Here is a 251,991-nt window from a genome sequence, read left to right as displayed (position 1 = left end):
GTATTGGTATGCATTGATTCTTTGCTGAAAAGATGTTTCTAGCCTCTGATGTCCTGTGCTTCCCGCCATATTGTCTTCATTGTGATGAAACACACTGTGGAATTGAGATAGATTAAGTCGCTTTTCCCTCGTTAAAGGACATAGAATCCATTTTCCAGATCGCAAAAGGAGACTGGTATATATAAACATTTTTAACGACTACCCTTTTTTCATTGATCTCTACAAGTCAGAAAGAAGATACCAAAGATATCTATAGTTAAGTACACGAAGCAGACATACATATCACGCCACGTTTGGACAGTGAAAAGATCAGTCACTATTAATACGGACCTGAGGTATATATTGAGGGAGTGAGACAGAATTACCATAGTGATCGCGGAAACGACTCAGGATATAGGTACCCATTCGAAGAGCGCGCGAATGAGGCGGGTGCAGACAGACTACCTTCTATGTGATGCATACCCAGTTTCCCGAAGACATCTCAAACATGTATACTGCGTCGTTATTTACTAAGGAATGAACTGTAGAGGTTGCAAATCTAAACGTTGCCCACTCTTACACCACATAGTGGATCTAATTCGTATATTCCGTAACAGTCTCAAACTATTGTGTCGGTTCATCTTTCAGCGACTCTGAAAGAATCTGTAACAGAAAGGAAAAGTATAAATAAGAGAAGTAGTTACGTACAATTTGACTCCAAGGTAGGTGCAGAGTATGTGCGTAAACAATCTTGTCACATACCTAGTGTTCTAATATTGTAACGTAAGCAATGTTTCATGTCTAATCAACTAGGCAATCAGTAGTTTGGCTACACATTCTGCTTTGACGTTATTGCGACTATAAAAGTGCATTTTAAATGATTCATTAATCAAACAGAAAACGAATTCATATTGGCTATTCTCACCAAACTGTCTAATAATATTTTTTTTTGATCAAAATATTTCGACTGATAAAGTGGAAAAATGCGATATATGTATTGATGAACCAGTAACGACTACAAAACATTTTATCATAGAAACATAGTTGCAGCCTGTTAACGATTTGTAGATAAGCAGAGTGATATATTAAACAAATTGATGTTTAATTGGGTTGAATAAATTTGTTAAAGGATGTCAGGATGGCCGCGGATAGCAGTAGATGGATAAGATATTAATACATTTCATACCCAGAAGCCCTCCACCCGTGGATCTACGCAGTTCGAAGCCCTTTTGGGCATGTAGAATTGACCACCTACTGAGCGACTGGTCAGCCCAGGTTGTTTTCTCCGGGTACACCGGCTCCTCCACTATCAAGACCTGTGCGCTCCTAGGTTAATGCCAGGTTCGTTTATAGAACGTGCGAACAATTAAAAAAACCCAACCATTCAGTCGGAACTGAGCTTGCGATTTCAACTCCGCAATGAGATTGATCAACCAAGAGTGATTAGCAGCCATTTGTGTTAGCTTTCCTCAGTGACGAATTGGTACACATAATTATCCCCCAAGTTGTTGACATGATTATATATTAGTATATGTATTTCACGCGGAAGTCATATTCAATTTATTGGTAACTTAAAGGATGTATTCTTCTGTAGGACTTCGAGTTCCGTTTGAAGTCTCGTTTCAACATAGATCAAAGAAGAGTTTGAGATTTTCAAATAAAATCTATCAATATCTGCAGCAAGTTGCCAGATGCAAATGTTGTCAAAAATTACATTTCTATTTTAGGAGAATTTTTTATACGGGGATTTTAAGAAATGGCCCATTTGGTAGCCATTTTGAAATTGTGTTTTTTCCCGCTTCAAGTAGACCAACAGTTTTACCATTTTTTTACTGAAATTGTTTTTACTTAAATCATCACTGCGCCAGCATTTTTTGCTGTATTGAACTAATTTTTGCTGCAAATTGTTACTCGGTTCGTAGTAATTAAAATATTAAGCATTAATATGTGAAATGATACACTTTTGTGACCTTATTTTTTACATTTAATGGTAATTTGGGCACCTTTATTTTTTACTCTGAAATACTGGAAAAATAACAAAAATTCAAATGGGGCAAAAAAGGAAGCACACAGACACCCAATTTTTTCTTCCTGATTTAGAAAGAGCAACCGTTTCCCTATTGATATGCAAAATAATTACAAAAGTTTAATACCAGAACTTTTTCTATAAAGGGTTAAATTTGGCAAAAATGGCTGAAAATGGTGCATTTTGTAGCTCAAAATTAAGGGGTAGGGGTAGCATATGTTCTTATTCCGAAAAAAATATTAGTCTAATTGATCAAAACTGATATATTATTAAAGAAGACTACTAGAAAACAAATTCTACAAACATTCATACATATCAAACACCCCATTAGGAAATTATGGCTTTAATCTCTATCTTATATGGTCAAGACGACAAAATTCCCATAAAATCCAATATTTTGTCAACTAGGTATCTTTGAGTGACAAAAGCTCAAAAACGAGCACGCGGACATATGTTTTTTATTCCATTTTCTTTAATGGTATGAACTCCTTTTTCCATCCTTAATATTGTAGAATTTTGTATTAATAAAACCAATTATATGTCTTCAAAGTAATGCATTACCAGAAAACATTTTAGTATGCCCCAAAACAGAATTAAAACCAACTATGCCTTTTTTTCTGAGGGACAGATATTTTCTCCCACCATTCACTCTGTCAACCTCTTGGGTACGACATATTGTGCGCGCTAACCTTTTCATATATAAGTAAATGCAAAAATAATAACGTTACGCCATGACCTCACGCGGGACTTTTTGATGACGTCATTAATATTGACATGCTGTCGACCGATCAAAATACCATGTATATTTTGAAATTAATATGTCATCCTTTTCTTTAGTATATGGGAGACACATAATTCAAACTTGAGAGTGTGATAACGAAATAAGAACCATCAGGGGAATTTTTTGAATGTCCATTTCTCGACAGCCTCGGATTGGATGTTCATGAACCACCCCTCGGGTTGGGAAGGGGTATATTAGGCATCTGTTATTTTGTCGATATATGTAACAATAACTGTAATCTTGCATGGTGTGGTTAACCTAATGGTTTTCCGAATGAGTGATAAAAATTTCAGCTGGACGTGACAGTAAAATAAAGTAGCTATATATCAAATGAAATCGTATCTAACAAGGGTATTAGTATAGCGAACAGAAACTTTGAATAAAGAAAATACGTATAATTTTGATTTATATATATAGACGATCTACAGATTGACCTGCTGCCACTGAGATAAACACATTGACCAGCGACTAAGAATGTTCTCACAACAGCTCTAGTTTGAAGTCTACCTTTAAAAAAAGTAATTCAGCTTTCAACAAATCATAACTCAAACTTAACAATGACACTACATTATCTTATTAGATTGATATTGATTCTGATAGACAAAAAATATTATCTATAACCAAACAAAATCATAATCTATTATGTAAACGCAACCCACTGTAAAAATAAAGAGGAACACAATATCTTCATTTTAGATTTTAATTGTCACACGAGATTATGTAAAGATATAACGAAACCAATCGATTAAAACTTGTCTAAGTTACATTTTAAGATTCAATCGAACTATGTACATGTACGTATATCCATATAACTTTTCTTTAACGCAAAAATGTAAAATCGTTATGGTCGTCAACCAATTCAAACAATATATAAATATCATGAAATATGCGAATGTGTAGAAAAAAACCCATTACATTCTGATGATAATATATAGTGAAATAAATTACATCAAATGATGTCAATCTAAACAATTGTTCAGCAAGTCTCACCTTTAATTTTACATTACATGTATGCATATGATTTTCATTTAATATCATAGCAAAGCGTTATGTTGTGCTTTCATCAACTCTAATACCGAACATGTATATTTAACATAATACGGTAAAAGTTTAGCTGATACATAGATTGAAAACGCTTTAGTTCAAAATTAAACTTCATCCCACACGTAACATGTACCAATCAGATATAGTCAATACAGTAAGATGATTAGATGAACTATTGAATCAGCCTAAAAAGATCCTTCACATCATAGAGATATATCACACAAAAAATCTGAGTATACTCTAAAAATGATGAACAAATTACTCAAATCAATTCCTATAACTCAATCTACCTTAGATAATCTTTTAAAAATATTCCAGTTTGGGACTTTTTTCTATTAAATTATTACGCCGTTGCATTAGCCAATTAGAAGTGACATTACAAACGACAACGTCATATGCATGTTATTCTTTATGACCGGATGGCTTGTCTTAAGCCAATGAAAGTACTCATTACAAACAAACCTTGAAATAAAAGGTGATATATAAGAGTAATGTTGAACAGCTGTACGTATACGTAACATCGAAAACTTTATCATTTCGATTTCTGAATATTTCCTCAAAAATGAAATCCACAAAGCATGTACCGCACCGACTGTTTTCATGTTTGACGTTTAATGTTGAATGTCGACGTAAAACACGCAAAACCTTCGATTGTTTTTCAAAAACTGGTTTTTCGATTGGGTGTACCTCCCTTACCATGCTGCATATAGAGTAAAAAACACGAACATGTACTCTAATAAGAAACTCATTTCTCATTTTGTTCAATTCACCCAAACAGACTGGACATATCTTTACCAAACACACAGAAGAATGCCAGTTATCAATTAACCAATATAGTATTCTCGTTGTATCAAAATCGGCATAAAATGTATGATAATTTTAGGAAAGATAAACCTAGGTCCGTCTTTGTCTAGAAACACATGACTTGGAGAAACTCCAAAGTATTGAGATGTGGGTTTCAGGTGTTTCCTGAAAAGTCATCAATGTCTGTCTATGAGGTTTCACAGTTTCTCCGACGGTAAACTATTTGATTACAGGAGAGAGAAAAAATGTTTAACGAAAGGTACCATGTATAATTTAAATCACTGTTCTCGTTTGAATTCATGGACTTGTGTGTCATGTTTTGCTCTTTATTTGACTTAAGCTTTAATAAAAGTCTCAAGCTGAAAAGTATTATCTATTCTTTCATAGCACCGCACTCTCATGTTCATGTTTCCCTTAAACTTTTAATCGCGTCATCCTTTTTATATGACTTCCAAGAGGAAGGAATATCAGCTTTTTTGATTTTATAATGATCAGCGAGATCCCCATTAAACCTACACATCACCCAAGCCCAGTATTTGGAGGAGGAGATATCAGGACAAGGGTGGATATCCCAATCTTTTGTGTATTTCTTATAATCCCTAAAAGGGTGATAATCCTCAGATGTTTTGCTTATTGAACATTTGTTTGAATCCCGTTTACATAACGTACCGCCACTTCCACAACGAAACGTTTGACCTGATTGGATCTGAAATGAACAGCTTTCAATGACAATAATTTCACTGTTTAAATAATGCCAACCAGCTAATCCTGGAGGGCGATGTTGTATGCAAGAGTGTGCGCCCGTATGAATGGAGTTCCATTGGCATGGTTCTTTACAGAAAGGACAAACACACTCACATCCCCATAATTTATCCATTACCTTTTTTGTATGGAGTTATGCCTTCCCATGCTACTGAATCTACCGTGTCTCCTGCAAATTTCTCATATATTTCTTTCGACAGTTTTTCTAGATCTTGGACCAATTTAGTTTGAAAGTTTTCCATATCTGAAACATTTTGTTCTCGAACAAGATAAAGCGAGCCAGGGCTAATTGGTAAATGGTTTTTAATTTCATTATGAAATTCACTAAGCCATTCTGCTAGAGGTTTTTTTCTGTTTACAGAGGCGATTTGTAATACTTGTTTGACTATCTGGTCGGTTTTCATTTTTGCTAACTCATAGTACTGAGAATTTGGTTTTTCAAAACATTTTCGGTTTATGTGATCTTTTATCCAATTTAATGCATATCCAGATGCATCACGTATGTAGTCATTGTATAAATGAAATTGCTCCTTCTCAGCAAGATCTGTTAATATAGCAATGCATAGTTCATGTTTTGAAATCGAAAAAACCTTCTATAGTCCTTGTATATATCAAATCGGGAATTTGCTGTCTAACGTATTCCTCGACATATTTACGGATAATATCACACAATCTGTTCCTTGCAACGATGTCCGAAGCCTTTTGTTGAACGGTGTCAGTGAAATGACCCCAGACAATTTCTTTTTGTTTCATTAGCTTAGCTTTCATGCTATGTTTTTCAATGTAACGCTTATTCAAATTTTGGAACAGTGGTAAGCAATGATCGAATACTGCAATATGTAATTTAATTTTGCAGTTTTTTGAAACAGTGAAATCCTTTGCTTCGTCTTGATTATGTCTATCGATCCGTTCGACAATACATTTCGTCATATCCTTCACTTCCGTTACATTAAATTTCCAGTTAGACCTGGATATAGTCGCTAACTTGGTGTCTATTTCTGTGAATATATTGTTGATTAAAGAAACAACCTGAGAATATCGTTGTGACTTTATTTCCTTTTTGTTGAGATGTTTTATTGGATTGAAAGACCACTTGGCAATAATGTAAGGTTTTAAATCAACAAAAGCAAAGCTTTCCACTAAACAGTGTAATTCTTTATTCCTCTTCTCCTTACGGAATGTTTCCTTTTCTGAATCGATTTGCTCTTTAATACGTTCAAACCTTTCATATAAAATCCTTTCCAGTGCTACTGCAACGTCTTCATAATTTTCTTGAACATCCCATTTTTCTATCCATGCTGACCACATTTTATCAAAATCCTTAAGCATCTTATTTTCGTCTAAACATTTACCTTTCATTTGTTCTGCCAATTCCGAAGCTTTTTCGACGATTTCTCTTTTGTTACTATCGTATGCGTTCTTCATGTCTAAATCCATGCGGCAGTGTTCCTGTAAACTAGCTATTTCCTGATACAAGATAGATTCTAAACGCTGGAATTGGTTGTCCCAAGCTATAAGCTTTGTGTTTTTCCAATGTACGAAATCTGATTTATGTTCTTCAAAAACACCCTTTAAACGTTCCTTAATTTGAATACCTTTTTTTGAAAAAAGATCTTTAGTTTGTCTTTTTATTTCGTTTTCTTCCTTCTTCAGGTCATCGTATGATTCAAACTGATTGATGTGCTGATTAAATATTTTACATATTTCGATTTTATAAAGCTCAAGTTCCCAAACAAAACCATTGAAATATTCTTCCAATTTGTTGTAGTTTCTCATTTCTATACTATTTTCGAAAACTGAAAACGAAATCATTTGCTAGGATTCCATTCCATAGATCACGCAAGTGAATAAAAGAATCATGTATATCACTGTAACTTGTTTCATTCTGCACAAATCTTTTGACGATGTCATTTTTAACATTATCGATGTTCATGCTATATCCCAGGTTAACTGGTGCCATGGGAGGATCACCTTTCCATAGATCTGGAAAGTACCAAACGTTTTTATTGATATCAAATTCAATTACCTCTCTGAAACGTGTTATGTCCGAAATATTTTCTTCAGCTGCTGCTTCTAGGGTAATTCTGTCAAGTGTCTCCTCTAATTTGTTTAGAGAAAAACTCATCTTTTTCTTAGCATTGACATCTGGTACATTTTGATGGATGAAAATACAAGACTGTCTTAGTTTCAAATTCTTATAAGCTAATTGCAATCGCAAAAAAGCGTGAACACAGATTTGAAGTATATCTGTTATACCGCTAGTATTTTCCCCTTTTATATTTATAATTGATATGTCTGCCATCCCGAGAACGAGAGTAGCTAAAGCATTGTCATGCTGATATGTTTTCCTACCTACGTCAGAGGTTCGTAGTCCCTCCGTATCAAAAATCAACACGTAGTCAAACTTAAACATGTTTCTTTTCACAGGTAACATTCGCATATTGATTCCCCGGGTACATCGACCAACGCTCACGGAAAAGGAAAAAAACCGAACATAGCATTTAATAGAGTCGACTTGCCTGAACTTTCAAGTCCTAGAATTGAAAGTGACACAACCTTTGCACTACTCCCCATCATGTTCTTCAGTTCCTTAAAAAACCTCCTCTATCCATCCTAAAGGTATGTTAGCAACGTCCCCATCCATTATTTCGAAAGGATATCCTAACATTATTGATCTAGCAACGTTTTTGGCTATTCTGTTTCTATCAAAATTTTCAACACCAGTATGGGCTTCAAAAATTTGTCCAAATTCTCGAAATAAATGCTCTATTCCAAAGGATGCCTCGTGAAGATTTTGTTCTGCTTCTTTCACTTGTTTCTGTTTTGACTGTTTTCCCTCAGGCTGTTTATTTTGCAACTTATATGCCGCATCCAATGTTTCTTGGTATGCAGGTAATTCTTTTCGTTTCTTTTCGTCAAGATGAAATTTTAAGCTTTCTAAAAAATTGCAGAATTCTGCATCTCTTAATTTATCCATATACATGATAATTGTTTTCATCAAATGCGGTTTTGCTATATTCCTGTATTTCTTAACCTGGTTGTTCCTTAGTTTTGTCATTTTTTCAGAAAGCTCACTTGCTGCATGTATTGTTAATTCACAGCCCTTTCTTAGTTCCTTTTCTGTGTCCGAGTATGATTTCCACAAATCTGTTTGAAGTGGCGTGAACCTGGATTTTATTTTATGAAGACTCTCATCTTTTAACATAGCAAACAATTCATCCGCTTTGCTTTTCCCATCAAGGAGACCTTCTGTATCGATACTGATGTCCATTTCTCTTGCCATGTGGCAAATTTGTGAAAATGTCAACGCGTTTGTTTTCCCAGTAAGTAAACATTCAAGAATCGCTAATAGTGATTCCGTTATTTCAGACATACTTATTTGTTTTTTATCTTCCTTTAGATAAATACAATGTATATCTGTTTTGTTTTCTAATTTCTTAGCTTCCTGGTTATTCAAATTATCACCATCTATGAGAAATACCGCATTAACAGAACCTACGAAGTGTTGCATGAAATTTGTTCTGTCCAATGTCTCTTGATCTGTCACAATTATCATGACGTTAGAAACAGCTTTCAAAAACGCCGCATGTTTTTCATGCTGTAAGAGGTCGCCCCTTAAATTAAGAACCTGTGTTAGCTTACCGAAAATTATCGCTTTTCTTTGTCGATGGCAGGTACCATGCGGCTTCTATGAGTCCTCTGCTGCAACGTTTTTCAAGGGACCCCAACTTACAATCATAATGAAAGAACGTAGGAAAACTGGAATCGCATAGTATTTCATTGGCTATTTTGGATTTTGATAAAGGAGGACGACCTATCCTTACAATGGAGAGAATATATTGGTCACTATTTAATACATTCCTTTCTAAATCACCATCATTAGCGACTATTGTATGAAGTGGCCAAATGTTGAGGTTTAGTTTTCCCTCGTAAATGGGCGAAGGATAAAGCAGAGGTATTGCCATACGACACATAAACATTTTAGAACAAACGATGCTTTTTAACGATGGACTGAGACACATAAAAATTGTAAGAAGTATGTCTATTGGATTACGTTTAAAACTAACATTCACATGGTTTCTATGATAGAACTGATGTAAAATAACTTCTCTTCCTGTGTAATCTAACATAATTAGTTTACGCACAATGATGATTGGGATATCTGCTAGTGTCGCTGTTTCATCATTTTCATTCTTGGTAATTGCCATTACGTCATCGAACTTGAGCTTGCCAGGAAAGTATTCCTTCAGCCCTAGATCTTTAATCATTTCCCTCTGATCTGAATAAATAAAATGTTCGTTAAATACAATATAATAACTAAGATACTTTTTCATAAAATTATGTAACATATTTTTATATGTAATTCCAATTTAAAGCTGCCATGTGTTACCATTCTGATATATAAGTGTTACTTCCCTTTATGACTTTCCAGACGAATATCTATCGAAATTATGCGTTTCGTGACTTCGTTTCAGGTGACCTAGTATAAACGCTATATTTATCTATTATGGCCTGGTTGAGAGAGCACTATTGCCTCATAGTATTGTCGAGGGATGGAATAGTGTCCGAGCCGAAGGCGAGGCCACTATCCCATCACGATAGTGCCCTCTCATCCAGGCCATAATGGGTTCAGTACATCACCCTCACACGGGACTCGTTTTCATGTCATCGTAACAAAAAAAGTCAAGTCAGGCATGAAGCGACACCTCGCAACGCTATCGTCATTTCCACACCACGTTGTACCATTAAAAGTGCAAGATATGTATTGTCATAGAAATATGTGTTTCTATAAAACGGGATTCAGCTTCATGAAAAGTAGATCCATAGAACATTAGTGATATGTAGAAAAGCAACATTTGCACACAACAGCCTGTCCGCCATCTTGACGTCTTGGTCGAAGCGCAACGTTATAAAGACGTCATAATATATTCACGTTCAATTTCGTGCCACTTCAATAGTGCCCGCATGCCCGGGCACTATTTGCCCCGGGCACTATTGCAAATAGTGCCCATGTGTGTAGCCAATCAGAATCCGGTATTCAGTCACGTGATGTACTAAAGACATGTATGAACTGCACTGCATAACATCGCACATCGTGAAAATCGTATATATACCGTACGATGTAATGTTGTTACACAACTGTAAATTTCTTAAGATTTCACCACTGAAAACAAAAACCAAGCGTTATGCAACCCTTTATATATCCTAAAACTTAGAACTTCTCTCCAAATATATTTAACATTTAAATTCGGTAAAATGTTTGTTAACCGAACGGAGAAAGCCACATGAACACAGAGAAGCATGCGCGCTGGTACGTATACATACTTTTGTCGGAAATAGGTCAATACGTAAAAAATGAATCTTGTATAATGTGTTTTGCTCTTCAAAGCGAACTACACGATTCTCATCACATAACACATACTGTGGGATTCTTATGGGATAATTAACGCTCGGCTGGGAATGTCATTTATACCGCGGAAGCATTGAGCTATATATATAAAAATGGTCACATTACATATACCTGCTTAGTTAAATCTTCAATTTGAAAATATTTAAGGCAAGTTAATTTTAGTCCTGATAATTAAATAGACTGAAGGTCGATCGTGAAATACAAACCGATATTCTATTACACACAAGGATTTCGGATTAATAGTTACTTTTCAAAACTAGAAATCAATACAAATGGGGATCCTTTTTGTCCTTCACATGTAAATAATATTTTTGTTATAGTGCAGTGTGAAAAACATGGTTTATGCTATTGATAAATAATTCAATTTTGCTTGTTACGAGCATTTTCATTGGCTTAAAAATTTACTTTATCAGCCCATAAAGGAAAAAAATGGCGTCGCCGTTTGTGACGTTGCTTCTGATTGGCTGAGATGACGGCGTAATGATTTCATAGACAAAGGAGTCCCAAAATGAATTTTGAGTATTGAAGAGATTATCTTTAGTAATTTGAATTATAAGGATTAATTTGAATAGATTTTTTATGTTATGGAGATATAACACAAAAATCGGAGTGTACTCTCATCATAAACCGCTTCGCGGTTTATTTAGAGTACACTCAGATTTTTGTGTTATATCTCCATAACATAAAAAATCTATTCAAGTTAATCCTTAATTAAATTGATACATACTATCGCCAGCTTCACAAGTCTTGATCATGAATCTAGCTCGTCCGATAGACCCATGATCATGAACCAAGAGGGCGTGGTCGTAGGTGTTGCCGAGGGCTAGGAAAATGGCTGGGAACGTGGCAAAAGGAATAAAATCGTATTACCCCCGTTTGGGCCCAACTACGTTTTCCACTCGTACATGTATAAGTCTCACTAGCAAAATAGAGAATTTATACAATTCTTTAAGGTAGACCGTCCCTTCTGGTTTTATCTCAAGTATTTCGTTTATTTTTTATTATTTTGATTTTAGGTATACCCTGATCACAAAAACCACATAAAAATTATTTGTCACCGGGTTAATTTTTCTGCCGGGTTACTTATATATATATATTAAAGATATGTACTAATGACTTAAAATTTCGGATTTTAAGGATTTTTAAATGAATAATATTTCCTTTGTGTAACATCGCTTAACATATAAAGAATATGCCCGTAACATGTTCATACCTTCAGTAGGTGATATAGAATTTATAACTATATCAAATAAGCTTGGTTTTCCACAATAAAACGAAATATCGTTATTTTAAACAATTAAATGCGGACCCAATTTTAGTGAAAAATTGCATCAAAATAGTCATCTTTTCTTTTTTCTGAAAAAAAATGATCTCAAAAAAATCGATTTTTTTATGATTTCCATGAAGATTGACTTTTTTTGCAATAAGAACAACCAATAAAAAGTATACCTTACCACATTATTTTTCAAAATGTGACCGATTTGCTTTCTAAGACCCCTTAAATTTTGGCCTGAAAACGATAAGAATAAGCGAATCCGTAGCACTTTTCAACGTTTTATGTTTTTTATTTACCTTTGTTAATTTTCTATATTTATTATATTATTGGAGCATACAAGATAACAAAAATAAAATGAAAATATTTTGCAGCAATTTATTTCCGTATTTTTTTTTTGTCCATTTCCGTACGAAAAAATTAGTATACCGGCATCTTACGAAGAGTGCCTATTGAAGCTCGAAACTCGAATGTTTCCATTCAAAACACCACTAAGTTCCTTTGGCATCCATATACATGTACTGTGTTAAATTTATTTCTATTTTGCAAAAAGATAGGTAAACAATTATAATGATAACGGTCATTCATTTGTTACTAGGCTACTGTACTGATGACGTGAAGTTTTTTTTTTCATTTTGGGTCCCCGTAATTCATGTGTGTTCCATCTGACTGTTTTAGCGACTATTATAGGATTCTTGGATTTTACTTCATGCATGAATCTTCAAAATTATACTATATTTACCGATTGTCACCCCTTTAGATTGATACACTTCAAGTAAACACTCGGAAAGATTCTAGACGAAATACATTATTTGCTCGAATGCCGATGTTAGAAGCGAGTTATAATAGATGGGTACGGAGAAATAAATTACGTTTGCCGGAATCCGGATAGCGACGTTACAAACGTATGACGTCACGGAAGGGACGGTCTACGTTAAAAGAAGAAAAAAGTATAAGAATGATATGATATCATACCGTACAACTAGGATATCCCTAGATCTACCGTACTTGTTTACTGTCATGGCTACATTTAATACATGCATGTAGCACACGCGTAATTAGCTGTCAAGTTCATTTTTTTCGTTTAAAAATCCGCCATGTTGTTTTAGTTTTTGTTTTCAATGAACGCGCATATTATTGCTTACGGACGGTAATTTATGCATTTTGTGTGAGACGGCATGATTACTTTTGCAATTTTTATACGATATTTTAATTGCTTGTCGGCATTTTGAAATTCTGTAATTGAGAAAAATTGTAAATTTTAGGATATATGATAAGTTGCATAACGCTTACCTGATGATTTCAACGGTGAAATCTAATGGAGACAACTGTTCAAACGTGCCAGAATGTGCCAAACGGTAGATATGAAATTCCACATATCTGTTGTACATGCTACTTTGACATAAAGATGTTCGTTCACTTAATTCAATAGGCAGGTTTTAGATAAACACTCACCAGGTGATCTACAGGTCGGGAAGGCAGATATGGGAACCTGGGCTGCTGATTTATCTTCAAATGCTTCATTTATGAAAATATTAAAAAAAGAAAATCAGACATTTTGATGTTAAATTATTGAAATATAATGCTGGGAAATGACTAATCTTTAATTTCTAGGAAGTCATTCCGTGGCTATTTATGTTTAGCTTTTTAACACGAGAGTCAACTATGACCTATGCGTGAACAACTATATCATTTTCCTCCTAATGGAGCAATGTTTTCATCTCTTTGATTACAATATATGCTAGTATTAACTTCCCATTAATACAAATCATTATTCCAAAAAATGATTATAAAGAATTTTCATAAAGATGTAAAAAATATGTAATCACTTCATTACCTCAAGTGATCAAACGTGACGAATGAGGTGTTAAAATAATTAAAAGATATTGACAAAAGTAAGAAATATGATTCAAGATAGCGGACTAAATGGCAATTCTAGTCTATAAAATGTTGATACAAATATAGGTCAAAAACAAAATTATTCATCCTAAATAATTTTCCTTTGAATGAGAAATAAATAGATTAAACTTTTTCAAGACTATATGAACCGCCAGTCATATTGCCATATTCAATTACATTTCCACTCAGGGTTCACTGCAGTTCCCAAGCCCATCATTTGAACAATATCTGATGTCTTAATCGTGCATATATGTGTCTCATTAACACAAAAATAAATATATAAAAAAAAATCTGCTTGTGGTGCATGTGCATTCAGTCATTCCATATAGGGCATACTACCATGGAGTTTTTTCGGAACGCAATTAATTATTTTTAATATTTTTGTTATATTTAAGAAAATAAGAATAGACGAATATAAAAGTAGTCCGTAATTAAAAGCCAGTTTGAAATAATAGAGGCTGGGGATGAGATTTGATGTCAATGTGTATACACTGGGATGTGTCAACATAAATGAAAAGCAACTGTTCTAATTTATCAAATGGTTAACATGCATTGTTATGGTATGTTTTGGTGATAAATAAATGTTTAAATACTAACGTAGGTCACTGTGGTCTATTCATACTAGTAGTTTTAGGAATGTTTTAAAATCAAACATCACAAGCAAGTTTAAGAAACTTGAAAAATGGAAATCCTATTTCAACCCGTGACATTGGTCTCTGAAATTACCACGAACCGAGAAAAATGTTTTGAATAACACATAATATGAAGCTGACCCTAAAGTTGATGCCAAAAATTTTGCTTATTTGTAAGTGGATGTGAAAAGACCTAAATTGATACCCCTCCTTTAAGTAGACCGAATGAATGAGTTACAAAATGCGTTGATAAAAACTCTGCTTCCCAAGTGAGAATAGAGTACAGCATAGCTTCAATACTATCTATTGAAACATTTAAAACACATATACGACTGTTTTTTGCTATCATATTCATCATATCGGAAGATATATCATTTGCAGAAAAGCATAAGTAAGCGTGATTGAAATATTTTAATTTGGTGTTTTTTTAAAAACATAATCAGAAATGTACGGCGGAACAGAGGTGTCAGAAAAAAAATAATTTAGGACAAAAAATTATTTATGTAGGGTGAAACATACGTTTTACGTGAGCCGGTAAAAGAAAAAAAATCTATGGCACTACATAAAATAAATTATTTTTCGTCTTACATAAACAAAAAAAAATTTTCACTCTACATTAAAAACATATTTTATTTTGTCACCTCTGTGTCGCCGTACAAATGCCAGTTTTGTCCTGAATATATGATCATAATAATAATCTTATTTTACCTTTTTGTGTTAAAGCTGACGATGGATTTGTTTTTGATTGCCTGAGAGGTTGCTTTTGTCTCAAATATCAGAATTTTCTCCTTGACAGTCGAATCATCTGTAATAGCCCCTTGCGTTTTAATTGACTTTAATGAGTCATCATTATCTCCGCACAAATTATTTTCACCAGCTTTTGCTCTGCCGAATTCTTTGTCGGATAGAAGTTCATTACCTAGCTCCCGATTCAAAATGTCACGAACTTTGGCAATAGAACTATTTTCACCAACAAGCCAGTATGTTATTGTTTCACTTGACACTTCGTAACCGATAACAGTACCATCCTGATAACCGTCCAAGGGTGACAAAAAATGTTTAATTTGATCGATATTCCAAGGCGTTGTGGAAAAGTCGATAGCATCCTGGTGACCACAAATAGTTTCTTAGTGATTCTCTGATGTCTGCCTGCTTCACTTACATCTGTGAACCCTTGTTGTAGACAAACTTTAGGAGGATACCCTTTTTTACTATATCAAGGTGCAGTTTGTATTCCAAGGCTTTCTTTAATGCACGTAACCGTCTATCACACGAAAAGAGGTGACAAAATTTTACAAATTCTTCCTCTTCTATGCTCAGCTTAATTATTTTTACGGAAGCAAGGCCTTCGGAAACGATATTGATTTTGAAATGTCCAGAGTAATCGAATTGCAGAAAATCTCTCTGTGAACCAGGCATTTTACCTAAAAATGAGCAAAAACATGAAAAGAGTTTCATTCTATATGATACAAGTGATAATGTGTCTAATGATAATTGTCATCTCTAACTACTTTAAACAATTCAAACGAAAGCGCAAACGATTTTAAAGCAAATCTTTCTTAGCCAAATATTGGTAATCTACCGTCTGATTTATTATCCTTTCATCTTGGACACCATCACACACACCGAGGCCTTTTTCAAAACTCATCATTCTAGTTGAACATTTGCAATGTTTTAGCGATAAGTTGAAAATATATCACATAGATTATTAACTCATACTAGGCGGCAATCAAAATATGATGATGTAATTGTTATAATCGTCTTGAAACTTCAACTTAAGTATTACTAATGCTAAGACATCGAGAAAGTTCGATGAAGTAATTACCACCAGAAGTGTGATACCTTTATTGTTCACCGACTTTTGAAGCACACTGGATTTTGTTATTTGATTTTTGAAAATGATTAAATAAAAGATCACGTACCTGAATTAACTTTTACCCTCTAATATGATTGTTAATTATCGTTGCATCAAGTTAATGATAATTGTTATTTTGAGTCGGAAGCTCATTTTGTATCTATTCCGCGATTAATAATTAACATTTTCTCATTTCCTGGCGACGCATAGAGAAATAATGTATGTTCCTACATCCGTAACATATCTGGTCCATAAATGTGGAGAGTACTGCTAACAAATTGTTAGGAATATGCTATTTAGAAAATATTTCACTCTATTTCAATAAAAATTTACCTTTTATTCATAAAAATTGCTATAGGGTTTTGCACAGTAACACATTTGGAATAGTCAGCTGAATCTACATCTCCAATTAATTAAATGCTTTGAAATTAGGTAATATGCATTAAGTAATATACAAGAGTTGATATTGTCCACGTGCTCATTTGACAATTCTTAACATGTGTAGATAATATTAATATTGCCATTTTTCAATATTTATTTATATCCTTACCAGTTGATTGAGATGAATCAGTGCCTTCCATCATTCCTCCCTTGCACTTCACAGAAAGATGAACATTTATCACCATTCTCGATATGTAATGGCCAACTTTCATTAACAGTCTTCCCTTTGTATTCTAGCCGAAGAAGCGACACTGGGATTTTGCGTTTACTTGAGACCTCGTCGTTGATACTTTGAAAAATATTGTCATTGTCAACATAGATGTCGCACACATGTGTTCCGTGGTCGTACACATGAACTTGGGAGAATGAAGGCTGTGACACATCTTTGTCTGGTTTCATACCCAAATGATCACCTCTGTCTAAATTTGTATCTATAATCTGATGTGTGATGACATCGTTTATTTCCATGGCTCCAGATTTTCTTCGACAGTCTAAGTTTTCTTTTTCTGCCTTTTGGTTTCTTATATTTGTATGGCACTGCGCACGCTGCGATCTATACTGTTTATCAAAAGTAAATAGATAATAATCAGAGATTACTTTTAAACTTAAACTTATCTTGCAGTTGCATTTAGAAATATACAATCTTCTTAAATGACACTGTTTAATCAAATGAATAGAAGCAAAATACCTGATAATCGAAGGATTCCGGTGATACACTTTTAATAATAAAAGTAATGTATTGGTACATTCGTTTTTCATTTATTTGTACTGAAATGCGATTTACAATTTTATAACAGAAGTGCACACATAACCTCATCCCAAAACTCTTCTTGTCTTAATGTAAAACCATATAGCTTAAAACGCGTTTTAACGAGATCTTATCAAAGCTGAATTTGAGACGATCATAGCTATAACGTTATAAATTTAACAAAACTATATGTGTTAACTTCTCAAATATTAACATATATCATATTACTAACGTCCCAGTTTCAAGCGATCGGGCAAAACAATCATTGTTATTTCCCTCAAACCGATTTTCATTTGTCAAAAAATATTAAACTTAATCTAATAATAATAAAATTTCGGCAACATTAGTTTACCTGATTTTTCTTCCTATGCCGACTGTGCCGTTTACGTACTCTTCCTGACTTAGGAGTCTGTATAGAAGATATTCGGGCTGTATCTTTCCATGGTTTTCTTTTCTTTCGCTGACATCTTGTCGGTACTGGGGCAGCATATTGGTATAGCGTATCCGTCTGTGGAACATCTTCCTTGTATGCAGCATAAGTCTCGTATGCTATTTTTGTCGGTCTTGTGTAATCATGAGATTGAATCAGATCGTTCTGACGATTTTCTTTTGTTTTAGGTTTTGTCAGAGGGTTAACTTTACGGTTTCTACAAAGTGTGAGTAGACATCCGTTGACATTGACCTTCTGAAATTAGATCAATTATTGTAGATTTTAAATTGTTTTTGATAAAGCCCTTAGTAGTTATTTTAGATAGGATGTATTCTGTACAATGGTACAGCTTATAAGAAATTTTGGCATTTGTAAATATATAAATATATTTCTGAAGGTCATTTTATTTTATATATTATATCAAGTAGACGAGGACGAGGGTATTTTAAATAAAAATTGAGGTTTCATTTCTAAATGTCAAAACTTAACAAGCTTAAAATGATGTGAATGTTAATTTGTTTTACAGCTTTAAAAATTCCAAGGAACCTGGAGGGCTCACCTGCGTATTTAGTTAACAACAATGGTTAAAGGATGTGCAACTATTGATTTTTGTGTGTTTTTTTGTAATTCTAACCAGCCATTTTGGCTACAAAAGAGTTGTCTTATCATTCTAGTCAATATTTCATTACTAACTATAATTGTGCATCCCCTTCGGCCTTTAAGAGACAAGTTATACCATTTGTTGCATTTAGTATATCATGACCGGTAGCGATTTCAAGTACAATTTAAAACCAAATCAGGCTATGAGGTCTCAAAACTCCAGCTTTAATGCGGTAACGGGGGGAAGGAGTTTTCAGAGTCAACATAGATATTTTGAAATTAATTTAAATGTATACAGTGGATCATGACTAGGAGCAATTTGAATAACTCAATGGTCTTTCAAGGAATGTACACTCCAATGAAAGATAATAAGGAGGTCATATTAGGCGGGCCATCATAGTCACGCTTTATCAATTATATTTTTCTCGTCCAACGTAATATAAAGGTTAATGGGATTTAAATTACTTTAAGCACCACCCACAAATTTGTCATTGACGGTAAGTCACTGATCCTATACCCTCAAACCTCAATGAATGCACATGAAATTCTATAATCAATTAAACAATCATTAAACTTACTCCGTCAAGTGATAGTACCATATCCACAGATGTGGAGTCGAACAATGTTATATGTCCGCATCCCTGTAAAACAATAAAACACTGTAATTCAATTGTGATTGTAAAATATGATTAACATAAAGATTGTGCACCTTTTTATGCATGTATGTAGTTTTCTGGTCCATGATTAATTCTTTATATACAATGTAGCACCAATTAAATAGATTTCAATCTAATCCGCCACCATGTTCTTTAGAATGACCGACATTCAAATTTGTAAACATTCAATTTATCAACGTGGAATTATTATAATGCCAGAATAGCATGTCGAGAAATCAACATTGACCTTTAGCTTGTTTGATATGTTAATTCTTCATATCTGTCTTCTGTAGGTTGATATCATCAGTTTTATAGTTAATTGAAATATTTAAAGATTAACTTGAAAAGATTTTTTATGTTATGGAGATATAACACAAAAATCTGAGTGTACTCTAAATAAACCGCGAAGCGGTTTATGATGAGAGTACACTCAGATTTTTGTGTTATATCTCCATAACATAAAAAATCTATTCAAATTAATCCTTATAATTCAATTTACTAAAGATAATCTCTTCAATATTCAAAATTCATTATGGGACTCTTTTGTCTATGAAATCATTACGCCGTCATCTCAGCCAATCAGAAGCAACGTTATAAACGGCGACGCCATTTTTTCCTTTAAGGGCTGATAAAGTAAATTTTTAAGCCAATGAAAATGCTCGTAACAAGCAAAATTGAATTATTAGACAATGGAGTGGGTGTCGATATTATCAGCGAATTGTATCGGACTTGTAAAGACGTACGTGCGTATGTGAAGAATAACAATTGTTGAAATGCTGTCTACAAGAAGTTTATGGTGTTGTGACTGTAATTTTAGTTCATTAAAATCTAACTCAAGGGGAATTGTTGGTTTTTTTAGTTGTAATGTTGAAGTTTAAGCTGTAAGAGAATGACAAGATTTATGGAGAATTATTTTGAAGATTCAAAATGAATTTCATCACGTAATAAGGTCAAACATTGAAACACCTACTTTTTATGACTCTATACCAAATATTTTAGAATATTTTGTTAACGATAAGTACATTTTACTTGGAAATCTAGACAATAAACTCAAATTGTGATTTTAAAATTGTAAATTTACAAGCTATAACAGTTATAAATTACCAAAAGGCAAGGGAGAGGGGTTTTAGAAATTATTGAGAATCATTTTATAGGGATCTACATAAAATGAATTCAAACGAAACAAGGAGCTCTGGAATAATATAATCTTACATGGGTCTGTGAAGTGGACAGGGATATCTCAACCCGAGTGAAAGATTTTGGCCGGTCAACCCGAGGCTTGCCGAGGGTTGACGGCCAAAATCTTTCACGAGGGTTGAGATATCCCTGTCCACTTCACAGACCCATGTTTGATTCTTTTTCTCCCATACTTAGTAGAAAAAATGATGAGATTCCACTTGGTTTCCAGCTTTTTCATCGCGCCATTATCGCAGGAACGTCGTTATGCGTCAAAATTGATGACGTCATCTACAATGCGCGGCGCAGTTACGCCGCATGTATTGATGACGTCACGTTATTGTCTAGCGCGTGTGAGCTGTCTTACACCCCCCTGTGTAAGATAGAGTTATCTTTTCACTAGCAACCGCGGGATATCCCTGTGAAGTATGGGAGAACTCCAATTTCTCACTTTTATATCTATAGTCTATAATAGGACAACATCAGTTCCTGCTACAGATGTTCAATGTGTTATTAATGACCAACTTTTCTCAAAACTATAATGGTAATCAGGAGTAAAGGTATTTCCTACGTCTCCTTTAAAGAGAAACAGCTAAATAGCATCGGAGATAATCTTAAGAAAATATTCAAAATTGAGAAGAACAAGAACATGTGAATGCTTAAGTATCAGTGAATAAAAATGGAATGAGAAAAAAATAGAATTTAATGAAATTAAAAAGTGTCGTTTGATCAAGATGGCAAGAAGAGAGTGACAATCCAAAGAAATATCAAGAAAAATCAAACCCAACAAAAAGTCTAGAGAATAAAATTTGGCAACAAATATCAAGATTTTGTTCTTAAAGAGTGTCGTTTCTCCAAATCAAAGCGGCTTCTCTCAAGTAGACCATCCGCCACATACATTCTGTCAGAATCCCTGGTTTAAAACTTAATGTTGATAAAGCACGGTTCATTTGAGTAATGCGGCCTTTCTACCAGAGCTAAATTTATAATGGGGAAAACTAGATTTTACTTGCAGGGTATTGAATTTAGAGTGCACCTACATGAGATATCCAAATTATATTTTGATAAGGAATTGATTAATCTAAAGACATTTAAAGGCCCGCTACCTTTCCGAAACGGCTTTTTTTATTTTTAAAATGGGAATGTAAAACAAGATCGGTAATTTTGTAGAGTCGCAAAAATTATTAACTTACCGTCAATGCAACAGTTATCATCACCTTCTGAACGATTTGATTAAAATAAATAAAATGTTTATTTTCATAACGCGGGTCGTATTATGTTTCCCGCCGTCGTCCTAAATACCGCGCGGTAGTTGACTATCACTGCGCCAGACGGCAAAACAGCGAATTGACTCTCCACTGTTTTCATATATTACGCAGGAAATCTTGCATATGTTTGGTGTCGTAACCTTATTTTAGGTCATCGGTATGCATTTTCTGATGTTATTAATGGTTTTTTAAGAAACCTTTATATTTTGATCCGGAAAGGTAATGGGCCTTTAAGATGTGAAAAAAATATTTCTTTACTTATTAGAGGAATAACCTTAATACGGGGGTTTCGAGATCCCAAAACGAGGTGAGTAAAGTACAATTCAACGTCGATTAGTCCCACCATCCGGTGATTATGACGTCACCATTTGACGCGAGTTTCGTGACGTCATAATCACCGAAAGGTGGGACTAATCGAAGGTAAATTGTACTTTACCTACGTCGTTTTGTGATCTAGAAACCCAATTATTAAAATGATAAACAGAAAGTTGTTTGGCAATTCCTGGAAACTTGGTTGGCTAATGCGGTTATTGAAAAAAATGGTTTTTATTAGAAGCACGTCCTTAACAGTCATAGTCATTAAGGATGTGGCAGGTTTGTTGGTGGAAGAAGGTCGGAGTACCCGGAGAAAAACCACCCACCAGCGGTCAGTACCTGGCAATTGCTCCACATGGGATTCGGGGTAATATGTTGGAACCACTCGGTCACCACAGCCTTTATTCTGCTTTCGTCTGCTTTATATAGGTGTCGGTAAAGTTAAAAGTGGCTCAATTGAATGTTTTTTATCTTCCATTATCACTTTAAGTACTCTTAAGTACTGAATGCGAAATATTCCCATTTGAAACGATTGCATTGGGGCCATGTTGCCATTCAAAAAATGTAGTTTACACTATCATTACACACCGTATTGGATAATAATTCACGTACCTTTTCTTTGTTTATCCATACTTTCTTCACTTGAGCCACTGAAAAAAAAAAGGAAAATTGGAAAATTTAGAAAAATCATTATCATTATGATTGCTGACAATGAGAATCTGTATTCAAACATAACATGCTATATTTAGTGATTGGTTCATTTTCTAGCATTGTATTTATTTTCTCTCAGGCAAGAGACCGACTGTTGTTTTATTATTTGTATTTCGTAAGAACAAATACTTTTTAGTGGCTTAGAAATGATTATTAGTTATATCATTGCTAAAGACATAACTGACAACTTGAACAGACTCAGTTGTACGTCATTTTCTTAAGCATTGTTAATATAATTCGTTATTTCGTAAATATCATAATAACTGATTTTAATGCGAACTATGGCAAACCAACTTATCCCATTATACGATATATCTTTTTTTACAATACTTATGCATTGATTTCCATATTTTCCTTGCGTCTTAATCACTAACTGGCCTTATTTACCATGCCATAGATGATTTTATTAGTTTTTAGCTTTCAGTTTTTAGTTTTTAAACGACGCCATTTTTTTTTCGATCCCATACAGTTTGTTCCCTATTTCATGAATCTGATAAAAATGAAATCGGCTCTCTTGGACTATCTATAAAGAACTTCTCTATTCCAACTACCACATTTAAGGTTTGTATTTAAATGTCCCATTCAGTAGTTTCTAAAAAATTCTGTGAAAATTTATTTGACGAAAAAGATAGGATGAAATAAGAAGAAAAATGATAATGATAATAATATCAAGTACTAACTGTGATGTTGAGAACCATATCGGTATCCCTCTAAACACACTACATACCTACAATATTGATATACGATAAAACGAAATACATTGATTTTGTAATGTTCGTGTACATAGATGATGAAGTTGTTTTTTTTAGCTATTAAAATATTATTCATTTTGTGTCATTTTTGTAACATATATGTATGGAATTGAAAATAATAGCATCGAAAAAAGACAAATCAGGCAGTTATATGATAAATAATGAAATTTGTACCTACCAGATTCAATGTATTTTCTGATCAACAGACAAGTCGCTTTGCTGTTTAGCCCTTTCGGTATCCCAGACACATAAATGGTATCCATCTGTGCATGTATCTAGAATATGATTTATATGTTCAAGTAAGTGACGATATTTAAGGAATAGACTTTTATTTTGTTGAGGTTATCAGGGTATAATGATAATGGAGCACGTGTAAAATTTACACGGGCTCCATTATCATTATACTCTTATAACCTCAATAAAATAAAAACATATTCCTTATATTTACAGTTTTTCAAGTAAATGAATAATATCTATTCTCGTGACAGTTGCATAGTTTTTATTAAAATACCAATATTTTGTTCCCTCTCGTCATCGTCAACGAATTCGATTGAACAGCTGATTAGAATCGAGTCATTCATATTTTCCCACCAAAAGTGGGGTCATGACCCTGCATTGCTACGCCAGCAACTATTCTCGTAACAATAGAATCACCGCCCGTGTTGTAATAACATTATATACAGATAATGATAATACTAGAAAGCATGGTTATTGAGTCCATGTCAGTACAAACTGTAAATATATAGTTACATACCAATTAAGTACTGGATCCAATCAAATAAAACTATAAAATTGATATTATGTTTATTAGGCGATCTGTTCCTAAACCAGGACACAAAAACACAAAACAATATTGCATGTTAATGCCACATTATGTTTTTGTAATACTTTTTAATGTAACAAAATTTCCAAATTTTGCCTGGAGTTTATATCCTAATAACGACATCAGTTGATGAAAAATACTATTGTTAATACTGTTAATAATTGTAGAGGAATCTAGTGTGGCTTGGCAAATTACCTTTGTCCCCAGACTATTTGTCAAGCTGGCAACGCCAATGCAAAGTCTTAGTTTTTCAAGGTTTCGCAAAACTGGCGGTTATAAAGCCTCACATAATATCAAAAGCCTTTACGAGACATCAATGTATATTCGCCTCTGACCAAATATTGTGTAAATTCATCAAATATACATTATACTAGTAACATTTTTAAGACATCCCCCTCATCTGTTATTGGCCATACCCCTCTAGCCCCAGGGGGTCATACTGATCATAATCATAAATCTTATGTATTTCCCCCAAGAATGTTTAGGATCAAATTGGTGTAATTCATTTACTATTACTAAATGCATGGATTTATGAAAAAAAATCCATGTAACGATTCCAATCTTGCCTTGATTGTTTGCATTTAATTTAAAATACTTATCGAAAACTCGTTCATGCCTTCTAACAAAAAATAAATGACAACTGCATACCACATCAGAAAGAATTGCTCATCGTATACAAACCTGTTCAAAACTGGACTTTATATGAATCGAAATTCCAAATGACCGTAAAATCGTCCAGTTTGTCCTTAAACACTACACCCGGTATTACATGTCTAAATTGAAACTCTGACTACGATTGGTTATAAGAAACGAAACCTTGAATATGATTGGTTGACAGACGCAATGTGCAAATGCAAAGCCTTTGTTGTATGCCAACATTGGATGGCCGTCACTTAAAGCTATTTCTACTCCTGTCCGATACCATCATTTACATATATCATTTGACGAGATAAAATCAGCTATAATCTATATAATCTATTGAATACAGCTTTTTATTTAAAATAAACACATCTATATTACGACATCTCATGATATTAGAATAATGATAGATAGTGTGGCCGCGATGAAGATGTCTCGACATATTACCACAAGCCCTCCAGTTCGTCGCGAGTTCGAATCAAATGTGGGGCAGTTCCCAGGTACTGACTGCTGATCGGTGATTTTTCTCCGGGTACTCCGGTTTCCCTCCACCAACAAACCTAGCACGTCCTTACATGACCATGGCAGTTGATAGGACGTTAAACTAATAAACCCAAACCTGATAAATAGTAAAAGTTCACTGTTTTGTTTCCTTTTTCGTCATGATATTTTCCCCGTGTTTCTTCGAGCTACGGCGTTTTGAGGCCATGTTATAATATATTTGAGTATGTTTAATAACAAATATTAGAATGAAAAAAATATTTCGCACAATTACAAGACAATCACTTAAAATCCCGCGCTGCTTATTTGGCAGAATAAAGGCTTGCAGAGACAAAACAACTTTAATTAAATACCTCTAAGCCTTTGTATTCATGCAAATTAGCCGAGAAGTCAGATCAGTCATTGAACTTGTAATGAACCATTCATGTTATCCCAATCGTCAATCCATGCGGCGTTGAGCTAAAGATCATAATAAAAATATGGTTCATTGGTCGCCATTAGCCATGCACCTTATGCAGGTCGTGTATTACAGTTTAAGACATACTAACCCCTTTACTTAAATGCAATAAAGTTAATCTGTCGTGAACCGAGAGAGGATTCTCAGTGCAAAACTCGTTAAGATGATAATCCTTCAAAATTTTCCTAACTCTACATTTTACGCAATCAGATTTAATAATATATCATATTTTACTACGTCTTAAACAATTCACTGCCAGCCTTCTCGTTGTAAAGTATTTCTGATTTTAAGAAATGGCCATGTATGTACGGAATATTATGGTGTGTTGATAGGTACATTTACTCAAGCGTACATTTGTACGAGTTTTTGTTTGACCTGACACCGTTTATTGACTTAATACCAACTCGCCGGTTTCTTTTCCATACCATCGTTGTTTGTGTTATGCTACGATTGTATCTCCAGAGTTGATAACCGCTTTTTTTGTTTATCTTTATTTAAGATCTTGGATCTTTTATCGACTACAGTTTCGTCATTTTGGTATCAAGATGATTATCGTAGTACATCTATATTTATGATGTGAACTCAAATCATGCAAATTGGTACCTTGCTTAAGGTCTTAGCCCCCATTTCAATTAGCAATATTTTGTATGCCTACATATGTATATATCACTTCCTGTACATACCCATGTTGATAAAAAGTGGTATACATCGGGGCTAACATTGTAAATTGTTGTATTGCTTTTAAATTGTAGTAATGTATAGGAAAACATGCATTTTTCAGGATTGCAAGTCCACAGGGTTAGGTATATATTTCTGTCACCAAATAATCATGTTGTTATGTGTACTAGTATCTATAACAGGTACAAAGAGCGTTTGTGTTACCGGATTCGACGTCACAAAAGCATACACATCGAGTCCTTGTTGGCGTCATGCAAATGACGGTTGTAATTTATATCACGTAAATATGCCAAATATGGAGGCATTCCAATTGATACCAATTTACATATTCTTAAGCAATAAACAGTTACCAAATTGTAGTATATAGTCAATATGAATACAATTTGGGTGACAGATAAATTGAATGTCGCCCGCATGATTATTTATCTGTCACTCAAATTGTATTCATATTGACTATATACTATAATTTGGTAACTGTTTATTGCTTATATTTACATTCAACTATTTTTTGAAGAAACGTCGCTGATAATGCGTTTAAATTTGCCGCTCGTCACATCGCTGACGTCAGCACGTACATTTATATACAAATACCAGAACAGCGGATATTTTCCAGATATAATATAGTTGCTCGTGGTATCATAAATAAAATAATCAAAAGTACATTTCATACCACATCAAACTTTATTTTAGCAATAATACCGTATTATTTTGTAGATTTTTACGTATTATACGTAAAAATCTACAAAATAACATACACTTTCAAATTATTTAATCATTACATCTCTTGAAGTAACAGTTAATATCGCGCAATGTAGATACCCTACAATAGTAGTGATGCGGTTCCGAATCAGCGCTTGGGGAAGGACGCTGCTGAGGTGATTTAGCTGATGATGGAATTCTATTCCACGAGAGACAACGTGGACAATGTGATTTATCTAAACCACATATTTTGACGTAGGATAATGGGATTTTTCGCGCCACTAGAAAGGTAAGATACGATCTTATTTAAATCCGACTTTTCCGTGATAGTCTTGTAGGTTTGAGTATGCCTGGTTTCGCTTTTATGAACTCTTTATGTTTCTATCAGTCTATCAGATATCTGTCGATATTAATCAAAGAGCTCTTGTGATAAAGTTGGTTCTCATTAGCACTGTCGCCGTTTTTCGTCGGTCTAGCCTAGCTTCGACATAATACCATGCCATATTGTGTCATTTTGTAAAATTGTTTTAACATTTGACATTCATGACGTGACTAATTCCGTACAATTGAACATTAATTTTGTAAACAATCTAAAATAATATATAATAATAATGATTTTGCAATAGACATCTTACAAATACATTTTGGTATTAATGTTCTTTAGAAAGAAAAAAATATACATATCATGAAACAAGTTTTGAAAATGAAATACCAGCAATTATCATTTAGCAACCAGTGAATGTTGTTAGATCAAACAAAACGATTAGTATTTTTTATATATTCTTGGATTGTCAGGCGCATGCTTTCATTATCTTTCGGGCTGAGTGAATCAGAACCATTAAGTATCAACTTCAAAATAATTGGTCACATTGGAAAAAATAATGATATGCATTTTCTCTAGGAAATAAACAACGACAAGATGGTGATGAAACTAAATTAACTTTGAATAAGTAAGCATTTAACGCACTGCAACCATGACGAAGTCTTGTATGCATAATATCAAGTTTTCTGTTTCCAACTGACCGTCTTGCTACAGTCTTTTCCCGTTTGATTAAGGTTTTAAATTTTGAAACAGTTTCTGAAGATCTTACTGCCAAATCTAATGAATTCCAAAGTTTCACCGTACTGGGAAGAAACGATTTTTCAAATAGCACTAGGCATCACCTAGGTGATACATAATCATGATTAAATGGTACTTTCATTAACCCTATCAGGTAAAATGTCATGTAAATAAGACGGAGCTATATTGTGATGAATTTTATGAAATAATAATTTTTTTTCTGCTTACGTCTTTCAGATAATGTGTCCCAACCAGTTTCCATATATAATGAATTTCTACTTGCGAAAGAGGTTAAACCTGTAACTATTCTGCAAAATGTTAGTCTTAAACAGTGTTTGAAAGGCGTGTGCCATTTGTGTCAAGTCATAACATAAAGTGAATTTCCAATTAGTTGAGCCAATTGTAGGCTTCAGGAAACTGTTCTATCATAATTTTCTTTACAATTCTTGAATTTCCTCACTTTTAATCTCTCTCTCTCTCTGGGTCCAGCGCTGCCTCTGTAACACATCCAAACAGGAAGTACAACATTTCATGTGTGCAGAAAAAATAATCCGACCACCATGTGATACTACACCGGTTTTTTTCTATAATATATTCTGTGTAGTATACGACTGTTCTAACGAACTACAATTTCACATTCAGCCAAACAAGGTCCTGTACCATGCCCAGATGCTGTTTTTTTGCGTGACAATCGCGTGGTTTTTCTTCAATAGATTTTTAGCTAAATGAAGACAGCAATCATCTCTTGTATTTTTAGAAACTGCTATCATTTTATCATCCAAACGCAATATCTATAAGAGTATTGCATGAAGCATAGAAGGGACAGGAATGATTTCCAAATCTCGGTTGATCCTCGAAGCGGAGCTGTCGACGACATATTTGCTTCGCATACCAAATTACACCTTCACAAACCAAGACATGTTCGACCCCCCGAATAGGGTATCTTAAATCGGCTCCGGAATCGCCTTCTTTAAAGACCACTCCAAGTAATCTCTTTGTCAAAGAGATATAAAGATATACATACAAATGTTTATTTATCTTTTATATTATTGTATGATCGCTAACTTAGATATGTCGTATTGTTGATATTTTTGGAGGAAATATTTTTTTCCAATTTCGGGGAACAATGTAGTCGCGAAAATTCAATCCGTGAAATAATTTCAAGTGAAGAGTAATCTTATTTGCTGTTAGAATCATAAAATATCATTTCGTTAAAAATTCAATTTCTTGCTTTAAGTCATTTTTGCCCATTTTCGTTAGTTTTTGCATAAGATACAATACAACAAAATATTGAACAAACTTCATGCTTATTGATAATATGTCAGCACTTCAGAAATATAAGGATTGTTCACTGATGCACTCAATGGTTTTTAGATGAAACACATACCAAACAAATTGACCACATCTCCGCATTTGCATAATATATGCATGTTTAGGATGTTTACCATAGTAACTGCAGCTGCAGTGACACAGAAACACCATGCCTATTATATCAAGGATGTTCCCGATATTTGGATTTCATGGACTTAATCACAAAATAACAGGTTTGAAAAAATGAAGGATTTGGGGGCCAAAAAGGGTCCATACTTTAAATAGAAACTTTAGAAGAGAACTGTTTTTGGGGTCCGTTTTAACTCAAATAAAAGACAAATATGTATGTATGAATCAACTTTAATGAAAAATACTTTTTTTCTTCCGTTTGAAAATAAAATATAAAAACAATTATATTGGAAAAAAACATGAAATTAGAACTTGATTTAGTTTACATTTGATTGATTTCGTTGTAATGCTTCATGACATTCTCTACGCTATATGTTACCGCTGGAATACCATCCTCAGTCTTGATTTTCTGCATTCCAGGATACACAATATCGGAACTACCACGGTTAGTGTTGTGTGTTTCCCCGAGAGTGCCAGGCTCCCTAAGGCGAGTTGTATCCCTTAAGCAGTCAGACTCACTAAGGCGAGTTGTCCCCCTTACATCGCCAAACTCACTAAGGCGAGTTGTTTCCCTTCCTCTGTTGGTTTCTCTGTCATTTCTTGTATCATCGACCTCAGTCTTTATCACGTTTGTCCCAAATGTTACAGGGCAGTTATTTTCTCCCGAAATATCGTCGCCAGAATCGACACGTTCGGAGTGTTTTTCTACAGTTTCTGATTTGCTAAATCCTTTGCCACACATTACAGATTTGTTAAACGTCCCCTTGGTATTTTTTCTGACATGTTTCTTCAGGGAATCTAAATGAGCAAATCCTTTACCGCAAGTATCACATTTGTAAGGCTTCTCTCCTGTATGTACCCGGATATGCGTTTTTAGGTTCCCTGCTTGGTTATAGCCTTTACCACAAAAGGTGCATTTGTAAGGCTTCTCTCCTGTATGTGTTCTGACATGTATCTTAAGGGAATCTAAATGGCCAAATGCCTTACCACACGTATCACATTTGTAAGGCTTCTCTCCTGTATGCACACGGATATGCGTTTTAAGATTCCCTGCTTGGTTAAAGCCTTTACCACAAAAAGTACAATTGTAAGGCCTTTCCTGGGTATGGGTTCTCATATGTTTCTTTATGCAACCTGAAGAGCTAAACCTTTTACCACATATTTCGCACTTAAAAGGCTTCTCTCCGGTATGCGATCGGTGATGTAGCTGAAGTTCGCTTGAAGAAGCAAATCCTTTTCGGCAGATATCGCATTTGAATGTTTTCTCTCCAGCATGCACTCTGAGATGCTGGTTTAGGTTTCCTAACTGACTAAAGCGTTTGTCACAAATTTCGCACTTGTGGGGTTGCTCTTTAGTATGTGTTCTTAGATGCATCTTTCTGCTACTGGAGGAAACAAAGCCCTTACCACAAATCTCACATTTATACGGCTTCTCTCCCGTATGTTTCCTTTTATGCTGCTTGAGCACTGATGATGTCAAAAAGCTCTTGCTGCATATGTCGCATTTGAATTTTCTCTCATCTGCGTGCATTAGTAAATGTTTCTTCAACGTCCCAAGTAAACCGTAGCGTTTGCTACAGATATCACATTTGTAAGGCTTTTCTTCGTCGTGGTATTTGACATGGTTGTTAAGATAACTTGAAGAACTAAATGTTTTATCGCAAATGTCGCATTTGAAACGCTTCTTGATGTTGTGTGTCTTTTTGTGATGCTTGAGTTCTTTTAAGGAACGGAACTCCTCATCACATAAATCGCACTGGCTAGGAACATCGTCTTCGTGTCTTTTCGTATGTTGCTTAAGAGTCAGGGGTGTGAAAAAGCTTAAGTCACATATTCCACATTTGTAAGACCTTTCTCTCTCGGCATGTATTTTAAGATGATTCTTCAGGTAGATTGGCGATTTAAAACCTCTGCCACATATCTTACACGTGTGAGACGTGTCTGCTGAGTGTGTTTTGATATGTGCCTTGAGGCTACTTGAAGAAACACATCCTTGACTGCAAATCTTGCAGATGTATGGCTTCTCCCCGGAATGGACTCTTCCATGCAGCACAAGCTCGCCTGACGTACAGAACGTCTTGCCACATACATCACATTTGAAAGGTTTTTCACCGGTATGTATTCTTGTATGAGCAGTAAGGTGGGTGGACTTCCGAAACGCCTTACCACAAGTATCGCACTTGTATGGTCTCTCGTCGGTGTGTGTTCTAAGATGTGCCTTTAAATACGCGCGTACCACAAAGCTTTTGCTACATATTTCGCACGTGTATGGCTTCCCTTTGTCGTGAAATTTTGTATGCATTTTAAAACAACTCGAAGAATCAAATCCTTTGCCACACAATTCACACTTGAAACGTTTTTCAGTGTGTGTTCTTGAGTGTACCTTAAGCTCATCTGGAGTACTGAAATTCATATCACAAATATCACAGTGTGTACTCGTCTCAAGTTCGTGTACTTTGAGATGAGACGCAAGATTTGCTGAACTCATAAAGCCTTTACCGCATGTATTACACACGTATGGTTTCTCTCCGGTATGCGTTCTAATGTGTACAGTTAGGTAACCTGGTCGGCCACATTCTTTGCCACAGAAGCTGCACTTGTAAGGTTTCTCGTTTGCATGTATTTTAAGATGATTGTCTTGATCAGCCAAACTAAATATCTTGCCACAAATTTTACACTCGAACTGTTTATTTTCAGTGTCCTCCATATTGTACTGTTTTGGTTCACACACATACAAAAATCAAATCTGTTACGAGTATATTGTTCCTGGATGGTTTCTCTACGATAGACGTTGAAACAATGAATCCTCTTCCAAAAAATGACACTTAGATCAAGGCTCAGACGAAGATTTCCACGTATATAATCGTGTCTCAGAGTTCAGTAATAACATAGTATGCTGTGTATTTCGAAGGGAACGGTTCAAATGCAACTCATTACACCTCTGAAACAAAAATAAAAGTTATTACTAATTTTAAAACTACTATCATATTGGTACCATTATGAGAAAACTGTCATATCAACATCATACATGTAAGAAATTTGGTCCAATATCGATTAACTGAACCAATAGAAGATTCGAAAACGTTCAAATCGAACGCATGCAACAACAGCTGGGATATTTCTAGACTTATCATGCCGTGTTCCGATTGACATAGATCATGTCAGCAAGTTTGTTGTTCATTATAACCTCGCTTTCGGCCAGCTTTCGTTTTGTTTTCTAAAAATAGAATATGACGGTCTTTTTTTAATCATTTTTGGGGTAGTTATTCCCCACGTTTTCCTGTCGTGTTAGATAACCAACCATTGTAATAAATATTCAATAAACATCTGAAAACCATGTCTAAGCATACAAAACGCTTTATTTAAGGTTCACGTCCCTTTAAGTTCTTAAGTAAACTTTAAGTGTATTGGTTTAAACAGTTTTACACACATGAGTTTAACATAACCAGTGACATTTATTTTCGATTGTTTAGGAAGGTATGATAAGTGCAGTATTTCTGGTATAACTTTGGGTTTATACAAAATTGTCAATCTTATTTTACAGTTTTACGCTTAAAAACTAAAAGTCGTTTCTATTAGAACATGCACTCTTAAAGATGCTCCACCGCTGACAAATGGTATTTTTTCACTATCAAAAACAGGAGCAAACGATTTCGTATTTTTCTTCAGTTTCAAAAGTTACTTACTTTACACCATTACCACCTTTGAAAAGTTTGAGCTTCTTATTTTACTTCATGTTAAAAATATGAAAAATAATTAATTGCATCCCGATAAAATTCCGTGGCACGTTATCTTATATGGAATGAAGTAATGATTGCGCATGCACAAAAAGCGAAATAAATTATATAATGTTATTTTTTGTGTTATTTAGGCATATATATACACGATAAAACACCAATTATGTTTCAAATGATGGATATCATTTATGCTCTGTCGGCGATGAAGCATCTTTAAAGAGGAAGTATATTGACATTTTTGTCATCATTATTGAATTTTTTAAGTATGTTCGGCCAATTTTTGAATTATCTATATAGGGTTTTTAAAAGGTACTACCAGTTGACCGCCAACCATCGGTAATTTTACTTTGTGCTATTACAATCATTGAAAAGTTTGAGCTTCTTATTTTAATGGATTGAAAGTATTTAAAGATGCTCTACCATCGACATCCTCGATACTCCAGAGGTTTCGATCACTTACGATTTAGAGATCAGGGGCGTAGGAAGCGGGTGGCAATTGCCCCCCCCCCCCCCCCCCGTTCCCCAGGACGGGGGGGGGGCAAACATGTCGTTTTGCTGCCCCTCACCCCATTTTCGCCGAGTGAAATGTTCTAAAAATGCACATTTGAAAGAAAAAAGCGACCTTTTTCACATTTTTGTACTACAATTTAGAAAATTTTCCGCTGCGCGGCGCGTTTCCTAAAACGTTCAAGTACGTAATGTTCAAATCTTAATAATAAAAATTCAATACACACGAACTAGACTTAAAATGTCCATCAAGGGATTATACTTTTTCAAAGTATGCTTCTTAAAAGATTAATTTGTTTATATGTCTTAGCAAGACAATCAATTCATATTTATTTTGAGTTACACAATAATGTGCCGATGGTGTGAATCCGGTATGTTCATATCGAGCTGGGTTGCATAATGGTATGACAACACTCACAATTATCATTTCTAAATGCGGGTAACTTTAAATAGAAAAATTACCGTGTAAAGAACGCTTTAAAATCATCAAAATAAATTGTAAAACTCATCTCAGCAATTCTACATCGTACATTTTTTCCCGGGGTGACCCCCAGACCCCTTATAAACTAAATTATCGCGCCTTCGGCGCTCGTAATTCAACAAAATGCATCGTAAAACTCATCTCTACGATTCTAAATCGTACATTTTTTCCCGGAGGAGACCCCCGGACCCCCCAAACACCAAAATCTCGCGCATTCGGCGCCCCCAAAATCATCAAAATACATCATAAAACCCATCTCAGCCATTCTAAATCGCAATTTTTTTCCCGGGTCAACCCCCAGACTCTTCATTTACCTAAATCTTGCGCCTTCGGCGCTCTCAAATTCAACAAAATGCATCGTAAAGCTCATCTCAGTCATTCTTAATCGTAATATTTTTCCAGGGCATACCCCGGACCCCCCCCCCCCCCCCCAAACTCGCACCTTAATTTGGAATACTTCTATAGATGTGTACAAGGATTGTATGTAAAAATATATGAAAAAATATATCAATTATCTACCGTGGATACGGGGCTTGCGAGGGGGGGAGGGGGTCGAAATATTGAGGACCTTTGCCCCCATTACGTTTCATCTTCCTACGCCACTGGAGATCGTATGGTACAACCCATGGATGAATAACAAGTTTTATCTTTAAACGACAGGAATAGTTGAATTAGTTTTTTTGTTCAATAAAAAAAATACCGCCCCTATTTCAGATGCTCGGAAATCCGAAGAACGAAAGTCCGATTTTTCCCTTCCCGTTTCTGGTTTGTGCTTATAGACACGCTGAAATCCTTATCACTTGAGCGCTTAAACTGGTAAGAAAACGAAAGTTTAAGCGCAAAAGGGGACCAGATTAAGAAACAAGAGGCCCATGGGCCTTAACGGTCACCTGATCAGTTGACAGGATGTGTACTCACAGATATTGCTTTAATTTGAATACATTTGTAGATAGCGTAGGTTACTTTAATGAGACTCGTCTGACAACAGAAGTATATCAACATCAAATAAATACCAAAGGTCCTTAGACTATTTTTCATTACAGTATATTTCTGGACAAATGTGAACTTGATAAGCTCTGTGTAATGATTGCATGAGCTCCAATTCTATGTAAAGTAGTTCTGGCTATAGATTGCAAAGGGGGCCAACTCAATGAAAATAAATGTGGTCGTACATTTTTTGTGTTTGGTGGATGGACTGATGAATATACCTAACAGTCATGTGATTTTTTTTCAGAAAATACGAGATTTGAAATATTATTGAAAAAAAATGGTGACTTTTACTAATAAAACCTTTTATTAATAAATATCTGGATTTTAAAATAATTTTTCAAATGTCGTATTGTTTAGAAAAATCATGACAATGTGGTAGATTGTAGGATATCCTCAAGGTAATCCGGTTGTCTCAACTATTAAAATCTCACATGTCCTTAAATGACTGCTGATGATTAACAGGATGTTCAAACTCCGAAAACAAACTAAAGTAACATATATACAAGTAGTAGATACTTTTTATTATTTGATTGCCTTATATTAGTTCAAGAATGCATATTCAAACATGCTTACAGATGATATCTTTTGATGCAAGACTAATGTACTAATTGGAAAGAATGATAAACAATGTAGTTTTTTTAAACATTTATTTACATTGTATGTCTTTGTGAAACACAAACCATAAACATGTGTATCGACTTAAGCAAAATTAAATCACAAATATTCCAAGCAAAATGAGAATGTATTTTTCCATAAAAAGCCTTGAATACCTTGTTTATGCACCACATATACTATTTCCTTCATATCTGAGGTATATTGTAAGCACGAAACATGATGATCACATATGTCTGTCCAAATATTCGGTTTTGGCAAATTTTGATTGCTTTCAGCTTTAGTTCCACCCGCATCAGCTTGTTTTATGGAGGGAAGTTTACCGTCCTTTACGGACAGGCCAGTGACACCCTCCATGTATACTTACCATGGTGGTACTTAGTTTTATGGATCAGACTAGTAAATCTGTAGATAGTATAATCATCATGTAATATGTCAATTGGTAAATGAAAAAATATTTCAATAATGTGAGTGCAATCACACAGATATTCGATAACTTTTATATGTATAAATATACACTTTCAAATATATCAAGGCTATTTGTCAATTGCACTATTCAGAAATATATATTGATTTGTAAATTAATACATTTCAATTTCAATGATGATGTACTATTATACATCATTCCATTTTACAAGACTCATTATACTGAACATTATCATATAATAATGTCATAAAAATGTTAACGTCTGCAAATCATAAACATGATAAAAAATTCTAAAGCAACTACAACCATAATGAGTTAAACAACTTTCATTTAATAATTAGAGGTATTGTATGTATATTGTACATTATAGCATTTGGTGGTATGAAGTTTCAGATAAATTAATTAACTTATAATTGATTGGAAGTATGTATATCAGTAACCATTTCGCTTTGATGCATTTTAAAAATTACATCAAATAATACGAAAGTTTTTAGCAATTTTTAGCGACATGCATGTGTATACATATACAACCTTAATCAATGAATATAAACTATCCAATTACTGTAGCATGTAAATTGTACACACAAGAATAATGCAAACATTAATTTCTATTCATCAACAAAACAAATTAATATAGTGCAACAGCAGTGAAGAAGATAAAATTTCAACAGCACTTTTTCTCTAACTTTTTCTTCTTTTAGATGAAAAACATTTTACTTTACAAAATGTAGTTGAACATCAATAACTTCTGTATTCTAAATTCTTGATGCATGTTAAGCCATCCTTTGTTGTCACTGTCACTCAACACAACAGCATATTTTCTCAGGTTTCATCTTCGTTTTAGAATGAAAGTAATTACCATAAGTTTTCGAATACTTTTTCAACTCTAAAACCTTGAGACCCCCTCATTTGAGTTCTTACCAATCATATCAAAAATATGGTTGATATATTAAACAGTAATAAGTACAACAAAATGCTAGAAGAATTTGATAAATTATGAACATTTCACAATTACAGAAACCTATGTAATCCATTTTGAGAGTTAATGGATAGGCTACCTTATAAGGCTACCTTATACTTTTAAGATGATTACACAGGCTTCTAATAAATTGAGTGGAAACCCTCTCTTATTTAAACCACTCTGTTCTCTACCAAGTATGTTTTGCACCATTCACTCAATGTGAATGGAGCAAAGCATGCTTGATAGAGATTATAGTATTGGCGGGTTTTATTCTTTACTGTAAGTTAATGGCACTGTAAATCATATTATGATCAGACCAGTATGCCTCAAGGACACCATTTTGTATGAATAATGCATTTGTGTAGATATGATCTATTTGTGTGTGGGACTTTGTGGTGTGTTCATCAAGAACCTGTTTGCATCTGAATGTGTTTTCCATAAAGTCAAGAAAGGACTTTGTTGGCTTTTGCAGATCAACATTGAAATCTCCCATTATCATAATCGCCTTTTGGGGATCAATATGAGGCAGCAAGTTTGTCTCAACAAAACCTGAGAACATTGAGAATGAACATGAAGGCTTTTTGTAGACAGCTACATACTGTAGAATTGTGGAAGACAATTTCACTACCAGAAAAGATAGCTCTACATTTTCAGAAGAAAATGACAAGGATGTTAGCACTTCAAGGTTTCTTTTGACATACACAACAAGTCCATGGTGTGGCCTTGTACCTGAACAGTGAGAATCATTCCTGTAAATTTGGTAATCGCTTAAAGCAAAAGTGTCATCAGTATCTCTGTTGCAAAGTCTGGATTCTGCTATTCCAATTATGTCTGCAGCACAGACATTCGGATCAGACTTAATGTCGGCAAAATGTTTGTGAAGAGATCGTGCATTGTTGAACAGACATTTTATTTCTGCTTCAATGTCATACAGTGGTCTGAAGCAAAGTTTTAACACATGTTCTCTGAGTCTTTGCATTTCTGAATCAACTGCTTCATCTTTGGCCAAGCTTAGCTCATTGAAATCAAGGATATGTAGCTTATTCAAGGATTTTACTCTAGAAAGTGCAACATAATGGATATGTGGTATCTTTCGAACTCTTGTTTGATTCAAACTGACCACAACATCAGTCAGAGTGGCACCTTGAGCTTTGTGTACTGTTTTTGCTGCAGATGGTTGAAGAGGGAATTGAATTCTTTCATAAGTTTTTCTGTTGTATACAAAAGTTCTTTTTGTTTCAAAGATTGGTGTCCAATTCTCATGAATACCTGATGTATAAAGGTGCTTGTATTGATTTCGTCGGCTCACTCCGACTTTGTGGTCATTAAACAGAACCCAGACAATCGCAGGTCGTGTATTGGAATCTTTGTATTCAATATGTTTAACAACACATGTTGCTCCATTGGTCAAACCATCACTCACTTCAAGATTCACAGATATATCATATATCATGTCGACAGCTATTGTGAGGCTAGTTTTGAGCTGTCCTGTAGTTGATTGTTTGTCAGGCAGGGCTTGAACTAGGGTTTTCTTCACTTCTGTTGACATTTTAGTTTGTGAAAGAATGTCTGTATCAGCCTTGACTGTCACTTTACTTGTATGAAGTTTCTGTATCAGGTTTGAATTGAAGTCATCTACAAATCTGTTTTCAATGAAGAGATGAGGAATAGAGCTGGGATAGCTTTCATGACCCTGGTCTACCTTACGTTCTGAAAGCAGTAACTTGTCCTGTGGAGATAATTCACCATGTCGAAGTCTGTTGAGAAGTTCAGTGAATGGAACATCTCCTTTCTGTCTCATGATTTCATCAAGTTCAAACACTTTGAAATGTTTTTTCCATAAATTTGTTGCCAAACCTTGACCAGGGCTTGAAAGATCTTTGAATATCCAAGAGTCAGCAACAGGTTGAAGCTGATACAAGTCACCTACAGCTATAACACTGATTCCTCCAAAGTCTGTCTTTTTGCCTTTCACTTGTTGGAGCCTTTCATTGATAAATGTTAGCAGCTTATTGCCAACCATAGAAATCTCATCTATAATAACAACTGACAAATTTCTGAACTTTGTTCTGAGAGAGTTCAATTCGTCAGCATGCATATGTTGCTGTGTTTGATACATTTTTTTGTGGAAACGCTGAAGCAATGGTAGTGCCACCAATGTTGTATGCAGCCTTCCCTGTGTATGCACATAACATAATTCTGACATCTTCAGGGTCTTCCCCTTCTTCAGAGCACAATAATCTATGTAATGTCTGATACACTGCATCAATTACTACAGATTTCCCTGTTCCTGCTCCTCCAGTGAGAAAGGCAAACAATGGTTCATCTTCATCTCTTATGAACTTTGTGACATGATTGTGAAACTCTCTTTGTTTGGGGTTTAGAGACTGTAACAGTGTGTGGTACTCATTATCAGGCAAGCGAACTGCACTAGTTTCCACATCTGATGGTTTTGACCCTAGGCCAAGTTCAGGTCCAATGTCAACATGTTTATGCTGAACAGAATCGGGGTCAAAATGGATAAAATCCTCAGAAGGTGTACTACCAACATCTGCATCTTCAGCCTCAATGTGTTCGGTATTTGGGGCAACTTCATCAAAGTCACACGAGTCGTCTTCTGCCTGTTGTATAGCTTGTTCTAACTCTTCCATGAAGTGTTCATAAACCCTTTGCTTTACTTGAACTACATCAGCTTTGTTTCTGTAATGTTCCTCGTAAGTGTCATAGTTACCAAGAACATCTGTTTGCTCATTTCTCCATGGCAGATACAAAAGGAGTTTCTCTCTGTAATAGTTTTCAGCATTGGTTTTTTTTGCTAAATCCAACAAATCTGATAACGCGGTCATTTTTACGTTTTCTAATTTTAATTCCATTTTTCAATTTTACAAGTACATCTGTTGCTCTGAATTCCTCACCATCCATTTCACTATGTGATGTTTCTTGTTTGTCAATCTGATCATCACATGTTATTTCTTCTTCTTCTTCATCATCGTCATCATTTTTTTCTTCTTTTGGAACTGGCTTTTCCAGGTCTTTAGGAAATGTCACTTCTAGTTGTGAGACATAATCAGCCAAACACCATAATTCTAACTGTTTTGGACGTTTTGAATACCTCTCAATCATACTTGTTGCATGGATATCTGTTGAATGTTCTGGAAGTTCATTCAGTTCATTTTCTGTTTTGAGAAGGAAGACCCTTGCATCAGGTGTGGAGGTGTTGATAAACGCCACCTCTCGAGAAGCTTGTGTCAAAGGCATCTGTAGTATCAGGTAACTAGCCTCTTGTGCACTGACCTCAACAAAATTAAGAAATTTGTTACCAATATGCCTTACTTGGTGCTTCAAATCCATATTTCCTTCTGTTGCTTCTTTTGATGCCTTGTCTAGCATAGCACTTATGCCTCTCTGTGATTTACTGATATATGACACAATGTAAGTTGCACAGGCATATGGGTCGAGCACAAACTGAATGTCCAAATTTGCGGTCCAAGCTTTGAGAACAGCTGGATTATAATAGTTCACTCTCATTTCTGATGGGCGTCTTTTGAGGAAAACTTTTGGGACCCTTCAGTGACGCTCTTATACACTTGATGTATTCTTCAAGTGGCATGTCTGCAATATCACGGAGGAAAGTTTCAAATTCCAAGTCACAGCCATCTTTGTAATCATTCATCTTTTGTTGCAGATCTTTGTACTTCTTTCTATACTCGTCAACGTCAGTTTCTAGAGGCTCAAGAAGCATAGTTTGTAGTAATGGTGGTAGAGGAAAACCAAACCTGCACACTGATTTACCACCTTTTTTACAGGTTTTTGAATGTTTGTGTACTTGGAGATCAATAAGATTTTGAAGTTCAGGATCATCCGTTTGTAGTGAACAAGTGACATATTTGTCAACATATTCTACTATTGAACTCTCATCATCGTTAGGATACTTTGGTGCATCTTTTGTCCACAGAAGCATGTGTATGTGTGGTGAACCTCTATTTTGGAACTCAACTCTTCTAAAAACATCTGTTACAGTTCCGATAGGGTTGTGATCATTTTTCAAGAAAGATGTGATGAATTCGCGTACTCTGTTGTCAAAAAATCTGGCACTGGTCACGGGATCCTTTTTGACCAAGTTGGTTTTTCTGTTCCAGTCCATTGATTCAAGGTCTTCATCTGACAGAATAGTACCATCTAGTGTTGCCAGTGTTCTCAAAAGGTCTGGCCATCTTGTGTCAGCTGATGACAATGACATGAACCACGTAGGTAGACCAAGCTGTCGTATCATGGCAAATGCATCTTTTTTCTTAGATGACAGGTATGCAGGGGAGTTTCTCAATGTTCTAAAAATGTAGTAGCCTTCGTTTAGTCTGACAATTTCATTTGCAGATGAACTGATTTCTAACTTGTCCAGCAGTTATCTTTTTTCCTTCTGATTTACATCTTCTAACAGCAAGATTGACCTTGTCACTAACTTGCTTGATCTGGATTTTCTTCAATTTGAAAAAGATATTTGGAACAGACTGAGCAGCTCTTCTGTCAACACTTCTCAATTCCCCATTTTGCAATGTCACTGTAATGTACATTTTTGTGTCTCTTTTCATTGTCCAATCTTCGCTGTCCACAGAAAATTGAAGGAAAGCAAAGGTACTCTGCATCTTTGTCTTCATATAAGCTAATAGGTTTCTGGTTTTCTCCTGGAGCAAATACATATATTTTGTTTGTGTCAAAATCTGTGTCATCCACTAATGTATCTGTATTGCCCTGAGTTCCATCATCTGCAGAAATTTCACAAAAATCATCAGATGCCTCCTCAGAATCTCTGTCATCTTTTGAACGAGAACTTCCTGTTAATTCTGTGATAAGCTCATCATTGGCTTCTGTGATTCTTTTCTCCCATGTTTCATCAATTTTGATGTTTTCACTTTTGTATAATTCACTGTTTTCCATCAACCATTTTAGAGCTTTGAGCACAACCTTGGGGCGAATGTTTTCAGAAAAACATGATGACTTGTGAGATAACCGTTTCTTTAATTTCACTGCAATTGTTACATGTTCATCCACTTGCCTCGGAAGTGCGTTAATAGTAGGTTGTATGTCAACAGGTACATTAACAATATTTCCTTTCGCAGATAATTGACCTCCTCTGGGAAGTTCACGTATTTGCATAAAAGGTATCCGTTGTGATATCAACCTTTCTTCTAGTGGATGCAAATTCAGAACCTCGGGCTTTTTGGGCCACAACATCCCATTTTTTACTGACAATTTTGGTACCTTCTCTTCTTTTAATGATGCCAGACAAGTGGAACAAAGCCATTGTTTTCCATCAACAGATGTAAGATCAGTACATAGTTGTCTGCTCTCCAATGTAATGTGGGCCTTGTCAAGTTGGACAACACTTTTGCGAAACCATGTTTGATGACAACAGGAGCAAGCATATATTGGGCCATTTGCTACTCTAGCATGAAACTTTACAATCGATTCATCAATTGTACAACCTATGTGTCTTTTTTTGTTTAGTAATCTTTCATGGTCTACCAATGCAAACGTTTTTCTTTTTGTAGCTTTAGAAAGTTTGTCTCTACACCTCTCCATTTGTCGGTGAACTTTCCGATTTTCTTGCTTTTTTAATCTTTCTTTTTCCAACTGCAAAGGATTCTTCCTTAAAAGCCTTTTCATTTCTATTTCAAGATCACAATATTCCTTTCGTTGTCTAGCCTTTATCTTGGCTTTAAGTGTGCTTTTTCTTTCTTTTTGTTTTGTTTCTAATTCTTCTCTTGATCTCTGTTTTGCTTTAAGTTCAGACTCTCTAAATTCCTTGTTTTGTCTGGCCTTTGTCTTAGCTTTAAGTGTGCTTTTTCTTTCTTTTTGTTTTGTATCTATTTGTTCTCTGGATCTCTGTTTTGCTTTAAGTTCAGACTCTCTAAATTCCTTGTTTTGTCTGGCCTTTGTCATAGCTTTAAGTGTGCTTTTTTCTTTCTTTTTGTTTTGTATCTATTTGTTCTCTGGATCTCTGTTTTGCTTTAAGTTCAGACTCTCTAAATTCCTTGTTTTGTCTGGCCTTTGTCATAGCTTTAAGTGTGTTTTTTTCTTTCTTTTTGTTTTGTTTCTATTTCTTCTCTTGATTTCTGTTTTGCTTTAAGTTCAGACTCTCTAAATTCCTTGTTTTGTCTGGCCTTTGTCTTAGCTTTAAGTGTGATTTTTCTTTCTTTTTGTTTTGTTTCTATTTCTTCTCTTGATCTTTGTTTTGCTTTAAGTTCAGACTCTCTAAATTCCTTGTTTTGTCTGGCCTTTGTCATAGCTTTAAGTGTGTTTTTTCTTTCTTTTTGTTTTGTTTCTATTTCTTCTCTTGATCTCTGTTTTGCTTTAAGTTCAGACTCTCTAAATTCCTTGTTTTGTCTGGCCTTTGTCTTGGCTTTAAGTGTGCTTTTTTCTTTCTTTTTGTTTTGTTTCTATTTCTTCTCTTGATCTCTGTTTTGCTTTAAGTTCAGACTCTCTAAATTCCTTGTTTTGTCTGGCCTTTGTCATAGCTTTAAGTGTGCTTTTTCTTTCTTTTTGTTTTGTTTCTATTTCTTCTCTGGATCTCTGTTTTGCTTTAAGTTCAGATTCTCTAAACTCCTCACATTGTCTAGCCTTCTTAATTCTTTTGTGGTTGTTTTCTCGATCTTTCAATTTATATTCTGGATTTTCTCTAGCTTTTTGTTTGCTCTCTACACAACAGCGATTTTGTCTTTCCCTAAAACTTGAACATTCCCTTCTTTTCTGCATATAGTGTTTCATATACATTTTTCTCTTTGCTGATGATTGTTCCTCTTTCAATAATGCCTTTTCATTTTGAAAGTCAAAGTATTTGTCAAGCAATGATTTTCTCCCTGAAGTCTGTTTGGAAATAGTAACTGGTTGAATTTCAAACTGGCAGTGACTGTTCATGGAGATATTTGCACTTCGATAGTATGAAAACATGAAATCGACCAAATGTTGTGTATTTTGAAAATTCATTTCAACTGCTCTTCCATCAACACATGATAGGCCATCTGAACCATGGGAGTGTGAATCAAATATTGACGGGTTTTTGTTGCTATCTAGATACAAAGCTGAACAAATCCCTCCAACAATAATAAGACCTTCATTGTGATTAGAAAATAATCTGTCAACACCTTCCTGTAGGTTCAAGCTATCTTGTGAATCATTCCAATCAGAATGTGTAACACAGCCATATATCTGATCATGGTACTGAACTTTAAAGTTTTTACCCGACAGGGAAACAATCAAAGGTAGCTCTTTAAACTGAAGCATTTTTGAAACAAATGTGTTTGTTGATTTTAATTCTGCCATTCTTATTCTGAATAACTCATCACCAGCTAAGAGAATATCATCAACGTTTTGACGTTTTGATGTTTGGTAATGCTCATTTTTACAGAGATCAGTGAAACTAAACTGTTGCAAGTACACTGCATTCCTCTTGAAACTGTTGGAAATATTTCACTTGCTTGGTGAACTGAACCAAAGTTCATTTTCGTGGTTAGTGAAGACTCATTTGGCATGTTAATCGTGCCTGAAGGCTCATTTAGCAAGTTCATGGCGCCCGAAGGCAGTTCATACAACGCTTTGGCGCCCGAAGGCAGTTCATACAACTTTTTGGCGCCCGAAGGCAGTTCATACAAGTTTTTGGCGCCCGAAGGCAGTTCAGACAAGTTTTTTGGCGCCCGAAGGCAGTTCAGGCAAGTTTTTGGCGCCCGAAGGCAGTTCAGGCAAGTTTTTGGCGCCCGAAGGCAGTTTAGGCAAGTTTTTGGCGTCCGAAGGCTGTTAAGACAAGTTTTTGGCGCCCGAAGGCTGTTCATACAAGCTATAGGCGCCCGAAGGCAAACATGGTACCCTTTTTAAGGAGGCGGTATCCCCCCGTCTCATGGTCCTGTTTTTACTGTGGCCAGGATCCACAAGTCTAACAGGTCCGTCACTCGTCACACAGTCACTCGTAATGTCATAGGTACTATTTTTTACGTGGCCAGTATCCACGAGTCTATTTCTGTTGTTCTTCTTCGCCAGGGAAGTCTTCCATGTCTTTTTACGAGGCATCTTTCTGCAAAATATAAAAAGCGACCTTTTTATCAAATGCAATGTCCAAATTATCTTAATAACAAACTATATGTATTAGTCATAATCAGAAACCTCCCTTTTTAATAAGAGAAAACCTGGGAAATAAAATTCAGCCAGGAAAAGTGACAATTACATATTGACTCCTAGCGTTGGATACCGGTATTTGATACCGCTATCGCATCGCTACTCATTTTAAACTAGAAATATGTCTGTTAGATATCAAGTGCTCACGAACTACTTCCTAAAACCCTCATTTCCCGTACATGTACATATATATATATGGCCTTTGCTACAAGATATTTTGCACACAACAAATAAGATAGTTACATCTTACATGTAGGAACTTAACTGCTGGTAAAAATTCTATAAAAATGAAAAGGAAAGTATAAACACACATAATAACCTGCGGATATATCCACAACCCTGTATGAAATAAATCAAATATAAACCATTTAAATAATGCTGTAAATTTGTCCGCTGTCTTTGGCTAGTACTCAAAAGTCATCCGTTTCATTCCTTTCATTTAAATTTATTGGCTAAATAAAAAATTCAGGTTAACTTCAAGCTGCACATCATACAAATACTTGTATCGGTCTTGAAATTCTAAGCATTTTATGGACTTCGGATTGTAACAGAAGTTTATAAAGTCTACAAGATGCTTTGAATATCGTGACCAATACAGAAAATGTTAATACATAATGTAGTTATTCATTCACAGTTGGTGTATCACTAAATCATCACAAAATCTATTAAACAGGATTGACTGGATTAGACAGTGACTTCCTGTATGGTGTATGCAATTTGAATTAGTGCATATATAGAAGAATTACACAAGACTTCACAACAGACAGCGAAAACATAGTATTATGGTACATAATCATTTAAAAAAGTATTCAAAAATTTCTAAGGAAATCCACATGTAAAGTGACTAAATGAAGCCAGAAGACAATTACAGTGGTTATAGCAACTTGACCTTTAAATGTATTACAATTCTGTTTAATAATGAAAACACATTGTCCGCACAATAACTAAATAGTATTTTCTTATATACCGGGTAATTGCAATGATGAAGCATTTAATTGCAATGTTTAAGCAAATGCAATCAGGGTTTGCGTTTATGGTGTCCCCATATCCTAACCATGGAACAAGAGATCCCAAAGGGATCTTAGCGCCCACCAAAGAATGATTTATGTCTGACAATGGAAAGAGGGATCTTTTCCCCGCTTTTCAAACTTTTTCAAACATACTACACATAAATTTGAGACAAGATCGCTTCAGAACTTTCTAAGGAATAGTTGACCAATCAATTACAATTCAAAATGCAATATGCATAACTAGGGCCCTATAGCTAGGGGAACCTACAAATGAAATTTGAGACAGATCCATTCAGTACTTTTTGAGAAATAGCGATAACAAACTTTAACTAATCAAAATCTAAGATGGCTTCCTGGCGGCCCTGAGAAATAGTGATAACAAACTTTAACAATCAAAATCAAAGATGGCTGTTTGACGCCCATCTTGTTGACCAATCAGTCCCAAAACGCAATATGCACAACAAGGGGCCCTAGGGCAACCTACATATGAAATTCGAGAATGATCACTTCAGTACTTTCTGAGAAATAGTGATAACAAGAATTGCTAACGGACGGACAGACGAATGGCATTTCTAAAATTTAAACTACCTTTTAAAAATAAATACAATGTTTTTTATTTCATTTGTGTTTCTTTTCCACGTCAATCCTCTTTTCATATTTGCCGCCAAAAAACAAATAAGAAGCGGTAACAGGAACGATTTACGCATCTCACACTCCCAAGCTGATGGTTTGTGGGTAATGCACACGCAAGATTATTCAAGTTAACAACAAAATGGCTACTGCAGCATGCACTAAGCTTGGCCTATCTACAATCTCAACTCTGTTGTATACCTGATTGCAAGTTATGTAACATTAATTTAGTGAAATGGGAATCTAATAAAGCTTTGATTACAATGTGATTGCTGATAACAAAGTGCAGTATTAGCAAACTAGAGGTAGGTATAGGAACTCAGTAGAGGTTTGACTTCTTTACCTGTGCTCCAATTAGTAGATTACGGTCGGGTTATGTCACAGTTGAGTGAATCTTTTATTTGGCGTGGGGTGTGTTCTACCAATTAGTGTCACTGACCCTAGCTAATATACACTTTATTGAGGGCTGGCCATCAAATAATACACACACATACACAAGTCTGATGGGCAGTGGTAGTAAAAATGTGAAGCGTCAGATTGACGCACGGCATGCACAGCTCGTGCGTCAGAATAAATTTTGCTGTGCAATGACCCGAGGTCTCAGGTTAATGGATGCCCTGTATATGTAGAGTTGGAAAACATTCTCATAAACAGAAAACGGAAATCTCAACAAGATCCAGCATAAACCTTCCAATTTAATTCTTAAGTGAATCAAACATTTACATTTTGGCCTGAATCTTAACTTAAAAGCAGTTTTACGTGACCATTTGCTTCAGAACTTTCTGCCTGTTGACAGAGAATGACGTTGAGGTATACTTTGTAGCCGCCGTCACATATCTTTGCATAAAGTGAAAGTAGAAGTATTTTATGCTAAATATTGTTTTTCTTGTTATAAACTCAATACTAGTAATTCAGCAAGGCTATCATTCTAGTATAAAAATGGTTTCAAGCCGTACAGTAAGTCAATAATGTGCACAATAAGCATTTTAAAAACTTAAGTTAACACACGATATTGATAGCCTGTTGGGTCAGGGGAGATAACTCTTTCGCCGTTAAGATATCCTTTAATTATATACATGGCATCTAAACTGCATTCATAACAATCATGTATTTATATTTGGTAATAGTTAAAAAAACAATAAACAAACAATGGATTAACTTGCAGCAGCTCTCAGAATAGCTTTGCCTAAATTTACATTATTCTGAAGGTGACTGATAGGGAAAGGTTGTAGTGTAAAAATTATAGGCACTTATAGCATGTAACAAACATATTGCACCCAAGTCATGAGTTATACTGGTATCCTCACTTTTTCAAAAGTGCGAGTACAATATTAAATTGTCAATTTAATAGAAATTCGGGAGCTTAAAAACCTAATACAAAACATATTGTTGAAACAATATTTGACAGATCCATGCTGTATTGCCATTTATAGACTATTAATATATGATAGACAATAACTCATTTTTTATGGGGAATTATCCATGGTCTGTTGTGAAGTAGGCTTTGGCCCTGGAACAAAGAATCAACAATTCGGCGTTTTTTTTCAACCAACTAATGTCCAAAAAATATCCAAGAGAATTAATCATGGCAGGAATGACGTACAATGTCAAAGAGAAAACTGTTGAAATATATATAATCTCAATTCGAGAAAAAATACAATAAAAACATCTAGAATTAAAGTTTTTAGATGTTATTTGCACAGACTTATTCTTGAAACGGCATGCCATCCTTGCCATGTTACCTTGTTGCATATATCCCACAATTCTATCAACTTCCGGTTTGTTAAGGATATTCTTAGCTGAGTTTATCTCCCTTACCTTACAGAGATACATAGACAATATTTTGAGTTCAAATCCCAATTCTTGCCTAATTGATTTTTTTAAAACTATTTTTTAACTATTTTTTTTTTTTACACCTGGCTTTCTGTCTTAATAACTTTCAAATAAATATTTTTGTATTGAAAAGTTTTTAAAGAAAAAATTAAAAGAAGAACAGAATGACAATTCTACAAATAACTAAAAAATATTTATTCAAATGTAACTATGCATAGCCAAACTGACTCCGCCTCCCAAAGTCTCATGAGTCACAGAATTCACAATTTATGCAAAGCATCTTAAGACCTATCAGTTTCGTGTGACTAAATCTAATTGTAATCATATCTTCTAAATTGAAAAGAAGAATTTAAAGAATTTTCTGTCATTTTGACCTTTTTGACCCCCGTCCCCTGAAGCCCCTGGGCCATAACATGGCTCAATCTAGAAGTGATGTTCCAACTGTCATCTCACTATGATAATTCAAAAGTCAATCAGGTGTGACATATTGAATACACAAAAATGAACAAAATATTTGTTTTTCCTCTTTTCATCATAACTGAAGTAAATTTTCATCCCCTCCCCAGGGAAGAATTGGAGACCCTGGGGTGATGAAATTCACAGATATTTTGTCTACCAAACTAGAAGTCCGGTCAGGGTCCAGTGATATTTATGAAGATTTACACATTTTTTATCTTAAGGAGAATAATTTGGGTTCCGATCAAACCTTGGCATGTCAGGAAATGAAGATGTTTTGAAATTTAAGCCATTTTGACCCATTTTGGCAGCCCGCCCCTTCTGGTCCCCTGGGGGTCAACCAACGTACCAACAAGGAGTATGGTGTTAAAACGGCGCTATTTCAAGGTTAGTAATTCAAACACCCATGTTTGACTCATTTCCTATTAATCACTACTCGCCAAATAATGTTCACGTGTTTTTCCATCTATATAGATATATAGTAAATTGTAACCCTCACCCAGGGAAAAATCTGAGATCCACAGAGGGCATGAAATTCACATGTAATTTGTAGTAAAGGGCTCATAACATCTTCCAATCTATGAAGAGTATTTAGTTCCATCAAATCTGTGAATTCAGAAGAAGATTTTTGAAGTTTTAGCCTATTTGACCCCTTTTTGGCCCGGCCCCTCAGGCCCCTGGGAGTCGGCCAGGAACCAATATGGATATGACGATAAAATGCTATCTCAGGCTAATAATTCTAACCCAGTTTGACTAATTTCCTATGAAAAAATAAGCAAATAACATTCATAAATGTGTTTTTCCTATATAAACTATAGTAAAACTTGACCCCCTCCCCAGGGGGAAACACAAGACCCTAGGGTCATATAATTCACAAATTTTTGTAAAGGACCTTAAAACCTTTCCATCTATGAAGAGTATTTGATTCTACCAGTTCCAGAATTTCAGAAGAAGATTTTTGAAGTTTTAGCTTATTTGACCCCTTTTGGCCCCACCCATAAGGCCCCTGGGAGTCAGCCATGGAAAATTTGTTTATAGGATTCAATGACCATTTCATAGGGATAATTCTGATAACATTTGACTCATTTCCTTTTACAAATGACCAAATAATGCTCAAAAATGTGTTTTCCCTATATAAACTATAGTAAACTTAACCCCCCTCCCCAAGGGGAAACCTGAGACCCCAGGGTCATATAATTCACAATTTTTGTAAAGGACCTTTAGACCTTTCTATCTATGAAGAGTAATTGATTCCATCACATCTGTGAGTGGAGAAGAAGATTTTTGAAATTATAGTCAATTTTAACCTCTTTTGGCCCCTCCCACAGCCCCCAGGGAGTTGGGGACCATATAATTCACAATTTTGATTGGCCTTATAGCCTTAGAAGGTTTGTGCAAAATTTCATTGAATTTGCTTCAGTGGTTTTTTGAGAAGAAGTCGAAAATGTAAATTGTTTACGGACATACAACGGACGACGGACGACGCACGATGGACGACGGACGACGCACGACGGACGACGGACGACGACGGACAAAAGGCGATTAGAATAGGTCACTTGAGACTTCGTCTCAGGTGACCTAAAAAGGCCAAAAGACCAACTTTGAGGCAACCATGTTATCTCAGGTAGTGGAAGTAAAATGTTTTACTTTTAAAGCCTTTAATCATCAATGGTATTGTTGAAATTATCTTAAACAATCCAAAAAAAAGCATATTTGGCTGTTACAAAGGACATACTTATGCTATTTTCATGTTGTCATACTTCTTCCGTGTTGATTTCAACTTATATTTTTGGCAATCTGTGCTGTCCTTATAACGCAATCTGTGCTGTCCTTATAACGTTCTTGCAATACAATAATTTTCTACTATCTCATGATAACCATGAAAGTTTATATTTGGTTTCAAAGTTAGCAAATTATGCAAATATCCCTATTTTTCTGATTTTTTTGGGGTCGAGAAAAACACTTTCCCAAATTTTTATTTGTGGCGACTTTTTTTCTTGTATAAAACAAGAGGCCCATGGGCCTTAACGGTCATCTGACTCATGGCACAAAACAACAAAGTCACAGTATAAAGTATTGGTTAACGATTAATATAAACAATACAAGGAACTCCCTAGTTGAATATGTAAGTTTCTGAAAAAGGTAAATGTCATTTGTTGAACAAACTTGGTAGCCCTTCATCCAAATATGGTCGAAACCCATTCAAGGATTAATATAAGGAGGAGTCAGATTTAAAGCCATTTCAGCAAAGCTCCCATTTTGGACCTCGGTCATACTATCCCCATGGGTCTTACCTCGGTCCTTTATAAAATATGATTGTCCTTACCTAAAGTTCCCCTTCTGAATCAATTAAAACCACTATAGACCAATTTTCATTGAGATCGGAGACTGAAACCTTAAAACAGGAAGTGGGCCAGCGGCCATCTTGGAATACCAAGATCTTTACGAAAATGTTTGCATGTTGTTCGGCATCAATTAAAACCCCTATAGACCAATTTTCATTAAGATCAGAGACTGAAACCTTAAAACAGGAAGTGGGCCAGCGACCATCTTGGAATACCAAAATCTTTACGAAAATGTTTGCATGTTGTTCAGCATCAATTAAAACCCCTATAGACCAATTTTCATTGAGATCGGAGACTGAAACCTTAAAACAGGACGTGGGCCAGTGGCCATCTTGGAATACCAAAATCTTTACGAAAATGTTTGCATGTTGTTCGGCATCAATTAAAACCCCTATAGACCAATTTTCATTGAGATCGGAGACTGAAACCTTAAAACAGGAAGTGGGCCAGCGGCCATCTTGGAATACCAAGATCTTTACGAAAATGTTTGCATGTTGTTCGGCATCAATTAAAACCCCTATAGACCAATTTTTATTGAGATCGGAGACTGAAACCTTAAAACAGGAAGTGAGCCAGCTAAAATTAAGAAAATTTGCCCTTTGGGGCCCCACCCCTCAGTTCCTAGGGTTCAGACCAGACTCATTTATATAAAATATAATTGAATATAGAAGGAGGAGTAGGACTTTAAAGCTAAAATTAAGAAAATTTCCCCATTTGGGGCCCCACCCCTCAGCCCCTAGGGGTTGGACCACGCTCATTTACATCAATATGATTATCCTTCCCCAATAATGTTTTACACTAAATATAGATGAAATCCATCCAAGGATGAAGGAGGAGTAGGATTTTAAAGCTAAAATTAAGAAAATTTCCCCATTTGGGGCCCCACCTCTCAGCCCCTAGGGGTTGGACCACGCTCATTTACATCAAATATGATTATCCTTCCCCAATAATGTTTTACACTAAATATAGATGAAATCCATCCAAGGATGAAGGAGGAGTAGGATTTTAAAGCTTAAAATAAAGAAAATTTTGCCCTTTGGGGGCCCCACCCCTCAGCACCTAGGGGTTGGACCACGCTCATTTATATAAAATATGATTGTCCTCGTCCCAAATAATGTTTCACACCAAATATGGATGAAATCCATCCAAGGATGAAGGAGAAGTAGGATTTTAAAGCTAAAATTAAGAAAATTTGCCTTTTTGGGGCCCTACCCCTCAGCCCCTAGGGGTCGGACCAGGCTCATTTATATAAAATATGATTGTCCATCCCAAATGATGTTTCACACCAAATATGGATGAAATCCATCCAAGGATGAAGTAGGAGTAGGTTTTTAAAGCTAAAATTAAGAAAATTTGCCCTTTTGAGGCCCCACCATTCAGCCCCTAGGGGTCGGACCAAGCTCATTTATATAAAATATGATTGTCCTTCATCAATAATGTTTCACACCAAATATGGATGAAATCCATCCAAGGATGAAGGAGGAGTAGGATTTTAAAGCTTAAAATAAGAAAATCGCCCTTTTGGGGCCCCACCCCCTCAGCCCTAGGGGTCACACCTATCTCAAATATATAAAATATGAAATGTCCTTACCTAATGATGTTTCACACTAAATATGGATGAAATCCATCCAAGGATGAAGGAGGAGTAGGATTTTAAAGCTAAAATAAGAAAATTTTGCCCTTTTGGGGCCCAACCCTCAGCCCCCTAGGGGTCGGACAGGCTCATTTATATAAAATATGATTGTCCTTCCCCAATGATGTTTCAAACCAAATATGGATGAAATCCATCCAAGGATGAAGGAGGAGTAGGATTTTAAAGCTAAAATTGTGAAGAAACAATTGCCCTTTTGTGGCCCCGCCCCTCTGACCTAGGGGTCGGACCAGGCATCATTTATATAAAATATGATTGTCGGTCCTTCATCCAATAATGTTTCACACCAAATATGGATAAGGGAGGGAGTAGGATTTTAAAGCTTAAAATAATGAAATTCGCCCTTTTGGGGCCCCCACCCCTCAGCCCCTAGGGGTCAAAAAGGATTTTAAAGCTAAAATAAGAAAATTTGCCCTTTTGGGGCCCCTCCCCTCAGCCCCTAGGGGTCGGACCAGGCTCATTTATATAAAAATATGATTGTCCTTCCCCAATGATTGTTTCAAACCAAATATGGATGAAATCCATCCAAGGATTGAAGGAGGAGTAGGATTTTAAAGCTTAAAATAAGAAAATTTGCCTTTTGGTGCCCCACCCCTCAAGCCCCTAGGGGTCGGACCAGGCTCATTATATAAAAATATGATTGTCCTTCCCCTAATGATGCTTCAAACCAAATATGGATGAAATCAGATCTGTATTGAAAAACAAAGAAAAAATTCTGTTGCAATTATTTTGGGGTAACACCCTATCTTTACTGGACTAACAGAATTTTCTGATAAAAAGTACATGTACACATACATGATGATGTATAAACACTACATCTTGGTTACTGGTTTTAAGTTTCAGAAAGTGTCCTCCAAGACGTTCTGAGAAATAACAGGAATTGTTAACAGAAGACTGGTGACAGACCAGGGATGAAAGGGATTTGAACTGCCAACTACATATACAATGTACCTGATGATGACATTACTAGTATAAAGAAAACAAAGATTTCCCAAGAGTTAAGTTTTAATTGTACAATTTTATTTTGTTAAAAAACATCAAATATACATAAACATATTGATCCATTACAGACAGTTACATATTTTATGTATCTCTATTTACCAAGCACATTTTTTTCTGCATGGTTTTTTCAGTTATATGTTTTTCTTTTTTTTTCTATGTCCTTTTAAATATATTTTTTTAGATATGTAATAGACTTATATTAATGACTGTTAAAACATTGTTAAAGAGACAATACGATCTAAGAGTACATTCAAACTTGCACATATTTCGGATACAAACCAGTTCTAATGGAAATAAGATTATATGGTTAACTGTGATATGTCAGAAAAGCCCACTGTAGTCAAATGTTTTTGAACTGTTCAATCGCCATTACACATAGCCTTGTATGCCGAACCCTGACCCTTGCCTGTGTTGTACAGATTTTTTTGTCTTGAAGTTCTCAAAACGTTCTCACAGTTGTGTTAACATTATAAGATGCATGTTCTTGTCTAAAAATAATTTCATCAACTTCTCAGTGGTTATGCATTGCTTTTGTTTAACGTGCGTGACTTTGACTCGGGCAAGGGTACAGCGTATATGTTGTACCTGCTTAATCCTTTTGATCAACGATTTGGAATTTCAATGATATTAATTAAAATACTTAACAATGTTGTGGAATATGTCACTATTTCTTGTCATATGTTTCATAAGGATTGTAGAACAATACATTTATGTCATACTTTGCTTCGTGGTTATGTTACGAATTAGCCTCACTGAATTGTCCCTTTAATACATGTATAAACAATTTATCTTACAGACTAAAACGTCTTCCAAAAACTAAATGTACTAAAAATCACACCAAGACAAAGTACAATCTTCACAAAACTACATTAAATATCATTAATCTATACAAATCTATTCAAACTACTGTCATTCAAACAACAAATACACTCTCTTAAATACATCATACTCACATGATTTGTATCGTGTTTTCACATCATTTATAAACTTAATTCTCTTAGAAATTATGTATGTAGACATAAATTTCTGACATCAATATGAAATGGGGACAAGACATGACAGAATGCCACAGAATGGGAGCTTCGCTACCCCGGTATCACTATATTACCATCCATACAGAAATTCCTGGTGAGAAATCCGAAATGAAGATTTAAAGGCTTAAAATTAATTTACTGTAAACCAACTTGTTTTCATGGCAAGTTCATTTCACATTTTCATGCTTGGTAACATTTTATGGCGGTTAACATGTAAAACTCTCTATTGTAGTAAAAGTTGAATTTTCTTCACAGAGATTTATTTTTGGAGATCTAATAGCCAGCGAAACAGGCAAAAATAAATCGCACGTGAAAATGAATTGGTTTACAGTTATGAAAAATAATTCCAATATATGCTTCATACAGTTAAGTTACTGAATTAAAGTACTAATTAAACAGCATTTTCATATACATTTTTTTGTATTGGTATAAAAATTTTGGTGAAATATTCTGGATTAAAAAAAGGCCATTCCTGCAGGTGTAAGACAAGTTTTTATGCTAATTAATTGATTAAAAGAAAATGAAAAAAATCCACACATAAAAACAAGTAGCGTTCCATACATAATGTGTCCTCAAGATCAGGCTGTCGATCTTGATCTTATATACCCCAGAGATAGACGCCTGGTGAAGATAGACATAGGCGGTGATAATGGCTTCTAGTACGTAGCAGTTAATTAGCCTTGTCCTTGTTAATTAGCCCCGTCATATATAGTAAAGTAACACATGTTGTCATCAGTATCAATTCTCTATTCATATCTGATTCTTATCTCTCTCTTTTGTCTACAGAAACAAGCTCCTCTGAAAACAAATAAATATTTCACTACAATAATGGTCCTAATTTACTCATTGAAAAAAAAGCAACAAATTTTAACATTGGACAAGTTGCCCTTTAATATAGCTATATAATTATATTTCATGTAATTATCACTCTAACAAACTGTTACAAAACATAGAGTGTGTGATGCATACATATATATGATGCTTCAGACCAATAAAAGAACCAACATACCTTTGAGATAGAGGAAAATCAATGTTAGATGAAATATGATGTATTTTGAAAACAGCCACAGATCAATGTTGTGTTTAAAACTTTCAGGTTATATCAGAATTCCTATTCAAAACGTGTGACCACAATCATAAAATTTTCAACTACTCCAAATCAAAAATTGACTATATGCAATATGCATAACTATAGACACCTAGGATAACCTATGCATGAAAATCTCTGCAACAATATTTGAGAAATAACAGCAACAAGAATTTTACAAATTATGAATGAATGGCAGAACAACAAAGAAAAGAGATTCAAATTACCCATCAATATTTAGTAAAGGCTAATGAAAAGTTCTGTTTACTTACCAATCCTTACTTGTGTCATTGTGTTCCTCTTTCCTTCATTATCTACATATTCCCGGTTATCAAGTCTGCCCTCAATATAAATCCTTGACCTTCAAAAAGGAATGAAATTTTAAAGACAATAGTTTTTCACTATGAAAAACTATAAGGAATAAAGTAAAGGACCAAGTTATTCCCTGTCACAAAGACACACAAGGGAATGAGTGAGGTACATTATATATATATAGGGCTATAGTTATAACCTTGGTAAGATATCATCTATCACAAAGAGACACTAGGGAATGAGTCAGGTACATTATGTAGGGCTATAACCTAGGTAAGATATCACCTATCATAAAGAGACACTAGGGAATGAGTCAGGTACATTATGTAGGACTATAACCTAGGTAAGATGTCACCTATCTCAAAGAGACACTCTGGAATGAGTGAGGTACATTATGTAGGGCTATAACCTAGGAAAGATATCACCTATCACAAAGAGACACTCTGGAATGAGTGAGGTACATTATGTTGGGCTATAACCTAGGTAAGATATCACCTATCACAAAGAGACACTCTGGAATGGGTGAGGTACATTATGTAGGACTATAACCTAGGTAAGATGTCACCTATCACAAAGAGACACTAGGGAATGAGCGAGGTACATTATGTAGGGCTATAACATAGGAAGATATCACCTATCACAAAGAGACACTCTGGAATGAGTGAGGTACATTATGTTGGGCTATAACCTAGGTAAGATATCACCTATCACAAAGAGACACTCTGGAATGGGTGAGGTACATTATGTAGGACTATATTCTAGGTAAGACATAACCTATCACAAAGAGACACTAGGAATGAGCGAGGTACATTATGTAGGATTATAACCTAGGTAAAATGTCACCTATCACAAAGAGACACTCTGGAATGAGTGAGCTACATTATGTAGGACTATAATCTAGGTAAGATGTCACCTATCACAAAGAGACACTCTGGAATGAGTGAGGTACATTATGTAGGATTATAACCTAGGTAAGATGTCACCTATCACAAAGAGACACTCAGGAATGAGTGAGGTACATTATGTAGGGCTATAACCTAGGTAAGATGTCACCTATCACAAAGAGACACTAGGGAATGAGTGAGGTACATTATGAAGGACTATAACCTAGGTAAGATGTCACCTATCACAAAGAGACATTCTGGAATAAGTGAGGTACATTATGTAGGGCTATAACCTAGGTAAGATATCACTTATCACAAAGAGACACTCAGGAATGAGTGAGGTACATTATGTAGAGCTATATTCTAGGTAAGACATAACCTATCACAAAGAGACACTAGGGAATGAGTGAGATACATTATGTATAGGACTATAACCTAGGTAAGATGTCACCTATCACAAAGAGACACTAGGGAATGAGTGAGGTACATTATGTAGGACTATAACCTAGGTAAGCTGTCACCTATCTTAAAGAGACACTCTGGAATGAGTGAGGTACGTTATGTAGAACAAAAACCTAGGTAAGATATCACCTATCACAAAGAGACACTCAGGAATGAGTGAGGTACATTATGTAGGGCTATAACCTAGGTAAGATATCACCTATCACAAAGAGACACTAGGGAATGAGTGAGGTACATTATGTAGGACTATAACCTCGGTAAGATGTCACATATCACAAAGAGACACTAGGGAATGAGTCAGGTACATTATGTAGGACTATAACCTAGGTAAGATGTCACCTATCACAAAGAGACACTCTGGAATGAGTGAGGTACATTATGTAGAACTATAACCTAGTTAAGATATCACCTATCACAAAGAGACACTCTGGAATGAATGAGGTACATTATGTAGGACTATAACCTAGGTAAGATGTCACCTATCACAAGGAGACACTCTGGAATGAGTGAGGTACATTATGTAGGGCTATAACCTAGGTAAGATATCACCTATCACAAAGAGACACTAGGAAATGAGTGAGGTACATTATGTAGGACTATAACCTCGGTAAGATGTCACATATCACAAAAAGACACTAGGGAATGAGTGAGGTACATTATGTAGGACTATAACCTAGGTAAGATGTCACCTATCACAAAGAGACACTCTGGAATGAGTGAGCTACATTATTTAGGACTATAACCTCGGTAAGATGTCACATTTCACAAAGAGACACTAGGGAATGAGTGAGGTACATTATGTAGGACTATAACCTAGGTAAGATGTCACCAATCACAAAGAGACCCTCAGGAATGAGTGAGGTACATTATGTAGAACTATAACCTAGTTAAGATATCACCTATCACAAAGAGACACTCTGGAATGAATGAGGTACATTATGTAGGACTATAACCAAGGTAAGATGTCACCTATCACAAAGAGACACTCAGGAATGAGTGAGGTACATTATGTAGGGCTATAACCTAGGTAAGATATCACCTATCACAAAGAGACACTAGGGAATGAGTGAGGTACATTATGTAGGACTATAACCTAGGTAAGATGTCACCTATCACAAAGAGACACTCTGGAATGAGTGAGGTACATTATGTAGGACTATAACCTCGGTAAGATGTCACATATCACAAAGAGACACTAGGGAATGAGTGAGGTACATTATGTAGGACTATAACCTAGGTAAGATGTCACCTATCACAAAGAGACACTCTGGAATGAGTGAGGTACATTATGTAGAACTATAACCTAGTTAAGATATCACCTATCACAAAGAGACACTCTGGAATGAATGAGGTACATTATGTAGGACTATAACCTATGTAAGATGTCACCTATCACAAAGAGACACTCAGGAATGAGTGAGGTACATTATGTAGGGCTATAACCTAGGTAAGATGTCACCTATCACAAAGAGACACTCTGGAATGAGTGAGGTACATTATGTAGAACTATAACCTAGTTAAGATATCACCTATCACAAAGAGACACTCTGGAATGAATGAGGTACATTATGTAGGACTATAACCTAGGTAAGATGTCACCTATCACAAAGAGACACTCAGGAATGAGTGAGGTACATTATGTAGGGCTATAACCTAGGTAAGATATCACCTATCACAAAGAGACACTAGGAAATGAGTGAGGTACATTATGTAGGACTATAACCTCGGTAAGATGTCACATATCACAAAGAGACACTAGGGAATGAGTGAGGTACATTATGTAGGACTATAACCTAGGTAAGATGTCACCTATCACAAAGAGACGTTCTGGATTGAGCGAGCTACATTATTTAGGACTATAACCTCGGTAAGATGTCACATATCACAAAGAGACACTAGGGAATGAGTGAGGTACATTATGTAGGACTATAACCTAGGTAAGATGTCACCTATCACAAAGAGACACTCTGGAATGAGTGAGGTACATTATGTAGAACTATAACCTAGTTAAGATATCACCTATCACAAAGAGACACTCTGGAATGAATGAGTACATTATGTAGGACTATAACCAAGGTAAGATGTCACCTATCACAAAGAGACACTCAGAATGAGTGTGGTACATTATGTAGGGCTATAACCTAGTAAGATATCACCTATCACAAAGAGACACTAGGAATGAGTGAGGTACATTATGTAGGACTATAACCTAGGTAAGATGTCACCTATCACAAAGAGACACTCTGGAATGAGTGAGGTACATTATGTAGGACTATAACCTCGGTAAGATGTCACATATCACAAAGAGACACTAGGGAATGAGTGAGGTACATTATGTAGGACTATAACCTAGGTAAGATGTCACCTATCACAAAGAGACACTCTGGAATGAGTGAGGTACATTATGTAGAACTATAACCTAGTTAAGATATCACCTATCACAAAGAGACACTCTGGAATGAATGAGGTACATTATGTAGGACTATAACCTATGTAAGATGTCACCTATCACAAAGAGACACTCAGGAATGAGTGAGGTACATTATGTAGGGCTATAACCTAGGTAAGATATCACCTATCACAAAGAGACACTCTGGAATGAGTGAGGTACATTATGTAGAACTATAACCTAGTTAAGATATCACCTATCACAAAGAGACACTCTGGAATGAATGAGGTGCATTATGTAGGACTATAACCTAGGTAAGATGTCACCTATCACAAAGAGACACTCAGGAATGAGTGAGGTACATTATGTAGGGCTATAACCTAGTAAGATATCACCTATCACAAAGAGACACTAGGAAATGAGTGAGGTACATTATGTAGGACTATAACCTCGGTAAGATGTCACATATCACAAAGAGACACTAGGGAATGAGTGAGGTACATTATGTAGGACTATAACCTAGGTAAGATGTCACCTATCACAAAGAGACACTCTGGATTGAGCGAGTACATTATTTAGGACTATAACCTGGTAAGATGTCACATATCACAAAGAGACACTGGAATGAGTGAGGTACATTATGTAGGACTATAACCTAGGTAAGATGTCACCTATCACAAAGAGACACTCTGGAATGAGTGAGGTACATTATGTAGGACTATAACCTAGGTAAGATGTCACCTATCACAAAGAGACACTCTGGAATGGGTGAGGTACATTATGTAGGACTATAACCTCGGTAAGATGTCACATATCACAAAGAGACACTAGGGAATGAGTGAGGTACATTATGTAGGACTATAACCTAGGTAAGATGTCACCTATCACAAAGAGACACTCTGGAATGAGTGAGGTACATTATGTAGGACTATAACCTAGGTAAGATGTCACCTATCACAAAGAGACACTCTGGAATGAATGAGGTACATTATGTAGGGCTTAAACCTAGGTAAGATGTCACCTATTACAATGAGACACTCTGGAATATGAGTGAGGTACATTATGTAGGACTAAAACCTAGGTAAGAAGTCTTATTGTAAGTTTTCAAACTGTTGAAAAATATTCCATAGTAACAGTAACTAATCAAAGCGAAAGTGAAAATAGTGAAAGTTAAACCCGTAAAACACTCTGATATCATTGAAATGTTCCATTTCATACAATGTTTACAATGTATTAGGTACAGTCACTAATTCAATCTGTTTAAAGTATTGATTCTTATAACCACTCTGTTCAACATCCCATATTGTGAGACACGTTGACAACATCCTATAAGGGTCATGTTCAGATGGCCTGTATACGACCTGTACCCGTAATTCAGATCAAATGCATTTTCTACACAGGTACACAAAATTATTCTGACAGTTTTTCAAAGTGTTTCATCCCCAGTCAAAATTCTGGAGACAGCAATTTGATTGGCCGTTTCCAAAGGTCACCAGCACGTGACCCCTAATGGGGTGTTGTCAGATCCTCTTATCAAACGTAGTGATAATAAGGATCTTTATTTTAATCAGATTGTCATTAATTTACTCAAGTTTCTATATGGAAAGTAGATCCCATGGCAGGAACTTTAGTTTACACTTGTTGACAGCACATAGTTTTGAATGTACAGCTACTTACCCTTTACTTAACTCTTCTAGCCTCTTCACAATGTAAGGTAGACCGGAGCAGATATTATGGAACGTTGGTTTCTCCATTCTCTCATCTGAAAAATAATGACAGTTAAGGCACAATAGCTTGTCAGTCACCATACCCCTATTGTCATAACAAGAATTGTTAACAGACGGAAGGACGGATCACAGACAGAAGGCGATATGAAAAGCCCACCATCATCAGATAAGTGGGCTAAAAAATTGATGGATTTTGAACCAAAATGACTGAGCTCTATCATCTCTTTCATGAAACTGAAAATAACAAATACATGTTTTTAAAGATGGCAGCTGTGACAGCCATCTTGAAATTCGGATCACCCAAAATCTACACTTTGTCAAAATTACCTCAGAATCATTCCATGACAGTTTCATCTCAATACCACATGTGGAACTTGACAAGACGTTTAAAATATGAAAGAGTTCTGAGCAGTGTATGACAACAGACTAAATATGAATGTTGGCTAATCTATTCTAAACCAAATCTCTTTCGCGGCTACTTAAATTTTGTGATTTCCAATTCAAAACAAGTTTGCAAAGATCAATTCAGGGCTCGACATTAACCATTGCCCAACTGCCCGGAGCAGGTCAGACCTCCTGTCGGGCAGGTCAGTTACGTCTGTGACTTGCCCGACTGGGCAGGTGGATATTTTAGTGCCATTGATACTTGTTTAGGCTGATGTAGAGTTGATATCACAGTCCTTAAGATACATTTACGGGTCGTGCAACAAAATCTGAGCTATGAAGCTGACTACACAGATTTATCGGTATAATTAGTCATGGTCAAACAGATGTTTGTACACCCATGTAGTATACACAATGTGATCATAATGTAATTTGACAGAAAGCATGGCAAAGAGCTTCAAGATTGATAACAAATGGTAGGCCTAGATCAAAAGCAATAGTATGGCAATAGTGGAAATCAAAAGTATATCATTATATGCAAGAATCAAGATTAATTATACATGACCAGCTTTTGACTGAAAATCAAGAAATTTATAAGTTCTGTTCGCCATGCCGGCTATTCACAACCTAGTCTGCTCAAATCGATCTTTCCCTATCGGTATTTCACAGTTTTTGCTTGTAGAATATTGTTAGCTAAGACACCTGTTCATCTCGTTAATATCGGATACTGTGTGGACTAAGAAGAAGAAACATCAAAGCAGATTTGAAGTGTCAGTGGAGTTATTAGGTCTGGAAGTTTCCTGATAATTATCACTTGCCCGACTGGTCAGTAGCTAGGAACAATTTATTAGGACAGGACATGTTTTGTTATATTTACTACAGTGAATTATGAATTCTTCAATATGCTCATAGAACACAAAAATTAAGAAAATAAAAAGGAATCATAAATTAATCATAAAAATAGAGAAATTGTATCATTTTTCATTAAATTTTATTGGGCAAGTCAAATTTCCAGTCGGGCAGGTAGGTTTTTGTAGTCACCTGCCCGACAGGGCAAGTCCTTAAAAAAGTTAATGTCGAGCCCTGTCAATATTAGCATATTTAAAACTTTGATGAAAATTCCTTTCAAAAATATATGGTGAAGATATTAATTCATCGGGATGAAATTTTGCAGATTTACTCTGGTCATGAAATTGGTGAAAATAAATTGCACACTAAAGAAAGATAGTTTACAGTATATATATATATATATATATATAAACTTAAGGTTCATGTGATATGACCTATAAAAACTTACTTGTTTCCCTGTTGATATATGAATAGTTTGTTACAAGTTTACACACAGCAAAGTCAGAGCTGTCTCCTCTAAACACCTTGGGATCTGTGGCAATTCTACCAAGTAAAGTTACTTTGTTGACAGCTGAAACATAACGGTTTGGTTCCATTGGTTAAATATCCAAATACAATGTAGTAATAACAGCCAGGGTCATTTAAGGATGCATCTGGTTTTAGCGGTCAATCAAACTGCATATGACTTTCCATTTTGTATTCGATGTTTGCTCTGACATTGAAAAGATAAATGTGTGTTTGCAAGTACAATGTACAAGGCTGGCGTGGCTCTATTACACCTGCCAATCGGTCAATTCTCATATCTAATAAGCCAGTTTGCAATTTTACCATCCTCAAAAAATGAATAGCTACTAACGTAGCACATAGAGTATTACACTGTGATACTCTCATCATAATCATACAGAAACTTGAGCTGGACAAGGAAACACCTAGGAGCAAAGTAATTTGGAAACATTCAGTCTGCATCTATTTATCAGACATAAAAATCTTATAATTATGATTTATCTGTACAGTTTTTACTAATACATTTAACATTTTAACATTGTACAATCCTGTTGAAAATCAATTCAGATCTCGAGCTATCTGATTACATCAAAATTAGCATTTTTGAATACTTACATTTTTCAGAGCGTTGTTGTTGGCTATGCACTTCATCTGATAGTCTGGAATCATCAGCGTCATAACAATAGCCTCTGTTCCCAAACCAGACAGTCTGAAACATTAAGCATACCAATAGTATTCCCCGTTTTTCTTGAGATTTCCTAAATTTCAACCCGAGACTCTATCTCTCATAACCTTCCAGTTGGACACCAATGTAGCAGACCTATGATTCTGTAGTGTTGAGTGCCCCAACCAGAACAGTTATACTGTTTTCAGACAAGCTTTGACAAAGCACTCACAGGCCTGTATCAAAAACTGCAGGTCCATCAGGATTTATACTTGAAATAATGACTTTAAAAAATGGTCGAACCGGTTGTTCGAATAAACAAAAACGGCTCTGGTCACCGATGATCGATCCAGTCCAATCTTGCCACACAGGTAAAATAATAGAGAGCACAGCTCAAACAGGCCAAAGGCCCTTTTGCGAAGCGAACTCTTGTGATAGAGATGTCTCGGTAACGTTTGTTTGTTTGTATCCAGTGTTGCGCCAGACAGTATGAAAAGTCACACTTATGCGTGATCACAAACAATATACTTTAAAACAAGGGACTAATGGGCCCGAATTGCTCACCTGCTATCTGGTAATCTTAGTTTATACATGTATTTAACAAATAGGAGAGTGAATAAGAATTTATATCATGCCCCAGGAGGTCAGAGGCCATATATCAGGTCTCTACGCCTCACCGTTATTAAGAAGTTGTTTCATGATTTAAGCCTATTTGACCCCTTTGACAATGAATGAAAGTCAAGGTCATAAATTTGAACACACTTGGTAGCTCTTCAACCAAGTATTTCACAGGCCCAATATCAGGTCTCTAGGCCTCTCCGTTATCAAGAAGTTGTTTAAAGATTTTAGCCTTTTTGACTCCTCTGACCTTGAATGAAGGTCAAGGTCATACATGTGAACAAAATTACTAGCCTTTCATCCCATCATGTCACAGGCCCAATATCAGGTCCCTAGGCCCCTTGGGTATTAAGAAGAAATCATTTAAAGAGTTCAGCCTATTTGACCCCTGTGATCTTGAATGAAAGTCAATGTCATCAATTTGAACAAACTTGATAGCCCTTCAACCCAGTATTTCACAGGCCCAATATCAGGTCTCTAGGTATGTCCGTTATTAAGGAGTTGTTTCAAGATGTCAGCCTATTTGATTTCTGTGACCTTGAATGAAGGCCAATGTAACTCATTAAACAAACTTCGTATCCTTTCATCCCAGCATGTCACAGGCCCAATATCAGGTCCCTAGGCCTATACTTGGGTATTGTTTAGAAATTGTTTCAAGATTTTAGCCTATTTGAATATACACAATGTACAATAACAACGCTATAATTAATTGTATTTTTTTGTCCAATATGTACTCGTGTCAAGTTTCACAAGCGCACCCGTCCCCTCGTCAGCAGTTTATTAGTTTGACGTCACAAAATCTGAACGCCCAAAGGATTTTGATGGGCACAAGATTTCGCGCCGTTATTTTTGGTAGCATTGGCACTGTTGTCCCAAATTTTTCTACTCCATCCGATTAAAAAAACAGATATTGAAGTAGTAATTTGATACTTATTCCCATTTGGAATTGATTTTGAATCTCTTATCTAAACTAACCCCCCTCGATAGTATTATTGACATGGTCTGGATGAAATATTTTATTGTTTAATCTCGTTAGAAAAATATATACAATATAGTTTTATGATTTTATAATCTTTTACAAGAGTAGCTGCTCTCTTCAGAGGCTTTGCCTTAAATTCATATTATGGATGGAAATACCTGATTGCGCAGAAAATAAAAGCTAAACAGATTCTGCTACATGTATTTTTGTGTTAAGGCCACACCAATGGGAATATACCGTAGTTCTTAGGGATTTCCCGTTGCCTAAAATAGATAAAGTTTAGTAAAAATAAAATTCTGAAGTTGATAAAAAAAAAAATGTAACATTACCGCCCCTATTTCAGATGCTCGGAAATCCGAAAGAACGAAAGTCCAAAGTCCCGAGTTTTTCCCTGTGCCCGTTGTTCTGTTTTGTGCTTTGATAGACTCGACTGAAATCCTTATCACTTGAGCGCCTGTAAACGTGGTAAGAATAACGAAAGTTTTAGCGCAAAAAATGGAACCAGATTAAGAAAAAAAAAATACGAAATGAAAAAAAATGGGGGTGTTTATGTTGCAAATGTGATAACTTTTGACAGACAGATGATGTTGTTGTTTCACCTGGTGTGTGTCATGTACCGAGGGGGGGATGATTTTGTTCGATTCTATAGTAAACGTAAAAATGACGTCTCAAAATGTGATCGATGTGTTTGGTTGCGTAGACGTTTTATAAAAATACATTTAAAATTACATGCTTCATAGATAATTTAATGCTTTTGTTTGTATAAAAAATATACGAACCTATTCCTTTTTTTTCTTTTTTTATTTCTGAATATTTGCATCAATTTCAAGGTTTTATCATTTTTTTCACCTTAACTTTATATCATGGCGAAACTGCTGGAATAAATATTTTCCTTCCCAACTTTAGGAGGTTTTTTTTGTTGTATCTGTATGTTTGTTGGTAATCAATAAAAAGAAATGGAAGCAAGGTCACAGAAACTACGCATATAAGATAAGGGGAGATCAATGCCAATTGAAATTAATATGATGATGATATTGAATTGCTGATTATATCTACTCTGTGAAAATGCTAACCTTTTTGATCTATTGTTGTTGTGGCAAATATTTTGTACAGTTCCCAATAATGTAGATCAAATGATATTTATGATTCTCTCTGTTTATGTTTTAGTAGAGTTCCACCTTGGACGAGAAATTCAAAAAAACACTGTGTGATTTACAGTATATAAATATATATGAAGATTTGATAATAAAAATTAAATGCCAAGACATGGCAGTCAGGTATTATTGTTGTTAATAAAGTGGATTTTGAATTTATAATTATATTGTGTTTTTACCTTGTTCTCTTTAAATCTTTGCATTTGTTCAGGTCAACAATTAGTCTTTCAAACAAGTCGATTTAGCACAGAGGCCAAAGATGTGTATCTATATCTTTTCTTTTGACTTTCAAGACAAAAATGCTACAACCTGCATGTAAATAAAACACAAATATTAATGGATTTAGCCTTGTGTTAATGTTTGTATATATTCTCATTTTTGATACCGCTCGCCCCGATTTTTTTGGGGGAAATGCGAAAATGAAAATTACAAAAAATCAAAAAAAAAAAAACAAAAAAAAAAAAAAAAAACTCCCCTCCCCCCCCCCCACTTTGTGTTTTCCCAAAATCCCGAAGAACTATTTTTCAAATTGGTGTAGCCTAAGTAGACTTACATACACACGATTCAACATCAATTCGTATCCTATTAAATGCACAAAAAATCATTGAAGTGTCCATGTATGGAATGAGGAGGTACTGATTGCTAGACAATGAGCCAACAAATGCATAACAAATCATTTAATATTATTTTTGTGTTAATTAAGCATATATGTAGGCATAACACTTCAGGTGTCTAGATGTGCTTTTTTAAAATCAAATCAATGATCGTGTAGTGGTTCTTTAATTAATTGTTCCAACAGTATGTCTATACATTACAGGAATTCCAAACAGTTGAGTTCCATACAACCAAACAAACACCACCAAGTATGCCAGCGTTGATGTGAATGATGCAAAAGTGTTCGAAAGTAGTTTTAAAGTAAGATAAACATTTTAGGCTTCAGTGTCCGGATCGAGTGTGGAGGTTTTGTTCATTCGTATACCGGCGCGCAACTCTTTCTCATACATGTACCCTTTGACAGAAGCATTTATAGATGTTATGACGTACGGTTCACCTCTGAACCTATGAATGCCCATATTTGGTAATCTGGACATACATATTTGGTACGCCGACCAGCAATTCAGCTGACCAGCAATGACTTTAAACATACCTGGTACTTAAATATTCTGATCATTATCAAGTACTAAAAAGATAGACACTTAAATTTAGCTATTGTGTCCGGCCCAACATCTCTATAGATTTCCCAAGTACTTTGAAGACTGGAAATGAAGCTAACCCAATACACATTGCGGTAATGTTATGTAATATTTATGATCCAAGTCTATTGTGTTAACATATAAGCCTATAATATACACGATAAAACATCAACAATTGTTCAAATGAAAATACTGATTGTGGGACATTTTTAAAAATGTTTGATCGTAAACTAAGAATATTTAGCTTTTGTTTTATTTTTTACTTCTCTGAAAACAGTGATGTTGCGATATAAATTGAAACAGAGATATTTGAAATTTTGTGGCGACCTCAATGATGATATCCACGATATTCAATACTGTCCGTCATATTTTGTCCCGGTTACAGTGAGGACATCCTACGAATACACCAGGGGGTTTCGATCACATTAAGATGAAATGGCAAAAACTAGTACTGATCTCAGGTCCTGAATTATCATAATTTTTTTTCTTTGTCTTTGAAGACTACAGAGAGGAGCTGACGCCCAACTTCAAAGCGCACGGTGTACCTATACTACGTAATATACGTTCTTAGGTTCTTTTGATGAATTGTACATCACAAAAATAAAACAGTTAAATTACCTGTTTTGTTCTGTTGTCTCAAGTTTTAAGTACAAGATAGTCCAATGGTTGTAGAGTACGTATGTTTTTCGGAACTCCCTGAGTATCAATGGGTGGACACATGCCATAGGTTTTGGTTGTTGCTATGTGTTGTTCAAGTTAGACTAGCGATTCCTTCGTTTATTATACCACGAATACCCAAAATCCAGGATAACCCAGGAAAATACCCGGTTACGAACTCAAATTATGTTACAATATATGTAAGATATTTAATGAAAATGTGCATGAACATTATACGTATTGCATTGCCCAACTCATTGAAGAGCCCCCCGGAAAAAGTGAGGTACACAACATTTTCAATCATGAAATATTCACTTACCGTTATAAAAACTAAATTAATATTCCGTAGGTATACAATTCACGTGGTATCGTCGATACGACATCGCCCTGATGTGACGAGGTAGAAGGCACGTGCACACCGTACCCGCACACATGGGTATACACATGTAAACAAAATATTGCTGTTGTACGTACATGTGTAATGCTATTTTATAGTACAGAGAATCGTGGTTTGACCAGTGACACGATTACACGATTCTCCCAGTACGCGATGACCTCTGTAGCTACACACGGATGGGACATTATAGTGACCCATATCAATAATAAGGCCTAGCCTACATGTAATAGCTTACTCCATGTGCATTAATGTATGAACTGTGTCAGTGAAATGGTTGAGTTGAGTGCCTGATTATATTTCAGATGGCGGTCAGCCCTAAATCTCGGATATACATCAAATACAGAGTAAAATACTAAAACTAGAGGTAAGATTATTGAAGCTGGATTTCTATTTAACATCGATGATTAATGCCAAATCTTACATATGTATACATGTGCCTTTGTAGTAACTGTGCTACTTTGTGTAAACGAAGGGGAGTAACTCTGGAAGATCAGAGTGATTTTGGTCCCACATCTTCCTAAAAAAACTCCCTCTTCCGATCTATAAATGTTACTTTCACTCTGATGATAATACATAGCGATAGTTGATTTATATTTAGTGGTATGTGTCTGATCATGAGAATGACTACATTTTTTTTTTTTGTACATGATGACACACACACACAACCTTACTTTGGGAATCGTGGTACATGTTTTCCCCCTAGCCAATTACGTAACTAAATCTAGATTACATTGTATAATTTATGTCTACAAGGTAATATATACATTGTATGGTGCACACGTACAGTTAACAGTCCGCGGAAACCACCTATTTTCGTGTTATACGTGTAAAAGTCCCTATCATGAAACCTAATTGCGTAATGCTTAGTCCTTAAAAAATAGCCTAAATAACTGGAAATCTCTACATTTGCGATAACTTTTTTTAATCGCAATTTTTTAAATCGCAATATTATAAATGTTTGGAGACAAGATAAAGTAACAATTAGAATATTACTAAAAATATATGCAACAAAATAGATTTGTTTATTTATGTGATATTTGATGTGCAACTGTCTCATGAGAACATAAATGCTCGAACGTTCAGCTGATGTTCACTGTACTTCACTGACCACAATTTCTTTTTCTCTGTCTCTTCAGTTGCGAGTCGAAAACTGTGAGAGGCGAGTAATTAAAAATGTGCGAAGAAAATCATTAGCATAAAACACATCAAAGTGTTGAATGGACAGATTCAGCCGAAGGATACTATACATAGTCTTTAATCAATATGTCTCGGAATACAAAGAGATTAGATATATTCGTACTACATTGATACAAATGTAGTTGTACTGAATTAACACAGCACCGCCTAAAATAGTGTTCATGATGACTGTACCCATATAAGGCCAAAAAATATGTCTGTCAGGATAACACTGGGAAAAAAAAGAAAATAGGGTCGGTCGGTCGTCGGTCGGTCGGGAGGATTTTTTTTATTGTAATGTTAGTTTTCTTCCATCCCTAATTTGGTTGACCGTAGAACCGTTATACATGTGATGATCAGAAAAACTGTTACATATGTACTTATTTCCTTTCATAAGAACATAGTGTTACGCAAAATTATGTACGTGGGTAGAAAATTCGGGTCGGTTTGGTAACACTAAACAAGATATATATAAAGTTTGCCTGAATATGGAAGAAACGAGTTTCGAATAAAAACAGTGACAATTTTTTTCTGATTTTATAAAATGTGGGGGTGAAAAAAAAAGAAATACCTAACATAGTTTAGGCAAACATAGAATATTAATATTCCATGAAACATAATTCAAACGAGGATCTAAATACCCTCTGTATTATTTTTCTGCCAAAGCAAACTTACCTATGACAAATTAATCCGTTGTCCGTCCATCTTTGGACAGTTATATTTATGGTTGAGAAAATGTAAGTGAATATTATAATCAAGGTCTTCCCAAGGTTATACTCCATCTTAACGATTGTTTGTCTTCTCAAAGTAAGCCTTTATTTTTAGTTCTTGTTTGTTATTTAATTATATTTTTGGTACACAAAGATTCATTGTTATAATTGATGCGTGCGAATTGAGATTATTTAGCATCTGTAGAACTTTTGTATTGGTTTGTTTAGCTGGATAACGGATTGTCTAAGCCAGTGCACAAGAAAATCTGACTGTGGGCAACACGGAATCTTGGCCGAGTTTTTAAAGTGCGCCTAAAAGGGATTAATTTGCTATAGTAAGGCTTGATAAATGCGATCATGTTGAGAAATGCCGAGTTTCTTATCGATTACATATGGGGAATGAATTCCGATATCGACGCCATTTTACTGAGATACCGTCGCATTGCTACCACGCCAAGCGAAGGACGAGGTCGTGCGACAATGCGCCATGCGACAGTGCGACAACACCTAAAGTGCGACAAGTCTCCCCTTCCTTGGCGCATTGTCGCACTGTCGATTTGCGCAGTGTCGATGTGATAGTGCGACATGGAGGGACGCGTGGCCGAGTGGTTAAGATGGCCCGACATATTACTAACAAGCCCCCCCCACCTCTGGGATGCGTGTTCGAGTCCCATGTGGGGCAGTTTAGCCAGGTCCTGACCGATGGTCGGTGGTTTTTTTTCGGGTATTCCGGCTTTTCCTCCACCAACAAACTTGGCACATCCTTACATGACCTCGGCTGTTAATAGGATGATTAAACCAATAAAAACCACAATGCGCGACCATCCGGAACTCCTCGGGGAATATATATTACCGTGATAAAACCCGATGAGTTCAGGATGAATGCGCGACATGTCTGAAATCAGCTCGTTCGGAGTCTACCTGCTAATAGCGATTTTGAAGATACTAAGACCTTTGTACGTATAAATCGTATACAAGGATTATGAAATCCTTGTGACCTGACAGATGACAAATGCTTAGTTTTCAGTGTACCTGATTTAGTCCCTCAAACGATGCAAAGGGACTTATTGGATATACTTTGCTTCTTTTTTCCCCCCAGAATTTTGTCCGACACTTTTCTCGAAAACTCCACGGAACTTTATGAAACTTGAACGACAGATATCCATAATGATCAGGAGATGTGCACACGACCCTTATTTGTTTCGATTCGTCAACCAACATGGCCGACATTATCTATCTTCTTATTCGTCAAAATTTAGATTGTTGGACTCAAATATGATTCTGAGAAGGTTAGGCAGTGATTGAGCATCAGTAATACACTTTCTTAGGGGAGTTTGAGTAGCACAATTTCACTAAAATCTTCAGATTTATAAAGATACGGCGTGATCTAAAACAATTCTTAATATGTGAGAATGAACTCCCGTGTTTAAATAATACATAATTGTTTTTGGAACACAAGATACAACCATAAATGATTATCATATTTATCTTTTTTTCTTTTCAGACTTTGAAGTTCACTTTACAGATACTGGAGTGATGCCTAATCGAAGTGGTGTAATTTTGAAGGAAAGTTATTGCTCGTAATGAAATAATGGAATATTCTAATGAAAGATCTAAAACATGTGATATCTGCCATAAGGTATTGAGCACAACTAATGCTCTACAGATACATACCAGAACACATACCGGAGAAAGACCTTACGAATGTGATATTTGTGGCCGAGCCTTTGGTGCCAAGGGGGACCTAAAACATCATATAAATACCCACACGGGAGAGAAGCCGTATAAGTGTAAAATTTGTGGCAAGGGATTTGGTCAATCAGGATCGCTAAGCAAACATACCAGAACTCATAACGGTGAGAAACCTTACCAATGCGATATATGCGGTAATAGTTTTAATGATTTGTGGCAGCTTAAGACGCATAAAGCAAGACACCCTGGCCAGAGTTCTCACATATGTGGTATATGTGGTAAGGGATTTATAAATGCATCCGCTCTTCAAAGACATACCAGTGTGCACTCCGGAGAACATCCCAGTGGACGGCTCCACACGTGTGAGATATGTGGTAAGGGAATCACCACTGCAGCTAAGCTAAAGATACATATCAACAGAAAACATACTGGCGAGAGGCCTTTTAAGTGTGATATTTGCAACAGAGGGTTCTGCACCTCAGGAGAACTTAAGCCACATAGATGGACACATTTCAAGGAAAAGCCACATAAATGTGTGTTTTGCGGCAAAGGATTCTGCACCGAAAGTTACCGCAAGCAGCACGAGAACATTCATACTGGAAAATTACCAAACAAGTGTGGAATTTGTGGCAGGATATGTAGCAAGCCAGGTAACTTAAAAATACATCTTATGACCCATAGCAGAGAGAATTCATACTCGTGCGATATATGCAGCAAGAAATTTAAATCATCAATGTATCTGAAGCAGCATATGCAAATCCACACTAAAGTTAAAAGTTTCATGTGTTTAATCTGCGATGATGGGTACAGTTCATTAAATAGTCTCAAACGACACCTAAGGACGCATGCTAGCGAAGAGACTCACAAGTGTGATATATGTAATGAGGGATTTAGGTCATCAAGTGCCCTTAACAATCACCTTAAAGCACATGGTATTTCTGCATGTGATAAAGAGGATATCAACACTTTTGCATCTGAAGCATCCCTGAATGTAAACGCAAATTCTGCCGATAAGATTTCTCCATATGATCGGGGTAAATTGGAACTCGAGTGCCAAAATTCATCAACTCGAAGTAATAAAAAACGAAGTAATAATGTAAAACGGTGGAAACTCAAGAAATGTTCTAAAATCACCAGGACGAGAGAAATAACATCTGTCCAGAAAACAAAGCGTGTGACTGATTCCGGAAGTGTAAGGGAGATAACTATGTCTGTACAGAAGACAAAGCGTGTGACTGATTCCGGAAGTTTAAGGGAGATAACTCTTTTGAATGATGCTGCTTGTGAAAGTGAAATAAATGCAGTTGATGAGCCTCATAAGGCAGCTCGACTCAGTGAAAGAGTCTTTTGTTCCAATAGATATTCAAGTAAATGCTTATATGATGGTAATTTTCTTGAATATCCTGGAACGACGATCTCCAAGACAAAAGATGGTATTCCGGTTATAACATATAGCGTGCAGAATATTTTAGAATACTACAGTAAGAATAATTGAATATAAACAAAATACATGAATAAATATATCATTGTATTATCTATATTTTGTTATTTATTTATTTACTTTAATTTGTTGTTTATGAGCTGAGTAGATGATAACGTAGCTCGAATATACTTTTGTATGTTTTTTTTTTCTTTTTTCTTTTTTTTGGAAAATATGTTTTAAAATGAAATATTGTTTTGAAATTAAATCAAGGTACATGTATCGGCCCATGTTCAAACTAGTGCTACTGTGCATGCCTATATCTAACTTCTTATATGTACTTGAATATAACTAAATTGATAAATTAGGTGTGTGCATCGTGGTTAACAATAGGTATTACTGCTGAATCGTAAATTGAAACTGTTATCATCAAGGCTATCGTGTGTGGATATCGTTCAAATAGAAGTTCGAATACATACACATATAATGATAAAAGACAAAGGACGTTCCACTGATAATGTACAGCATAAATATTAATTTAAAATACTACAATGCTGTCCATGGATTTTATGCATATCGAAATTATATATTATCTGCAATCATTTATATGTGTAATATTTTCAAATTTGGTTGTTTAATATCCTCGATGCCAGGGTATATTAGCGGCAGTCTAATCTGCACCTGGGACTGAGGATGAGTGTTTTCCATAGCATCACAAATTTGTTTATTGTCATTTCCATACAAAAATTGATCTACATGAGCAAATAAATAGAAAACAAAAAAAAGGAGAATAAAATTATTGATATTTATAACCTATTAATTCATCAAAATGAAATATTTCGAACTTCGAAAAGGTAACAGTTTATGTATCTTTCACAACGGAATTTCCGGTAGTTGTAATTTTTTCCTTGTCGCGGTATAAAATCCAAAGACGTTGATTAGTTGTTCAAATACGAATTTATTAAATCACTTTTCTATGAGTCGGAAGGCGATTTCCGGAGTGTCCGAAAATCGACCCGTAGAGACCGAGCTCTAGATCCTAACTGATGACAAAATATGAGACATGGAATTAAATGTACAATTGATACAATGGGTGACACCTGGCATGTATATGACTCTATTATGACTGGTCGGCACTCGGATAGGTGAGATAATTAGCTTATCTATTGTCTGAGTCGTAAGTGTCATAGTACTAGTAAGACCAGTTTGGATAATTAACTTCAAAGGGTAGATGAGCTATAAAAACACAATGAATAAATTACAATTAACCATATGTTATATATAGAGTAATTAACTGAAACAGACGTGAATAGATACATGTACAAAATGTAGCTTTAAAATATCACGTCACAAGAAGAAAATAAAGTTACGAAAATTTGTGGAAATCAAATTAAATAATACTGAATTAAAATTTTAACAATGTTCAAAAAATACATAATGTAGCACTTATATAATAAAATTCTTCATGATACAAACACCACTTTCAGTACATTGATAAAACATGCCTATGCTTAAAACCCAATAAACGAAACAATTTCAACTAAATTATATGACAATAGGATTAGATAGCAGATATTACCTATATAAATCATATCCCCAATAAACACAAGCCACGTTTTGGTTCCCGATTTCCATTCCAAAACAAAATCGCAAAGATTACTACTCGCTGATTTAGCAATTGACTGAAAATAACTATCAGACTATCTGATAATAATAAATATAGATGATGTAGATACATGTATGTATTCGCGGAGATAAACTTTCGCTAATTTTCTTAAATCGCGAAATTCGCGAAAGTTATTCGCAAGCGAATGGAACATGGTTTACAGTAATCCTCGGTAATCCTAGAAAATACGCTAGCGGCAAAATAGCCAAAATCTGCACCTATTGGTCAAGATCAGGACCGGACTAAGCAGTCCGGACCTTATAAAAGGGCACACAGACCACACAACCTCCAGACACAAGCTGTCACTCAACGTGTTATAAAAGGGCACACAGACCACACAACCTCCAGACACAAGCTGTCACTCAACGTGTCGCCTTTGTTTTATAGAGAGACACCCCGGAGAAACCGACGTTATAATTTACTATATAAAAAGAGAAATCCGACAGTGCTATACATTCTTGCTATATCCTCTGGTTTCCAGTTCTACTCTAGCTCAGTAAATGTGTGGACTTTCTGGACACAGCGCTACCAGGATGTCTGTTTAATGTTCATTTATTTTAGAGGTAAGCGTACATAAATGTATATTAAATCCTAAACTCGTGTCAAATCAAAGATTGTTTCGCGGAAGCCATTGTTTTACATTACCCATTTAAAGCTAAAACACTTTAAATGTTAAGTTTGTTCAAGAGTAAGACCAACAATTCATGATCAAAACTGTTAGAAACGTCGCTACGTAAACAAAAAGCTTATTTCATTTCGTTTCTTATATACATATATCACCGATTTCTTTGGTATCGAAAATGTATTGTTATATGTTAAGTGCCAGTTTGTACAATCAAACGTCATATCATTCATCAGATATTATACATTCCGTCTTTGAAGAGAAGACTATGTAATATGGTTCTAATGGTTTTGATTAGTAATTGATGATTCGATGTGCACCAGAAAGTTTACTCCAAAGTTAGTACGAAATTATAAATTGCTTAAAAGAATGAGATAACACAAACTAAATGTATTAGTTTTATTTGAGAAACACATTAATTTGTAGTGTTTAACACTTTCCCTTTAAATGAGAGACAGAAAGGTAAACAAACACCAGTTTACTGTCTATGGGTTACAGAAATAATATTGTTATATAGGGCAAAGACGTAATTCTAACAGTGTGAACAAAATATTGTCGAATTTTCAAGGCGATCATCTCCTTTGTCAAGATAACACCAAAATAACAAATAAAATTATTGAGGACGGTAACGAATGTTCTACAATGAACACATATAGGACATACACATAAACTACATGTACATATGTAGAGGGACAATATGCGTATTGTCTGGAGGATCCCTTCGGCAAATCGCTTTGACAAACAATATTGTGTAATATCCTGAGGCAACTGTCTCAGATATTCAATAAACCATCTAAACATGAATGCTATGAAAAATTCTTCAATAAGCATAGAATTTGTTTATTGGTTGATGAAATGACTACCCAGATGAAGAAACTGTATTATACACGAACATGTTTCTATAACGGTATTTAAACAATTAAATATACCTCTTTGTAATTGTACATGTTGTTACGTAAAAGTAGCGGTTTTTATGCCTCGGTGTAGATATGGATCAAAGAGGAATTCCAACTGTTATATTCTAGATAACACCGGATCCTTAATGACGATTATCAATAGGAATTATCTGAAGTGGTAAAAAGAACATAAAAATTCTAACAGCGTAGATAATTTTTTTTTTTTCAAATGATATGAAACATAACATTAACAATCACAATATCATTAATACAAATCTAAGACTAATTTCCCATGGATATTCAAAGTTATCTTTTTTTTACAATCTTTCATACTGAAGGATAACAAACATAAACTTAAAAAGGAAAAAAAAGGGAAAGAGAGAAGATACGGTGAGGTAGGGGTTGAGAGTTAAGGGAAAAGGATAAGATTTTGTCGAATTCTAGCCTTTCCACCCGTTATCAGGACACAAAGAACACAAATATATGTACAGTCATAGAAATACAAGATTGTTTCCATTTGATTTTTCAGATCCCGCATATTCGATTTTCCGCAGCCAAAACTTGTTGCTGACATCACCTCAAGAACATACAGATGAATAGGTGTGATATTTGTGAAAAGGTGTGATATTTGCTGCAAGGGGATTCTAACACTATTATTTATATTATCCGAAAAACTGAATAAAAGGCTTAATACATCAGATAACACGGAGAAGTCTTCTATGGGTAAAATTGTGGTGGCCAGAAAGTTCAGCTTGTCAGGATTATCCAAACACCTGACGGTATGACGTCATACAGGTGTGATATTTGTCACAAGTGTTTTACCATCTCGAAGAGTCTAACAAAACATATCAAGGTAGTGCATGGAACAGATAAGCGTCATAAATGTGAAATTTGTGAAGCGAGCTTCCATTATCCATATTTACTTAAAATGCACGTCAGAGTGCATGCTACATACAAGTGTGATATCTGTCAAAAGGTGTATCATAGAACGAAGGCGTTAGAAAATCATAAAAAGAGTCACAAAGAAAAGAAGTACACGTGCAATATCTGTGGTGAAGAATGTCGCGATTTAAACCAGCTTAATGCTCATACCGAAACCCACACGGAAATAGCACCATATCAGTGTGGTTTATGCGGGGAACTATTTAGAAGATCGAAATTTTTAAAGACACATCTCGACCATCATGCTAAAGAAAACGTATTCAAGTGCGATATCTGTAGCAAGGGTTTTGATTCATCAGATGATCTCAGGCACCACGAAAAGACACACGGAGATGAAAAACCATACAAATGTGATATTTGTGGTAATGGGTACTATTTCCCACATAGCCTTAATGCCCATATCAGAACGCATTCTGGAGAGAAGTCTTACATGTGCGATATTTGTGGCAAGAGGTTTGGTGACTTGAGTACCTGCAAGAAGCACAAAACGATCCACGCAGGAGATGTGCGTATAATATGTAAATGTAGTTTTTGTGGCAAGGGATTTCAGAAATTTAATCATCTAATGACACACATGGGTAGGCATAGGGAACAAATGTCCTATAACTGTGGTATATGTAATAAGATATTTAGAACACCAAAACGCTTATATATTCATCAAAGAAAACATACCGAACGGAGACTACACAAATGTGAAATATGTCACGAGGTTTTATGTAGTTCTGTGGAGTTTTTACAACACAAGCAGACACACACCAGAGTAAAGTTGCATAGTTGTAACATCTGTGGGAAAGGTTTTTCCACACTAAGTGACTGCCGAAAGCACAAAATAATACATACGGGCGATACGTCATATAAAAATTTTGTTAGTGACACAAATATTTTCCAGTTTTCTTCACAAAGAGTTCATGGTATAACACATCAAACTGTGGATGGTTCGCAAGAAACGTGTGATAGGTATACTACATGTATATCAAATGACTTGCGCATGGAAGTGAAAACAAATACTGGAAATGAAGCTTTAACGTGCGGTACACAGGAATCATCAAAAAGTCTGCACCAACCCCTGTCAATCCCAAATAGCAACACCATCAAACTAGATAAATACAATACAGATTACAAATCCTTTTGCAGGAACGAGACAGAGTTAGTTCGGGATACCAGTGACGCTCACACTGTCGTCACGATATTAAAAACAACTCGATGTAACGAGTCTTCCAGTGCCAGGGACACAAGTCGAGTTATGTCAGCGGACAAAACGTGCCTTGACGAATCTGTGACACTAAGAGAGACTCCCCTTCCGGGTAGATCTGTTAGTATAAAGACAGAGACAGAGACGACGGAATCTGGCCGTGGAAGTGATATCTACTTAAACAGATGTGGACGTGAATGTGATTGCACTAGAGAACTTCTGTATCCTGGAATGAAGATGTTCAAGAATAAGGACGGCATTCCGGTGATAACTTACAGTGTTATGAATATATTGAAGTATTACAATAATGATACATGTATATGAAGTATAAACAGATTATAATTGTATTGAATTTAAAGGTTCACTTCCTTTCCGAAACGGCTTTTAATATTTACAATGGGAATGTAAAACGAGATCGATAATTTTGTAGAGTATATATTTTCTGATGTTATTAACGTTTTAAAGAAACCTTTATGTTTTACTCCGGAAAGGTAGTGGGCAATTTCCGTCCACCGAAACGGGGTTTAATTTTCAGAATGGGAACGCAAAACGAGATCGATAATTTTGTAGAGTCGCAAAACTTATATTACCGTTAATACTACACTTATCATCGCCTTCTGAACAATATAATTCAAATAAATAAAATGTTAATTTTCATAACGCGGGTCGTCTTATGATTCCCGCCGTCGTCCTAAATACCGCGCGGTAGTTGAATATTACTGCGCCAGACGGCAAAACTGCAAAATGAATCTCCACACTTATCGTATATTACGCAGGAAATCTTGCAAATGTTTCGTGTTGTTACCTCATATCAGGCTATCGATATGGATTTTCTTATGTTATTAATGTTTTAAGAAAACCTTTATATTTTGCTCAGGAAAGGTAGTGGGCCTTTAAAGAAATATCTGTAATGTACCCTCATTTGTAATTTGAAAATAGCTGACTTTGAAATAAACTTTAAAGGCCCACTACCTTTCCGGAGCAAAATTTAAAGGTTTCTTAAAAACATTAATAACAAAAGAAAATATATGTCGATGGCTAAGATGAGGTTACAACACCAAACATATGCAAGATTTCCTGTCTAATGTACGATAACAGTGGAGATTAATTTCGCTGTTTTGCGGTCTGGCGCAGTGATATTCAACTACCGCGCGGCATTTAGGACGACGGCGGGAAACATAAAACGACCCGCGTTATGAAAATTAACATTTTATCTATTTTAATGAAACAGTTCTGAAGGTAATGATAAGTGTGCTAGTAAACGTATAGTTAATAACTTCTGCGACTCTACAAAATTATCGATCTCGTTTTACATTCTTATTTTAAAAATTAAAAGCCGTTTCGGAAAGGTAGTGGCCCTTTAAGGAAAAACATTCCAGGATAAATCGTATGAAAGCTGAACCAGCAAATAAAACTTCAAGTTTAGTATACGGTTACCCTCGTTTTCGTTTGTTATTTTCATCAACATATCGAAGTTATGATGATATTACAATATCATAAAGTACGAAATGTAGACTAACGCTTGGTAAGGTCGAATTGTTAACGTTACGCGATTTCGACCTTCTGTTTTAGTTTAGCCATCAGAGAACCCTGTAACCTTGCATGACTAAATAAAATATATCTTAAAAGGACAAAAAAACATATCTTAAAAGGACAAAAAAACATATTTTTCCTCATTCGAGTTATATTTTAGGCTTATATCTTTATTTATCAAAACTCGTTGTGATTCATCATTATCGATGCAAGTTAACTACTGTATCCCGTTTATTAGAAGACTACGTTTAATTCGACGCACAAGTGTAATTTGATCTCGACCAACTTGTTCCTTTTTACATTCAAGTAAACCAATCTCGAATACTTGGGTAATTCGACGTGTTACAATAATCCCGTCTCGACTTCGAGTTAACACAATTCAATTGTATGAAATAAAAAAAGGCGACAGGCGTCGCACCATGGCGTATGTTTTTTCTAAGAAGATGAGCCAACAAAATCAAAACAGTAATTCATTATCACATACATGTAAATCTGCATTTCATAATTGAATGAAAATACCTGTTAATGTATGCAATGCTAGCAATATTAATTCGTAGATTTAAATTTTCGAGAAAATACTTTTGATACGAAATTCGCGAAGTGAATAGCACAATTAAAATAATAAAATAAAACATCGCTATTCCAACCACCATAAAATATACAATATAATAGACTTTACATGAGCTTGCTTATCATATTACTTTTTCGAAAAACGTCTTTAGGAAACATCCAAATGATTTACAGTATCCATTATCTAGGTTGAATATGCGTACTTTTCAATAAAAAAGTAACATTTATTTTTTTTAATCTTTTTTCGTATATCGATGTGACGGATAGGATATATACAAATCTATTATAAACCCACAGTATGGCTAACGTGTTATTTGGTTCGGAATTTCGGGTTAATAAATTTCATATAAAATATGACCAGATACATGTGCCTTAATTCATCGTATTTATAATATAGCCACGTTTTATGGAACTCTTGTATACTAAAATAAGATCAAGCACGGTTGAAATACATTTTATTTAACTTATTGACGTTCTAGATACGTTCTGTGTATGCTTCAGTGTCTGTCAAAGCGAAAGTACATAATTTTGATGGGAGTAATCTCCCTTCAATTGTGTGTGACACACCTTCTTTTTATTTTCTGTCACGGATGATGATTAACGGATTTAATGTTAACGAAAATACCAGTCTTATTTTCTGTTCATTGAAAATTTAGACTAATTAAGGATACGAATGTATTGAATAGATTATATATTCTTAAAATGACATAATTAAGAAAGAACGTTTAGATAATAGGAGTTATGGATTATTAAAGATTGAGATCCGTATTATATTATTTTTCTGGCAATCCGTTATCCGTACATTCTTTCTGGAAACTTGTTATGACTTGTTTTGCTTCAGAAAACATGACTGGGCGAAGCGCAGACTGAGTGTATATAAAGCGTGGAAGTCCAGGCCGACAGGTATATCACCGAAGAAAGGTAAGCGTATATATAAGGCCAGCATGTACATGTAAAACTGACCACGACAGTACGTCCGCTAATTTACCACTGGACTGTCAACTCACGTGATCACGATAATTACTAAGATTGTATGTTAGTATACAAGTACGTAAACTATATATTATCAGATCATGAACTGCAATATCGATCATAGTGCTGACACATCGTTATTTGTTATGAAAATGTTTCCAGTAGATGTACCTCCGTGTATATATACAGACATACATTTGTATGTGAAATAAGGAGCCAGTGTTATCTAGAAAGCAACCGTTGATATTACTTCCTTGACCCATGATCTGCACGATATACAAACTTTAATATAATCTCGATATCCCTGTATAAAAGTCACTTTCTTTCTTTCCTTTTTAGACCTTGATTTATGTAGCCTACATGTATGTTTGCATATATCATTATAATTACTTTACGGAATTATAAATGTATGTAATATGGAATTTATAATTGATGTGGGTCTAAAAATTTAGTTTTGACTCAGTACTGATGTAATTAAATTGTCAGGGATTATTGATTAAGTAATTATCACACACGTATATAGATGTAGGCACAAAATCCTTGAATGCTAAAGTCCCCTATTAATGATCATTTGTTAAAATGGCTAAATGGGTCATGTACCTACGTATTTCATATATATGATAATATTTCTGTTTGGTACGCCTAGACTTGTACACATTTGTTACACAAAGTGTCTACGCATGTAAATAATTTATGATTTTAGTTAAATCTGTACACCATTTTAAATAAACGATATATAAGCCTTCGCCGATCGCATGTTTTTATAGCGACTGACCGAAGGGATCATCCAGACAATTTTAAGCATCGCCATTGTCCATATACAATATGGTTTATGTATAAGTTCTACATAATTTGTATATGTTTGTTATGTTTATGTTTTTGTGAACATTTCTGACCGTCCGTAATATGTATTTTTTGTTTGTTTTGTTTTGTTTTGATAAAGTGCCAGATCCCCTCGAAAATTCGACAATTTCCGTCCACACTATTGGAATTTCTTACTTGCCCCATAGTAACAAAATCCGTACATGTTATTATGTTTTGGTTAATATGGTTTTATGTCAATGTAACTAGCTAGGCTGATTAAATATTAGGGCCCGCGGTTGTTCAAAACTATTGTTAAACTGACGATGTTGTTAACCTATTAATCAGCGTTAGTTAACGTCTGCGTTAAATATTGCTCAAATTAAACACGAACCAGTTTTATTTGAGGATTAGAGAACCTTTCTGGTGGTTCAATCGATGGAAAGAGTTGAGTAGCTATATAGGATATCGATATTTGGGATGCACCGCTTACTTCGCGTCCATGAAACAGATAACGGCACAACCGCCAGAAATATACTTTATTCTTTATATTTCATAATACAGTCGTAAATGCCATTTTAAAAGTTCAGTATTTACCTCTTTAGTGTTTATGGTATTTACAGGACTAAAATCGAATTATATCGTTTAGCTCCGACAGGCCACAAGATGGTAAGACTTCCCGCCAATGAACATGCAAATATTAAGGCTTCTGAAAAAAAAGGCCTTAACATCGAGTATTGTTTCAATCACTTCTTTTAGTAAAAATTACAATATTCAGCTACAAATGTTTAACCATATGAATGGTTAAGAAGTGCTTTATGATATTTTATTTACCACGTGAGTGTATCGATGACTAATTCACATGTGTAACTTGCGTTTTCCAGACACAAAACACCACATATCGAGGTATCAGACGAATCGCAACTGGTTCACCATGTCGAAGAACCAGCAAACCAAACGCGCCATAAAAAGATTAATGCAGGATCTGGCAGAGCTAGAAAGAGAACCTGTGGAAAATGTTTCGGCCCGCCCATTAGAATCCAACATGTTAGAATGGCACTGCAACTTTAAACACGACGAAATCATCTACCATCTGCTACTGTTCTTCCCCGAGAACTACCCGTACGAGAGCCCAAGTGCGGAATTTGTTCCAGTTGGTTTCCAGTACAACGGAGGAGCAACAAAGCCAGGCAAAAAAGGAACAAAGGTATGCCTGGATATTTTCTCCGACTTTGCTGATATCCACACGGAATGGAAAGACCAGAAGTCCGTTGGCTGGTCTCCAGGGTATACCATTCAGACCGTGCTGCTCAATGTAGTAGCCTTTCTGGCTGAGACCCAGTCTGGCAACAATTTCTGGATGCGAGATGCAACAGAAGTCAATTTGAAGCTCTCCAAGAAATTTTCCTGTGATGATTGTGGTCATACATACAAGAAGCCATTTCCACCACTGGATCATGATAAGCCAGAAAAACCAGCAAGTAAGAAAGGTGAAGGGAAAGCGAAGAAAACGGGGAAAGATTATGAAATCATTGATTATATGTCGAAGGAAGCTTTCAATGAAGGGACACCAAAGACAAACTCAGATTTATTCGGATACGGCCTGATTGTATCGGGGCCTAAACACAGACCATCCCTGACAACTCCATGTGAGTTCTTCTCTTTGGGATCGTATGAAAGCATGAAAGAAGAAACAGGAGGAAAAGTGAAGAGTGTTATGCGTGAAGACATAAGTTTCTTCCTCCCTATGTTTATTCACTCACCACATGGGTCGAAGATAAAGGATGTGTTTGAAGCTACGCTGAGAGAATGTGCAGCTATTCTTCCCAAATGCAACCCAAAGAAAACTCCAATTGAGGACATGGTCCTCAAGGTCATTCCGAACCTGATGTCAGCAACAGTTGTCGAGTTCAGTAAGGGGACACAACACACCAGTGACAACGCACTGAATGGGTACTTTGCTCTACATAGACTATTGCTCTGGGCATTGGATACCTACCCCACACTACAGAAAGAGGTCGACACAAGACTCAAGGTAATCACTACAATATAGAAAACAACATTAATTTTCTCACTAAAAAGAAATACGAGTCAACTACAATCCTTTCAAGCAGGGGAGACAATTTAGCATTGTGCTGAAAAGAAAGGACCATATAATTTGAATGTAGAATTGTTTGCACATTAAATTGATGTAAGGCAATATACTACAGCATTTGAACATTTCTTTCTTGAATGGTTATGATACAATCTTCCATATGTATACTGAACACAAGCGGAATTATCTTCGTTTGAATCGATGGAAATTGTGAAGATGGATGCTAAATGAATGATTTTTTATAGGTTTTTATTGACGATGAAGAACAGAGAACAAAGAAAGCCTGTCCACATATCGGAGAGTGGTTAATGCTTCTAACAGCATCCTCAAAGTATAGGTAAGCATGCTTTGATGCATTTAATAAGTGGAATATGAAACCACAAAAATATAAAAAGATCACCAGAATTTCTAAGAACGGTAAAATTTCGGATTCTAAGTCAGGTAGTTAGTTTTCAGGTCAAAAAAGTTTTAGGCTGAGTAGTAAGATATGACACTTGCTAGGAACTAATGACTTTTAAATTTAGTTCATTATATTGTGAATTGTTTTTCTTCTCTGGCTTTGTGTTAAGCCTTGATCTTTACATTTATTTAATAAATGTAAAGGTCAATAATTTACTTGTAGATGCATATATCGGCAAAAGAGCAGGATCTTTTAAGATAATATGGAATATTATGCTGTCAAATAGTACTGGAATCTTAGTTCTTGGGTTGAATATTGTCTCTGTCTATTTTGTTCCCTACAATGAGCATATTATCTGTCCTTCCACTACCAAGCTTATCTAAATAAAAGATGCAGCCATGCCTTTGTGCTCTTCTGTTACAAATTCCATTGCATTCAGGTTGTGATATTCCTTTAATGTTCTTACTAAGCAATCAATTCATAAACCGGACACCATATTTCGTTTACACAGGTGGGAAGGTGCAGCAGATGCCTACCTGTCCGAGAGCTGGAAGCGTCACGTGATGTGGTATGTTAAAGAAGACTCTCAACTAGGATTCCTTGACACAGACAAGAAAATCCGAGTCCCAGAAACGTTTAATAGAACACAAGTCAGTCGGAAATTGTTGGCTTTCCAGGTTTGTGATTTTATAGATCTCCTTGAATACATGACTGATACATTGTATTTCTGCCATGCGTGTTGTTGACAATGCTGACATCATAAACTCATACGACATTATGAATAACACTTCTTTTCGATTACTCAACATTAACACATTCTAAAATTAACAAAGTTACATCTGTATACCAGTATAATAAATAATATTGATAGCAAATTCTCTAAGCAAAATAAGGTCCTACCCGATTCAATATGTGACTTTTATCAAGTAATTGTTGAACATGCTACATAATGTGCCAAATATTACAATATGTACTGTATGGTTACTTCGAATTTTGTAAATATGAAGGATTTACGTTTTCATTTGCTTAACACAGGTTCTCTTCCTGGATATCGCTATGCCAAAGGGAATGAGCAAGGAAGCCATGAAGAAGAGGTACGATGATAACATGGGGTTTCCTACAAACGAGATGGTAGCCAATATGAAATCCTGTATCCAGAAGATCAGTGATGCAAAGAACTATCAGGATTGGTTTAAGGTGAGAGAAACTTTAAGCAATCCATCTGTATAATTATTTTTACTATAGTTCATACAGGTATGCCAGCATGCTCCAGGAGTCAGTTTCATCAACCTTCTTTTACGAATTTCTTAACCTTCCCTTAAAGTTCCTTGGTCTTAGGTCGTAAAAGTCAACCCCAAATGACATAAGCTGTTGATTGGGCTGTTAAATACCAAATTAGAACAAAAATATATAGAAAAAAAGATAAATATAAATGACCGAGATAAAACTTCGAGTTATCCGAGTGTTCAAATTAAGCGAGTTCTCATGTCTACTGACGATGTCTTTACTTGGTATGTTTAGACTAGTTCCATGTCGTAAAATGGTGTGAAAAAGAGAGATATATCAAAACTGCCGATGGTAGTTGCAAAATTATAACAATAAAACCGAGATGTATATTTTAAAATGCTGTTCTACAGCAGATTTATGAAAAAGAAAATCGGCACTTTCGGCGTACTCGTTGTCAAATAAATCTCATTTCGAGTTATAAGAACATTTTATGTATGATTTTTGTCATTCGGACCCAAAATTTACTTCGTGTTATCCGATTTCTTCGAGTTTTCCTAATTCGAATTATCCGAGTTCTTTAAACAAAGATGAAGAGTGAATTCGGCCGGGAACGGCAAAGTATAACGTATTAAGCCGAGTTGTCGAATTATCCGAGTTCGTATCAACCAAGTTCCACTGCATAGAAAATAAGATATTTATTTATGTGTCTTTTTATTATGTGTTTTGCTCTGTCCTAGGTTCTTTATTATGTGTATTTGCTCTGTCCTAGGTTCTTTATTATGTGTCTTGTCTGTCCTAGGTCTTTATTATGTGTCTTGCCTGTCCTAGGTCTTTATTATGTGTTCTTTGCTCTGTCCTAGGTCTTTATTATTGTCTTTGCTCTGTCCTAGGTCTTTATTATGTGTCTTTGCTCTGTCCTAGGTTCTTTATTATGTGTCTTTGCTCTGTCCTAGGTCTTTATTAGTGTCTTTGTATGTCCTAGGTTTTATTATGTGTCTTTGCTCTGTCCTAGGTTCTTTATTATGTGTCTTTGCTCTGTCCTAGGTCTTTATTATGTGTCTTTGCTCTGTCCTAGGTTCTTTATTATGTGTCTTTGCTCTGTCCTAGGTCTTTATTATGTGTCTTTGCTCTGTCCTAGGTTCTTTATTATGTGTCTTTGCTCTGTCCTAGGTTCTTTATTATGTGTCTTTGTCTGTCCTAGGTCTTTATTATGTGTCTTTGCTCTGTCCTAGGTCTTTATATGTGTTTGCTCTGTCTAGGTTGTGTCTCTCTGTCCTAGGTCTTTATTATGTGTCTTTGCTCTGTCCTAGGTCTTTATTATGTGTCTTTGCTCTGTCCTAGGTTCTTTATTATGTGTCTTTGCTCTGTCCTAGGTCTTTATTATGTGTCTTTGCTCTGTCCTAGGTCTTTATTATGTGTCTTTGCTCTGTCCTAGGTCTTTATTAAGTGTCTTTGTTATGTCCTAGGTTGTGAATCTGAAGCCTCCAACAGACGACGAGGTGAATACCAGACTGTTGGCTGCTGTAAAGTACGCTATATATACAGATGGATACCATTGGACCTTCTGGAAGACAGGAGGCGGATGGAACGCTGTTCTCAAAAAATACAAACCCTATGTACCAAAGGAAAAGAAAGGTTAGTACTAATATTCTGATTATGTATCAGGATTTTATGTCCCATCTATGAAATTTGGGGCATACAGTGATTTCCATGTCTATTCTGACCCGTTTTGATTTTATTTAGATGAATAATAATGGCTCTTAGATATTATTATGGTAATCTAAATTAGCTTGAAGGATTAGTTCTATTGACAGTGCACTAAGTTCAGCATTTCCACATGGTTTATAATCTGTTGATTGAGAAATTGTGTCATACATTTTTTTATCAAAACACAATGCTTAATTTAGACAATTGCAATTAAAACAATGATATGCTAAAAACGCTTAGTTATAATGTGTCATTTTAAAATAAATTGATAACGAGTTGTATCCTTTGTTTGTATTCTTCTGACACGTTGTTGAAATGAGATATTAATGTCATTTTCCATTCAAATTTTGTCTTGTATTTTTCAGCCGAGGATGAGGAGAAAGCTGGGTCAAGTGCAGGTGGCAAAGGAAAAGGCAAAGGGAAGGGTAAAAATGCTGATGATGACAATGATGATGAACCAGCACCAGTCAAAGCTGCTGCAAAAGGCCGTGGCAAAGGGAAGGCAGCACCTGCACCAAAACCAGCAGCAAAGGGCAGAGGAAGGGGAAAGGCGAAGGTTGAGGAGGAGGAGGAGGATATGGAAGTCGATGAGGTTCCAGCAAAAGAACGAGGAAGAGGCACAAAGAGGAAAGCTGAGGAACCAGTAGGCCCAGGAGCTAAAAAAGGTCGGGCTGCATCGAAAGGGAGGAAGAAGTAAACGAAATTAATCCTGACATTTTTTATTGATAGATATATGTTATTTGATAAACTTTTATGTAACTAGATCGATATATTATGTTCGATATATTTCGAGGTTGTTTTGTATCTTTTACCGTTGTACCTAGACAGATAATAAGTGGATTCAGTCCGAATGTTTCCTATAATTATTCGATGACTTATATATTTTAAAGTGATTATGAATCTTGAAGAAAACGTAGAACAAATAGGACTAAAATATATCACCATCATACTTTATCACCATGGCGTTTTGTTTGATGGAAATGGCAGCGTATGTTCACACTGGTGTTAATTGTGTTCAAGTTATTCATATTTGTCATATATTCTTTATATCGAAAACCTTGTTATCATCGTTGATAAATATTTAAAATTAGATAAAAGATCACTTATGATTTGTATCTATAAAAAATGTACAATGATTGTTGAATTTCACATGTCATTTGAACATTTTTGTCAATATAATAGTGATATGATTATATCATATAAGAGCTTTTGCTTTGTCATGATAATCGCAACCATGTTATAAAATACAATGCAATAACAATTTAACCAGTTTATTTAAATTCGTAAGAATTGTTGAAGTGACACTATTTTGCTGATTTTAATGGGACATCAGTTATATAGGTTGAAATTACATCACTATGATGGCCCTGATTAACATTTGACAAACCTGGCGTAAATTTCTTTCTGACGTATAAAACGTCTTGGGATAATTTTGTAAATCTATAATGTCAATTTTAAAACTTGTTTGTGAAAACAGTAAATTATATATTGTGCATAAAAAGGTTTGATATATATCTTCGGATACTGCAAATTTTACAAATTGCAATCGATAATGATTATATGACAGCGACATACATATCTATTCACATTTGTTATAATTATTTATATATTTTTTTTTGTAAATTCATCGTGTTGTTTTGTTGTCTAAAGGATGTTTTGTTAAGTTTATTTTTATAAAATGTTTGAAGTGACAAGTTCTTCAATAATGTTTGATGTTTTCATCAAAGATACATATTGATAGAGGTTATGATATACGCATGTACATTTATCATGTTTTAACAATCGATAGCTGTTATATAATGTGATAGTGTTGTTTTCGCTAAATTCGTTTTAAACATCATGTTTCAGCATGAATTGAAACCAATGCATACATATTGGTAATCATGTATTAATTTGATATATAACGAATTTGTTAAGAAGTCTTGGTAAGCACAACTGTGAACTTGGAAACAATATGACGAAAAAACATAAAAAACACAAAACAAAACCACAGTAATAGTATAGCAAATGTGTGAACAAAAATGGCCTTATTATATGTATTGATGCAGTGCAATTGCAGTTGTTTACCAAAATGACAGAAACATGTTTAAGAAAGATTCCAAAAGATTAACGAACCAAAAAAGTCTAACGCTCCCTAGTGCTTTTCTCCTATGTCTTTCCATAGTTAATGATGATGAAGGTAGTTTGTCCTGAGATTAGTTTTAAGTGTGACCATTGTGTACACTATTTGGTTTTATATGTATTTCTAGTGCTGTTGATTCATATAGATTATTGTAATCTATATTCATTTTTGTGATCTAAAATACCAAAAGATGGTTATTTTTGCGATTGTACGGGATACTGACATATTCGCGAAGATTTGGTAAGCGAAATAATGGACAAGAATAAAATATGTCTCCTCGTTCATCTAGAACACAAAATTATTTAATTAGATTTAATATTGTGATTTTAAACCAAAGTGAGTTTTTTTATTTAACTGACAAAAATGCTTGATTTATGGTAGTGAAACCCTTTGATTGCGTTTTTAATGTTTCTCTTGACTCACGATAATAATACATTTATAATTGTAAAAAAAAATCAATAAATATCTAAGCTTTTATTCTGAATCAACTTTTATATTTTTGAAAAGTCGAGATTTTATTGATGTTGAAAAAACATGTTTTGTGCTATTCATATTACTTTATAACCATAACAAAAATACGTTGCTTTGGGTATAATGTATGAATTCATTAAATACGAATTTTACACATGATAATCATTTATTTGAATTATCTTCAATGCAATATTTATTTATTTCAATAAAAAAGTTGTTGTGAGTTGAATATTTTATAAGAAAAAGACATATTTTATATGTCATAACATATGTATTGAACGTTTGAAATAAATATGAAGTCAAAACGGTGTTGTTTCTTTTCCTCCTTTAATAATTCAAGATGAATATAGATATATTTATTGAAAAAGGCCAATATAACTTCTTAAAAATATGCTCTCAAGTCTCTGAAGCCAGTCCTCTGTAACTTTAAAGTGAAACACATTTTGTTTACTCGCAAAAATCATGGACTATGCGGTAGATGCTATTGGTATTTCACCTTACACAAATCCGTTTGATCTATTCCAGGCTAAACATATAGAGAATATTCCTTTTTGCTTGATGGATAACAGTTATATTTCATGAAGTTAGGTGGAATCTTTGATATTTTTCACTGTTCTATGTCATGATGATAGCTGATACCGACAGATGTATTCTAATCAACATTTCCCCGCTGACTTGCATGTAATTTGAGCACAAATATCGTGGAAAAATAAACAAAAGACCATCTTATGCAACAAATGTAGAAAATAAGAAATAATAGAAAAATGTACATAATATTATATTTCTGGGTTGTTATTTCAAAATATGGCATTCCCGCAAAAGCAATATTTTGACTGAGAATATTGTGTATTTAGTAGTCAATAGTGATATCACTTTTGATATTTTCACTAGGATGTAAAATACCACATATGTTTCATCATTATGTAACCTTATATAATTATAAAAAGGCAGTCAAAATATATGCAAGATAAACTTTTGATAGACACTTTGTCTGATACATCGTGGATTCGTACATTTAATGTTATATTTTTGCATATGTCACTGGTGTAATATATCCTGGAGCGCTTTTCATCAGCTACACATACACATTGTTAGTCATGATTTTAGAAAACAGTGACAGGATTCCAGGAGTCGGTTGAATCTTTCGAAGCACATTTTGACGTTCGTTGAAATGTAGTTTGTTGTAGTTATGTGATACAAAAATCTTTATATTAGTGTTGAATTCATAATTCATTACATTCGTCAAGGTTCAAAACAAACTCATTTACGAAATGAATATGTGATCCTACATTGTGATCTTGGAGAGTACAGAGTAGACGCTCTATGTTGTATTATCATAATCGAAATTATGATACCAAAATTAAACTATCTAGAAACAAAGATATCACAAAACATATTAAAAAGAACAATGTTTACATCACATTATGTTAATTATGCTTATTGTTACGATAATATTGTGTTGCCGACCGGTGGCTCTTTACAATCGGCAGTCAGTATCTGCTCAGGAAGTCGTGGCTTGGGAGAACAATTTCTAGAATATGACATCATCGAGTTGATTCGTAGTTGTAATCAGTGTTGTATGGTAGAAGTGAACATACCCTATTCGTATATTTATTTAACGACGACATATCAGGTATTGAAATCATCTTTATTTGATATTTTAAAGAATCCATTTCATCATCAAGTAATAATTAATTTAAACACTGTTCCTACTATATACACGTACATAGGATAATTAGATGTAAGTTCGTTTTAAAAACGCATGCTAATTCTTTAACGATAGTATATGCACATTTGGTCTTTAAAACCCTTATATAAATAAATACATTTTCAAATTCAATTTCTTATAAATATATATGAAGAAAACAACGACCACACATTCCGCTGACATGGACAGAGATGAGTACAATAAGTAGTTAATGGCATATTCAATATATATATAACAGAAAAAAATGAAAATATCTATCCATCAGATGTTATGATATGTACAATTTTTCATTACAGATTCACTGTTAATTAATTATGCACCGCGCCAACAATAAATAATGATGAAATGATATATATTCAAAATATGAAAATTATAAATGAAGAAATTCGTTAACTATTTCATTTGTACTGATAATAAATAAATTCTCAAAATGAAACCGTATGTTCTTTCGGTAGTTGACAATGATAAAATAGTTATGTATTTGATATGTGATAGAATTAACTTTTCAGAAACTAGAGTTATCTCCCGTACCTCATTGTCTATGTTTAACTTCACTTCCTGTGCTAATCACACCATGAATCCAAAATTAAACAGATCGGTTACTAATCTGATTATGAGGATCAAATCGAATCCGCCGAAATGCTGCAGATTATTACACGTAATTATCTGCTGACGAGACATAGACAGCACGTAGTATGCATTGCACATTGTAGCACACTGTGCATGAACCATCACTACCAATTCATGGATGCTCATGTCTTTGTCATCATATACAGTACTGTACTATATTCATGAGATACTCAGAATCGTTATTTTAGTTTCATTGTTCATTTCTAACAAACAAAAAATGAAACTAATCCACGAGTTCCGAACTAGACCCGAAGCAGAATTTACCTTATCTGGACAAAACGTCTTGACGAATAATTGATTTATATGTAAATACATATATTGTGGTCCTTTGCTAAAAACAGATAACATGTTGTCACAGTCTTTCCCAACAATATCCAGGTACAATTCCAAAGTCGCTTTAAAATAAGACACGATTGTTAACTACACGGAACTGAATATCGTCAACTCTCTAATTATAAGTTGTATGATTCATAACATTTTTCACGCATTGCCCAATTATAATAATCCATCTGTGTCTCCTTGGAACAAGTTAAGCAATCCAGTACTTTCGTTGCAACTCCTGTGCTGCCCTTTTCGTCGGAGAGAGCCTGATTTTGACATAAGTTTGCAACTTTTTTGGTTTTAGGATCCTTCTTGTTAACTAATCTACTACTATCTATTCATTTCCTTGTTGCTTTTGGCTATCAACTTGTTGGATCACTTCTAAAATCTCGACTAAACGTATCACAGATAGCAAAAATCTCGTCCCAGTCGCCAGTGTAACCACTATTGCAAACAGGTGTTTCGGGCTTCACCACCTGGCTGTTGTCGTTTTCGTCCCGGCTACCACTGTGTTGTGAAGTAAACAAAGGAGCGTTACTAGACGTCGAGGGGATTGGGCTATCAAGAGTACTGGCCCCTGCCGATAAATCGCTACTTTCACTCACTGACCAAGGTCTAGTTTGGGAATGACCATTCGATAAAGGATAAGTGGAACCGTCCGCACAGGGCGCGACATCAACGGCACACGTTTCCACATCTAACGAATGATTGTCATTGGACAATTTTGACCAATGATATTTCTTGTCATTTTCAGTGAGTTCTGTCTCTGAATATTCAATATCACTAAGAGTATCATTACCAGGGGGAAGTGCATCTAACACCGCCGTATATGCCTCTTCCATGTAGTCTGATACTTCCTTTGAATTGTTGACGTCATCAGAATCGAACGACTGAGATAAATCGACGCCGTTGGTATGATTCCAAGTATCAGACGTGACGTGATTTCCCGTGGGAACACTGGCCGTGGTGTCACGATTTTCGTCCGTAATAGTTTCCTTCCATTCATGCATTGGTGTTGTCTCGCTTACACCAGCATCAGGTTCCTCATGGTTGGATACAACGTTGGCCTTTACCGTCTATAAGAAAATGCATCAAGAACACATTAACGATATATTTTTATTATCTTTGAATTATGCATCTTATCGTCATTTGCTTATTTTAAAATTAATATTAGATAATCAACAAATATTTATATACATGTGTGTAGAAAATAGACATGATTTAACCTAACTGTGTACCGTTAACAAACTTTAATTTGCGTGCAATTTACTTTCGAGAATTAAGAGGATTCATGAATATTATCTCCTTGAATTAATGAAATTCCTATTCCACGACAGTTAATCTTCGCGAACATTGTCTTCAAAATTGAAATTCAGGTAATTAAGCCCCTCCCCCCCCCCCCCCCGAAAAAAAGTTGGTTTGCAGTACTTAAGCATTCTTAAAAATGGATGAAGCACACTTGTATGTGATTCCATAATTGAATACTGAATGGTCAAGTGTAAAACTATTCGTTATGTATTACACATTGTACTATTCTTACCTCGGGATCCAACTGTATGCTTGTCAGAGGCTAATATTTTTAATTTTCTTAATTGATTATTCAAATATGTACCAAGCACGTTTTTCGTTGGAAGTCATTGTTTTAAGTTGATATTTATATCTACACGGCTATGCTTTAAAAACATTTAACTAACTCTATGAAAACTTATTTTGGGGTCGGACGTATATTTTTCTCATATTTCTTTCTTTATACAACACATTTAGTAGATGAGGCTCCGATTTCTCGCAACACAGGTGCAGACTTAACTTAAAACTTAGGTTTTTCTCCTTATGTAGTTTTTATCAAAACTTGGGACTTAAGTCAGTTTTGGACTTCGAGAAACCTGGGCCTGGTATTGATATATGTCTGCTTGGAGCCAATAATATCCGACTACTATTGTCAAAGCCAATATACTGTACACCAACTGTCTTTCGCGGCTACTTATTTTCGCGTTTTCGATTTCAAAAAGAAGTTTGCGAAGAGTAATGCATACGAAAGAAAGTTTGTTTAGGATATTTTACTTCGTGTTTCACAATGGAACAAAACGAATATATTAAGTTTTATAGCTCTGTACCTTTGACTTACGTGAAACATCATTGAGGTAACATAATGTACCACGAATTAGAAATTTGACAAGATTACCGAAATGTTACCATCCCAAAGCTGAACTACACGAGGTAAATTTGATAAGATTATTTCGTATATTGAATTGCTTTTGTCTTCCTCAAGGTAAGGTGGTGTACCTAAACTATGAGCTTCAGATACACGATAATATATAGTTTGAAGATCATCATTTGTAGTGCATATTGTATAATTGCTTTTATTCAAATTACCCGTGAACAAAATGCATATATAATTTGTATAGCTTAAAACTGTTCGAGATTGACAAATGCGCGAATTTTTCTCCCTCCGATAAATTATTTAAGAGGAATATTTCCCTATGCCGATTATTTTTTTCTATTACTGAATACCGAGATGAAGAATATTATTTTATCTTTACAATGTAATTATGTTTAGTATATTGCAATAGAGATTTAACGCATATATCGAAATCGATAAAAAATGATAGTTCGAGGCATTGTCGTTACATACATTTAGATAAATGATAACAAACTGTATCATAGAGGTTGAAGTTCAATGAGCGCAATATACAAAGTGTTGATAAAAATGGCCTCATGGAAAAATGTATCGGCATCACCTAAGTGAAATGAAGACAAATGTAAAAAAGTCAATATTATTCATTCCAAATCAAGTTTATAGAATGTGTCATGGTTTGAAGTTTTGTCGTTTTCTAATCATACTAACAAATATAAAATAACATAATGCTATTTCTATGCCTAATTTTACGTTAGATCATGACATGGTTTTTTTTTCGGCATGTCAAATTTTCTATGATATGGCATGTCATTTATCTTTAAATAACTATAAAAGACATTACAGTATAATTTTCTCGAAAGGATATTACAATTTACTAGTATACGTAGTCTTGTTTTGGTGAATTTGTGGCGGTAAGTTAAATTCTTCCTTGAAAGCTGCATTATGTGTGATTTCTCTAACAACTCTTGGAGTTTCGTTGGTTGGGGAATATTTTATTTAAAGCTTATTTCAACAAAGTTATGCTAAACATTCAAAATGTGCTATTTAAAGATTATTATAATAGCGACCAACTTTCATGAAATTGAATTACAAATATATACAAAATACATTTCGGTATCTGTGTGGATTGAAATGTGCAGAGTTTATTAGAAAATTGACAAACATTCGTTATTTAATATTAGGGAAAAAGTTAAAGAGACATTGTGTTGATTATTTTACAATGACATTGCCTTAGAAAACTTAGAAAAGCAAACCCGCATCTTATTTGCTATCACCTTACCGTAATACAGTCTTTAAAAATCTAAATAATTTAAAAACAAAACAGTATTTTGTCAGTCACCTAATCGATATATATTTCATAATAAATGAAAAAAATCAATTTTACTTATGTAAATTTCAAAATAACAAAGGATGAATGATTCGGAAGATATGTGTGATTAACAATTAAATCATAATACATGGCAAAGATATTTTTATCAAAATAGAAGAAATATAAATCGGAATGTGAAATATATATATTGAATTCGTGCACATGTGTGACATTCCCGTGCATAGGGGTGTGAATACGACAACAGGTAGACATAAGGGCACGGATAGCACACCGTAAGTTCCTTTTAAAAGTGGCTGATAGGAAAATAAGAAGCGGGTTAAGCATTCCAGCAAAGTAAAATGAACGATTAAAAGTATTCAGGTTGAAAATTCTTGGAAAGTCTTACCAAACTTTTCTCTTGAACTGAGATTTGCGAAGAGATACAAAGCACACGTGTTAAATTTGACAAGGGTTATCACGTGCAAAAAAACCGCACACGTGTAGTCACAGATTAATTTTCCAAGAAAAGACGGCCTTAAATTGATATTGAAAACATATTTCTTTTGTTTAAATAAATTATAATCATTAAATTACTTAGATATTCACGTATATTTTTATTGAAGTGATGAAGGTACTAGATACATTCTGTATTGTAATATTTGGTTAGAAATCGATATCGTTGAATAAGGAGAATTAATGTTCACACAGATTATGTAACTCTGGTTTAGGTCCGTTAACCTATCATTAGTTGTTTGTGACTGATTATGACCTGTGACCATAGTGGATATTAGTTAACAACCTTTGTTGAAATAAACTCAAAAGCAACCGAAATTAAAATTCAAACCAACACAATGTTCTTACCAAGCTCGCCATTTCATTCAAATCCTGTACCTGTCAATGTATATAATATTTCATTATCGAAGGTAATGTATTACGCGATATAAATTGTATTACATAACAACTCTGGAACTGTATTCTAAAATATGTTGTAGCACAATAGTTATAAGTATACTGATAAGATATTGATATGCTAATGTATTACATCATTGAAAAGCCTTCACCATCCGTATTCATACTATTTGACAGCATAATACATAACATGAATTATATGTGATGTCTTATATTAATATATATATTTGAATTAATACAATATCATCAATAAATTTAATATCCAAAAATATTTCAAGAAAGGCCAGGTTACGTTTCGAATTGGTATGATGAATTTTAATTGTTCGTCAAAACATTTGTACATACATAATGTAAAACATTTCATATACAATATCGTTTATCAAACATAGGTTGATACATATAAAACGTAACACAATAACGTTTACTTAGACTGGGAAATCGATTTATTTTCATTTCATCAACTCTTATCAACGCTACAAATATAACTGACATCAGTAGCAACAACAGTAACAACAGCAACAGTTCACAATCACTAATTTAAAAGTAAAAATATCACCAGACTGCGTTCAGTTTAACTTACATAAACCTAAATATTGCACGTGTCTACGCCGGCCATGTTTATGAATATGCCATCCACTTAACCATAGAGCCATCCTTGATGATCCAGACATTACTATTACTGACGTTATATCAACCCATAGACTATATCGTAGTAAAGCTGAAGTTACCTCAGGAGAAACAAACTGAACAAATCGCATGCCTGCAGAAACTCCCGTCTTCAATGCCACGCTGTCAACCACAGTGTACTGTTATTCGATTCTTTTGATGTACATCCATCGACCAAATTCAGCTAAAATAACTTATTTCTTATATTGCCTTAAATTTCACATAGTCCAGGGGTGGATATAAGGACAGTGATAGTAAACCCTTGAGTATCAAGAATGCCATATATCGAATATTTGAGGCTGTGCGGTCGCGTACGTCAGCATTTACACCGTGTATCCAACCACTACCACCGAAAAGAGGACAGTGTGAGGTTCGACCATCTGATACATCGATTTACTCAATGTTGCCGAAATTCTATGCAAATACACGGCAGCCAGCCACACAGTCACTAGGTAAGCTCTGGTATTATGGAAGTCGAACGGACATTTAAATGTGACTCAAAATGGCTAATAATTTAAACTATTTACAATCTTCGAAAAGCTAACAGCACTGTCACACCAATATATACAGACTGCTTTATAAGCAGACATATATTTGAAATATTACCATATATGCATATTATGTAGGTAAAAGATCATGATTTCCATACAAGACACCTTGATGCTAAAGTTAATAATATAAATTGTGACCTGAAACCGTAGGTAGCGAATCAATTGAAAGTAAGGACACGTTGAAGACATGGAGTGGTTGGAAATTAAATGGAACACGAAGAATATGAAGAGGTTTCCTGAGCTCCTATCTTAAATGGTAATAATAATACGACGTTTTGGGAAATACATAATTACTGATATGTTCGTTTATTTGATGCAACACATATGATTTCTCTAAATAAAATACATCAATGGAAACTGTAGATATTAAAATTTACAGCAGAAATGTCATCCCATTGAGTTTACAGTGCCCTGTCATGACGATGCTTCCGGAGGAGCCGCTTTATTCCATGAACATGCGCAATACATGGGCTGAGCTTTAACAGTCTCTGTCTCTGTATTCGTATCACAATATTCGTCGTCGTCATGACAACCAGAAATATACTGACAAATGTTTTTGCGAAAAGCTGTCAAAGGATGTACCTCAGTTTGCGAAAGGATGAACGATGAAGTCCGAGAACTCCGGCGGCGTCCGCCAGACTGTAAGAACCTCCTGATCTTAAACCGGTACCATTTCCGCTTAATGACACGTCGTACCTTCAATAAAAAGAACACATATCGGTGAAAATCCGTTATAATAAGTTCCTATTTGCCCATTTTCTCTCACTCTTTCATATCTTTAGTCACGTGAGTGTTTTGTTTTATCTTTTGATATTAGAATCAGTGTTTTTATAAGACCGATCAGTTTCCAACGGTAATATTTTGATAAATACCATTGTCAAATGTTTAAGGCATAAACTAATGTTGCTAAAGAGAAAATGGAATGAAATGTTACAAACCAATTTTGTATCACTTCTTAGAAATATTTTTTTCCAAACAAGTTGAAAGACAATGCTTTAAATCGTGAAAACAATAAATAATGGACGTGAGATGAAGAAAGCATTTATTTGCAAAGATAATATCCGCAAAATTACAAAATTCATGACTACAAATTGCACTGAACGCGAATGGATATTTGGTTGCAGCAATATGTGTATACTATTTATTTCTTTAATTTTGGATTTCACTACAGATAAATGTTAAGCTTACATCAATAAAGTAAAGGTCAGTCGCACTTACCTCGCCATTCAAAAAGCAGTAGAAAACAGAAACCATAATACCCTGTAAAGAAAATAGGTATACTAGAAGATCTGAATTATATTTGAGAAAGAAAATAATACTTGGGTGTCCTTGAGCGCTCACCCCTGTGAGAAAGGCTCTGGGTTCTGTCCCCTAGCCGAGACCCACCAAAGTCTATAAAAGTGGTAGTTTCTGCTCCTGCTTAGCGCTCAGCATAACAGGAGTGGGACGACTGGTTTGCCCGTTGTCAGTATAATGTGACCGGGTGGGGTGTGTTGTTTGGTGTCTTCGGTGGCATGCTTCAGTGATATAGCACTATAAAAAGGGCAACAGTTCCACTATACAAGAAGACACCACACGAATATACCGCAGTCTCCCAAAACACGCACCTCGCACAACATACACGCAACACACCGCATACATGGGAGGCCGTCCTTACATGACCATACCTGTTAATAGGACGTTAATTAATCAAACAAACAAACGAACTTAGGTGTCCCTTGGTGACATGGTATATAGGTGCATAAAATGGAAACACATTTCAAAGTTCATCGTCTGTTAGAATATTCCCAAACTATCCATAGTATGTTCAGCTTGACACTGCGTAAAGCGGTTAATGTTTCTGACAAGGAGTGTCAGCATTAAATCCAACGACTGTTTGGAAAGTCATATACTGCTAGGTTGTTTCCTCTAGAAAGACAACAGTATTTAGCCATTCAATTATGTTGGAATATATGTTTTCGTGAACGGTAACCTGCACTGTTGAAATATAAAATGACCAGAGACAAGTATAGAACACTGATGAAGAGTGAGTCTGTGTTTGGATTAGTTTAACGTCCTGTTAACAGCCAGGGTCATGTAAGGACGTTCCAGGTTTGTTGGTGGAGGAAAACCGGAGTAACCGGAGAAAAATCCCACCGACCAGCGGTCAGTACCTGGCAACTGCCTGGCATTGGATTCAACCCTGCGACCCAGAGATGGAAGGCTTGTGGTAATATGTCGAGATACCTTAACCACTCGGCCAGCGCGGCCCATAGAGTGAGTATTGTAATAAGTGAAAGAGTAGTATGGTAATCATTATAGCCCCGTTTACATGAATAAAGAAAGTTTTTATGTTAGATACCAAAATGGAAATGGAAACGCAACGATGTCAGGATTGTACAGTGTGATGTTTTCCCTGAATGACAACTCGATAATACTAAAGCTTTGAAAAAGGACGTAATAAGCATTCATTGCCATGAAAAATAATATATATAAAATACACCAATATAGCGTTATTTTTGAAAATAACCTCTGCTGGTAATACCGTCATATTTACCTGAATAGATTGAAGGACAGCATTCGTGATGTGGTACGCACTCTGCAGTCCTCCACCATCCTCAGGGTTGTAAACAAATAATATATTTGTAAGACCTAGCAAGGGCATCAAAACGATGGTGGCTTTGATAGCCTTCCTGTAAAACATTGTAAGAAATGTATAAAGATGTGACTTATAGAGGAGAAATTATACTTAATTATACTTATAATGAGTTCTGCAGTCTTGTATTCTTTCTTTACACAATCTACACAAGTCACACTGGTTTAAACTAGTAAACTAAGAATGCTAGAAAGTGGTCTAATACAGTAGGATTTAATGGGTTATTTGTCTATAAAAAATGACATGAAATGTAATTGTTTAAATTTTTATTTTTTATTTTATTTGTAATGCATAATTGATTAGAGCTAATGGTGACATTCAGACCCATTTTTCTCTTACCCCATACAGGGATATCAATAGTTGTACCGGTGTGAGATTTTTCTATCTCACCCTAGGGTAAAGACAAGCTATACGAGATCTTCACACGTGCTCAACAATAGTATGAAGTCACGACAACAGTATCATGACGACGCGGTAATAGTACTATAACGTCACGACAACAATGAAATGACGTCACAAACACGGCGAAAACGGCGACTCACTGAGGTCACGTCTCGCTTGCATAAGTGCAGGTTTATAAGAGTCACGAAGTGGTGCACGGGGTAAGAGAAAAAATCATTTACCCTCTTTTTGGTGAGATAGAAGATATCCTGTCTCATCGCAAAAGGGATGAAAGACTCCTTACATGAAACATCTGAGTATCTATTGGATTATTAGCCTAATCACTGCTTAGCTCAAAACCATGATAAGGTGATAGTTGTTGTCGACCAGCATAACAAAATAAGAATATAAAAGATACGCGTTCGTAACATTCCGGACCTGAACTATCGTCTTTGTTCATGTATAAGAATTTTTATCCTGTCACCATTTTCGATAAAATCAGACGTCAAAGAAAAAACTCTTTCCAGCTAGTACCACTTTGATACCATTCTGACCTTTTCTAACGTTTGGGTAACCAACCATTTATACTCATAAAATGTTCCGATATGATCCCAAAAGGAGGTATATCGAAATTATTGTCACATATAAAGAAAACGCCTAATTGTTATCCCGAGGCCTAGTTATTGATTTCTGCGTTCATGTGAAACGAGGAAAATGTCAATGTCGGATACTTGTTGCTTAAATCCTTTAATGGGACTTCAACGAAAAAAAATAGTATGATTGATGATTTTATTAGGTCATAACTGGATCTTGATTAAGAAATAGCAAGCTTTGGTAGTGCCTTAGTCAGATACCTATTGTGAGATTTAACATCGTTACTCGTGACGCATATAGCGAGTTAATTTTGGTATAACAGTGTTTATTGGAGAATGAACGAAACATGATTTATCCTAATTCAAATTAGAAACTAGGCAATGACTTGTTTATTAATCTATCGCCAAAAACTTCAAATATAAAAATAAAAGAATGAAAAGCCACTAAGGAAGAGGTAAAGGAAATGAATGGACAAAAACGGCAACAAGAAAAAACGAGATATTCTGAGAAAAATAAGGGAACACATGAACAGGATTTTGTATCATTCATACCAAGAGGGATGAGACGGAGGATACGGTCCCGTATGTATCGGAACAATAGACGACAGGTATTCTAAGAAAAGCGTACTAATCACATGAACGTTACTCTTACTCTATAATACATACAGGCAGATATTCCCTGTAGGACATTTAAAAGAGATGTGATATCTTTTCTAACTGACAATACACGATACTTCTTCAGAATAAAATGTATTAGTTGTTAATTCAAGTAAACTTTTGCCTAATCGGGTTTCTCGGCGTTGTTAGAAGTTCTAGAGCGCCGAACCTTAATAAAGTTTTTTCTTAGATTACGGCTATGCTACCGTCGCTATGGCGACACAACATCTCGCATAGAAGCAAAATGATCTAATGTATATAAAAAAGAAGAAAATGTTCTCAGAAAGTATTTTGTCATTCGAAGCGTTTGATGTGGACACGAATACTGTTGTTAAAATTAGCATTTTGAAAAGTACTCGTACATCAATATGAAGGTTTATTTTGGGATGTGAATAATTACAATCAGGTCATAAGTGAAATGAAGCAATAGAATATGAAAACGAAATGTAATTTCTGGAGCAGAAAATGAGTATTTCAAGTTATAATGTTCTAAAGTTTGTTTTTGAAGTTTCACTGTCAGTGCTATTAGTTCGAAAGATAAACGGTTATTTTAAAAAGGACTAAAACATTAAATGTGATAACGCTCGATCAAATCCGCACACAGTAATCCTTTCCAATCGTCATTACACCAGAATATCAAAACTTTAAGCGTGTAAATGTCTAACTAAATGTCATAAACACAAAGAAATGAAATATGAGTACGATATTCGACGTTCTTGTATAAACAGACACTGATTAGCTTTTGGTAGTAAAATCGAGGAAGGGCGGAAAGGGGAGCCGACCGTGATTAAAGATGATAGCCACCACGATGGCCTGATGTCCAATCTACGGTAAAAATGATACTTTACACTCTTAAGGTCAAAAAACTAGGTTCATTGCAACACTAGCTTCGTCTACGCCGGTAATGTCGATATATGGCTAATTGGGAATGTAGGAAGCTTTCTCATTAGCAACAAGATAGCACCATCACACATCATAAAAATGTGTGCTATATTGGACCCACTATAGTAGTTACTGGACCAATATACTTATGCCTGATTTTTGTATAGTTATTAATATTAGTTTTAAAATGTAATATCCGAGATCCGTTAAGGATAGAGTGTATATTATAACATTCAATAAAATTTATATTGATGTGTCATTGAAAGATTTTCATCCTCCTATGTTGAACCTTGTGATAACAATTTATTTGGTTTTTCTAATTAGAACACTGACCTTCCAAGCAACTGGAAATGTAACAAACAAGCGGATATATTTTTCAGTAAAAACGTTAAAAGCTATCGCCTGGGCTATCATTGCTACAGCACAGTTGGTAAGTTGCTGTTTTCGTTCGCGCATGTAATGTCATTGACGTAAATATTGTCAATACTTCTTTTAACTTAATTACGTCCTATATACTCATGAATACTCATAATGCAAATAGATGACTTGGGTCAGACAAAGCCGTATTCGCACTAAACCCGTAACATGACGAGGTTGAAGTTAAAGAAAATCATTTTTGTTGTTATCGCGGATCTTGTAAACAAAAACTTACCTAATGCGGTCTGATTCGATGGTATTATTTGCGCGTAGCTTCTTCACAAGAATCCGGATAATGTTGATAAGGAACAATAAGTTAATCTGGAAATGTGAAAAAATGAGGAAAAGTTTTTTTGTTGTTTTTTGTTTTGCTTTTTGTTTTGTTTTATTTTTCATAGAGAAGGGACACGACGCCTCTTGCATATAACGATAATAGTACATTATAAAATTAACTGGAAGGTTAATTGTTTTAATATGATCTGTATAATTGCTCTTTTTAATTATGCACCATCAAATAAAGATTAAGAAAAGTTAAAAGAGCAATAAACTGTAAATATATCAATATAATGACAATATACCGTTGATAAAGCAATGAAATACTCAAATTTAATAAAGCATGTTGATAGGAATGATAATTATACTCTATACTTACAATCAATGCTGCAAGGAATGGCACTATGATGATATATATGAATGGCATTTGAGAGTAGTGTGACCAGCATGTGTTAGCGTTCTGGAAGTGCATGATGATTGCCCAGGTGATTATTACTAGGGCTGGGAAACCTGTAAGATTTCAAAATAAAAAGAAAATCATTAACATTTTTTTCACTTACAAAAGTTTCTTTTTTTACACCATTAACACCATTTAAAAGTTTGAGATTCTTATTTCAATTCAAGATAAAAAATTGATTGCGTCTCGAAAAATATCCATTGCACTATGCCCTATATGGAATTAGGTACTGATTGTGCATGCACCAAATGAAAATCTTGAAAAAAATTGAAAATCTATTTTTGTGTTAATTAGACACGTTTAAATATTGTCGATAGGTTTCGTTTTTACCCTATTGGAGGTGAAATATCCTTTAATATGGATTTACAGACAAAATAAAATTGAAGTTATATATAAGTGGCGTATTTTAACTATTTGGAGCAAAATGTTGTTGATGCAATTTCATTTATTGTACTCTCAAGAAAATGTTTGCTGCTTTAAATTCTGCACGGAAATCAAACGACGACAAATGTATAAACAGGAAAGTTATTCACAAAGTAAATACCTATTAACTTTGATTTAATTTGTTTCCTTGATATTATCCATAAAGTAAAGAACGTCGATGAGCATGAGTGGCAAGCACACCTATCCGTAATGGACAAAATTGATAACAACGAACTCGGTTAATGTCTTTTTGTTTGTCCCACCATAAAATAAAAAGGTTAACTCAGAAATCACGGTACGGTCGGTTTGTCTCGTTAATTTGCCATGAATGTCTCTTTAATTGGCATCTTAAGGTTTCCTTTCTTCCTGTTTTGCTAAATTTGGGATAATGTGGTAACTGTTGTTGTTTAAAGGTTGTTAATTAACAGCGTCCTAATGGTAAAGTGTAACAAAAAAACTTTATATGTGTTTCACACGGAACTACCGGCGAAATAAACATTTCAGATACCTTGTTTGCTGATTAAAGACAGTCTAATGACAGAGAGTAACTAATTGATATACTTTATACACGGTATTACCGGTAAAACCCATATTTAGTCGGTGCCCAGAGGAAGCAGGATAGTATATTCCTACATAACTAGAACTCTAATTGACAGTTTGATAAGTGAATAAGCGAGTTTCTCGGTGGCTGATCGATCACACGAAAAGGAGAATAGGACCAATGTCTATCAGTTTTTTTTGTATATGGGTTTTTGGATTCAGTTGAGAGCAGGGAGAGCATTGGGAACGGAGGGAATTTGTTTCAGTGTTGTACATGCAGGTAGCAATATTAGCAACTTTAAGTTTTTATAATTCAATTTTGCTTGTTACAAGCATTTTCATTGGCTTAAGAATTTACTTTATCAGTCCATAAAGGAAAAAATGGCGTCGCCGTTTGTGACGTTGCTTCTGATTGGCTGAGATGACGGCGTAATGATTTCATAGACAAAAGAGTCCCAAAATGAATTTTGAGTATTGAAGAGATTATCTTTAGTAAATTGAATTATAAGGATTAATTTGAATAATTTTTTTTTATGTTATGGAGATATAACACAAAAATCTGAGTGTACTCTCATCATAAACCGCTTCGCGGTTTATTCAGAGTACACGTAGATTTTTGTGTTATATCTCCATAACATACAAAAAATAAATTTTTTTTTTTTTTTTTTTTTGCTTCGCGGTTTATTCAGAGTACACGCAGATTTTTGAGTTATATCTCCATAACATAAAAAAAATTATTCAAGTTAATCCTTAATTGTATTTTGACCACATGACAATCTACAGAAGATATTTCTTTTTAAAATATAATATTTTGGTTTGTGTGGAGGGATTTTTACATGTAAATATTCAGATATTATATTATCACAAATGATAAAAATGAACTTAAAACCAAAAGGGTTGCATCACCACTATGTGAATCAAGCAAAAATGTTATAAGTTCCTTAATTTATTGAATTATATATATTGATCAGTCTTCTGGGAAAATGCAATTTAAGAACAAAAGTTAATGTAATCAAAAAATCTTATTGTGTTTTCAAATGTAAAGTTTTCACCAAAAATAATTTTTCATTTAGAGATTCATTGAGTTCATACAACAACGTCCATCGCCGATACGGGAGGAGTAGGGTTGAATTTGAATTTGTATTTGAAATAAGTAACTATTTGTTGAGGACTCACCCCAGCCAGTGAAGAAGAAGAGTTTAAATGGCGCCTCGGTACTAAATACTGAGACTACAATACTGTTGTGTAGGAAGAGCCCCTCGACAAACATCCAGTAGATATTGGCCAGGGCTGTATACTGGTTCAGCACTTGGAAGGTCTTACATAACCAGTCCTGCAAAACAGAAATGAGCGTGTGTATTAATGAATCAAAATAGAGTATTCAAAACTTAATCGTTGTCGAAAAAATCAGCCATTTGCAATTAATCGGTAATAAACTGTTTGTTAAAAGATAAAGTCCGATGGTAGGTCAACACTTGTAAGATAATATATTTAAAGTTATGCGTTTCCTTGTCTCCCATCATGATTATTTTACCCCTTCTCGTCCACAGTGGGTCTTATGTTTTTTTTGTGTATTCTACTTTGAGTTTAGATAAATCAAACATACTTTGATTTTTCCTAACTTTGTGTTGAATAAAGTACCTAAGACTGAAATCTGAATGAGACTGAATGAGTGATTAGTCTATGCAAAAGTCATGATAATCGGAAGAGAAAATTGAGTACGACCAGAAGTTGCGGGAATGAAAGCGTTCTCTACTTTATCGATTACACTTGTTATGCAAATCAAAACACGTTAAAATATCATGATCTGAAATGAGGTTTGATACATCATTTACTCATCTTTTACAGAATGTTTTCATTGAAAGCCTTGATTTCGACAACACATTTTTCTCAATCATGGTAATCGAAGAGATAAATTCCGTATTGTGAACAGTATACTTCTCTCTTGATGGTGTGCAGAAGCCCATTCATAACTATATTTTGAATCTAAAAGCCACTTACAACATCTTGGTAGGACGTTGGTCTCCCAGTCACAAGGGGTTCAATCATGACAATGATAACGATGAAACGGATGATGAAAGAAACGACGAGATTCTTGTGTATGGCTATACGACTGCACTGCAAAGCTCTGTGTGAAAAATAAACATGTATTTATATGAGAAATGGTACATGTATACAATATGTTGATCAGTTCATATTAGCTATTTTGTAAAATTCATACGGTTGAAGTTATTCCACAGAAACATATTACAATGGGATGTTCTAATCATATAATAGATACAACTGTTCTGTAGAGAACTTTAAATTTTACGTACATGTATAAACATATTGACAAATTGATGAAAAGAGAGAGAAACTAGTTCCATTTATTTATTTCATTTAAGATTTTATCATGTCAATCTTTCACAACTTTTCCCATCGATCTTATACAACGGATATTGCTGATGTAAGTTTTATGGACAGATTGGTATACAATCAGTGCAGTTAAGGTGCGCGGGGATAAAACGTGACGTCAGTATAAAGAGAATATACGTCATGCGTATTATAACATATCGATTAAATCGATTTGGAAACAGTAGAGTACATGAGATATATTGAAATTAGCTTCGCGATATTTTTTTGAATTGCAATGAATAACATTAATAAGGGGGTGGTATCGAAAAACAAATCATTGATTGATGATAGGCTGTTTCTTATAGTATCATTTTAAGAAAGTGAAATTGATATGGTACAGATGAAAGAAATGACTTATTTCGGCAAACTTTAATTTTATTTCTTATTATTAAGCGTTTTTAATCATTATTCGGTTTTCATTAGATGCATGTTGATAGTTCTTCAGATGTAAAAAAAATGTTTGGGTACCGTAAATTACTTTGCATGTTGAATCGTATATGCTATGGGATTTGCTCCGACATTGAATAGATACACATGCGTGTGCGAGCACCTGGTGAGGCTACAAACCGGCTTGTGATTGGTCAATTATAAACCCACTTGGTAATTGTTGTTTTAAGTTGTTGTACAATGTTTTGTTTAAACTTCAATAATATCGTTTTATGAAAAAAGATATTTTAGTTTATTTTCTTTCAAGTACATTTATATAAATATAGTAGGAGTGTTCAACTTTTTAAAGTTGACTATATATTCATTACCATTTATACATCGTCATTATCATTATTGAGAGATTATTAGAAATGACATAATTATATACATTATTATATAAATTATTATATACATTATTATATAAATTATTATATACATTATTATATAAATTATTGTATACATTATTATGTTAACTATATAATGGCTTTGTGATGCAAACTATATGAAATATGTGTGAACGGTCAACAAATGCTTATAAGGAGGTAGGGAATTCAAACACAGTGAGACGTACGAAAGACCAAGAAGTTTTCTTCTGAAAAGTAAGAAATAATGATAAAATGAAAATACAATGGTGTGTTGGATCTATAATTGCTCTGTATTTGTACAATAAAAATCATAAAAAAGCATAAACGATACTGTCTTTTTACGTTAATTGAAGTGTTTGCAAACTTATCTGCAGATATAGTAAAACATGTGGTACCAGTAACAAGGATTTATAAGTGAGAAGGATTCGTGTCTGTCTCTTTACATTACTAAACACCACGCGAGACGCTTATGAACCGGGAATAAAAACCGTTTTTCTCAACAAATACTTGTCTTATCGAGGTAAACGAAACACCATTGTAAAGTTTATTAAATTTCACGACGTTTATAACTTGCTTTAAAGACGGAATGTTTAGGGGATATGTCTTAAATTTTCGTTAAAAAAAATCGACAGCTCATGAAATGACAGCACCGCTTCAGAAAGTAAGACGGTAACCCTCGCACCCGCAAGCTACATCAAAGGCTGCGCCGGCGGATATAAGGAAATAGTCGTCGCCAACGTCACGTCAGTGCACAAACAAAAGATAAAAACCTGTATACCTTCTCATATATCCTTTTCCAGTATGTAAACATATTAAATGCTTTTCTATGTAACATTTTATATTAATACGTAAAAGAGAACATGTGCTCCAATGAAATGTTGAGTTATGAGGTACTTTACCCGAATGAAATAGGTGGGTTCAGAATTGTTCTCAATGAAATTCGGTTAATGTAATAAAACGTATGCTTTATGAGATAAGTAATTGTTTCGTCATCTTAGCAAACATAATCACATAGACGCTTGTTTCAGGTGCTGAGCGTTTTAACTTTAATTGTTTTAAGCTGTCGGAAGCATCTTTAAATGCTCCTCTGGTATACCGATAACGCCAGTAACCGTATTTATAATCTCAAAGAGTAGGGAAATTGCCATTAGAAAAAGATATAAATCATACAATTTAGAGAGTATATCAGATAAAAAATATTCAAAGTGTAACTTTCGATTTTTTTCTGGATAGTCGACAAAGTGGAAATGGAAGGCTTTATTCGTTTTTCTGCCATTTCTTATCATTATATGTAAAAAGTATAATATAAAACGCAGACATTGTAATTTAGTGAAAAACTATGCTGTAAGAAATATCAATTAAAACGAAACTTCAGCATTTATGTACGAATAATTCAACTCCTTTCTCCACTTTCGCCAGACATTATAATCATAAATATTAACCGCATTTCAGAGATACACGATACACTATGTCAGGAAACATATTGCTTTTATGATCTCCGTCGAACATAAATCATTTAGATGAACTATTTATGGAATTTTTATGACAATGCATTGAAATAAATCTGTCTGTATTAGATTGATGCATTGAAAGATATAGGCTGCGGCTTAAAAACAACTTAGTGGTATTTACGAATACAATCAAACATAATATCCGTTTATCATCATTGCTCTTTTCAAAAATTGTTTATCTGTATTTTGAATGATGTAAGACAAAATACAAGTATGTAACGAGAGAGTTAATGATTTTATTTAGCTTTATCATCAATACGTAGGCGTAGTAATGATATTGTAGTCGTCTATTGTGCATTTGTCCTTGGTTTATTAGTAATAAATTATAATTTACTTTACGTTAATTATTTTAAATTGGTAATATGGAATACTTATAATTATCTTTGAAATTTTCAGGATATATAGTTGGAAACGTTATGCTAGACCTAATATTTCATTCAAAACGTTTATTCAAATTTCGCTTTGCATGAAAGACAATAACAAACTTAAAGCTCCTTTGACAAAGGAATTTTGGGTGTATGAAATGAATTATAAGAATACCTTGAAATACAATGAAATAAAAACAATGATACTGAAAAGTCTAACTCATACAATTCAAATGAAAAATAAACAACTGATTTAAATACAAATAATTGATAATGAAAGTACATTGATAGAACTGGTCATTAAAACGAATTTCAAATTTTCAAAAATTGATTTTATTTTTCAAATTTACTAAAGAAATACTTGTTATTCAAGATATTTTAAATTAAAATAAAACCGAAAAGAAATAATAATAATGATCTTACAAGCTTTTATATAATGGCGATCGATAAGATATACTTACCTAAAATACGAGAAGATGAAAAGAGTAACGATCAGGAAGACGAGGGAAAGGATGCTGCATACGAAATATATATCTCGTACAATCATCCATAGGTGGGTATTCTGTAAAAGTAAAGGAGTCGTAAGTAGGGTACAGTAGAACATGGTTATAACAACCCGCTGGGGCCAAAGATATTACTTCGTTATAAGCATAGTTCGTTTTGCGAATATTAAGCATCACCCTTTTTTTACTTACGCTAAAAAGATTTTCGACTTAAGCTGAAAAGCTATTTATTTGCATTATCACCTTTTCGGTTAAGTTAAAACGAAGTTTTTTGACATAGCTGAAATTTAGTTTTGACTTAAGCTTCTAGGAACATTCACATGGACTGACTACGTTATGATCATTCGTTATAAGCGTGTTCACTATAAACGTGTTTGCTGCTATATTATATGTGCCGTGATTTTTAATATGATATTCGACACCATAAGGTTACAGGTATCAATATTTTGAGTATTTACAATACTTATAATGCATAGGTTTTAATTTTATGAATTTCTCATATATGTTTTCATCTAACCAAACATAAAGCATAAAAACAAAACTATTACAGTTCATAAATTCTGTGTTGTCTTTTACGGATTGCCACACCTTAATTCATTAAAACTAATAGTTTTTAATAGATAACAGAAGACACATTAGAATTTCAAAAGTGTCGTCTAGTTAAGGCACATATAACTTTGAGATTAACCGGCTTGTTTTGTGTGTTATTGTCCCCATTTATTTTTCCAAGAACTTTCTGAATAATATAAGAAGAATAAAAATGATATAAAACTAAGGAATATTCACCAAAAATGTTGTTTTTTACTAGGGTATATAGGATATATTTACAACGAGTAAGGCTGATTCGTTTCATGCAATCAAGTTTATTTATACGTAAGCGTACGGTGTCCTGGATGAATACCGTCTATTTTAACAATTGCTTGATAATATATAGGCCTTTAAAGGTGATCAGTGATGTGCATAGCGAACTGGGAGTTTAAAGGGGAAGTTCGGGATAGCTGTCGTTTGTCTTCAACATGTATTTGTCAATGCAAAAGTACGCGTTGCCTCGGAGAATGTAACCTATCGAATTAATGCATCTTAGTGTCTTGCAGGATAAATACTGGGACAATTAATGTAATATAAAACGTCATCTTTTGATAAAGATATAAGATGATAGTTCCACAGCAGATTAACACAGAAGAACAATGAGGTGGTGGAGATCAAAAGATGAAACATTAACAAGAGAAGAAAATGCGGTGTTTAAATAACAATGCATGACATCTCTGCAAATAATGATTAATTTAACTTTCATGAAAAGGATGCGTTGATCCTTTGTAGATTCGGTCAAATGAGCATACATACAAAATCAACATATTCCAACATTACAAGTTTTGGTTAAATTTGTAGTCGATTTATTTTGTTTTTCAACTTTATTTTTAACGCTGTAGCGTTCCTTTGATATTTTGCTGCTTTGTTTTTTTTATAAGGAATGATAATTCTTTTGACTATATATATATTTGTCAAACATATGCTTAATAGATAGTCATCAATAAGTCTTTTTTTCCTTTTAAACAAAAATTTTGACTCTGGTTATAAATAGAGGATCAGCCAATTTACCTAAACTGGAACCCAAAGTGACTAATTATCAACTCATTAATCAATCACTCTCACTATCACACATGTTGATTGCCCTGAGATCAGCATTTCAAGTGTTTCGTTAATCCTTCGTCGACAACAAATTAAAGCAAATGCCAGAAACGACATCACGACATAGATATTTTTGGCTTCTCATAGCTGTCTTTAAATTTGCTATTAACGTTGATTACTCCTTGAATTCATTCATTTGTATGTGTGTATGGCTAATTTGCGAAGACATTAATCTCAACTAACGTTATTAGTGTGATAATGCCGTAGTAGCCGTGTGTGCTTTAATTAATAGTATAAGCTGATATCCAGATAGAGAGTGGTTTAATCAAATCTTTATTTTAATTAACAATTACAAACACTTTGATAATTATATAATTATTTTGATGCTCTAATATATGATTGACCTTTGAAGCATTATCTATTTAATTGAAAATCAATTACTCTTCGCTGACTTTGATAATTAAACGAAAACATTAACCATTTAGGCCATGGGCTAGGAGGGTCCCACATGCACCCCCCCCCCCCAAACCTCCGAACCAATATTTTTCTTAACCCTTATGACCCACTGATCACAAATCAAAATGTTAACATTGCATAAGTTGGGATGAACTGCCGGTTAGGACGTCATCAAGATGGCCGCTATCTCGAATTTCACTAAAAAATGAAAAATAGTCATAATTTTGACTATTATAATCATAAATATTAACCGCATTTCAGAGATACACGATACACTATGTCAGGAAACATATTGCTTTTATGATCTCCGTCGAACATAAATCATTTAGATGAACTATTTATGGAATTTTTATGACAATGCATTGAAATAAATCTGTCTGTATTAGATTGATGCATTGAAAGATATAGGCTGCGGCTTAAAAACAACCTAGTGGTATTTACGAATACAATCAAACATAATATCCGTTTATCATCATTGCTCTTTTCAAAAATTGTTTATCTGTATTTTGAATGATGTAAGACAAAATACAAGTATGTAACGAGAGAGTTAATGAATTTATTTAGCTTTATCATCAAAACGTAGGCGTAGTAATGATATTGTAGTCGTCTATTGTGCATTTGTCCTTGGTTTATTAGTAATAAATTATAATTTATACTTTACATTAATTATTTTTGAATTGGTAATATGGAATACTTATAATTATCTTTGAAATTTTCAGGATATATAGTTGGAAACGTTATGCTAGACCTAATATTTCATTCAAAACGTTTATTCAAATTTCGCTTTGCATGAAAGACAATAACAAACTTAAAGCTCCTTTGACAAAGGGAATTTTGGGTGTATAAAATGAATTATAAGAATACTTTGAAATACAATGAAATTAAAAACAATGATACTGAAAAGTCTAACTCATACAATTCCAATGAAAAATAAACAACTGATTTAAATACAAATAATTGATAATGAAAGTACATTGATAGAACTGGACATTAAAACGAATTTCAAATTTTCAACAATTGATTTTATTTTTCAAATTTACTAAAGAAATACTTGTTATTCAAGATATTTTAAATTAAAATAAAACCGAAAAGAAATAATAGTAATGATCGTACAGGCTTTTATATAATGGCGATCGATAAGATATACTTACCTAAAATACGAGAAGATGAAAAGAGTAACGATCAGGAAGACGAGGGAAAGGATGCTGCATACGAAATATATATCTCGTACAATCATCCATAGGTGGGTATTCTGTAAAAGTAAAGGAGTCGTAAGTAGGGTACAGTAGAACATGGTTATAACAACCCGCTGGGGCCAAAGATATTACTTCGTTATAAGCATAGTTCGTTTTGCGAATATTAAGCATCACCCTTTTTTTACTTACGCTAAAAAGATTTTCGACTTAAGCTGAAAAGCTATTTATTTGCATTATCACCTTTTCGGTTAAGTTAAAACGAAGTTTTTTGACATAGCTGAAATTTATTTTTGACTTAATCTTCTAGGAACATTCACATGGACTGACTACGTTATGATCATTAATTCGTTATAAGCGTGTTCACTATAAACGTGTTTGCTATATTTTATGTGCCGTAATTTTATACTCATGAATCAAGAGGAGCTTTTAATACGACACCATAAGGTTACAGGTATCAATATTTTGAGATTTACATTACTTATAATGCATAGGTTTTAATTTTATGAAGTGACTTTCTCATATATGTTTTCATCTAACCAAACATAAAGCATAAAAACAAAACTATTACAGTTCATAAATTCTGTGTTGTCTTTTACGGATTGCCACACCTTAATTCATTAAAACTAATAGTTTTTAATAGATAACAGAAGACACATAAGAATTTCAAAAGTGTCGTCTAGTTAAGGCACATATAACTTTGAGATTAACCGGCTTGTTTTGTGTGATATTGTCCCTATTTATTTTTCCAAAAAATTTCTGAATAATATTAGAAGAAGAAAAATGATATAAAACTAAGGAATATTCACCAAAAATGTTGTTTTTTACTAGGGTATATAGGATATATTTACAATGTGTAAGGCTGATTCGTTTCATGCAATCAAGTTTATTTATACGTAAGCGTACGGTGTCCTGGATGAATACCGTCTATTTTAACAATTGCTTGATAATATATAGGCCTTTAAAGGTGATCAGTGATGTGCATAGCACACTGTGAGTTTAAAGGGGAAGTTCGGGATAGCTGTCGTTTGTCTTCAACATGTATTTGTCAATGCAAAAGTACGCGTTGCCTCGGAGAATGTAACCTATCGAATTAATGCATCTTAGTGTCTTGCAGGATAAATACTGGGACAATTAATGTAATATAAAACGTCATCTTTTGATAAAGATATAAGATGATAGTTCCACAGCAGATTAACACAGAAGAACAATGAGGTGGTGGAGATCAAAAGATGAAACATTAACAAGAGAAGAAAATGCGGTGTTTAAATAACAATGCATGACATCTCTGCAAATAATGATTAATTTAACTTTCATGAAAAGGATGCGTTGATCCTTTGTAGATTCGGTCAAATGAGCATACATACAAAATCAACATATTCCAACATTACAAGTTTTGGTTAAATTTGTAGTCGATTTATTTTGTTTTTCAACTTTATTTTTAACGCTGTAGCGTTCCTTTGATATTTTGCTGCTTTGTTTTTTTTATAAGGAATGATAATTCTTTTGACTATATATATATTTGTCAAACATATGCTTAATAGATAGTCATCAATAAGTCTTTTTTTCCTTTTAAACAAAAAAATTTGACACTGGTTATAAATAGAGGATCAGCCAATTTACCTAAACTGGAACCCAAAGTGACTAATTATCAACTCATTAATCAATCACTCTCACTATCACACATGTTGATTGCCCTGAGATCAGCATTTCAAGTGTTTCGTTAATCCTTCGTCGACAACAAATTAAAGCAAATGCCAGAAACGACATCACGACATAGATATTTTTGGCTTCTCATAGCTGTCTTTAAATTTGCTATTAACGTTGATTACTCCTTGAATTCATTCATTTGTATGTGTGTATGGCTAATTTGCGAAGACATTAATCTCAACTAACGTTATTAGTGTGATAATGCCGTAGTAGCCGTGTGTGCTTTGATTAATAGTATAAGCTGATATCCAGATAGAGAGTGGTTTAATCAAATCTTTATTTTAATTAACAATTAAAAACACTTTGATAATTATATAATTATTTTGATGATCTAATATATGATTGACCTTTGAAGCATTATCTATTTAATTGAAAATCAATTACTCTTCGCTGACTTTGATAATTAAACGAAAACATTAACCATTCCATTTCTTCAAGAAAATCATGTGCAGCATTGCATCAGGGAAAGATAAGCTTTGATATGGCGTAACGTGTAGTATTGCAATTGTTCTTTCATGTGAAGATAGGACGCGTTGCAATGCTATTGACTTGGATTGAAATGCATTTAATGCATAACGATAGCTGCACATCTTCGCATTTGTAATAGGTTTATTAATTGATAAAGAAAACAAGATAGTGTCCATATTAAGATGTCATACAATGAATTAGGTCGACAGAAAATTTGATTTTATCTTTTATATTTCAGCTGATGCTGCAAGTCATATAATGCTATTTGAGACATTGCCAAGCTTATCAACTCATCGATTAGATGTGAAGAGAATTATGCAATAGCATGCCCTTAACCACTAAATTTTGACAGAGATAAAGGCGTTTACTAAGGGGCCTATTTATATGTTATACTAGACAACCGAATGGATATATGCTCACATTGTCTGGAAACAGTATGCATTATCACGACTATTTCAAGTCTTTGAACCTTTAAATCTCTACATCTCGCAAAAAATATCACCATACATGGGATCATTACTGCATACACAGTTTTCAATAAACATCGCTATGAATAATGTTAAGACATAAAACTATCCAAGAAGTAGCCACATATCGTAAGAGGAACTATTGATTTGGAACAGCAGACGGAAAAGTGTAGATACAGGCGCCCAAAATAATGACCATGGATAACAATATCATAATTGCATGAATATACCTATCTTGAAACCAGATGCTTGATTAATCAAATATTTTTTTTCGAGTTAATTAACAGAACGGTATATTAACGCAGTGCGAGTTTATTCTGCTTAACTGATGGTGAAGAAGACGTAATGTGTGAGTTTCTTCCGTATTGTAAGTCTCTTCTGCTAGAATGGCAGTGACGCAAACCTAATGCTTAAAATCGTGTTATGATTGCTTCACAAATAGAACAAAGTAGTGTCGATATAAGCAAACTCAGAAGACGGAAATGAGACGGATTATCCATTTATTCCGAAATTATATATGTCATCCGAAGATTAAGGTCCTTGATTTAATCATCTTTAGTACCATATAGTAAGTTATTGGTAGGGTGCGGGGATGTGAAATATAATCTCAGTGATTACTTCCTGTACACAAATAATAGTTTTTTCTTGCTTAACCGGATCACATTACTGCGGACGTATATAAATAATTATATAACTAATATTTAAATTTCTAGAAACATTGTCATTAATTGTGCATTTGAAGACTAAATGCTTCAATGCAAATGACATGTTACGGAGTAAACAGTTATTCCCAGTTGTATATTTAACTTATTTTGAAATAGGAAAATATTATTTTTTTGTAGTCAGAAACAATGCAGAATCTTAAATACGAAGGGTCAATATCTGGTTTTATTGAAAAGGTTGAGACCACATTTACAGTACAGCTCTCGCAGATTTTATAATGCCCACTAGCCCGTCATGGGTACGTCTAAGAAAGGATAACCATCATACCTGATCCACTTCTTCGGTGGCCTGTATAGTCTTGTAGTATTCCACACATTGAGTATAATTTGGGGTCTCCTCCCACAAACCCGTGGTGTTGCAGTATCGAGTGGCCAAAATATTGTCTAACAAAAAGAAGAAAAAACATAAATGTTACATTACAGATCAATGAGTAAACGTAACAGTTAAAATGAAAATGAAAATAAAGGGAAAAAGTAAAACGAAAGAAAGAAAATAGAAAAGAAAAGCAAGAAAAAAAGAAGAACAAGAGGATATTGTAACGATGAATACGATGGTTATAATTATGATGATGATGATGATGATGATAATGATGATGATGAGGACAATGATGATGATGATAATGATGATGATGATATGATGATGATGATGATGATGATGATGATGATGATGATGATGATGATGATGAATAATTTTGATGATGATAATGAAGGTGATGATGACGATGATGATGTTGATAATGATGATAAGGAGGAGGAAGAGGAGGAGGAGGAGGCATGATGATGATAATGATGATGATGATGATGATGATGATGATGATGATGATGATGGTGATAATTTTGATGATGATAATGAAGGTGATGATGACGACGATGATGTTGATAATGATGATGATGATGATGATGATGATGATGATAGATGACGACGAGATGATAATGATGATGATGAGGACAATGATGGATGATATGATGATGATGATGATGATGATGATGATGATGATGGATGATGGTGATGATGACGACGATGATGTTGATAATGATGATGATGATGATGATGATGATGATGATGATGATGATGATGATGATGATGATGATGATGATGATGATGATGATGATAATGATGACGACGACGATGATGTTGATGAAGAATATGATGATGATGATGATGCTGATGATGATGATGATGATGATGATGATGATGTTGATGATGATGATGTAGCTTAATACCGCCTGAAAATCAGTCATTGTTTTGACAATATATTGTAGTTATTCTATTCGATGGTTTATCATTCAAAAATGAAACATTTTGTAGAAACATTTAAGTGTTAACGACATGAATTAAGAACAAAATCGAGATTAATGCTTAGACTTAAAATTGAAATCCACTCTCAAAGGAATTACTTAGGAAAATTAATTTCACGCAATAAGAATTTCGATGAAACAGAACACACATTGTTATTACGAAACATAATTAAATGTAATATGAATTTCATTTTAATCAATCGCAATGAAAAAAAAAAACGTCTTACATAATGTATGACCACTCAGATGATCAAAATTGAAAATATATTATACAGTTTAAAATAAGACAATGAAATGCAGTATTTAAGGCATATCGACAAGCATCGAAGATACAGCTAAAGGCAAGGAAAATGGAAGCAATATGCACTGAAAGAGTTCATATTATATATGCTGACTCTCTATGTCTCCCACAACAATCTTGCAGAGCAATGTTTTAGTATGTATCAATTATTCTAAGGATCAACTCGTGACATTATACATCTTTGATACTTTGGAAGATCGACATTCCTGATGGAATGGCATTGCTTTTATCACAATATATATTATCATCCATTTGCTTCGTTGTATCTTAAAGCAATCTCAAAATGCATGCAATTCAGATCACATTAACATTTTATCTCGATAAACGGAACATTACTCTATTTATTCTGATGACAGTGGACAAACGTTGTGCTGTAACTGTCAATGCTTACCAATGTTGTTTTACATAAAAAAGGAAATTGAAATCAGATTTAATAGGACATCTTACATAGACAAAAGTGATTCCATTACTTGGATAAAAATTAAGGAAAGATGCCTACAATTGATTTGATATCCAGCTAAAGTAATGAGGGCAAAGTTACCTATTGATAAGAATCAAACAAAGAATTCTTTTAAAGAGATGATTAAGTCAAACGATTCGGAAGGAAAAGTAATTTAGAGTTGCGCAAAACAATATATATATATATACATAGAAATTGCCGAGGCGTAGGTTTTTCTGTTTAAGCGTATTAGTGATTCTGAAAAACTGTTCAAAATCTTTTCTAAAATACAACATGTGTTTTCACCATGAGTTTTATGTATACCGATTTATGTTTTTATTTATGTTTACATAGATTAAAATATGTTTGACTCCTGATATGAAGCTTTTAAGCACCCTAGCAATCACGAATTTCACTTAAGATATGTTTCTTTATATCAATAAAGAACAAAATAGTATTTCTAAAAATATTTACTGATGTCTGTTATATCAAGAAAGTAAACGTTTAGCGTCAAATCGGAAACTTTGGGTCATCACAGGTTTTGGCATTGTCATTTAACCAGAATAAGCTGATTATTAGTCTGACCGGAAGTCAGCAATTTGAGGAAGAATAACCTTTTTTTAGTGTCTGAATAGGATGACATTATTGTACCGGAAGCTTTAGTTACAAAATGTAGTATAGCGACATAAATAACACCGTACCGTAAGTCACATCCGGTGAAGGGACATAATTGACTGTGAGAGGCCAAACTATTTCTGGTTAGAATCTCTACAACTAGCACACTTAATTACAACAATGCTGTACATGTGCGTGTAATATCTTATGTATATTGAAGTGTTTTATTAGCTCGTATTTGACATATTTTGAGATCTAGCTGACAATATTACTCCAATGAAACCTTGTAAGGTGAGTGGAGTGTTTATTGTGACAATGTTATCTACTATAATGAGTTCCGAGTTTGTTTACGTTGTAATCAAAATGGATCTCGCACGTGGAAAGAAGGTATGGATTTATCCATTACTTTTTATTCAACTGTTTAGATCTATAAATCTGTATTTGAGAAAACATTGAACGCAATAACCATATATTCTTATGACATGGCCTCAGGTTACATGTAAATATGTCTGGGGTATATCGTACAATAGATCTAGAGCCGGTCAGGTGTTAGTTGTTACACCTTGAAGAGCGAGCGTTCGACTGATTGCACGTGTGTGTGGTTCACGCGCTTTATATAGGGGTCGGTACCTATTGTTGTATCCAAGCAGAGTTAAAACAAAATGGCGACTGCCCGTCCTTAGAAACGCAAGGGGTTGTCTCAGAAATGAATTTTGAAAATTGATTTTTTTTTTTAAATCTCAAATATATACTTTTTAACTTGCATTGTCAGCTTTAAGGACAGACATCGTAATAAATGAATGTTTTTATGTCTAGGAGGAACTGCAATATTTCTTTCACTACGACCTTATTTGATTCGATCTATAGAATTCTTTACAGCAATTCCCAAGAGAGGGGATATTTCGTATTCATTCATTTTGTATTTAAGACAATGAAATTTGCGTTCGTTTGCTTATAGCATCATTTATTTCTGCATAACCTTCAGACATTCTGGTTACTCCGAGCTTACTGAAGTATCAATGAGTTACGTTGCAGTCTATTTGATTCCCATTTAATATTGAATGTTGCCAAGGTCACACTAATATAGTAAACCTGTTTTGGGATTCTAAAGTTTAATAAAGGAGCTGATCAAGTTAGTCAGATTACAATATAATTGTTTACTTTGATTTGTGATTCTTAGTTATTAGAAACTTAATCCTCCTCGGGGTAAACACATGCATTGTGTCTCGATGTGCCAGATAAGTTGCAGTGGATGAGCACAGAAAGGTCATCACTAGTAGAACCGAAGAAGACAGCAAGATCATATGCATGCTTTTTTGATGCAGGAACAAACAAGTTTGCAACTCATTTTCTTGAAATCCTCATATAGATTCACCAATGAAGAAACATATCATCCGGGTAGTATAATAAATCCAGGCACTTAATCAAACCAAAACAAAGAGGCAATGGGAAATTAGCAACACGATTTAGGGGCGGCCATGAAATTATTCGACTACATTTGGATATGGTTGACAATTCAATGTCTTTGTGTAAGCCGGGGTAAGGTTGAAGATTGCATTATGAAGGGTTACGTGTTTTGGTTCCTGCATATCTTAACAGTAGCAACTTGTTTCCAGGTAATCAAATGACTCTACATGATTCGTCGAACATATCCCCACATAATGTACTTATGTTCAACAGAAGAACAATACAGCATATAAATATGTCCTTTATGAAAGCAGTAATTCACAGAAAATATCATGAAGGACAAGAATGGTGCGATCAGGCGACAAATTCATACCCCATTCTCATACAGGAATCGCGTCTCTCAGACGGCAACTTTTTGTAGAAGACAGCACATAACCAAATGTTACTTGCGACTTAACATAGACAGCCTACCACAGATGTCGTCAGCAGAAATCGATTGTCACTTGACTCAAGCTTATAAAACCGCCGTAAAGTTAATCCCTTTAGATAGAGGAAATGCGTTTTAATGTTCAGAATACCAGGAAAGCAACATTTTTATAACCGAGGTGTGTCATGAGAGGAAATACTCGAGCGGGGGTTTGATGTAGTTTCAATATTATACATGAAGTCATGAGGCGTATATGGGGATATCGAGATAACGAGATAAATATGTTACTTCCCAGTTGAACCTAGTTTACACGAACTCTAATAATTTCAGATTATGCTATGTTCGATATCGATTTGTTCAATTAAGTCATATTTTTCATACAGGTATACAAATGTACTTAACTAGGTAATTCGGAGAACTCAGTATTTGACCACAAGCTCTTCGAATGTGAGACAATACAGTTTCGGAAACGATCTCTATGCCTTTAAACTGATGATTTGCATGTTTGGCTATTTGCCAGGTGATCAGTAAGAATATTTGTTTATTTTGTTATCTTTTGATTTTTGTTAAAGGCCCACTACCTTTCCGGAGCAAAATTTAAAGGTTTCTTAAAAACATTAATAACAAAAGAAAATCAGAAAATATATCGATGGCTTAAGATGAGGTAACAGCACCAAACATATGCAAGATTTCCTGTCTAATGTACGATAACAGTGGAGATTCATTTCGCTGTTTTGCCGTCTGGCGCAGTAATAGTCAACTACCGCGCGGCATTTAGGACGACGGCGGAAACATAAAACGACCCGCGTTATGAAATTAACATTTTTTTATCTAATTAAACGCATTATAGGAGTAAACGTAGTTAATAACTTCTGCGACTCTACAGAATTATTGATCTCGTTTCACATTCCTATTTTAAAAATTAAAAATCGTTTCGGAAAGGTAGTGGCCCTTTAACTCTAAAATGCTATTTGATTACTTAATTTCAAGAACTGTTGAGAAATAATATATACAGACACATGCTATGTTTACGTAGGAAAAAAACGGCTGTCAACTGATGCATATTAAATTACCTTTCGCCTACATTTCGTATGAGTAAGAGACCCATCCCCAAATCCATGCCCATCCTCAAATTCTATTATATACTTATGAACGCCAGCCTTACTATGCTATCAAGTTGGTATTTAATGCATAGATAGCTGTAACATTAAACGCTATCTTTTGTCTTTTTAAAATTTAGTAAAATAATCTGGCTTACATAACTTGAAGCAAAGTATACAAGATTGGTTGGAAATATGAAATTATAAATACTTTATTTTCTTCATCACAATTCTTGATACGATTAAGTCAGATAAGCTTTGTAAGGAACTATGCCATATTCAGATATTTAGAAAACAAGACATCATATATCAATATATTATGTTTAAACGTTTGTCAAATTGTATAGTACTACCGTTGATGTTTCGTGTTTGGCTCATATGATCATATTTAGCCGCTGATGATATAAATCGTATGAACTAGTAAAGCCGCTGATGATATAAATCGTATGAACTAGTAAAGACATCTTAAATGAAAAAAAATATTACCAATAATCAAATAAAGAAAAAAAAGTTACGAAAAAACCCAACAACAAACATATGCGAGACACTATACACATTTAGTTCAAACTGAAAGACTATTATGATTTGGTGGAGAAAAAAATCACAGAACAAATTTCAACATCATTCCCCAATAAAAGCGAGAATATCATAATGAAGTTGCGATATCGATCAAACAATATTGTCACCTTATATATTGTATATTCAATTATTAAATTCATTTTTGATATCACTATTTCTGCTGTCCTTTAACTCTCTGGTACTTTCTGTGTCACTGATTTGCATGCTGTTACCTGTGATCAATGTCTTTCTTGACACACGATTCATACATCTTTATAATTTCGTTGCAATTAACAAACAATTAACTAATAATAACCTCTTATGTTAATTTACACGTTGACGGTAACGCAATTCCAACGTCTCTTTAAAAGGAATGGGCGAGAAGAAGTGAAGCTATAATATTGTTTTCTCATGAACTAAACGACCCGAGAGCCATGCTTTCATGTTTCATTACGTGGATGATACCTGGAGAAAGCCACTGTGACATTAAAATTGTCCAAGACTGAGGATTTGTGGGGGCTTCTGATATTGATATGTGTAGGCATACCAAGTCTCGACCTTTCACTAATTATCTGCAATAGGCGGCCAAAATAGCCTCTATATACGCAAGACGTGCACTCAAGGGGTCGTAGAACAATGTAGCAAATGCTTTGTGAAATATTCTGACAATTTCAAGGAAGAAATATTTCCTGGTGGTGAGGGAGATTAGTGTTTAAAGTGGCACAAATCATTGATTGAATTTAAATAACGGCTGAAAATGTACCTAAATGACTTTCCATTAAAGTAACATTGCTCTACCTTCCGTATGCATAAAAAAGTTTTGAATATAATTCTTGATTATTTGCATCTGCTTATAAAACATATACCATGCATTTGAGTTGGTACATTAATAAGAGAAAGTAAGTCTAATCAGTATTTATCGCATTTAATTATTGCGGTACAACTACGACAAACAGTCGTCCATTTAAAGAAATCTTCATTGGTTTTTAGCAATTGCGTGGCTTAGATATATGTATAGCAGTTAGTGTAGTTAATCCAAGGCACGTATTTCCTGCGTGTCTTTGATACATTTAAATTTGAGTTCTTCTAGTGAAATAGTTGACTTTCAAATTCTCGTGTTTAAGTACAATGAAATTTAATTCGAAAGGCATTTTCGACTACGTAGACAAATTTAGACAAGATTTATCCGAGGCTCTCCCGAAGGAATGGCAATAAATGTTCCAAGCGCCAACACTTCCTAAACGCAACTCCCGCGAGATGTGTTTTATGTAGCTTTGGACAAGTACTGATAAATTTACTGACATACTGTAGACTAGGAAATCGATTTATTCAGCAAACAGGTTCGATAATTAAGAAAATGGATTGTAATTGTAAAAAAAAAAAAAAAAAAAAAAAAAAAAAAAAAGTTTTTCTCATAACTATTTCAGAAACACTAGACTTTATTGATGGACTCGACTATTAGAATTAATATCTAAGGTAGGATACTATAAAGAAAAAAAAACTACAGAATTAAACAAGGTGCAATAATGAAAATCGCGTGGAAGATACTGTTTATAGTTTTGATATTTGCAATGTTTTGTACTTTCAATCATTGGGCCGCGGTGGCCAAGTGGTTAAGGTTTCCCGAAATATTACCACAAGCCCTCCACCTCTGGGATGCGGGTTTGAATCCCATGTGGTGCAGTTGCAAGATACTGACCGCTAATCGGTGGCCTTTTCTCCGGGTTCTCTTACTTTCCTCCACCAACAAATCTGACACGTAAAACTTATAAAAACCAAAACTAAACACTTTCATTAAAATATCAACGGTTTTTACACTTTTCTGCACTAGTTCGTTGACATGTCTACATATTGATTTAATGTTTAAATTAAATTTCAATATTTATAGTAGGAAGTTTTGCTCGTTATTTAAATAAAATCCTGCGCACCCGTTGAAAAAGCAACAACACATGGTCAGTATATGGTGCTGGCTTCATGGATATCTAGCGACCCTGCAGTGACGGTTTTGTGCTTGTGAATGTCCGTGTTGGTGTTGCTTAAAGAGAATTTGACAATCTATTTTGTCTACACGGTTGGAATTACTTCCTTGCCACATGTTTACCGTCTGGATCAATTCGCAACCTACAGATATACGTATGTACAAGTAAGGATCCCGTGTTATCTCTGTTTTGTTGCTGTTAGTATAGCTTCTTTGACCTATGTCTCTGAACAGATGGATGGATTGCCATCGACCAAAAACTATCCTTCATCCATTTTATGTGAGACATCATGTACTCACTAATTACAAAATATGATGTGTTGGCGAAGATTTAATAACATCGCACTGATATATATGTGTTTTCTGTAAAACGAGCTGCATAGAAAACAATAAACTGTTTCCAGACGGTAGTTTGGGATATTAATTTATTAATTTATAGTTATAATTTCTTCTCATTTTTTATATTTCAGACATGCTTAATAGAAGTTTCGTAACGGTGTATTGTGGATTAAGGCTACTAAATGTTCGTTGGTATTGTCATCTAGTCCATCAAATCTGAAGATCGTTAAACTATATGTTACAAAATCAAACTGTCTTTTTATATATGGCATAATTTGTTCACAAATATGGTCTTCGTAGCCGGACGGAACTACAACGCGTAATGTGACTGTCGCTATTAACCTCTACCATTTCCTATTAAGGAATTTAATTGTTTTCTAACTACTACCATATCATTCGATAAATCAAGCTATTACATATATATTTTGAACTATTGAAACACCTGTATGCAAACTGAAATCCTTATCAACGAACATGACATTCGTTATTGAAACTATAAAAAAGCCAATCAGGAATCAGTCCCGCGACGCCTCGAGATCGTTCCTTAGAAACTGACAAGAAGCGACGACTGTTGGTTTTGTAATTAGACGATAGGGGCTCTTCATCATTAACTGACCAATAGTGACGAGCCTTAGGGTATTTTCAAGACCAGACGTTCATTACCACATAGTATATATATATATATATTATGTATTCCTTTAATACACCTTCGATAGGAGGGATGGTTAATATGAGTTATTGAGGGAGTAAACAAGTGAGAGAGTCAATAGGTACAGAAGTAAATTCGACTCTTTCACTGATTTGCTTTTACAGTTTATTTATTTCCTTAATATGTCGATTAACATACTATAGAATAAACTGTTATTCATCATAGGTAATGCCATATTAGTCATTTCACATACTTGATTGAAGCATATGTCTACATTGCTTCTCCTCAAACATAACGATGCTTTTTTTTCTTTCTCATCTAATACGAATCCATTTATTAATCGTTATGTTCACAAGGTGATGTGTAGTTCAAATTTTAACGCTCCTGTTTTTAATATACTATTAGTTGTCATACTTGATTGAAGCATATGTCTACATTGCTTCTCCTCAAACATAACGATGCTTTTTTCTTTCTCATCTAATACGAATCCATTTATTGATCGTTATGTTCACAAGGTGATGTGTAGTTCAAATTTTAACGCTCCAAATTTTAACGCTCCTGTTTTAATATACTTAATATACTATTTGTTGTCATACTATTCTTACTAATGTAGTTACCAATAGTTTAATACATATGCGAGATATATACGTACCATAGCTGTCATTTGTTTTACAAAAAAAAAAAAAAAAAAAATACTGAAGTCTTAATCCAGAGACGGGTTCACAAGGTGCAATTCGGTAGATATTTGATCGCGAAAAACGATATACAAGACAGTAGACAAAGTATTTAGAAATTACAGTGCATAGTTGAAACAACCATCGTAAACAAGATTTAAGCATAAAAATAACTTAAATAACTTTTAATAATAAAATAACAGTGAAAGCATAAATCAAAAACCAATTTAGCTGTCGATGCTCAATTTCCTTATCATTTAATACGTGTATGTTAAATTCGTTTAATCATCAACATTATATTGCATGCAGCAAATTGACGTCTGTAACTTAGCTTCTACAGACAGATGATATTCAAAAGGTACAAATAAGTTCTCCTACTGTCACATTTTTTTCAGAAAGTGATACGCTTTTAGTGGTAACTGTAACAAAATTCTACGTCTAATTATCTTTTGATCTTTTCAAGATCAAAGATATGCGGATACATTTAGAAATTATGGCAACAAGAAACTGGACATACCACTAGCAATTAAACAATAAAGACCCTAAGGTTGGACCAATTGAATGACCATGGCATATGTATGTCTGTCGAAGACTTCACCTAAACATAGCCCGCCTTGGCCGGAATTGTTTGATAATTGCGATACACCCTTGAAACCTTTTATACTATTATGGGTAATTGCTTGGCTACACTTAAGAACTTATTTCTTATTATTGTAAAACGGGAAGTATGTAAGCTGAACGGTTACATATCGACTTCTTACCAAAATCATGGCTAGTGCCATATTTTGGACGTAGTGATTTAAAGAATATCTCGCAAAAACATTTTCTGTCGGTACTTACCTTCCACATATGTGTGATAAATATTAGATAAATGGTGAATGATGCAGTTGTAGAGGTTTTGCATGCATTATCAGATACTTAGAGTTTTTCAAGCAAACGAATGTAAGTTAAAATTACTTTCCATGCAGTAAATATACAATTTGGCCTATGTGGACAATAGTAAAGAGGATTAAAACCCTGTCACGATCCAGACACTCCAAATGACGACGCATAAAAATATATCTGTGGAACTTTGCAGTAGTTATTTGCGGTAAATCAAATAAAAATAACAGGGTGTTAACAAATCAGAGCAAAATCGTAAATCTATTTTGACACGGAGAAGTTATTATCAAACATTGGGGAGACTTAAAGATGAAATATCAAATTTGACTCCTAAAGATTACATATAAAAGGGAAGGTTATTGCAAATGAATGGATATACTGGGAATTTGGGGAAGATGGAATGCTGTGTATGGATCTGGTACCATACGTTAGTAAAAGGTATTGCGATAGAAAAAAATAAAGTGAAGAAGAGGAGAAGGAAGAAGAAGAAGAGGAAAACAAAAGGAAGAAGTAAAGCAGCCAGCAGCAAAAAAGAAGAAGCAGAAGAATAAGACGATGACGACGATGATATGATGATGATGATATTGATGATGATGATGATGATGATGATGATGATGATGATGATGATGATGACGACGATAATGATCATGATGATGATATTAAAATTGTGGCAATATAATTTCTTTACACAGATTATTCCGAATACTGTATTGGATACTATGAAACAGCAATAGCAATATTTGACACATTACGAGGGCATTCTTTTACTTGGATATCATATCGACTTACCGGGTATTGGATGGCCTTCATGGACTGCTGGACACTTGACGGACGCCAAGGAATCGGTCGGGCTGGTCATCCAGCAAAGTATCCCATCATACTCGTGGGGACAATACGTCACACCTGTAAACAATGGACGGGATACTTATTTGTGTGATTGGCCTTCCTTTCAAACGCCATTTTTGTATATTAACGATTGACAATGTATTGATGGTAATTCTTTTTTTCACAAAGAAAATTGAATATATCCTTATAAATGTCATATTTGAACGTTTTGTCAGATTTGTAAACAGTTTTGCCACATCATTATTGTGTAATCCTAGTTTTTCACATGAATTCTTCACATTTCAATTAAAAAATCAGCTGGATGAACTGTGTAATGATGGCTTTGCCAAAGTACGAGTTCAGAAATCGACGGATTGAATGATCAGTCGGGTATTAAGTATGGGTACCATTTTAATGGGGATATAACTAAATAGTGAATCTCGCAAAAATCTAAATTCTAAACCGCAAATAAGTTATAATTTCTGATAATAATCTGACAATTACCTTAGTTGAAGACAAAATATAGTTGTCGTATTTCTTTTTGTTTGTTCTACTTATATACAGAAGGAAAACGCTGGAGGTAGTTTCTAAACGTTTTAACACATATCTAAACGTTTGTGTATTAAATAGTTGTTATTTCGCTTTTATGATGACAACGAACTAATGCAATATTTCTTTGAAACCGATGTCTTCAATTCTACCTTAGGATAGAATCCCCCAAAACAATTATCGTTTGCATTTTAGAAATGTTGTTCGTTAGAACTTTAATTAGATCATCTATTCTCTGTGCCTCTTTCTTTGTTAAGCAAGCAGTGTTAAGAACTTATTAAATTTCCCCTAAAAATCCATTTAGATGACGGGAAGAATTTCATGGCGACAAAAGAAACATACTTTATTGTTGTAATGAAGCAATTGTGTTATTTATTAACTAAATGTTCGATGACATATGTGTACCTTAGGGAATGTTATGTTCTTTAAAGGGACAATTCGATCTAAGAGTGCATAAATACTTGCACATATTTCGGAAACAAACCAATTCTAATGGTAATTAGATTAGTTGGTTTAACTGTGATATACCAGAAAAGCCCACAGTAGTCAAATGTATGTGAAATGTTCAATCGCCATTACACATAGCCTTGTATGCCGAACCCTGATCCTTGCCTGTGCAGTAAAGAATTTTTTGTCTAGAACTACTCAAAACGCTCTTAAAGTTGTGATAACATTATTAGATGCACGATCTTGTCTAGAAATAATTTTATCAACTCCTCAGTGGTTATGTATTACATTTGTTTAACGTGCGTGACTTTGACTCGGGTAAGGGTACAGCGTACATGTTGTACCTGCTTACATTATGTAATCGTATTGATCAACGATTTGGAATTTCAATGGTATTAATCAAAATACTTAACAATGTTGTGGAATTTGTCACTTTTTCTTTTCATATGTTTCATAAGGAATGTAGAACAATACATTTATGCCATATTTTGCTTCATGGTTATGTAAAGAATTAGCCTCACTAAATTGTCCCTTTAACTAAGCAGAAATGAAACATACTCTATATGTGAGGATTTTAAGTGTAGTAAATTCCTCCCGATGCACGGATATATGGTCTTACAAAAGTTATTACAAAATTAAATTAACTCTAGGCCTCGACCAACGTAAACAAGCGTTTACAACCTGGTATTAACATCATCTGATGTCCATTATTTTATAATATCAATCTCTTATAATTTGTGTGTATCTTTGGTTCTATAAAGGTGACACAGCCAACATTTATGTTAAACATTTTTATATGTAAAGTTTATAAAATCCACATAATATTATAGCATAATTCATTTTTGGTACGAATTGTATGGCGACGATTGGAAAATATTGATGTATTTGTATTCGAAAATGTATGATGATAGGTTAGAGATACTAAAGTGCAGATGCATTTCATATTGAATTTCAAATGTACTTTTCATCAACCCTATCTGTAATATGATTTGAAATATATTTAATACGTGTTGGTTTTAACTTGGATTTAATTGATGGCTATATTATCATCGTTATTGAAATCCATATGGTGTACTGTTTGGACTTATACGTGCAGGTTGCTTAAACGTTGAAAACTCATATTGATTTGTGGACTCACTTTGAGGTTTACATGCGTTATGCTGAACCAATGGGCAAAACGGTTGCCTTCGAACGATGGCTTAAGACAGACGTTTGCACATTAAATCGAGGGTTCAGCAAAACGCACATAGACCGAATAACAATTCAACGGTGGCCATAACTGATCAACACTTCACCCGCGTGCACAACAAAAAAATTGCAGAATTGTTTCAGTTATGTAATAGTGTAAGTGGTACATCTATTTTTTGGGAGGTCAGCGGATTCTAATTAAGATTCAAGATGTTGGCCTGTTGCTATTTCGAACAATTTTTGGTTATCCAAAATCTTATTTAGAAATGTTCTTCTTAGCATTAGCATTATGATAGCATTGCTAAGTAGTGGATTTGTGAATCAACATCAAAGACAATGAAAGGTGTGGTTATATATGCACGCATATATCTTATATTACTATGGTTTTTTAAGATTTGGAATACACAACTGCATTTGCATGCTATACCTGGAACTAGCATGGCAATTCCAAACATATTCCATGACATGCAGCTTAACCCAATTCGCTGATTCTTTGCTTGCAATGCATGTGTATGAATACTTGTAGGAAGGTCATTTTTGTATTCCAATTTAACTTCAGTATTTTGCAATAGATTAGTTTAAGTTAGGTGAAAAAGAGACTTTAAAATCTCATTTTGAGCCTCAACCTGTCGGAAATCGCGTGATTCAATTTATTTGATACTTACATGTAAATACAATATCGGAATGATATTTCGTATATTGTATAAACATAATTCAATATGTAAGGCAGTAACTTTAAATCATTTTTGGCTTCAAATCATTTGTACTGTGGATCTGGCTGGTGTCTGACAATGCACTCCCGCTTCCTAACCACAATGATAAACTGTCTGACTTTATATTAGATTCACTTTTGTGTCTTCATATGGAATTCTAAGAAATAGAATTTTACATTTCTTCATGACTTTTACAAATCGTCTCATCAAATACTGATAATATTCTTCCACACTTGAAGTAAGATCAATGAGACAATTAGTATTGGCAAGAACTTTTTTTTCTTACGTGAACATTGAAAAACAATCCCCAGAGTACGTATGGGTTGGGAGTACTATTGTTTGGCTCTAAATATAGTAAATGTGTTTCCCTCACACATACGATCAATTTGATCTCGTGGTAGACCATGGGATCGTTCTATCTGACACGAAGAAAGGCATTAGTAAAGTAACGCTACTCACATTAATATTACGTCATCATTTTATGTAGAGTGACCAAATTGTTGACGTCATTCGTTGTGTCGTACAATACGACTTTATTAATGTCATGTGTACGACTTAGCTTCCTTTTTATGCCATCAATTATATTTATATTGTATAAAAAAATCATCTCACCATTTCTTCTTGTATCTAATATGTATTATCTGAATACTTTGGGTAATATGTATTGGCCAATAAATAAGTTATACGCGTTATGCTTTATACATGCACAGGCAACCAAAGGGAATGCATTATGTACTACCATATATATGAAGCAAATATACTCATTTGGTTGCTATTTCTTTTCAGCATATAGGTCTAAATAATTACAAATATTTCAGAGCGTCTGGCGCTGCGAATGCCAACTACCGCGCGGCATTTATGACGACAGCGGGAAACATAAAACGACCTGTATTATGAAAATTAATTTTTTTATTTATTCTAATTAAACTGCTCAGAAGGTGTTGATATGTGTGGTAGTAACGGTAAGTTAAAGATGCTCCATCGCTGACAAATGGTATTTTTTCACTATCAAGTACAGGAGCAGACGATTTAGTATTTTTCTTCAGTTACAAAAGTTACTTACTGTACACCATTACCACCATTGAAACGTTTAAGCTTCTAATTTCACTTCAAGTTAAAAATATGAAAAATAATTAATTGCATCACGAAAAAATTCCATGGCACTATATCCTATATGGAATGAAGTAATGATTGCGCATGCACCAAAGGTGAAATAACTTATTTTATCTAATTTTTTGTGTTAATAAAGCATATATATACACGATTAAACACCAACTCTGCAAAATTATTGATCTCGTTTTACATTCCCATTCTAAAAATGAAAAGAGGTTTCGGAAAGGTAGTGGACATTTAAATAGCAATTTCACTGTTATAACGAACCTTTAAGGACCAATTAAATATCTTCGTTATAAGCATAGTACATTAGACACATATTACAGACATTATATAAGAACGTGGTTTAATTTCACATTATAGCAATCTAATAATAATGAAACAATACAACAAAGCAATTACGATATAATCAATATGTATATTAGAAATAAATTGTAGTTGAAAACAATTCATTCATTACCAGTGCCATAGTCTTTTCTGTACTATCATGAATGTAGGAGTACCATATATTGTTTTCAAATTAACATGTATACATGTCTATCTATCGTCTAGAATAGTGAAGCAAAAAAAATGTCTACCTATCTGCCCAACCTTTGTATTCAACCTATATGAACAGGATCGGGGAAAGAGAAAAAACATATTTTAAACGATGACCTTAATACTTTTATTTATCTGATGTTTCCTTTTTACTTAATCATTATCTTTCTATGGCATTGTTTTAACCTTAAAGACGTATCCTTGGTCTACCTCTTCTGCTTGTTCGACTAAACAGACGCGACACGATATAAATCTATTCCCCGCTGTCTTTACGGCTACAAAAATAGTTTCCTCGCTTCAGAAAAGCCTATTAATTCTTACGGAGAACTATCCATTGTCTTTGTCTTTGCTTATAGACGCACGACTTATTACTACATTGATGGGTATTCAGGCGAGAGTCAAAGACGCTGGGAAGCTGTTAAGTTGTTTGAAGCCAAATCCCAAAAGTCTTTCTTTCTCAATATTGTGAATATTCCAAATCTCACGTGCTGTGAGCTATAATTATACACGTCTATCATCGCCGGTCGACTTTAGACAGAGTACGCATTACCCCAATTCTAGTTTGATTAAGGCGTTCTTTATTGAGTGTAAATATAACGGTCATCCACATCTCTTCCTCCCGCCATCAAATTCTATCATCGGTGTCATTTTCTGTATCACATGATTCCGTTATACAAATATATTTCAGATTCCAAAGTAACGCTCCTGACAAATTATTGAATTATACATCAATCATTTTACGAACATGTCATGCCAAGGATACCTTCGATAATTGGTGTGGTGTATGTCAATCATGCACAACGTAACGGTGCTTCCAGGCGAAAGTACAAATGTACCACAACAGAATATTATTGCATCATTTGTTTATTTTTCAATGGGTACATATCAACAACGTCAAATGGTAACTAGATGTGGTTCAGCAACTCCGTAAATAAATATTTTTATATAACTGTTACCCGATTGAATTTCCTATAAGAAAATGTTTTCGGTTTATCAGACATCAATGTTACCTCAATCTGATCATATTGACTTACAATGGTCTTCTTTGTTACTCTATAATTAATTTTCATTTGTTTTCATACTATATCCGACTTTCTGATAAATTTTGTTTGCAAACTTTTATGAGAAGCCGCTACGCGGATTCACACAGTTTGCAAACAAAATTTCTCTCATAACCCGATGAAGTTGGAAAATAGTGACATCAATCTTATTAAAATCGATAAATTATTGGATTTTTTAAAGATGTGTATTATGCGCTTATTTTGTACTTTTATGTGCAGATTGAAAATGAACTTTCAGTAGTAAACATAACCACCCAGTTAAGTTAATATCTGGAACCAATCCCAGACATCAAGTACCAACAGTTTTTGATAACACTTACTTCAGAAATGAGATCAATTGTAACTGTTTCACGCTACCATGAATCAATTGCCATTAACATTCTGCAAACCTTAAAACCTACAAAATATGTCCACCTAGATAATATAAATAATGCATGAAAACAATGATGTTGATATGATGAAAACAATTAATACATGATAACGTAACTTGGAAAATTGAATTAATTAAGATATCTATTGCCCAATAATTCAACTATAAAACACAGCCGTTACACAATCAAAATTAAAATACTTTTAAATAACCAGGAGTTGAAAACATGCTGTATTTATGATTCGATATACACACTTTTAGTTTTAATGCATCGATGAGCGAACTATTATCGTGCAATTCCATTTCAATTCCCATGGATTTGTCAAGCTAGATCCCGAATATATATCACTGCTTCAATGAAGAATGTGTTATTATTGGTACAAGACCGTAGTGGCAATTCATTAAACAAAATGCATTCTGGTGAAATATACACATTTAGATAATTTTGCGCCCGAATCTGCTCTTTCTCAATGACTGTTTTATTCAAATTGCTCTCTATATAAACTTCAAACTTGATTTATGTGTGTAGTTATGTACGGTGATGAGAGAGCAGTGCTCCAACTGCAAAGTTAATTCCAAGGCATTCATCTTAGTCTGCATATCAATTGAGAAACACTCAAAATGACAAATCTCTTGTCGTCGGTTTTCAATCTTACAAGAGAGCAATGTTTTTTTCCCATTTTCTTTCTTTATTATTTAGTTCCTTTTACAAGTTTATTCCATGTAAATAATTGCCAAACATGAATCATAGAAAATAACACAATTATCATTATATCATGAAAAGTAATCAATTTAAGTGGTTAATACAACGACAAACATCACAGCCTAGTGAAATAAATCACAAACACTTAATATAATACAAATTTGTCACGTGATGCATGTACGTGTGATACACCACATTGGTATTACTTTAACAATTTATAGTATGGTCGAAAAGGATTAAATACTGCAACTAAAGCAGAAACCAGAGTACCGGGATACAGACCACAGACCGGTAATAAGTAAACATATTTCTCTAAACCGAAACTCTGACTTCCGTCCACGAGGTGACAAATGCTTGAGATCTCCCTAACTGTATCACAACTGCCTTCAGTAATTATTGTATGAAACAGTAATGCATATTGTATAATTGTTGTTTGGCCGTTAGGTTTACGTTCTATTAATAGCAAGATCATTGATGAATATGCCAGGTTTATGAGATTGATCTGGTAACATCGCTGGTTTGTCTTGATGCATTTTTTGTTCCAAAATATAATAAATCTTTTGTTTCTGCTAATATATTTCCGGTCAAAGGTTAAACTCAACAAATGTGTATCGGTAACTATGTTATGTAAGTATTGCAAATATTATGTAGATGTTTTGATAGTGACCTTGACGATAAAACAGTAATAATTGTATTTAGTAAACAAAATACTATCTGAAACCTCCTATTTATCAAAACTTCTTATTCTCGCTAACCAGAGTACGTGACTCGATGCACGTTGCCATATTGAAAGACAATTGATTCTTTGATGGGAACATATATGAATTGCAACATTTTATGTTGTTATCAATTTACTGTTTAATGATTTGTTAGTATTAAAACTATTTTAAGATGTATTTCATCAGAAGTTCAGGATATAAACTATAAAGATATAGATATATTATATATATAATATAAAGATTTTCCTTGAAATGCCTAGGCCGTGGATCTGCACTTTTGTCCATTTTGTTTCAAATCACGATAAGTTTGTCTGGAGCAGAAATGAGAAGAAATATTTTCCTACAAACTGAATCCGATGCACTTGTGTGTTTTTTCCCACGATTTGTAAAGAAGAACATAGCTTTATCACACAGATACGCATGTGGGTGACTCTTTGTATAAGTAAGCTTATGTGTGGTTTAAATTATTGTAAAACATTATATTTTTGCGTAATACAATGCGATCAATTTCACGTAAAAGCAAAAAGCTACGATAAAATATTTCGCAATTACAGTACCTCTAAGAAACGTAATTACAAAAAACGGAAATACTTATGAGCCATTGAATGCGAATTTACGTATTCAAGATTATGCTGACATTAACGCAGATGTGAAATGAAGTATACGCTAAAATAAAGTGGTTTTCAATAGTTCTCTACGTTGCTGTACATATACTGGGTCATTTCAGTCATTGAATGCGCTAGGAATAGATTCAGTAAAACTAAAAGTAGCACAACCCATAAGTTAAGAATATAAGACACTCGAACTTATGTAAATCAACTTACGATCGCGGAGACTTAATTTCGCGTTTTACAGGTAAAACACTATATTGTTCTTGCTGTTGAATATTTGAAGGCGATTTATTTTTGCGAATTTTAATCGCCCGCAAAATGCGCCAAAAATTGCATTTACGTAAAATATGGGGTTTATAGAAGTATGATGCTAAGTTGCTGAATTTCAGATAACACAACAAGGCGAGGCAAACAATATCAGATACGTTAACCAATATGCCACCATGTCCTAGAGCTTAGATATTAGTGGTAAAAATCAAGTAATTCAGCAAGGACAGAACTGATGCAAATTACAATTTCTAATGTACTTTGGCTACAGATATACTAAGAATACATTTGGTGTCTTATATGTACAAATATATATCAATGGTTTTAGTTCAAAACAATTACTGGAGAGACAGATATTATGTTGGTTATCCTATTATACGAACGTTTGCTTTATGGTACCTAGATGACATTGGCACATCTGCGCTCCAAAGGTAATCAAAGAACTAATGTGATCTTGACGTCGTAATTATTACTTTCACCGCAGAGTCTGAGATCGAGCGCAAATGTATGGTAAGACGAAGAGCTGTGTTCGCGTCTAGTTGTCCATAATAACCTTAATTATCTAGAATATCATAAAGTATATTCTCTATATGTTTATTATTATATTGCCTTCATAAGTTGCCATTACCACCTAATAAATCAATAATATCATCTCCCTTTATCCATCTTTCCATGCACAACTAATTGTCTCCTTGATCGACACTCAATCGCGCCTTTATTATAACTGATACCATCAGTTTTTCACCCAGATTATATTTGCTAGGAAATAAGTAATCATTTATCAGGCCAGATTATATTTGCTTAGATCGTATGTGAATATATAATCAATATAATCTTACAGATGTAGGTCAATTTTTATTTTAACTTTCTAAATCCACCCTCTTCAGATTAGTATAATTGTTAACATGACCTTAATCCTACGGGAGCTGATGACTCTTTCCTTGAGGGTGGAAATCAATCCTTTAATAATTGCAATTATCACTTACAAACAGTAGTGTTTCAATGGCAAAAAACGTAATTAAGAAGTCTCCTTACACCTGCTTTAAGTCTTATTTAAAATGGCATAAGTGAAAGGAATAAACATGAACCGAATAATTCGCCTTGGTCATGAAAACTCACCAGATTCATCCCGGATCGAAGATATTTATTAGATTATAAAAAACCCAACATAACATTTAGTCAAACGTCATGGTTCTGTAAACTACAGGGCAAACATTTAAATTTCGAATATAGATCCACTAATGAGACAACAGGTTCAGTTATAATCGGTAAATACCGAAAATACCAAATTAAATCATTTACATCATGACACACGCTATTCATCCGCCATGCATCTCAAGGATTAATTTGATATATATATAGCAGGATTGCGACTCTGCTTCCTGGCAAATTGACTTAGAACTCTGACCAGAGAATGATTGTTCTTAAGAAATAAAGTCTTTTCATGGAATAGACCACGTGCTTTATCAGTGTCAGCATTATAGTGCAGAGATTCTACAAGAAACGGGATAACCTGAAGATTTTACCCCAAAATAGATTATTGTCCTCACAGGGGAAAACGAGTTACCGAATAATTATTCAGAATTGACAGTCACACGTTGGTCCGGAGCAGCACAGAGAATACATTTTTTGTGATTTAATTGTTTTCCCGTTTCTGTGTGGCGATTCATTAAAAGGCGTGAATTGAGAATGAATAAGTAGGTCAATGGATTCCTGTGTCTGTTTACGTTCCGTGAGGGCACGATAAAACATCTTCAGCACGTTTTTCTTTGATTTTTGCTACCTATTCAGCCGAATACACTAGCACATGTGACCAAAATTTAATGAACAGAAACTATCAAATAGTCACCGCAAACCAAAAAATAAACATTTTAACTTTTATATACGTTTAATTGGAAAAATATCTAAACACATTATCAAAATAGTAAAATCTTAATTGTCGCAACAAGACGGTACGCATTATCCCACATACTATCAAGTGTTATTCTTCCGAAATCTATTTCACCTGGTCCGCTCGATTTAGTAAAAGAAGATGAAGAATTCCAAAAGGGGAAAAACGGGGAGCTTATATTTGATAACTCAATTTAATTCGTTATTCGATGAAGTTCCTCTATACACAAATGAAATAATATCAATAAGTGTTGCATCTTAACTATTGTACCATACATTCTATAGTGTGACATGATCATTAAACGTATTTAAAGTTTATGATGATATTGAAATTGACGAATACTTTCCAAGACCAAAACATTTAACGTATTTTGTTATAGTTTTATCTTACTAGATTTACACGGTTTTCTGACAATGGCTAAGATTAATTTGCTTAGAAATGACGATTAAACTTGCTTTTACTATCTTCAGCAAAATCTGCACTAGAAAAGGTAATTTATTGTCATGAATAGGAAATAATCACAAATCCATACGGTGGAAAGTAAAAACGTCCACATGCCTCACGATCATTAGTTGGATAATGTTTATATGATGTAGAAACCATAAACTGGAAAAGACATGATTTAGACATTTTCCCATGCATTTTCTATGTATAGTTTTCCATTATCTTCCATCCCCTACCCCTCTGCATTAACAAGTGAAGTGCCTTTATGTAACATCAATACATCATTCCTATTTCCTTTGTGTGGAATGGCCAGAGTTGTTGATAAGACTTAAGAATATGTAAAATCAGACTTGTACGAAGCGGTGATTCTACATTCGATATGCATAAAATTTTGCAAAACAATCCCTTGTGGAGACCTGTTTGGATGTCTTGTATGTTATCACAACATATCAATCCCTGGGTTTAGATGGGTCTATATCATGCATAAAACGTCGATGCGACGCTTCTCCCTCCCTAAGTGCAACTGTGTTTAACGAAATTTACAATTCATGTTTCCTTATTTGTTAAAAAGGCGTACGTGAAAGTCCAAATTTATGATTTAAGGACATACCGGAAAGTACAAGATATCGAACATTTCCTGATGAAATAACAGTTTATAACAATGTATACAAAAAGAACGTTATTTTTGTTATAATCACTGGATTCTAGTCACTGATCAACGTCAAAGGCATGTTTGAACAGGGGATCCGAGTCGATGTGATGTTTGAACAGATGACAGAGTTGCAGTGATATATCGATAAGTATATTCGATATATAAGACATTAATATTAATCAAAGAAAAAATATGTTATCAGTATCCAAGGTTGCTGACAGATCCACTTCATTTCATTGCAGTTGATTTGATACTGAGGAGACTTACAAAACATAGGTGCGGCCGTTATATCACGTATGTAATTACACACTCTTGGAAAAATCGTCTAAATAAATTAATCCCCTATATGAAGGTCAGAAGAAAACTGTCGCGTTATTAATTATTATTCTTGACCCAAATATCCAAATACATATTTGCAATACGCTAAATAAATATTCAGTACATTATTAAGAAGCGTATAAACAGTTACGCTATGCCAATTTGATGTGCTTGATAGCTGTTATATATGTGAGATGTCATCTCTCATCTCCTGTTTTCGATACAATTTATGTTTCAATCTGATTGTCATTTTATTACAATAATGTTGTTTTTAGAAGAAAAAAACAATATTTTTTTATTCACATCAACCGATAATAAAGGAATCGCCAGAACAAATTACCAAGAAACTCTTTTTTTACAATTTCAAACGAATCCACGTGACACCCGTGTGTAGTTCACCATACAGTCACGTGTTCAGTCACGTGAATTGTCACGTGGCATGACAGTCGGCTTTAAAATATTCGTTCGTAATTTATAACTGCTACCTGTAACTCGGTTCTACGTGTAAATGTTAAAGGGGAAATTGTTCCTCGTTAAGAGCACGCGCTATTAACTGTCCTTGTCTATGGGAATTAGACTGTCGTTGTCGAACTTTGTTTTCTTATCAGATCAACGTCACCTGTAATTATTAGTTTCAACTGTATATACATGACTCGAACCGGGAATTGTTTAGACTCTTAATGCTAGAAAGAACGACATCACGGTGACTTAAAACATCTTCATGTCTAAAATTCGTTTCTTGCTGGTTTTTTCAAGGTTGTCTCTCCTACGCGCTTGGTTAAGCATGAATGTATGGGAAAATGAGTAAACTCCATGCATTAATATTAAAAAATATTGTCCCTCCTTAGTGCTAAATCAAGCATTATTAGATGTGAAAATGGACAGAATATTACTGCCCATGCATTAATATTAAATATGAATTAAATGAGGAAAATATGCGTTGGCAGCAAGGCAAATTGATTAGGCATTAAATGCACAATCTATCATTTCCCTTAACCACATTTTCAGCACTCAAGTCTTTGATAGGATGTCTGTTTGATTTATACACGCATGAATAGAATAATGACCAGATGGTCAAGGACATCCCAGTCGTTAACTTTCTCCTTGAAATGAGCTCCTATGAATTCCTTACCGAGTTTAGTACGTCTAATAAATGTCTAATACTAAATTATTTTTTCAACTAATCTAAGGTTATCTCGTTCGCATATATTATTCTATTTCGGAATTGTAAATTATGCTATAAAGAGAAAAAATAAATCTGCCTTAAATGGGAAAGAGCTTCAGCTGTCGAAAGAGATATTCTTTTGTTTCCAGCTGCAGTAAACTTCAGATATAATGAGTTCATTACATGTTGACAAATGAGAAGGTCGTACATTGATTGATATTGGCAACAACAAATGGGTGCAACGCGCGCTAAATGTATAAAGTTTGATCAATGTAATCGTATTTTCACAAAAAATATTTTCTATAATTAAAAAAAACCCAAAAAAACACACAACAAAAACAGATGCAAATTGTCAAAGCATGAAAGAGTTATTAAAAACCATGTCAACTAAAGTAAAAATGTGATCGTTGCTTTTAAACTAATATTGTCGAAGTATTTCTTTTCCCGCGTTTTGTATAAAGAAAGGGGAAAAAACCAAAAGAAAATAAGCAAAACAAATAAACAAAATATTACTAAGCAGTAATAAATCCTATTTGCAATCAAAACCCAATTGATATCTCCCGCATTTTATATAGTGTAGTCATGCCATCGGTAAACATTTCATTTGTAAAGGAATACAAGTATTATACCTTATTTGCCATAAGTTTCCAGTGCGAAATCGCCAAAAAAAAAACCATCGCGAAAATGCGTATAGTTGCAGTTTTTTAGATCAATTTTTATTGGAGGAAAATGATAATCAGCGTGACTGTCTTGCCATCATCGTTTCTTGCTATCCCGTAATCCGTTCTGTGCAGAGGCAGGAATTGGCGACACCAGAAGTAAGTGATGCATAAACAATGAGACGACCCACTTATATTCTAATTTACCCTGCCTAATATGACGCATATGTTCCGAGGAATCTTGATTAACGATCGGCATTCTACGCCGTGTTTTGCCAGATTGGGCGAAGAGCAATAGGGTTTCTGTGTGATAACCCAGAATGTTTCTGACGTAGTGATTCGTGTACAAGGTTAATCTGACAATGCATGTGAAGCTCAACAAAAGACCAATCATCGTAATATCTATGCCTCCATTTATTGTTTTGAACAGTTCAAGCTTAGGATCATGTTAAAGATAAAATTAGCATCACAAAAGTAAGGCAATGAGACATAGGGAGATAGCTTATATATGCTATGTTTTTTGTTCAATCCTTGTTTTAGATACAATTTTTTAAAAGGGAAGACATTGACCGCTTTTGCACTACAGGTATGGTCAAAATGTCAAATAATAAATGCACCAGTGCAACAGAGGTTATTACCATTTTCATTGTTATCTACCGAATGATTTTTTTTGCATCTAAACTTTGACAAATACATACCATGGATGATAAATCTATTCATTCGTTTAATATTGCTTGCATGAAGATAAGCTGACCTATAAAGTTACAAGACAACCATTTATTAGTATATTCGAACCCCGCATCATCGCAATCGCAAGGGACATGGTGGGTGAGAAATGCCAATGAACAGAAACAATTTTATTTTCACCGAAAGGTGTATTTTAAACATCCATGCGATGGCCATTAGTGCATAGATAAAGAGCATTTTTAAAAGTAAGTCAGTCAAAATCAGCGAAAATGGAGACATGCATTAATTTTTTTTATTACAACCATAACATCACACATGTTGTGTATACCCTCCTTGTCATATCCGTTAAATCCATATACTGTAAACAAATGCGATCCCTGGTTTGTAATTAGAGATGAACAACGTCCATTCAATTAAACAAGCAAACCGAATGTCAAATGTTACAAGAGAGAAAGATGAATCAATAGGTTCGCACTGCTACACAAATCCAGTAATTTGAGCATCACCTTAAACCGTTGTGACAAGTTCAATATACATTTCTTTTTCCATTAGACTCTCCCCCAGTATATGGCAAGAGGTGGTTTGCTATAGTGCTAGTATTAAATTTGTTTGATCTATTATACAGTCTTAATTATAGATTGGCGATGACATGTCAACACACTTCATAACGTTGGGAGACATATTGTTAAAGTCAGCGGATCATGTCAGAGTACCATAGGCATAGCCAAGTCGCCTGGCGCTTTTCTTTAAGCACGATTAAAACATTACAAGCGTCTCATCGACGAGGTCCCCGATACCGGAAATGATCCTCGGGTCAATAAGTATAAATCACATTCCTAGCGCATGATGGGATCGAACTGTTTTTTTTTTACTTTTGTAAATTAGCAATATTCGCTGTTCTAGCAGTAGCTAGAGATATTTCACTAATACCTTTATTGGATTACTGTGCTGGACAAAGGCAGACTGATCGATTTTCTTATATACCGAGTAAACAATGACTTCTGATGTTTACAGAAAAATACAGTATGATTTTGTTTATTAAGTCGAGCACCACATTGTGATTTTGAGGACCATGTGATTTGAAGAAACATTAGGGATTTTCATAATGACATTTCAAACAAAAACTTGTTATATATATTTCATATATGATCATCTAAATAGCCGTTTTATATGAAATGTTTTCCTTTTTTTCATGGTATCACAACGCCAGGTCAATTAGTAATACAAACATGTAGTTGAATCACAGCAGGTTAAGATTGTTTACCTTTATATATGCTATATCTAGTATCATTAGATGCATTTAAGGAACTAAAAGGTCACGTGATGCTAGGTTGTCGCTTGTTCCTACAACTACTCACTTGTTACAGCAATCCCTCATTTTGTTGGCCTAATTTGCATTTACACTTACGCAAATCCGCTCTAACTATGCCGATGTCCTTGGCTGCGATAACAAGGCGCCCAAAGCGGTAATTGTGTCTTTGCAAACAAGGTTTTCTATTATCCTTTGAATATATCAAAAATAAAAAACACAAATAGTGACAGTTTGTCACTAGGCCGATACCAGATTGGCTTTATGATGTCACTATTTTCAGAAAATCCACAAAAGGTATTGTTAAAGTGTATTTTTCCACTAGCCCCACAATGAGCCTTACCTTTTTTCGCTTTTGACATATGACAGTCTTTTTTAGGGAGTCTTTACAATGATATTTGTAATGCTTTCATCCATTTTACAACTCAAAATCAATTTTGGAAAAAAACACAGTGTTCGTCCGCATATATCAATCACATAAAGATTTCCAGGTGAGTTGGTCTTTATTACATGAAGGGAAGGTGAAAGAAATACAAAATGGATAAGGATAATGTGAACTACCGACTCGATAAACATTTAACCTTTAATAATGAGATTATAAAGGACACTTATTTATGAAATACATCTATAATTGGCGGAATTAATATTTTCATTTGTGTCATCTCCGAATAGTCAACATTGGTAAAGATGAAAAAAAAAATCAACAAACTCCATTATCGTCTTTTATAAGGAAACTGTAAAACACGGTCCTTTATTCTCGTTACAGTAGCTGTGCTGGATAAAGAAGTTAACTGGCAATTAGATAGGCATCTGACAAGTAATGAAAATAAACATCCTCGGGCAAATCCTGCAGTTTATTTACAAAGTTGATTCTGCGACTTATTTTGTTACAGATTAAAGAGTTATCGTTTCGCTATTAAAGTGCCATTCATGTGTGTAGTGCATAGCAAGCCGACGTGGATAGCATTAATATTGGTATTCGATGTCATTTCATCAATTTCGTTTAGATAGTAGATATTTTCTCCAAAACAAGGTTAAGCTTCTTAGATAGATGCACACAGTCTCAGCATAAATGAGTTAGCAGTAACAAATCAAGGAGAGTATTGATTCAAGGCGATGAATTAAATGTTCATCGATCGGTGTGCTACATTGTAAAGTGAACCGGATAAAAATCTAATGAAGCGATTTGCTCATAAGGAGGAAACCCGAAGGGACGATTGGATGTTTAATTATCAAGGGATCTCCGAACAGCAAATTAAAAGGATGCGTTTGAATGACACAATGTATTCTAGCAAAAAGCCTAGTAAGAAATGAACTCTTAGGAGTGGCTAACATTCAGAGATAAACATATAGCAGAATATCTAATAAAGAATTAGCCCAACATTTGTTATAAAACACCATAACTACATTGCATATTGGAAAGAAATCCCTGAAACAAGAATTATGTAGACGTATTAGATCAATACATAATACCATAGTATGAGTTTGAACTAATAGGTGTATAGTAAAGCTAGATAGTTTTACATTATGACGGATAGCCCAGAATTCTGTGGCAAATTCCTTGAAAATGCACTGAAAACCACTGTATACGACACAGTGTTATTTGGAATAATGTTCTTGATCGGAGAAATAGCGGCATCTTGCTACGTGAACCTAATAAGCTACAGAAAATATGAAACATGAGTCTACTGAGAGTAAACACCGAGTTTTCAAACAATAATTTTGCGTGTTAAATTTAATACAAATTATTCAAACAATTATTTGTTTATTTATCTATCTATTTTTTTTTCTGCAAAAATAGTCTAACCGGTTGTCAAGCAAACATTTTACAGTGTATTAGCGATCATTTTGATTTTTTGATTTGTCATTATATGGAGGCTATTTCTGATCTATTTTCACTGAAGGAATAAACAAAGAAGAGTGATAGAGTAGACATACAACGAGTAAAAACAATCTTATGTTGTGGTATATAATAGATCCAGTGCCAATTTTAATAGGGAAAATTATCGAAATATAGCCATTTGCGTGATTGGCTCGTTATTTGTAGAGTGAATACTTGTGATTCGAAAATTAATATATTAAAGAAATAAGTAGTAGGTTAATGAAGACTTGGCGGTATTGACGTTGCTTTAAGCATCAATATCCTAAACCTGACTAGGCCATTTGTACTTTATGATTATATATTACCTTATATTATGAGCAAATACATTCCGTAATTTCGCATGAACATGTCAGACCTAGCAAACTATAATTGCTTTTTTTATAAGTATGTAAAAGAAAATCAATTCTACATCTATATTTTATCTTAATTACATAACATGGTAGTTATTAAAAGAATTTAATCTAAATTCGCCGACAAAAGCAGCTACTGATTGCAAATTATAATACTATCTGGCTTGGCAAATTCTAATAAACCGCAAAATATAATCGATCTGAACTTATTAAAGAATAAAGTAATCCAAAGCATGATGAAATTTCTCATTAAAAGCAAAGGAGAAAATAGATATGAATTGGCTTGTTCAATATTGATTGCTATTCGCTGTTTCAAAATTATACCAAAATAAAAATAAAATAATTGCTTTATTTTTTCCGGTATCAACTTTTGAAATATTTCCATTGCTACATGTATCAGGCAATCTTGTCATAATGTCTACTGTCCATTTAGAGACGTTTTTCGTTATTACCTGGACATTCGGACCTGTGTTTTTGCAGTTCAGTTATACGGACTTGTCATGTCAGACAAATCAATTCTACTTGATTCTAAACTCATTTCTCGTGTCTATAGCGGTACAAAATGTATCATTGTTTTTTTTCGCCATTTGATATGTCGATAAAGTTTATCTTGATAAAATAGATATGTGTTATCACGAGTAAATACGCGTAGCTGAATTGATGATACAGGCATGAAAGAAATAGATTCAACGCCTTCAGTACATGGTGCTAAATGCATCATGACTTTCCGGAAAATGTCATCCTTTCAAATGATTTGTTGCTTATTTCAATCCAACTGCACCAACCTAAGAAGGAACTTCCGTTTCTTTCCATTTGTCTTACTTCGTTTTTCACTAGATGCGTATATCTTTATTTAATCTTTATGGATCGTGTAATCATAGTTTTAACTTTTAAGTGTATGTCCATATGTCAATTCCTAATGTAAGTGGAATTTAGAAACAATGGAACAATTGTCAGATAGACCACATGAGACCACACGAGATCACGGGGAATCCCACGTGATATTCGATGGATTTAGTGTCGCCTTCGTGATCCATTTTGAAGCACAAGAAAGAAATATCGGGCCACTGGCTTGCTTTCGATGTCTTCGAAGAAAGTCTATAAGATTACTTAAAGATCTACTGCTTTGAGTAGACACTCTGACAGTGTGGCGAGAAAATTGCTGCAAATCTCTCGTCCGCCCTTCAGGGGGCTACATTTACTTAAACATGGCTCGTGGTCCGTAAATCTAATTTTTGATTGGTTCACGTGGACGCCGAATAAAATGACATGGACTCACGTGGAGCCTTAAATCTACGCGATATAGATAACCTGGAGTTTCTTCCGCGTAATATGCGGGATTGTCGTTACGATAAACGTCAGATTGTCTGAATGGGAAAATCATTTGTGTCTTAAGCAACCATCACTGGATTTCAGGTTTAGCTACAGTTTTATCTTTCAGTTTCATTGATCCATTTTCCTTTAACAATTGTCCTTTATTCCAACATATATTATTAAGTCTTCATTTACTGGACAAAAGTTTGCAATCGTAACAACAATAAAGTAGCCAAGGCTGTTTCTGTAAACATCCGATCTTTGTGTACATCTTAAATACTTTTGTTCATCAGGTTTTCAAAAAGGAAGAAAACCGGAGTACCTACGGGGAAACAATCGCCTAGCAATGTAAAGCGGATAATGAGGGGTTTAATTTTGGGAGTGGTTGAACCATTCGTATGCTTCATGATATTCATTGACTTTAAAAACAACCCGCAAATATAATGCAAAATTATCTGTAGATTTGAATTATACAAATGGCTTAAAGGTGTTTTTTTATGTAATACATTGTACAAAGTATGAAAAAGATATGTTCTCATCATTGAAAGGTAATGATTATTAACGCAGAAAAATAACAGTGGAAATTATCAGCCAAGAAAAGGACATGACATTATTTTTGTCGAAAGAATATCAACAAAACCGATGGAAAATGCATTCATTACGTTTTAAATCAAAACGAAATCATCATAGCTGGTTCTTAAATCAGAATCAGTGCCGTGTTCCTCGATAGCCTGGCTTAGTTATCTAGCTATCTGCAGTTTCCTAAGCGTAAATTTATAAAAAAAACAAGCAATACAAAATGAGGTAAATGGGTCAGTAGTTCATATAAATGGAGAAAAAAGTTAATACGATACAGGCTGCACGTGTAGTTACGGTTTCTATATATAAATTGAAGCGCGTGGTTCTTGTTTGTAAACAAAAGCACCTGGAGCTCTGACTCTGTCATCGGGAATCGGCACTTTGACAGCGCTCATACACTACTCCTAACAGCTTCATGTGCTAAGAACGCGCTCCTAGAATAAATTGTAATGAGGCACAAGGGATGACGAGCAGAGTTTGGCTTTTCAGTCATTAGCCAAAGGCAGAGACAATGATGAATGGAAAGGCATTTAAACACACATGTGTTATATTCTACAGTGATAACGATGAATAATGGACACGGATAGCGATTATTATGTAGTAATAATCTGACTGATTTAGTATTTCTTCTGATATTACTTATTACTTGATATTTTATTCTGCTTAACAAAACAAATCACTTCATTAATGTTTACAATTATTTATGTTGTCTGTGGTCTCCAGATTATTTCCGTACTCTTTTTGGCTGAGCTTATTCTGTACGTTAATGGCTTTAATTGGAACATCCTCGATACTCCAGGGGTTCCGATCACTTACGATCTCTACACTCCTGGACTATTTCATTGTAAAATTGGAGGCAACAGAACAAAACAGGTAATTAAGTCATTTGATGCAAATTTTACAAGGTCTGTGTTTAGTTCATATTTGTTCCCCTGAGTTGCCTTCAGTTTTACTATGAGATAGTCGAGGGGTGTAGAGATCGTTTGTGATCGGAATCCCTGGGTGTCGAGGATGAAATTGAAAATATGTTTTTGTTTAATAAAAAAACTCACTATATCATAAAGTGAAATGAAGACAGGCTGTTTGCAGAATATTACGTTTATTATGCTTACTCACGCTGCTATACAGATTTTGGGAGTAAATTAAGTGAAAAAAAACAATAATAAAAAAAAATCAATTTAAGAATTACCTTAATCTTAAAGTTATATGTGCCGTAACTGGTCGAAAATTTGGACATGCTATTTTTTCTTCAATTGTCTATTTAAAACCATAAGTTTTAATGATTAAAGCTGTGAAAATCATTCAAAAGGACAGACAAACATATATAATGCCTTATAAACGTTAGTTAGAACACATTGGTTATGCACTGTGAAATTCTTGTTTTTTATGCCTTATACATCTTTAGATGTAAATATACCTTCAGAAATCACTTATCAATTACTAATTATACTGTAAAAATGTGCAATGAAATTGTGGACAACAAGATGGCTTCATGGTCTGACCGTATGTACTCATTTCATTACACTGAAGATGTTAATATAATGATTTTTGGCAGTACTGCCAAAAATCATTTTCAGTCCTTTTTGTTCTTGTAAAATTAAAACCTACACATTCGAAGAATTGTAATTCTCAAAATGTTGGTAACTTTTGGAGTTGAATAACATATTAAAAGCTCTTCATGATTCGTGACTATGAAAAATACGGCACATATAACTTTAAACATTTTGTCAGTTACGAAAAAAACTTACTTCGACAATAAAGCTTTTTCTCTAATTAATGGTTTGATGAATAAAAAGCAATAATAGTAGGAATGCATAATTTCTGTCTGGCCAAGGAATCTGCAAAGAACAGCGTCTTTGACCACGGTACTTATGAAAAGCATAGGTAATTGTTTGTAGCACCGGTTTGTTTACATAGGTCTCAGTGTCAGACGAGACGACGCTATGTCTGAGAATGAGCGGTGTATTGACTAGTAATAGACCTGATTAATTTTACTCCTGTCCATCTCATCGGTATAGGAGGCGAGAGGAGAGGTCAGGTAACGTAGTGTTATTAACGTAACACAGTCTCATTAAGTATGATCGAACGCTAATGGTGTAAATCAATAGAGAAATTGGGCTTACAAAATCAGCGGTAACCATAAACTCGATTCTGATACATAATAAGTAGATCAATGGCTTAGTGTTTGGTCTTGTCATTGTTCGTTTCTTTAAATAAATCGATAAACAACTCATCAATTGGTCTTTCATTAAGTACATGGATGCAAATTACGAGTGTAAATTAACTGGAGGTGGTTTTGGCATTCTGTAGCATTTTGAGGAATGTCTTAATGCGATCGTAATAGCAACTAAATATTGAGAGATATGGTGTAGTGAAGTCATAACAAAGCTTATTTTATTTGACAACATTACAAAATTCAACGAAAAACATGAAATACAATAGAGAGAATAGAAGAAGAAGAAGAAGAAGAATAGAGAGAATAGAAGAAGAAGAAGAAGAAGAAGAAAAAGAGAGGAGGGATGGGAGAAGGAGGAGAAAGTTTATGAAAGATCTTCCATTTACTTACTGAGAATTATGCCGAAAAGATACAGATGTTATTGTCAGAACATAACTCAGTACTGAAACTCACGTTTGCGTAAACATTATCTAATATAACATCCTCTTAACTCAGTCTGTTGGATATCCCATAACAAATGAGCATTGATGCCCATGAAAAGAAGCATTCGTACTAATTAAATTTATATTTCCAATACAGTGGGATTCAAGTCGAAACATTTACGTGATCTAGAAATATAGTAATGATATTATTTGACGTGACCTTCAGATATGATGGTATGCATGATTTGATTTCAGTTAACACTGGAGGGCTCCACTTACATACATTTGACAGTTTCATCACTCACTGGGTAATGGAAGCAGAAAAAACAAACTTTTGTGTTAGGTTTTTTCTCTTCTTTTGAATCTAACTAGAATTCTATTTTGGCCTCAGGATTAATGGATTTATGTTACGAATATTTACATCTCTTATATAATTAGTCACGTTTGCTTACAAATTGTCATTTTATCTAATTAAATATGGGGTTTTCACTATAACGTCCTTTGATATATACGAGATGATTCAGCTACGGAAAGCGTGGAATACAATTATACCAGTTGCAGTTATACGGACCGGCAAAAAATGGCTCCACTATTGCTTGAAACCATACACCTTATTAAATGCCACTTATCGATAAAATCTTAGGAAAAATAACCTTTGATACTAAGATTCTTGTTAAGAAAGAAAAATGTTTAAAAAAAGGTTCTTACATAAAGTCTTCAACGGTGACAACAGAAAAGTAAAGATGAGTGGCGGGGTGGGGAGTGTTTCTGGGGGGTGCGGGGGGGAGGGGGTGGGGGTGGAACAAGACATACAAGACAGACAAAATTCAAAACAAAAGAAAATATCCGTGCATGGAAGCGAACAACTACAAATATTCAACAGGATTGATATTACGACCCAAACCTTCTCTGAAAGTGATTTGTGCAATACATATCTTCTATAGACTACGGCTTATGTGGTGACTCGCCGTATACTACAGGAACATAACATTTTTAATGCGATTCGTAGCCCCTTTTGAAACACCCCGCTGTTATGGCCTGAAGTGCATTACGTATTTTTATGCGATTCGGAACCTCTTTCGGTAAGACCTTTTCGCCGTAATGGACCAAAGGCGTAAGACAGTTCAAACTGGTCAAGCCTGCGTGACGCCGAGATGAAACGGAAGATGCTGATGCTGTGCTTTTAACGTGAGTTGAGCGATATCCGTACTATTATTGCCGTCGAATGTGTCGAACGATATCTGACTTAAGCCCAGAATCACATAAGTGTTAGATGGCCAACCTAAAGGGACATCTAACCTCCGACAGGGCAGACTTCGATGACATTGCCAGAGTTGGTATTATTGGAAATTATTTTGAACTTTGTATAGCCGTGACGCCATTGCAGTGACACGGGGAAATTCTATATGATTTTATTAATGGAAAAGGAACATTTGGAAACACTTTATAAAGTATAGAAATAGAACGGGACCATGAACGACCTATTTATGCAATAAAATTGCTTTGAAGAGGAAACAGAATGAATTTGAACCTACACAGAATTAACTCTAGATATATTTCGCATTTCAGAGACACTTTAGATAATTCTTGGACCGTTATAGTTCATTCAATATGTCTACCGGTACGATATTGCAATATTCGTCAACCAAGATGTCAAAAATGATTTTAAAAGTTATCTTCTTATCACCGGGTGAAGTAGCTGATAACATCTTGCAGGATTCCCCATAGTGTTCTATCGTGCATGTAATGAATGCGTAGAAGTCACTAAGTTACAGTTACCTGAATACTTATCATGCGATGCATCAATAATATGCATTCAATGTGCAACGACAATGCTTTGAATCGAAATGCAAATATTTGTAATATAATCTAACCAACGGAAGTTGTTATGATTTTTAAGAGAGCATTATATCAATCGTCATTGATAAGGCATCAATGTTCGATATGAAAAGTCGGTTAAGAGATTATATGGCTTTGACAATGATTCATTTTCAAGTTGTTATATTCAGAATTGATGCATTATTAGGTTATGGCTTCACAGAAATTTAGGCCAATTAATCGTACCGGATGTCATCACCTCGCAACTCCCGGTTGTGACAAAGAGGCGGTAACCATGACTACTATTGATAACATCTACTTGGCGATATGGAGAGAGATGGTATCTGTGAATGAACAACGTATCATGTGACTGTAGCTAAAGGAGGTTTATAGAATCCATGATTTTATAGAATTACACCTAATGGGGTGTCGAGACGGATAATTAAATCGTCACTAGAGGTCATTATCGAGGTCAAAATCGATTCATTCACATGTCACGCGAAATGATCGTTCCAATGTAACGCTGATTTTGAAAAAAACATTTCTTTATTTGGTTATTATTCTAAATAAATAAATAAGAAATATATTTACACTAGTAGGCATCGTGACAATTCAATCAATCAGTGTGCCAAGATAGATTGGCAAGAGGCGATTCAAGGTCATCGACAAGGTCATTATTTCTACGTCATTGCTACGTCCTGTTCACATGTCGGCTAAAGTAGCAACTCAAGTTGGCGACAATTGTGGTGTCGATTTCCAGGGGATGTATTAATGTCGGCAAGTGCCTGAATCGATATGGCTTGTTGATATCATGGGTAAAGAAACAAACGCAAAAAGGACACATGCTTTTGAGGGATGATAACCTATGACATAGGGATACGACAGCTTAAAGCATGTTAATATTCTGATACATGATTTACGTAATGGGATCAGCTGAATGCAACATTAAATTGACCAGGAAGGCATGTCTGTTTAGATGGTTATTCTAGACTGTCCACAATTTATACAATGTACGTCACATCATACTATGGTGGCCAGTAATCGAAACGACTCAATCTTAAATTGAAATCTTAACTTAAAATTATTTCATTGATAGTAATATCATACAACTACATGCTATTTCAAAAATCGACCAACACTCATCTCTTAAATAGGTACAATTGAGTTATCTCCACATTTTGAGCTCTTTTTGGCTTAGTAAGAGAGCGCAAGTAAACTATAAACAAATTGATTGCTAGGTCCGGATCAAAATGAAAGGTACAGCTTGAATAGTTTTGTTTAACCTTATATTAACAAACGAGTTCAATTGAGGACGGAGCTGCACTTGTTGAGAGTTTTTGATTTTATAGATATAACAATATGGATTTGTCTTCTTTCTCTATCAATGAACACTTATCCGTTTTATAATGGCATCTCTCTGAAGCTTACTACCAAAGGCAACAATACATGTTTTTTTTTTGTTATTTTTGTTTATAAATGTGTCAAAGTCGTGTTTGAATCAGAGTCACACTATATGTATTTCAAACAATATGCAAGCATGTGCAAATAAAAATGTGTAAAATAGTTTGTTAAATAACAGATATTATATCTGGTGTTCTGCGTCAAAAGTAGCAAACTATATCATTTATCTGAATTGACCACTAGCATACTCTATCTTATCGACACAGACAGAAATGCTACATAATGTATGAAATTGATTTCTCTACTCACCTGCATGGAGTTCGATCTTTGCTGAACTTTCCTGGCATGTCCGTAGTGCTTCTAGTAAGTCTAGGTCGGGCTCATGAAACACTGTAATATTACTGTTCGTGGAAGCGTTCTGCGAGTTCTTGAACCCTTGTATGGACGCACTGTCATCCGCCATTTTGTTTATTACTGGTTCAGTTTGATAATAGATTCCTTTGATACGTCTTCACTTAAATTCAGAACATTTTCCAAAAATTGGAATTGATTATCCATTTTGGTTCAACACATCGACAAACCTGTAACAAAGAAATAAATTAATTGATACCAGCATGACCACCGTAATTATTCATCAACACAAAATAAGTCAAAAAGCAGATTTTGTTATCAGTTATAACACAATGTTTCAAGTAGGCTCAAACGCCTATATTAATCTCAGATCCTAAATAAATACAATACATCTGAATATTACATATCTGATTATACAAATCACGAAATTTCAAGTTATGTGTTATTAATGGTAAATTCAATATTTACAAACTGAATCAGTCACTCGAAAGTCATAAAATTTCAAAAAATTATCACAGCACAAAAGCTACACAGTGACTCATTGTGTAAATATAATTTTAGGTGAAGAGCTAGTGCTCATTTGACTCAGTTTTTTCATATCAGAAAAGTTGATTTAAATGACTTAAAAAACTTTCTTCGAGAGTGAGAAGTAATAAGGAGTTGATAAGTTTAAATGCATGTCGTGATATCTAGGTAATGTTCTAGGATGCCATTATCCACCTATTATTCCTCTTATTTGAAAGGCCATAGAGCAAATGTATTATCACGCATACATTTCTATGGCTTTTTTATTTATGAAAGATGCCGCACTTTATAGTTTGACTATCGTGGACGTTGTAATGAGTAATAGGCATTTTTTATTATTTCAATTTGAACGCCGCTAGGACTAGCATTCAGTATCAAAGCTTGTCCACGGAGAAGCTACCAAAACGGAGACCTCTCTTAATATCAGGGAAAGAAAATGTGTTATTTAAACATTGTGGATTTTATTTCATTTATCGTAAAGGAATACACCTCGGTAAATCTTTTCAGAATGTTTCTGAGATCGCCTTGAGAGAGATTTTTTTTTATATTCGAGTATCCTTTTTTAAGGTCACGAAATTCCGACATGATTCCTCAGAATCTGTTTCCTTTGAATTCATATAGAACCATATAGGAAAACGTTTTTTCCGAAGAAGTATGGATAATAATTAAAACTGAAATCATTCAAATCACAATTTGGCAGACTGAAAATAATCAAAGAACAGTTGATGAAAATTATGCATATGCTCTAGAATTTATCACAAAATCGGCGACGTTATCATAAAATGACGTGTTAGGCGTTATTATCAATTAACCCTTGACCTTCAGTGTTTACGTAAAAGGTAACAAACACCAAACTCGCCGAAGCTCTAGCTGTGTTGGTGATTGGTGACCAGTCGTCGTCTCCATGTGTGAGTGATGTGCCTAGACCACTGTATATAACACACTAATCTAATGACCGTATAACCCACTGTCCAATTATAGGTTTAGTCAGAGGCTTTACATGGCACTCGGCCATCGACGCTGCTAATAGATAGCAATTCTTTGCAGTTCATAAAATGGTACTTCCGGTCGCCTGACACCCAGACCTTAGGTGGCTGATTGGTTCTGGATATTAACTTGTGTTCGTCTCTTTATTTAATTAAAACAATGTTTTACCTTAAAGTTACTTCCTAAATATATTTGATAGCTGGATCGTGTTTGTGTTTTACAAAGGGTGATCGGGTAGTGTAGTTGTAAAGCCACTAGTCATTCACCTAGCCGTCCCGGGTTCGATCCCTGGTACGGACGTGAAAGGTTAGGGGTCACCTGCCCGATCACATGGGTTTTCATCGGGAACTTCGGTTTTCTTCCACACTACACTGATTTACATAAGGTTTATGACTTGTCTCGTAATCGATGTAAACTAATTAAAGTTTATATTTTCATGTTAATGTATTTGGTTATATTTTATCTAGAAGTCAATGTTTGATGGCTTGCGTATACAAATGTTTTCAGTATTTGATTATAATTATACCTTTAAATTCTTTATAATTGATGTTAAGGATACAAGTATAACAATTTATGCACCCATCTTGTCCACCAATTTACCATGTCAAGATATCCATCTACGTGTATATCGATAATCTCTATCCGTCTATTTGGTTGTTTGATAATACATGTGTCTTCTCGGTCTAATATAGAAGTCTATACGATTTAATATATGCGTCTATTTGGTATAATATGTAGATCTATTCGGAATAATATATCAGTTGATATGATTAATTTCAAAATAGCATCATGTTGCAATTGTTGTTTATCCTATTTGATTGCTTGCTGTTCTGTGCTCGGTTACGTTAGCAATTGTTCTGGAGTCCAATTTAATACAAGACTATTGTAAACACCGCGAAAAGGAATATAAACAAAACTATAAACCTAACTCTGTTTCAAAGACACGCTTGTGAAGTAAGTAAAATATATGTATAATAATAATAAAGAAATCGATACATGTACTAAGACCAGCCGCTCTGGAAACGTAACCGCTCTTGCTTCATCGACAACATGTAGCCACCGGTCTCGTTTCAATCATATATTCAATAAGTGTTAGTTGTCATCTATACATACACAATGCGTACACAAAATAAACCTATAAATCATATTTTGTCTCGTAGACATCTTAATAGGTCGAATCTAGTAATGGTACAAGGGGATAACCAGCCATTACATAGGAATGATCTAAAATTGCAATTTTTCTTTCCTGTAACGCCTTATCAAACATATATAATGTCACTATATGACCTCCTCTGTAACTGAGGCAAATAATTGTGCGTGGTTTGTTGTGTATTCTTGTTGTATCATTTACTGGTATGATGCGATAGTGCTGTAACACAGAAATATGTTTCTTACAGGTAGACGGAGTGTGAGGTAGGATCGTTTACGGTATATTAATCTAATTTCGCGGTGTGAGATTTCGCGACTTCCTCTTTCATAATTATCCCCGATTAATATTTTGTTGTTGTCAATTCCTAATGATAAAATAATATACAGGATATCTTTCTATTGCATTTGTGGGTACAACTATTTAAGTTCGCTGGAATTACCGTTACCGCGAATATAACGACTCACAGTCATTTCCGTCAAAAAAACCCGAATTCTTCAGTGTATAGTATCTTCCTGGAAAAGGATAAAATGAGTAAATGTGTTAAATTGGTGTTCCCTATGTATTTGAAAAGCCAGAGGACAAGCGAACTTATGTTGGTGACATGTCTTACACATGAGGAAATAAGGAGTTTATATACGTTTATTAGTCGAAATCGGGCAACAGACGACCATTTAGAATTACTATAATTATCTTCTGGGCATAAGTTAAGTTATGGCGAAATGGAAGTGTCTAAGTGTTAACGATGATAATGAAAAAAATATATATAAATCATTGGTGATTATATAGAGTCTAATTTAACAGAATTGCTCACCGTGGTCACGGGTTCAAACCCTAAGTGAGTATTATAAGATTTCAACGTCCTTTGTAGCATTCCGGAAATATATAAATTCTCCGATAGAGCACCTAGCGTGGTGGCGTTTACGACATGCAGCAGTGTAAAACTGGCATGCTATAGTTGTTCGCCCCAGCGCGGCGTTAACGTTTGTACACAGATTTATGGGATTAGTGCTTATTATAGAAACAAACGAGAGAAAAACAAAACAACGTGCACATTATCAAACGCATCAGTTGCGGCCCTGAACCCAACTCCCGCTGAAATAGCAATTATTTCAGTCCCATTAAGTTATACATTACACTAGATTGGAGTTTCTTAAGTGCTAGACCTAATAGTTGCATAGCGAAATTCGTCGGAACAAATTTTAATTAGAATCTTCAAATTAGACTTTGCCAGTTTAATCAACAACCGCTAGCTATGTTGACTTTCCTTTTTTAATTGTAACATTCTATTAGCTTTATCATTTCATTTCGGTATTGACCGTTTCCAATATCGATAGTTTTGGTCAAATTCATCATTGACTAGTTCCAAAATGTTAAATGGTCTCAGCAATACCGATAATAACTATTACATCTAAAACATCACTCGATTACAGAAACAAATGGAAACTGAACGTTACGCTAGTGGAGACACTTCATGCATATTTTAAAACTTCATAATGTTTTCCGCTGTTGTGATAAAGATTTGACAGTTTAGCTTCTTCAACGTCGTGTTAACAGCTAAGATTATTTGCGGAATGCATTTGGTGAGAAACGGTCTTCAGTAGAAAGATCAATTATACGCCAAATGGCGAAAGCTGGACTCATCCACCTTGATATAACTACTCAAAATCCCATAAAAGCAATCCCATTGACAACATAAACATCATGTAAGGTTGTTTTCTTTGCCTTAATGTATAATTCGTTTGGCAGTTTCAGGTACTTGACCCTTCATGCATTTGAACTTGTAGGAAGCTCAAGTAACACATGTGACATAAAAGCGGTATTAAGATTTTCATTTGAAGTATAGCATTACTGATTCCTGGAATATTGTTGATAAGATATTGCCCGTATAAAAACCGTCGACCTACGGTCACTACCTGTTTTCAAAGTCGCTACTCAGAATGTTAATGGCACATGTATCGGTAAACCTCAACCACCAAGAAAGTGGTGGTTATATCGATGAAAGGAAGGCGTGATACATTTCTAAGTGTATATTAAATGTGTTTTTCGTTGACTACCTTTTTTATTTTTAAAATGTCCTTACTAAAATGATACACGTTGCAAATTTTTAAATTTATATTGTTGTTTTAGGAATATGTTTACATATGGCATAATAGGCATCGTGACATCGCCGCTACATAACTATTCATATACGTCCGACGCTTCCATGGCAAGCTTACATTTCTGTGGACACCCAATGTTCATATTGCTATTGAATTATCAATACATTAATCTATACGTGTGTTTTGGATAGAAAGTTGTTAACAAATAACGTGTACACACATAAAAATTGTAGATAGTGTCTTTTCAATAGTTGCCTATAATATTAACGGTTTTATCAGCAACAATGTTATTATAGAACAATGGATTGGATAAGAAAACGTGGAGAGCACGACTTTAAAAAATGGGACAGTATGGTATAAGAGCAAATGGGTAGAATTGAACATTTTCTCCAAGAAAGGATATCAAGCGATATTTTATTTTACAAGATTAGATCAGATTTTTGTTTGAATTCGAATAAGAGTTAACATTATTCATGGTTTTTAAGTCTTTTGAAAAAAAAAGTCATAAATAATAACTGAATCATGGCTTGAATATCACAATATAGAAACAGATCTTACCTTTTTGCTATATCCAAATAATGAAGTTTCTTTCAGGAGGACAGATAATCACAACTTCCTTGATGTCACTATCACGAATCGAAAATGCCACAGACAATAACGGATTTCATATATTGGTTAATTCGGCACTCCTATAGTCACGTGTCACAAAATACAATTTTGTGTCTGTACTTTCAACGCCTCCGTTACAGTCTAACATTCAACACTTACTTTTCCCAACGTAGTAATTCGATATTAACTGACAATGTACTATCTCGTGGTATCTTCAGTCAGTTCTACGTTTCTACCGCAGACAGACGATAAAATGTTTGCTGATGTCAAGACAATATTCTCATCAAGACGATTAATTTTCCATTCCTTTTTCACACAAAAAAATTCCAAAATTAATTTGTCCGTCGAGTTGCGTTTTATTGGTTTAATTTGGTCCATAGAAAAACACTGATAACGAAATAAGATTAATTTTATAAACGTCCAATTAGTAGTCACATCAAGTGATCCTCTGAAGAATTGAGAAGCCGACACACTTTGCAAAATGTTGTCAAGGAATGTGATTAAATACAATATAAAGAGCTTGTCAAAGTACAGAAAACTGACCAATCAGCGTAGAGAACAATGTTTCTCCAGGTACAATGGAAAGTGTTTACCATCAGCGAAAATCAGCAGCCACCAGTAATCTCACAGTGATGCACTTTTAAATCGATCAAAGGCGGGTGCTCATCTTTTTCCGCTGGATCAAATTTTGACAGTTGACTCGCCTATATTGATACCGTATTATGATATATCCATGTATCTATTTACTGTTTTCCTTATCTAAGTGTGTATGGGTTTGTGGATATAATGAAACATCTACTCTATAGCTATGTACCAATTCCAAAGATGTCATTAAAGTTTGGAGATTCTGCTCAAAAGGTGCTATTGGTTTCCAAGTCGACGAGTAATGCTGGAATTTGTCTAAGGTAAATGTAAATATATTTTCTGGTGTCCAAGTTTTTTAAGAATCCACTGGTGTCGCTGGGGAGCAATTAAATCCACCTGCGTTTCATCCAACCTGGAATAACAACGTTGAGACAAATGAATTTCTCTAGACTAGACTAGTTTGTAAAACTGTGGAATCATTGACTAACCCTTGGCATTGGTACTTGTGGTTAGAAATGTCGATATTTTCTCACACTAGTATGTGGAGGTAAAACCAGTGTCTACTGCAAAGACAATGTAGCGACGCTTGGTAAGACACCTGCTATCTCATCAACTGCTCTTTTCCAAGTGTGGCACGAAGGTTTATGCCTCCGACTAGCCTCACCGTGCCATATACAGTCCAATAATTCATTTAACTACATCCAAATCACTGCTATATTTACTGCACACTAATGATTCTTTGAATTAAAACAGGTTAATATGAAGTCTTGTTATTACACAGTCAGCAGATAACATCGATCATTACCACAATCGCGTACACACCTTATGCAATATATATGTAGCATTTAGATAGGATGAAACAATAAATTAAAACGACAATAATATGTCTGATAAAATTCTACAATTTCTTACATGTGCATACCAGAAGCGATTTGTAGTTAGTACTTAACCATATCCTCAGGTAATGGTGTTTAGTTTGGCATCGGTTGTATTATCAATCCCTGATAGCCAAGTCTCTTAGCGTGAGAAGGTGTATGAAATATAATGCTACCGCAACCGTTACTCGTCCGTGGCTCGCTAGTACCACTGTCCCTAACACGCTCATAGCCAGAGTATAATTGGTGGTACCTAGGCTCCTGGCAGTAGTAGCGCATTAGATGTAGGCAGTCCAAAGCCTGTATCGGCTGAAGGGTAAATAGTAATGTAAGGCTTACTTACACTGGGTTGTATATGTTGCAACTCTTTCCAAAATATTTCTTCTTTGTCTTTGATGTCTGTTGTTCATTGTCCTGAAATAGAACAAATCGGAGAGGTCTTAAACTACACCAGCATACTATTATGAGTTACATGTGTGGTGATGATATGTCCTTTTCCACATAGGAATTCTATGTAATAAACTTTACAAATATCTTTCACTGTTTAATGTTATCGATAATGTATCACACCACAAACCACTATTTATTTTAAAAAAGTTGAAAATAACATATGAAGGAGATACGAAGGCACACGATATATATTTTTTTAATATTGAATTATTATATATTCTGAACTTGAATTAAAATAAAAATAGTAATTAGCGTGTAATTTTCTATGTGCTAGTTTTAATATGTAATCTGTATTCGACCATAGCAATCAATAGATATGAGTCAATGTGTTAGAAATGATAATTTTATGAGTTTGACACATATTTTAAAGGTATATTGTACCAAACATTTGGATACAGCTCAAAACTAAATTTTAATATATTTAAATATATATTTATAGATATCTGTCAGTCACTTATTAAATCCTGGATCTCACTGCTGCAGATTACAATGTAGCTAAATGACAATAGTTAAGACTAAAGAAGGCAGTTGTATGATTGCCAAAAGATAGCCCATATATTTGTTTTATGATAGATTTTATTTCAGTTTCGTCTGTTATAGTTACAGCCAACTTGTCTATAAAGATAACCCAAGGGACAAGGGGAAGGTGTCCTCTCTAGCCAAGTGGTCTTTATAGACAGAGCAAACTGTGCTTTAAATGGTCATCATTTGCAGCATTGTGGAAGTGGTCGCAATAAGCGAGTTATCTTCATACAGAGTAGGTCACGACGGCAGGTTTCACTGTATGTATCATCGAAATTGTTTATTACTTGCGTGCCACATTAACGATGAACAATAACAATAAATTAATTTGAAATAATGGTTCAAATTCTGACACCGATACATAATATGCATAATGTTGCAATGTGTTTATTGAATGATTTTTTTTGACTAACAGATGGAGGATGAAACAGATCAATCACAATGTTTCATCAAGTTTGTCAATAATCATACAGTGTACTAGGCTTGTGTGTTTGGTTTTGTTTTCCATTTCGTTGTCCGTAATATTAACGTATTATGCCCAATCAACGAAAGTTGCTCAGCACAGCATCCTATAACCGATGGAGACTTTGCAAGATAAATACACGTGAAAACGAAACGTTGCAAAAATCAAATACCAATGCATTTAATTTTGTATTAAAACCTATATGATCACCTACCGTATTTACTTTTTTATGTAAATATCAGCTATACGTTTGACATATCGATACACGTTTTGCAAAATAAGCATTGAAATTCAAGATGTACTACAAAAAACAGTATTGTATTTCCTATAAATCCGGCCGAAGCAGACACATAAAATGATTTTCCGCCTGGATTTTTTTGTGTTCAACTACATATCATAATATCATTGGGACCGATTTTTGATACACCATCTTTCCATTTAAAATGACATTTAGACGGCAGCGTGTTCCGTTTTGTCAGAGCAGATAATTACACTTTAACTTTGCTTATATTATTTGTAAATGGCAAGATTTGTTCGAAATCATTTTTGTTCTACGTTTTGTATTTAAGCATGATCTCAAATGCCATCTGATATTGATACGCAGTCAAATATTTTATGAATACTGATTTAATGCTTTAGTGTATTGAATTATAAAGTGTTTCCTGTAACACACATTCATTTTGACCTGACACAACGAAGCAGAAAATATAGTTGTTTTCAATATCGTATTTATTACAGTTCAATTTCACTTTATGTTTCGTACTAAAAAGTAAGAAATTCCCCAATGGCAACAGCTACAGAACAATTATAATTTCCTCATTTGACTCTTTCCATTATTACGAATATTCCCAAGTCACAATGTCAGTAATCAGTATTTACATATTAAAGAGTTATCTGCACTTACGTGTAGGTATTGATTGTGACGTCATGCGTTTGTGAGTTTAACGTCATAACGTTAGGGGAAAACGACGTGAATCGAGACCATAAAATAATGGATACATGTACCTACCCAAAAGGGAGCTATATGTAACTCTTTAAAATGCAAAGATGGAATAGCAAGCTTGATGCTATTTTGATGCAATAATTGTTAAATAATAACGATAATATGACCTGTTACTTTAGTAAAACGATTAACTAGTGTGCATAGTCAAATAAAGAAACCTATAAAAACCACACATTTCTATACTGATGTACACAAAAGCAGGTGGCAACAATATCTATTTTTTTGGCAATAGCAAGATCACTTTAACATTCTTTCAAAATCTGTGGTTGATGGAGATAAAATAGCAAGACACATTCTTATTATGAAAAAAATGTTTTTTAATTTCAAAATAAATACTTACGTATCTCGTTATATCTATTTCGTATCTGTTAATGTTAAATGGTTTTCCGAACTATTAATTCATTTACTTTGTAATATGTAACCAAGAGAAAGGGTACATGTACACCTTAATGTCTCATATAATTCATAGATTAACAATATCTCGGTCGAGACAATGTTTAAAACAATGACGTAAACAACCGAAAACAATCAAGGAAGAATTAAAACATCAAAATTTTCAACCAACTAGTCTTTGTCAACGACCAACTTTAAAAGGTTATCATTTTGCTTGTCACAGTTTTCATGTCGAAAAAGAGAAAATGACATTTTGAGTTCGCGACATCAACATACGTCTGTAAACATTTTTATGTAAGTATACTAACACAGAAATCGAATAGTGTGAATCAGCTTAATTACAAGGAAAATGGCAACACTGGATACTTCTATACTGTCCACGGCATTAGGATGCATGTAATGGACCGACCACATGTCCATAACGATTCCGAATGCCTTTGTTATTTGGAAATGAATTTACCTACCAAGCATATCAATATATGCCACAAAGGCGGCTTCTCCTTTATCTGCAGACTTGGGAAGGGCGACGGTGATGTGGGCAGGATATTAAGTACACAGGTGGAGAAAAAAATAGATCGATAGCATGACGTCACAAGTGTAAGATGTTTGTCGAGAGAAGGATGCTAAGCAGTCAAGTGACATGGTAAGAAGGTGGTAGTTTCGCCTTTCTTCCGATTTCCTCCTTGGTTGAAGTGTGCAAAAACACTTTGATAAAGATAGTGTGTTTAATTACACGACAACTGCAAGGCATTTTTTCTCTTCAATAGAAGTGCTATAATAAGATGCAGACTTAGAATGCTTTTGTTGGAAAAACAAAATGCGATAACACATGTCAAGAACAATGGGAATACCAAGGTCGAAAACAATTATACATAGACATTGGTTTTTGTTCTAACTTCAAACATAAATGCAATTTCCAGAGAAAAAAATCCTGTTTTCATTAAGCAATCTTATTGAAATTGATTCTCGATAAATCAAAGCTGTTTGGGAGTTTGTGAATGGGAATTTGCACCAGAAAAGTCAATTTGTTTCTGCAAGTGAATAGATATTTTTTTTTGTAAATAAAGCTGTTTTTCAATTTTTTTAGATGAATTTCTGACTAATCAGATACACTCTTGAGGATTCGAATTTCATTTATAAGACGCGATGCTTGATATAGACGATCTAATCGTTAACATCGTTGTGGTAGTTCATAGTTTAAAAAAGAAACATGCAGGTAGGATTTTACTTTACGCCCTAAGAGTAACTATTGTCATTAAATTACATTCAAGTGCGTAGGAAGTGTGTAAAAGACGCATATTCCAAGAAAAAGACACCAACCTACTGCAAAAATCTGGCGACCGCCAAGCATGGCTATTGAGCTCACACCACACAAATGCAAGACTAGTGTTGATATGTCGAATTATCTTAACTATACGACCACTACTGGTTTGGCTTGGTATTTTTGGCTTAACGCCCTATTAATACCCAGAATCATTGAGTGATCTTTGTCAGGCTTGTTGGTGGGAAAAATCCGGAATACAAAGAAAAAAGCCATCGACCAACAGTCAACCAGCTGGTCCAGATAGGACCACACGGACTCCATAGATAAATAATGATTACCAAATACTAATTCTTCTATATAAGTCGAAAAAAGAAAATAACGAACCAAAAATCATATAAATTTGAACACAATATAACGTATCATGTATACTAAATGTGTAGGAGTGTTTTGTCAAGTAAATCAATAGTTTATGTCTCCAAGAATTGCTATATCCTGTTCTTTTTGTATTTGATAAATAAAGAAATCTAACGATAAGGAAAATATGCTGACAAATCATCTGTCTCCCGTTACAAACTGATATTGAATTGTCATGATACTTTTAAATCGACATTACTATCCGCTCTTAAAACCAGCAACCAGACAAAATGTTTATACAGCCCAGACAAATATCGGATTATGACACCAAAAGGTGCCCTAACGGCTGATCTTACACCGAATCGGTGTGTATTTCTCATTTTGTACGAACTTTTCCTGGAAGTTGATATTGACATCCTGCAATATGTTAAAAAGTGACAGGCAAATGCTATCGTCGATTAATGTTATACAAATGCGCCTGTTTTGGTCTTGGTTTTTTTTCTCCGTTTATTGTTTTTATAAGTTTTTATTTGCCAACGGGTTTAGCTATTGCTATATTTAGATAATAATCTCCTCCATGTTTGTTTGCAATAACGTACAAATATATCACATTGCAAATATATAATCGCTTTTTATTTTCAGAAGATCTTGGATCTTGGCGGTTCATCTTTTTTCTTGTCAGTATCAATATATTTCTCGGGTTGAGAAATGTTTAAGTCAATGTAGCCAAATTTACATCTTTGGACAAACAATTTTAAATATCATCCTTTAGAATCAAATGTGATATGCCTTTCGTGTGTAATCAGTGGTAATTAATGGATAGGTTTCCTTTTGTGTCTTTTGTTTCATGTGGTATCAATTGTCCAATTGATTGTGCAATTAATTATCCTATTAATTGTCCTATTAATTGTCCTATTAATTGTGCTATTTATTGTCCTAATAATTTTCTTATTAATTGTGCTATTAGTTGTGCTAGAAATTGTCCTATTATCTGTGATTTTAATTATCTTATTAATCATCCTATCAATTGTGCTATTAATTAGTCTATTGATTATCCATTTAATTGCCATATTAAATGTCATATGTATTGTCCCACTAATTGTCCTATTATTTGTGCTATTAATTTTCCTTTCAATTGTGCTATTAGTTGTGCTATTAATTGTGCTACATGTATAAATTGTCCTATTAACTGTCCTTCTAATTGTCCTGTCAATTGTCATATTAAATGTCATATTAATTGTCCTTCTAATTGTCCTATTAATTGTCATATTAATTTTCCTTCTAATTGTCCTATTAATTGTCATATTAATTTTCCTATTAACTATGACATTAATTGTCCCACGAATTGTCCTATTAATTGTCCTATTAATTGATATATTAATTATCTTATTATTTGTCATATCAAATGTCATATTAATTGTCCTTCTAATTGTCCTATTAATATTCTTACTAATTGTCCTATTAGTTGTGCTATTAAGTAGCCTATTAATTATCCATTTAATTGCCATTTTAAATGTCATATTTATTGTCCTTGTCATATTAATTACCCTATTAATTGTCAGGACCATTTAATGCTCTGTGAGGTTTAGGAAGCCAAAGTGTACTGCTGCCACTACCTGACAACTACCCCACACGGAACTAATAACACATAGAGAGATGAACGGTATGTTGAAATTTACATCTTAACTACTCGGCCACAGCGGCCACATTTCTTGACGAACCGCTTGTTTCCAATGGCACCAGTCAAACGGGTTATTTACAACTATTAATCTTATAGAAATCGACAGATTAGTTTTAATTTGATAATTAGTGCATCTTCAGATAATAAACCCATAGGAATTCGTCGACTTTCTTGTTTGTTTTTGTTTTTGTTTGTTTGTTTGTTTATTTATTATTTTTGCAACATCAACTGATTGTCATTAACATATGTGACGAACATTGACGGCATTTGTATCACTGGAATGGGTGAAAGTAGACTCGCCCTGTGATGACGTATATCCATGTTGACGCATATTACTATCCATACCACGTGCTACAACCCATTAACCATGCAAACATTAAGACAGATTCTAACAGAATGTGTCCGATTTATCCATTCATACCCATATCTCAATTCATTGAAATCATCTTCATTTATATTATATTCTCGTCTTTGATATATCAAACTCCCTCTGACCCCGGTGTCGATGTCAAAACACATAAAAGACGAAATATAGATTTATGATGAACTTGTGTATGTCATTGTCCTTATAAGGCAGGCTGATGTGACATGTATGTGATTGTTACTCAGGCAGTCATTTATTGATGAATTGATAAAAAGATTTTCTTTATATTCAATAAAATTACGGATTTGTTTATTTCAGCATTCGTCTTTGTTACCTTCTGAACTACAGCCAACATGCAAACCCCAATAGAATACTTTTATAAACAATGCCTTTAATAATAGAAATAAGTACACCTGTACCAAGATAAATGGAAATTGACTGTTGTTAACACTGCTCAATGCAACCACACCTTACATGAGCAAGGTCTAGGGCCAAAACGTAAAACGGTTTTAACGATTATATTAATTGATTTTTGTAATGATGTCCTTTGACGCTATGTATGCAAGGAGAGGCCGGCTTTCTTTGGACATGTAATTTATATAGTCTTTAATAGATCATATACATTCTTTCGCTCTGTATATCATATATATTTAAGGATTAACTTGAATACAACAAAAACCTCTACATCTTACAGTCGTTATTTCTGTGTTAAATCGCGGTAATTTTAAATGCGAAGGTTTTTTTTTCATACAATATGATTACTCGGACGAGTAGTACTACTAACGGCCAACACGGGGATCAAATTCAGGAAAACTTTGAAATATTTGCTGGCACTTTATTGAGAGTTTTGAATCTTTAGATTAGTTAAGGGACTGACATTTCAGAGATCAGCGTTCTTTTATTTTTAAATAATGTTCTTGTTTTTATTTGTACCTTAGCACACATAAATAAATAATGAAAAAAATATCTACAAACAGAAAGTTCATGATATACGTATTTATGCATCATGGGAGCAACTTTAATATCTGTAAAGTCTACAATTGTTGAAAGGAAGATAGTTTTTTTTATTTTGTGGGACATATGTCGTCCTTATAAGCGAACTGAAAGCAGGATACTTAAGTACAGACACAACGTTCTAGGCTGTTGTTTCGATTGCTACGAAGTGGTAACACCTACTTAAGAGCCCACTTTCGAGGCAGACATTCATGAAACCTATTCTGTCATCATCAAGTAACGTTTGTGAACTGCATGCCAATATATTGAAATTCGGGTTTGGGAACATTTTAAGTTTAAACTGAGAATTGTGTAAACGAAGAGTCATCACTGTCTGTCAATATGTAACAATTAATTACATCTACAGCTGAACCCCCAACAAGAAATTGGCGAATTTGCTCCAATTGATTTTGCGATAAAACAGCTCTGTTATCTCGTCGAGTAGACGTTAACAAGCAGGATTGTACGTCAATAGCGACAAATCGCTCCAGATAAAATATTGATAGGACGACAAAATGCAAAGTCATGGTTAATGAGGACCTGTTATGATGCTGGTACAAAATGTCTGATGGATTATTATTGACAAAAAAAAATTATATGCGAATTTAGGTCAAATTATGCAAAAGTTATTAAGATAATATCTATATAAGGGAAAAATAAGATAGCAGGTCGTTGACCGACAAACATATATTGTAAAATCGATTGAAGGATGAAAACGAAAAAGAAAGTACAATTGTATTGTGATTGATTCTTGATATAGGACACAATTGTCATGCATTACAATCTAGGAAGTCAGAGGTCTAGAAAAATTCATTTGTATTTTACTTATATAGATAAATGAAAGTGGGAAAATAGGAATTCCCAAGGCGGTTGGCTTTTTATGCAACTTTGCTAATTTGCGACATCCAGCGTAATGTTCTTATACCTTTAGTTAGAGACTGTATATATTTACCGTAATTAAGTAGGGATCTAACGTTCTAATGCTGCTTTGCCGAATCATTCTGTCATTTCTATAATTACATCCATTGCTTACATTTCAACGTGTAAGGTAAAACTTATAGAATGACATATAAAAATATTAGCGACAAGATTAAAACAACACTGCTTATATATAACTGTTTTCGATCAACGGATCTGCTATTCACGAAACCATACAATTCCGAGAAATCCATACAATTCCGAGAAATCCCTAAAATCAGCGTCCGAGATATATGAACTTTATTTATTCTTTGGGTACACGATGTGTAATTAAGGAATTAACTATGGATTTTCGTGTGATGCTTTAGAAGAATTGGAGTTGTTCAAACGTCGAACACTAAATTTCACCTTGTATGTACAATCAAATGACTCATGCCAATATTTTGCGCGAAAGGCTGTAAGCGTCACTGATGGTTTATTGGTCAATATATGCAAAAGGGATAAATTCCAATATCGACACATATGACAATTTGTACTTGTAAGTTTCATGCTTCTTCGCTTTACGGAACATTAAGAAACAAATAATGTTTTTTTAGTATCTACAATATTCGAATGATGCAATGCTACGCACAAATATGAAAAACAAAAAGGATTTACTGCCGGTACACTGATTCGCAATTATAAATTATAGGTGTAAATATACTCCCTTCTTTAGAACATAAAACCACGTGTGTAATAAAGACCAAATGTGATCCCTACTTATAAGCAGAAGAAACCCTCATTTAGTCTTACTTGACATTTAACATTATTGTTTTCTGATTTTTGAGGACATTTTTATTACAATAAAAGTATTAAGGACCCGAAAACGGCCACATATCGTTCTTGCTATTCTTGGATGCAATTTTCCCAACATCATTGCGAATATAATTGCCATCCTTAATTGCTGGATTCTAAGGTACAATTATGGGTTTGTACTCATTCACTCACGTAATTTTAGGCAATATTTCTTCGCTGGTTAGCTTTTTCATATTCCAAGGGACATGATTAGCATTTTCTCGAATGTACGATGTTAAATATTAGTAAAATGAGGGCGATAGTGATTCCAAATCGAATTAAGTGAAACTATGTACTTTATTTATGCATTTCGCTCGCTTTAACACGATTACACACACAATTAGTTCATCATTATATTTTTCAAATAGATAGATTTATGAAATTCTATTTTAAAACATTTGGTTTGTATAAATCAATATAAAAATAGTGATATAATCTGTGCTTCTAAATAAAAATACAGGATTGTCAAGACTATATGACGTCTATGTTTGAAATTCATAATTACTGTAGTATTGAAACAGGCTCGAAAATATTATATAGCTTATAAAGGAGAACGCATCAGTCTTCAAGACGTTATGATTTCATTATTTATACATGTATAAGCTTGAAAAAATAGATATTTTTGCATGCAATCAGTATAATATCCGTAATGAATGAAACAAATATCGATTAGCTGAAGGGCTACTATTGATAACCTACATACCATCAAATTACATACAAAATGAGTTTATGCAGTTATATTGGTTGCACAACCATACATTTTATGAAAGGTGTTTTGATGACTAGTACGATACTCTCTCACTTTCATCACTCAAATAATCATATATTTTGGTCGTATTTTTATCTGAAGAGACTGGTTAAAAACAAGTCATCCTATCAACAAATATTAGACAAAAATACACATCTTGCAAAGTTAAAAAAAATGATTTCGCATCATGTTACCATGATGAACACATACATAAATCACATCAGGTGTAAAGACAAGGAAATGAATAATTTAAAATTATTTCAAAACAAATATCTCAGCTATCAGAATTTACCTCTACCCAAAACTCATATTGATTAATATATTTAAAATCAACCAACTGTACTTGAAACAAAACAAAAAGTATCGGCTTGAGAATCGTTGTACACAACTGCACACCAAAGCCGTTCCTAACAAAATAACAATTAAACCGAAAGTAGTTTGTTGTTGCGAAAATTCTTAAGGTAAAATATTGCTGCTATCTGTGTACAACATCAGGGGATGATAGACCAATAGTGCGTTGGCGGGTGCGTAAAACATAAACAAAAATCCCCGTAGACTTGCTCAAGTTCCGGAAGCATGAATTTGTAACAAGTAGAAGCAGATGTAACGAATGCATTGGTTGAGTTAAGACACGTGCTTGGCCAGTTTCCGTTACATAATTAAACAATGAAATGTTCATATCGCTTCATTGTTGATAGCTGAATGATAACCAAACTACCCAATCTGGTGGCATTTTCTGCGAAACAGACCTACTCGGAATTCCTTCAGATTTACCCTATCTTCAATGGGACATAACATGTAGGTCAAGGTAATCTCAATTACCATCTGAATGATGCCAGGAATTCGCCCACAAGAATCCCCTGCCAAGCACAAGACCACACAATATATCCTACCAGAATTTAAATGTCTTGTTTTATGCTCGTACAAGTGTTCAGTGGGTCTTAAACCGTATGGTAACAATAAGAGAAAAAAGAGGAAAATGCGTGTAAAACAAGTCAGAGGCAAACATTAATGTGCGCAAGGGACAAAAATAAATCTGGCGGTACTAGAAAAGTTACAAAACACACAAAGTGTGTAAAATGGGACATGAAAACACAAGTCTTTCGCGAACAGCGTAACGGCCTCTGACATGCTACACAGCACGGAGCTGCAACCGAGCTAACCGATATATCTACAGTTTCAGCATCGCCAGAGTGAAGTGCACAGGCGATTTATTGCTGAATAACGTTATCTAGAGCAATCTGTTAACCTCTCAAGCAGTTTGTGTCTTTGTTTAGCCACAAAATTGTTATGTTTTTAACATAAACAAAGCGCGTTATAAGTGAATGGTAAAATTGATAATAGACATGACAAGATAGGATTCTGATAAAACATGATATGTGTCCTTTTAAGGAAAGTCAGATAGGGAAGACCTTTTGTTTACTTTGATGTAGTGTTAATATTTCATTGTAAACAATGTGATAGAAGGAAGAGATATAAGCTAAGTATGGTGTGCTAGTATGCGCTACTCTCAAAGAAAAGCCATGTAAACCATCTAGCTTCTGCGTCGACTTCATTTCGTGTTTGACCCTGCAGATAGGACGAAATAATTTTACCTACCCCCCTCTCCCTATTGCATGTTAATAAAAGGCGACCAAATTTAGGAACTGATCTTTTCTTTCTTCCTACCTTAATTTTCTCTTCCTTACGTCTCCATTGACACCATCTCATTTTTGGACTTTGGTTGAGCGCTCGCGCCTGTGAGGAAGTCTCTTGATTCTGTCCCCTGGCCAAGACACACCATAATCTTTAAATGCGATAGTTTCTACTCCTGCTAAGCGCTCAGCATAAAGGGAGTGGGGCAACTGATTCGCCCATTGTCAGTACATGTATAATGTAAAAGGGTGAAGTGTTTTGCTTTGTGTCTTTGATCGTATAATCCGACTAAATTTAGGCTATGATATTTTCCTTTTTCCTACATTAATGTCTTATTTCTAACTTTTCCCTTGACCCCACCTCATCTTTGGCGTTTGGTTGAATGCTCGCCCCAGTGAGGTGAGCTCTGGGTAGTGTCATCTGGCCACGATACACCATAATCTTTAAAAGTAGTAGTTTTTACTCTTGCTTAGCGCTCACCATAAAATGAGAAGGACAATTGGTTCGACTGTTGTCAGTATAATGTGACCGGGTGTAGTGTGTTGCTTGGTGTCTTCGACGGCATGCTTCAGTGCTATATCACTTTAAAAAGGGCAAGAGTTCCACTATACAAAAAGACGCAACAGGAATAAACCATTGTCTCCCAAAATACGCATCGCGCAGTTCATACATGCAACACACCGCATACATGAGGGATCATCCTTACATGACCATGGACGTTAATAGGAGGTTAATTTAATCAAACAAACAAAATGTATTGTTACCATACCGCGAAAGTGTATACTTTTACTGTATACACTTTCGCGGCGTTTCATTTTTTGCGATTTTGTGTAGCCTACAAAATACGCAGAATTTAATCGGGCGGGAAATGTATTAGTATACGTACACTTTAAAGGCTTGGCACGAGTTAAGTTGTCAGATATTTAACGAATTAGTATTTCTTTTGTTGAAGAGAACTATTGTTAATTCGATTGTTATTGCACTCTTGCTTGGCATTTGGGAATTTGAAGCAATCGACATGACAAATTTTACAAAACCGAAGTTTCGATTCTGTGTTGTTGCGTATCTTTATGAAATTATAAACGGAATGAGGAATATCACATTTAGAAGAGAAATCGAACAGTTTGTGTAATGAACGATAACCATATTGCACTTTGGGTATAATTGTATAACTGATGGCTCAAGATTTACAGACGTTTTTTTATGCAATTGTACTTTATATAGGAATCATCAATGTATTTTATTTTTAAAATCTCTTCAGTACATTTTTGGTATAATTTGTTATTTATGTTTTATTACTAACGAATCTTTCATTAAAGGCATCATTATGTATCAAATGGATAGGTCGTATTGCTATATGATGGTCTAACGTGTTGTAATAACTGTCGCCAGAGTGTGTGCAACTAATACCCCTACTGCACAAATAAAGTTATAATCCATTACTTTGCAGAACCATATGCAGTTTACTCAACTCCGTTTTATATCAGGGTTCTGTTGACAATATTTTATCAAAATCTGTCAAATAGTTTAGGAATAGTTTGCCTGACAAAGTTGTGTCTACAAACAGACGGAGAGCCGACGAACAACAGACAACCCGAGGCAAGTCTACCCCTTAACTTCGTTGCGGGGGTATAACCAAGCATATTTGTGGTCCTTCACGATTCGTCTCTAACGACATCATGTCTAATGTGACAGTTCTTGATCCGATAAAAAGAGATCGTGTTTAGACAAACAAAATTATGGATTAGACAAACAAAATTATGGATAACGATGTACAATGTATATAATAATCTCGGTGCGACAGTATTAACAATAAAAAACAGCAGCTGTCAATCCCTAGAGATAATTGGTTAATATATTGTAACTCATTACCAAATATGTGATCAATTACATCCAATCATATCAAGCATAACCTGCAGAATAGAAAGCAGATTGTGTCTGTTTTCATCCTAGAGTATCAAAAATCATTAATTATTCGACAAAACTTTAGAACGAACTTTATTTAAAGATAGATGTAGTACATATATATATATATATACAATTATGTGATAAAGGGAACGACAAACAGATATTTAGTATGTACCTAGTAAAACGTTTATGCGGGCTCGCCTTCGACTTCAATGGATGCGGGTAAAAGGTTATCATAACAAAAGTGAACATATCAGACATGAATCTAGCTTGTCAAGGCGAAGCAGTCAGTATTGTATCACTATTAGAGCTCCTTCATCAGTTCTCAATCACCAACAAATTTAGTTCATAAATAGCACCATTTTTCATATTCCTGAAGTATTCAAATGACTCTAATGTGGCATTACAGTATTGCAATCGTGTTTCAGTTACATACTCCTATATGTAAATATATGTAGATTTTTGTACATGTAAGTTAAAATCTCAATTGGAAATATATTTTTCATGTTTTGATTTTCCAACCCATGAAGGAAATAGAGAAACAATCTAATTCCTTGTGACGATGTCTCACGAAAACTACTGTATCACAAGCTGCCGTCATAGAACATATGTAGCAAAAAAGTTTATCAAAATGGCAAAGTCATTACCAGATAAAAGTACCACGAAAACAACTACTGAAAAGTTTATTAATGTCTGAGATGTTCAGACTCAACAGACTATGTTTATGCCAAAATTTAAGAATTGCGGTAAAAATTTATAGCCACAGACAACATTTCAACATTCGGACTGTTTATTGCATACGTTGCATAGAGTTGGTATAAGACCAAGTTACAATTCCACCCGCTATACACGTCGACATGCTAACAAATATCTACCAAGAAAAAAAGCAATAAAATTAATTGATGCTAATTGACCAAAGGCGGCAACACAACATAGTTGTTGGTCTGGAATGCTAACCAGGCATACAGCACAGTAGCCTATATATACTGTTCATTAGCCCGTTTAAGTTAATTAACTACGGACACACAGCCTTCATTCTAGAATTCGGTGACAATTAAAGCGCCACCGTGACACAGAACAAACTTATCTGATTCTCGTAGACGTTTATTATTGGAAACAAAGATAAGGACGATGAATAACCGAGAAACACAACAACAAAAAACACAATTAATGCGCATGTGTTTCTGTAAGAATATACAGGAAGTTGGTATGGAGGTAGTCAATCTATACAACTTGGGGGAAAACACAGATTCACCAAATTGCTGTTATTGTCTCCGACAAAAACCCTCCCACAGTACATAATCACATGGACATGTATAGACAATGGAATAATGAAATCAATAACGCTAATGTTATGTTTAGACACAAGCTTTTATTCTTGCTATAAAATATTCATCAATTATTTTAATTTGAATTACATGTAAATGTTATATGTAGAAAGATTTGAATTGTGATCAGTAAAACCCAATTGTAAATATGGTTATGCTTTATTCCGTTAATCAGTTAAACTTGTTGTTTATATAACTTTTTGTCAAATGCATCTTTTTTTCTTTCTTTCTTTCTTTCTTTCTTTCTTTCTTTCTTTCTTTCTTACTATATCTTTCTTTCTTTATTTATTTACTTTTTCTTTCTTTCTCTCTGTCTTTTTTCATTTCTTTCTTTCTTTTTCGTTTTTTCTTTTTATTGTTTTTTGTGTATTTTGGGGAATTATTAATACTCTGCTGATGATTTCTTGTGAGGACATTCTTCCAGTGAAGCCACAAATATTGTTGCCCTATTTAGTCAGGAATATTGTCTTAAGTTCAAACAGTTAAAAGGTAGGAAGGGTGGTCCAAGGTTAAACCTAGATTTATGAAAGCTGTAATTTCCGGCAGACAAAAAGATATCACACCTTCATTCTGAGTGGCTACTTGGAGGAAACACCTATTGCATAAAATGACAGAAGGTAAGCAACGTCTTGCTGTTCGACCGAAATCTAAGGAAAACAGATTTCAAGAAGGTCTTCCGCTCTCTAAGACCAACATTTGAAGCAATTTCCGGTATGTCTCGAAACCATTAAAAAATGAGAACGCATTGAGCCAATGATTGTCGTAAAAAGTCTGTTTTTGTCATTATGGAAATGTCGGTCGACAGCATTGGACATATAACATGTATAATATGCACAACTTTTCAAGAGAAGTCCGAATTCCGAGAATGTTTTCATCAGTAAGGAACATTTGTGTAAACATGCCGCCATTATAAAATCATTTTTAACGGTACGGCTGATCGCTTCGTTGATATATGCTTTGGGTTTCGTCAGTGAAAGCCAGCAATTGCTTTTATTACTTTCCGCTATCTTATCAGACTTTAAGTAGTTATCTATGCATGTTTTCTTAACATGGAGACATGTACGTAATCATTGCATCTTTGAAAGCAAATCAGAGGCATAAATGATGAATGATTACTCATGTATTTGTAGAATTTATCATGCTATGCAGTTTTAAACTCACCATGTATGTCAAAATGGGACAAATAAATGATGAACATTTTGATTTTTTCCTCTAAGACGAAATTCTGTTGGTTGACAAATCTTCAGCTCCTGTTGTCATTAAATATTATTTATAAAAAGATAAATTGATAACGCATATGCATTATATGACGATTAAGTTTATACATATTTAACTAGCATCAATAAAAAAAAACTGACATTGTACATATTCAAGTCCTTATATAGAACAACAATGCACACTTTAATATATTCCCAACTTGTACATGTACACCTATATTGGTACTCAATGAAGTAATCGATGGGAGCGAAATCTAATGGGGAAATGCAAACAGAAAATGGTTTAGCTCGTGAGGTATTCGGAATACGATCGTCTTATGCAATGTAGCATAAGTATTTGTTCCGTTATATGCCGCAAATTGCATTCATCATTTGGAATAACGACACTTCAAGGTTAAACGGTCGCTGAAGTAGCAATATAAATTGTCTTTCAGTAACCAGAAAAAGAGCTAATCCAGTACAATTAAGCTTTGGTAAGCGTCATAACGACAAAGATGTGCCACAAGGGACGCTGTGTTTTTCGTTACGTGTTTCCACATAAAACAAACTTCTAGGTGACTCAGAATCCATCTTGATCAGATTACTCTTGCAGTAAAATGATGATCATTGTCTTGCGCACTGATTAGATTTTAACAGTGAAATTCTAGATTGGGAATTTCATTTGGTATTGTGATTCTTCCTTTCATTTTCCAGAAGCATAACAACCACAAAAGATTTGGCGACCTCTCTTAAATTCAAGGGATATTATAAGAAGTTATTGCTGATTTTCCATCAATGAGAATTTTTTCTTTAATTTGCCTTATCGCTTTGTAGTGATGACTGTTTAATGGCAGTTATGTTTGCAATACAGCAGATCAGATTCCTTCGATTGAAATTTTGTTAGTATCAACGTTTACCAAGACATGTTCAATTTCCAGGCAAATTAGCCATTGAAAGATAAACTCTGGAAACAAACTAAAATGTCAACGGCTATTTAAAGTCACTGAATAAACATTTATGCATTTTAATGCATTTTTCAGATGTAATAATATTGTCACGCAATGAACTGACATAAATCTATTATTCAGGATTGGTCATTTTATTATCCCGCATCATTTCACAATTTATCGAAATACCAAGTGCAAAGTACTATACATAAATGATAAGAAACAAAACATAAGCCTGTATCAGAAATCAATTAAATGCCGTAACTTATAATAGAGCCATTGTGACACGGTGTATTTTTAGCATATTTGGATTTATCCAAAGACTGACTTTGTCGTATAATACATAATATGATCTGATATCTATATTTTATCAGAGTGGTGTGTCCATTTAAGAGGCCAAGGGGCATAGATTATACGAAACGAGTGTTGGAGACTCCCAGTTTTTTTAATTTTATTTCTATCTTTGTTCTTTCCTTTTATCGTATTTCTCTTTGTCGCGTTTATAATCGTCTCTCTACAAAAAAAGACTAACATCGATACACTAGTCATACACATGTGGTATGTTATATGAAAAAACATTTAGTAACTTTTTTGCCAAATTTCAACCAAGAACGCTACATCTAAATTAGTCCATTATACACCACAATGGGGGCTAATACATGAGTATTTAGACTGTAACTAATTCTATGTCCTATGGAATACAGGTGTATGCTAACCTACTCTGACCCCTTTCTGTGTTCGTTACGTTGACTCCAATCCAATGATTTACAGAGTGGATTTAACTAATTGACCGTACTAAGAACGACGTTTCGATTGCAATGTTGGAAACAATTTTAAATCCTCGTAATCTTGATTTAAATCTCCCCCACAAATGTGCCCATCCATTGTCGAGGATCTTTAAATAGACGCGAACAATATGCATTAGTTGTTTAAAAAATGTCTATGTGACCTGAAGGTCGAATATGGGTGTCCATCCGGAACTGTGTTATTCTATAGCTTATCGTATGTGTATACATGTGTGCACATGTGTCTACTTGTTAGTGTTCCATCTGTTACATATTAGTAAAATGAATGGTGTGTTTAGCCCCCCCTCCCCCATGTCCTATATCAGAAAATGTGATATTACAAGAATGAAAGGAAATATAAAGGTAACAAAGAAGAAAAATTATGAATTAACGTAATAAGTTCAAATAAGATGTGATGTCAATTTGTAACCCGAAAACATGTTATCGTTACTCATCGAATAGTGATATGACCACTTAATAAAAATCAAGTGCTTCTACATTGTTACAAATACTTTTGACACTTTTCAACCATTAAACTTTATTTCTGCTTCGTTTAAGACCGAATGTGCTAAGTAAACATAACTTGCTTGCCTCTACACCAACAACACATTGTATCGTGGGTTCTACATACAGAAGCTGCTAGTTCACACACAGGTTTGATTAGAACGCTGGTTGAAACAATTTGGCATTTAACTGCTGTCTGTAGCTAAGCCTATACGGGTTCCTGCTTAAATACACATGTGGGATAAACCAGGGCTAATTGTAACTGACATTTCTCTCAAGGAACCGAATCTTTTTGTAACTCCCTCTATAATTATTTGCAATTGAAGCTGTCAAATTTAATTATTGCACAATCACATAATTAGAACCCATGCGATATTATGCTAAACGTCTTGTATCGGTTAGAGGCCAATTAAAACCTTACAGTACTGTACATAATAAGGAATAAAATACAAATTTGTTTTTTCTGTTTTACAAATATAGTAACTAATCCCTAAATGAAAGAACTCGAGGGATTTAGGTTCGAGATCAATCGGAGTATCATGGGGAAAATCTACGCGGTAGAGATGGTGGAAAACGAATGTGCTACCTATACTCCTACAAGGGAAACAGTTTAGGATTGGAAATGATAGCATATATTAAATTACATGTAGTTGATATAGTGATAAGTGAAATGAAGAATCGTGTCTATAATACTTCACTAATATAGGAAAATATTGAATTTATACAATAAAACACAGTTAAACAGAGTCTGTAATTGCAAATATAGCGAAGAAATAGCTTAATAAAGGAAAGAAAACGAAAATGATATAACTCATTGTCGAAATTATTTCTGTGCGAAATGCTTAAAGTAAGATTATTACGAAATGAAAAATCTTCAATTGAATCCAAAAAGACAAAGGGATATAGATAATGTACGCGGTTACCTAAGGAGAATGTGTGATAAAAAGGTTACAGGCAAAGTATTGTAGAAGCAATCGGTCAAAAGGTGCACTGTAGCACCATGAAGAACAGCGTTGTCTGGCAGCTTCTCTACGGGGGACATGACGAATAGACACTGCCGCTGTTAGACACAATGAGGCCTATGTAAAACGCCCTGAGGGTGTGATATGGCATTATCCGTCATCGATGTATCGCCGACGTGACCACTACGGCGTGTCCCTACAGTAGTTAGTCTCTTTATAGAGCAATCGGTAGCTAAATCTTCGGAGATAAATACAAATAGCAAGTTCTTAGTTTCTTATGGGAATATAAATAGGAAAAGGGGGCTTGGAATTGGCTGAAATAAGTAGAAAAATGGGCAACAAGGAAGTATATGGTTTGGAGGTGAACGTGGGAAAAAGACAATCTAGTCGTAATGCAAGGGTCAGAAGAACAGCGAAATGTACGTGTAAAATTTCGCTTACGAGATATTAGGAAATAAGGTAGGCGTAAATTAACTTATAAGTGGAGTTAATATGTGAAAATATGATACGAAGTCCGGAACTGAACGTTACATTTTATAATTAAACCCTGGTACCTGTCATATTTAACATCATGCCTTTCTGAAAAACCCATGGAGCATTTTATGACAGACTAACATGGAAGAAATTCTCTAATACCAGTGAGAAAGCAAAAAAGAAGGTTGACCAAAGGCTCACTTCGTAATGAGCGGTCGGAGTTGTAGTGAGTTTCATGATGCTATTCTAACAGATCATTTTTCCCAATTAAAAAACAAAAGCGTTCACAATAAAATCCGGTGTAGCTCGTCACATGCGGTAAGATGACAATACAATTGTAGTTACTATACTAGATATATCGCTGTTGCCGCAATTTCATTATAAGACCGATGGTAAAGTTAGCTAAATTACGGTAAAAGACGACAAAAGCGAACCCTAGCATAACAGGTATTTAAAGGGATGTTAAAGTCTCACTGTGCTATGGGTGTATCGATCTGAAATGAACCATGTTGGTGTGAGGAAGAGTAATAAAGGGCCAACGAGAAAATAAACATAACACGCGCAGATATTACGTAAGGAAGTAAACAGCGTAACATTCGTGAAACAATGACTCTAATTTTTTTTTATATATTTTTCACTCAGGAAAATGATATTACAAAGAGTTCACTAAAAGGAGCTTATCATTTTCCGGTAATTGGTTTCAATATGTATTATTCTGTTCCACGTATGGTATTTATTCATTACCATTTCAAATATTATTTTTCGCTGCCATTTCTATCCATATTTGAGGTTATTAAAGTTATTAGATAAATTAAATTTGAATTTACTAAAAACGTACCACCTGGAACATTGCCTTCCTGCTTGTAATCGCTAATTCACTGAATCTCGTGAATCTGTGTACACAACCCTAGCTACCGAGAGGATATTGAACCGCAACAACTTGAACCTTCTGAATGATTTAAATCTTAAACGTGTTAAATATGCTAAAATGCGAGCTGTTGATTCCTTGAGTCGAGGTTTCTAATAAAACAGCTTAAACTTCACAGCAGCATGTTTTCAATTAGTCCCTCATCGACACGAATCACGCATTAAAGCACTCCCTTGAGGAATAAGTATTTCGGTAATCTTATCCATTTGCAATGTATCGCTATTTGAACGCATTTGAAGACTGTTGAAGCCCATTCAATGATGATTTTGATTTATCAACACCAAAGTTTGGTGTAAATATATCAGTCAACCAATCGTACTAGAAGTCAGGTACCGCTTAAAAATGCTCCACCGCTGCGAAATGAAAATTTTTCTCTATCAAAAAATGGACAAGACGATTTAGTATTTTCTTCAGTTACAAAAGTTTCTTACTTTACACCATTACCACCATTGAAAAGTCTGAGCTTCTAATTTTACTTCAAGACAAAAATATTAGAAATAATAAATTGCATTCCGAAAAAAAACCGCGGAACTCTGTCCTATATGGAATGCAGTACTGATTGCGCCTGCACCGAAAGCAAAATCAATTATTTTATATTATTTTTTGAGTTAATTAGACATATGTATACACGATTAAACACCAAGTGTTGTTCAAATGATGGGTATCTATAAACACCAATTATTGTTCAAATGATGGGTATCTATAAACACCAATTATTGTTCAAATGATGGGTACCATTTATGTCGGCGGTAAAGCATCTTTAATACAATTTGTTTTTTATTAATATTTATCAAGCTATGCAATGCATCCATGTAATCAATATGATTAAGTTACATTTTCATTACACATTTTTTCGTTTTTGTTTGTTTATTTCCTCTTGTTGATAGTATTTTTCCACTCTCTCCAGTCATGTGAGACGGGCTAGCATTCTTGACTCATTGTTCATTTAAGCGTCAAACAATACAATTTGCATTAGACACGCCATAGACAGATAATGAAATAAACAGCTGTACTCTTAGTGCAAGTGTTTAATATCGGATTGTTTGAAATGTGACATATGTTTTATAGCACGTGCAATGTTTTGTCACGTGATGCCCTCTTTGCTTCACTTACAACTACGTCACAACTGACGTTACAGACTCATGGAGACCGACCTGGATTTCATAATGTCAGTGAAGTTGGAAGGTAAACAGGAAGTTTATGGGAAGATGTCAATATGAACATGAACGCACAAACAAGCTAATGAGATTACGTAAATTTCGCAAAACAATGATGCAAATATATCAACATGAAGAGGATTTTAAAAGGACAGAGCTCATTTGCTTCATTTGATACGTCATTCATACATGGGGATATCGATTTATATTGGTAGTATAGTCAACATGTCACTATAAGTATGTGCCAACAGTAGTTTTATTTATTTTTTAAACACACTTAAATCTAGACGACGTGTGTGTAACGGACAATATTGTAAATAAGAAAATAACCTACATTGAATGAAGACATGAATAAATTAACCAACTATATACTATATTAAATTAATATAATTTAGAAATACAATTCTGTACACTTTAAAAAGTAAACATAAATATTGAAAAAAATAAGCTTGTTGACAATGCTAACAAATAAAAGTCAATGGTTATGAAAAAGGAGAAAAGATATACACTGTCCATATAATACGTATTAAATGCTATACAACCTTAAAGTTGGAAAGAGCAAGTTATCGGGAGGAAATCTTTCAATTATGAAATTTGACGCCATGTCTGGTTTACTAATGATTTAATGACGTAACTGCATAAGTCAATATCCCCAACACGTGTTGAAATTTTCTGAAGTATTTATGTGCCAAATCTTTGCCGGAAGTTTTTTGACAGGCGACCAAATGAGTGTCTGTTATGTAACAGATGGTACGCGCGCTTGCCACCATAGCAACTGGTAATCAACACCTTGAAACACGCGAGTGAGTGTCAAGGTCACATAAAAACGTTATACAGATGTCGATTTCTTGAATGTATTAACTGACTTACCGAAAATAAATCTTAAAACAACGCTAGGATCTGTAATGAAAATAATACTTCAGGATTCAAAGCAAAAGGGAATGCGGACAATATAGTAGACGTTATATAGTGTTGTACCATGTATAAGAATAAAAATTCTTTATAACGCTGTGCGTGAATTCCTAAAATAGAAAATCTAATTCTAATTCGTTATCATTCGGAGCCTTAAGAGATGTTTTGATCTCGTCAAACTGAAAACCATTTATCAAAATTATTTAATTTATTAATGTTCAAAGAGTGCTGGATTATAACGTACAATTGCAGTCTACTTAACTGTACAATCGATCAGCAGTATTCGGCATTCGTTTCAATTGCCAACAAAAGAACCAGTGACGGGCACCACATGCGGAGCCGGAACCACAATCAGTTTAACAATACCTTGCAATCATTAAACACACATGTCATGTCCGTGAAACGTCCACGATCGTTAGTTTGCTAGACGTTTCTGCCTCCTAAATACCTTTATATTCGATTAATTTGTTATTTCCTTTCGCTTTAATGCTAGACAGACCGACATACGAAGTAAAGTCATAATTATAAGGGGAACTGCGAAACAAACTTGCTATAATCATTTTGCCGGAAAGAAATGGGAAATCGGACGGAAAGCTACATCTTGAAATAATGGTGTATCGATCATATGGATATGTGACGTTGATTTAATATCAACAAATTTGCCTTTTCAGAAGATCAGATTCGGAAGAGAACGGTGGAGATATAATTTCTTTAATTTACAAGAAAGAACGTATGCATAATAAAAATTTAAACCACTAATTACGAAAACAAATAACGAAGAAAAACTTCATCTTATCCTTAAATACTAAAGCTGTTAAATAACATTAAAAATCGTATTTTATAATAGAAGACACGCATCTAAATAAAACTTTATAGGAATAAGGACACTTAGTTTTGTAAAACCGGGATATCAAGTGTTATAAACGTCTCCTATTCAAGGAATTGCCCAAACATCATCATCAGTAATATCCTGATTTAAATTTCATAATAATTAAGATGGTATTTAAAATTATGTTTTGACGACCTTTTGGGTAACTCTGCCTTTCCATTGTAAGTCTCAGAAAAAGGAATACATTTATTCTTTCATAAGCAGTAATGTTTCATTACAAGGTTTGTCCATTTTTTTTTTATTATTTTTTTTTTGTCTTTTTCTTGGAAATCCGAATCTCCCACTTATAGTATAGTATGATAAACGGTTATGATGTTTCTAATAGGTAAAATAATGACCATGCAGTATAGAAGCATGCCGCACTTCAATGGCCATAGCTATTTAAGAATGCGTGCGTTGATGATATTAACATCTCTATTTGATTTTGTTTTACATGTTAAACATCCAGGTTGCTTGACAGTAAAGCTTTGTTTTCTTTTGTTATTAACTACCATTATCTTTACGCTCCCATATAAAGGTACCGGAAGAACACATTTCCTTATATGCAATAGTTACACGTAAGTGGAAAGCTATTATGTGTTTCAAATGGCTTAAAGAAACAGGAAGATCTTAATTTTTAATTTAAAAAATAAAATGATCGACTTGACTAATGTAAAGAAACTCAGGTACGGTATAAGTTTATATTGCAAGAAACTTAATTAATGTGATTTTATCGACCAAAATAGAATCAAAATGTAATGAAGCTAATTTTGAAATGCATGTTTTCCTAGATCAAACTCTGTTATTTCGTACACAATATTTATTTATATCTTTGATGATGGGTTCATTGCTAGGGTGTGATTAAGTGACACGGAATTGTTTATGTTTATACAAGACAAACACACAACAAAAACAACAATGTCTTAATATAACTACAATAACATTCCAGGGATAGTTCTTGAGGTGTAACAGAGAATATTTAAAATTAGACGCCCTAAAAGATCACACCAGTTCTGGTAACGATTGTTCTCATGTGCAAATACTTCATAACGTACTTCAAAACTCTTGTGTTAACACAGGCCAAGATTATAAGATTTATTGATTGTATCTATTAATACATTAATGGCCATTCGCATGTTTATAATAAGTTGTTCTATTTCATCTAAGAAGGAAGTATGAAAATATTTATAGAAAAGTGCACATTTCATTTATTCAAGATGTTGCTGTTGTTGTAAGCATGCTACTTTGAGATGCATACACATCAACTATAACTTGGTTTCGTCAGATGATTATGAGCGTGCTTCTAAAACACTCTTAAGCGCGATATAATTAACCGTGTTTATTCTATATGGAAACCCATTAAATTTCGAAGTCATTAATCTCGAATGTTCCGTTTCATTCGAAGTTATTCAAGCTTAATTTGGTTAACTCGAAAAGCTGTATAAATCAAATTAATTTTGTTTCTGTGTTCTCTTCGACATAACCAGGTTTGACTGTAGTATACCTTAACAAATAGTCGTCAGAACAATTGGCACATTCATAACAGATTAAACTCGTAGCTATAAATATATATACCAGACAAGAGCATTGTGTAAGGCCCACCCTATTGTAAGGTTTGTCAGCTTGGGACAGGTAACGCTAATGCAAATCGACGAAGCGTAAACTAGGTATGCTGTCCCGTTGTTTTAGTGCCTGATTGGATATGGTTGACTGATTTAGGACATTTAATATCGTATACTTTAGTCGGTCTATTATTAGTAACACGTTTGAATAAATTTGGTAGAGACACGCTTAGTGATCGCAAGCTTAGGTGGTTATCTAAACATGGATTCGAATAATATGTTGGTACTGAAAGAATATTTTCGTGCATTATCATAAACTTTTTTTTTATCTCTGCATGTTTATCATCTAAAGCGTCGATTGTATATATAGTTATAGAACAATAAGCATTGCATATATTTTCAATATCTAACTCACTTTTTATTCATTGTACGCTTCTACATACATAAAAATTAAATAAAATTATATAAACGACGGGAATAAACTTATATATATATATATATATATGTGTGTGTGTGTGTGTACTTTTTGATATATTAGAGTAATCGACCTTTGTCAAGAAATATATTGTCTTTTACGCACACATAAAGTGTAGCAATGCCGTCATTGTGTAAGTATAAGTAGGGTTGATTCTAGTTTGATATGCATTGCAATTGTTGTTCAATATTTTGGACGTCAAGCATTTAATCACTTGCCATTTGCGAATGGTGCCAAATTACCATGCCTGTGTTATTATTATTTTATGGCCTATGTAAACACACCGTGTATACTTGACTCTTAAATCAACAAACATGTTTAATATAACTTACAAAAAGATCGAGTGGAATTACACAATTAATACGACTTAAACATTATGTGTAGCCTATTATACTAAGTACCAATATCCGGTGTTCGCTATATGGTTATGATAACTATGATATTATGATAACTACTCCCATTTTACTTTATCAATTTTTACCTATTTACATTTTGAAATTTATTCATAAACAATAAGTGCAAATATTTTAATATAGGAAGTTTCAAAATACTATTCAGACACGTTATAGTATGGAAAGGTGCTGAAAAGATTTAAGTAATCCTCTTAATGTGTTCCCAACGAGATAATGGAGAGCCTTAAGCTTTATGTTTGTATTGTAAATATTGTCACCTGGCTCTCAATATCAATGTAAATGAAGTACATGTAATATACAGTTGTTTCATGCCTTTTCAGTCAACAGTCAAAACTCTTTCCCGATGAACTGTTTTCTGGCCTCGGGAATTTAAGATATATTGTTTTCTATTCATTTTATTCGTGTAATATACCTCCTAGATAATTTAATCTTTCGCAGGTAACTGTTAATCAAGTAATCATTTTGTGTAGTATACAAATCACTAATATTGAGAGTTGAATAATAAATCTTAAAAATCCATGCACTTGAATAGCGATTGATTTTGAAATAATTTCCCTATTACGTACATGTGCAAATCAATGTAAATTATCTAGCATTGTCGTATTAAATCCTTTCATCACTATTTAAGTATACTTCGAAATATCATGTGGTTCTGACGTCAAACATTTAACAAACCTTTACCGTTCCACATCTTAAAAGTAATATCATTCCATGACTTAGTTTCATATTGAACTTGTATTGTTACATGGTTGATGATTTTCCCCGTGAATTCGATTTACTTTAAACCTTTTGAATTTATTATAATTGTCATTGTACCGAAAAGAAAACTTTTAAAACAAGATTATCATAGAGATTATTAATTTTTCTCATTAAAAAAAATCTAAAACGTGAATAATACACAAATGTCTTGTCATAATCACCATTTTTCTACTTAAATTTGGTATTAAAATGTTTGACCTTGCACTGAAAAACAATAACCAGCTGCTTACTTGCATCTGCGTTATTACTCCATATATCAATATTGTCCCTTAACTGTGGGCTCTATAAACGGAGGTGTACTATCAGCAGTTCTTAAAATTTAAAGTGTTAATGTGAAAATGCCATTAGCTCTTGATAACATTTAAGGATACTTTGATATCAATTTCTTCATTAAAAGTTTAATGTGTTCCTACGATATAAAAGTTTAATGTGTTCCTACGATATAACGTTCATTTTTAATTTTCTGTTCTATGATGAGGATCATTATTGCAAGCAGATGCCTTTGCTTTTATGTACCCGAGAGATAAAAGTAGAAATATATTGGAAAGTCTTGTTCACCTAACGAGGCTGATTGGCACAAGGTTCAGACATTGTATAGTATCATGGGAAATACACATTCCAAATCCAATATCTGGAATCGAATCAATTTCACAAATACCTAATCATGCTATCTGATCAGCGAAAATGATTCAATTAGCAAAAGGTTTCGGTTTCAGAAAATCAAAGGTTAATTACATGCATAAGGGAATTTGATTTTTACTTATTTACTTAAGATTTTACATATAAATTGAGCCATGTCAATCGCTAACCTTGAGCTGTCATCCACGATATACAGCTACGCGTAAAACGAGTACAAAATGTATCATGATGACTCAATTCATAATACGAAAGCTTCTTAATGCATACACCCATAAGAGGTGCAGGCGATCTGGAGTAATAATCATTTATCGCCACAGTTATACATTGTTGAGTAGACGTGAATTTTGATATAAATGTTTCAACATGATAATAACTTGAATCTGAGACTGATATCAGATCAGATGATGGCATGAGATACGAAAAGAGGACAAGTGTTGGCAAAGATATAATGAACAGATATGGGCACATTATAAACATCTATCACTCACCGATTTCAGTCTATACAATGATAGAGCAAATGGTACAATCGCGTTCAATCTGTAAATGGTTTTATTAGTATCAGATGGGTTTTAACCTTTAACAATTCTGGATCGACCTAGTCTACGCCCACCAAATCATTATCTCTCTGCTTCCTCTTAAGGAAATACCTAAACGTTGCCATATTACCACCAACGTAACAACTGACCAATTTGGGAAATCATAGCTACTAAGCAGGTAGTAATTGTATATGGGCATCTTTGTTCGCCCACGGTGAGAAAAGTTTACTAGGCGTAAGTAGGGCGTTCGATAGACATCAGAATTCACGATTGACAAAAAATGTCGTGCTTTATATATGTATTGCAATAGACCTAGAAAGAAAAGTAATTGGTATTAAAGCCAACAAAAACGGTTATCTGATTCTAACTAATGATAGACAACACACACTTGAAATCTATGAAAACATATATTGTGTTCATGACAAAATATATTGAGATTTGAATACATTTTCTATACAACACAGGACAGAAGTGTTCGAGTGTTTAAGATGTCCTGACATTTTAACAACTATAACGTTTCACCACAAGCCTTGCAGTTCGATAATTGTCTCCGTGTATTTCGGCTTTCCTCCACCATTTAAACCTTGCCATCCTTAAATGGCCCTGGTTGTTAATATGATGTTAAACTAATAAAATCAAGCCAACCTATATACAACAAATACTATTGATTTATCTGTGACTAATGGATGAACTTCAGTTAACGTGATAAATTGGAAACTTCAAGGACAAGTATGGCAGAACAAGTCATCGTGAACAAATAAAAAAGGCCACGGAACAAAAATGGATGAGTAATATCAATTCATAAGTTAGTCTGTGCGTTTCATGGAATTCTGGGAAGGACTATGTTTGCAACGTCAACATCTTACTGTTGGAACAATCGGAGCTGTTATTTATGCGATATGTCGTTATTGATTGCTATCACGTTGACATTAAGTATATCTATTGGTATTTGGACTTGTTATTTATGTGATTGGTGATATCTAAGAACTCGCGAGTATTCTGTGAATAGGAGTATACTGAACAACATTTAACTGGTCTGAGAGGCGAAGAGAGATGATTACTAATACTACTGTGAAATTCACTGTTTAGCCTATATGCTAGGTACGTGTATATATAAAAGCGATGTCAAGTGTTCATAGTTTTATTCTATGACCAAAATCAATGCATTATTACTTTTTTAAAAATGAAAGAAGATATTTTTCGTATTATGTTGTGGCAACATATTTAACTGATTTGATCGTCATCTTGATCATGACATTATTCCAATCTGCATCTTACAGACAAGCAACTTTTGTTTTCTATAAGAATTGTTTCTAGTGTAAACATAGAAAATGACGCCGACAATTTTATAACCTTTTGTTTGACAAAAAAACTCATTTAAAAGTATTCCTCAGAGCAAAAAAAAACGTAATGGATAATTGTAGTGACATGGGAGTCATTTTCGTCTGTTAAATGTGCCGGTTAAGGATATAAAAACTCCTTTATTGCGAACGAAAATCGGTTATGAGAACATTTTAACATCGCGTGATCTAAATTCCAGCAGCTGAAACATTAATTTTAAAGCAATAACACGCTTCTGTGTAAAACATATTGTGTTTGGATCAAGCAATGACTCTCTTATTGAAACTTGTACTTTTATTTGAGAAGTCAAAGTTACTCTTCAGTGAAATCTTAGAATCGTTGAAGGACAAACGTATTTTTGAGTAAGGTGGAGTGTGGTGTATTTCGCGGAAAATCAAACTTCGTGAAAATGGATACCTGCGAAAGAGGTCACTCTAAATGTGTAGATGTGAAAACACGGAAATTAAGTTACCACGAATAAAGCTTTGTTTACAGTATATTGCATTTGTGTTGTATGTAAGCACAATCAGATCACGTGGCTACTTGATATGATTTATTGGTTTCTGATTTATTGTATGTATAAATTTATTCAACTTTTAGAAACAGAGAACAAAAAAAGAGTTATCAAATTTAGCAAAATACATTAAATAATGTAATAAAATAAGAACTAACATGTTATAAGCTAAAATTAGCATAATTCCTCTACATTAGTCTTATGTATACTTAATAGGGTTGCTGTGTGTCAGTGTACATGTATGTATGGTGAGAGTTAGTGTGTGTTGCATGGATGCAAGTGTGTATTCTGCGTATTGTGTTTGTATATATCTTTTGTTTCAAACCGATGAACCGAAAGGCTCAAGGTAATAAAATAATTGAATTGATTTATTGGTTTCTGCCACGGGAAAAAAGACAACTTTTTTTTGTATTCATCGAATTAATGAAGTTCGTGTAAAAACATTATATCAGGATTGGTTCAAAACATATCACAATAAGATAGAATTCAGAATAGGTCTGTAGAGTTAACATTTCATATTTAAATAGGATATTTCATTAAAATACGCATGTAAATGGCATTTTGTAGCTCTAGATCGTAGTTATACACATATTCGTAAATATATTATCTGATGTAGGCCATCAGCAACCGCATAATTGACTTGCAAACATGCGTTTATTGATAATTTTGAAACAGACAAATGATAATCAAACTATCACATCGAAACGAAAAAAACAATAAAATCAAAAGGGAGATATTTGAAATTAATGTCATTCACTGCATTGTCTCCCGAAACCATTGAGAATAGACTTAGTAAAAATGTGAAGTGCTTTTGAAGTGGCTTGGCAAGAATGCATACATTAGATAATAATTAATCGATTCAGCATATAATTGGAGGACATTCACCGAATTTTATCCATATTACCGTCTTAGTTTACTTAATTTCCCCAGAGACTGACAAGATTGAGTACTTGTCTACGACATTAAACTTCAAGGTTATTTGTGTAAATTTGAGTCCCACTTCAGAGATATCTTACACAATAAGTTCCATTGCAGACAGGGTATATCTATGTACCGATTGTGTCAATAAATGAACTCCACTCCCTACAAACACAGTCAAACGATCACCCCCTGTAGTATTACATTTCAAAATCAATTTGATATTATAATTGCAGAAAGCCCGGACGTATTTTTCTTTAATTTTAAACGAAAACAATTTCATGATATTTTCAATGCCGTAAGAATTAGTTTTGTTCTAGTAAATGAGTACAAACACATAAGAAATGTTCTGGGAAATTGAATATCCAAAAAGAATGTTTTAAATATATCAAAAAAACTCATGCGTGAAGTTAATCCAAATGTCACCATTTCCTTATTTCTTGTGTTTGCTATTTAAATAGAACAATAACGACAGTATTGAGTTTCTCCCCTTTCAAAACCCAAAATAGACAGGAAGGTTTTAAATAGACAACGAAACATAATGTGCACCTGAGATCGTTAAATTTTACCTGTCCCACATACATGTTTAGCACAGAAATTACACCGTATGAATACATACCAAAGTGCCATTTCGAGTGTATTTACTCACCTTTCTTAACATGCTTGTAATCGTAAAAAACTCACAGCATGAACATTAAGAAAGTTTATTTATGGCTTATTGTGCATTTGCATGGAGATATGTTGTAAAATATTCACCTCACCACAGAAAACGTAATTTTCTGGACTCATTTATTACCATAATTATCCCTGAAATGAGCTGGACCTGTATTGTTTGTTTTATATATATGTCAGTTATTTAGTTAACTAAATGCTTACGGAATGCGTGTGTGAAAATAATTGGGAAAAGAAAGAATTACGTAAAAATACATTAGGTTTCTACGAATAGAAAGATAAATCTAGCCAAACTAGGTCAATGATCTTTATATGGGGGATGCAGACTAAGGGAAGTATACCCAAGGAATAGCAGTTTTTCCTACCATAATTTAATGAAATAAAAAAATATTCAAACATATGGTGGTGATTCCGAAGGAAAATAGGAATACCCGACGAAAAACCACATCGGGTGCATGAATCGTTAGCGCTGATACACAAATTATACAAATCATTATTGAATAAGAAAAGCGTTATCACAGACGAACTTTTCCGACTTTGCCTGGCACAGACATTTACCAAACGTCCTATATATGTGTGGACAATGTATTTGTGTCATATACTACATATATCTGCCAAGTCCCTGAACTAGAATTGATAACGGGGGATATGTACCATGTTGCACACGCCAGTCTAAATATAAAAATGCTACACTAAAGGCATCCCCGTACACATCACTATGACAAGTTCCATGAGTTACAACCGTCTGGTTCTGATATGGATAGTGCAAAACGGGTGAAATTACACAAAATGCTAACCGTATCCGTGTTAACTATCTTAGTGTACATGCAACGTTCCTGCTTCTACAAGGATTTTGAATGTAAACAGTGAATGCTTCTTCAAGCATTATCTTACAATCTCACAGTGACAGTGTGAATGCACCATTCTCTTGCACGTGGGGCTATATTTATAGAATGCCTCATTGATGTGGGCCTACCACTTCAGAAATAGCATAACATGTAGGTAACACACTCTTCATTCATGGATACCAGCTTATAGACAAACAAAATGAAACTACACCAACCAACTGCAATTACTAATTCATTAATATAGGGAAACTTGATGTTTTTCTAATTCATTATAGGTCTGGTATGAAATAATATGCATTTGAAAAACTACACCATCGCTGAAAGATGATGTAGATGTAGAACCGGGGATATAGAGACGCTACCTGTGGTAAATAACATAATTATGTATCTATTTTAAATGTTCAGCTACATAATGATACATAAGATAAGGAACGTAGCGCTAATAAAATGTTGGGGTCAAAGGGTAATGTTAGTTAGTCATACTTGAAAAGGGACCGTTTAAAGGAGTCAAACATACCGTGTTGTCTTTCTTATCGTTAGGGAGTAAATTTTATGACAAAACAGACACAAGGATTATGATACAGCCTTCATTTCAACTAAATTTCTAACTATTATAACTCTGTTTTCACAAAGTACAGTGCATCAGATAATAAATCATAAGCAGAGACAAAACACATCCTGACGGGAGAATTAAGAATAATTTTAAAGGAAAGTTAAAAAACATTACTTAGACAAACGTATGCCATATATAATATATATAGAACAGCTTACAAATGACGCTAATAAGCTAGCGTTAATTAGGAGGGGGATATATTAGATAAAATAAATACCAAAGCATTTCACACAAGACTTACCTATATCAAAGGAGCAAATGCATATGAACAGTAAAGAGTAGTAAGGATATATAAGACTCTACTCACCGCTCCCACTGCGTCTACATGTAAAATCCAAACCACATTCTCCGTATCTTCAGTCTATTATGAACTGGTGGTTATTCGAGAAAAAGTTCCTCGTCAATTCAAACATTTCAAAATTATTTTTTTCTCGACCACATCAGATATTACATAAGGCGTCCGAACAATGGCTGGTGTATTAACTGGCCACACGGGGATATTAAACACAAACTGCCCGGCTAATCCTAACCCGTCCTTATACACACAAATGTATATATTCTTTAATTGTTATACAAATGTTTTTGACATGAAACAAATGTAGGTATACTTGTCGAGACGCCCTGATCTACCGGAGAATTCATTATTCTAAGCTACGGGTCAGCTGCGCTATAGAAACACAGGATGTGCTCCCAAACTATCTACCATCTGATCAGAGGGTTTGATAATCGGAATAGTTTTAAAACATTATTTTAAAAATATTTAAAAATGGCTGCGCTATTTAAATCTACTATGTACTTTTCTATACGATTGTTTGCAATCGCCGTTGATTATTTTGTAACATAGTATATTTTTATAATGCACATAGAATATCTATTCGGCTGGGAGATTGTTGGAGATAAGGGTCGGGTTATATTGGGATGGATTCCTGTAGGGTGGAGGTCGGCTTAACCGGGTGGGTATAGGCCGGGGTCTCTTTGGGATTTAAAATCCTTCAGTAACAATGCGGCGGAATGTCAATGTGCATGTTATCCCCGAGAAAAAAAACCTTTACGATACAGCCATGAAGACAGAAATGGTGAAATAAAAATATTAATATTGCTAAATTCGACGAAGAAATTCAACACACCGTCGATTTTCATTTCTAAAACAACAAAAATAAACAAGGCGAAATATTCATGTTAAGTGATTGGATAGCAGCATAGGTTATACATGAAATGTTATTATCTCTTGTGATGTGCAGGGGGAAAGGGTCAAGGGAAATTATGGTCAAAATATTTCATAGTTATCGGAATGGAATCGGAATGTTTATTACTAGAACTTTCCCAAGTTATGAATTGACGTGCTTGATATGCATCTAATTTCACAACATATTTTCATATTCAAAACTTACAGTAATTGTAACAGATTAAAGTAGCATGAAACCATCCAATCATTGCCAAGAATGGCCATTACGACTTTTTGGTCACATGGTGGACATGCAATCAACTCCAGATGAGAGAAATTCCGTAAACATTTAAAGTAGTCATTATAATTTTTGGCTTTATTATTTCAGCGTCCTGTGAACAGCCATGACCATTTAAGGAAGTTCAAAGTTCGTTGGTGGAAGAAAGCCGAGGTACCTGCAGAAAACCCACCGTACATATGTATAACTTTATTTATTTTACATCGACTGAGAAACGAGTTATACAAGTTATGTAAATCGCTTTCGATGACTCGGATGTAAGCGCGCGAGGGGTCTTAGTGTGGGAGAAAACCGGATTGCCCGGAGAAAACCCACGTGATCGGGCAGGTGACCCCTAACCTTTCACGTTCGTGCTGGGGATCGAACCCGGGCCGGCTAGGTGAAAGCCGAGCGGCTTAACCACTTCACCACCCGGACACCCCATTAATACATTCAAACAATTCTGTATAAATTTTCTATAATCATACCACATCCGTTTTGTTCCATTGTTAAGAAGGAAGACTATACCTTTATAACTAGTTATAGAAATATGAAATCAAAAATCGGGCATTTCATTGTAGTTTACACGATTCAGGACAAGACTTTAATTAGCATTAGCCCACAGAAAGGGCTTTGCAAGTAAAAAAAAATAGCCTAAGCTGCCATTCGTTTCAACATCGAAATCCTTAAAGATATGAATTCAAATATAAATACCGGTAAAACTATTTCGAAGCCTTAACGAAATATGTTACACTAAGATGATATATCAAATATTAAGAGAATACACTCTATCACTGTGATCCGATATTTGCCGTGGTTCAGTAACACCTACCAGTAGGTAGTATTGAAATGACATTGATCCAGAGAACAAATTACGGGCTACACAGAATTTGAATCTTCAAAAAATTTCGGTAGCATGATAAATGTGATTTCGGAATGCTAATTATATAATTGTTCTTTAATAACTCTATTAATCAATTGGCATTTCCAGTGGGATTCCTTGTTGATAAGGTCAATGGCATCGGCAATTTCACTTTAATTCCAGTTGACATTTAGATGTGGGCGTCTGCTCTTCGTAATAATCAGCGGTCCACCGATGGCAGTACTAATTTTAATTAAGTCTTTTATGAAATATTTTTATAAATTTCAGCGATTATAGAAATTGAATGACGACCATGAATGATGTCGTTGACATAAACCTTTCTCTACATAATTCAAAAGTTACATTTCCAAGGTAGACTATTGAGTAGAACATATCCCACTGCCCACATTGGCCATGTAATAGACCTGGTGAATACACAGTTGAAATGTATTGACTTTAAAGGCATTAAAATAATAGCATTGCTCCATCAACTCCATTTTAATAACACTAGCCAAAGTCAAGTTCCCGAGGGCCGCGGCGGTTGGGAAATGGTGTTTCCGACATGTTTCTAGTTCGAATCCTTTCTAGGACAATTGCCAAGCACTAACCGTAGGTCGGTGACTTTGCTCCGGGTTACCCCGTTTACTTCCACTTCATCCGTGAACCATATACAAGCATAAGCATATACTTAAATGATCATGGGCGACAGTGGGATGTATCTTATTAATAATCGTTCGGATGAGATATGAAACAAAATTGTATTATTTACTCTGTTCAAAAATTCAATTCAACCAGATGAGATCTGGCATATGACATTTACTTGCTTGCTATTTTATTTCAAGAAGACGGACATTTCAGAGCATTGTTTGTTTCGATTATATTTGTATACTGGGGGGGTACTTAAGCGATATCTTGTGGCTGGCCGCTATAGTCGTTTTCCGTAGCGAGGGATACGCATTTTGATTCCTTCCATTTACAAAACGTTAACTGTTTCTCTCTAATGTATTAGATACACACTTCAGTTTGTGTATAATTTGACGATTACTTCATATTTTAAAAAAAGAAAAGAAAATGTCATTCAAATAGAATTGACATTAACGTGTCATATGTCATGGTAGTCATCAATTCATGTGTCATATGTCATGGTAGTCATCAATTCATGTGTCATATGTCATGGTAGTCATCAATTCATGTGTCATATGTCATGGTAGTCATCAATTCATGTGTCATATGTCATGGTAGTCATCAATTCATGTGTCATATGTCATGGTAGTCATCAATTCATGTGTCATATGTCATGGTAGTCATCAATTCATGTGTCATATGTCATGGTAGTCATCAATTCATGTGTCATATGTCATGGTAGTCATCAATTCATGTGTCATATGTCATGGTAGTCATCAATTCATGTGTCATATGTCATGGTAGTCATCAACTCATACCAAGTTGTTGTTCTCTTCATTCTGAAGTGACAGGTTGTTATGTTTACTTGGTCATTTAATAGATTCTCCGATATTTCGAAAATCTTTGACTGGACAAGTGAATGTAGGTGCTTAACAGAATGTCAAAATAGCGAGTTGACATTAGGTCAATAATAACACGGTATTTAATGTAAAAAGTAGTAGATTGGTAAGTTTGGGATCCTATACAAGTGATAAAATTGTGATAAGTAATTAAAAAATTATAGAAAAAAAAATGTTGTAATCCGCATTTAGGTACTAGTGTTCAAAAATGACAACCATCCTCTTTGTCAAAGGCCACTTAGTCCATGATACAAAATTCAATATGTCATGTACCAACCCAACTTCCGAAAAGAAGAGTCATACTAGTTTAATGGAAATATATGTCCTTATTTGCGTTTTCAATGTCATAAACACTAGTTATAGCTGAGACTTGTACATCCTATCCACACTAAATGAAGGAATTTATACGGTTGAGATCACGCAATTATACGCTAAGGGTTTGGTCCTTGACGCTAATGATTGGGATTAAAATAGATATAATGAGCGACAATAACTGCAAATATTCGATCAATATTACGTTTTACTCGTTCAAGGGTGTGTAATATAGGATATGAGCATTCCGTCTCCTAACATCATAATGGGTACTACCGGATATGAAGGGCGTCACATAGATACATTAACTGACTTTACCGATATACCAAACTCATGGACTTGTAACCAAAAAAAAATATACTGTAATTCAAATTCACGGGTCCAGTATATTCGCTGAAGTTAACATTTTGCGGTTCATCAATCCCTTGAATTCGTGAATTTATATGATATTGTTGTTCTTAAGCATATTTTGCTGAAAACGTAAATACATCGAAAAAATCATCTGCGAAACTCAGTCACTATACTGTAATTAGGAAGAGAGCTTAGTGTAATACGTTTTTTTTCCTATTTAATTTAATTGAAATAAAATTTCGTTGAAATTGAAATTTGTAGGATAAGAAATACTATTTTCGAAACTTATACTACAATTTTACTTTCAAACCCATCTTTGGAACTCCGTGCATTGTGATAAAGCCAATTGGCCTTATTTATTATTTCTAAAAGGAATCTTCTTTGCTTACAAAGACGCTGGTGACATAACCGAGCTATCGAATTAATTCTGTTTGCATTTGCTGAATATACCATCAATATCTTACGAGCATCTTGACCAGACTCTTCTTGTGGTTGTTTTAGAAAAAGTAAAAATGGGATTAAGGGTAACTCAGTATAAATATTGACCACCAGAATAAATTTAATTTAGGTAAGCATCTTTAATGTTAATATTATATTTTTGTCAAGATAATATTTCATTAATAATGTGATTATTCAACAAATTTAAAATTGTATTCACATAGCAAGCAAATATAATATTTAATTTATAATGTGATTATTCAACAAATTTAAAATTCTATTCACATAGCAAGCAAATGCGAAGTTTTCAGAGGTTATGTATGGAAAGGAAAGACAGAAGCCTTTGTTTTAAATGATTTCACTGTTTTAAATGCTTTTGGACAATTTTACAAGCCATCTACTTGCCACACCGTTGTAACATTTCGCTTGTCGTACACAATAAAATGTGACAAATTTTTACATCATCACTAGGATTAATTGTAATATTTTGTTTTTGTTTTGATATTTGTGATGTAATTTTTTTAATTTCTTTATTATAATAAATACATGTAAATGGTGTTTTTAATGTCTATTCTATATCGCGTTATGTTTCATATTGAGGGAACATGAAACTCGCTTAAATGTGTTGGCACTGGATTTGGACATTATACATTTCCCCAACCTATGTAATATTTAAAAACAACTGCCATACGAGTGCAGAACATGAATACCAATTTAATATCAGTTGTATCGTAATGGACGCCCTATTCAAGTTCAAAGGCAGCCAGATTGTTAAGCTACTTATCCATCGGTTAACGAAGGTCAAAATGATGATTATAATACTGTTCCATTAGACTCCATTTGGCTAACTAGTATGTCTAAAGGATATCGATAGGACCTATGCGTATAGCATGGCTATTACATTGCTACTTCTTGCATTTATATACATGATACCTAATTCTACTATTTAAAAATCCTTTCCGATGGGATTTCGACTTGGAATTATTTCGCGCGTGTTGTCATTGTCACAAAACAAGGCCACAGCACTCATTCTTCTCTCTAGAACTCTTTGCTGAATGTTTTAATCTAAGCCTATCAGTGATAGGAGTAAGATAAAAGATGAAAAATTATTTATAAATGATAATCATGTACGTTAAATCACCATATACATACATATGTAATGATCTTTGCTAAAACATTTGTTTTGGATAGCTTTATTAGGTTAACGTCCCATTAACAGGCAGGGCCAATAAAGGATGTGCAAGGTTTGTTGATGGAGGAAAGCCCGAGTACCCGGAGTAAAACCTGGACATCTAAACCACTTGGTCACCGCAGCCTCTTTGCTGAACTAACAACAGTTGGGGTTGATAGAGTAACACTTTTTCCATCTTCAATTTATAAATTAAAAAAAAACCGTAAATAAGTGGAGAGGGTAAATCCGAATCAAGAGTTTAGAAATGATGAGAAGAGCCGTCGATGAACAGCGAACAATTGTGATTAGAGCTAGCGAAATACAACAACTTATCCTTTTGAAATGATAACTTTATACGAGTCAATGATATTGACACCAATACCACAATACAATAATATTTTGAGAACTTAACACAAAGCTTGTCAATTGCTAATGACCATCATCTTCATCAATATTGTTTACAGAAGAAATAGTGTCAAATTGTGTATAGTAACGAGAATTATCAAAACGCATTGTCAAGTTAGTAACTCCCCGACCACAATACGTGAAGTAATATAAAGTGCCTTGTTGCCTTGTTGGAACAAAACCAGTTTCTGGAAAGTGGCGCTGGGAAAGAGTTATTGTTTACTTTAGATTTTCAGAATAAAGAATGAAGGACTGAATGGATCAGTTAATGTTATTACATTGATTTAATTAAGTTTATAATATCTATCGCGTACATCCCTAAGACAGTTTTAAGCAAATCTCGCAAAGATGCATATAGGGAGTAACAATATTTCCCTCATACCTACACGTGTAATACTGGTTGGTCTAGAACAATACACACATGTCCAGGCAAATAAAGCCTCGTGAGCGTCAACAAACTTACTATTTTCTAAGTTTAATTTTAACAATTTCTTATAGAAACTAAGCTGGAACAACGGGATTGGTGCTAAATATATCAACAATTTTCATGTAGGGAATTTGTTTTCCTAATTTATTTCAAAATGGCGGAAAATACGTAGCATTGCAATCAAATATCGAGGTTTACGAGAAAAATACTCTTTCATACGTGGAGATGAAGGATAGTGATAATCTACCTTCGGGATCACAAAATGTTGTAAAATTCTCGGCAAGCCTCGGGTTTTATAGCATTTTGTGATCCTCAGGTAGAATATCACTATCCTTCATATCCACATATGAATGAGTCTTACATTATTGATGAAGAGTAGCAAGTGTTGTTAATGAATTAAGTTCAAAAGCTGAAACAATCTTTTTTAGGATTTAAATACCCGAGTTTGAAAATGCTTTATTTAAAGAATATTCTGTTATTGTCACAAATATCATTACCGAAAAATGAAATTAGCCATAGTTCTATTATTTATTTCGTACGATATAGAACACGTATAATAACCCATCCAAAGGTTATACGCAGCGTAGAGCCATCAGTGTGATTCACAATATCCTTGACTCAAGCTTGCATCCCGTCCTCCAAAGCAATTCATTCTCATCAACTCCCGAAAAATATCCGTCACATGGCGTCCAATGTAATCTAAACTGGGACAACCCTAACCTTGGTGAATCCCGGGAGGTCGATACATGTCTAATAGAAACGGATTTCATTCAATGGTTCGGGGTTGTATTTTCGGAGGGGATATCGTGTTTCCTTTCATTTAAGGAAGCCAGTCATCCGAACGAAATGTATTGCGAACGACCTTTCAATTGATCAAATTAGGGAGAGTTTGTTTTAAACCGTAGTACTCCTGTTAATCGTAAGGATTTTCTCATACATGTCATCCAACTTTCGCAAAATCAACATATTGTGGTTTTCTAAGTTTTTATTTTCATTTTTCATTAGATAAATAGTATGTGTTGTAATTGTGACTATTGAGTTAGGATGAAAAATGTTTATACTTCTGATCGTGAACCAGATGACAAGCATTCCAAAAACAAAAAACTGCCTATATACAAATGTCAAAAGTACGAGCTTGTCTTAATCCTAATTCTACTTGAGATCATCTTGACAAAATAATTGAATGACGGTCAATGTTTTACTTAAAGCTGGACGAAATTAGACAAATTGAAGAGAAAAAACTATAGATTTGACTATTAGAAAATATAAATCTAGTAATATCTCAATATGCTACGGATAAAACGCTATCATGAATATATTGCAAAACCTCGTGGAAATAATCGGGTTTATAATATTTGCATTTTCTGATGCTCGATAAGTGTTAATATGATAGGTATAGTAAGCAGTAAGAATCTTTTCTATATTTGACATGATTGAATGCAATAAATAACTGATGCAGTAACCATGAACAATTCATGAAAACTGCATCAAATGAACAAGGTTTTAATTTAGACATGTGTCTGTTAAAACTCAAGGTTGATGAAATAATCCTCGGTAACAAATAACCTTGCAAGTCGGAGTAGGCAATTTTTTGCGCCGTAATACTTTTACTGTATGCATGCACAGAGCCATTCACATTGATGTTATCGAGTACGGAGTAGTGTTTATTGTAAATATTGGACGATATTACGCGTTCTAAACACCATTTATTTTATGTGCCAGCTAATGTATCATACAACCGACTATTCTACCAAGTCTTCATTTACTGTCTCTCCCTTTATTTATACTAGACGGATCCAAATTTCTCGGTGTTTATACTTTGTCTGCATCACCCATCACTTCTGTTTACTTCATGTCAAATCTGCATCGCCTACTACCCTTGAATTACTGATAATTACTCGCCGGCTCATACTTATGTATATCTGTGTCTGACTTTGAAAAAAAGAAGATGTATTTTATTTTAGCACATCTCGAATAAAATCATGATTGAACTAATAAAAACACATTTATATCTCTCAGATGGGATGTGGAAGCGTTCAAATGTGCAGCAGGAAACACAAGGATGGAAGTAACTGACTATTGCACTCTTTGTTATCATTTGTGGAAACAAAATAATAATGAAATATCCATAGGAGATAGATATTGTTATTCGAATAGATAAACTAGACTTAGAGCAGGAAAAATGATACGTTTCCTTATACTGAATGAAGTAAAATGCGACTAATTACCCTTCTCATCCCATTGTCGAAGTCGACTTAAAGTGCCCTCCTTAATGTAAGATAAAATACTAAACGGAAGAGCAGTTCTCTGTAAATCAGCGAGATTACTATATTATTAACATCAGCGGGCAAAGAACGGTTCAACAAACACTGATCTAATTATCAAATCGCCGTAATGTCTCGGCGTTTTAATTTCACTTAGAATACGAACCAACCCTCAATGCCCCCTGGCCAAAGTATAGACTGGCAAACAGTTCATGGGGGTAATGAACCTTAGTTACTTTGACTAAGGGTATTACCATCGGGGTACACGATAAGTTCAAATTGTTTCATATTGCCCATGCATGTAGAATAATACTTTCTTGTATACGAAAGTATCGCGGCGCCGTCTTGATAAGAATGGGTATATACACTGTATAATTATGTTGTGGTATTAATTCAATGAATTCGTTTATTAAATATCATTTAAAAGTTAAAGTTTAATTACCTAATGCTATTTTTAAACGAGTTTAGATATCCTAATCTCTTTGAACGTTTAAATAATCAATTTTGTTTACGCATTGATCTGTATGTAATCTAAACCAGCATTCTAAAAATACATATACTTTAACCTATTTCATCCACAAGGCCGTTAATCTGCAAGACTCCACTGGGATTAATGTTTCAATTGCGGTATATGCTTTTGGGATATTTGAAGAATATTAATACGAGTATAAACAAATCTAAGGCATTCATTAAAAATCATTAGATATTACTTACTAGGTTACATATGCCTACGTTTTATACACTGTACGTGACCTGGTTCATTTTCACTCTGATTCCCCAACAACTATTTACCGTAAACCGTAGCTAGAGGTGGTGAACAGTAAATATGTTTGTTTATTTTAATCTGATGTTCTTTCGAAGAGTCTGGGTCATTTAAGAACGTAGAAGGTTTAGCAGTAGGGAGTCCAGGGTACCCAGGCATAAAACACCGCCTTACGATCAGCATCAAACAGCTACCCAACGTGTGCTAAACGCAACTCTGAAAGTAGATATTTATAATATTGTGTCGGTAATATAATACTTTAAACATATTCTCACACTATGTAGCTTAATACCACTGTTTAAGCCTATATATATAGCTAGTTGTTTGTTTGTTTGCTTATCTTTATCAACCAAAGGAAACATCGTAACAAATTAACGTATCTGCATATTTACATGATTTTTATTAACATACCAAAAATGTCTAGAAATTTAGTGCAGCTGTCACATAGATATAGTGTCCTATGTTATTCAAGTGCAGTTTAACATAACTATATATTGTTGAGAACCGTTATTTATGTTGCTAGTTTCGATATTCTCGTGAACAATTATGTTGTGAAACAATTGACACAGATGCGTTTCTGATTAGATGGCTTTAAAAGATGAAAAAATATTTTCAACAGAAAAAAATCAAATAGGAGACGCACTCATTAAGCTCGTTATGTTAAAAAACATTAAACATTACTAAAAAAACCGCCTCAACATGTTGATGTGAACAATATATTACCACAATATCCATATATATATATATATAACTCGTGTATTTGACAGAACAATTGACCACAAATCATATTCACGATTTCTACGGCAATTACACAATAAAAGCGGACTGATCAAGAGAAGTGTAATTATTCAATGGTTTCGAAAGTAAGTTAGTAAATTTATTTTTTTATAACTTTAGGTAACATCTGACGATTTCAATTAATAATCTTAGTTATTCAACCTTTATACATAATATTTGAAGAACATACACGAAAGCGCAATAACGATTAGGGCATTTTTTTTTATTCCTTCTGGGTTATTTTATATTTCCTCTTTATTTTGTAATAAAAATCAATAATTATGTAAGATTAACCGTCGGGTAAATGTGATAACATATTAAATTTTGGAAAATTCAGAAACTTTGCGCACACCCCAAAACTAAATAGACATTTGTAATGAAATAAAACACATCATCAGTAAAGTGGCGAGTGGCACATTTGTACAATTCTTTTGTAATTTTGACCGTGCATTTGTATGACCAATAATCTATTTATGTCTCCTGTACTTCATTAGCAGTCTTGTGTGTAGTCAAATTATCGGTCATGAAAAGACGATTTGAAGTGATTCAATGAATTTCCTCAATGCTCTTTGTGTTCCTTGAGTCTTATGCATCTTTTCAACTTACATGAGGTGGATTGTGTCTTTATTGCTCAGTTCTGGCGCCATATTATGGGTGGGCTTACAATTTGGCTTCATTAATTATGTAAATGGGTATATGAAACAATCGAAATTATGAAATAAATGCATTGTTATCATATTGCTCCTTTGCTATAATCACTGCAGCAGCTAAATAGGCGTTCAGATGCATAATATCAAATTGCCTTTTAAACACGCTTTCATGGGATCTGTTTTAACTTTGCTGTACGATATCCTATATTACCGTTTTAAGTCGGTCATCAGATAAAAAAAAACAAGATATAAGATAATAATGCAATGAAATAAATATAGGTCAACCACTTGGCGCATGTAAATGTACTTACCATCACAGCACACTTGTACTACAATGTACATAACTATGTCTACACTCAGGACCACACGGTAAGCCTTGGCTTTTACAACATCTTGTGACCCTCGGATAGACTATCCCTATCCTTCATATCCACATAGTTTTATTTTAAACCAACTTTCTTTCGCGAATTTCGCTATCAAGGTAAATTATCGAAAGTGTGTCTCTGCGAAATAATATCTTAGACAATCCGTTCACAACTGAATTAAACAAAATCCCAATTGAAATTTTAATCCGCGAAACTTAATCGCCGCAAAAATGTTTTGAAACGGAAGTCGCGAAATTTAGTTGCCGCGGAACAAATTGGTTTACAGTATATATTTTATTGGTACGGTAAAGATATTGCTTCTTATAGGAGTTTTGTATTTCGCTCATCAATTGTGACATCGGTAACCTTATGGTCGAATACTTTTGTATTAAACATTAATGTCTTAATATCTGTGTCATGGACGTAAGTGTTGACCATTGACTGTTGATCAAAATTGTATTATTTATTTAGTAAGTGGAAAGTGAGGGTACACCGCCACTGGCCAACGAATCTAGCAACTGCCGAAAATGAACTTGATTATAATCTAGACAAAGTGAAAAAAACTAAGAAACTAAATCATCTGAATTTTTGATTTTCTATCTGGACCAAGTTTCACAAATATTCCTTAATTCTAATTAATTCCTTGAGTTGTTACTTTCCATAGGAAAGCATTTAAGATTTAAAGGGAGGCTCCTTAACTTAAGAGTTTCCCTTTAACTTCTGTAATGCTTTTTAATGGGTAATATTGAGTAATGGGATTTCTTAAAGTTACAGAATGTATGTATGCGTGAAACTAGACATTCGATCGTTATTTAGTTTTATATCCTTATTGCAAACCCACCATCATTGAATTTTGAAAACTTTCATACTGCACATACATGTAGTACTGCGTTTTGAAATCGATATGCCGTTCAGTGTGTGTTTGTTTATTACACGGGGAAAGTCGGTCAGTGTGTCATTATTCAAATATAGGAAGTTTTCTTCTGATCTGAAGATGATAAATATATCTGAAAATATCTGCTTCCTACATTCGTGGCAGAAATAGAAAATATGCGAGATAAGAACTATAATGGTTATGTAGCGTGATAGATACATAAGAATTAAAGACATCAGTAGAAAAGGTTTAGTTATAAACACAGACATTAATGTGCTTCTCGACTTACCCTTGTTGTACTTGGCTCGGTTGGGCGGAATATTTGATATACTTTGTGAAATATACGCCTGCTGGTTAATTGGCAGTTTGGAGATCAATTACAAGTATGAAATTGATCCTTGTTAAACATCACATAGCTTTTATCGGAATCATAATGTCCACATGATGCCAAACCAGTTATTAACTTTCATGTTAATCTTCTCTTGATCTTTATAGCAGAAGGGAGAATACTCGTAGAGGTACAAGTGCAAATTATAAATGTGTTGTTGGTTTTATAAGTCTATGCGGATAAATTGGGAAAGATATATATAGATATACTTACTAAACGCACAGCAGTACAGATAAATAGTAGATGTAGGTTCGATAACTACTTAGTATTTCATATTATAATTAACCAAATGAATTATGCTCAATTATGATCTTTTAGTAAAACATCGTTTTATAAGTTTGGTCCAGATGTGTCTACTAGTGGTTAGTACATCACTTGGTTTCATATCAATCAATCTGTGATGTATACTACTTATGCTGTATTTCATATTGTATTTTGTTATTTATCCTGTAATCGTTCCCAATGGCCTGCAAATTAATTTGTGAATAAATAAATAAATAAAGTAGCTGCAAATAGGGTACTATGCCGCGGACACACTTAATAGCGACAACAAATGACAGGAAAACATGCGTAGCTTGCCGATGGAGTCGACACCCTGCAGCTTTCAAGTCTATATCTGCAGATGCGCTTAAATGATTCGGTTAGATGGGAAATTCAAAAGAAAAATGGTCTGATAGTCGAAACAGGATATAATGTGTGCCTAATTTGCTTTTAGGTTTCATAATGTATTAAGATTTTATTATGATGATTGTTTTTTTTTTTTTTTTTTTTTTTTTTTTTTTTAATGTTACAATGTGTTGTCGGTATACCGATCTCGGAATACTCAAAACGCTCTACTTAATTACTTAATTCATTCATTTCTGCACCAATCTTTATAAAATTTCGTAGAAATATTCATTTTGATGTACTGAACTACATTTCCTGTTTTGTCACTAACTTTCCAGCATATTTAACGTGTTGTCGTTTGCTGTCGTTTCTTGAATAGTTGTCGTTTCTTGTCACTTATTATCGTTTCTTGTCACTTGGTGCCAGTAGATACATCAACATCAAAAAGAAATATCCTATTTGATATGCCTCTTGGCGTTATACTCCAATCTCCCATCGACATATCTAGAGGTCCGCTATCTGAACTCTGATAAGGTGAAATACGTGTAGGACTAAGCTTAAACCTCCGTGAAGTTCAGTTTCTCATTTCAGTATTAAAAATGGGCTCATTATACTTGTTTGATTTCCTGACTACTTATTCGATTCTCATATACCTGCATAAATTGTCAAGCATCTCAATTTTCCATTTTACCATTAATTTTCATATAATTTGGCTGTTAAAAAACCATTGTAAAAATCAATCATGCATTTTGAGCCATCTATTACGTTAATTTATACCTCTGAATCGAGTAAGTACTGATTCATTTATTTATCAAGGGCACATAACTTATTTGATTCCTTGATTACTTTTACTGATTTCTTGAATACGTATTTGATACCCAATTGCTTATAAACAAACAAAGTGTTTTATTTCTATTATTAACCATCACAATAATCTATTTTGCCTTTAAATTCCTTATAAAGGGTTCATAACTTATCAAAACTTATAGACATTATACAGGGTAAAATGTATTATCTTATTGATCTATTTAAACATAAACTATGGTACACTCTTTTTTTGTACACCAATTTAACGTCTAAATCATATATTTGTTTTACACTCATTTTTCTATGTTTAAACAAGTATTTTACAGTTTATCCCATATACAAATGCCTGCTTTTTGTGTCGGATTGATGGTATTCTATCAGATTTTCTTTGTACTTAATGATACGATACGGTCGTTTTCTATCTTCGTGCTAAGGGGAATTTCCATTTAGCTCAGTTGGATGAGCGACGGACCAGTAAGTTCGGGGTCACGGTTTCGAGCCCGACTGGCGGCACACTACGCTGGCCATGTTACATTAGAGTCTGTCTCGGTATTTATAGTGTTTTACAGGTCAGTGTCTGACGGGGTGTTCTCTATATGGTTGTTCTTTAACTGGTTCCGTCTTAGGAAAGTCAAATAGCTGACTTATCGTATTTATTGATATTGCCTATTTATATGTTCTCCCAACGATGTCTTGTTTGTATCCAATGTTGCCTGTTTAATAAAAAGAACTGAAACTAAACTTCTACGTGTGTTATTTACTATTACCACATGAAAACCCAGGCTAGAACAAAGGTAGCTGAGGTCAATCTCCTACAGTATAGTGATGCTTTGACATTACATCTCCACATGTGATAATGAAGTAATATATTAAAAAATAAAATCGATACTCACAATCAATTAAACAGATTACTTTAACTCTTTTATATATATTGAATAGAAACGGTACTAAAATATGTAGGTACATTTTGAGAAAAAAAATGTGTTGTCATAATGATGTTTCAAGACTTTAATTGGATACAAATTATAAAACGAATATAAGATCAACTCGTAAAGGAAATGAGTCGAATGTGATTATAATTTAAAGTATTAAATATAGTCAATTCCGATACACACACAGTACCCAGAAATATAATTTCAAACTTTCATAGCAACGAACAAATGTATGCACACGGAGACATGCGTGTATCAGTTCTTACCTCCTGGATTCTAGCTAATATAGAACGAAATCAATGTATCTTAACAGTCACCATGCTTCGAGGCTATACATTACGAACATAATGGATTTTTTTCTAATGCCTACTATTGATTTAAATGTCCTTAAAAACATTACTTAATATCTTTAACGCATACTTCTCATAGTCTGACGATATAATATGTTTTTGCTTTAATTATTTCATATGTTTGATCCCTAAAAAATGCTTGTTAGATATGATATTTCGGTTATTAATTAAGTTGCAATTTTGAGCTGCAAGCAATACACTTACAGCACTGTAATAAAACCAAAATCATAGTTGATGCATTGAACATGTAACAGAGCACATGATTTGATAAAGCATAATCACTGCATCTGCCAGGATTCGAACTCGAGACATCTGGGTTACTAGTCTGACTTTCAACCGATCGAGCTAAAGAGAAGTTCTCTCCAGCCGAGCGGTATATTGCGGCTAGTATTCACCAGGGTTACATACTCCACTCTTTAGGACAGAACTCGTCCTCGAGTTTCCAGGGGTAACAGCGATACCTGTGGGGCATGGTTGAGATTTCCTGAGTCCCTACATGGGCGCCAATGTAACAGAGCACATGCTTTGATACAAACATAATCACCGCCTCTGCCAGGATTCGAACTCAGGTCCTCTGGGTTACTAGTCTGACGCTCAACCGATCGAGCTAAAGAGAAGTTCTCTCTAGCCGAGCGGTATATTGCGCCTAGTATTCACCAGGGTTACAAACATAAGAAGATGACACCTCATTATATAAATTGGGCTTTGTTTGATTTGATTTGTTTTATTAGATTTACCGTCCTATTGTTTTTTTTTTTTCATGTCATTGTCGACTATAACCGACAACTTTTTACCCTATCTCTTTCAAGCCGTTTCAATTATATCTCCCTTTTCCCCGTTGTCTACTACAGTCGCCGATCGATTACGACTTTCTTTCTTCACAATAAATCCTCTACTATATTCAATTTTTCATTGCAGAGATATGTATGAAAAGTATTTCAATTTAAATAAAATTATTCCAGATGATAGAGAAATATTTATTTCGACCATGTACATATTTATGGAAGAGGAACAAGAAAAACAGAGATTATCAGTATAGACAAAATTGGCAACTTTTTGCAATTGTATTACATCAGACTACTGGAGCATTGTCCTCTCGGTTTCCTTACTTCTCGCACCACAATAGACTTTGTATTGTGCAATGTAAGATACTTATCATGCAATCACTATAACGTACAGTTATGTTCCAACTGAAGATATTATATACTGTGTTTTGTGCACAGTTTTGATGTTTTTCTTTCTCGTTGTATCTGTTATTGATTTTTCAGGAAAAATCATTAGCATTGATGTACCCCGTATCCATTACGCTATGAGTCGATAACCTTGACCATTAAAAACAACTAGGTCATCTTCAAAAATGGTGTGAAATTTCAAACATGCATATATAAATGAAAAAAAAAATGCTGCAATACAAATATACAAAGGGAACACATTATTCTGATGATATTTCAAGACTTTACTGATATAAAATTCATAAAACGAATATCGTATCGTTTTCTTTCTTTTTTTTTTTTTTTTGTTTTTTTTTCTTTCAATTTCAACAGGTAATGAGACAAACATGGTTAGAAGTCTGAAATCTAAGGAATATACATAGAAAAACTCAGAAATATCCTTTTGTACTTTCATAGCAACAAGGAATGTATGCACATTACCAGTGTTCTGTTCCTAGTTCCTGGTTATATACCAAATATATCTCAGTTACTTGTAACAGTGACCATGGTGTGAAGTTATATATCACTGACAAAGCGGATTTAAGCCTGTTATTGATCTAGGTCCCTCCGATAACGGATAGGTTCATTACTTAGGATCACTACATCGTAAAACATACCTCTCATAGTCTGTCGATACAGTAGTTATGTAATGACATGGATGTTTTTTGTTTTATCATTTACTGATCCCTACAGAATTACAACGTGTATAAGTGTTTACTCTTTCTCTTCTTAGGGGGTAGGAAATAAAATGTGATTAATTGTTGCGTTGTGCTCAATACGTTGATAGGCAAAACATTTTATGCATGCTCCACATAAAACTCGACACAAATGTGTGAATTGAAAATGGCCATCTTATAAAGATGATAACATCTTATATAAGATGACGGTTTATTAAAACTAAACCATGTTATATGTGTAAAAATCACATGAAAGTTATCAATTAATACATACAAAATAATGGAATGGTCATAACATCATAATAATTAGTACTCCATATTCAATTAACACATACATTGTAACTGGAGACTCTAAAAATGACCATTCCAATAAACATAGCTGTTCTCTTTTCAAATAGAGAACAATAAAGATAAAAAATCAAAATTTACAAATTATTACAAAATATTTTCCCTATTGCGGGGATTCGTCAAAATTACGCCTCAGAGTCAGCTTCGACAGAATTACGCCAAAGTGACGTCACCCAAGATGACGTAAAAGAAAAGCTTGAATTAAAGGGTGGGAAGTAGGGTGGGTTTTAAACTTTCCGAAATCGTAAAAATCAATCGTAAAATGAGGTGAAAATGATGGCGCCTGTGAATTTGTTTTGCTGAGATGAAGCTTAATATAACAACCAATCAGCGATCATTATTAATATAACAGCCGACGAGAGAGCGCCTTATATTGAGGCTCTACACAGGGTAACTATAAGAGGCCACATAAAGGGTGCACATTTGTATATATGACTTAAAACAGAAAAAAATACTAACTTTAATTATCAATAATAATGGCATGTGTCGCTGCATAAAATAAGCTATATGCATAGCTTGCATTTATGCATGCTCCACATAAAACTCGACACAAATGTGTGAATTGAAAATGGCCATCTTATAAAGATGATAACATCTTATATAAGATGACGGTTTATTAAAACTAAACCATGTTATATGTGTAAAAATCACATGAAAGTTATCAATTAATACATACAAAATAATGGAATGGTCATAACATCATAATAATTAGTACTCCATATTCAATTAACACATACATTGTAACTGGAGACTCTAAAAATGACCATTCCAATAAACATAGCTGTTCTCTTTTCAAATAGAGAACAATAAAGATAAAAAATCAAAATTTACAAATTATTACAAAATATTTTCCCTATTGTGGGGATTCGTCAGAATTACGCCACAAAGTGAAAATGCTGTCAATCTTGCACTTGCAAAAGAGTCAGCATATTCACTGCCCCACAAAAAGTAGATAAAAGCAGGTATATGAAGATTGATCCGTCCTAAATAAGAATTTGAGTGTCGTATTGATTAAATTACTGATAAATGTAGACTTAAAATCGAAACCCGCAATGAGTATACTCTTTATCTATCATGTGGGTATCCAAACAATTTTATTGATTATATTCCTAATAAAAGGGGGCCATGAACTTATCATCCTGAGGTTCAGTAGGCTATCATGTTTTTTTTAGTGTGAAATATATCTCCTCTGAGACAGACATATCAATATCCACACAAGAAATCATCATGGTTATCATTTGAATAAATCAATACACACAAAAAAATAATTTGGTTTTTTTTTTTACGCTGTTTTCTGGGTACACACTGAAATTCATTTTTCACACTGCAATACTTTCAGGATATTCCTTAAATATTACAATATTATACATGTAAAATTTGTCACTGATTGTTTTAATTGTCACAGTGACATTTGTTTTTTTATTTAGTAGACCGGTTACCAGTTACTGACTGGAAGTCTGTAGTATTCCTTTTAGTCGTTAACATTTCCAACGAAAGACGAGTATGGCTAAGTATAAATTGGAGTATCAATTTATCAGGCATTATATCTGTCTGGGTATCTACGACAGTTTCACTCATAGGTGTGCTCGCTTTTCGACGCTTCACCGACAAAAGGCATTCTATGTTGTAATGTCGCATAAAATTGGACATGTACTGACAAAACCTAAGCCTTCGAATTACTTGACACAAAACATTTCAATAGAAGCAAACCATCATACATATATAAATATATATTGTGATGAACATTGTTGTCATTAATGTATTGCATATGCTTACGATTACAATGATGTTTATGTTATATTATATACGCACTTAATTAACAAACTGTGTGAATTCGCGTAGCAGATTTTCACAAAAGTTTGCAAACAAAATTTATTTCATAACCCGATGAAATTACATAATAGTGACATCAATGCTTATGATTATTTTTCAGTCTATATGATAAAATAGAATACGTGACATTGATTTTCTAAGGCAACGACAAGGTTTCTATTTTGACGTCATGATAACGTTCGGTTTCCGCGCCATTCTCTGATTTTTATAGTGGTATGAAAATAACTGAATCGGCAAATCAGAAAGCCATCTAAGTATCTAAACAAAGAAAAACATAATTATATTGTTATGTATAATTACGATACAACAACGACTACTAATAGTTAATTTGTAAAGATGACTATATATACAATGTACTGATATAACACCAAAACCGGCATTCTCAACGAGTGAATCTTTGGGTTATTAGAATGCTAATGTGAATAGGGATAATGTACAAGGGACTAAATAATTGGTCAAGAAAACTAATAATAACTATACATGTACCTAATATAAGAACCTATTTACAAATTTACTCATAAAAATGGTATATTTTTCTTTTGTCATTTCGTGTTCATAAAGAGTACTGCTGGTCTTGGATTTCCTATATGTTCTGTTTGGATATATTAGACAAGCCTTTTGAAGACCAAGATTTATATGCTCTGGCAGGATTTCATTTTGCCACAGGAAATTGGTTTAAAGTTTTTAAATATTTTCTCCGCCCCTCTAAGTTTGATACTTCCATAATTACCTACGTTTGTAAAATTATAACATAATTCATTTTATATTTTGCTTTTTCTCTTAAGCCCGTTAAACACAGCACGGAATTAGCCGAGTTGTTGCGATCTATTCAGGTGTGTATGGGTATCGTCAATGTCGTGATGTTTCCTATATTACCGGAACGTTTTAAACATGACATTGATCTTTGGCAGTTAATTCAAACTGAATATGGTATCCGCCTATCTCATTGGTTTGTCGGCTCTTTTGTGGATATGAATCATAAGATCGGGGCCGCGGTGGCCGAGTGGTTCAGATGCCCCGACATATTACCACAAGCCTTCCACTTCTGGGTCGCGAGTTGGAATATCATGTTGGGCAGTTGCCAGATACTGGCCGCTATTAGGTGGTTTTTCTCCGGGTACTCAGACTTTCCTCCACCAACAAAATAGTTATTTGGTGTTTCATATTTCGCAAAAACTAGGCAAGCCGTTATAAATAGTCAAATGCCTGGTTAACATCACAAACAGATACAAATAACCCAGCCGGTTTTAAATCATATTAACATAAATTATACCTTTCATCTGGGGACTTCTTTTTACCGAGGTTTCTTACGTTCACTTTTTTTCAGGAAATTTTTAATATTGTTTGAAAATGTTGGTCTTCCATGTATATGTCAGGTTTCTGTGGTTCTGAAGATGGCTCTAGTTTTTCTCGATAACATTTATAATGTTCAAAATTCATATAAATCTGTTTAGCCAAGGCCTCGACCATTTCTGCACACTTTTTACCAAGCCTGTCTGAGTGGGGTTTATATAAGTCTTTAAGGACCTTAAATTCGTCAACAACTTTTCGGCTTTCATTTGACAGATCTAATGCTTTTTCGAGCATAGACAACTGGTGCACTAGGGACCTATACATGGGCGAGAAACACTCCCGTAGTTTAACAATGCTTCTTTTAACATCGTACCTGTTTTGTACCCTATAAACGACTTTGCATTCTTTCTCATCCTTCCCACCTTTAAAATCGACAAAGTCGTCCAGTTTTTGTATTTGTTTGAATAATTGTTCGTCGATGCATACACTTATTTGTTTGTTACGCATTATCTTGTGTAACTTTTTTGCAAATTTTCCTTTTTCTACTTCATGTGCAGGATACTCAACAAAGGACACAGATCGAATTGGCCATGTTTCAAGGTGTTTCAAAGTTGAAGTAATAACCGGATTCTTGTCAAGAATGAGTGTATTGATCTTTGTTGTGTCATTTGACGTCTGGCTATTGGGTAGTATGGCCTCAATCTTATTACACGTGAAATCAGCTCTTTCTAGAGTTTCACATTCAAGAATACATCGAGGAATTTCATCCAAACTACAGTTAATGAGGTGCAAGACCTGAAGGTATTTTAACTGATGTAGTCTATCAAAACTTTGAGGTCTGCGGGTTAGGTTATAAAGCGTCAATTGTTTACCGCCTGTACTTTGGGCGAGCTTTTCCAGGTTTTCAAATGACAATGTAACCTGAAAAGTTACTTCGTTTTTGGAGTATTTTCCCATAAATATGTTCACTCTCTCACAGAAAAATCGGTCGTTGGTCATCACTAAATTCAACAACAGGGACAGATCTCGCGGTAGGGGTCCGTCTAGTGGGACAAATGTACTCTCAACATGTGTTGTTGAATGGTAAATGACCCAACAAAGATGAACACACGAGAGAAAACAATGAAAGCAGATACATATACAAAATAAAATTGCAAGAAACCAATAAATAGTGTACAGTCTATAGTAACATTCAACCCTACTGTATTCTTCTAAAATACATGTATACTCACTACGTAGGAAATCAAACCAAAAAAATGCACATGATACACTAAAGAAGAAAACTAGTGACAGAAAAGTCAGTGCGGATTGCTGGACGACAAGAACGACACTTACATGGTGATTCTGTTTATCGTTCATCATATTGGATAATCGGTCATGAAGATTGTTCAACTGTTCCGATTCCTGATCTTTGGGTTGATTCTTATCTTCTGGATACACATGCCACGTAATAGTGTCTTTATTTTTCGCTGATACTGTATCGCTACCTGACGATGTGTTATTTTGCATCTGTTCTAGTTCTTTGCATTGCTTCTCATCTTCTGTAGCTCTCCCTGGTGATACCTCGTTCTTTCTTTTTCGACATGAAGAGAAACTTTTAGGACGCGTCTGTTCTGGAACCTTTTTCAGTTTCTTCCAATTTTCCAAGTAATCCTTATAAACCCAGCCAGATGTTTCTATAGCCGCGTTGCAGTCTTTCACCAAACCCACAAACCGTTCAATATAGATGGTACAACTAGGTATGTTAAGCCAAAGTGAACTACAGTTCCACAAGATCATGGCGATAATGAAGTACAGAAACGGAATAGTCTCAAACACCCAATGGACATTTTGGTCCCGGCATTTATCACTGATAAAATTGTAGGTGGGATCTGCATCTAAACTCTGTGTCTTAAACTGTGGGCACGTTTGCAGAGACGTAATAGTCTCATTATATACACATTCGATAACATTACAGTTGAAACTGTCATATTGAAATTTCAAAGCGCCCGCCACAAATGATATACTGAATAATATATATATAAGGAACTTTGATAACCGGAACCATGGAGGCTGAACGAGTTTGGTGGTGATGTCTTCTTCTCGTGAGTGACTTGTAAGCACATCAAATGTGGGTTCCATATTTTCTGAAATAAGAATAAACATATATTCGAAAATGTCATCAGATGTAAATCAATGGTATGGAAGGCAACTCCTGATGCAATCAGTAGACAAAGTTACGGACAAAAATGTTATTGCTTATTTTGTGGTAACCATTCTATCGATAAAATGTGTTGATTAAAAACAAGGATGCACGATTCGTTCAAGCTAAGCCACGTTAATTTGACTAAAACTGCATAAAAACACATGTTCTAGATAGAAAAAGTACAGAAATGCAGGGAAATTCTTGGGTATGTGAGACTACCACATTGATATGGTTCTGTTTCTCGTTCGGTGACTTAGTACTAAGAATTAACATGTTTATTGGGATAATAATGTTTAACATAAATTCCCAACATGTTTCAAAAACGTTTAAGAAAATGCAATAATTATGCTACAAAAATAAAACATATTTCTATACTGCACTACCAAAATGTAATACGGGACTTTAAAGCAAGATACCGACAAAAACAGTTTAACATCTTTTAGAAATTCACATAGCACCAAACAGGTTAAAAAACAAATATTCAATAACCTTATAGCCAGCATAGAGTTTAGTTTGGATTTCGTCAAAATATTCTTACATTAAAGTCAGGTTAATTCCCGCCCTTTACTAAAAAGTATATTCTTCGGAATAAAGTTTTCAAGGATGGTTTAGAACCTACAATGTATGTCCTGATACATAAAGACAATTCAATTCAGAGTCACTGAATCACTGCATAGTTTAAACTATGTAAACAATAAACCTTTTCCATATTAAGTATCATGTAACGCGTTGTTTTTACAATTTGTGTGCAAAATGTATTTGCTGTAGAATATAACTATCACAAAGAGATACCAAAGAATATAAAAGCAATAAGCCCTTTTTATATAAAGAGACCTGTAACGCGTTCCTTTTACCATATGTTTGCAAAATGGTTTTGCTATAGAATATAACTATCCCAAAGAGACACCAAAGAATATATTGCATATTCTGAAAGTTCACAAATTTCTACCAAAACAAAACCTGGTGTGTGTGTGCAGGTATATGCCGTCTTTATATTTACTCTGAGCTTATATTACTATAAAATATTAAAACATTTCAGCAAGCTCAATCTTGGTTAGTTTCTTCCTAATATTCAATCAATTTCTAATGCACTTAATGGAAAAAAAAAATAAAAAAAAAATAAGATAACATTCACTTCGCCTTGACACAATAAGATATTATCAAAACTGTATCCTTACCTGTTTAAGATGACTTGGCAAATGTATTAATTGAATGAAGGGAAGGTAGCTCGCTTACACCTTCACCAAAAGTCCTTCAAACGATCTAAGGAATAATAGTGCCGGGATACAAGGTACATTAACGTATAACACCATTGTCACGTGGTATTGTTATCAGTGATATACGCACACAAAGGAGATGTACGAGTTAAACTAAACAAACTAGATTATCGATTAATAATTTAATACCACATGTACCCATGAAAGTTTTATTGTTATTACACACTATTAGGATTAGAAAACATTTTATTAAGAAAATGTGCGTCGACATTAATTCCCAAGGTTCTTGGAATCGACTAAGCAAAAATAAAATGCATGTAGATTATCAACGTATTTGATATCCATTGTCAATAGTGGCTGAGTTGAACGTAAATTGTGACGTTACTATTGCGTGACGTCATTTAACGTTGCGCTCTACCAAGACGTCGAAATGGCAACATGCTAGATCCTCGATGAGATTCTCTTAAAAAATAACATGTATTGTCAAATTAGGTCATATTATAAACGCCCCCACTACAACTTTTGAAAGCATTGATTACTATCAGCCATATCGTATACCGCAGGATTCGCTGGTCGGTGTTTTTCAAGAGAAGTCATATACCACAATAAGGGTTGTTAATACTCCTACCAAGAAATGGCATATGATAGGAAATATACAAATATAGATGCAAGGTTAGGATTAGTACACTGTTACAGCCTAAATAAATTTGCACCAGGGAAGCTTAACAGAAAGGTAGAAAGGTCAATCAGGGCTTAGGGAAGCTTTGATTCCAATTTGGTTCGTTAAGAAATTGTGTTTAAAAGAACAATTTAATATATCAATTTATTTTACGATCGGCAGATGTACCTCTGTATGTGCTAAGGGGTTTTACAAAAAATATTAAAATTTAAATATAGGCGAACAACTTCGATATGTTACAAAAGTTAAATTGATTTTCATATGATTGAGTACGATTTTAGAAAGAAAAAAACATAATATTTTAACTTCTATACTAATAAAGATGCACTTTTGGTTTAGAATGTCAGATTTTCGGAAAACCATATAAAAAACATATTGGATCATATTAATCAGGACAATTTGTCATATCAAACCTTCACAAAATGCAAAAAATTTGTATTTATGCAGAAACATCGTGTATAAAAGAATACCCTTAAAAGTAGTTAGCCGAGGGGAAATGGCTATAAACCGGATGTCCCTCCGCCTGTCAGCAATGACAAAGAAGTAGATTCCATTCTCTATGTATATATTATCTGCTATACAGTGCAGAAAGTGTCTCGTAAAGAAAATACATCGATAAGAAACGAATCACTATAATATGCTTAAAACCATTATATCTACATGCACATAAAATCACAAGGAAGTACTATGAAAACATGCAAATGTATTTATTCAAACTAACTAGAGATGAGAGATGTTTACCTTTTGTTGTACATTAATCGGTGATGATAAAGATCATTACATTTAAATATTACATTTAAGACATCCCGTCATCTTACTGCTTACAACAAAATAATTAGCGGTATTTTATTTTCGCAATGTTTCATTTAATATATACATGTATTATTAATTAAATCATTTCTTAATATTTTGCGGTTCAAATCTTGGTTTAATGTTTCGTTAAATCGGAAAAATGCTATTCCCACGAAAATAATTAGTTAGACGATAAAAACTGCAAATTTTATTGCGTATGTATAACTAGGACAAAGGCTAAAGAAAGATAACTCTTTGGCTAACTATTTCATATCGCGTGGTCTAAATTCATTGCATCATATTATATTAAAATGCATACTCCTTGTAATTCCCTAATTAACACCTGCTGGATTCACGTGTTCATAGCGACATGTATGCCTACTTTGTAATATTACTGCTTTAGACTATAGGCGTACACGGTTAAAACATTTCGTAGCGCAGCCATTCCAGAAAAATGGTCCCACTTTTTTCAAACATTTTAGCAGCTCTCGCTTGCGGATTTCACAATTATGTTGTCAGTTGTATGTAATGTGTTGTTCCAAATGTAAGACGACGGTCTTAGGCTACATGAAAAATAGGAATGGGGTTATATCCGCCACCCATCTCTTGTGTCTGTTGCTTAGAATAAGCTTGAAAATCGCCTTTTTCGATGTCGCTTTGCTTATAGGACAGTTAAGAGCAAGTACATTTCAATATTCTCCTTGGTAAATTATTGATTTTCGGTGATGGCAAGACTTTGACATATGTATAGAATCTGATACTTTTTGTTTAAAAAGGATCGTCAGATACACTTTTTTGTATTGCATATTTCAAAATGTCGCCGAACTCCACATAACATCCGTAACTAAAATTAAGGATAACATAAACCGCAAAAATATTATGGTTATATGTACTTTTCTCTTTAATTAGTAGTTAAATAATATGACCTAATTCAAAATTTAGAGTCAGAATGACTATTTCAAATATATTTGTCCAAATCGTCTTCAAGGTTGAGTGTCGTATTTAACACACTAACCTCCGTAACATATTTTTTTTGATTAAATTAAAACGGGTATGTATCAGTTGCTCACATTTTCGAATAGTGTTATGGTAAAGGAACAAAGAAGCATGTGTTTTGATAACCTCAATATTCTCAAAAGCATGTGTTTCTAACCTCCATAGTCTTACATCCGTAACGACGTAATATTGACATAGATGAACAACCTAAAGAATTGTTTTTTCCTGTCCAATCATTGGTTTTGAACATTACCAATAGATTTAGTAGATTATTTTTGTTAAAATGAAGTAGCGATTTATTGAAATATGATGGATGGAAAGGAAATCTAGGTATTTTAGGTACTGACAAATAATTCTAGATTTGACTATGTGAATTTACACAAATGCTTTGCTGCATATCAATGTTTGTGAACAAATATACGTATACAGTCCATAAAACGAATTGAAACATCATTGACCCCAAAATTACAGAGCTCAGAGGAATTATACATGTTAGAAATAGTCGGACCAAATGTTACGGATGTTAGTATATCCTATAACGACTCATGTTTGCTCCAATATGACTGTAAACACTTTTTGTACGCATAATGTCTCTTCAAAATAAAAAGGTACCTGTCATTATAGCATCCAAAATAAAAATAATTTTACTGTGATTTATGTTACCTCTTACTATCAGCTTGAGTTACGGATATTAGAGAGAAATAATTTGGCGTAAATGTTTCAAAATAGCACTTCACAACGATCAAAATTTAGACAAGTCATCACTAAATTGTATTTTTATTGAATACTACGACGAGTATTTTATAGTTACACCATTAATCTATATACAAAGTAACCTTGTTAATTTATTTTAGTCATTATGTGGGTTTTTTTATGAATTATGTTACGGTTGTTAGAAACATTTTAATTGCGGTAAAAAAAGCGTGAATGAGTTTTCATCTGAAAGTCTTTCTATAAACATTTTCTGGCAAAGGTTTGGAGTGTATATGTTAGTCTATTGACCATTGATTTCACATTTCCAACGTTTTAAACACAGAAGCTTCCTGTTCTTTGTAAATAGGATCACACTTCGTTCAGTTAATTGTTCCCATCGATCTTTCTAGATAGATTTCTTTTCTATAACTAGAATATTATGCCAGATCATCCCTTCGTTTGTCCAAATACTGTAATCGTAAAATATGAATGAATCCAGCAACAATGATGTTATTTTCTCTAAAACTTAACAATCAAATCGTTTGAAAGTTTGAATATGCTTTCTAGATATAGTCGAGGCTAATTTTCAATTCAAATTGATATGTTGGATAGGGTTTTGTTGTCGTTGTTTTGCTTGATACTTGTAAAGTATGAAAAATTTGTAATATTACATAATATAAAACACTTGTAGCTGCTACCAAATTGAAATTCAATTTGCTATCAAATAACCCAATGCATCATCTGATGATTAGACCTCCATAACATGTATAAATATAGCTCATATGTAATTTTACGTAAAGGTTTTTTTCTTTTCTTATGCATAGTGAATATATTTCCTAACATCCGAAAATAAGATATACCAAAGTTTCACATGTCGTTATTCGAATTCTGATAGAAATGTGTGTGTGAAACATTCAGAGATTTTTCTTTACATGTTCTTCTTCGAAAAAAATCTATACCATTGATATTTTGAACGACTTTATTCTTTCATCGTTTTTATATTAAAGTGGGACCATTTTTTTGGAATGGCTGAGCGATGCAATATCAAATGCAGTGTTAAATGTATTCCATTCGATTTCATCATTGAAACCATTTTAATGCTGATACACATAAGATGTTATTCATGCTGTATATACTGTCCGCTAGAGTTTCTATGTTTTGTTGAGATAATCCCTCATATCCGGAAATAGAGTACGCCAACCCACTTGTGTTGTTTTAAATAACCTAAAGAAGCAAAAGTGAAATTGGAGAAAGACATATCAAAAGATGACGTGGTGCTTATCGTTTTCAAAGTAATATTGGAATTTTCATATCAAAATTGATCAGTGGGTAAATATCATTGCCATACAGATCACTGAAATATATGTATGTGTGCCGGGGGTAGTGCATATTTGCACGTTCTGGCAATGAAAGAACAAAGTATTTGCCTTCTATTTTGATATATCTACTGCTCAAATCTTCTCAAAGTCCTCACATTGATCTCAAAGACATTTGTTAGAATCTGTTTTTTACTTACATTGGATCACTGTTTACATGTATATTTTTATAGTAAATAAGTAGACGTTGATAGATAATATCAAATACATTGGTAGTTTACACGTAAATTTGTTGGGTAGATTCCAAGAACCTTACGGATTAATGCCAACATACATTTTCTCAATAAACTGTTTCCTGGTGTGTAATAACAATGAAACTTCCATCGGTGCATGTGGTATTAAATTGTTAATCGATAATCCAGTTTATTTAGTTTAACCCGTACATCTTTTTTGTATGCTTATATCACTGATAACAATACCACGTGACAATAGTGTTGTATATCTGATTTCCCGGAACTGTTATTCCTTAGATCAGCTGAGATAGACTTTCGGTGAAGGTGTTAGTTGAGTAGCTAGTCTTCATTCAATAAATCCACGTACCAAGTCATCTTAAACAGGTAAGGATAGAGTTTTAATAAGTTAATACTATTTTTCCTTCCTTTATTGTATTAAGACTTCTTTGGATGAAGAACAGGCCAACTTTATCCCTAAGATTGATTTTGTTGATATTGGTTTAAATGTTTTATAATAATGTTAGCCAATGTAAATATAAAGACATTTGACAAAAGCTAGAAGCAATGCATGGCATAAATTATCTATTTTCGCATTATTAGGACATATGTGCCAAACCACACGTGGAAATGTTCTTCAAGAGAGTATACTTCTGAGTGAAGGATAGGGATTTTATACTTGTAAGAAAAGACAGTGCATTTTATCTTTGCAGAGGTGCTATTTAGCAAACATAATGAGTACTTAATCACCGACCGAGACACCCTATGAAGTTGGTAGTCGCACCAACCCCAAACGTTTAATACTATTTGTGTATGTTCAATCAAGTAGGCTTGTTGTTTTATTACATTACGTGATCTTTGTCTCGTTTGTATTGGCTCAGTCCCACGGGCACTCCTTAACTATTGTCCCGGGACTAATAGAATCCTACATGGGTTTGTGAAGTGGACAGGGATATCTCAACCCGAGGGTTGACGGCCAAAATCTTTCACGAGGGTTTAGATATCCCTGTCCACTTCACAGACCCATGTTTGATTCTTTTTCTCCCATACTTAGTAGAAAAAATGATGACATTCCACTTGGTTTCCAGCTTTTTCATCGTGCCATTATCGCAGGAACGTCGTTATGCGTCAAAATTGATGACGTCATCTACAATGCGCGGCGCAGTTACGCCGCATGTTTTGATGACGTCACATTATTGTCTAGCGCGTGTGAGCTGTCTTATACCCCCCTGTGTAAGATAGAGTTATCTTTTCCCTAGCAACCGCGGGATGTCCCTGTGAAGTATGGGAGAATATGGTTTTCCGTATGACTGTAGTTTTTCGCGCTTTTTCTAAGGTACATGTACGTTATACAAAATTGACGTCACTGTCGCTTTTTGCGCTGTTTACTTGCAAACAAGTTGTTTGCAGACGACGTTTTGCCGACGAATTTACAAAATAACAAAACAGCAAAAGAACTGAGCAAACAACAAAATATACAGTGAGTATTTTTAAAGATTTCTGCCTGTAAAAATGACGCCTCCGACCATTACGTTAGACATGGATGCACTCGTTTAAATAAATTGTTATTGTTAATCGTATATAATTGTCTTCAATTCGTTATGTACTAAAACATTAATGCCTTCTTGTGATTGCATAATACGCTCGTAACCGGCTCGGGTATTATGCCATCCATCGACAACACTATAAAACCTTACTGCCCTCAAAAGAAAGTAATAATATATAAATGTATCTTCAGTCAAAGTGTCGGAGAAATTGAGCCTTCCCCATCAATAGATATCCTTAAATGTTCAGAAAATGTTATTATATAAATTAAATCATCATCGTGCAAATGCTTGAAGAGCTTGATGCATCTGTCGATCATTATCCAAGCGTCTGTAAAACATCAGGAGTTGACTTCCATACCATGGAATTACACTCTAATGTCACTTTCGAATATAAGTTTCTTCTTATTTCAGAAATGATGGACATTGGCCCCACATTTGATGTGCTTACAAGTCACTCTCGAGAAGAAGAAATCAGCACCAAACTCGTTCAGCCTCCATGGTTCCGGTTATCAAAGTTCCTAATATATATCTTATTCAGTATATCGTTTGTGGCGGGTGCTTTGAAGTTCCAATATGACAGTTTCAACTGTAATGTTATTGAATGTGTATATAACGAGACAATTACGTCTCTTCAAGAGTGTCCACAGTTTAAGACAACGAGTTTAGATGCAGATGCCACCTACAATTTCATCAGTGATAAATGCCGAGACCAAAATGTCCATTGGGTTTTTGAGACCATTCCGTTTTTGTACTTCATTATCGCCATGATCTTGTGGAACTGTAGTTCACTTTGGCTAAACATATCAGGTTGTACCATTTATATTGAACGGTTTGTGGGTTTGGTGAAAGACTGCAACACGGCTATAGAAACATCTGGCTGGGTTTATAAGGACTACGTGAAAAGATTTCGAAAAACTGGAAAGACACATGTACAAAATGTAGAAAAAAGTCATAATGTTTCTTCTTTCTGTCGAATATTCTGTAAAAATAAGTATCGCCATCACCGAAACCAGCAAATATACATCGTTAATCCAGAGAAACAGTGATAAACAAATCGTACCAGCGATACCAGAGAGAAGAAAGAGTAGTGGCATGTTGTATCCAGTGGCAGAATGAGAAGAAAAACTCACATATCCGAAATCGGAACAGTTGAACAATCTTCATGACAGATTGTCACATATGATGAACGATAAACAGAATCACCACGTAAGTGTCGTACTTGTCATGCAGCAGTCCATACTGACCTTTTTATCGCTGATCTTCTACTTTGGTGTCTCATGTGCATTTTTTTGGTTTGATTTCCTACGTAGTGAATTTACATGTATTTTAGATGAGTACAGTAGGGTTGCATGTTACTATAGACTGTATACTATATATTGGTTTCTTGCCATTTTATTTTGTACATGTATTTGCTTTCATTGTTTTCTCTCGTGTGTTCATCTTTGTTGGGTCATTTACCATTCAACAACACATGTACAGAGTGCATTCCCACTACCTAAGCTGTTATCGCGAGACCTGTCCCTGTTGATGAATTTACTGACCACAAATGACCGATTCTTTTGTGAGAAAATGACATTATTTATGGCACAACACTCCAAAAAACGAAGTAACTTTTCATGTTACTTTGTCATTCAAAAACCTGAAAAAGCTCGTCCATGTTACAGGAGTTAAACAATTGACGCTTTATAATCTAACCTGCAGACCTCGCAGTTTTGATAGACTACATCAATTAAAAAACCTTCAGGTCTTACTCCTCATTAACTGCAATTTGACTGAAATTCCTAGATGTATTCTCAATTGCAAAACTCTAGAAAGAGCTGATTTCACTTGTAACAAGATCCAGACCATAATACCCAATAGCCAGACATCAAATAACACAACAAGGATCAGTACACTCATTCTTGACAAAAATCCGGTTCTTCCTTCAACTCTGAAAAACCTTAAAACATGGCCAAATATTCAATTAGTTTCTTTTGTTGAGCATCCTTCACTTGACAAGCAGAACTTACAAGGACATATCTTGGAGCCAATCGAAACAAACGAATATTCTGAATTTGCAAAGAAATTACACCGAGTGATGAAAAGCAAACAAATATACGTTTGTATCGATAAACAGATGTTCAAAGAAATACAAAAAATAACACCAGACAACTTGGTTGAGTTGAAGTGCGGGAAGGAGAGTAAAGAATGTAGAGTCGTATATAGGGTACAGAACAGGTATGACGTCAAAAGAAGCATTGAAAAATTACGGGAGTATATCTTGAACATGGACAATCCGAGAATGGACATAGTGCACCAGTTGTTTATGCTCGAAAAAGCATTAGATCAGTCTAATGATTTCCGACAAGTTGTTGACGAATTCAAGGTCTTTAAAGACTTGTATCGATTCCATTCAGACAGGCTTGGTGAAAATTGTAAAAAAATCGTCGAGGTCTTGACTAAACAAATTACTGACAATGTTGAACATTATAAATGTTATGAAGTTGATAACAGTGATCGACAAAATACAGGACAACCTACAGAACCGCAACAACATAACATACATATAGAGGACCTAGATGATAATTATCGACAAACACCTCCACTGTCAAAAAAGATTAAAACAGCATGCAGTTTGAATGAAAAACTAGAGATCATTTTTCAGGTTTAAAACGTTCGGGTAATATCGGAAACCCGAGTTGCATCACGTAAACCGTACATATCGGAAAAGATCGGAACAGCTTTGCACATTTCGAGCTATTTTCAAAGCGAAAAAGCAAACCATATACTGATTTTTATAAATGAGCCAACAAAAACTTTACAATGGAAGTACAATGATAAAGCATGCGCATATGTACAGATACCAAAAACCCCGGATGCAGATTTGCGTAATTTGCTGAAACAAGTTGAGGGCAAATTGGACCTAGATACAGATTTGCGTCTCACTATGAGGCAGTCCTTTGACATAGGCAAACAGTTAGCACCTAGCGAAGTGGTCGAGAACGATGACTAGCACGCCTGGGTATATGATCTATGGTGAATTGGGAAGATATCCGTTAGAAATAAAAGTAAAGCTGAGAATGTTCAATTTTTGGACCAACCTTCTTAAAATGAAAATAAATCAAAGAATATTTTTATATTGACTAATGGCGAGTTTAAATCGCAATGGACACATACGGTTTAAATGGTTAGACATAGATAGAATCCTCGTCCAAAGGTCTTATTCAAAATTTAAAAAAAATAATTTATTTACCAAAGGAGAATGGAATATGAAATTTATGTCATGTTGATATCGGATATGAATTTCACTATCTTTTCAAATGTCAAAAAAGGTAATTAAAACTATAGAGAAAATATTTTGCTAAGTACTGCATCAAATATCCTACTTTTCTAAAATTAAAGCGTCTATTGATTGTTTGCTGTATCCAAGTTATGAACAAATTTGCTATTTTTCTAAGAAAGGTGATATTACTTTAAATTAAAAACTATACAATTATAACTTTTTGTATTTGTATACCTTGTAAATGTAGATTTTGTATCCATCTTCTCACGTATATGTTTATGTATGTTGTTATGTCCTCATGTAACACATTTTTCACGTGTCTGAGAGAAACAATTAAAATCTTGATATTTGACTCTTGATATCCATCAATATGTTCATAATAATGTTCACAATAATGTGCAAGATCTATTTAGTCGTACGAGCTTGTATATGGATTGACACTTATTTAGAATGATATACCTGGCCAATACGTATACATACATACGCAGGTAAACGGCTATAGTCTGTTTCACAAAAGAAGACCTTTAACACCTTGTAAATACATGATTTCCGGGAAAGTGATGCAAAAAGACCGATAGTGTGTTCGGCGAAAGTTAATGTTAATGTTAACTTTTTTTAAACGAAATTTAGTAGCCGCGAATACAAGTTGGTTTACAATATCATAAACATGTAAATTATTGTGATAGTATGTACATGTAATTTCTTATTAACTTCAATGTTCAGTACAATTTATGATGTTTATCTCCCTTCTATTGTAATCTTTTTGAGTCAGAACGTAATTCGAAGTCTAAGGTTTTGTCAGTACAAGTCCAGTTTTATGCAACATTTGTTATTAACAATGGTCGTTGCGTATGGTTTAGGTAGTTATATCATATTCCTTTTGTCGGTGAAACGTCGAAAAGCGAGCAAATCTCTGAGTGAAACTATTGTAGATACCCATACGGATGAAATGCTTGATCAATTGATCATTTTTTACAACTTCAAACTAATCAGGAAGTACCGAAAAGAGCAGGAACTGCTGTGTTTATACCCCGATATATGTTTAGCCGTAATCGTCTTTCGTTGAAAAGGTTCTGTGGGATTCATTTTGTTTAACTGACACCAACGGAAGCGTTATGTTAACGAAGTGGATGAACACCACATGCCTCTTGTCAGTCACTGGTAACCGGTCTACTAAATAAAAAACAAATGTCACCGTGACAATTGATACGATAAGATTAATAAAGTTCTTAGACAAAATCAAAACCAACGTAAATTTTAAAAATATCATGTATATTATAATTTTTGTTTGCATTCTGTAGTACTTATGGAGTAGTTCAGTTTAGGTCAAGTAAAATCAGTGAAATGTTTTGTATGTATAATATTGTAATATGAAAGGATTTTAATGCTAAAAATGAATTTTAGTATGTACTAAAAACAGAGGACAATTGGTGAAATAAAAATCAAATGTTCGTTTGTATGTGTGTTGATCTATTCAAATGTTAATCATATTGATCTCAAGTATAGATATTGATGTGTCTGTCTGAATGACATATCATGATAGCCTACTGAACTTCAGAATGGTACGTTTGCGGCCTTTGTTTCATATAACTGAGATCGACGAACCTGTTTGAATATGTAATATGTCTGCATGTAATTTAATCAATATGACACTCAATCTTTTAAAATTGCAATGTGTCGTCTAATTAAGTTCAATATATCAACAACAATGCAATGTTTTATTACTGTAAATATATTGTGTACAACGTAACAATGAACCCCATTTTATCCCCTACCTCCTAGAAAGAGAAGAAATGACATCAAACATAAACATATAGTGACTAACAGTAATTCTTTGGAAATTACATATAAACAACCAAACAAAAAAGCACTTCCTAATCCATGTCGTTACATAACTGTTATATTATCAGGCTATGTGAGGTACGTTTTACAATGTAGTGATCCTAAGTAATGAAACTATCCGTTATCGAAGGAATTAGGATCAATAAAAGACTTTAAAAAGAAATTAATTATGTCAGTAATATATAGCCTCGCAGCATGGTGACTGCTGAGATAGATTTGGTAAATTAGCTAGGAACTAGGAAGTAAAAACTGATAATGTACATACATTTTCTTGTTGCTATGAAAGTTCAAAAGGATATTTCTGTTTTTCTATGTATATTGTTTATATATCAGACTTATAATTCTAACCATGTTTAACTCATTACCTCTATAAATTGAAAAAAATGATTTATCAATTTTATAACTTTTATATAAGTAAAATCTTGACATATTATCAGGACAATGTATATTTGTGTTATTTATATTGCAGTACATTTTAAGTGTACATATATGTTTAAATTGCCTAAGTGTTTCAGAGTTGACACAGCTAGTAATCAATTAATAGCGGGTGTATTAATGCTTTTGAAATATCTCCTGATAAAACAATAAAATACAGAATGTAAAAATGAAATAGATGCATAAAACACAACATTATCATATCTTCAATCGGACGAATAACTATACATTGATTTATAGTATATCTCTGTGCATTGAAAATGTGAAAAGTAAATGAGTCAAACGTGTTAAGGAATAATTCAAAATCGATGGACTATAGTCGACAATGGATGTGAGGGAGAGAGACAACGGTATAAACAGAATATGATAAACCAAATCAAAACAAAACGGTAGCATTTTAGACAGTTAGATGTCTTCTTACATTAAATATATTAACTACGGTTCTGGTTTTATTACATCACTACAAGCACAGTGTTCGCCATGCACAATTGCAGTTTAATTAACTCTTAAAATATGATATCTTACATATATTTTCATTGATCAAACATATGAAATAATAACAAGCCCCGCAACACTTCACTAGCCTTTTGTTTGGTCAGATTATGAGAAGTACGTATTAAAGATCTTTAGAAATAAACTTTTTCAAGGACATTTAAATCAATAGTAAGCATTAGAAAAAAATCCATTATGTCAGTAACGTACAATGTATTATCTCCCAGCATGATGACTGCATAGATAAATTCGTTATATAAGCTAGAAACCAGGAGGTGAAAACTGATATGTCTCCGTGTGTATAAATTTGTACGTTGCTATGAAAGTTTGAAAGGAACTTTCAAGTAACTGTATGTGTATTTGATATACATGTATTTTAGACTTATATTTTAAGCCGCGTTTGACTCATTTCCTTTACATTTATATGCAATTCATCTTATAACTTGTTTATCACATAATCTGCCTGATAACCAATTATTTCTCCCGTGTAATAATTTGCATATATCGTTTTAGTGTAATATGAACCAGGGCGATTTTCATTGGCTGTGCCGGACAGGAAATCCATTGTGACGTAATTACAGTAACAATAAAGCAACGTCAGGAAAAATGACGTGACGTCATGATTTAAAGAACGACGGCACAAAATGGGCGTCTCCGCTTGATTTTTGCAACACACTTTCACGTCAAAGCTCGCAAAAAGTATAACTTATTAGAATCTTTTCATAAACCCATATATGAAATGAACATCCATTTAAGATCCTATATATATATAACATCATCATAACCTTTGCATACCTATATTTCAGCACTTTCTATGCAATATATAAGAGTTGAAATAAACTGTTTAATTGGTCGTTAGTATCAAAGGAGAGCTATGGGGTGCATCAATGCTAAAGCATTATTTCTTGATCAAATGTGGATATAAAATATATTATAGAAATCAAATACATACAAAAAACATAATGTTATCACACCGACAATTGGATACAAAAAAACAAAAAATATGCCAATGTATATGCGACAAATTTTGAATTGTTTTTTGACAGAAAAAAACAGTACAATGTAACAACATTAGGACATTTGAAGTCCAATTGTTGCAAATAAAATAGGAGTATACTATCAATTTTAGGAAACTGAAATTGACGTCAATGTATAGACATGTTATATAAAAAGGGAAGCTCCTTGACATACATTTTGAGGATATATTTAATTGAATCAATAGAAGGTTGAATTCTGTTCAAATTCATTTGGTGGGAGTTTTTGCATTTTGAATTTTTTTTTCATATCAAAAAGTTATGCTTCTTCAATATTATATTTCGTCATAAGATACATGTAGCAATATCACAAATTCAGCTGAGAGTGTTTAATTATTATCAATTTACTTCTTTAATCTGATTTTTCATTTGGCGTTTACTTTTAGACACTGCACTTTAGGTAAAACGTCGTTCAGTTCTAGCTTTGTCTAGTTTAATTCAACAGGGAATTGTAACTGTATTAGTATATTTATTTGTACTTAAATATTTCCAGCTGTCGTTTTCCACCTTAGTTGACGTCTGCTATCCGGACATATATCATGTTTCAACATCATGACAGACAACTTCTGTTCCTATATTGTTATAAAAATATCAATGCATTTCATAATATTGATACATAAGCAATACATACATACTAATATGGCATATCTTGTGTCAAATGTGATTTTAATCACTGTCTGCACAAAATATAAAAGTAATTGATATACCGAATACTATAGAAAAAAAAGTTAATACAATATATCATTATCGTCATAAAACATTACACACATTTAAATATATTGTTACGTCATTATTTTGTGAGCGCAATTCACGTCATTTTCCCCGAAAAGTATGACGTTACGCTCGCAAAATCATGACGTCACAATCAACACCTACCCGCAAGGGTAAATAACTCTGTAATATGCAAATCCGGAATAATCGTGCCCTCGAAGGTGGTTTCAATATGTACTGAAGCTGGTTTTGCCATCAATATAAAATGATCAAAGTCTATACTGACTGTTAATTGGTATAAACTGACCAGAAACATCATCTGATGATTAAAGAATCTGAGGACGAATTACTTTAAAGTAACCATCATTAAAATCCAGACGACTTGTTTATAATGAAAAGTGTTCATAATTTTACCCACTAGTTCAGGTAAGACAATACCACTGGAAAAAACTATTGTTCATACTGTTTATTGGTTATTTGAGTGGATATCACTTAGCTTAATCTGTTTCAATATTGGGAACGTATAATATTTTCAAAAATCTTTTGATTCTTGAATTTATATTTTTTTCTTGGAGGTTCATATCATCGCGTTTTCTTGTTTTGTGTCACATTTATATTTGTGATTTACGACTCATTTATACCTAAACGAGTCAATCCCAACATATTACAGAGTTAGCTCCCTTTCGGTTAGGTATCGATTGCTACGTCATTATTTTGTGAGCGCAATTCACGCTGTATTCTCCAAAAAGTATGACATTACGCTAGCAAAGATATGACGTAACAATCAATACCTACCCGCAGGGGCAGATAAATCTGCAATATGTAAATGCAGAATAAGTCTCCCAACGTCATATATACATGTAAGGGAGAAGCTTAACTCTTTATTGTTGTGTTTGTTTGTTTTTTTTTTTTTTTTTTTTCATTTATATATTTCTCTCTGCATTTGTATTGGATAAGATAAAGTAGAACTCATGATTGTTATCTATACTGTTTAATAACATTACTGTCATTTGCATTGCTTTAGATCTAACCACAAATTATTGAATTCTGAAATATGCAAACCTTGATTTTTTTTTAAAATCAGACAAAAAAGGTTTATGTTTATACTATATGACCTTTCTCCAGGAAAACTCATGTATTCAGGAATTCAAGTTTCTCATGACTCCAACATAGCTCAACTTTGATATCATCATGTATACTAATAGCAAACGTTGCGAATTTTTCCAGCTCTTTTGCGCTACCTAACCATATCCCAAATCCATCATCAATGAAACGTTTGTAGAATTTTGGTTGGTGCTCATACTTCATAAACTGTTCATCCCATTTACTCATATAAGAACATGCCCAATCTAGATCCAATAGTTATTCCTTTACTCTGTTGGTAGAGTTATCACCCAAACTAAAATTGTTATTGGCCGATACAATCCGTACCATCTCCATAGCGTGATATTTTGGTATTATCGCATCAGTTCTTGAAATGAGCGCCTCTTCACATGCATCAAGTCCTTCTTCTCTGGGAATGGATGGGTATAACTTACATACATCAAAGCGAAATAGTATTGCTTGATCTTGTAAATGGGTTTCAACACTTGCCAACTTATTTATGAAATCAGTTGTATCCCGAATATAATTTGGTGACGTTTTAACGAATTCTTCAAGTTTATGTTCAATCACCTCTGCTATCCTCTCTGTTGGTGTTCCTATCCCACTGTCTATATATATATCTATACGGTTTACCTACTTTATGTAACTTTGAATTCCCTTTGAGACTTCCCGGATTTACATGTTTCGGAATGAGATAGTGTTGCATATCTCTGCTCATTTTATTCACCGACTTTTTAACTGACTTAAATGCATTCTGGGTTTGGTCTGCACGCACTTCTACATAACTGTCACTACCATTCATATCACCTTGCAACTTCTGTAATCAGTCTCGAATGCCTTGTAGATGGGTTTGGTTTTGTGAGAAAGACCAAATGCCTTACCTGCCAATGACTATAGTAATCGGTTCGAAATGACTCTAAAATACGTGTAATCATTCTCTGTAGACGTAGCATACGTTACCGGAAGTAAGATCGGACACACAAAAACAACGAAAAACCGCCCGCTTCGATATAAAAATCTAATGTCTTTATGACTTAAAACAAATATTTCGAGCCAAAGATAGTCGAACCTGCTGCTATGTTTCAACTTTAGATGTAGACTAACCATAGGACATGATTTACATACAGAGACTGGTCCATAACAAAATGGCCAACTGGTAGCCATTTTCATATTTGACTTTTTATCTGTAATTCTAATAAAATACACCATGGTAGGGAATGTACGTCACCAATGTCACTAAGAGAATAACGCAAATATTTCAAGGAGTCCTTCCTCACGGTAAGGTTTTGTGTGTTTGTATTTTTATCAATCAACTTATCAATAATCTATATCGACTAAAGGACTTTTGATGCATTCAAGATCTATTCGCTGTTAAAGGATTTCTTTAAAAATATGTCATTTTGTCAAATGTTTATTAGTTCTATTGTAATTGTTATCATCAGTGAATAATTGTAAATAGCATTTTCAATCCTATCCCAGGTTGTCATTTTTCACCCTTAGGTAACACAGCAACACCTACACATTGTTCGTATCAACAGCTTGACAGATCTGTATTCGTTATTCATAAAAAAATGGTTGTCAAGCCACTTTATTATAATGATAAATAAGCACCCACCCACACTCACACTTACACATCATACAATGTATCTTGTTTCGAATATTCTTTTCATCCTACACAATATAGTTATAATTCATATGGCAATCACTAGAGGAGCAAGTTAATTGAACATATCATAACATAATATTATAATTATTTTTTTCTTTGCTTTCACACTAATCTTGTTTTCTGATTGGCCAATACTTTTTCGCATACCACTATGTAAAAAAAACATAGAATGTCACGAAAAGTCGACGTTATCGTTACGCCACAATAGAAAAATTGATGTTGTGTATTCATTTGTAAAATAATTCATTTAAACCGATAGAATCATGCATAAAATCGTGTTTTGTTATATCAAATTGTCTACTGCAGTTTCACACTGTTTACTAACAATTGTTTTTCATACTCCGATGAAATTAAAAAAAATAATGACATCAATGCTTACAAATATCATAACAGAAAGAGAAAATACTTAACCAAGTCTGGTTCTATACCCGGTAAAGACATGGGAATGTCAGAGGATACCTTCTTAATAATGTGATACCTGAAATCTCCGGGTTTGTCCCATTCTAAAGCAGCCTCTTGAGTTCGAGTCGGATTGTGACATAACCTATGAAACATTAAACAACCTCTTTTCTACCATATTAGTATTCATTAAGGATATAATTATATTATTCTTCAGCCATATGTGCTGCAGAACGAAATAATTAAAGCAAGCTGTTGAATCCGCAATTTAAAAAAAACTGTCAGAGGTATTATGATTCACTCATTTTTGAACTTTTTGGTGAAATATAGAATACAGTTAATACAATTAAAATTAATTACTAATGATATTCAATAATCTGTTCTCAATAGTCAAAGTGATGAACGACTCACAATGAATTCAAAGGCAATTAGAGACAGGTGTTTCCCGTGATAAGTGTATTATGCATTAATGAACCATCTGGTTCGAACCTTTGTTATATATATCGGCAATAACGCTTTATGGATATGTAGATATCTACAAAGGGTAATTGCGTTTTGACGATATCATTCTTCACGGAGACAATGAAGGTGGGTTTTATGGGTTTTTTATTATCCGTCGGCAGTAGAATCTAAAATATATTTAGGAAAATGCAACTGCTACTTGTTGAATCCTAAAATATAATTCTTGAAATATCATATATAAGAATTTTTATTATGAGATAAAAATAACTATAAAAGGTGATTTGAACAAATATTACGTTTATTTTTGAAATACAAAAATAAAATGCTATATTTAAGATAGGGTTTTTACACAATTTATTATTCTTGAGAATATTATCTATTATTTCCTTACGAAAAGTAACAAGTGAACTGTATGATACAATGCGATTTTATCCAAAGCATAACGATTTATCTATGGATATCTATGTTAAGTCATAACGTTGCATGTTAAAAAGCGTGGAATATACTAGATTTATCCTGTCTTTAAAAATTCTATATTTGCTGCTGAAACAGATAAATGTGTTATGTTGATTGCATTTTATAGGTAAACCTCTTGGTATTGTGTCTGGTGTCACTGTTTACAATACGCATTCATGCTCAAACATGTGATAGCAATAGATACATTGATGGATGCAGTGTCCCAAACGGTATCAAGATAGAGTTCAAAGGAAGGTTCAGGCCAGCATGTAACAAACACGATATATGCTACAATTGTGTAAGTTTTATACAAATCTTCCTTTGACGATTACTATCTAATTTATTTATATTGTGTACATGTTGAATTACTTAACGGTTTTGATAGAAACAAAGTAACATTCGACCAAAATAAGAATTATATTCAATGATTTCGACAATCTTTCGAATCAGCTATTTTGTTTTATTAGATTGGCTCTGATTTTCAACTATTTACTATTACTAATACATGGTCACGTGACGTTCAATATAGCGTATTGACTAGTTGTTTCCATATTTTGAAACACCGAGTCAATATTCTTTTGTGAACTTCATTGCACAATCACTGCATCTTTCAGGGTGCCGTTCTTTGACCAAGGCTTTTCTTATAATTACTATGCACATATTAAAGATTGTTTTTGAGATTTTTGAAGAAACCACATATCTAATATAAAGATAAGGACATTTGTGTAGGTCAATGTGCTGTTATATTGCCCTGGTACAAATGTAGAATTTAAAATAATGACCTCGGCCTACTAAAATTGAGATATAATTATAAGAAATACGGCGTAACGGGGTTATTAGCGTATAATTGAAAAAAATATCTCTACATTACATAGCACGTGACTCTAAATCAATTGTAAGCTGTACATGTATAACAGTTTTGGGCTTTTGTTGATGTCCATGCGGTGTTATATAGTCCGAGTAGAATGGATAATGACCGAGGACGTAGTATAATGTCATTATTTAAAATTCTACAATTCGTACATTAACAAGGATATCATTAAGTTTATTTACAGCCATAAGTGTTTGTATTAAAAATGTCGTTTCTTCAACAAATGTCAAAAACCATCACCAATGATATGCATATTGGTTATATGAATATATTACATGTAGTACGTGACTCTAAATCAATTTTATGTTATATATAGAGTATAAATTACATAGTTTCTCACAATGTAGTTGATGTCTAAATATTTTATATTACATCATATTACGCTTCTATAATTTGATATGTTATTGGAAAGCGTGACTATTTCCACGCGTATACAATCGAATATATCTTTACAGAGAGTACACTTTGGCATATCAAGATTTGAATGTGACAAACGATTCAGGGCCAATATGAAACGGATATGTCCAACTATTAATGGGAACAATTTCGTCGATACATTTATCAGACGACAATCTTGTAAAGTACACGCTGACATTTACTACTCGGCAGTTAGAGCGGGTGGTATCACATCAAAAGAAAGAAACTCAGGATGGTGCAGACAGAATTGGGTCAAATCGTGCATGTGAGATACATATTTCCTGTTTGAAATATGCTACTTACCAATAATTCATATCAATAAATCGATGAAAACAGAACAGTTTTTCTTATATTTTTTTTCAAATACTATCTAACTAAAAATAAGAGCAGACGAATTAGTATATTTCTTCAGTAATATAAGTTACTTACTTAAAACAATAAACATCATTGAAAAAATTGAGATTGACTTCAATGTAACAGTATTTAAAATGATTAATTGCTTTCCGAAAAAAATCCATGACACTATGTTTAGCTTAGACAACAAAAGCAAAATAAAACGATTGGAAAATTATTCTCCAAATCATAAATATTATTTATGCTCTATCGGTGGCCGAGCATTTTTAAGTATGACGATCCACTTTTAGCAAGGATTCCCCTAGGACCAATTCTTGGTCCGTTTTTATCTTTTTATTTATATGTACTTATATACATGACTATAATAACATTGCATTCCCGAAACAGTGTCTCGTCTCTTTGCGGATGATGCATAGCTTATTATTTCATGTATTTTTTGTAAATTATACTGATTGCAATAGGCACCTTATAGTATATAGAACAACTTATTTTAGGTCCATGTCCCTTTAATTGCACAAGTTTTAACTTGTTTACATATTGTTATTACGGCTGCTTTCTAGTCGTTATCCGGGTATCTTAATTTTTGGTACTTCCTTCGCTTCATTGTAATCGCTTCCGTCTATTTCGTAATAAGTAATTTCATTAGCTAAATTCGTCAAATTGTGTAATTGTCTATTTAACTCGCTGTACTACCTCGATACTTCAGTCTGCTTTAGCACTGATCTGCTGGTAGGCTTATTTTCCTTCTTTCGTATCTGTCTCTATATCACCGTCTGTGGGAGTTTTGGGTCGTGGGGGTGTGTGATGTTGATATCTTTGCTAATTCGTAGGTCGTAGATTCTTGTGGCGTGTGTAAATATAGAAATGTAGATGTGGAACTCAAACGCAGACTGGTAGCTGAACGTTTATTGAATCGACTCGCCTTACATGGTAACAACCGTAGTTATATAGACCTAAATATCGGTTGTATAATTCATGTTGAATAATATACACACATGTTGGTATTTACAATATTATTAAGGTACACGTGATCATTCAGATAAGATCGGACAAGGCAGACCCCGTGTTATTCAAAATTACTCTTGCCAGTTGGATAAGATATGACACAACAGACCAAATCCAAGGTTAACAGTTACGATCGTTGTTCATATAGTAATACACAAACATTCGACATCAATAGCTAAGCATTCAGCATACAGGAAGTGGGACGACTCTACCCAAATGAAAACCACCGACCTACAGCCTGAATCTATTATAAACACTTAATATTGAAAAAGAAGATTGTCAGTATAATGTGACCGGGTGAAGCGTGTTGGTTGGTGTCTTCGGCGGCATGCTTCAGTGATATAGCACTTTAAAAAGGGCAAAAGTCCCACTATACAAGAAGACACAACACGACATTACCGCAGTCTCACAAAACACGAACCTCGCACAATATATACGCAACACTGAATACACGGGAGGCCGTCCTTACATGACCACAGCTGTTAACAGGACGTTAATTAATCAAACAAACAAACAAACTATGTCCTAGTATGTAATACACTCTACATTTAACTAACACCACGATAAGCCATAGGCTGTTTAGATTAACATGACCACCGATTGGCCCCTAATTATTGTAAAAGTTCTAACCTTCTGATGATAGTGTTACAGGTGGTGATGTTTGGGTCAGTGTCCTTTTATAATTAGGCTATGTAGTACAGTATATAGTCTCGAAGTAAAAGCTAATACCAGCGGTAGGGTCCTTCAATATTCATGTATATACTTTGTTGTCGTTATCTTTACACTTGTTATGTTGATATTCAAGCATCCGCGGGAACAATAAACATATCCTGTATCACATCTCAGTGTTGTTTAGTCGGAACCTTGGGGTGAGCAGTATTGAACTAGGGTGAGATATATTATAAGACTCTTTCATATGTGGATATGAAGGATAGGGATATTCTACCCGAGGGTCACAAAATGTATAGTAAAACCCGAGGCTTGCCGAGGGTTTTGCAACATTTTGTGATCCGAGGGTAGAATATCCCTATCCTTCATATCCACTTATGAAAGAGTATTTTTCTTTCATACCTCGAAGTTTTATTGCAATTTTTCAACTATAATATCCCGCCATTTTGAAATAAATTCGGAGAAATCCACGACTGGAAGTCAATTTTCCTTACATGAAAAATTACGTGATATTTCCAGCACAAATTCCGTTGTTTGCATCTTTTATAGTAAAACCAGTCATATTTGTGAAACAAATGTTAAAATTTTACCGATGAAATAGATATTTTGTTGACGCCGTGACGTCACGAGGCTTTATTGCATGGGTAGCCATGCAATACAGCCTCAGGCGACATGAGTGTATTGCCCTGGACCAGCCAATATTACACGTGTAGGTATGAAAGAAAAACATGTCCATGTAGTGACTGATGAACGTGACTACACTCCTATTACAAGAGTACATGTACAGTAAAATTTTGCTCTTTTTCTCTATAACATAAAAAATATATTCAAATTAATAATAATGATTCAATTTAATAAAGACAATTTCTTAAGAATTCCAAATTTATTTTGGGACTCTTTTACTATGAAATCATTACGCCGTTGCCAATTAGCAATAGAGTTACAAATGGCGACGCCATGATTGTTTTTATGGACGGGTTAAGTTAATTTTGAAGCCAATGGAAATGCTCGATGCAAGCAAAATTATAATATTTGACAAAATTAGATATACTTTCACTTCCCACTTCTCATTTGCTAATACACGGTCACGTTATTCATTTGCCCATTGCCCAAACACTGAGTTCTTCAAGGTGACATCCTTTAGTCATTGCTTTTCTTGTAAATTTCATAATTGTGTTATACCGTCCTGATAGTGTATATTTGGTTAGTATCTTACAATACAAGGTCTATATTGGTGAGGTACTTAGGAAAGAGAATACTAGGATTTCCCGAGTCATCTCGGCTTTCCAGGTTGATCATCAAAATAAAGCTTGTACTGTAAGAGACTAACCATGTAGTCTGTCTATCCTGCAATAATTCACCTACAGACAAGATTGAAATCAAAAGCATATTGCCGATTATTTACTTGATTTCACTCGAAGCGAGACGATTTCTTGCGGAGCAAAATATAGATGTATTACTGAATCAATATGGAAATATTTCAAGAAACCACAATAACTACTCATTAAAGAATTATTTATGATAATACTTTTCTAATGAGAAAACGATGCCACAACACCTTTATGTAATCTCTAACAAATTGCTGTCTTTGATGCAAGACAGTTTTAGTAAATTAGATACTGTTATAGTATATGGTTTATAGAGATAAAGCATATGGCATTGACGGATAAAATAGAAGTGTTTTCGGCAGTAGTTATCGGTCGGTAAGTGCGGTAGTTGTAGGATCAAGTTAATTAAATGAATTATTTGATAATTCATTTACTTTCACCAAATAGAAAACAAACAAAAAATGAATGAATTACCAAAACAAAATTTAATATACAACTTTACATTTATACCAAATAACAAATATTTGTTTTCCATTTAAAAAATAAAATTATAAGTAATTTGTCTGAAGGTTATTTAAAAAGGAATGATCCATCATTAACACTGGAGATTTCCCAAATTGTAGTCCAGTTACGTTAACTCGTTATTGAGTGTCTTCATATGATAAACTGAACTAATTTAGAAATTATTCTTATTATTAACGGTTATACAATCCACATACATGAATATCATTACATATGCAATCGAGATTGGTGACAGGCAGCCATCTTCAATTTCGATAGAAGAAACTTGTTACCGATACACGTCTTTGGCAGAAAGTACATTTACTACGGATCTATTCCAATATGCCGGATTTTACATTGTTGATTATAATCGTCGGAGGTACGGATATGGTTCAGATTCACATGTATTTAGGACATAATTATGCGTATTTGGACTGATCCATCGATTGCAATAAGATGGGGTTTTTTTGGTTTTTTTTGTATTTTACTTTTTTTACACAAGTTTTCAATCAAGTACCATGTATTTAATGAACCTGTCTCTAATTTCTCCAGAACTCACTATATTTCTTTCTTCTTCGCCCTCCCTCACCACACTCTATAGTATGGATGGTGGTAGTGGTGTGTGTGTGTGGGGAGGGGATGTGTATCCAAAGAAATAGCTACTGACGTCCGTTTCCTATCAAAAATACCTTTAATCGTAGGAACATCTTTGGATATAAGGATACGCGTAGCACGAATATTCAAGGAAAATGTTCAAAAATAGACGTAGTGTGAATTTAGTATATTGAAATCTAAATTTGCACTATGGTAAAACTGTACAGGAAGGCCAATCATGTTTTAGGAGATCTTTGATTGCACGCTGGTAAACAAATACCACAATTATTCAAGACTTGTGACCGTTGTTTATAAATTTTTTTTTTCAAAAATCAAAAATAACTTGTTGTCTAACGCTACTTAGACTATTTACATGAGCCTCACTTTGTCAACATTATTAGCTAATTCACAAGGATGGATTAAACAGAAACCAGAGATGAAACTGTGTTGTTATTTCAGCATGTCTACTTTTTTTGTGGAGTTTCGAATGCTTTCGATCGAATATGACACGGGACACGGGAGTTTGATGGTGAAATGGAGGTCTTATAGAATCTGCGAAGGAATTTATAATTGGATTAAAAGATATTTGTTTGATAGACGACAGAGGTATTTACAAATATTTTGTCGTCTCATTTATGTCAAATTCTAACAGGGATTATCAAAGGATATATTCTTGGCCCTCTTTTATTTTTTATTTTCAAATTACAACAATTTTATTGCAAATATTCTCAAAACAATGGCTCGTCTTTTTTGCAGATGATACATTACTTATTGAACAATTTTCATGTCTTGAATTTGAAACAGTTTAAAGAAAGATTAAACATGTCTATTGTCTGGAAAAAATAAAACAAAAAACACAGAGAAAATACTGTTGTGATCTCTTATTTATATGAATTGTAAGAACTGAAAAAGGCACTTGGGAGTTATTTGCAATTCTTATGTCAAGAGGGGAGATCATAAAAAGACAAATATCAAGCAGTCAAAAACATCTTCGACCATCGGAATATTTTTTTCGTGAAAGACGCAAATCGACATTTGTATAAAATGCAAAACGATCAACACATGATTCCTTCATGACAATATACCACATACTTCATCAGAAAATACCCGTCCATAATGCTTTGAAAAAGTAATATGTAATTAGATTGATTCGAATGTTATCGTATGAAGTTGTAACAAAACAGATCTGAATATACTGAAAAGCGGTTGATGATGAGAGTAATCTCAGATTTATGAATTATATCTCCATAAAAAGTTTATTTACATTAATTCGTATCATTCATTTTGTTTTAGATAATGTCTTTAGATTTCATAATTCATTTTGGGACGTTTCACATGAAATCATTACGTCATTATCTCATTCAATAAGAATTCACGCTACAAATAGCGGCGCCATTTGTTTCTTTATGGGCTGATATAGTAAATATTTAAACCAATGAAAATGCTCGTTCAAAGCAAAATTTAATTACTTGCCAATATTAGATCCATACATTTTCGACTATTCTTATGGGCTAAGAATATACCTGGTTACGTGGAATGCGATATATAACATAACGATAGTCCATTTAATTTGAAAACCACAGAGTACACATTCTCTTGTAAATTTCTTTTCCCAATCATTTCGTTTATAACGGTAACATCCTATGGCCATCGGTTTTCTTGTAAATTAAATACCCACCATAATAATCCTTTGGTGTTTGCCAAAGAAACGCTAGTGCACGTTATGATACCTTGCTTTTGAGACTAGAACGGTTATGTCTCCATGGATTCGACATTTGTATTCTACAGCATGAGAAGCCAACATTTGATTTTCAGTGTGTTTTGTTTTAAATCGATAAATTCAATAAAGGCTGAAACATGTACTTTTGCTAACTTATCCAACACAACGGTATTTTTGTCTTTAGAGAAAGAGATTATTTGACTCCTGGTAAGTGGAGTTTGTTTAAAACACGATTGTATAAATAAAATTGAAAAAGATAAGACAAAATTATTAATTATTGAAGTAAAAAAAATCGGTCTTGTTTTGAAACGTATTGTATGAGGCTCATTGGGTTCTTAAATCCTACGATGTGCGGTTTTATAATCTTAAGAACAGGAACCTTAAGAAACATTTCGAAGTTAATTTTGACGTAGAACAATATACCCAAACCTTGTTCTACGACGAATAGCATCCATCATTTTACATTAATCTATGACATAGCGAGACCTAGCGTACCGTGTATCCTATCTCAGCGTAGAAGCTAGCGTGGCATAGCGTATCTTAGCGTACCCTACAACGATGTGTAATAAGAGATGTAACATGTAGCTATCACAACGTGGCTCATCGTGTTATAATGTACTTTAGCGTATTTTAATGCATCGGTTACGTGGGTTGAAGCAGGCGGCGGTGTTACGTTATCGGTACGTTACGGTACGCTTATCAGTACGTTCAGGCACGCAAAGGTATATTATATTACTGTACAGTACGAGACGCTACGCTTATATCTAATTAACGTACCACAATTGTGTGCATGTTCAAAAATTTACAATCACGCTACGTTAAATCGTGGGTAAACTAGGGATAGAGGAGCACTAGTCTATACACTCAGATACGTTAAAGTACGTAAATGTACATTGTGTAGGCTATGTCAGTATAATCGAACGCTATCAGCGCAAGTATGATAAGGCCTTAATATAAAATGAGCAAATTATGGCAAAAATGATTGTTTACAAAATTATTGTTTACCAAGACTTAATTTAATAAACAAAAATAAATTTATGCCAAATAGCACACATTATTTGTTTTCCAGTAAATATCTAGGAATAAAATTGTAAATTGTTTGTCTGAAAGTAATCTAAAACAGAAGTTATCTACTTCCAATACTGGAATTTTCCACGCTATAGTCAAGGAGCCAGGGGAGGTAACTCGATATAGAATGTCTTCATACGATCAAGTGATCTCTTTGAGAGACCATTAGTTCTTATTAATGGTTATCAAATTCACACGGATAGATACTATAGGTATCATATGGGCTGGTGAAATGCATAGTCCTTTTATTTCTATATATACATTATATTTAAAGATGATCCACCGCCGAACAGTACGCAGCATTTTTACAATAATTGGTGTTCAATCGTGTATATCGTGTGTCTAATTAACACAAAACATATGATTTATTTTGCTTTTGGTGCATGCGCAATCAGTACTTCATTCCATATAAAGTGCCACCGATTTTTTTTCGGTATGCAAATAATTATTTTTAATATTTTCGTCTTGAAGTTAAATTAGAAGCTCAGACTTTTCAATGGTGGTAATGGTGTAAAGTAAGTGACTGTTGTAACTGAAGGAAAATACTGAATTGTCTGCTAGCTGTTTTGATAGAAAAATATTATCTGTCACCGGTGGATCATCTTCAAGCAATTGTTTGAAAACTTTGATTTATATTTTGCGACAAAAACTTCCCTGTCAGCATTTTGTGCAGATGACACCACAAAAGAAGGGATCAACGCCAATTTAGTTTCAGTTTTACATGTGTAAACATGAAAAAAGATACGTTTCACACTGTCCGTTTAAATATAGAAAACAATATTTGACAAACAACGAAGTTTTTAGTCAAAAACATCTTCGACCATCGGAATATTTTTTTCGTGAAAGACGCAAATCGACATTTGTATAAAATGCAAAACGATCAACACACATGATTCCTTCATGACAATATACCACATACTTCATCAGAAAATACCCGTCCATAATGCTTTGAAAAAGTAATATGTAATTAGATTGATTCGAATGTTATCGTATGAAGTTGTAACAAAACAGATCTGAATATACTGAAAAGCGGTTGATGATGAGAGTAATCTCAGATTTATGAATTATATCTCCATAAAAAGTTTATTTACATTAATTCGTATCATTCATTTTGTTTTAGATAATGTCTTTAGATTTCATAATTCATTTTGGGACGTTTCACATGAAATCATTACGTCATTATCTCATTCAATAAGAATTCACGCTACAAATAGCGGCGCCATTTGTTTCTTTATGGGCTGATATAGTAAATGTTTAAACCAATGAAAATGCTCGTTCAAAGCAAAATTTAATTACTTGCCAATATTAGATCCATACATTTTCGACTATTCTTATGGGCTAAGAATATACCTGGTTACGTGGAATGCGATATATAACATAACGATAGTCCATTTAATTTGAAAACCACAGAGTACACATTCTCTTGTAAATTTCTTTTCCCAATCATTTCGTTTATAACGGTAACATCCTATGGCCATCGGTTTTCTTGTAAATTAAATACCCACCATAATAATCCTTTGGTGTTTGCCAAAGAAACGCTAGTGCACGTTATGATACCTTGCTTTTGAGACTAGAACGGTTATGTCTCCATGGATTCGACATTTGTATTCGGCAGCATGAGAAGCCAACATTTGATTTTCAGTGTGTTTTGTTTTAAATCGATAAATTCAATAAAGGCTGAAACATGTACTTTTGCTAACTTATCCAACACAACGGTATTTTTGTCTTTAGAGAAAGAGATTATTTGACTCCTGGTAAGTGGAGTTTGTTTAAAACACAATTGTATAAACAAAATTGAAAAAGATAAGACAAAATTATTAATTATTGAAGTAAAAAAAATCGGTCTTGTTTTGAAACGTATTGTATGAGGCTCATTGGGTTCTTAAATCCTACGATGTGCGGTTTTATAATCTTAAGAACAGGAACCTTAAGAAACATTTCGAAGTTAATTTTGACGTAGAACAATATACCCAAACCTTGTTCTACGACGAATAGCATCCATCATTTTACATTAATCTATGACATAGCGAGACCTAGCGTACCGTATCCTATCTCAGCGTAGAAGCTAGCGTGGCATAGCGTATCTTAGCGTATCACAACCTACAACGATGTGTAATAAGAGATGTAACATGTAGCTATCACAACGTGGCTCATCGTGTTATAATGTACTTTAGCGTATTTTAATGCATCGGTTACGTGGGTTGAAGCAGGCGGCGGTGTTACGTTATCGGTACGTTACGGTACGCTTATCAGTACGTTCAGGCACGCAAAGGTATATTATATTACTGTACAGTACGAGACGCTACGCTTATATCTAATTTGATTAACGTACCAAAATTGTGTGCATGTTCAAAAATTTACAATCACGCTACGTTAAATCGTGGGTAAACTAGGGATAGAGGAGCACTAGTCTATACACTCAGATACGTTAAAGTACGTAAATGTACACTTGTGTAGGCTATGTACAGTATAATCGAACGCTATCAGCGCAAGTATGATAAGGCCTTAATATAAAAATGAGCAAATTATGGCAAAAATGAATGTTTACAAAATTATTGTTTACCAAGACTTAATTTAATAAACAAAAATAAATTTATGCCAAATAACACATTATTTGTTTTCCAGTAAATATCTAGGAATAAAATTGTAAATTGTTTGTCTGAAAGTAATCTAAAACAGAAGTTATCTTCTTCCAATACTGGAAATTTTCCACGCTATAGTCAACGAGCCAGGGGAGGTAACTCGATATAGAATGTCTTCATACGATCAAGTGATCTCTTTGAGAGACAAGTAGTTCTTATTAATGGTTATAAAATGCACACGTATAGATATATAGGTATCACATGGGCTGGTGAAATGCATACAGTCCTTTTATTTATATATATATATTATATTTAAAGATGTTCCACCGCCGACAGAGCATAAACAGTACGCAGCATTTTTACAATAATTGGGTGTTCAATCGTGTATATCGTGTGTCTAATTAACACAAAACATATGATTTATTTTGCTTTTGGTGCATGCGCAATCAGTACTTCATTCCATATAAAGTGCCACCGATTTTTTTTCGGTATGCAAATAATTATTTTTAATATTTTCGTCTTGAAGTTAAATTAGAAGCTCAAATTTTTCAATGGTGGAAAATGTGTAAAGTAAGTAACTGTTGTAACTGAAGGAAAATACTGAATCGTCTGCTACTGTTTTGATAGAGAAAAATATTATCTGTCAGCGATGGATCATCTTTAAAGCAATTGTTTGAAAACTTTGATTTATATTTTGCGACAATAGCTTCCATGTCACCATTTGTGCAGATGACACCACAAAAGAAGGGATCAACGCCAATTTAGTTTCAGTTTTACATGTAACATAAAAAAGATACGTTTCACACTGTCCGTTTAAATATAGGAAAACAATATTTGACAAACAACGAAGTTTTTCTAAATAATATTTACATTTTCGTTATTTCTTTGTTATATATCTTTACCAAATGGGAAATCGTTAACACTCGTGTAAACGCAGTCGGTTGTCGCTCAAGAATACATACACCGGAACACTGACTTCCGCAAGTAGTATAATGCGCATCGGATTTGGCTTATATTTTTTTCGGTATTTTTATTTATCTTTATTTTAATAATCATTCAATGAAAAATAAATATTTGAATTGTAATGAATATCGTAAATATAGTTTTTTTTTTCTAACTTGAAAACACTTCCCGCCAAATAGAAGCTTGCTGTTCCGGGATTCCATCAATTGACCGCCTGTTACATCAATCGTTTAACGAAAAAAAAACAACGTTTTATTTTATTGAAACAATATTTTAAAAGAAAAAAGTCGATAGAGATGTAAATATAAGGAATGCTTTTATTAATATATATATATATATATATATTAGTATTCAGCTGTTACGTACAATAGACAAGTAAGAACATGAGATAAATATGAAATATAAATCAAAGGGCAAAATTCAAATAAGTTGTATCAAGGTATTGGTTCTGGTTACTATATACACAGATATAGTTTCTACACTTCTATAAAAGCATCATTCATTTTAAAAAACTTGAAATGTTAGTTTAAAAGCAGATAGGCACATCAAAGTTCTGATG

General features: G+C 34.1%; 9 protein-coding genes and 2 long non-coding RNA genes across 12 annotated transcripts; 3 read left to right on the top strand and 8 right to left on the bottom strand.

Moving 5' to 3' along the window:
• Nucleotides 1-7,958: 7,958 nt before the first annotated feature.
• LOC138314371 (uncharacterized) lies at nt 7,959-15,730 on the bottom strand. Its single transcript, XR_011207365.1, has 3 exons — nt 15,319-15,730; nt 13,535-13,597; nt 7,959-9,675 (listed from the first exon to the last, which is right to left on the bottom strand). It is a non-coding gene; the product is annotated as an uncharacterized lncRNA (long non-coding RNA).
• A 32-nt stretch (nt 15,731-15,762) lies between these two features.
• Nucleotides 15,763-25,149, bottom strand: LOC138314370 (uncharacterized). The gene is made up of 7 exons (XM_069254671.1): nt 25,067-25,149; nt 23,741-23,837; nt 22,712-22,749; nt 19,263-19,325; nt 18,007-18,339; nt 17,016-17,464; nt 15,763-16,034 (listed from the first exon to the last, which is right to left on the bottom strand). Exons 2-6 carry the CDS (start codon nt 23,823-23,825, stop codon nt 17,033-17,035), a joined length of 951 nt encoding a protein of 316 aa, XP_069110772.1. The 5' UTR covers nt 23,826-23,837; nt 25,067-25,149; the 3' UTR covers nt 15,763-16,034; nt 17,016-17,032.
• A 4,935-nt stretch (nt 25,150-30,084) lies between these two features.
• On the bottom strand, nt 30,085-32,795 carry LOC138314369 (zinc finger protein 91-like). Its single transcript, XM_069254670.1, has one exon. It carries the CDS (start codon nt 32,564-32,566, stop codon nt 30,182-30,184), a length of 2,385 nt encoding a protein of 794 aa, XP_069110771.1. The 5' UTR covers nt 32,567-32,795; the 3' UTR covers nt 30,085-30,181.
• Nucleotides 32,796-42,098: 9,303 nt separating this feature from the next.
• Nucleotides 42,099-43,514, bottom strand: LOC138316423 (glutamic acid-rich protein-like). Its single transcript, XM_069258117.1, has one exon. The coding sequence runs from the start codon at nt 43,512-43,514 to the stop codon at nt 42,099-42,101; it is 1,416 nt and encodes a 471-aa protein (XP_069114218.1).
• A 462-nt stretch (nt 43,515-43,976) lies between these two features.
• On the bottom strand, nt 43,977-44,489 carry LOC138316422 (DNA ligase 1-like). Its single transcript, XM_069258116.1, has one exon. It carries the CDS (start codon nt 44,487-44,489, stop codon nt 43,977-43,979), a length of 513 nt encoding a protein of 170 aa, XP_069114217.1.
• A 10,174-nt stretch (nt 44,490-54,663) lies between these two features.
• Nucleotides 54,664-65,440, bottom strand: LOC138314368 (uncharacterized). The gene is made up of 6 exons (XR_011207364.1): nt 65,196-65,440; nt 64,915-65,008; nt 64,244-64,366; nt 62,513-62,597; nt 57,061-57,149; nt 54,664-56,499 (listed from the first exon to the last, which is right to left on the bottom strand). It is a non-coding gene; the product is annotated as an uncharacterized lncRNA (long non-coding RNA).
• Nucleotides 65,441-70,220: 4,780 nt separating this feature from the next.
• LOC138316875 (zinc finger protein ZFP2-like) lies at nt 70,221-75,393 on the top strand. Its single transcript, XM_069258524.1, has 2 exons — nt 70,221-70,325; nt 73,352-75,393. The coding sequence occupies exon 2, from the start codon at nt 73,439-73,441 to the stop codon at nt 75,032-75,034; it is 1,596 nt and encodes a 531-aa protein (XP_069114625.1). The 5' UTR covers nt 70,221-70,325; nt 73,352-73,438; the 3' UTR covers nt 75,035-75,393.
• Nucleotides 75,394-79,071: 3,678 nt separating this feature from the next.
• On the top strand, nt 79,072-80,601 carry LOC138316420 (zinc finger protein 626-like). Its single transcript, XM_069258115.1, has 2 exons — nt 79,072-79,590; nt 79,975-80,601. Exons 1-2 carry the CDS (start codon nt 79,072-79,074, stop codon nt 80,599-80,601), a joined length of 1,146 nt encoding a protein of 381 aa, XP_069114216.1.
• Nucleotides 80,602-83,158: 2,557 nt separating this feature from the next.
• LOC138314365 (uncharacterized) lies at nt 83,159-91,666 on the top strand. Its single transcript, XM_069254667.1, has 7 exons — nt 83,159-83,301; nt 85,038-86,188; nt 86,494-86,585; nt 87,160-87,325; nt 87,684-87,845; nt 89,342-89,510; nt 89,948-91,666. Exons 2-7 carry the CDS (start codon nt 85,088-85,090, stop codon nt 90,277-90,279), a joined length of 2,022 nt encoding a protein of 673 aa, XP_069110768.1. The 5' UTR covers nt 83,159-83,301; nt 85,038-85,087; the 3' UTR covers nt 90,280-91,666.
• An 836-nt stretch (nt 91,667-92,502) lies between these two features.
• Nucleotides 92,503-197,328, bottom strand: LOC138314366 (diuretic hormone receptor-like). 2 transcript variants are annotated; one of them, XM_069254669.1, is made up of 16 exons: nt 197,081-197,328; nt 164,236-164,306; nt 162,382-163,429; nt 157,021-157,292; nt 131,331-131,444; nt 120,142-120,257; nt 116,465-116,565; nt 109,666-109,792; nt 108,841-108,997; nt 106,624-106,754; nt 106,207-106,292; nt 102,943-103,078; nt 101,625-101,666; nt 100,989-101,102; nt 99,142-99,171; nt 92,504-95,910 (listed from the first exon to the last, which is right to left on the bottom strand). In XM_069254669.1, the coding sequence occupies exons 4-16, from the start codon at nt 157,172-157,174 to the stop codon at nt 95,197-95,199; spliced, it is 2,022 nt and encodes a 673-aa protein (XP_069110770.1). In that variant the 5' UTR covers nt 157,175-157,292; nt 162,382-163,429; nt 164,236-164,306; nt 197,081-197,328; the 3' UTR covers nt 92,504-95,196. The 2 variants fall into 2 exon arrangements, with proteins under 2 accessions (XP_069110769.1, XP_069110770.1); XM_069254668.1 differs by lacking the exons at nt 116,465-116,565; nt 120,142-120,257; nt 131,331-131,444; ... (2 more) ...; nt 164,236-164,306; nt 197,081-197,328 and adding an exon at nt 113,187-113,344 and having other exon boundaries at nt 92,503-95,910.
• A 19,367-nt stretch (nt 197,329-216,695) lies between these two features.
• Nucleotides 216,696-221,418, bottom strand: LOC138314364 (volume-regulated anion channel subunit LRRC8A-like). Its single transcript, XM_069254666.1, has 2 exons — nt 221,206-221,418; nt 216,696-219,968 (listed from the first exon to the last, which is right to left on the bottom strand). Exon 2 carries the CDS (start codon nt 219,961-219,963, stop codon nt 217,873-217,875), a length of 2,091 nt encoding a protein of 696 aa, XP_069110767.1. The 5' UTR covers nt 219,964-219,968; nt 221,206-221,418; the 3' UTR covers nt 216,696-217,872.
• Nucleotides 221,419-251,991: the final 30,573 nt, after the last annotated feature.

Source organism: Argopecten irradians, chromosome 2 (assembly GCF_041381155.1).
Source record: "Argopecten irradians isolate NY chromosome 2, Ai_NY, whole genome shotgun sequence".
NCBI classification, from domain to species: Eukaryota; Metazoa; Mollusca; class Bivalvia; order Pectinida; family Pectinidae; genus Argopecten; species Argopecten irradians.
This window is presented reverse-complemented; position numbering and strand designations above follow the sequence as displayed.

What these genes read in the sequence shown, in the direction of transcription:
- LOC138314365 (XM_069254667.1), top strand. Translation starts at nt 85,088, where the DNA reads ATGTCGAAGAACCAGCAAACCAAACGCGCCATAAAAAGATTAATGCAG. An exon ending in AGGTCGACACAAGACTCAAG is followed by an intron (nt 86,189 to 86,493) that starts GTAATCACTACA and finishes GATTTTTTATAG; the next exon opens with GTTTTTATTGACGATGAAGA. An exon ending in GGAAATTGTTGGCTTTCCAG is followed by an intron (nt 87,326 to 87,683) that starts GTTTGTGATTTT and finishes TGCTTAACACAG; the next exon opens with GTTCTCTTCCTGGATATCGC.
- LOC138316422 (XM_069258116.1), bottom strand. Translation starts at nt 44,489, where the DNA reads ATGAACAGTCACTGCCAGTTTGAAATTCAACCAGTTACTATTTCCAAA.
- LOC138314366 (XM_069254669.1), bottom strand. Translation starts at nt 157,174, where the DNA reads ATGGCGGATGACAGTGCGTCCATACAAGGGTTCAAGAACTCGCAGAAC. An exon ending in TGAAGGCCATCCAATACCCG is followed by an intron (nt 120,258 to 131,330) that starts GTAAGTCGATAT and finishes TCTTTTTGTTAG; the next exon opens with ACAATATTTTGGCCACTCGA. An exon ending in TGAATGAAATGGCGAGCTTG is followed by an intron (nt 95,911 to 99,141) that starts GTAAGAACATTG and finishes ATTTTCTTATAG; the next exon opens with ACGGTAAAGGCCAACGTTGT.
- LOC138314370 (XM_069254671.1), bottom strand. Translation starts at nt 23,825, where the DNA reads ATGGATACCATTTATGTGTCTGGGATACCGAAAGGGCTAAACAGCAAA. An exon ending in CAGAAAATACATTGAATCTG is followed by an intron (nt 22,750 to 23,740) that starts GTAGGTACAAAT and finishes TTTTTTTTTCAG; the next exon opens with TGGCTCAAGTGAAGAAAGTA. An exon ending in TGGTACTATCACTTGACGGA is followed by an intron (nt 18,340 to 19,262) that starts GTAAGTTTAATG and finishes ATCTAATTTCAG; the next exon opens with AAGGTCAATGTCAACGGATG.
- LOC138314364 (XM_069254666.1), bottom strand. Translation starts at nt 219,963, where the DNA reads ATGGAACCCACATTTGATGTGCTTACAAGTCACTCACGAGAAGAAGAC.
- LOC138316423 (XM_069258117.1), bottom strand. Translation starts at nt 43,514, where the DNA reads ATGACAAAGGCCAGACAAAACAAGGAATTTAGAGAGTCTGAACTTAAA.
- LOC138316875 (XM_069258524.1), top strand. Translation starts at nt 73,439, where the DNA reads ATGGAATATTCTAATGAAAGATCTAAAACATGTGATATCTGCCATAAG.
- LOC138316420 (XM_069258115.1), top strand. Translation starts at nt 79,072, where the DNA reads ATGCACGTCAGAGTGCATGCTACATACAAGTGTGATATCTGTCAAAAG. An exon ending in AAACGATCCACGCAGGAGAT is followed by an intron (nt 79,591 to 79,974) that starts GTGCGTATAATA and finishes AATATTTTCCAG; the next exon opens with TTTTCTTCACAAAGAGTTCA.
- LOC138314369 (XM_069254670.1), bottom strand. Translation starts at nt 32,566, where the DNA reads ATGGAGGACACTGAAAATAAACAGTTCGAGTGTAAAATTTGTGGCAAG.